The 288358-nt window shown below is 35.9% G+C and overlaps 4 protein-coding genes and 2 long non-coding RNA genes across 8 annotated transcripts; 3 read left to right on the forward strand and 3 right to left on the reverse strand.

Moving 5' to 3' along the window:
• Positions 1 to 104: 104 nt before the first annotated feature.
• LOC117222963 (uncharacterized) lies at positions 105 to 805 on the reverse strand. Its single transcript, XR_004490798.2, has 3 exons — positions 671 to 805; positions 516 to 605; positions 105 to 427 (listed from the first exon to the last, which is right to left on the reverse strand). It is a non-coding gene; the product is annotated as an uncharacterized LOC117222963 (long non-coding RNA).
• A 7734-nt stretch (positions 806 to 8539) lies between these two features.
• Positions 8540 to 28121, reverse strand: LOC117222945 (dynein axonemal intermediate chain 2-like). Its single transcript, XM_033475007.2, has 6 exons — positions 27949 to 28121; positions 25683 to 26111; positions 22866 to 23148; positions 19938 to 20225; positions 15205 to 15541; positions 8540 to 9141 (listed from the first exon to the last, which is right to left on the reverse strand). The coding sequence occupies exons 1-6, from the start codon at positions 28107 to 28109 to the stop codon at positions 8540 to 8542; spliced, it is 2100 nt and encodes a 699-aa protein (XP_033330898.2). The 5' UTR covers positions 28110 to 28121.
• Positions 28122 to 53211: 25090 nt separating this feature from the next.
• On the forward strand, positions 53212 to 59394 carry LOC117222961 (uncharacterized). Its single transcript, XM_033475027.2, has 2 exons — positions 53212 to 53608; positions 55420 to 59394. Exons 1-2 carry the CDS (start codon positions 53585 to 53587, stop codon positions 58234 to 58236), a joined length of 2841 nt encoding a protein of 946 aa, XP_033330918.2. The 5' UTR covers positions 53212 to 53584; the 3' UTR covers positions 58237 to 59394.
• A 2738-nt stretch (positions 59395 to 62132) lies between these two features.
• LOC117222962 (furin-like protease 1) lies at positions 62133 to 171746 on the forward strand. Of its 3 annotated transcripts, none has more exons than XM_076525651.1 (10): positions 62133 to 62367; positions 67512 to 67640; positions 75405 to 75570; positions 78835 to 79007; positions 101712 to 102129; positions 113059 to 113176; positions 115913 to 115994; positions 118696 to 118906; positions 140095 to 140379; positions 171544 to 171746. In XM_076525651.1, the coding sequence occupies exons 1-10, from the start codon at positions 62170 to 62172 to the stop codon at positions 171588 to 171590; spliced, it is 1827 nt and encodes a 608-aa protein (XP_076381766.1). In that variant the 5' UTR covers positions 62133 to 62169; the 3' UTR covers positions 171591 to 171746. The 3 variants fall into 3 exon arrangements, with proteins under 3 accessions (XP_076381766.1, XP_076381765.1, XP_033330921.2); XM_076525650.1 differs by lacking the exon at positions 171544 to 171746 and adding an exon at positions 168986 to 171336; XM_033475030.2 differs by lacking the exons at positions 140095 to 140379; positions 171544 to 171746 and adding an exon at positions 131500 to 134234.
• Positions 171747 to 245478: 73732 nt separating this feature from the next.
• LOC143260424 (uncharacterized) lies at positions 245479 to 246294 on the reverse strand. The gene has a single exon (XM_076525691.1). It carries the CDS (start codon positions 246292 to 246294, stop codon positions 245479 to 245481), a length of 816 nt encoding a protein of 271 aa, XP_076381806.1.
• Positions 246295 to 281323: 35029 nt separating this feature from the next.
• LOC117222950 (uncharacterized) lies at positions 281324 to 284162 on the forward strand. Its single transcript, XR_013034582.1, has 2 exons — positions 281324 to 281510; positions 282169 to 284162. It is a non-coding gene; the product is annotated as an uncharacterized LOC117222950 (long non-coding RNA).
• The last annotated feature ends 4196 nt before the right edge of the window (positions 284163 to 288358 follow it).

Raw genomic sequence — 288358 nt, forward strand, 5'->3', positions numbered from 1 at the left:
TATCTTGACCAATGATCACCTATTTCTCGATATATAATATATATGAATTTTATCATTCACGATGCATAATTTTAGTCACAAAAAAACGAGGTCTAATATCAAAGTATATTCAGAAAATGAGGTTTATTACAATCTAAAGCATTACAAAGTTTTTCCCCTACGTTATCAAAAGCTACAGTAAATCATTAAAACCTCGCGTTCAAATGTTACACATAATTAATATTAAATAGCATTAAATGAGTACATTTACGGTTAGATATTATAAAAAACGTGATCAATAGAGTTCAGAAGTAAAATCGATTCTGTATATAGTTGATTAAAGATGTTCTCGTATTAAGTGCTGTGCTGTATTGGGTATTAAGTGCTTCGATTCCCCTTGTTCTGGGAGCAATCTAGCTTAATAGGCACTTAGGTTATCGTCGAGAAGCTGCGAACAATGCATTCGGATTCCATTTATGTGCAAACGTTAATCGAACCATTTGCAATTGATTAATAAACGCTAAAGGCATGCGTACCTGTGTTGTTGTGTAAAATAGTCGTAAAAAGTGCTCGATTCTTTTGCATGTTTTGTCCAATTGACGTAGGCGACCAGCTGATGATCTTATCTGTAACAGTTATCAGATCGTTGGAAATATATTAGGTCATTTCATTATATTATTGCTGCACGTACCTTCCTTATCTCGTAACGCGCAGTCAGTGTCATGCTCTTCCACGTAGCAGTACCAAATTTATGAACAGGTGGAAAAATTCGCCAACTGCAAATCGTCTCCCAAAGCGAAGAATTCTTCTGTCTTTATAGCAAGCACGTGACCTGTAATGTTACGTGGAATCTTTAATTTTCAGACGATCGCATTGCATTCTCGACAAATTCTGAATGTCGAGGATTTCAAACGAAGTGACCCCAATGCCATTAACCTAATACTGCCAATTAATTTGAAACTTTACGAAGACAATAAAAATAAAATCGATGCTTATAAAATTCTAACCTTCAAATTTAAAGCAGCCGATCGCTTTCTTGAATAATCGAAACCCTTTTATAATTTTCTGGAGCCATGCAACTACAGCAGCCGCTTCCGAATCTAGAATGTTACACTACAGAATAATAATTTCAATTTCAATGCGATCTAATAATTTCTGACAAGATCGATGTTTCTGCTTAAAACCATTACCGCATGTTTCGGAATCGTGCATCAATAAGTCCGCGTCTTTGGAGTTCATCCGTGCAACGGTCTTCATGGGGAAAATTCGAAAAGTCGCGCTCTTCGTGCAGTAGGCTCGTTGTAACGTGGCAACGGAACTGCATCCCCGTGAACACAAGGAACGGCAAAAAGTTTCGTGACGGTCGTCACAAGTTCGTCATCCATCCAGTTAAATTCCAGTCGGATTATCTTCCATGTTTTCCGGCATAATGTCCGCACAAGTTGGCAAGAGCGACCGCTTAAACTCCGGCAATAAATGGAAAGCTGCGCGAGACCCGTCGAAGTCTTGAAGGACAAGCGGTAAACTTGGAACATTCGTAGTTCCTCTTCTCTCTCTCTTTCTCTCTCTCTCTCTCTCTCTTGCCACGCGCGTTTTCTTCTTTTGTCCAATAAATTCCTCGTCGACGCTCTCCCGGCGGCGCACACGAACCACCTGTTTTTAAGCAGAATTTCATGCTGTCTACGCGAGACCGGGATGACGAACGAATATCCGCGAGAACAACGCCGACAGCGCCGAACTTTTACGAAAAGTCGGCTAACAGCAACTGTTGTATTTGCATGGAGTGCAGCATGCACTTTTGTATAGAGCCGAGCGCGAAGATGATTAGCCGCCGGATAACGCGAGCCGCGGTCCGAATTATTTCACAAGAATTTTTCCAGGCTTTTACGTAACGTACGGTGTGTGAAACGACCTTGAAAATTTTTGAAGTGCTGCAGCCTTCCGTTTTTTAAAGGATAAATTGTTGAAATATTCAAAATGTAGCAAATAGGGCAGAGAAGCCTGTGCTCTGTTAGTGGATTTCAGAAATTTCGTAAATGAAAACAACTTTAGCAATTTAATTGATAGAATCTTGAAAACTTAAAAGTAACTTTCAATGTTTCTTTTATGGATATCAATTTTCTCACGAAACAAATATTAAATCTGTTAATATTAGGAGAAAGAAAAGATAAGTTTTGAACCCAGTTATTGTGTGCCTCTAGTCTACGAAGATCAGTTACTGTGTCTCCACCTCGTATAATATTTAATATGATTTAATAAATTTTATTTTCTGGAGAAAAAATATAATATTATAATTAGAAACGGGATTTATAATATATTGCAAATATACTCGAACTTCTACGAAGTAGTAGTAGTAAAGTAGGTTCCTCTGTAATTACTTTGGCGAAAAGAAACAGTACTTTCAAGTACACTCGAATTTTAATCAAATAGACTCGAAACTGTCATAAATATTATATTAGAAATTCTCTGATCTTCCTACTCACTCTTTTTGTTACTTTTAAAAGTAATTATGTGTAATTATATTGCAATGCATAATTAAATTCTATATGTATAGTCATCGCGCGACAAGAAAGCATTTCTGTGTTTGCGTTCCCCCTCTTACTAGCTGCCCCACTGCCGCAGCTATCGGTCGTTAGCGACTGCCGTCGATTTTCGCCACCGTTTTCGACCAATAGCGACCGATAGCAGCTATTAAGAGGGAGAATATGAACGCTGAAGCAATCCTTAAAAGCAGGAAATATTATTGATGAAAAAAGAAATAGGTTACAAGTCAAATATTGCAAATAAAATGTTATTTCTAAACAATTGTAAATTAGATGAATAAAATCCAATTATAAGCACTATATTGAACATATTAATTGAAACTGTTACATAATCTTGATTTTCAAGATTCGAGTACTACTTATGAAAGGTTCAAATCTCCATAACATCGAAGTACTTCTAAGCACCTCTTCGAAATCTGAAAATAGTAATTCCAGAGTTTGATATCTAAATATTTCTATAAAATGGATACATTTTAACTCCTTGTCAATTTCGCAAATTTAACGAAATCGGTTCAAAAAATGGCTAACTGGCACTTTTAATAAATTTGGTTACGTTATTCTGATGTAAAAGAAGTGGATTCTAGTAGTAAATGATTTTCTTTTATTTATAAAAGTGAAAAAATAATTTGTAAATACATACAATGCAATTCATACCATTTTTTAAAAAGCTGTATGTTTATATATACATATAAAGTCCGTGACTCTCGCAGGCTGGACTGGTAAGGGATTAAGTATAATCATTGAAATATTATTGCTTCTGAGAAGTATTCAAAACCTGTGCGATGAATCATAGTTATTTAAGTTAACTCGGTTTTGCAAGTACATATTGAACTTGATCCCATCTCTAATTATAATGTCATTCAAAAGTTCACATCATGGTCGACTGCTTTAATAAAATTTCATATTTATATTTCTCCTCTTTAAAAATGTGTGTTGTATAACTCCGTCCCCTGGTAAGTAGCGCAATAACTAAACAATAACAAAATAGGTTTAGTTACTGCACATTGCAAACAAGCTACTGAAATAGAAAACTAAAACTAAAAATTCAAATAAACAATCACTGTTTCCGTAATCTTAAAACGTTTCACTAACTGCAATTAACATTGTGATATCTTACCTAAAATAATTTATTTTACCAAATATGAATCTTCATTCGTTCAGCATTTTCTTAAGCATTTTCATAAATAGACTGCGGATTTGTATGCAAAATAAAAATTGTCTGCATCATTTGAAAGAAATAAAAACTATACTGCAAGTATACTCTTTTGTTCACTAATCATTTTAATAGATTAAAAGTAACAGATTGATACTTTTAAGTTCTTTTATACTTTCTATTGTTTTAAATTACAACTATTCAATGTCACCATAAATGCATAACATCCGCAGTCCGTTTATAAGTCTTACAGAAAATTTCGTAAATTCAGTATATAAAAATTGAATTGATTTTTCTGCTAATTTAAGAACTTCCGTCTTCTACGTGTCTAATTTTAACGAACAAATAATGAATTTAATTTAATTTAACTCCCTTGTTTACACTTAGCATGCATTTTTTTTATCAACGAAGGGTTTGTACGTATATAAAACTCGTGAAAAACAGACATTATCGGGAAAACCAAAGCTTTTAATTGTTTTATCCGAAGTATCACTCTCACGTACGGTGTTTACAAAAGCGTGAAAAACATTACGAGTAATAAAATGATATCAGGAGGTTGCGCAATATTTTGTGGAAACAGTGATAAGCATGAAAGCCTTCCCTTAATGATAAAGTTGAAAATAATATGAAGCACGAGATGAAACAAGGATCGTTGGACAGGAGATTTGGATTTAAACCGAGTAGTCACAAACAGGGCGTTACACAAGTGCTTTTTAATTCATCAGAATAGAATCGTACCATCGGAGAGAACATTTTTTTCTTGCTACAGGAAAATATTAAACCCGGCTCCAATACTGTTAAAAGTTTCGAGTCCTGTTGGTCGTTGTTCTGTACCAGCTTTTCTGTCATAACTTCGTGCAGTAAAATGTTGCAATACACATTCCATAGTTTTTAGTTTATTCATTCAGTTACATTGCTTTAAATTGCTGTCTGCCAACATAAATTTGAATAAGGTCCTAATAATTCATTTGCTAGTAGTTCACTAGATAATTAGAACGTGGATCTTTAAGCAAATTCTCATTTTCATTAATCATTTTCACAAGTATATAATTCATCTATTTATGACCGTCCTCAGTTGTATTTCTCAAATTTTCGAAACAAACTTTTCAAGATACAATTCCATTGTAACAGCAATTTATTTAATTTATTTACCGAAAATTGTATAATTACAATTATAAGAATATATTAAAATATACTTGGTCAAAATCACCCGGTAACCGCAATCCGATAGTTAAAGACCTATAGAAGGGAAAACTTTTTTACGTCATCTAGAAAGTTCTTCATGGTGAACATAAAATAATGGATACAAGTAATTCCCATCAACGTGCACATTTCTTGCATTTTCTTGCAAACTAGCTTGTATCATATTTAGACTGTGGATTTATATGAAAAATAAAAATATTTTATCTGAATTCTATCAAACAAAGGTTGCGTAATTTATTTTCCATTTTAATGATTTATATACGTTGAAAATAATATAAGTATAGTCTTCAAGCAACAAGAAGGCACCTTCGTGTTTATATTCTCTCTCTTACTAGTTGCCGCAGCTAGTAAGAGGAGGAATATTACACAAAGGTGCCTTCTTGTCGCGTGTGGACTATACTTTAGGACTATACTATACATTTTTTCTTTTAATGCGTCTTCTTTTTTATATTTTACTGACTCATTTTTACTATAAATGCATAAAATTCCGCAATCTAAACATAACTGCATACAGATACGCAATCTAAACATAAGTGCGTAAAGATTCGCAGTCTAATCATAACTGCGTAAAGATCCGAAGTCTAATTATCACGTTTCTAAACGAGCTCTGCTTTTCCCTATCATCGAGTAGCTACCATAAGAATTCAAAATTAACGAACAAAACGAAATGATAATACTTACTCTAATTTTTCACTGCATGGCAAATAATTAACAAAATAAGTTGCTTAAAAATATTTCAATAAAATTGTATTAAATATAATTAAAAGCAGAAACATGACACAGAGCGAGCCGCTCCAATCACCAATTTCTCGCACGAAGTTACGACAAATCAGCATTCTAATTAGCATAACAGCTGAAAAGATACATACCTTAACATCCCAGGATGTTAACCATGGCATCTTCACCCATGACATCGATGTCGCCCTGTTTTGTTTCTGATCCCTATTACTATTATCCCCGGGCTTTCGACGGTTCCGTATCACGAATGCGTAATATCGGCGAGCAAACTTTTCCTGCTCACGATAGGAAAGTCTTGAACGAGCTTCTCCGGTTTCTTCGGCTCGCGAAACTTTTCCACGAGATTGTTTGTCTTCCTTGCGATTCCTGGGCCTCCGCACGATATCTTGAATGCCTAAGGAAAGCTCTCCTTTGAAAAAAAACTGCGCTGAATCCCGGCTATCCTTGTCCCGCGGCGATACACAGTAGCTCGTTCAGATCAGAGTGTTCCGAGATCTTTCTGCAGGAATCGTCGAGACGAATATTCTACGTCTCTCAGCTCGATACAAGGGTAGTGGAGCCGGTTACTGCAGGATGATCGATTGCTATGCTTTTGGTTTGTTTTTGGGACATAATTATCTTTCTTATCGCGACGCGTACCTTGTCGCACCGTTTTGTCTCACTGTTTGGGTTTAAGCTACGATCGATTTAGACGTCGCCATTTTTGAGACTAGTTTTAGTGTGTCTTTGACAATTTTATTAGTTTATAACTCGGGTGGGGCCGAAGGGTATCGGCTGGCTTTCCTGGGAAAGTCGTGCCGCTCTCAATGGCACTTGGCGTGGCCTAAACCCACACAGGGCGCCAAGGGGGCTCCACTGTTTATTTCCCGTATTTCCATGGGATACAGCGAGTGTCATTGTGCGCGATGGCACCGTTCTTGGCATCAAACTGTCGGAGCCACCCCCCATAGTCTCTGCCCCGATAGGCTATCTCTAATTGGTGGAGCGGTTTCTTACCTCCACGTTTCTGCGGACCGACGAAGTCCGCATTAGAATCTCGTCTTCCGTCATTGGAATCTCATCGTTCGTTATTAGAATCTCGTCTTCCGTCATTAGAATCTCATCGTTCGTTGTTGGAGTCTTCTTTGTCGCAGTGTTTTTAAAATGTACGCATTTGTTTCAAACTACTGCTTCAATCATTCTTGGAACATTACGACACCTTCGTTGCACATTGGGTTCAACAGAAGACGTACATACATCAGTGAATATTACCCGTGGAAAACTGTGCGTACCCGTTACATTTATATCTATCAAATTAATTATATCGAATATTTGTATTCAGGAATAAACGAAATGAAAGAATAACAAAATTTAATATGTCTTACCCGATAAATATAATGTGCATTATATCGGAAAGGTAACCAGAGGCACAGCAATTGGTCACCCCGCAGTAACCGGCTCTACTAGACTATTTCCTGGTAAACAATTTGCTACCCTCCAGCTCCTTGACAACGTATTCCGACACACTCGAGCAGAATCGTCGTCTGCCTCCGAAGAGACACTTCGCTCAGTGAATGTCCCGTTCTCGCGTATTTTGGGGTCGCTGATGGACCGTCGGGTCCGTAGAACGCGATTCTTCCCGAAGATACTCCGAATTCTGCGAGTTCCACGGATAACTTTGCGAAAGTATTCCGAGACTCCGTCGAAATGCCGCGGACAAGAAAATAGAATGTCCGGTCGACGACGCGCTGGCTCCTCGACGATCATCCGATGATTTACGCTGATATTTTGGGCACTCGACTGGACCTGGTCGATGTCCAATTCCGCCATTTAGAGGGTAGATTAACTCCTCTTTAGGAATTGCTTGTCAAACTTCTTGATTTGTGGTTGCTCTTTTGTTTGTAGAATCGGTTGCTTCGAAAAACTGCGGATTATGCTTATTTTTGACGGAAGTTGGCGGATGACGTTTGAGACGAACAGAATAGACTGCGAATTTTGTGCATTTACGACAAATATGAATCGGTGCAATTTAAAGCAGCGGGCAGATTAAACGAATCCAAGAAGCCTTTCGGCTGGTTAAGATCGTTAAAGAAAGAAAAGAACTTGTGTCTGACATCTGTTTCTGGCATTTCATGCGAAGGATTTTTATTTTCCATTAAGATGCACGGTTTAATGATGCAGCGAATGTATGATATACAAATCGGTGAAGACATAAACGGAATTTAAGAATATTTTGCTCACGCATAGAAATCTGTATAGATCAAATTTGTAATATACAACTGCCTCAAATCTGTATAGAAACATCAAAATTTATATAAATGCCCAGATGAATTAAGATATAAATGAATATATCAAAATCTGTAGAAATAGATTAAATCAAAAAGATTGGAAATTAGAAATAGATTAGAAAAACCTGTATTAAATCTAAATAACTGCATTGAAGTCTGTATGAATGCGTCAAAATCTGCTATCACCGTTTAAATCTTTATAATCGATTTAAATCTCGATTTCAATTTTTATAGATTCATCGTAATTTATATAAATGCAACGAAAGTTATATTGATCGATTAAAATTATTTATGTATGAATATATTCAAATTTGTATAGATATATAAAAATTTATAATAATGCAACGAAATCTGTATTAATGCATACGATTCCAGGTAAATTTATATAAAATGCATGTAAACGTAAATAAATATAAAAAATACTTTAAAATCTAGAAATAAACACATCAGACGCCGTATAAATGCACCGAAATCTGCACAATTGCACAAGAATCCACAGTTTACTACCAATCTTACGATCCCACGACGCCCAAAAGTAGCTAAAGCAATCTTGCACACCTTACGAACGCAATCCAAGAATCCTCCTAGAATTTCCGTAACACAGTTTCTGCAGTAGTTCCAACCTAGACGCTCCAAGCTCGTTCACCTAATTAATCTCACGGCACGTCTTCCATTTTGGATGTTCTTCTCGCAGCGGATATCCTAGGGTAGGTTCCCTTGGAATGCCGCTTCGACTCGAACTCTTTCACCTTCATCTTCAGTTCCTGCCATCGTCGCTGCTTTTCTTGTTCGATCAGTTCTTCCTCATCCTCCACCGTGACTTTGGTCCTCCTTCTCTTGCCGGCGCCTCTTCGTAACATCGAAATAGTCCGAGACCTCGCCTCTGGATGGTCAGGCATCTTCTCCGCCAGCTGATCACTGGACTCTGGATCCATCGCACTGGCTGTGCTCATCAGCGATTTCAGACTGATGGTCCTCTTCACCGCGCGGAAGCTGAGCTTGCCGGCTAAGATCTCCTCTTGCCACCTACGGATAGCTGACTTCGCTAGTGCCAGCTCCTTTTTCAGGATGTTCGGAGGCAGGAGACGTTGCTTCAGGATCTTCCTTCTCATCTCTTGCGTAGGCTTCTCGAACTGGTCCGTGAAATCGGCCAGCGTTTGATAGCTTTTGCTCTGAATCACGAACGGTGTTAGCATCTTTGGAGGCTTCAGATCCTCCACTGATATTTTCTTCTTCGGCTTGAGGCGCTTTCGTTTCCCTGGAACGTGCAACAGTTTCATTTTAACGGGGTTCTCCGGCTTAGAATCTTCGAAAAATCGTTTTATTTTTATTTTACTTTCTTCAAGAATATTGCCACCGAAATATATGTGCAAAAACATACGATACGACATACTGCATAGGGCATAAAAACTGATCAAAACATGTTCCGATCCATGCAGATCTACAGAAGAAGAGAAAAATCAAGGTCTTTTTTAAAAAAGAAAAAAGTTCTCTATATGGTCCCAGGCTAATAGGTTAGCTATAAGTGTGATTTTGATCTAAATGATACAAGAAAACTTTAAACGCGTTTTTCTTGAAACTATGTTTTCTGAATTGACAGCCATGATTTTTCGAGATCTACTTAACCGATTTTGTTCATATTTAGCATGTATCTTCGATAATGTGCCGCTGTAGTCCGTACAACTAAAAGAAACAATAAAAATCGATATTTCAGCTTGAAAGTGTTGCCATTTCTTTAATTATGAAATTGTTTCTCTCCTTTTAGTATCTGCGATAGCCAAACACGGCCTGATTAAGAATCTTTCTCGTTTCTTTATTTAGTACAACTAGACCGGCCGGGATCGTGGCAACCACGAGGGCATTTTTTTTTATACGCGATTGCGTACGAGGATCTTGACTATTTCTCGTTGCAGAAATTTGTACATATTATTGACAGTGTAACAAATATACATATAAAATACCGACGCAGGAAGTTGCATAATTTCTTTATGCAAAAATTGTGAAAAAATACTGAAAAAATGCGTTTTACATAGAAGACTCGTTTGAGTGAAGATTCCTTGGAATATAGAATATCTTCGTTGCAATATATAATTTTAGTGCAATTTCCTTTTCTAAAGAACTGTTGTTATTGTATTTAATACATATCAACCCGTTTTTTGTTTCTTCTATTGGAATGAAAGGATTGCGAATTTGCGCTTTCGATCAAGTTTCAGTTGTTTAAATGTTTATGTATATTCTACCATATATTTTTCAACTAAAATATTAGTGGAAATTTTTCAAATATGAAAAAGTATATTTTTTACAAACCCCGCTGTATTTTTAACAAGTACTAACTACACTTAGGATAAAGCATACTAAAACAACCCATTAGTAGCTGCTCTAAAAAATTGATAAATTACTTTGTAACAACTGTAAGCTGAGCTCGCGGTTAAACATCTTCTTTTAGATTGTTCATCGTACAACTATATCAGACAAAAAAGAATGCTTGGGCAGCTATGAATACACAGCAAAAATAGAAATCACTGTATACATTACATCTGCATGTAACCCTACAGATTGTAAACCCACAAGTGGTTGTTAATTGCTATTAAGCACAAATGCCGCAATAAATAAATAAGTGAAAAGAAAAGTTTCTTCAATACAAATTTCAAAAGTCACCATATTTTTGGCTGTATTTTATGAAAATCTTTACAAGAACATATAATTGTCTTGCAAGTTCGTGAAATCATTTAACACACCCGCTGAGGTGTTGCATAATAGAAGAATTTAGCACAGTTTCATAAATATAAAACGAGAGAAGAGTGATTAAATTTGCAATCGATTCAACAAGGACTGGATAATTAATTTCCACACGAAACAGCAGCTGACACTGCTCCCGTTCGAACGATTCCGTCAAATTCAGGGTGTTAAAAATCGCGAAATTAGGTAGTCTGCTCCAGAATCTGTTGAACGATTTATAGCATTCGTTAATTTCGCAAGGAACCCATTCATCGGATTAATTAAGAGGTTTACTGTGGCGATGGCCCCCAACGAGGTCCCCGGCAGACGCGAAACAAAATATTCGTTGCACGCGATCTTTCTACGGCCCTGATACTAATGAATTCCGTTCTAATTTGTAATCGTGAAACTCACTCGACCGCTCTCGACTGTTCCTTACAATTCCCGGCTCCTTCCGATATCCCATTTACATAATCTCGAATTAATTCGCGGCGAAAAATAAAACGGCGAAAGAAGCAGAAGAAGAAGGGGGAAGAGGAGGACGGAGGAGAGGAGGAAGGGTAGGGACGCTAGGTTGCGGCTGAGATTTCACATTGCCGAAGAGAAACCGGGAAGAAAGAGTATCCGGGTGCTCAAACAATGTGACTTCGATCTCCGGATCCAGATTCACACCCGGTTCGCGTGATTAGAATGCAGAAATCGCTTTTGCCGCGTCTCCCATCGCCGATGTGGAAATGAATTCAACGCGTGCGGCTCGAACTTTGCCGCGGACCGGTCCAACTCTATAAATTATCCTGTTTCACCATTTTGTTCCACGTTTCGAATAACCATTACATCCCACCAGAACTCCGTGCCTATTTTCGCAGTGGCGTACCGCGTTCGATTCGCAGGTGGCAACTCAAATTCAAAGTGTAAGATCTAAAACGTTTTCTATCGCGAAATGTAGTTTGTAAATCTATCCGCGGTTTCTGCCTCTTATACTAATTTGTTGTTGCTGAAGCTTGAAGTTAATGGAAGAAATCAATGTGTTTTTTCAATCGTGCGCCATTGGAAGAATCGTATAAAATATTTATCAATACTAAAGAACCGTTTCATACCAAGAAGTATCTTCCTGATTTTTGTCTACAGTATCTCTAAAAACATTTACATTAAAATCAGTTTTATATATACAATAGGAAGTTCCTTATCAACTTTTTTTATTGCGATTTGTTGTCGCACAATTACTGAGCAACTCTTGCCTGAAGAACGTTCTGAATAAAGATCTTTTATTCACAGAAAATATGTCACCTTTTTTCCATTCTTCTATACGATTATCTCGATTTTTTCCGCATTAGAGACAAACTAACAAAAAAATTGTTGAAAGGAAAGTTACACGGTAATTATATATGACAACTAATTGCAATAATAAAATTGATATGAAACTTCTTATTTAATGAAAGAAGTAAGATTATTTAAACTTCTGTAGATCTTAGATTTCACTTATTTTAGGTTTGAAACGGCTCGATCAAAAATGAATTATTTTTGGAGTTATTAATTGTTCAAAAGTCGCCCATTTGATGGGAAATTGTCTGGTGCCTTGATATTTGGCAACCTTATTTTTTGCAAATACTTCTTTTCTTGGCAGTTAAACCCTCGAAACGCTAAACCTATTATACCGGTAGTTGTAGAGGCTCTTTCACAGAGTACGAATTGAATAAATTGCTTAGCTCAGACACATAATAAAAACAACGAAAAGTGTATATTAATTTAAAAGTGTAGAAAAAAGTAATATATCTCACAGTGCAAGAAAAATTATCATTCGTTTTGCAGTATTTTTATCGTACAAGAACAAATCAAACAAGATTTTTACACACTTTTGACATAACATACGTCATTTTTGTGTCAACAACAACGAAAATACGTATATATTTCATTGTATTCACCATCGCCAAAGGAATAAAATATCTCTCTGGAATAAAAGATGGAAAGACGTTTAAAAAATTTGTCATTTGAATAAATCGTGTACTCCGAAGCAAAATATTCCACGAGTTATATGAAAAAAGTATTTATTCGAAGCACATAACAAATGTGGAATATAAAATACGAGAACGTCAAATATTTTCCTCGAACACTGTACAACATTAAAAACATATCGAAATCGGACCTCCGGCCGATTTCCCATGCGAATAAAATTTAATTATCCTCATGAACGACTCCGATAAATCAGACCGAAGCGGAACTGCACCGCGATCGAAGTCAGCAATTCGAGAATGTTTTCGAAAGATTTTACCGTGTAATTGTTTTAACCGATCGATTCGATCATCGATCAGCGGCGACCGATTGATCGTCGATTCGGACGACCGGATATCGTTTTTAAGTGATTTTTCGGGTAACAAAAATCGTTCCGCGGCTATAGGGAAGCAATCGCCGGGACAGGGAACGATAAATTCGGCATTAAATTTCGGGGAACGCTGGCACAGATCCCGGGACGATCGATACGGGATAGAATAAAGGCCAAGGATCACGGTGCAAGGTTTGTAACCTACATTCGTATCCCGTCGTCTCCTCCAGCTTGGAACCACTTTTCGAAATTCCGCGGAAATTATTGAATAGCAAAGAAGCTATATGCGGACCTCGAGTGACACTTCAAGTGTTCCTGTTTTATTTCCGACTTTCCGCGAGTAGCTGCGCTTCGGAGAGACTTCACTTAAACTCGTGAGAACCACTCGCTTCTGTACGTCGTATCGAGTGCGCTTGATCCCATAATGACTTATTTGAACATTTTTATTCCCGCCCACATAATCCGTCTGTCGCGGCCGATTCGATCCTCGATAAATCTGCATCGATCACTTGAAAGAAACGCCAACAGTTTGTGCGATTCACGGACGTTTGTACACGATTGAAGTCGAGATACAAAATTCATTGACCCTTTCATAGTGGAATAAGATTATGAATTTCGACAAGAAAGGATATGTAATTTTTTTTCATCGTTTTAAACGATTCTGTCGGTGGTAAGAAGTACAAAAAAGAACTCTAAAAGAGTTTTACAAGTGTTAGGGAGAAAAAAATGAATGAATCTTGTAACACGGATTAAATAAACATATATGTACACCGTAGTCCAATCGATCTCGAGACTCAATCTCGGCTTTCTACGTTTGGTATTTGATTTGGTATCTCGTGATTCATTGCGAAAAATTTAACGCTAAATCAATCATGATTGAACAAGCGGTTTCTCATTTTGCAATTGTAAACATTATAAAGACAGTTTCATGGGAAATGATCGATTAAATATCACTATAGCATAATATCTATATAAATTCTATGTAGATATTCTATATTCTATCTATAACTATATAATATCAAAATAAATATCACTATAAATATCAGCTAATACGATAAAACTATACAAGATTTGAATAATTTGGATTTTTTCGTTTTTATGGAACAATGCGAGCCAATCAATTGTACCCCTCGATAGATTTAGCGTTAAGACGCTAAGATGCTTCTTGAAATGCACAAAATTTGTTACTGTGTCATCGTCATTTTTCGTTCATTTTTATATGTGTATAGTAAGCTGTTTAAATTTCCTGTAAACATTCGAATATTCGATGTCATTAATTAATTAATTATTAGTTCATAAAGTGTCTGAAACCTTCTGTTCACTTCTTGAAACATTATACATTTGATGAACTTTAAATATTTACTGTTCATCCATAATGTTTCCAAAATCTCTGATTCTATTTTCTCAAATTTTACGTTCTGTGTAATTTTAAATAATGAATTATTAGTCCACAAAATATCCAAAACCATCGCAAAATATTTTCCAAAATATTCTACATTTAGCATTTGTGTAGATTTTCGTGACTTTGCACAAGTCAGTTTATATTCTGTTTTCCAGGTATCATAGTAAGCTAGAGATTCGAAGCATCGAATAAGAACTAGTCCGTCAGCTTCTCACCAATAAATTCAGTAAGAAACTAAAGTAACTCAAATGAATATGCACCAGAGAAATCAAATCTCCCTAGATCCACCTTATTAAAAAAGTTTCTGCAAAAATGCATCCCCTTTAAATGCATCCCCAACCAGCTTCGCAGCGACCATCCATCAATGAAAAAATTCGTTCGCTAGTTAACAAAGAAACTTCAGTGATTTACAAAGCCCATCGGCCTCCGTAATCTGTCTTCTAATTTTTGGATTCGCTCGAAGTCCTTGTTTCCTTCTGCGAGAAATCTCGCGCGAGAACTCCTCGAGAAGAGAAGACTGCGACGCTTCCATTAAGAATTAGAGAACGACGGGGACCGGGTGGGAAATATAATTTCGAGGAATCGAGTTCTCGAAAAACCGATCGGTTCTGGTGAAAAGGTTGCCGCTCGAAGTGGCGCCATTCATCGACGATCGGACAAAATAAGTCGTCCGCTCGGAGAAGTTCCAGCTGCTTCCGATTCCCCGCGCGGAATAAAGATTTCGCGTCGGTGGGCGTCGCGGCTCGAAACGAAGAAGAGGTCGAAGGGAAAACGGCGGGAGGGGAGGGGGAGGAAGATGGCGGAAACAGGCACGAAAGGAAATTGCATTTCATCGAATAAAACGCGATTTTCCGCAAACTTTCGACCAGAAACAGTCTTACCCATTACGTCCTTGCAACAAATTTCCGGCTTGCAGACTTCCAGCGGGCAAGTCTTCAAGATCGAGTAACGCCTCGCTCCCTTGCCCCTATGCCCGGCCTTATCGTCGGCCATGATGGGCTCTATCAACAAGTCCGATTCGGCAACTGTCAAGCTGGTTTTCCTCGGTCGCCTCGGCATCTTTCTCATCCTGATGGACTTTTGGCTCCTGACTTTCGGCAGATCGTCCTCCTCCTCCTGCTCGGACGGATCTTCCGACTTCATCACCACTCGCATTTCCAGCAACGATTGAACCGCCGCCTTGTCCTCCGGATCGATGTCCACCATTTTCTCAATCTCCTGCTCGAAAAAGCGAAGTTTCAGCTGTCGAACGATCCTCGGTATATTCGAGCATCACCTGCGATTCGCAGGCTGCGAATCCTTTTGCCGCTTTGCAGAGGCTAGGATACGATGCAGCGGTGCACGGTTAAATTTACGTCGATCCGAGAGTCAGCATGTAAATATAAACGCCACGGGGCACTTTATAAGGTGTCTGTAGGTGACTCGCGCGAGCACTCGATACCAGAACACTGCCTTCTTACTATCGCTGTTTCTCCAATTAAAGATAAACAGTCAGTTTTTTAATACGCGTGTCTACAAATATTTACGGATAAATTATACAAGATTTAACTGTAAACATATCTGTAATCGATCGGTGTGGATGGATAGTTGAATTCGGCCATAGCCAAAGACTCGGGTCAGAGATTAGATCAAAGACGATGGTTCAAGCCTCGAAGAGACTTAAACGGACTAAGCAGGAAAACGAGGTGTTTTTGGGTTTTATAATTCTTCAAAACCAAAATCTAGAAACTGATTGGCTAGTGGTGCAGATAGCGGGAAATCTCGAGCAGGTAACCATAATGGTGAGAGTTGGCGGGCCTACCATAAATTAAAGTAGGCCGCCGATGAGGTATTCGGTGCCCTAGGGTAGTGGAGCCAATTAGCCGAAACAACTTAAGCAACTTTTTTAGTTGACAGTTCTTAAAAACATAAAGAAAGATTTTCAAAGTTTCTTTTATTGGTATTAATTTTTAAAATATTAAATCTTCTTTGAATATTAGGAGAACGAAGATAAAAGGTTCTGGAACTAGTTACTGTGTATCTATTATCTACAAAGATCAGTTACTGTGCTCCATTTCTGAATACTTTGCTTTAGTTACTGTGCTCACTCCATGAATACTGATCATCGATAAATGTGCACAATAAAAATGTAATACCTAATATACTTCAATAAATTTTATTTTCTATAAAAAAATGTAAAATTATAATAAGTCATTCAAAAGTTCACATTAGAGATCATTGCTGTAACATTTTTCCTCTTCCAAGATATGACAGAGATGATTTGAGATTTGAGGTTATGTAAGCCTATTGCGTCGTAAACGGCACAGTAACTAACATTTCGAGTGAAAAATAGGCTCAGTTGCTGTGCACAGTAAATAAACTACTGAAATTGAAAGTAAACACAAAAATTCAAATAAATAATTACTGTTTTGTTTTTCCACAACCTTAATACGTTTCACCAATACAATTATCATTTTGATATCTTACCTAGAACAATTTATTTTACTGAATATTGATCTTCATATGTTCAGTATTTTCCTAAGTTTCTTTATAAACATTACAGAAAATTTCGCGAATTCGGTATAAGAAAAGTGAAATAATATTTGTTCTCTTTTAAGAATTTCCGTCTTGCATGTGTTTAATTTTAACCAATAAATAATTAATTGAATTCGAATAAAGAAATTTAATCTGTCTTGCTCCATAAATCTAAAGTTAATTATTATATTATGGCTCCACCACCTTATTGTACAGAGGTCCAAAAGAAATTGTCAACCTAACGGACGGGACTTTTAATTAAGTGCATAACGTTCCTTGAAGGAATAGATGTATTGTCTCGCTAACAATACGCCAAAAGGGGTTCTTTAGTAAACAAGATATTTCCAGCTTGAAACGGAAACAAAGTCGTTTATAAGAATACCAGGGTATTTATTCATGACTATAAGGGGATACCGACACCAGCAAAAAGTAAATGTGCAATAAAGAAAATTTCATTTTTCGTAATTATTGTCTTATTTGTGCAAATGTAGCATCAATGGATGGCTGAGATTTGTCTGATTAAAATGAATCCATACAAGATGTAATACGAATGAATTTGAGCTATTTTCGGATTAATTAATAAGTATTCGATAATAATATGTTTGCGAATAAACATAGTCCGATGTAAACGTATATTGAACTCATTTTAAGCTATCCATCCGTGTTACAATTATAAAATTGTATTTCACGAGAGTGGGTCGTTCAAATTTTAACCATTCGATTGTCGTGTAAATATAATCGTTCAATTTTTCGTGTAAATTTAACCGTGCGCCATTGTATTTTTTCCCTTGAGAAAAATTTCAGAATTTCTTGCGAATAATGAACGAATCTATAAATTCGTCTTGCGTAAAACTTTCTTTAAATCGATTCTGCAAGACGGAACCGAAAGACGTTCGAATGATCTAGTCGAATCTGACGTCTAGTCGGTACTGACAATGATTATTCACGAAATATTTAAACGTGTCATAATTAGACTGTAAAGTGTATGCATTTATGGTAACAATGTGGTATAAAATATATAAATATATAAAAAATAAAAATATGGTAAGTGCAACACAAAACGGTGATGTCATCGGAAGAATTAAAAAATGTTGCTACATTATTTTTAACTTATTCAAACTTTTTCAAATCTTCTGATTTGTATGATTATTCGATATTTATTCGTTATTTATTCGATATTTATTCGATCTACATAGCCGTGCATTATAAAACTAATACAAACGAATTGCAAAAATCAACTCTCTGCCTTTGATATTATATGGTTTTATATGTATAATGGAAAAGACTGTTTTCGTTCGCTTTTGCTTCCTTTTGTCAAGTTTGCTGTCAAGCTTTTGTCAAGTCGAGTAATTAATTCAATTAATTTTTTATAACAATCATTAATTCAATTTTTATAGCAATCTAATATTTAAGTACTGATTCGTGAACAAAAAGTTTTCAGAGGAATATTTCATACAGAAGTAATCGTGTAAAATACATAATTAATCCTCGAATAGCTGACGTAAATGTTCGGCACTGCGAGGCGACACCGAGTCATTCTTGACCCGTAGTTGAATGTTTAGTATACTTGCTTTGCACCTATCTCTTTGGTACAAGATATGATCTAATGATCTTTATAACACAGGGAAAAGAGGAGTTTGTCACAACAATGTTCAATTTAATAAAGATATTTTCAAATTTCTAATCAACGGTGACCCGTAATTTTTACGTCAGTTCAACTTTTGGTATATTATAATAAAATAAATGTACAAACAGGGTGTTCAGTAACTGATGGTACAACCGGAAGAGAAAACATTCTACATGCAAGAATAAGTCACAAAAGACAATAAAATTTTTTCATTCAAGACTTTGTTTTCGAGAAAATTGAGTTTGCAGAAGCGTCAAGTTTACGTGGCGTGTAGTACGGCTAAAAGTAGAATTGGTGTGTCACGGCCAGACGTGTCAATTTATTCCTGTTCAATAGTACCATTTTTCAATCTAATTTTTCTCGAAAAAGGAGCCTTAAATGAAAAAATATTATTCTACATTTTTGTTTTCTATGTCTATGTAGAATCAGCTCCCAGCCCCCTCCTGGTTGTACCACCAGTTACTGACCACCCTGCAGGTGGTTATTATACATATTGATAGGTACAGTGACTTTTATTAATATTCGGCTACTTTTCAAAACGGAATACAGTAAATTCTCCCTAATTGACGCTCAGATTGTACGAAAAAAAATGGACAATTTCGGAAGAGGAGATGCGATTATTCGAGCCTTGTGGCCCGCGTTTATAACAGTTAATAATCGGAAATTATATAATAATCGTATCCCCTCTTTTCAAATTGTCCATTTTTGTGCACAATCTGAGCGCCAATTAAGAAGAATTTACTGTAACTGTTTTAAAACGGGACTACTTTGTTACAATTTTGCTATTACTTGCAATGACGAAACAAAAATATTTAACTCTCGTTTTTTAACTTTTTTATCCGTGGTTAGGACGAAAATTCAAAAAATGCCTTTCGTAAATCTCGGTAACTTATATGTGTGCTGAAAATGTCATCGAAATCTATCAGATCTCTGATAGTTATCGGTCGAATGTGTCAAAAATCGGGACAAAACTGCGATTATCGCGATCTTTAATTATTTACTGCACGTGCTAAGGTCGACCGATTTCGACGAAATTTTCAGCAAGCAAATATGTTGCCGAGTTCTACGAAATGCATGTTTTACATTTTCGTTATAGTCTCAGCTAAAAAAGTTTAAAAAAATGGAAGTTCTTTTCTTTTCTTTTATCATTCCAAACAACAGCAAAATTAAAAAAAGCATTCCACTAATTGTCTAGAAGACTAGTACCTTTGTCATTTGAGATTAAAAATTCAAGTCGTTTAGCCCAGTTTTGAAACAGTTATATTCTGTTCTGAAAGGCGTCCGAATAATAATAAGAATCACCGTATATCAGAAAAATCTTCCGAATGCAAAAGGTTCAAAATTGACGAGAGAGACTTTTTCATTCGTTGCCGCGTTTAAGAAGCTGAAAATACAATATCGTCCAGCTTCTATTTTATGGTACACTATAGATCGATTACAATAGACCAATATTGTGATTTTCGTGTAACCTACCGCTTCGACGATTTCAAAATAACGTTTTTGCGCCTCGATCAGATCGACATCGACCAGAGCGGATTCCTTCCTCTTCGACCTAACCCTCTTCAGTTTCTTGTCCTCCTTCGGTTTCTTCTTCGTATCCTCGATCTTCTTCTTTGCCTTCGGTTCCTCCTTCGCTTTGATCTTTGCTTTCGGCTTTCCCACATGTTCGACCGGCCCCTCGTCGATGGTACTACGATACAACCGTATTTCCCTCAGCCGGTTATCCAACACCCTCTCGAATCTGTTGGCCCCCTCCATGTACTAGGGAAGAACGTAAACGCGGTCTTGTACATTCCGAGAACTCACCGGGAATCGATTTCCCTGTAAATGCTCTGGATGCCTCGCTCTTTGAAGTCTCCCGATTAAATTTTTCGACGGTGAAACTAATCTCGCGATACCAGAGAGGCACCGCAAGGAGGCATTACCTTCTTGATACCGGTCGATCATTCAGTCGTTAAGACTGCCACTTGAAGACCGGGAAAATACAACCCCTAGCAAAAAGTTTCCGATCATATACGCTAATGTACAATTTGTAAACAATATTCGCATTTTGGAGTTATAAAATGCGTTTCTTATATGCAGATGAGACGATTGGGGAACGTAGATGGGATCTAAATAAAGTAAATGAATACATCATAACATAATCTTTCATTTATTATTAAAAAGAAACCGAAGAGAAAACAAAGTGTTACGTAGGATAAAAATTTTCTATCAATACAAATGTTGCAGAAAAGTTTCCGATCATTGAGTTATATTACCACGTGCTCGTATGACACTTTTAATGACTCGGGGCATTGACCTTGCTAAGTTTTCACAATACCTAGGCGAAATTTCTTTCCACGCCAATTTTATCGCATGTCGAAGTTCCTCCTTAGTTTTTGATTTTTTCTCGCGAATCAATTTTTTTAATTTTGCCTACATGTTCTCGATTGGGTTCAAATCGGGACTGTTCGCAGGCAACTTCAATATTTTAATATGATTTTGCTCTAAACAGATTTTTACTAATTTGCTGCGATGACAGCTAGCGTTGTCGTCTTGGAAAATGAAATCTGGAGAATCTCCGAACTACTCTTCTATGCTTGAAATTAAGAATTCGTTTAAAATATTAATATATGTTTCTGCGTTCACGTTCTGGTATACAATGCATAGTTTTCCTACTCCCATTTCTGTCATACAACTCCATACTATATAAGATTGCGGACATTTTTGTTTATAATTCATGCAATCTTCATTAAATTTTTCGCGAGATCTCCGCCAAACAAATTTTCTTTCGTCATCCCCTGTTTCAAGACAAACATGAGTCTCGACACTAAATATTACTTTGCATCAGTCCTCTACAGTCCAACTTGCGTGTTCCTCACACCACTTTAAGCCTTTTTTCTTGTGTTCCTTTGTGAGTAAAGGTTTTATTTTTGCCTTCCGAAATGAGAGAAACCCCTTTCATTTAATCGATTTCCGACAGTACGGTCACAGACGCTCGAAGACCACTGTTCACTTATTTGTTGTGATGTTGCTCGCCTCATATTTTTAACAATTGCACGCAATTTTTTATCGTCTTTTCTACTCACTGCACGAGACGACCACTTTTCTTACGGTCAGATACATTGCCTCTTTCATTATACTCCTTTTTTATATCACTTATCGTATTCTGACTATATCCTATAATTTCTACGACTTTTTTTTGACTATTACTTTGCTTGAGAAGTTCGATTACTCTTAACTTTAAATCGTTTGAATGTAACTTACACGATGCCCTATTGCACACGTCCGTCTTACTTATCCCCTAACTGAAATGATTTGTATTTCAGATGCCTCAGCGGTAAAAGCGTATGTTTACATTTTCATAGGCTCGAGTTGTGCTTACGCCTGTTTCGTCCACTTGAAACATTCATGGAGCTAGTTATAATATTTGAACGATGATCGGAAACTTTTTTTCGAACATTTATACTGGTCAGAAACTTTTTTCTTCATAACATTTTGCTTTCTCTGTGGTTTCTTTTTGATAACAAATGAAAAATTGCGGTATTATGTATTTATTTACTTCGTTTAGATCCTACCTACGTTTTCTATTCGTCTTACCTGCATAAAAGAACATTTTATAATTCTAAAATGCAATTCTTCGTAAATTTTATACAATCGTATATGATCGGAAATTTTTTGTCAGAGGTTGTAGTTATTCGAATTCAAACCAACCCAAACCCTAGTTGTGCTCAAAATAATTTATCGCAGTTATACCATACAATAATAAGTAATACCTTATAATGTTTTATTAATGTACTTTTATCATAATAAAATTATGTTAATCTTATAAAATTTTAGTGTTATTAAGATTACAACGTTATTTTCGCATCGATGTATGAAATATATGGATCCGTATTTCGTCGTTGAGATTAACTCGACAAATTGATCCGGGCATATATTTTGCAACACGGACAGTAAGTGTCGCACCTTTTGCAGTGTCGAGAGGCAGATAATGGGTCAACTTTTATTCCGAGGAATGCTTTTATACCACCGTATATAATTTGTATTGAGATATCATATTTTTAAGAAAATATGTTTACATAGATATGTTCACGTATTAATGCCCTGAATGAGATGGATAATGTACTTCCAATATTTGATAATTAGTTTAAAAAGCCTTCTATTTAACCTCTCGAAAATTTACATTGCAGATAGTACGATTTTATTGCAACATTTTCAATCTACTCAGATTTCCATAATACAAAAGGAAGAATAAGAACTTTTTTTTTGAAACAGAAATGAATTTTGAATCAATTGGTAAAAAATTTATCAGATGTTGATGACAAATGGTGTACAACTGTCTCAATTCGAATTTCTATTGTAACTATGTTTAGCAACATGATTTTTATAAAGAAATGTAAATTTGCAAAAAGTACTCACACTAAGTAAGTGACCTTTGTCTTCTCTGCTGAACGAGGTGAGACCTTCGAGACATTCCAATATGTAAACCGTGCCTTTCGAGCTGCCAACGGCAATCAATTCGCCCTCATCGTTAGGGCTGATCGCGGTCAAGCTATCGCTGCAGACGTGAATCGAAGCCAATGGGTTTTGCATACCCGTCAGAATATCGTACGCTTCCAGCAGGCCATCTTTATTCGTGGTGAAAAATATCGAACCCCTAGATCTGCTCCAACAGCCGCCAGTCAAGCTCACTTTCTGCTCGCTGCTCAAAATATTGTATCGATCACTCTCTTGTAACATATGCATTGTGAAAATAATTTTGATTTTATGCGGGAAGAATCGTTCAATCGTTTCTCATAATCCAGGAAAAACTTTTAACGCTTCGACTTCTAACAACCACAACAATTTTATAAAATTAAAGTTTCTTATTCAAGGATTATTCCATCTTTTCCCTCCATCTATGGAATTTTGTTCAAAGTGAAATATGATGTAGCTCGTACGATATTAGGGGGATTTGAGCCGTCATTTGGCTAGTTTCGAATAAAAAAAATATACAGGCGTCTGAAACTTATGATTTTTGCCCATTTTTACGAAAATGGGTGGTACTTAGGAATTTCTCTTTCGGAAACTATTGGTCGCATCGACATACACTTTTTTTCGTTGTCTTTGGAAGAATCCATCTTTCTAAATAAATTTCGATCACCTTGAAAAATTGTTTTGAAAACATCGTAAATTACAAACAAACCCTTATTTTGTAAATGCGAGTTCGAAGTCTCGTGTTTCTAAAAGATCTAAAAAAATACTATAGAAATTCTTGGATTTTTCTCTACAAAAATATGTGTTAATATGTGTTAAAAAGACAGTTCAGGTAAATGGACCGCGCGATCCGTTATGACGGTCGGCGAACCGAACCACTATCAACCTATAACGGAGTATAAAAACATAATTCATGAAGCTCACAATCACTATGATAGTATCATTTATATCGGCAGAAGCCAATGACACCTTTTTTAAAAATAATCCTGCAGGGATTACACGGGGGGCATACGGCTTTGCATGAGGAATCACCGGTACATGAATACTATGCCTGCTGTCCGCTAAAGCAAATCTAACTCATCACAATAACGATTTTGGAGTTGCTAACGGGGCGCATCGCCATATTCGACGCTTCACTGTGACTTTATATGTGACATATATTTTTGTAGAAAGAAGTCCAAGGAAAAAATACTATAGTATTTAAAGAAAATTTTTAAAAACACGTCCCCGAAGCTGTATTTTAAAAATAAGAATCTGTTTATAATTTTTGAAATCGTTAGAACAATTTTTTAATCAGATCGAAATTTATTTAAAAAGACGGATCCTTTCCGAGTATGTACAATGAAAAAAAGTGCATGTCGATACGACTAATAGTTTCCGAGATAAAAATTCCTAAGTATATCACCCATTTTCACAAAAATGGACAAAAATTGTTAATTTCAGAGGCCTGTATTTTTTAAACAAATTCGAAATTAGCAAGATGATGATCCCCTCTAATATCTCATGGATTACATCATATTTCAATTTGAACAAAATTCCATACATGGGAAGATAAAAGTGATCAATTTGGTGTGGAATGACTCTGAAGCAAATAAAAATTGAAAAGTTGTGTTCTATGACGTCAATTGCTTCGCCAAATATTTTTACGTTTTGCAGATCAAATTTGTGCGACATCATCGAAAATGAACTATGACATTTTCCAAGATCATTTTTACGGCAGCGAATTCTGATATACAGGATGTTCCATAATTACTTTATCAGCCGAAAATGGGAGATACCTGAGGTCATTTGCAGTAACTATTTCCTTAGCGAAAATGCAATCCGTGGCTTTGATTACGAGTTATTAACGAAAAACACTGGCCAATGGGGTGCAAGCACAGCTGGCGCAAGGAGGCTGAGCCAACGAGCGGTCGAAGCCCAATTCCGCTGATTGGCTCGGCCGCCTAGCACTAGGCGAGCTCGCCTCTCATTGGTCAGTGTTTTCCGTTAATAACTTTTAAACAAAGCCGCGGATTGCATTTTCACTAAAGAAAAAATTACTTGAAATGAGCTCAGGAATTACCCCTTTCCGGGTATTAACATAATTATGGAACACCCTGTATTTTAAACATCGTTCAAACTGTAAATGTCATATAAAAGCCAATAAGTTGAATAGCATTCGTATAAAATGTAATAAAAGTAGATCGAAGGAAATGTCTCATTTTAAGAGTTAAACTAGCTTCGAGCGCAAAGGGGTAAAATGAAAATATTTTTATCCAATTAACACTCAGCGAACTTTAGTTTCATTCTTATATCTCGTTATGCATATTTTTTGAATTTTATAAATAAATCTAGAAATTGTTAGACCAACTAAAATACTAATTCTTATATTAGTAATTCGATTGGGTTAAAAACAACATGAAACTGTGTCACATTTTATAAAATTATGTCGCATTGATCTCTTAGTATTCTTAAGCAAAATACTGCAGATCTTTATGCATTTACGATACGCGCTAAATATTCAAATAAAGCAGTGCATGTATATTGTTAAAAATATACGGAACAACTATCGTATTTGCAGTACAAACAATCGAAAGAAATTTTTCTGATTTTTATGAAATAATTCATGGAACTAGATTTTTGATCCAATTCGGAATAAACAATCTATATAAGACAGAAAATAAATGTACTCGGCGAAGTGCATAATTAGTTTGATACGTAAAATAGGTAGGTTCGAGGTGTGAAAAAAATATTAGTGAGAAGTCAATGAGAAAATGGTACCGGGTATTGAACAGGTAGCTTTCCCTCGTGTCCTCCGACCATATTTTAGCCGACCAATCGCCTATCGATAGGAAATTCTTCGGCACGAACGGATTTCTGTCTAAAGCGTGCACAGCCCCGGTATAGCATTCGAACTTCATCGTAAACTGTTCATCGGGTGAAATATTTTTCCTGTTGATGTTGAAGACGAGGCCGTTCACCAAACCGACTAAAAATTTATTGCTCATCGTATGCTCGTAGTGAAGCGCCGTGATGCCGACTGCCTTGAATCTGTTGGCTCGCCTTGGATTGTCCAAATCCATAACCATAACGCTGATGGGTGTATTCATGAACCTAATGTCCCACCACATGACTGTGCCGCCGGAGCAAGACGAGAAGAACTCGGTGTTGGCCTTGGAAGACGTCCATAGGCATTTTGTCGCTGGATTTCTTTGTATTAACAACAAAAGAATAGTTTTAAATTAAGGAGGAGATTATTATGCAAGAGAGAGACCTAGATGATGTCGAGCTGTGGAACCTTTTGCATAGTTATTTTGATACGATGCAGTATTGTAAACAAATTTTTGTTGCGCACCGAGTTTGATGGCGTTTTCTTTGAAGAGCGTCGATTGAAAAATGTTCTTTGTCTACAACTTTTAACTCTACTATATTCAGTTTACGTATAATAAATTTCTAAAAATTACTCTAAAATTTTCCAGAGAGGGATTCGAAGTTATAAGAAAACCTAAAAAGTTTCATAAAATATTACAAAAACAGCAGAGTAACGTTAAGCTGGTGCACGAGAAAATGACAGAATTGAAGTGTCATGATTGCAATAAGTAACTATTGAAATTATACAAATAAAATCGCGATAAACTTTACTAAAAAGCTTTCCTCTAATAAAATCATTTTGCTAGATTAATTTTTATTTCTATAACAAACGTATCATTTGCTACTTTACACTGCGCGGTGTAATATATGTAATAACAACGTTCCTATTGTGATAGATTGTTATTTTCACGCTTCGTGCGACGCGACATTATCTGCCGCTCGCCGCTGGTCAAACAAACGCATAAATTTCGTTTAATGAAGTCTGAAATTCAAACTCGTTACCCGATAAAATATGTGGTTCGGGCGAGGAATTTCGAATGCGCTGCACGGTGTTATAAAGTTTCTGCCGAGTTTGTCGTAGCCAGTATCAGTCGCATTGCTGCGAAGATAACAAGCACGAATTATGCCTGACCAGCGAAACCGTTGTGCCGCGATTTCATTTTCTCGAAACATTAACCGAAAACGGTCTTTCCGAAAGATTAAATATCTTCAACATCATTTTATTTGAAACCAACAACTCGGGTGGATATATTTTTATAAATACCTTTTTCAAATATGACTAGTCAATTTAATTTTCTATCCGAAACAAAAATTCTTGTCACTGTTTAATCGTAGAGTAGTCGTTGCTATTTTTTAAACCAGTGATACAATTTATGCGAGTGATACACCGATATATTTTAAACCAATGGTACTATTGTTTAATAAGCAAAGTGATCGTTACTAGTTTTTAAACTAGTGATACAGTATTTTATTAAATATATTCACAGGGTGTTCCACGTAACTGTTGCTGCGATTTTTCGAGAACTTCCGATAGTCCGAGAAAAAAATGTTCCGAACGAAAATTAAATAGTTTTTGGACAGCTGCAGATTGCAGTATTAGATTATACCAAAAAAACCAAAGCCACCTTCTTTTTCTTAAAAAATTGCATGGTATACGTTTCATTCTATACAGGTTTACAACTTGTTGTACCATGACCTTCGGATGATTTTGACGTCGCAAAAATGAATTCAATGAAGCAATATTTTCGTTGAAAATTGTTTTAGTTTACAGTACATCAAGATCATTTTTTTGAGTAAAACGTTCTTTCTTACATTTTTTATTTTGCAATCTGTGGCTGATCGAAAACTGATCAACTTTTGTTTGAAACATCTTTTTGTCAGACCGCGGAAGTGCTCGAAAAATTGTGGCGTCTACTTACTATTTTTTAAACTACACTGTTTAAAATAGTAACACGTTTTGTAAACCAGCTAAAAGCGATACAAGATTTTGAAGAAATTGATATAGTAATTTGCTCGCGATAAATTGGTAGCAATTTAAATATTGGCAGTCCAATAATTTAAGCGGAGGTCAAATGTGTCAGCGGTGAAAAAGACGTGATCAGAATACGTGACTTTTACATTCCCTGCGAAGCATCTATTCTGAAAAGGTAAGATTTATGTGAGTTGGAAAGGATACCTATGACTGTAGTAAATGTCCGACGTATGCATCGGTTTCCCGCCGATTCGGATGTCCCAGCAGCACACTTGTCCGGACATATGACCACTGATCAACATCGATATATCTCGGGGATTGAATTGAAGCGAGAGCATCGCCGAAGACGACTCCAATTCGATCATCGGTTTGTTAGCGTTACCTGCACCGGGGAGGGAAGTTGAAATTTTCAGGGAAACGTAACATATGATCTTCGATACTTCAATGTGTTCGCATTTTCGAAAGTAGCTATTAGACTGCAGATCTTTATCCATTTATGCAATATGAAGACTTCTAAAATGCAAGAAGCTGTATATATATTATCAAGGTCTAGTAGCATTTTTATGGATTCTTTGTGGAAGCATTTCTTTAATTCTGATTTTGGTAAAATAGTGTACATGAAAATAAGAATTAGCATAAAGATTCGCAGTCTAATAATAATACGCAAACGTAAACACAAGAACGAATTCATGCATCTGTATATAATAAATTCTTTCCAATTGTTGATTCAATTTGGAATTCTGATTGTCAGCAACTGTAAGGTCGAAGCACAAGGCTCCAATAATCGTAATTCCTCTTCCCGAATTGTCCATTTTTGTTTATAAACTGAGGGACAATTGGAGAGAATTTACTGTATTGTGTGCAAAACGAAACACAAGAAAGTATTTTACGTTATCAATATAACATTTTCAATTTATTTTTGGTATAACGAGTTTTCTCCCTTTCAACTCAATGTTTCTATCCTCAATATCCTATGAAAAATATTTTTAGGTAAATAATTTAAATATTTTAAATCTTTCTACGTAAATAATTTTATAAAAAATTATAATCTACATATATTACATTATTAAATTATAATTTAAACATATTGAATTATTAAATTATAATTAAAATGTATGAAATTATTAAATTATATAATTCGTATAAAGATCCACAGTCTTGTAATTATCTATCTTATCCTGAAGGAAGCCTATTTGATAAGGTTCATAATGACCTTTCTGCACCAAAGAGCAGCTTAAGAATTGTCCTTTGGATTGCAATCTTCAAAGAAATTATTATTATGCTGTTCAATATAACTCGATGATTAACGGAGAAAATCGCTGTCTTCGTTAAAAAATTCATCGAAAGCCCAAAAAATTAATTAAGGAACTACAATTAAATAGTTTTACTCCGGCAGATATTCTAACAAAAATCGCGCAAATGGAACAGTTTTGTTTAAAACAAGTCTGACTAACCGTTTCCAAGGTCGGTTCCGGTATGAAATTCTTGCGGAAGAATTTCCGCAAGTAATTCTAACCGCGGTCTAAATTATAATCGCGCCTTCTCGCTGCGTGTGGTACAATTTGTGTACCAATTTGTCCGATTCAAGGAATTATCGTCAGCGGCACGCGTAACTAACTAATGAATTTCGCGTGGAATTCCGCGGAGCGTGAAGATTTCGAAATTCGAGCCGGATAAAAAAAATCACGAATTCAATAGCACGCATTTGACCCGAATTTTTTTCGGTTAACCTGACACGCGTCCGCGGCATCGGATCGATTAACCGACAGCGCGAGCGGTGCCGAGCGGAATCAGTGCCGATGATTAACACCTCCTGTCTGATCGGAACACTTTTCGACAAATTGTAAATTTCAGTAATTAAAACGTCAACGGTGACACCATCAAGCCGAGCTTGGGCGATGGAGACGTTCGAACGAGTGACATTAATTTTTATATCGGTTTTCAAGTCGTCAATTGTTACGACACCTATATTTTCGACTTAAATTTTTCCGATTGTTACATTCTGTGACATCAATTTTTTGCCATTTCAATTTTTGCGTAACACCAGTTCCTTAACGTTGATGGACCAACGCAGCCGGGCCACTTCTCGCCACTTTTCCAGTCGATTTCTTTCAAAAAGCAAGATTATAAGACACGGAAAATTATTGGTTCGATATTGTAGTTATAAGAAAATACATCTTTTCTTTTCATTTTTAGTAAAATTTGATTTAAATTCTCTCCTTTTGCCCTACTTTGAAGGATTTCTATTTTCTCTTCTTCAGTTAAAGATTTTCCACGTGGCATACTTGTAGTTTTAATGTTTTTTACGAACGTTTACTATGTATTGATGTTTTGTAGTAACGGAACCACTGCAGCAGAGAATTTACAACACGAAACACACAAACGCATGTATAATCTTCACGCGACAAGAAGGCACCTTTGTGCCCCCTCCCCTTCTTACTAGCAGCCCCACTGCTGCAGTTAACGGCCAATAGCGACCGATAGTTGCGGCAGTGGGGCAGCATACGAGAAGGGGAATATATAAACACAAAAGTGCCTTTTTATCGCGTGAGGACTATAGATACAACGACTGTCTGTGGTTGATTGACATTAGTGTCTTATAATTTTGTCCTACCAGAAAATCAAAACATTACATTTCTTGGAAGTGCTTCGACGCTTTGTGTTCGTTTACACTATGGTAGAGTTCGAGAAATACTACTCTTCTATGCCTTCATCGTGCTTGCTATGCATATAAGCTTATACATGTTTTTAATGAATAAATCGAGTATCTTTTAACTTTGTCCACCAGTGTGTTTCTTCATCTTTAAGAATTTCCTATACCAGGAAGAAAAATGATATTTAATAGATGAATAGAATTTGAGAACTAAATTTAGAAAACGTAAATAACATCTATACTTCGTGAATTATGTTTGAAATCTTCATAACCAGTCTGACACGATATTGTAGGTCAAGGAGATAGTCGCTGTTTTGATAGTTCCAATTCTTATAATGCTATTGCGGAGGGAAATGTAATGGATTCTATTTAAAAACTAATTTTTTATCATTCTATTTCCAAGTAATTGCAGCATGACACTCGTCATTGTATGTGTACTTCTACTATAGCCAAGATTTGATTTAATTTAAATTTGGCTTCGAGATCCGCGTGATTCTATCTCAGAAGTGTATTTTATAAAATTCTGTGTTTATTGTAATTTTAATCCTTTGACTATGATTTCTTTCGCAGCTGCATTGATTAACACGTTTTTTATAATTTCTCTAAGGGAACGAGACAATTTTTGTTCCTCGTACGTTTTCATTCATTTCCGTTCCTAGACATTGATGATAATTTGATTTCGACAACAGCGAAAGGATCAAATTTTGTTTCGATTTAAAAGGTACGAATAACATTCATGTTTTGTAGATTATCTATATATAGTGTAATCTATAACACGAGTTTGACTCGTTGACATACAGCAAAGGGTTAATATATATAATTTCCCCTCATGAAAAGTCTATGAACCTTATGCGTTTCTAACAAGAAATGAACAGGGACAATTTCAAACAGTAGCAAAACTGAAATAATTGAAGGTTACAAATATACCATTTTCAATCAGGTAAACTTATTAACCCTCTAACCGCGGGCGAGTTAGAGGGTTAATTTTAATTACATAACATTTTAATTACATTAAAATGCATATTGAAAGAGAAACAACAAAAAAATATAAAAATATGTTTTAATTAAAAATTTGAAATTATTAAAATTTAATTTCTTTCGCTAAATTTTACAAAGCACATACTTAGAACGCGAATTCCACGTTGCCTGCGATTGGAGGTAAAAAAGAAGAAAACCCTAAGTGATTCCTGTGTTTCTGGCAACAGATATAGAAGCTGTTTATTTTGCATAAAAATTCGCGCTCTAAATACGATCTATCATGATCTGCTAGTCGATTTTCGTGGCTCGAAACGCTCAAAGCTGTTAACTCCGTAAGTGAACCGCGAAATTCAATATAACCTTGGCATTGAATAATTCGCTAAGTAACGTAGTTCTTTTTATTTCATGAAAAGCGAAGAAATGGGAAAAATCGAACGACGTTAAAGAAAATATTTGATTTGGACACGATGAAACATTTACTAAATGTTATCGAGCAACAAGCCCGCGTTACGCGTATCCGTGAGATTGTCACTTGAGGTGTTAAATGCGCGGTTCCCTCGATTAAAAGCTTATTTCTAACAATTCCGTAAGGAGACAGTCGAGTACCGATGTCCCACACATAGGAGCACGGATTCACGTCCGCTGGATAGTCTTCGAATTCCGTGAACGCGTACGCGGCGGCCAATCGATTCGAGCCGTCCGGTGACCACGAGAGGCTCCTGATTGGTCTCACGAAGTTCTGCGGGTCTTCATACGAGTTCCAAATCCTGTGTGTGGACAGAAAGAAACAGGCAGGAGAGAGCCGGATCCAATAAAAGCGAATCGAATATCCGAGATTCTTTGATGTGCTCAAGTGCTCGGAGCGCGGGTACTCGACACTCGCCGATATATGGTTTAGGGGAACCTTCTGCGAATCAAAATAAGATGAGCGTCGAGGGTGACGAAATTGCAGTTTCTGCCTTGGGTTCGAGCTGTGCAGAAATGACTGATCTGTTCTCAGCTTGATCTTTATGATCGAGAAGCGAATCGTTTCAGAATTTTCGGTAGTATTGAAGACGCAAGCTATGGCAAAGGCAAGCTTATATTGCTATGGATTTAAAACGGGTTTCATACTTTAGGAGATACGGTAAATTCTCTCTAAAAGTCCGTGTTTGAGGCTTGCTTACCTTGTCCCTGTGCTATTCCTACGCTTATATGCGTCAAGCGTGTGATGCGACACACGACGCGGCTCCTTTGACTAGAATTCCCGGAATGACAACTCATAATACAATAACATAACTTTTTAAATTTTAACATTACAAAATTGAAGTTTCTTTTAGCATGTTACTGATAGTTTCGTGATTAAAATGAGATCAAACATGATATAGTTTGAAAGTCGGTTTCGCATTGTCTGTTAGGCCTGCTACGTCATCAAAAGTGTAAGTACACACGATTAACAATGCGTCTATGGTCAACATTGTCTATATTTATAACAAAGCTTTAAAGTGAGACATCTCAAGAACAGAAGTTATTACGTTATGTGATATTACAAATTATATCCAGTTTTATCTACATCCGTTGTCTATCCTTGTGAGATAAAAAATTAATTGGTTTAAAACTTATGAGTTATGCACCGAATTCCTATATTCGCGATACACTGTTCAACCTCTGGTAGTTCGATTAGTCAGGTACCTTCGCCAAAATCAGTATTTATGTTCCGTGTTGGAATCGTAGAAATAAGCTATGCGAATTCCTTTTCTTTCCATGTTGAATGAAAATGATTTTCAATTACACGTATGTGACATATATTTTTCAAATTGTGCATGTAAGTTTGAATGTTAAAAGAAAATAGCTATTTCAATTGCAAACACCTATATAAAACTTATTAATATTAACGAAGTTTTATCAAGAACAAGCATACCTTCCAGAATAGAAAGCTTCTGCAAAAACGAGTCTACCTTAATAGGATTTGAGAGAGATTTTGTATTTTTTTAAAGAATTGACTGGCAGCTAGTTTTGACTTTTGTGGTCCATAGAATGTTACAAAAATTTTTAGAGTGTCAGTAATAATATTAATTATTTAATTAATTAATATTATTTATTTTAGTATTAATGAAGTTACAAAAAGATAAGCTTATCTTGCAGAGCAAGTTGCAGTAAAGTCGAACCTACATTAATCAAGATTTAAAACAGACTTTACCTTTTAAGAAATATTTTATTATTACTTAGTATTAATCCTTATACCTCATAGAATGTCCGTAATGAGCGAATTTAAACAAAGGTATTGACGAAATTATAGCAAAAACAGGCACACCTTCCAGGATAGAAAGATACACGAATACAGACGAGTCTACCTTATTCAGGATTTAAAATACACTTGTTTTACAAAGAAATCGTTCGTTACCTAATTTTAAACTTTATGGTCCACAAAATCTTCTTAGCAAGTGGTTTCCAAAAATGATTAGTATCAATGAAGTTGTAGAAAGAACAAGCTTTCCTTACAGAATAATATCAAGTTGCAGTAAAGAGAAACTCACATTGTTCAAGATTGAAAACAGACTTTATCTTTTCCGAAAAATTTGTAATCCCTATAATCCACAGAATATCTTTAGCAAATGGTTTATAAAAATTATTGTTGTTAACGAAATTATGACAGTTGCAAAGCGAAGAAAATCCAGCATAAAGTGTTATAACACAGTGAGTACAAGTTTCCAGAAACCTATTTTCAAAATCACTGGAAATACCGACGACACTCGAACCGTCTAATTTTGATTCGCAGATGGGTAATTTATATTAATAAATATGCATGGGCACCGTAACGTGGTCGACTGTAAAAATGAATGAGCGCGTACGTGGAGTGAAGTTCTACTAACGAAAAAGTGAAGGATGAGAAACGCACCTCATGTCGTACTGCTTTACGAGATGCGTCGGGATCATGTCGTCGAAAAAATTTTGGTGTATATTCACCGCGTTGTTCTGACACACGTGGTACTCCATCAACTACATATCACGTGAAGATATAGTGCGCGAAAATCTGTTGAAGTATTTATCGCGGGCGCTTTTATAGCATTTCACCTATTCATTGTGGCAGAAAAGCTCACCGGCATCAGGTTCCTCATACTAGCTGCATAAGATGGGTCCTTCTCCACTCGTCGAATAAACCTGTGCGTGGCTTCGCCGTCACTTGGATTGATCTCTTTTGGCCAGCCTCCTTCCAAGTGCAGGATTCCCATATCTTTCGAAACTTTTGTCTCTGTTTGCGCCTGAAAAAAAGAATGATCCAGTTGCAGTGATTGATGTTCTTGCCTTGATGGGGGAGACTCTTGCGAAGCGTTCCAACGAGAGGTGATATTTGGCAATTTTTTAATAACATAAGACCTTCATGAAATGTATCGCCATTTTGCACGTGTATTCTTTAACATTTCAACATACAAATTGTTTTTTCTTTTTGCTACATTTTATCGACTTTTAATGAAATAGTATATGTTATTCCTTATGGAGCTCCTCGTTGACTACGTGCAGTTTAGCATTCTTTTCCTTTGTTTAGGACGAAAAATCAAACGACATTTTCTTCGTAATAGTATTACGCGTCGTATTAATTAATATCCTTCAAAATAATAATTATTTGAACTATGTTTATTGCATAATTAAGTTAGAAATTTATGGCAAAAATCATTTCTTTCCCTTCAAAGCCACGTATCTCCGACAATTTTGCATTTTTTAAGGAGGAGTTTAGTTCACACACATATGACACGTGATACTACGAAGAAGTCGTTCGATTTTTCGTTCTAAATCAAAGGGAAAGAATGCTAGACTGCACGCCATGCTGTCGGCGGGAAGGTCCATAAGGTACAACGTTCACAACTGCTGCAGCTGGTACGAGGGGGAATGGTGCCTTCTTTCTGCGTGAGGACTCTACTATTTCATTAAAAATCGATAAAATATAACGAAAAAGAACAGTTTGCATTTTGAAATGTTAAAGAATGTATGTACCAAGTGGCGATAAATTTCATCAAGGTCTTATATTAAAAGAGAAATTGCCAAATATCACCTCTCGTTTGAACGCTTCACAGGACCCCCCCCCCCACCCTAGTAATTTTGGTGAACTGAAAATAATATATTTATATTTCTGAAAGTTTTAAAGTCTTACCTTTGTTCTGTTTTCTGGCATAATGAACTTTACGTTTGTTGAATAAGAGACATTAAATTCTTTTAGACTTTTATTTTGTTTATTTTTGATTAAAATATTTAATATGTCTTATTTGATAAATGTAAAGTTAACTAAGTTCGAAAACAAACCGAAGGCACGGCAATAATTGGTCACCCTACAAAAACTGGTTCCACTATTCAATTGTTTTAAATTTTATCTATCGAACTTTGTCGCGAGTGGATTGCATATCTTTAGGCAAAATAAATACTGTACGATTCAATTGCAAGAAGTACAGAACAAGTAAAAGTAGATTCTTTTTACTCGCGATTGTAATTACTCGGAAATAGTGTAACAATATTCTGAAATCCTTTTCGTGTCTTCACAATTTTGTATTTCATTTATTAATTTTTGTGATAAATACGTCAAATCTGCAGTCTAGTCATAAATGCAAATCCACAATCATTTAAAAAATATTAATTTTAAATGTTATTAAGAATATTATTAATTTTAAATATTATTAATAAATATAAGAATATAATTCATTTTAAATATTATTAAGAATATTATTAATATTATTATTAAGAATATAATTAATATTATTATTAAGAATATAATTAATATTATTATCAAGAATATATATTATTAATATTGTTATTAAGAATATTATTAATATTATTATAATTGTGAACTCATCGCGAAAATACTCGCTATACTATATAGAATATTATAGGGAGTATCTTTTCAATAAAAATAATTCTCCATACATAAATACAGTAAATAACGATGTATAAAATATCAAAACAACATATGATTGTGTAATAAAACACGACATGCAAATGTCGAGAACCTTACGTTCATGTATTATAGAAACCAGTTGCGTGCTATATGCAGCATTATTTGAATACCGACTCCGTAAAGAGTATTTTCCGTACAGAAAAGTAATAAATAAATAGATACAAATTTTGAACGAAAGATAAAGGTATGCAAACTTGGCAACTCTTAGGCTGCACTTACCAGAATCGCTACTGTATAACGTGCAGTATAATATAAAAACATTGCACTATAACTTCAAAGAGAGAGGTGGTTCTCATACATTCTAATGCTACAGTGGAGTCTCCGTTATTCAAACTAATCGAGGGAATGTAGACATTCGAATAATAGATCTAAAATTAAAACTATTGTACTAAATCTTTAGCGATTTCTACTGGAAATTGTACTGCATGCGCATCATCTCAAATTCCAGTATTAAATGTACTTTGTTGATAAATAATTCTGATATTCGAAGTTCAGATAATCGGGGCCCCAGTTTATTTCGTTTCGAAATTATTTGTTCACGCATATTTTCATAAGCTTTTCTCAATATTCATCTAAATGTTTACGAACATAACGAACGATATTTTCCATTCCTCCTTTACAGTAATCCTACCGCGTCAATCAAGATGACCGGCTTTACATTTTTCATGTAAACATTGTTGACGTTATAAGGATTATTTCATAGGAAACGATTGAATAAACTCAATTCGGACAAACACTCTAGAAAAAATGGCGCGAGGTCTTAATAAATTCAGTCGTGTCATTCTACTAAAGCAATACACGTCATCGTTTTTAGAGTTCGGTAGGTTTAGTGTTAATTCTTTCCCATGTTTGAATACGTTACAGTAATAACAATCGCATTAAACTGAATATTGAGATTTTTAATTCATTCATAGCAGACTGACTCGGGAATTTAATATTAACCAGATAATTTTCAATTCGTCTAATTGCTCGACACGGATCTGGACAAAGATGATACGTAAGATCGGCATTTCTGTGAACGTTTAAGGTTACGAAGGAATTTTAAAGTTATGAATCAGAAACTCACATCGTGGGTGGCGAATTGCGTGGATAATTGCATTTGTTGGTCGCATTGCTTGCGCTGAATATAATTCGCAGCGTGCTCGGGATTCGGCCAGATATTTTCGACGCCGAGAGGCGACAAAGTCTCGAAGATGCATTGCTTCCCGAACTTTTGCCTCGGCTTCAAGTACGTATATTTGAGCATCATCGTGGAGACCGGTTGCGCCATATTCACCCCCTGTTCCCCTACGTTTCAATCAGACTTTACATAATTCAAAAAGCTAAAAAATTCGTCGACCAAAAATAAAGTATCAAAAATTCCGCGCCTGGCACACGCCGAATATAAAACGCTTCGCTTCGTCGACTGTCTGAACCAAGCTGACCGGAATGATGGTTGTGTGAAACACAAGAAAGTTGACGCAAGGCGTGTTCACAATCGACGCGTGTTGGAAAGACGCCGCAATCAGTCGATCTTGGGAGAAAAAAACGGGTGAAAAATCGACAATTCTGTTGTATCCTGTTGTTCGCTAGTGCGAATTGCTCGCTAATAGAATTGATTAATCGGTTTCTAGATATGTAATCGTATTTATTTACATAAATTATATATTTATAATATTATATATTTATAAATTTATTACATAATTAATTAATAAAAGTAATACATTTATATTTACACATAATATTATATGTATATATACATAATTAATTAATAAAATTATTTACATAAATTCTGTGACATTTTTAGGCTAGTGGCAAAAATAATACAACTATATTTTTTTAGTAGACTTTTAGCCCATTAGAATGCTTTATTTAACAAACATATATGGTGTGTTCCTTTTATCCTGCACATTCAAATTTCGTTATTTTCGCTGATACGAGAAAATTTATCTGATTTGTATTAATTTGTTTGGTTCGAAGCTAGGAATATTATGATTTGTATGCTTTTTTCTCAATGTCATTTTTTCGGGTTTCGGAAGTCACCACAGCTTTTAATTCAACGACCTATGCCAGTATTACCTTGAGTAAAAAAATCACGCTGGTTTAAAGGCGACCGAAAGAATAAACAAATTTTGCTTTTCCATGAGTAATGACAGTTAATGAATAAAATTGATGCGATTGAAGATTATGGTACCTCGTGTAAACATGAACATTGCAAGTAAAATTATTGTAATCGAAAACTGAGAGGCGACGTTTAAATGAAGAACAATATCTCGATCACCAGTGTTCATCCAAATTCACTTTCAACCGACTACTTAAATTATTTAAATTAGTTATTCATGAAGATCATTTAATCATCATAGTGTCATAGGTCGTTGAATCCGTCCTCGTGCGCACTATGATGCTGCACCATAAAAAGTAGATGTTAATAGTAGTTCTGACCATCAGAACTCAGAAAAAATGATTTTGAGATAAAAATAACACGAATCTTAATACAGTAAATTCTCCCCAATTGACTCTCAGATTGTACAAAAAAATGAACAATTTGAGAAGAAAAGATACGATTATTCGACTGTATATACATACGATTATTGCGGCTCGTTTTTATAGTTAACGATTGTCAGCAATTATAAAAACAAGCCGCAAGGCTCGAATAATCGTATCTCCTCTTCCCAAATTGTCTATTTTTGTGTATAATTTGAGCGTTAATTAGGGAGAATTTATTGTATTCCTAGCATTGAACCTAACAAAGTTCCGACATATTTTTTCGTGTCCGCAAAAATAACGAATATATATGAATGTGCATGTTAAAAGATTATTCTCTTATAATTAGCCTATAGAAATAGATCGTTCTTCCTTCAATGATTTTAGTATATAAGTCGAAATTAATATATCGATATCCACGAATTCTCTTAATTGGAATATTGCTTTAAATTGTACTCGAGACATTTTTGTCTGAAATGCATATAATCCGCATGATAGTCTTCGTATGATAATTATTAACAATGTGATTTTACACAATAATACACAAGTACAATGATGATACTGAATCAAATTTTAACCATTTTTAGTGATGCTTTTGTGTAAAATAATTATGTACACAATTAATGTTCTTTGATACTGATACAAGTGTATCAGTATTTTTTAATAATGCTGTTGTAGAAGCGTTTTATAATTATGTTGAATAAGTATTATTTTCTCGCGTAAACACTTTTATGATCCGCTGGATGCACAATTGTTCTCAGAGGAGAATTTGTATCGTCTAAAGAAGAGTTACAGCAATTTCCATAAATATTGCATTTTCTTATCTTCTCAGCGAGGTCGTTAGGATACAACTCAGAAACATTCGAATGTTAAGCACATTAAAAACCGATTAAAGTTTGAAATTGAAACGAAGCCCTCCTTAAACAGGGAAATCGTCGCCCGCATGCATTAATCGGCCGGCCAGAATATTTACACCGTCGAAAGAAAGTAATGCAACACCGAGCAATTTAAACTTAAATTGAAATTACACGATCGATTGGATCTCGTTACATTTTTCTGCCTTCACTGGGTGAATCGCGATGTTAGTTTTCCATCAAAAACTACTTGTCAACTTCTAACGCAATCAGCCACCGCGGAACCGGATAGCGGGAACTAATTTTATTTAAATTTTATTATCTTACCATTACTGTACGCGATTTAACCAAAACTCTTGAAACTTTTCTCGTCTCGGCGTTAAACCCGTCTCCATATAGCTGTCACACAGAAATACTAAGCCACGAACTTACTATCATTCGAAATAATAAGGGGCGTGTGTGGGCCGGGGAGAGGGGTCAAATCCATACCTTTTTTTAGAAAGGGTGAGAAGAAAGAACAAAAAAGTTGAATAGGACAAATTTATAAATACCCGGGAAGGTCACAAATAAAAAGTATTAATTTACGTGCACCTTGCAACTGACTCAAAACCGTGTATATATATTATTCTTCTGCATATTTAGTTAGTAAGGGAATCATTTACAATCAAAATGATATCTTGTTATAAACTGTCGTTACGCATTGTTTAGAAGATAATCGGCATCTTAAATATTTAGGTAATAATTTGTATTATATCTTCGCAATTCATATTAAAGAGCTTAAGAAAGCGAATAAATAATGTTCAGATGCCGATTAGGATAGTGGAGCCGGTTACTGTGGGGTGACTAATTACTGTGCCTTCGGTATGTTTTCGGTCATAATTAATTTTAAATTTATCAAATAGGTTATATTCAATTTTTTACTTCCCACTTAAAGAAAATAAAAGAAAAAGAAAGTTTAATATGCTTAATCGACAAATATAAAGTTAATTATGTCCGAAAACAAACCAAAAGCACAACAACTGTATAAAGGCACATTACCCCACAGTAACCTGCTCCAGTACCCTATTAGTGATGTCTCTACTATTTAAGTTGCCGATTATTTTCTGAACGAAGCATAATAGTAGTTTTTAACAAGATATCATTCACATTGCAAATAACCTTTACTAACTAATTATGAACAAAAACTATATGCACCCATTTAAAAAAATTAAGTTGACCTACATAACTCGGAAAGATAAACCTTCTTTTTTGTATCTTAAATATCTTTTTGTATCTTATTTTTAAAAATGATTAAAGAAATTAAAGTTAAAAAAATTTGTTTTTAAAAAACGTTATGCAATATTCAGGTATGTTATAGTACACTGAAAAACACATAAATATGTTTTCGTTTTGGATCTTTTTTTTAGTTTTTTTATCGTCAAACTTAAAGACACCTACGACAATAAATGATTTCTTGCGAATTTTTCGCAAAAACGAAGTAGCTGAAATTAAACTTTTTTTACGTCGTGGATTCGACGAGTTCCCCCTTTGTATTTCTAAGGTTAACAGAGTTCAGAAATATTAGGGTGACTGGAATCAATGGTTTCTTGTCCGTTGAATTGCTTTGGTAAGGTTCGATGAGCATGGTAATAATGTTTACACTTAATTTGAATAGAATATAATTGTCTGTTTGCAATTAATAGACTGCAGATATTATGCATTTATGAGGAAAATGAATAAGCGAATCAGATAATTGTGAATGAGAATGAATTATGAATGTGTGTTACATTACTTGTAACTTATCAGAATTCTTTAACGAAAAAGCACGTTGTTACTTAATTTCTGATCCGCAGATATGGCTTGGCAAATTGTTAGCCTGCATGAAGATCCACGGTCTAGTAATTGCTGTATATAGTTTTAAGGGAACTAGTTATTCGAAGCAACTTGTTCAAAGAAATTGGACAAAAATAGTAGAAAACGTAAAGTAATTTTTTTCATGTCTTTGTGAAAAGGTATTGTAGTTAATAATTTAGAATTAGAATAGATATTGACGTCAGAGTTCCATTCGATAAAGAATAGCATTTTACACATTTATATAAAAAAAATTTTGTGTAAAAATATTCATTACTATGAGAGTTACAACGGACAAAATTCTGAAAAATGTGATATCGGCATCAACAAATTTAATAATTTACATTTTCCGTAATTACGCGAATATTTACTTAAAATTTTCTGCAAAATGTTCACGAGAACATAAACTTCCTAAGTGCTCAATTGTGACAAATCTATATATCGAAATCATGTTTCAATTTTACTAAATTCCAAATATAAAAAGTCGGCCAACTTATTCGTTTATTCAAGCACCCCGCCTCATTCGTAAAGAGAAATCCCATTTTCCAAAACGCAATCAATTAAAAATATTTATAAAAGAACAAAGATTGAGTCGTTAGGAAAGTTGTTTCGTTCTTTCACGAGAAGATGGAAGACGATTTTTTAATGTTCAGAGTAAAAAAATAAAGTTTCTCGATATTTTTTTGGTAGCTTTAACATCTTATGCTCGTAGATGTCTTCTTTTTTATTTGCAAAAAACTGAATAAAGTGCTCTTTTAATAGCCTTTTAACAGCCTGTGTAAATAAATAGTTCACTTGTATTAGGTAACAAATAATTTTATTCTGTTATAACTGCATTTTATAAAATTTAATTGTACGTGTGCCGTCAGGCCGCGTTACGTTGATTGAATGAGAGTTGTTGACGAAATGTTGCTCACTTAAATACCGTTTTGGAGCTCAATGATCTACCAATCGCAATGTCATCCTGAGTTCATGGAGTCGTGGTTCGTTTGTACGGGCGTGGGGGAGGGGGGGGGGGCAGTCTATCAGTCGCGGATGACTGTGTGCAGAACCGGGTAATATTTATAGAGAAAATATTTGAAATTCTATTTTAAATATCAGATTTTTCACAATTCAAATAAAATGGCACTTCAACTAGGACAGAAATTTTTAGTAGATAAAATATTTTATTTTGATAATCCGCAGCTGAAGCATGAAATAAATATTTCATTTTGATAATGTAAAACGTAAAATAAAATAGTTTATTTTAGTAATCTAAAGTTAAATCATGAAACTAAATATTTTATGTTAACAATCTAGAACATAAAATAGAATAGTTCTTATTTTAATGACATAAAACATACAAACGAATGAAATTTATTGTAACAAAGTGTATCTTTCATGTATGTTTATAATGCAGAGGAAAAGTATTTCGTTCGTTATAGATTATCAAAATAAATTTTGCGCTGCGATTTAGTAAGATAAAATTATTCTATTTGTTGATAAGAAATTAAATATAATAAAATATTCCCAACTATGCCACAAATATTTTCAATGTTTTTCAAATAAACTCCTATTTGAAATATTATCTTGAAAATTTGTTACACACAATGAACTTTCGAACAAATAAAATATTTTATTTTTAAAAATACATGCATGACCTAAAATAAAATATCTAAACAATAATAATATGCACTTCGAAAGATTCGTATTCAGGAACTGAACAGAAATTTTGTTGAAAGATGAAACAACTTTCCAAACGGCCCAATAATTATGACATCAAAAAGACCAGGTTGCAAAATATTTTCATCAATTTCAAGCAGCGTACAACATGTAATAATACAGAAAACAAACAAAGCTTGTTAATTATCCTCTGCCACAGCATAATTTCCTTACACGCGAATCTCATCAATAATCACTCTGACACAGTATACTACAAATTCGAAACTATAAGAAACTCTTTTTGAAACTGGCAGACCAGTCTACTCACTTAATAGCCATCGATTTTCTTCCGGACACCCCCTTGCGATCCTAAAACGCGGGACCATCTGTAAGTACGTCTCGATATTGGCTCTTTTAAAGCCACGAAGGATCCTCTCGGAGCTTTTACCCTCCTTTCGGGGGCATTACCGATTTCTTCGGTGGGTATAGAAGGAGAGGGGTGAGGCCGCTAATTTCTATAGCGCCGGCGACGATTCAATTCTCGCCCGCGATTCGCCAGGGATCCACTTTATGGAATTACCAACGGCATGTCGCAGCAGCACGGCCACCCCCCAGTCACGGTTACCATTATCCCTTCGTGACCTTCCACAATTTCCAGCACGGCCCCGTGAACGGTAATCTGAAATCCGCCAATCAATGCTTTCGCACGGAATCGTAAATCGCATAAGCCGCGCGAAGAGCCTCGGCTCTTCCCGGTAAATCATATTCGATGCACAGGCCCTCTCGACATCATGATCGATTGGTTCGTGAATATGGCAACGCATAAACCAGGAGCGGAACGGAGCCGAGCGGAGCCGAGTCGAGTCGAGCCGACCTCCGCTTGACAATGATCCGGCCTGGAATTTACCCGCGAACGTCACCCGCCGTTCATCCGAATTCGAGGAAATGTGGAACGCAGGGCTCTCGGATCCTAGAAACTTTTTAAGAGGTCACCGGGAAGCACCGGTCACGGATTTCACCGGCAAGTATTCGCCTAAACTTAGTTTGATCGCTTCAAGCTGGCCCGAGCATTTCCACCGAAAAGTTGATCATCAATTTTTACTTGAAAACTATTTTCCACGCGGAGCCTCCGATATGTCGGCACGTCGGCTATCGATAGCTGTTTTAACATTTATGACGCATAGCTGCGGAGTTTTTAATTTTGCTGGTGGTGGTAGTAGGATACAGTGGAGATGGTTAGTGTGGCGCGATCAATTGCGCTGTGCCTTTGGTTTCTTTTCGGGGCATATTTATATATTTATCGAACAAGACATATTACATTTTTAAATTCATAAATAAACAAAGTGTAATAATACAAGAAGTTAATATGTTTTCTTCGAAGATAAACGAAATAAGAGAATGCAAAAATGTAATACGTCTTATTCAAAACTAAACAAAATAAAAGAATAAAAGAAGTCTTGTTCAAAGACAAACAAAATCAAAATTTAATGTCTTATTCGATAAATAGGACTGTAATGAAACTTCCACTATAATAATCATCGACCAAAAAGTTACCCCTAGTAATATGATTTAACAATTTATTTTTGGTTTATTGTCTGAAGAAAATATTTTTGAGTAACTATCGTAACCAATGTAAGTACTTATTGTAGTCAAAATTATTGACTAAAAACAGGTATTGGTATAAGTAGTATAATAATCATGGTTTAATAAATTGCTAACAAATAATTTAGTTCCACGTGAAACAGTCATTCAAAATTATTGTTTAACTATATATATACGAATATATAATATATAATATAAAATATTTATATATATAATATATATAAATATTTTATATTATATATTATATATTCGTTATGACTAATATATATACTTAACTAAAAATTATATAATTAAGTATATATATTAGTTTTATAATTATTCACAGCACCGTAGATGAGCTCCTTTAGCTGAGACACCCTGTATATTTATTTATTTCAAAATAAATATAATTACAAAATATCATATTTATATATTTCTGTATTAGAAATAGAAAATCGAAATATACGAATATAGTTTTTTTTGTTTTTGTTTAAATATCAATAAAAATGTAAAAGTTACTTTGAGTCTACAATTATGCTCACCTCTGTATATTAAGAACTACGTATGTATTCGATGAATCGAGAAAGGTACAGTAATGTCGATGGTTCTTGCAATCACGGAAGTAGAACGAGGAAGCGACTAATCAGTGTCGGTGTACTGGGCCACAAATCGCATAAGCGAGAAAGCTGTTCGTAATCAATTAGCTCTAGCGAAATCAGCATCGATCGGTGTACGTGAAATACGCTTATCGGTGACGAATTCTGGAGCCAGACCGTTGAACAGAGATATCGCATCGCAATTAAGTATGGTCGAATATCGTGCACGATCCCCGAAACTTTAGTCTATTCATCCCTTTGACTTCTACCACCAATTTAGGGAAAGCTGTGGCAGTAAAGCGGCTTTTCCTAATCAAAAATAAATTATTCTGCAGAAAAATATTGAATAATCGAACTTGTAATTTTTCCGAAAGAAAATTACACGTGAACGCCGAATTTTTAGTCTTAAAGAGAATGGAGAAAATGAACAATGAAATAATTGACCATACTTTAGACTTGTTGAATTCACTTGGTAATTTTAAGTTCACTTGGTAAATAAATATTGTAATTAATAGATAGCAATTGTAGTCTTGGACGCAAGGAGGACCTGAATAACAAAAGTGAGTTTCAAGAAAAGTCTTTGAAATATTATGAAGATAAAAATCTCTTATACGTAATGAAGTTGTTTTAAAACTCTTTAGGATATTTATAACTTCAATTTTTCTCCTTTTCATTTTATTAGTATAACATGAATTACGTGATAAATGAATTTTATACGACAATTACTGATTACAATAACCTCAGGCCCTTCTTGCATAAAGTACAAAAAGGTGGTAAAAATGATATTTATTAACATTATTTTATATTGTTTATGATTTTTGTATAATATTTGGTAATATGTACGTATTTCCAAGTATCTCGTGACAAAGTTCTTGTATGTGCGCGATGTTTCCAAATGGAATTAAGTTGAACGAAGTCGCTGGTTGTTTTTATGTACACTTTAATAATATTACAGTACAGCTATGGTCTTAGCGATGCGTTATTTGCGTTCTATCTGCGTTCTTAGAGTTCTACGAGTTCTGGGAGTTCTAACAGTTCTGACTAACGTTCTAGGTGCCCTTCCGCTTGTCACCTCGGTTTTTTTTTTTGTTGATTGGTGGATGGTGGGTTTTGGTGGAGGAAATGAAGCGTTTTTGATTGGAGATGGGTGTGTCGGAAGGAACTTGAAATGAGGAGTGGGAAACTGTTCGAAAGTTCGGGTTATAATTTTTCCGTTTTGTGAAATATGGAATTTATGAGTCGTGTTGTCCGTTCGTCGGGTCGAAGGGTATTTTCGTTCGGATGCATTTTTTACTGTCGCAGGTATATTGCTTAATTGCTGAAGGGATGGCCAGGGACGTTCGACCTCCGGTGTTGCCGTCGCAACAGTTCTCTTCATACAGGATTTGTAGATCTCCGTTTCTCTGATTTTTAGCACAAATTTTCATTCACTATACACAAAATGATATCAGAAGATGCTTACTTGACCAAACAGATCCTCTGTTAACAAAGACTCCTGTTTGTCAAATGCAACGGTACGAAACATGACGATCAGCTTTATTCGGGAACGTGGTACGTCAATACTAAGTTTGCTGTAGTCTCGACAACGTTAGAGATATCGCAATAAAATTTACAGAATATATTTATAATGGAATGCAAAACCAATTTATACATTTTACGCAAGAAAGGCTTGAGTGCCCTCGGGTCGTTTTTGCTTCCGAGAGTTCAATCATGTTCAAACCAGAGTTCCATAGAATTTGATTTCTTGCATAAATAATTTCGTATGTTAACTTTTAATGTTTTTGATATTTGCGACGAAAATGAAGAGGAAACCGCTTTCTATCGGTAATGATTTTTGAAAATGGCTGCAAGTTCGGATTGCAATAAAAACTTCCAGTCCCTAAAGATCAGATATACTTCTCTTAAATTAATGAAGCTTCAAATGTATTTGATTTTTGAGAATATTGCAAGCTCGCGGTCTGAAGAACCTATAGTTGAATAAACTTTAACCCTTTGCACTCCGCTGTCCTCTATCGTGGGACATCGTAATTCTAGCATATCACTCGGATGTCCCCTCTCGTGGGACGTTAAAGTTTATTAGTGATTACGGAGAATTGAGTTATTTCAGCGCAACTTTTTGAGACATGCATATTTCCCTGAAGTTTTCTCTTGAAATGGCATAAGAAATCAAATCAGAATATAGTAAAATTACTAAGATATATACAAGAAATGTCAGCGAGTTTTGACGAGAACGCGAGAGGCGTGCTCACGACGGTCCGAGCACTTCAAGGACGCCACTTGAAAAGAGCGATAAAGCAAGTTTGTAGAAGAAAGATCGGTATACGAACATAGCACGCACTGTATAGTGAGATTTATAATCATAAAATCTGGAGGAAAAGATTTTCAAAGCTGAACTCAGTCTGGTTTGAAGCGTCGAGCGGTATAGATAGATCTAACGAATGAGAAAATCGGAAAAGTGATACTTCTCTTGGTAAATAAATTGTTTGGTAAAAGTTTTTTTGATAAATATCATCTTGTGAGTTAGTAATAACAATTAGAAATTTTCAACCTATATATTTATTCATATTTTTTATTAGAACAATGGCAAAACGTTCAAACACGAATGAGTCTCATGACACAAGTAGTAGTGAAGATGAGCTCCAGATAGACGTTTATACAGATATGTTAGAAAGACTAACTGTAGAAGGTTTTCTTCTACAGTTAGTCTATCGTTTTGATAGCAGTGATAGTGATATCGTCCAAGCAACAAGGCGACGAGAGAAAGAGTTCGCATAGATAGCGATTACAACAACAAAACAAAATTATAAAACAAACAATAACAAAATTATAAAAAATAAAATATTGATTTTTTTGCAAATTCCTCGATTTCAGCCAATTCATATAAGTCCAATATCATTATAATATGTTAGTTAGTTCCAAAACCATACTAAATAATACGAGGGTCTGTAAATGCCCGTTTCTGCCGAAAAGTGGCGCTGAGTAGCTGGTAGCCAACGTCCAGAATGGTTCGGGGTGCTAAGGGTTAATATCTATCGGTAATGAGAGTTGCAATATTTTTGCTACTTAAGAGCTCGTAGAAATTCTAAAATATTTGCAATCCAGCAATTATGACGTCCAGGTGCCCCAAGTTTTGCGGAACAGCCGATATCCCTCGCAGTACGTGGAGACCTCGACGTCATAAATCGCGCGCATCGATAGCGACACGTCGTCGATCATCGTGCCTCGCGATTCATATCTCCGGAAAACAGTTTGCAGCCTTCTCCACGCAAACGCAGGATGCGAAGTTTCAGACATCCTTTCGAAGTTTCGATTTAGTTTGGAGAGGGCGGCGGGTGCATCCTCATGCAGTTAATTGCAAATTCAGCAATCACCGTCCGTACATGACTTTACAGATCGCGTAAGCCAACACAAGACTGTCCCTAATGAATCGGTTTTGGTACGATGCCATCGACGTTGTAATCGATCAATGCGTCGCTACTCCAACCCGTGTCGAACTTATAATAAAGCAAATCAAAACGGAAGCCGGGGATCTTAATCGTCGTTCCTTCGTGCTTCCCTGCGGAATTTCCAATCGCTTGATCAGGCGCCAGGGAAATTGAATTTTTTTAATGGAAGAAATACACTGTTTCCTTTGCATCAGTAACGTATTAATCGACATAATATATTGTCAGCCTTCGCACAATATAAATCTTTTATTATAACTTTAGTGAGATCACGATAATATATATAATTAAGAGCAGAACACAAAATGAGATTTTTATGTGAAAAATATTTTATTCCACGTTGCGTGCAGAATGCAAAAGAAACACAATATATAATATTAAGTACAATATTTTAACTTACTTACTGGCAAGATTTCAACGATCGTGATATCATTATATAATTATATACTGTATATATTATATATAGATATTATTTTGATAGATACAATCTTTTTTTCGTGTAGTCACTTTTGTACTACGTTAGAACTGCTATGGCAGTGATACGCATTAAAATTTTGCCACGGAACTATTATCTAAAACTGTGAAATATGATATTATTTTCCAGTTAAAATCTGGCTTATCGACACGAAAATTTGCTAAATAGTTTACTGTTAACCAGGTAATAGTACATAAAATATAGAAATAATATTGCAATGATGTTTCCACATTTTTTGGAGGTCATCCAAAATTATTATCTTGCCAGGATAAGCGACGATTAATAAAGACAACATACTTCAGATGTTGCTATGATAGTATCAGTGGCTGCAAAACTGTTGAATAGTAATATTGGAAAGAAAATAAGCAAATAGACAGCTCGAGGAGTACTAAAAGAAGTTAACTTTGTATAATTAGAAACAAAAAATAAACCTACCTTTTCAAAGAAGAATATAAAAGCCTGTTTGAGTTTTGTAAGAAAATACAGTAGCGGACATATATTACATTTAAGACCACTTGAAAAACGGTGTAATTTTTTTTTAAACTGGACTAAATGACTTGAATTTTCTTTAGGTGATAGAGGGATCAGCCTACTAGACAATGACTCTAATACTTCTTTTTCAATTTTGCTATCACTTCGAATGAGAAAAAAAATTAACAAACTCATGTTTTTCAACTTTTTGTAAGAGATTAAAAAACGCAAAAATCGCAGGTTTGTTCCGAATTTTGACACTTTCAATCAATAAGTGTGAGAAATCTGCAGCTTTTAAAATCTTTTGACGCTTGTAACTTGATTTTGCATTAACCAATTTTGATAAAATTTTCAGCATGCATAGAACTTATCAAGTTCTACAAAATGTATTTTATAAATTTTCGTTACAGGCTCAGATAAAAAACATCGCAAAATTGAAAAAAAAGTATTAGTATTAGATGAGTGTAAAATTAATTATTATTAGTGTAAAATTATTTGTCACGTCATATAAAACAAATATTTAAATTTGGCGGTGGTTCAGTTATGATACATTTATATATACATATATTACGGCGTATGGTGTAGGTCCACTGTATCGAATTGAAAGTACAGTGTCTAATTACTAAATTTCTTTCTCTTAAGTCATTCCAGTTTCCTTTAACGATGATTTAGTGTTAACACGGCGAAATCGGTTCATTTATTCTGCAGAAATATCAATGAGAATGTCAGTGTAAACCAGACTTAAAACTGACAATTAAATCACCGTATAATTTTGGAGAATAATTCCACAATTATCTCACATAATTACCTCGAATAATTATGAAATAAGATAATATGTTATTACAAATAATGTTTCAAATAATGTCATTTCAAAAGTGACCACGGACATGGAAACAACTATGAAATAAGATAACATATTGCTTGAAATAACATTTCAAATAATGATATTTTAGAGGTGATCACAGGCATGGAAATAATTGTCAGATAAGATAACACGTTGTTCGAAATAATATTTCAAATGATGCTATTTCCAATGTGTCCAGGCCTGCTTGTAATGAATCCGATTTTCAATCGTTCGGCGATCGAGATCACATTGTTCGTCAATTTGCTCGGTTCCGGCTATAGTCGAACTAAGGAATTCATTGTATGATAAACCAGGATAAACATCAGGGATCTCGTTACGAGCAAAGATTCCAATTTATGCGAGAGCATCGTGTAAACGCCTCGCAATTACGGAGACCATTCGCTCGCGTCGTCGTCGCCGACTCGCAAAGCAGAATTTATCGGGGAATACCGCCGTGCCGCGAGAGAGAGAGAGAGAGAGAGAGAGAGAGAGAGAGAGAGAGGGAGAGAGTTCTGCAATCGTGTAAGCCGAACCGGTGATGAATCGGATCGATCAGTGTCTGCGTATGCCGGGACCACATATCGAAGACGACCTCGCCTCGCGGAACTAAAGCAATCTGGGATTCGATTCCGTAATGTCCTCTGACGCCGTAGGTATCACCGCTTTTTAACTGTTTGCAAATCAGCTGTTATACTATTACGGTCGAACATCGGAATTCGGTTCGCGAATGATCAGATTGTTTAATGATTTAACGGCGCGACAATACCGCGTGTCATAATTATAATATACAACAGGCTACAAAATTATTTGCTCACCTTTCAAAACGCAATAACTTTTTGAGAACTGAACTAAATGATTTGCATTTTTTTTTTAGATGACAGAGGGACGAGTCTATTAGACGATGGCTAAAAAGCTTTTTTTTTAATTTTACCATTACTTGGAATAAAAAAAATTAAAAACCCTCGCTTTTTAACTTTTTTATCTGAGCCTATAACGATAATTTAAAAAATGTCGTTTGCAGATCTCGGTAACTTATGTGCGCGCTGAAAATTTGATCGGAATCGGTTAAACCAGAGCCGAGATACAGGCGTTGAAGGATTTTAAAGTGCAGATTTCTAACAATTTTAGGTCAAAATCATAATAAAACTGCGATTTTTGCGATCTTTAATTTGTTGTAACTCGTAACAACGTGAACCGATTTCGATAAAATTTTCAACACGCATGTAAGTTACCGAGATCTACGAGAGGTATTTTTTAAATTTTCGTTATAGCAAGATTTAAAAGAAAAAGCATTTCAGTCATCATCTAATAGGCTAGTTCTTCTGTCATCTAAAAAAATGCAAATCATTTAGTTCATTTCATTTTATTTTGTATATTATGTATATATATTGTATTTATATTTATTTGTATTATTATGTGTTATTATATTATTTGTGTGTTATTATATATATATATATATATATATATATATATATATATATATATATATATATATATATATAATAATAATAATACAAATTATATACATAATAATAATACATAATAATACAAATAAATATAAATACAATATATATACATAATGTACAAAATAAAATGAAATGAACTAAATGATTTGCATTTTTTTAGATGACAGAAGGACTAATAAATTATCACAAAATCAAGGCTTGTTTGACTGTTTATTTTGTGATAATTTATTTTTTTCCACGTGACTCATTAAGTTCTATAGAAAATGCTTCTCGATGGAAACTAGCTTGAAAAATATGCAGAGGAAAAATTGATAAATAAAAAGTAATAAATGAATCTAAGCATACTCGGTTCTATTTTTGTCAAATAAATCTGCCGTTCGAACGTTAATTAATATTAAATAAGGTAATAGAGGAGGGCAAACAAGTGTTTTCATTTTTTGTATATAAAATTTTTTAGATATTATTCGTAGAATACTAACAATATTTTTCATTTTACTGTAGCATTAACAGTAAACGGCATAATGTTGCATCACATTACAGAATTTAATATGAACTATAGAACAGATTATTGAATTAATGCGATTGCACTCATTGTTAGTGAAATAAAATTATATTAGATTTTCGTTCTTTCGAAGTAGGAAAGAAGAAATGATTAGTGTCATATTTTAAAATAGACTTTTTATTAAATATTCTATTGAATGTCGTACGATCTGATTTTATATTACACGAAATAATTGATTTTATGTTAATAATATAATGACGTTCAGAAACACGGAAGAAGCATTTTGTCCTGTACATTCCAATTTTAAGCTGCGATTCGGATTTTCGGTATTATGGAAACTGAATTTCTACATAATATCTGATTACGACCAGATGTCGGATTTTGTATGTTTAGTAGAATTATTGACAATGAATTTCTGATAAAGCAGTATAATTATAGTAGAGTGTGCATGAACCTAATAACGAGAAAGCAGCAGCGGCATTAATTTTATTTCATCTTTCACGCATTGTATTAAAATATGTTACTCGACACCGTGGAAAAATTGCTTTACCAATTTCAATCTTTTACAATTATTCGAAGAAAATATAGATTATCAATTGCGCCAAACATTAAATCTGTGAATAATCCTGTTTCAAAATGAATACCAGCTGCAGAGAAAAATACACATATTGATTTATGTGTCAAATAGACATAATGAGAGAGAATGTGTACCAATATGCGACTAAAATCGTCGAATCGATTTCTCTTTAACTTTTTCAAATTAACGAATAACTTCACCCGATCACATTCACACTTCACCTAGGAAAATTAAAAATTCTAGTCACCTTTTGCTCAAATTCTTCCCACCTGAAAGCTAGTAATGCTGTAACAATCCATAATTTCACCGAATCACTCAACTTTGACACCGAATCTACACATCATTACGACAATTACCCGATACCCAAGTAGTCCGGCGAATTAACCTCTGAAGTAACGAACACGCCGCATTTTCTCCGCTCCGAGATTAATACACGTGCCGTGGAAACTGCGAGTGGAACTGAAAGCGGGGCGAATTGAAAGGGAAGAAGGAATGAACGAACGATCCTCGTTCTTGCGAGCATCGATGAATCGTCGCAGGAAATGTTAGCGCTTCTGCTGCGGAAGGTAAAGCTATCTTGTCGTATCGTGATCGAAACGCATGATCGACGTCCCGACTTATCGCGAGACTCCGGGGACCCTCGACGAAACATTGCAATTAAGCCGGCTCTGTTTGATAATAAATCGACAGCGGGAGGAAATCAAGCACGGGACTGTACATCTTTTTAACAAGGCACTTCAACCTTCGCGGAGAGACCTGATGCGTTGTTAATTACATACCAATTACCTGCTGCTGTTCACCATCATTCTTGCTCTTTAGTACTTCGTCCGACAAAAAAATCCTCTTAGACTCTCATCCTTATGTATTTATCAACTTTCTGCTTGCTTCGTTAGTAGTACAGAGTTTTTTTTTTAATAAAAATTCGAGCCTCGAGCGAATTTATAAAGTGAACTTTTTCTCTTGAACAACTTGCATAATTTATTCGGTGTTAACTGTCACTAATTTGGTATGTGAACTTTATACAGGGTGGTTCGTCAAAGTAAGATCACTTAAATATTTCCTTAAATTGCGGCGGTATAAAAAATATTTTCTGTGCTATTTAAATGGTTTGAGAAAATCATTATGTTGCAAAAATATGTTTTCCATAAGTCTATGGTCTTTTTTTGGTGCTTACAAGTTCACCTATGTTTTTTGTGCATAATTCTATAACAAAGAAAATACATTCGGACATGTACGATAACTTGATCTTCGATCCCAAATATGTCCGGTAAGTTCATAGGTAATTTGAAGGTCGACTCATTATGCATGCCTGAATGTATTTTAACGCCAGCCACATAATGCAATAATAAAGCATGCACTTCTATGCAAATCAACGTCGATGACCTCAAAAACTTCGAAAAAATAACCTTGAAAAAGAATTACTTCTTGCATCGTATCCGTCTATCGATACCAGTCAAATTCCGTATAAAATATTTTTTCTAACATCATTATTGGAGGGGATATAATTTCACGTTCCCTTTCAATTTTCGTACTCAAAGATCATTTCAAAGTCATGCGATTTACATATCAGGATGTATTTTTATATCAGCTACACGATGAAATCAAATAATTATAGAAAAACACCGGTAACCTTGTAAACTCTGAAAATAGTGATCTTGGAAAAAAATATTTTTGCGGTATAATAGTTTTTTCAAACCATTAAAACAGCATACAAAATATTTTGTATACCCCCGCAATTTGAGGAATTATTTAAGTGGTCTTATTTTGGCGGACCACCTTATATTACATGGTATATGTTACATTAATGATATTACTTTAATATTATCTAATACTGCAAATTTATTACTTTAATATTGTACGGGGTCAACAATACTTTTTATTAATATATCAAACATTTTTCGAACAATCTTTCCGCGAATTTTCAAAGTGGCATTTATTTAACCTCGATGTTTACTAAATTAACAACTAAATAATGCACAATTTCTTGATTTTTCAAACAGTTCAGCCAACAAACATCGAGTAAATATTAATTAGAGGCACACTCCAGGTTTAATAACAGCTTTGATTAATGAAGGAAAGATTGTCATTATCAGAAGAGAAGCTTCTAAGGATAAATAACTCCGGTAATGAGACTTTATGAAGCGTTTCGACGAAATTAATAATTCTTGAACCGTTGTCGCCTCGACGTTTTCTGAAAACATAGAAACTTGCGCAAGCATGCACGGTCTAATAACGAGTTCGTCGAGCCTGCCGACAGTTTAGCTCGAACACTCCACTAATTATTATTCGGCTTGACTCGCGCGAATTGCGTTTCAATTGCGTGTCACTCGAAAGACATTTACTTCACGCGTCAATAATACGAGTGTCTTCGCGACAGGTGCCCTCAAAAGCGAGTCTGACGCTGCTAAATGGCAACAAGCCGCGCCTGCAATTCAGGAAGAGTGCCTCGCAGAGGAATGTTCCAGCTCAGTTCCTGCAACGGAACTTCGATTTACAAGAGTCGAAGCTTCTGAGCCAGAAGCCTGGCAGGATACAGATACTAAGCGACTGTTTGGACCTCGTTTGCCTTAACACTCTAGCAAATAGATCGTCTAAACGGTTGTCAGAGTGCACCTTCGATCGAAACCTATCTGATTATCAGACATTTCCGCGTAGATATGACGCGACGTGTCGCGCTGAAGGGAAGCCTCCTTTGACATCGGAGGAAGCGAACTTCGCTGAAACAGAACATTCTCTGAAAGCTGATTGTTTGAAGTATTTTGGAGACGCAACAGCTGGAAATAAACAGGAATCGAAGATAAGCGAATATCCGAATTATTGGCAGGGTTTAGATGCTGATTATTTCCAGTCGATTCGAAACACGTCTCCTTTATGCCTGGGTAGTATAGTGAGGTACTATAGCAGGGACGTAGTATCTAGAAGATATGAGAATAAGTCGCTGGAGAGCGCGAAAAAACAGGAATGTCAACCTGAAGATTGTAGTAACAAAAAAGACTATTCACGAGGAGAAAAGTTGTCAGATTGTTACGAGAACGCGGAGTACAGTTCTCCACAACGTGAATGCGTACACCATGAATACAGCACAGCATCGGAGTCTTGGGACCAGCAGGGACAACGTCAACAATGCCAACGGCAGAAGGAACAACGACAATGCGAACAGCAGCGAGAACAACAGCCATGTCGACAGGAACATGACCAACAAGAATGTCAATGTCAGCACCAAATGAAAGATGAACGTCGTCAACAAGTGAAGTCGCAAGAACGTTTATCGTATCAACGCCAGCAGCAACAACAAAGACATCGACAGAGGGAACTGCTGCCACAACGAAGACAACAATATCAACAGCAACAACACCAACAGGAAGAACAACAATGCCAGCAACAACTGTACCAAGAGCAACAAGAACAGCAACCATGTCAACACCGACAACGACAGGAACAGCTGCACCAACAGCCGCAAAATACGCATCAGTGCCGACAGCAACAGCAACAACATCAACAGTGCTCGCAACAAGAACAAGTACAGTGCCCTTGTCATCAACAACAACAATGTCGACAGCAGCAAGAACAGCAATCATGTCAAGGACAATCACAGCAACAGCAGATAGATTACGAATATCGACCGCATCAAGAGGAAGAGCATGGTCTTCATCAACGTCAACCACAGAAAGAGCAACAGCAGTTACAATACCAATATCGACCATATCAAGAGCAACAGCAGGACCATCATCAATATCAACCACAGCAAGAACAAAAGCAGTGCTATTATCAACATCAATCACAGCAAGAGCAGTGCCAATATCAACATCAATCGCAGCAAGAGCAGTGCCATTATCAACATCAATCACAGCAAAAGGAACAGCAGTGCCATTATCAACATCAAGAGCAACAGCAGAAGCAGCAACAAACTTCTCATGAACAACAATGTCAAGGTCGTGGTCGAACAGATGGTCAATCATCCAGATATTCGCAACAACTAGACTACCAGCCTAAGATCGCAGTTTGCAACAATCCACCTTCATCTTCAGGCCAAGAAGGATACCATCAACCTACATACCCAACATGCAATGCTGCTCAAACATTCCCAGCGTCAACTTCGCAGTTACCATCGATTCAGCAACCAGCGTCAACATCGTGTAACCAACAGACTCAATCTTTCCGAGACAAAATAACTCGAATGTGCAGCTCCCGTTGTAAGGAACGGGATTGCAAACCTATCGATGGAGAAGCTTCTGCCACGATGAAAAGATTTTCTTCAATAAAGGAGGGACTCGTCTCTTGGATATGGAAGCGCAAATCGCCTGAAACTCACGAAAAGGACAGCGAAGTTCCAACATGTAGATGCGAACGGCCTTCGACGGAGCCAAACTGCGAAACATGCGATCGACTGCCTCCGAAGCCTAACCACTGGGCCCAGAAGAAACAACGTACTCGGGCTTTATCATGTGGCCCTGAAGTCTACATTCCCTACGAGAGCTCGATCAGACCACAATCGAAGCATCGATCGTCACAAAGGAAGGTCCACGTGGACGAGTTGATTCAAGATCCAATAGAGTATCAGCCCATGAAGAGCGCGTCGAATCGCCGAGGTTTCAACAAGGTCTGGCAGGAGTCGTGTACGTCAAACCCGCGTATCGTCCGCTTCGAAGACAAGAAGGACTACCAAACGGCACGGAAAACTAAAACCGGCGAAGAACTTAGGAGCGAGACAAGTTTCGCAACCCTCGGCAGCAGTTCTTGCTGGAAGCCAGCGGGCACGTTCAAGATCGGCGATGTCAGCAACGCCAGGCCCAACATGTCCACGTTGAAGTACCGGCTGACCAAGTGTCCCAAGGTGGAGCAGATGTGGCAGCAATGTAAATGCGAGCTGCCCAAGGTCTCTGTGAAACCTGTGGCCTTACCAAAACCGATTCCTGTCAGACGTCGCAAAGTACAACCTGTCCAAAGTACTGGCGAATGGAGGGAACAAAAGTACCCAGTCCGCTTGAAGATTTTCAAGTCGAAGAGCACCTTGGATCCCTGTTTGCCTACCATGATTGAAATCAGTAAGGATCGGAATAGCAGCTTAGAAATGCCGAAGGTTAAAGTGATGGACGGTGATTCAACTTGTACCTCAACGACGAAAAATGAACCGTCGTTGATGAGAGAATGCGGCGATTGCGGACGGAAATCGAAGAACGCGTGTCAGCCTTGATCCTAACGCTCCAGGAAGTGTAGAGTAATTTTTGTCATCTGTAATGTATTGTTGACACTGAAAAGTGTGGTGACGTACGTCAAATTGACTTCTAACAGTAGTGGCGATGTACATCAAATTGTTTCCGTTTCAATAATAGTGACTTCGAAAAAGTGGAGGTAGGTGACGTCATGCGCCGCGAGTCTTGTACACATATTGTACACATATTGCGTGTACATTATAATTCTGGACTATGAACGCGGAACGTCTGTGCGTCGCGTTCTTAATTCAAAATTATAATATACACGCCTTATGTGCGTCATTCCGCTGTACGCGATTCGTGACGCGTGACGTCACCTACTCCCACTTCTTCGAAGTGAGAACTGACTTATTCTGCTGCGAACGCTGAGCATGGCGTCTAATTGACTCTGCATAAGTAAACGTAAATGTTTTTACACGCAAAAATTTCACGTACGTCGCCACTATTGATATGGAGTCAATTTGACGTCAAGTCAGTAGTGATATTTAAACAATGGTCACCGCTTGAAATTTAATTTAGATAAAAAAATGGTCATCGTTTCAGCGAAGGTATACTTTCTGGAAATTTGAGTTTGTATATTTGTCGCGCACTTATATTTTGGGTTTCAAGAGAGGTTATTGCGTCTGACTATTACCCGCTGTTTTCACTTGCAACTAGGAATTATGCTGATCCTGGGTAGTCTGCGGCCATTAATTTCACTGTCTCTTAATTGTCAGGTGATGTCAAATTAGAAACAATGTTTTTATTGAATAAGAAAAGTGTGAGAACAGTGTATCATCTCAAATATTTGGAAACCATGCGATAAATTGTAAAATAACTGAATTGAAATCATTTATATTGGCGAATTTTTTAATTTTCTTCTTACAACATTTCTATATTTTGTTGCTGTTTCGATTATTTGATCATTAATGAATCACATGGAATTACATGAGACACATCGAAATTATTCATCTTGCGGAACGTACATTAAAATTATGGGTAAAACTCCGTTATTATTACCATATACTTCATTTTCCATTGAAATATTTCATTTTCTCATGGATAAATTATTGCACATTTTGATTTTGTTTCCGCATCGATGTAAAACATATCCATTTTTCATTCTGTATTACGAATAAACGGATTATTATATAGCTGAATCATTTGTCTCGAGATAAAGTAAGCAAACGTAACCGCGAACAATTCAAAAAGATTGTTTCATAAAAGATATTTCACAGAAACGACAAAGAAACCGTGCTCTTCCGATGCGCTCTGATTATTCCTTGGCTAATTGTATTTTTCTCTTTCCAACTGGCGTTGTAATTTAATTTCCCCGCTTCGTAATATTAAAATCAACCAGCAGATAGAACGAGCACCGCCGCCGACGCATTTTATTGTCCGCCGAGCCCCGTTTTTGCGGTGGTTCTGACGTAAACGCGGGTTATCTCTTCGACATCGTACTGCAAAACAATTCGTGCACGAAAACACGAGCGAATTCCTCGTCCACGATATCGTAACTCCGAGGAATTACCATCATTAATGTGAAATTATCATAAACGAACTGAGCACGAAAATATTGTAAACTTTGCGCGTGGCTGTAGTCTACCGTATACGAATTTCAAATTTCGTAAAATTGAATTCGTTAATTGAAAATTTTAACCGAGATTTATTTTAATCATCGAATATCGCGCACCAAAAATTCACGTTGCTCGCACGGTGTTCTTGTTAATTTTGTCCGCCGAATATTTCTTTTCGCTTTAGCTTCCATCCTACAGGTTGATGAAACTGTAAAATACGAAGTCTCACTCGCGGGACGAAAAAGTCCACGCGGAACTTGGAAAAAAATGCGCTGTAATTTGTCATAGGGAAAGGAACAGTAAGAAGCTTGCGCCTAACATCTGTTTCTAACTTCTCGCATTTATCATTGCTCTTCGGCGTATATTTTCACTTGCCTGTATCGCTATACCCAGGGTATAAAGTTCTGCATCAAATAATGTTGTTTTACGAGCCACGCACGACTTCGCTTCGATCCAGAAATGATGGATCCTCCGCCCCTAATGAAAAAGCTTGTAAACTACGCCTGTTTGTCAAAATACTCGCACTTCCAACAAAGTTCTACATTCGAACTTATTTTTTATTCGTTCAGAGACTAAAATGTTTGCGATGTAATGAACAAATATTGTTCAGTGATTTAAATTATTAGTCAGTAGTACAAAACAATAGCTGCATCAAGGAACAATTCATAATTGTTGTTAATGGATAATATTTGTATGCATATATTTTGCACATATATTTATATGCACGTTAGGCTGCAGATTTTAGGCATTCGTAACAAACATCAGAAGATAATGTGTTGTAATAGTGACGTTTTCATAATAACTATCCACTCAACTCTAATAACTTCGGGTTTGTATTAGGTCTACCGGAAAGTTCTGTCCGATAGTGTCACTTCAAGTTTCAATCCATATGCACATGTTGATTTGAGACATATATAACTATCTCTCTTTATCATTGCATTTACACACATGTACTCTCCTAAATAAACTGAAACAAAGATGTCTCATGTCATTATTAAGTGAGACGCGATCGTGAAAACATGGCTACCGATGATAATGCCAGACCACATGCTGCTTTGGCGACTCGTCAGAAAATCGCAGAGCTAGGCTGGGAAATTCTGTCACATCCACCATACTCCCCAGACCTAGCACCCTCCGATCATCACTTGTTTCTCTCTTTGCAAAACTTTTTACAGGAAAAAAAATTCAACACTGAAGCTGATGTCAACCAAGCACTAGTTGAGTTCTTCGCCTCTAAAAATAAATCATTTTTTAAAAATGGCATTTACAAGTTGCCATCACGCTGGCAAGAAGTCATAAGTAACGACGGAAAGCATATTCTACAATAAATATTATTAAATGTATGAAAATTGTGTTATATTTCAATTAAAAAACGGACAGAACTTTCCGTTAGACCTAATAACACAGGAACCAATCGGACAGCTATTATGGCTATGACAACTATTCTACATAAAATCGATCAGTTTGACCAGTCTACGTCCACGACAATTTTATCAAAATAAATGAGGACATGGCTTACAGAAAATTAAATCATTGGTTCGCTGAATTTGAACATAGTTATAAATTACCCACTTTTCGTCCTATCAACTAGTTCTTTCATACCAATATAGAAAGTCCAGCATATAATAGTAATTTTTCGCAAACCGAAAAATCAGTTTTACAACATCGAGATCTCTAAACAAATTCTGCCACATACAGTAAATTCTCCCAAATTGTTCCTCATCTTCTATACAAAAATAGACAATTTAAGAAGTTGAGGTACGATTATTCGAGCCTCGCGGCTCGTTTTTATAATTGCCGATTGTCAACAACTATAAGATCGAGGCACAAGGCTCCAATAACCGCATCACATTGTCCATGTTTGTTTACAAGCTGAGGAACAATTGAAGAGAATTTACTGTACCAACTCGGTTGTCCACGCGTTAGAAAACATAATTACAGTGGTATGCATAGAATCATGGAAGTGTTCGTATGATATTTTCCGGGACGCTTTAACGTCGCGGCAGCAGCTCAACGAAATTAGAAGACACGTGGCTTTGCACTCGGCTGCGGCCGCAAAACTGGGCGGAGTAAATCTTGGTAAATATTATTCCAACGGCTAGAAATACGGGCTCGGGGCGACTCGCGCATGAATTACACCGTGCTCGTGGGATGCTCGTCGCGTAAAGAGCGAATTATGTACCGGCGGAACGCAGCCAGTCGCAATTTGGTAACAATGGGGCTCATTAAAATTCATTTGTCTCCGGGGGAACGAAGTTAACCGGTGTCTGCGATCGCAAGACAAACGCGACTCCTATCGTCCTTGGTTCTATAATATATTTTTCCCTTTTGTTGCAGATCGTCGACGACTGGTACCACATGGTGCACGCGTCGGTGGTGAAGAGGTCTACGGAGCCACACCTGGGTGTACACGAAAGGCTGATACGAGACCGCAGGGTGCGCCGGGCCGAGCAACAGCGGGTCAAATCACGAACGAAACGAGATCTGATCAAACGCGGTCCGTCCAATCTCCACACGATTCTGAATGACGAGAGGTGGTCACAGATGTGGTACTTGGTTAGTTCATTTGAATATCAGTGATCTTTTGCTGGCGAGTTGATTAACGTGCTCTGAAGGTCGCAAGAATCGTTTTCAATCTGTACTATATTACCAATTTTAACGGAAAGTACTTAACCCTTTGCACTACGATCTCTTTTACAGCTAGGTCGATTAGTACTCCTTTGACCTCAGTAATTTTTGTTGAGGGGGTTATTTGAAATAAAAGGGTGTAGAATGAAACACACGTGAATAACTATATTTAAGAAAGAAGTGAAGGAAACACTGTGAAGAAGCGCACAGTATGAGAATACGGAAGAACCTGAGAGGCCTGGGCGACAACGCATGTTTTTATACCTGTGTACTCTCCTGAGGTATATGGAAACCCTGCACTTCAGGATGTGAAGGCTTTCCAAGACTCAAGAAATTACTTCTTGCTTCAACAATTTTCCTAGTGGAACGAGACAGTTCTTGTTTCTTGTATTCTTTATAACTTTTCTTTCTTATATTCTTTGCATGTTTACTTTCATGTTTAGAAATTGATAGCAGAAGAATCAAATTTTGTTCGAAACCAGAATTTTTGTGGGAACTCTTGATTTATGATCGCTTTTAGGGGATGTTCTTGTATAAAATGCATTTTTCTTTAACTTATTCTCCGATTTTTCATTTTCCATTTTTTTGCAAATGAACACGTTTCGCAGTCATATTTATTAGTTTTTTTCTAAATTCCTTTCTTCAACATAACCTACACATTTTTTGGGTTCAAAAAATTTAAAAATGGTTGCATTGACAACTTTGAAACACAGATGAATTTAAAAGAAATGGTCCCACGGTGGCCACGATTGCGCCTATTCTTAATTAGTATGGGTTGGACACGAACTACAGCAAAAACATAAGGTCGATAATTGAAATAATGGCGACATTTTGAAATTTGAAGGCAATTGGTTACGTAGATTTTGAGATATCGTTTCGGAAAAAAATATTTACGAGAAAAACACATTCAGAGTTTTCTATACCAATACTGATCATTAATGTTATGAACTTTGTATAACTTTCTTAATTTTCAGAATTCAGACATGAGCTTTTGTATCTATATTTTTGAACCTGCATATATTCTTCACGAAAACGTAAAAATGAAAAAATCGATTTTTTCAAAGATTCACACTAGAATACCCCCTTTACAGCTACGTTAATTAACACTTCTTCCTCCTTAATTCCTTGGTTGACAATTTCGTATTAAACTCGTTATGAAGATTGAAAACATAATCAACTAAATGTGAATGTTATTCATGTTTCTTTTAAATAGGAACACAATCCTATTCTTTTATTATCAATATTTAAACGTAAAAGCAAAGCTTAGGATACAATAAATATCAAATAATACACAACAAAAGTAGTGCAAAGGGTTAATAATTGGCATAATAGAACGAGATAATTTTTCTTTCATCTACGTCTTCATTTACCTTCATTCCTAGATTATGATAACAGAAAAATCAAATTTTGTTTCGATCGAGAACGAGTCTAGCATGCTGTTATAGTGCAAGAAGGTAACTTGATTTATTGCTAACATTAATAATGTCATAAGTTTATTTATATTATTCGTTGTATTAAATGTATGGTGCCCTCTTATTAAATGTGGTAAAAGTATTATCAAAGAAAAGCTCTAAATTATGGAAAATATAATGTTGTATAATTGAGCTGCAAATTTGATATATTTATGATTAAAAGTTAGTAAGTCTAATGCAAAAGAGCATAAACATTTAAACAATGTACAAATATTGTTGCATTACTGTCAACTTATTAAAATTACTAAAAGAAAAGTAAATGTAGTTTCTGCATACTGTACTTAATTAATACAATTGTCGTTTAGTCGTCTAGTTATAATATCAAAGAATGGTTTTATAATGGATTTTATAGACTGTTCCTAATGAAATGGAGTACACTTTTCGTAATTGCTAACATCTAAACTTGTTTTGGCAAGTTTTTAAACGACAATACTACCTCCACTGTAAAATTAGACTTTAATTATTCAAGTAGATATTTTTTTAAATAGATTCTAAATCATCGTTTAAAAATGAAACGCACAGAAAAGTTTAAATATAATTGGCAGTGTTACGGGTACGCACAGTTCCGCAGGTAATGTTCACGGATGTTACACTTTTTAATTAAGTTAGATGTGTCTATCACTTATACAATTACTTTACTCATTTATTGCATTTTGTTCATTGACAATTTCTGATTTGATTAATTTCGTACGGTATGTTTTCCAAATATGTGAAACGTACTACAATGGAACATACTAATAAAACGTGACATACGCATAGTTAGTCCAAAAAGTAATTAAAAAACGCGGTAGATATATCATCAACAAATTTATTTTTCTTTTATAAAATTAATGTTATTTTTATTGATAATGTAAAAGAAATATATATATATCTGTTACAGTTTAATACAATTAACTTTCAAATACATTGGAGAAATTATAACAATTTCCTATCGGTTTCTCAAATTTATTTAATTTTCTGTAGGTGTCCTAATAATTTTGGAGGGGAGTGGAGTGTATCTACGTCTCCTATTGAACCTAACTTAATACAAAAGTGTCAGAAATGATGAACAGAAATGATAAATGAACAGAAATTATTGCACCAATAATTTAAAATAAATAGGTATATTTTTCAGATTATGACAAGCAGAGTTCTATATTGATATTAAAATTTTTGACTATTTTCGAGATTCTTGGATTTGATACTTCTAACAGACGACGAGATTCTACGATGTAATGCTTGTAACAAACGATGAGATTCTACGATGTAATACTTGTAACGGATGGCGAGATTTTAATGCGAACTTTATCGGTCCGTTGAAATGTAAAGATGAAAAACCCCTTCACCAAAATTTACTAAATAATAGGGCACTGGACCCATTAATTTCTCAAAAAGACGCTAAAAAGACTCTCAAAAATGGCATCGTCTAAATCGACCGTAACCTAAAGACAAACAGTAAGACAACACGCTGCGACAAGATATGCGTCGCGACAGGCAGTGTTGTTATGTAAAATACAAATTCTTATTCACGACGGAGTAAAATATTTATGAAACAATTTTATGTGTATTCAGTAGATTGCGACCTCTGCAGAATTAAGGATTACGTTCTGATATTAAAAATAATTAGCCGATATCCGAATAGTTTTGTAAAGAATTCTGTCGAATATATCAATTCAAACTCTGTAGAATAATTGACGGGTATATCACGAAAACATAACATTTTCGTTAAAAAGAAAATATCGTTTCAATTCAAATTTATGTAGATTCACGGAATTGTATCTAACAAAATTGTTCTATTGTGTAAAGTAGAACAAGTACCATGAATATTGAATTGTTAAAGAATGCTAACAAATTTTCCTGTTTTATAACTTATGCAAACTTCAAACTATGCCATCTGGAATGTATTTGAAATTATTAATTAAAAATATGCGTATCGGTAGAACATACATCATTTTACTATATTTTATTTACTATAATTAAAAGTACAATATATAACAATAGTTTTCTCAATGCTATGTACTGTGAATGGGTGCCTCTTATATCACCTAAAATTGGTTTACATACCGAGAACACGCGTTCGACATCACACGATGTTGTAGGAGCATATTTATGCATGCACCCCTGACGTTTTGGTATCTCCTGTGGCTCTTGAACATATTCGCTTCTTTTAAAATGCTCTTAATTTTTTATGATATATCAAGAGTAATATTACGTTTTAATACAACCCGAAATTTATTCCTGACTTTTAAAAAAGGCGATATAAGTTTAATCTTTTTCATTATAAAAATATTTTAATAAAAATGTATTTCTGTCCCACCTTTTGTCGGCAATTGTTAGATATTTTCTCTAAATTTTTAATACCATCATTAACTAAGTCAACTGATTCTGGTAAAGATAGTCTTACTATTTTTTAATCTTAACTTAAGTAACTTTTAATAATCATTAAATTTTCTTGTAAGTATATATATTGCAACGCTTCTTCTGTCGGTTTAATTGACCACGCCTCATCTTTATTAAAATATTCAATAATTTATCTGATCTTTTCCACGTGCTCAAATAAAAAAGAGTTGTTAAAATTGATTCTAATGGTAATGGGATATTTCCTAATTTATTGTTATAAATTTCTACGTGTAACGCAGCTTTTAGAAATGCTTTCTTTACAGTTAATGTTAATTTCAACGATATCAACTAATGTAATTTAAACTGATTAAAATTTAAACCAATGTAAGTTGTTTAACTATTAAACTATTTATATATCAAATAATTGAAAATCAGTTCAAAACTGTAACTCATTACGATCTACGTTTCTGCAATAAGTATGCACGAAATATGCTATGAATATGTTCATAATATGCAAGAAATATGCCTATAACATGCAGGAAATATGCAACACGTATAGAATATGCATTAAATAAAAGATATATTTTTCGATTCCATTAATGACAAAACAAAGTTTTGTCCAGATCCCATTGCTTTATGCATTTTTCATTAATATACGAATTTGCATGAATATCCGCTTAGTTGCAACCGACTTTCATTCTCACAAGTAGAGCGACCCATTTTTTCCACAAAATTGAAGCAATATTCAATCAAATTTGGACTGAGTGCAGCACTAAAAATGTCAAATAAATTCAATACGCGTTTCTATTTAATAAACGTTTTAGGAAGAAAACCGTATGACCCACGGAAAATTGTTACATTTTTCCTCTCTGAAGTTTCAATACATAGAACAGATTGTCAGAGTACCATTTATTCTTTCGAAGTGTGAAATGGCATTTAACGCTATTTTTACCGATATTTTGTATTATACAATGCTCCGAATTAATTTTTATGACTGTAGCAAAAGTCAAGAGATAACAATGTAGAAAACAACCTTTAAAAAATAGTGTTAAATACAAATGATTAAACGGTGTTTTTTAACAACTTCGGTAGAAGTAGTGTTAAAATTCAATGCCAATTTTATTATACTAATCATTATACATATTCCACACTCCCCGTTTTCTTTTGTACGTAGAGGCGACTATATGAGCTAGCTGTTATGCTCGAGGTTTTCACTATTTGAACGATAAATATGCGAAACACAAACACATTATAAATGTAAATGTTGACGATTCGTTTCAGAATAGGGGGAACGGATTGGATATGAACGTGCAGGAAGCTTGGGCCGAAGGAATTACGGGGAATGGAATCGTGGTCACGATTCTTGACGATGGATTGGAAAAAGATCATCCGGATCTCTACAAAAATTACGTAAGTCTATACACCGTTCTATTAAACATTTGTGATCGCATCGCTGACATTTTAAATCTATGTACCTTCAGATACATTTTACAGAAAAGATGCTGAATTCAACTTAATCATTTCTAAATTTCTCAAACAAAACAATTATATTTTATAGTAGTATTAAGACGTTTGTATCAATTGCTTTTCGGTCTTTGGAAGGAGGTATAAATTTTTGTTTCTATACTTATCTTGAGCACACGTAATGTCTCTATTATGCCCGATGTTAGAAAAAAATGTGTTCGTGAAAAACTGCGGTTTCACGAGACGAATGTAAAGTTAAAATAATATTTCTTCAAAGTCATTTTAAGTCAAGTTTTCCAGATCGTTGTGAATTTTTTTTAATGGGATGATATATTTTCGTTAATGCAATATTGTAGTTCACACAAAGATAACAAATTCAACCACATATAATATCATGATTTTTAGATGATCTTGATCATTATAAGTCACGTTTAAAAAATTGACAATGATCGTACATATTATCGTATCTTTATATTCGGTCATATACTCATGCAATTTGACATCTACACATTGTTTCTAACATGACTGACTGAATTTATTGATTGAATTTCATGAATGAAACTCACGAATTGCAGCAGTCCCGATCATCAAGATTCAGACAATTATACACTGTTGCGCGATAACGCGCCAACTCACAAGTCACTTATTGTTCGTGAATTTTTGACCAGAAATCAAGTCTGTGTGCTCTATCATCCACCATATTTACCTGAATTGGTCCCGTGCGATTTCTCTTTATTTATAAATTTGAAATTGAAGTTAAAAGGATGCTTTTTCGAAGAGATTCCGGCAAACCAAACGTCTTCAACATGGGAGCTATTATATTAGGTCTACCGGAAAGTTCTGTCCGTTTTTGAATTGAAATATAACACAATTTTCATACATTAAATAATATTTATTATAAAATATACTTTCCATCGTTACTAATGACTTCTTGCCAGCGTGATGGCAACTTGTAAATGCCATTTAAAAAAAAATGATTTATTTTTAGAGGCGAAGAACTCAACTAGTGCTTGGTTGACATCAGCTTCAGTGTTGAATTTTTTTTCCTGTAAAAAGTTTTGCAAAGAGAGAAACAAGTGATGATCGGAGGGTGCTAGGTCTGGGGAGTATGGTGGATGCGACAGAATTTCCCAGCCTAGCTCTGCGATTTTCTGACGAGTCGCCAAAGCAGCATGTGGTCTGGCATTATCATCGGTAGCCATGTTTTCACGATCGCGTCTCACTTAATAATGACATGAGACATCTTTGTTTCAGTTTATTTAGGAGAGTACATGTGTGTAAATGCAATGATAAAGAGAGATAGTCATATATCTTTCCGGTAGACCTAATAGATGCAATATCACAAAATATGAGCTGGATTACGCACTTGAATCCCTTTTAAATTGCTATAATAAGTGTATTGAAAAAAAGAGGAGATTATTTTGAATAAAACATAATGAGATTTTGTGTTTTTTGTTTCTATCGTGTTTTACTCGTCTAGTCTAAAAAATTAATTGCCGCACTGCGTATTTTTCTCGTAGGTTTTCTGCTTTTTCCGCCTCCGACTAACACAAAACTTCCGCAGCGTATAGTAAAATACTCTTCGCTAAACCTCTAAAGAGATCGTCATTCTCCTTTCAAAATTATTCCTAAATCTTCTCTGACCTGTATCCCATGTTTGACCCAGCACCATTTTTGCCTATTCGCACGTTTCTCTTATGTGCCCATCCACCATTCTTCTCGAATAAATATCCTAGATATTTCAATTCTTTCACCTCTTCCAATATGTTGTTTCTCCACTTCCATTCCTCTTTTCTCTCCTTCCTTTCTCGAATACTAATATCTTTGACTTGTCTACACTCGGGATTATAACTCTTTCCTCTCCAAGTATCCTTCCAGCCCTTTTAACATTTCTCAATTATGTTTTACATTTAAAAATATATCAAAATTCATACCAAAAGTTTACAGTATTTCAAATAATATAACTAACACCGCTATTTTCCTGTAATTACTAAACTTTTCTTGCAATTGTTTCAGCAATTATCGGCTCAAATTCGTGCCATTTTATTTTACTTTTGGATTATTCAGTTACTTTAATTACTACAGGTGACTTTAATAATCTTTAAAAAATTACTGATTAACAATTGATGACTTAACATATTTTTCACGATATAAATAATTTTTCTGCGATAGCGATTTTATTCGTAAATCAACAAATTAACTCGTATAACATATAATCTAATGATTTCGTTTAATTCGTTTAATTAAATATATTCTAAAAAGAAAGAAAATTTCGATTGTTAATTATTTAATCTATTTTAATAATAATTTATTCGCTAACAGTATCAACAACTAACAACCAACCATGTTTTCTAGTCAATTATTACTGTCTCTTAAACGCAAGCTATTAATTTCTCGGTTTCTCTGTTTTTCTTGAAGAAAATAATTCCGTAAAATAATTGAAACGACGAAAAGAACAGTATACGTACGAAAGAAAAACAATACGAGACACACAATATTCGTGAAATTATCGTACAACATAACGAGAATATCGTTGCAAATACAATGCAAGCACGTAGCTCAGCGAATACAGGCAGGAAAATGGGATTTGAACGCGTCTAGATGAACGAATACGCCGTTACAAAGCAGGTTTACAGATCCATGATTTCGCGTAGCGCAAAGGATTAAATCGTAGGGGTTTGCGTCACGGTATCGAAGTTACTAGGGAATTCAGAGTCAGATAGCGAGTCGAGTGGCAGTCTTGAACCGCACCCGGAGCGTGTGTTTACTAGTGGATGGCCGGAGTTAATAAGGCAACCACAGAGAAATGTGCACAGAGCTCTACAGGGTGTTCCGGATTCCGTGGTATAACCGACGAGACCATTACAATGGACGAAACATTAATCGGTTAACCAGATATGTAAACTATTTTGTCATACCAGAACGACAATTCGGATGAGCTTTTTTTACGACATTTTTCGACATGGAAGTTTTCAAAAGTAATGCATGGAGCGTGTTATATATTAATCTATATATTTTCTAAATATGTCATAAAATATTTTGTCAAAATGAATAATCAACGAATGAAAAGTGATATTTTTTATTACTTTAAGCGTGATAATATAACTTCTCACTGCGATGAAAAAAGGCAACATTTTGAAACGAGTTCAACAAAAGTTAATTCCCCAGTTAACAGGTTAAATAATAAAGTTTACAACCTTTCTTTTCCAAAAATAATCCAGTTGAGAAATCGCATAAAGTGACTGTCTATGACCCACTATTTCCATTTGTTGCAAATGATAATGCTTTTCAGAAATATATTTGTAATTTTTTAGGGAAGCTTGACAATTTTCTAATTTACTTTGTAATTTCATTTCATTTTTAGTAACAATGTCGTATGTTCCTCTCTTGTTCCTCCGCAGCGACTTTTTTCATTGGAATGATTAAATTAATCAAATATGTAAACTCGTTGTTAATTTACATCTAAAGATTGCGTTCCTATGTTCGTTGGTTTAAAGTTACATCGATCATTTTGAACATATATGAAAATGAATTGTAGAAATGTAAGGAGGATATCGTATGGAAAATTTTGAATTATATTGTATGGGTGAACTTATGTCGAAGGATTAGCGTTATCGGCAGTCGTGTCATGGTTTTAGGAGCACCCTGTACAATACGGCAGTAGATATGGACGCCCATGATCAGATACGGGTTGCTGCCCCGATATTGATCTAAACGAGATACACACCGGCCGACTATACGCTCGGCTCTAATAGAAGGCACTAGTAGCAGATCGAAAATATTGCAATCGATAAACCAAGAAGCACTTATGAGTATCGGATCGAATATTTGTGTCTCTATCGGACCGCAAAGTTTAGAGCGAAGCAGTATGGACACAAATTTCTCGGACGGCTTCTGGAGATCAACTTCACTGGCTTCTCGTAGCAAATTGTGAAACTGACAGTTTTCACTTAGACGCTCATGAATTGCAGCAGTTTGATCCTCTAAAATCACAATCCTTTAATTATTATTAAACATTTTCATTGGAATTACGTGAATTACGTAATTGATACGTGAGGTCACATAAATAGTAATTTAATATTGTTAGTGATATAGTTGATACTTTTATGAAAAATAAATATTTTAACACTTCATTTGCGAGAATAATATTTATATAATAACTTATTTATAACCGGAAGCTTATTAATAGGCTTTTCGACGACTAAACTCTGATTAAGATAAACTCGGTAATTTTCTTCTAAATAAAAATCCCAAAATGACTCGTTACAATTTATTAATCTAAATAATTTCATGGATTACGGACGAGATTATTCTAGAGTTCGAACGATTGTCCAAGAAATTCTTAGCTGTTGTTCTTCGACTTTAAAAGAATTATTAGTAAACTGCCACGGGTAAATCAAAATTTAAATAAGGTCAAGATACCATAAAAATATACATAAAAGTTTCACTGTGTTATGTTTAATCCATTTGTCATAATCCAATCTATAGATTAATTGTGTCCTAACGTGTCTGACCATGCGCAAACCATTTCTACTTGCACGAGTAATATGTAAAAAGAAATTACTCATTTCCCATAAATTTAATCATCTCTTCGCTATAACATCGAATTATGTAATCTCAACAATCTTACTAACAATGCCATACGACCAACGATGTTTAGAAATATTTCAGTATAATTGAATCGCAATGGTCAGATATTAGATTAGTTTCAGATTGAAATATAAATTAACGGAAAGCTAAAAATGCTACTAAACGAACGACTAAAGTAAAATTAATTAGACTGTATTGGAATTTATTTTTTATCAAAATATCAAACGAAATATTCATTTCTAGACGTAATATACCCCTTCAAAGACCAGAGGAATTCCCGGTCTCTCATTTCGGCCAATAAAAGTTTCTCGTACGCATGAATTAATGGACGAACATTTCAACTACTCGTTTCAGCTGGGTCCCCACAGCCAATACAATTTTCTGTGCCATTCTAATATTAGAATCGTTTAAACGTTCCGGCACAATTTCGTAGCGACAAGTTTCGGAACCGTGACATCGGACCAGGAACTTTGAAACAATCTCTTATAAACCGCCCGAAGGAAAATGTAATTAAATCGAAATCAAGTCGGAAATCGATATTCGTCGTGAACTTTGTAAAATTGCAGTCGATTTGTATTCGCTAATTCCAAAACTAGTTCTCTCGGTATTAATTTGCTGACTTCTCCCATCGGGTTTCAATGAGACCTATCGCTAATAATACCGAAAACTCTATGTATATTATAACTTTTATACAAATCTTTACTTACTTACTCAGACGTACGCAAACTAAAAATTCGACGGTTTCTTAGTTGATCTATTTGGACAATAATTTATTTATTTGCTATGCCAACAACTAACCAATCACGATCTTCGAGAAATTAGTACTGTCCTTTTTTAAATGCAAACTGTCAATTCCTGGATTTATTATCACTTAATACAACTGATTTGATCTAATTATAATTACATTCGCTTCTTATTCTATTCTTATTAATTAATATAAAGTGTTTTGCTTTTGTAATGACTAAAAAGTTCAACTGTCCTATATTTATTTTACTTTCCCTTCGTCATAGACACTTGTTGCTATATCATTATGTAAAATAAAAATCATCTTAACAAGCTTTAACAAGTTGATAATAATGTAACAATTCTTGAATTCTTCTAATGTCATTACAGCTTTTATTTAAGATATTCATATTTGTCATAAGTGCATAAAATTTCTGGGTTTCTCTTTAAAAAAATAACACTACGGAATAAATAAAATGATAAGAGAAGTAATATTTCTACCATGCATACACAGTAAATTCTTTCTAATTGGCCCTCAGCCTGTACACAAAAATGAACAATTTGGAAAGAAACAAATTTTTCGTAATAAATGGTTTAGTACCGTTGTGTAGAAAATAACGAGCTGCATCGATTGGAGCAACAAAAAATTTGTGATTCCATTTAAAAAAATGAAATTGTCCTCCATATCTTCTTCACGTATTGACCTGAAGAAATCTTACTAACACCAAATTATGTACCCCCTGAAATCGTTTAACTTTTATTCGAAACATTTTTCAGTATCGACAACGGTTCGCGGGATATTTCACTGGATCGGCTATTTAAAAAAATGAAATTGTCCTTTTTATATCTTCTTTACGTATTGACCTGGAGAAATCTTACTAACATCAGATTATATACCCCCTGAAATCGTTTATCTTTTATTCGAAACATTTTTCAATATCGACAACGGTTCGCGTTATTTCACTGGATCGACTTAAATGGGTCACTTTGTATAGTTAAAAAATTATATATGTCTATATCTGTATACATACTATTAATAATAGGCTATATAAAATAAAGTTGTCACATTTATTTTTCGTTCACCTCATTATTCACCACGAGTGTAAATATTGTAACTTCACTATTTCGTTTCTGATAATTAATTAACGTTGTCACATCTTCTTCATCAAAGTCTATATAAAAAGTAGTCTAGAAGGAGTTCCTTAAAATGTATCTTGACCAATACTGATGAATAAAATGATCCTAAGCATACTCATAACAGTATAAGCATACGATTATTCACATTGTGAACACACATTTATGGAAAATTGATTCAATAAGTTTGTTTTCTTAGATATACATTATGATCCAAATTGCGAAACGTCTGAATTTGTCTTATTTTTATCAAGTAATAGGAACTAGTTGTTCTTGGTGCTCCGTGAACCTAGTGTTAATTAGATTTCTAGGGGAACATGAGGCATAAAGGAACACATCAGACGATTTGGAAGTAGACAAGTTCGATGAAGAATAAGACTAACTCATTTAGTGGGATCCTTCTATTAAATTAATGATATTACTTTATTGCTAAGTATTTTTGTCTCCACAAAAACGAATAAAATAATTTTCAATTTTCAGCACTGTCAATTTCACGATGACAGTGACTTTGATTAATATTCGATTAATATATATTATTATATATAAATTGTAATGTTTTTTAGAGATGATAGAGGAACCAGTCTACTAGATCATAACTGGAATGCTTTTTTCAATTCTTGCTATTACTTGGAATGACAAAAGAAAATAAAGAACTCTCATTTTTTAACTTTTTTATCTGAGCCTATAACGAAAATTTAAATATGCGTTTTGTAGATCTCGGTAACTTGTATTTAAGTTGAAAATTTCATCGAAATCGGTTGACCTTGGTATGGGTTATAAACAATTAACAATCGTGAGAATCGCAGTTTTGTCCCGATTTTTGACGCTTTCGATCAATAAGTGTGAGAAATCTGCAGTTTTTAAATTTTCTTAACGTTTGCAACTTGACTTTATGGTAACCGATTTTGATGAAATTTTTCAGTGTGCATATAATTTACTGAGATCTATAAAACACATTTTTTAAATTTTCATTCTAAGTTATAGCAATAGCATTCCAAGCAATAGCAATATTTAGAAAGAACATTCTAGTTGTGGTCTAATAAACTGGTCCATCTCTCATCTAAAAATAAATTCAAGTCGTTTAGTCCAGTTCTAAAAAAGTGATTACGTTTTAAAAGCTGTTCGAATATTAATCAGAGCCACTGTAGATCGAGACCGTTGAAAGCAAATAGCAGTCTAAATTGGTTCCATCCATTGATAATACTGCCTGAACGAAAACAACGCAGGACAATTCGTCAATCGGAAATGAAATTATCGTTCCAGGACCCGCAAGCCAGTTACGACGTGAACAATCACGACGAGGATCCTATGCCGAGATACGATCTTCTGGACAGTAATCGACACGGCACCAGATGCGCCGGTGAAGTGGCAGCCACTGCTAATAATTCCATCTGTGCAGTCGGCGTCGCCTTCGGAGCTGGCATCGGGGGTAAGTCCGCACAGAACGCCGTTTCAGACCCCGTACAGGTTAACAAAACTCGTAACGTGGGCAGTATAAAAAACTCTACGCCGCTGTAAAACCTTCATGCTTGAGCCACCTTTATAGGCTGAAGACTTCTTCATCGCGCAATGACGACCGAAATAAATTTACGCTTCGCGGCGCGCGCGAACCTGGCCCTCTCGAACATTTATTTTTATCAGAAAACGTCTGAAATGTGCACGAGGTTTATATTGTCATTTCGTTTGCTATCGCCTGTTTACTTCCTTTTCATTTTCTTCGCGATTCGATCTGTAATTTTATCATTTTACAGTTTGAACGTTAGTATAGATTCTAACATATTTTGGTTGGTGCAAATCTTTGTTACGGCAATTTTATTTGGTTTTTGTCGAAGTGTTTAGAACTGAAATATTGTAGATATTATTATATTATTCTACAATTTTTCTAGTATAATCAATAATAATCACACCGATGATGTTTATACAAATGCATGTCTTTTTTCGATAATAGATATACCAATGCTACATGTACAGTAATTGATGTAATCGTCAGGCGATTACAAATAAATATTTTTCATTTTGCATATTTCGCATGTTGCATATGTATTGCATATTTGTGCTTAAAAACATATGCAATATATTATTTGTCATGTACATGCATATATCATGCTCACCTGAATCATACATCTCGTTAAATTAATTTAGCCTATTAGTTAGCATCAGTATTATAACCGGATTACGTTGGTATTAATCGAAACATTGATTTGACAATTGGACAATAGGTGTAGCTATTAGTATTTCGAATTCGAATAGTTCAATTTGATTATTAAAGCGACACGTTAAATCTTTTTTTGTGCGAGTGCATTTCAATATTTCTAAAATGCCGAAAGTTCGGAACACCATCAAATTTAGGAAAAATGCTTGTAATATACCGTGATTATAGTAACTGTGAAACATTTCTTGATATTTGATATTAGATTTAATAAATAAATATAAATATAGCTATAAAATATCTATTTTTATATTAACATTTATACGTTCAATTATAGTTAACCCTTTGCACTCGAGTGGTGACTCTGAGGCACCACTAAAATTGTTAAATCACGTTCCAAGATAATTTTTATGTTAATAACGTTTAAATTAAAAAAATTGTTAAAAGTATAACTGTCATCACAAGCCATCGCAAGACCCAATTTCATATGCATAAAATGCACTTTGTTATATAAAATGGAAATACCATAAGCCAGAAAAATTATTTTAGATTTACAGTTGAAATGGCTTCGAGTGCAAGTAGTTAATAATGTGTAGTTCGAATGTTATACATTGTTTGGCTTCGTATTTTGCGTTTTCTTTATTTAAATAATGTTTTGTACAGGTGTGTTCGTACGATGTATTCGTACACAATTTGTAACACATAAAAATTTTCTTCTGAATAATTTAGACTATTCTTATATTTCAAGGAAAGATGCTTGAAAAGAAATTTACGACCACGGATTCCTGAACGATTTTGTTTCTAACATTATTTATCTTCCGTTGCACATTTTATTAGAATTGCTACAGTATCTAAAAAATTCTCTAGACGAAGAATGAATACCAAAATGCAAGTACATTTGAAAATTGATACGATTGTAAATTTAAATTGCTGTTAATGTGGATAAAATTGATCGAGTATTTGCAACTTTCTTGCACGTCGAATATTCCTACGATACTCCATCATTTCCAACAGTTGTTTAAACTTCGATTATACGCTCCTGCTAACGAAATAACGCCGTTAGCTAATGCGTTGAACGTATAATTTGCTACATACGGGAAAATCATCCGCATGTGCCGCAAATTTAACAACGTTTCCTAGCGCATTGTCACAGGAACCTAAATTGGAAGGTCGAAATTAGCCTCGATTCAGTAATTGCAAGCAAGTTCAAAACTGTAATCGACACAGTAACCAGTAGTGACCACTAGTTAGAAACCATATTTAGTGCACCCAGGACGCTGAAACTGGGAACATACCTGGTAACTATAACTTCGGAATTATTCGATTGCAGTTCCAGGCACAATAACAATCAATTATCTTGAAGAGTACTCTTAACATTTTTCAATTTAATGACGGTGATATTACCGATGCATGCACTCGAAGCTGAAGGGTCTACATAAATATTTCAATCAATCATATTATTGATATTATTATTATATTATATATATATCATATTATTATTATGATAATCAATGATATTATTCAGTGTATTATCATTGAACTGCGGATCTTTGGAAAAAATACATTTCCGTTGTCAATTGTATCAAACAGAAGTTTGAGAAAAATGTGAAATTTCCGTTCTAAATATTTTCTAAAATTTTACAAAAATAACTAAATTTGAAAAAATTTGTTATCTTTTTCGTTTCCCTTTTTATACCTTTTTAAATCGAATTCTTAGAAGGCATCTGCGTAACAAGTAGAACTAGTCCGCGATTTCATACCAAAAGATAGAAAACTCAACCGCTGCTAAAGGGTTAATGATATTAATACAGTGAAAAGTAGTGCTGCGGTATTTTTTAATGCGTCTTGTGTCTTTTGATAGGAGAATAAAAATTCTCATTTACTTGCATCGAAGTTGTAGTGTAGTGATTATTTAAATTGCACTCCAATTTTTACTATTTAGTACGCGGCTAATCTTTACGTGAATTTGTAGTTTCGTATTAAATTTCTTGATTCAATTGACTAAAAGATTTTTTGTAATGAAAATAAAAGTACATTATTAATGTTTCTTCATGTGCGTGTAGGTTAGAAATTTGCACATGCTATAAATGCATAAAGATTCTTTTCAATTTTGAAAAGAGATCAATTTTTGTGCAAGCATATTGGGTGTACCAAATTTAACTATTCGGATTCTATGTCTTTAAATCTTAACTATGTACGATTTTTGCGATTGTTAATTTAGCACTCAATGCATTGAACAGTTGTCATGTGACAGCTCATTTTTTATTATTTCTGTGAAATCAATTCAGACGTATACACACGAACAACTCTCATTATTCTGCTTTGAAACGGATACAATTAACTCTCGAATCATCAAATTATTCTGATAACTATAATTCAAGATATTCTTTAAGTGTTTATATCGAACCGAATATTGCCTTCTAGCAAAAGGGTTAACTTGGAAAGAGTCAAACACGGAAGTAGAAAAGTGAGTGTGTGGGGATGGATGTAAAACACATAAAAATGATATTTAATTAAATCTCTGTTGTTTTTTTCTGCCCTTAGGGGTCAGGATGTTAGACGGAGACGTGACAGACGCTGTTGAAGCCCGATCTCTGAGTTTAAATCCTCAGCACATCGACATTTACAGTGCCTCCTGGGGCCCGGACGATGATGGGAAAACAGTGGACGGCCCCGGTGAACTCGCCACCAGAGCTTTCATCGAAGGAATCACGAAGGTTCGTAAACAAATGTCTGCAAACACCTTTATTTTCCACGTTAGTTTAATTTACCATCCTCCGAAACCAATAATATCTCGCGAAACAACGCCATTTCTGTGTATAAACAATCGAAAGTTACCGGATGTAACAATAATTGTCCTAGATTTTCATTCTCCAACGAAACAATGTTTCTAAAATTGTGGCGCAATCAGACATTACACATTAAGGAATAAATCGAAATATAATAACGCAATGTTCGAATAACATATGTAATTTTTAATAATCGATACATCAAAATTGGACCAACGATGCGCCGTAACGACATTTGCAAGTAACAGCTTCGTACTTTTATTTCGATCGTAAAAGTATTATAGTTATCGGAGAAATCAGTTTATTTCCGAGTTTGCCTCATTTTTTCCGTGCTATTTATTTCAGAAATTCCCCACAGTGTTTGAACAAAAACGAAAACTTTATTTCTTACGAACATTATAAATTCTTTGATTTAGTTAAAAAAAAAGAACTTAACAATAATTAATCCCATTCTTTCCTTTCTTTATTCCTTTCCCTTTATGAAATATTTTTCATTTTTTGATAATCCTAATTTTAAAACATCTACAACTGCACAACATAATAATGCATATTTTCGATTTAATTCATGGTGTTGTGAATTTTGCACGGACTAATTAATTTGTCATTGATTTCGTTGACCGAGGACTGGGAAGTTTTAATGAGCATGTACTGTACGCGTATATTGAATAAACCCATTGTTCGAAAATTGTCCGCCGGGATATTCAGGATTTTTCTCAAACGGTTGAATTCCATCCTTTCAACCAGAAATTCTGAGATTTTCCTTCCTTTTTGGCGCGGCGGAACAATAACCTATTGTTGACACTGTTGGTACGCGCCTAATTAAAAGTCCCGTTCCGTGGATGCAGCTTCTGAGGAACCATTGCTGTCAAGCTTCCCGGCGATAAGAGTAATCTGCACACTTGAGTGCAATGATGCATCCCAGTTGCAGCCTACATTCCATTTACGATAGGCCTGATCGCGTCTTCTTCGATCACCTGTCACCGACACCTTAATTACCTGAGCGCTTCTTCTCTCTATTTCGATTAGGGTATCGGTTGAATCGACAGCTCGCAAAATCTTCTTCCTTTGTTCGTACTCTGTCGCTGTGATCCAGGGACTTTATGTCTCGCGGAATATAAAACTCGGGCGCAGTCGAGCAATTAAAGTTATAGCGCGCTCGTAAAAGTCTTTTGCACTGGTTTATTATTGTTATTAATTGGCGTAGAGCAGACCGTTAAATCCTCGAATGCGCCGTTCGTTCGTGTACGAATGTTTGATAATCCGAAATACGAATGTAACTGCGAAATTGAAAACGCTTTCTGCTCATAATCATTTCATTCGCGATATTGGCAATCCTGTCAACAAGTTGACCGTCGAATGCTGGCTCCAAAAACTATGACAAGATCAAAATGATTTCGTCACTTTCTTTTATTAAATAATGTTTCCCTTTCGAGGTACACAAGGAATACATTTATTACCATTCGAATGTGGATCTTTATGTGAAAAATAAAATATCTCTGCTTTAATTGCTAGATATTAGTGCTACATAGACATTTATTTTTATTTATAATAATTTCAAGGAATTCAAAATAATACAACGGAATTTTAAAATCCCTTAAATGATTTTATTGTTTTGCATTTGACTTTTAGACATTTTTGTCATAAATGCATAAAATCTAATTCTCACATATTACAATTGATAAAACTAAATGATCCAATTCTAACTACTTTCGTCAAATAAACTGAAAATATTATTTAATATGATCTTTTTTACCATTTGTTCATTTTGGACACGGCTACATGGCTACATGGCTTCTTTATGTCCAATTGAATATGTTGAATTTTCATTCCATTCTTTAATTATGAGTTCGGTGGAGTTCAGTGTTCGCTTTGATCGCATTTTGAAGAGTGACGCCTTACATTAATAGCAAAATAAAAATTGGCTTCTATCAGCTGCTGTTAGAGAACTCATCTAATAATAATGCCAAAATGGCACATGCCACGCGAAGCATACCGCGAAACCTATGGGTTACCGAGTTACGCGAAATGTTTTGAGTAGGTTGACTCACATCCAACCCGTTCATGTCGAGTGTGAGGAAAAGAACGATCAAGAAATCGAAACCATTTCTCAAAGAATCAATCGAACTACTGGTTTCGGAACAATGTTCGCAACATGTAAATGGAGAGGACGTTCAATTTAATTGAGTTGAATTGAAAACAGAAATTGTGTGTATTTTCAGAAAATTGATTTGTAAACAATAATAACAGTAGATTTTGTTTTCATTATTCTATCCTAACAAAAACCCACATATATGTACTAGTAATATGGTACTTCCGGAAAACGAGAGATTCCTAAGGTTATTTGAAGTAACTTTTTCCTCAGCGAAAATACAATCTGCGTCTTCGTTTACGAGTTATTAACGAAAAACAGTGACCAATAGGAGGCGAGTTTGTCTGGCGCGCAGCGGCCGAGCCAACGAGTGCACGGAGCTCGGTTTCGCTCATTGGCTCGGTCGCCTAGCGCCAAGCGAACTCGCCCCTCATTGGTCAGTGTTTTTCATGAATAATTCGTTAACGATGCCTCGGAGAACATTTTTGTAAAGGAAAAAGTTGCTTCGAATCACCTCAGGAACCCCTCATTTCTCGGAAATACCATAATTTTGGGACACCCTGTGTAATGAAAAAGTAAGGCTTAAATACATAATTTTTCTTATCATATATTTTTTCCGCTTTTTGCATGGAAACCGACCACTGTGCGTCGTAGACACTCATTATTAAACTGTCGTTACATTTTTGTATTAGACATATCCATATTTGTCATAAGTGCATCAAATTTCTTCGTTCCTCTTTAAGAAAATAACAATGCTGAAGAAATGAAATGATAAACGAAATAATATTTCTACCATGCATATAATAAGGCATGAATAATTTTAAACATCATTTGTACCCTCTTCATTTATTTGCAGGGAAATATAGAAACGTTTCAAAATCGAGAAGTTGGACTTTTGTATTATAATTATTGTATAGAACTAACTCAATTACCTTGCGGTTACAAAGAAATGAAAAGAAGGACCTATATATTCAAAAAATCCTGCATATATCATACTAACAACAGGCTATATAAAATAAAGTTATCACATTTATTTTTCGTACACCTTATTATTCAATATATTGAATAAATATTAATACATAATCTTCGCTTCTTGCCTCAGTTTCGCTTTACACTGTTCAGAAATTCAAACATAAGACAGATGCAAATGTCTTTCTTCTTTTAATAGTTTCAACAAGTTATTAATAATGTAAGAACATCCTTGGATTCTTCTAATGTCGTAAAATTTTTGTATTAAACATATTCGTATTTGTCATAAGTGCATAATATCCGCCGTTTCCTCTTGTCCATTGCACATTCTGCTGTGTTTATCAAAATTGAAGTTAGAAAGTTTGTTTTTCTCTTATTCTGTCTCGTATGTTTTCCTTCATTTTAATTGCGAATAGTAAACTGTTTGCGTCACGTTCGTAACTTTGAAAAGATTTCGAGTTTCTCTAACTATTCAAAACGTTTCCAATCTTTCACACAAAGGATTACTTATGTTCCGGTTGCACCGCATTTTCCGGAACACCCTGTGCAGCACACCGCTCGATATCATTGCGTTGCGTAATCCACCTCACGACTGGACAAATTTGTTCAGAATGACACTATCCCGCTGCACTTTTTCTTCAAATAAACACGCTTCAAAAGAATCCTTTGCTCCCGTAATTGCACGTTTCAGGTTTGAAACATACAACACACATCGCATGTTTCTAGAATTAATTACTTTCACAGGGTGAGTCATTTAGCTAAATCGTCTTAATTTTTCTTGCGAACTATATGTTGCATGAGAAATTGTTTGCAACGAATTAATTCTTTGCTACATTTATTTTTTTATCAAAATTTAAGGGACACCTTGAGTTTTTAACTGTAATGCTCAATATTTAATGATACCGCTCGAAAGTCAAGTGTTGAATAAAAAATAGAAAATTATTAAGATGCAAAGGTTCAGAAATTAATGTTTATCGAGATATTCTTTAGTCGATTTTTAAGACAAAAAATGTTCGAAATGTTCTCCATTATGATGCAAACATGTATGCGATAAGCATTGCGAGTGATACATGTGTGTTTCATATTTTGATATAAAAGAAAAATAGGAAACGATTAATTTTAGCCTCGTTTAGACTAAACAAATTTTGTCCGAAACATTTTTTAAGCAGCACGTTGTTTACAAGAAAAATTAAGGTGAAACTGTCAATAATTTTATGTCTTTGTACGTTACTTTTGGACTGCGGACCTTTATGAAAAATAAAAGTTGTTTGCATCAATTGCAAGAACTATAAACCAAATAGCAAATCCTATGTTCCTATAATGATTCTAATAAGCTGACACTAATAAATTGATACTTGAACTCTCCTAATCTGTTTGTTGCTTTGAAATACGCATAAAAGTCTAGTTACGATGTGCAACTCTTTCTTTAGAATAAACCAAAAGAACCATTTGTCCTAACAAAATCAATGCATTTTAAATTACAAGGGATCTCATTCAATGCTATAGATTTCAGTCATTGTTTTATTAGAATTATTTCTGCATAATGCCATTTCAAAGTACACGCGAATTCGCAAATACCAGATTCGAACAGAGTATCAGAGAAGAAGTAATGTATTTTTAGATTTTTTAAAAAAGAAACATTAAATGTATACATCTCGAGCTGTCAACTCTTGAATATGCTTTTCAAGTGCATAACGTGTATATTTGAGTAAAAATATCGACGGTAAAATTAAAACGAATTTATTGACGTCCTCGAAAAAAATGTTTCTCTATGGATAGCACGGTAGTCACTGCTGCTGCAGTTCCACGAAACCAAAAAACAATAAAGGATTCTTAATCTGCACGAGTGCAGGCGTCCTGTGAACTAGAATAGAATCAAAATACAAAAACGGGAACACACAAAATTTCGATCCTTGCGGAAAAAGAAGCTCGTTTTTCAATCTCGCCACGATCGGATTACTGGAAAACGAGTATTGAAACAAAAATATTTTACTTTGTGCAACGGATTGTTCAAATAAAACTATTTCGTTCCCTGAAATTTCGGTTTCTATCTGAAATACTGTTGCGCTTCAACTTTGTCTTTCACTGTTTATAAATTATATTGGTTCTATCACATACAATTACATATATATATATATATATATATATATATATATATATATATATATATATATATACATTTTCGAAAGTTCCTTTTTTCATATTTAATTAATAATGTGAAAGTAGATAAAAACTAACGGTTCTTTTAATCAATGGTTTTCTCTCACTAGAAGATTGATGTTCTATGCGCAAGTCTAACAAATTGATAAATCAAATTTTCGGTAAATGCGGTTCTTCAAGTTCGATATTTCGGAAAATCTATTTAGTCAGGTAAATGTTGCGTTTGACGGAGGCAGCTCGGATCGTTTCGCTCTTGAAATATGTTGCCAAGGTCGTCATTCTGAACAACTTTTCTTAATAAACGTTACCGTCGCTCGGCTTTTGTTTACAATATATTTGTAAAAAACTTTACTTAAACCTAGATTGCAAGTTCGTTTTTATAGTTGTCGCCAATCGGTAACTATAGAAACGAGCCGCAAGGCTCGAATAATCGTATCTCCCCTTCCCAAATTGTCCATTTTTATGTACAAGTTGAGCGTCAATTAGGGAGAATTTACATACTTCATTTTGGTGCAACGTAGAACGCAACTTTGGCCTATTTACCCGCTAATATTAATGTAATACGGAAAAAATCAATCAAAAATGCATTCCAGTTTTACAAATATCTTCAGATACATTAACAGATTAAGATAACAAATTATATTTGCATGTATCTTATACATGACTGTCCATCCCCATAAAGTAAATTCGGTCATACAAGTTGCAACAAAAAGAAAACACATACTATAAACAAATCATAAAAGCGTGTAAAATAGGGATAGAAAACGACATCGATTATAAAATAAATGATAATTTTTTAAATGTCAAACTTCTTGAAACGTATTGTTAAATACGTTATTAATAATAGAGGTATTTAAATTAATAATGAAAATTAAAAAGAAATGTATTTTTATAACTTTTAAAGATGATTTTATGAGGCGCATTCGAATGCTTATGTTGCGTGAAAATTCGATAGTCTTTATGTTTTTAATTATGTTGGCAACGTTTTATTTTAAATCGAAAGTGTTTTGACATTTATGTACTCTACTTTAACATAGTGTAAAAGATTTTTCCCCTCAATGTACATTTATTTATATGTATATATATAAATATATGACGTAAAAGTCAAAGTTACACTAGTGTTCGAATACTTTCGTGAGCGATTGGACACATAAAGCTATTTTTGCAATTATTAGGTCTACCGGAAAGTTCTGTTCGATAGTGTCACTTCAAGTTTCAATCCATATGCACATGTTGATTTGAGACATATATGACAATCTCTCTTTATCATTGCATTTACACACATGTACTCTCCTAAATAAACTGAAACAAAGATGCCTCATGTCATTATTAAGTGAAACGCGATCGTGGAAACATGGCTACCGATGATAATGCCAGACCACATGCTGCTTTGGCAACTCGTCAGAAAATCGCAGAGCTAGGCTGGGAAATTCTGTCACATCCACCATACTCCCCAGTCCTAGCACCCTCCGATTATCACTTGTTTTTCTCTTTGCAAAACTTTTTACAGGAAAAAAAATTCAAAACTGAAGCTGATGTCAACCAAGCACTAGTTGAGTTCTTCGCCTCTAAAAATAAATCATTTTTTAAAAATGGCATTTACGAGTTGCCATCACGCTGGCAAGAATTCATAAGTAACGATGGAAAGTATATTCTACAATAAATATTATTAAATGTATGAAAATTGTGTTATATTTCAATTCAAAAACGGCAGAACTTTCCGGTAGACCTAATATCTCTAAAACGAAGGGCGTGCAATGGTAACATATGTATATAGGAAGAAGTTGTTCAGAGTGATGATCTTGATAACAAATTTCAATATCACGGTCATCGGAACTGCTTTTCCTAAACGCAACGCTTACCCTTGATCCATCTATTTTAACATTATTTAAGAGTCCTTAAGAATCAGAGACTATCAGAGTCCTTAACAATCAAAGACCATCAAAGTCCTTTAAAATCAAAATAAAAGTCAGAAAGAATCTTCAAGTTGGATTGTTTGGTAAATTTCATACGCTATCCATCTATTCAACATTACCTAATTAATTTGAATGAATAATAACAATGATGACACGATTGAAACATCATTGAAGAACGTTGAAAGAACCTTGAGAAAGTACTTGAATACATTATAAGTTTTCGGTTTCTATTTCACAAAATAAATTATTTTGACTTTATGAAATTTTTGTAGTTGCTTTGACAATCTTCGTCAACGGGTAATCATAGACTAATCCACTCCATAAAATTCACGTTCTCATCTTTGGAACACCCACAACCTTCGCCCGGCTGATCGAAAACCGGGGAGATAAATCAATATGTATCCCGCGGTTCATCCGAGAAACAAAACTAGTCCCGACACAACTTTCTTATTCGATTCTGATTCCACCTTATCACTGGTATTCTCTCGCATCGTCGAAACGACGTTTTACCAAGCATTAAACCGGCTGCGCTCAATTGCCCGCGTGAGACAAAAAATTCGTTACGCCGTTTGTAGTCGCGCGGAATGTGAAAAAATAGGAGACGAAGACAGCCACGCCTGACCGTCGTGATAGAATCGTAGCAGAGCCGTTTCCCGGAATGAAATTTCCAGCAATGTATCACCTGAAAGCAGTCCGGGGCTCTTTTCAAGAACGATGCTGCGATCTCATTGTTATCCCGACGTGTATGCCTGCCGGAGAACCGATCCTCTTCGATTGGGTTTGTCAGACGAGACGGCCGCGGAGGCCTCTTTATCTTGGCTCTCAGACACTGAGAACGTCGGCCGACGTTCCGTCGACGTCGACGAAGGAAACCGATCGTCAGGCTGCAGATACGGGACCACCGCGAGTTAAATAGACAAGTCAGTTAATGAGAACGAAACGTGTCGAAACGCGACGCCTCGCGAGAACAATCACTTTCTTCCCCTTTTGTCTCGCACGCGACTGCGAATTCGGGTTATTGCGAATTCCGCAACGCGATCGTCGTGCTCCTTCGCAGAACTCTGCGGGATTTTCTTTTAAGGGGGTCTTCTAGTGTGAAATGCGTGTTTCTTTTTTCAACTCTGTTTCGGAATCTTTTGCAAAGAAATTATTATACCTTTTGCAGTCGAATTGACATCAAATTTGCAATTTTTTGAAAAAAAAGAGTTAGAATTAGTTGCACTACCGTACTCTCAAACAGAGTCGTTTTTAAAAAAAGCTCGTCTCACTGTGTCATGATTCCAGCCATCCTGCTTACTTAAAGCATAAAAACGTGAAAGATTCTTAATTAGTATAGTATAATATTAGGTACTGCATATTGGGTTGGCAGGAAAGTAATTTCGGTACTTCAATGTGATATAAAACTCAATTTTTCCCAATACAAAAAATGAACTTTAATCAGTCAAACATTTCCATTCTGTTCGATGATCTTTTGCCATCTTTCTGGTAACTTCATGATTCAGCGCTCATAAAACTTCTGGTCCTTATCAGTAAAAAACTCAATCAAGTGCGATTTGAGGCTATCGCTATTATATTGAAATTTTTACCATTTAAAAAGTTTTGTAATAATAATAATAATAATAATAATAACTGTTTCTAAATTAAACATCTATGCGAAAATATTTTTGAGACATAGTTTCGGTCACAATTAATATGTTGGCTCACTAAACCAACATGGGTTTACGGTTATGGACAAAGGTAAAGAAACAGCTCTTAAAAAGCAATAACTTTTTTAAAACTAGACGAAATGACATGAATTTTTTTAGATTATAGCAGGATTAATCTACAAAAGAAAATGAAGAACTCTCGTTTTGTAACTTTTTTATTTGAGCCTATAACGAAAGTTTAAAAGCTGCGTTTTGCTGATCTGAGTAACTTCTATGCATACTGAAAGTTTCATCGAAATCGCTTTAATATAATTGGCTTTAATATGATATGTTAACAATTAAATGTCATGGTTTATTACACTTTCGTCCAATAACAATAAAAAGTCTGCAGACTTCGTGAACCGATTTCGATAGTATTTTGAGTATCCATATATGTTACCGAGATCTACAAAACGCATTTTTAAATTTTCGTTATAGTCTTAGATAAAAAAAGGTATAATTGTAAATAATAGCAAAATTTTTAAAAAGTATTTTAGTTATTTTGTAGTAGACTAATCTTTCTATCATATAACAAAAAAATTAATGCGAATTAATGTAAAATACACTGAATTGCTTGAAATATTTTGCATTTTTATTCTCAAAGCGTGTATGTAGATTTTGCGATATCATAGCAAAAATCAAAAAATTATAAGTAAATATGGAAGTGGTTGTGGGACAATTTAAAAAGCTGAATAAGACCTGCAAGAGAGTTACCTTTATTTGCATAGAGGTGAACTTCATTTCCAAAAGAATTAATTGAGAGTTTAAAAAGGGGTGAATATGATTTACGAAAAGATTACGGAACGCTTTTCAGGGGACATACGATTATCGTCGATTTTGTTACAATTAAGAGTGCTTATTGTTTAATATTTATAGGTACTGTTCGACAAATTGATGTTGATTGATTGATAAAATATTTATTCAATATGAAGAAAAAGTAATACGAGTAAACTAGAAAAGTACAAGTACGAAGCTATTAGGAAATACAGTTTTCCTGCAATGTCCTTGTGTTTCATATTGAATGTCCAATTTTGGAACGGTATCTTCAAATGCCAATGCGGAACAATGTGTTCTTGCTTACAAGCACCCGTATCCGATTAAACGTTTTTCGTTGCATAACTCGCATAAGTGTTTATACGAGTAAATGTATAAAAAACAATATTCAAAAATATAGGTAGAATTTGTATTTCCACTTCCATATGCTCTGTCTATTCGTCATTGTATCGTTTGCGCTACTGTTTCAAGAAGAGGTTTCAATTAACTGGTATTCCGTAATAGGTGCTTTTACCTAATTAACCGAGAATTGGGCGCGAGTAGCGACTATCGCGAGAGTAGCGTGCGAGAATAAAAACGCGATTATCAGTTCGGTAGACTTCACGGTCGATATTTCTCGCATAATCTAGCATCATCGGTATAAAAAAGTGTTCCCGATTAGTTAATCACCGGGCTCCGTACGGGCCGAACAGTTCGGCTAATTGCTCGCGCGTTACTTTCCGCGAATGGCCCGCGGAGCTTCGGAAATTCTGCTTCGGCGAATTCTATTTTCCGGCGGCGGTGTTTTAACGAGTTCCCGCGGCGAAAGTACCCCCCGGCATTTGCATATGACTTACGGCTACCAGTTTCCGCGGGTAAGGTTAAAATGGTAATGCGTGCTGGTGCGGGGACAGTTCGTCTAAAAGCAGCCAATTAGGAACTTTCTGAGGACTGACCCCCGACCGACAGAGTCCGTTAAGCCGGATTCCCGGGAAGAACTTCCGCTCGGTTCTCGTCGGTCTAATCGAATTATGGTTGTCCCCGGCAACGACTATTTTCGCCCGAGGAAAAAGAATCGCCTCTCGATCACCGCGGGTAATTATCGGCCCCGCTAACGCTCGCTACGCCAATTACCAACGGTCGATCATGGTCTTTTACGCCCTCTTGTAGCCTTTACGACGCGCGACGCGACGGCACGCGGGATACCTTCTTCTGTTTGAAATTGCCAGTGCACTGGGAATTTTTGAATTCGCTCGCGAATTACGGATAATCTTACTATGAGAATGATCAAAGCACTGTCAAGCTTTTTATCCTCGAAGCAGATGGTAATTTAACCTTTGTTGTCAACCGAACATTCGTTCGCTGTAATTCCTTTAACGATTCCGTATTCTAAAACTGATGTAAACAACTTACCATCAAATACTTCGCAAGTTATAATAAGTATGTTACGCAGTACCTACAGAAATATTATTAATATTGTATGCAGGATGTCCTAAAATTATGGTACAAGTGGGAAATGAGGGATTCCTCAGATCATTTGAAGTAATATTTTCCTTAGCGCAAATGCAATCCGCTGTTTTGTTTACGAGTTATTAAGGGAAAACGGTGACCAATGAGAGGCGAGATCAGCTGGCGTGAGACGGCCAAGCCAATGAACGGAACTGGCCGCCTTGCGCCAGCCGAGCTGGCCTCTCATTGGTCAGTGATTTCCGTTAATAACTCGTAAACAAAGTCGCGGATTGCATTTTCGCCAAGGAAAAAGTTACTTCAAATGACCTCAGAAACCCCTCATTACCCGCTTGTGCAATAATTTTGGTACACTCTGTATAGATATGACTATCTAGATTAAAAAAATAGGTATAGTTTTAATCAAACCGAGAAATATACATAATAATTATGAATTGTTTTTCACAAACGTAAATTTCGGTGAAACCACAAAAGTGTTTGAACGCATAGAAATGTTTGAGAGAATCAATAACAACAAAGTTTTTCAGTCACGCGATGTGAAGAAACATTGTTGTTAATCTTCGTACGCGTGTCAGTTCGTAGTCTAGCATTTATATTATATAAGGTGTCTGAAATTCCTGCAGATGAGAGAGAATTAATTGTTAAGTGGCGTAAAAAGGGAATTACGTATGGTGAAATTAGTAAATTGTTAAATATAAATAGATCTACGATACATTATATCATTAAAAAATCAAAATCTGGAGGAACTGTGAAAAACAAGTACCGTTCAGGCCGCGTCCATGAAAATGATCAGAAATAGTAGTCAAGGTAACAGTAGTGAAGGAACAGTTCAAGAAGGATGTACATCCAAAATTATCCAGACGAATACTGTGAGGAAGTGACTATCATGCAGGAGATCCCAGAAAAAAGCCGTACGTTAGCGACATAAATTAAAAGAAGAGATTAAAATTCGCCATGGAATTTATTAGTAAGGATAATGAATTCTGGAGTAAAGTGAAATTATCCGACGAATTGAAATTCAACGTTTTTGGATCGGACGGGCGGAGTTTCGTTTGAAGGTAAAAGATCAAGAGATAAAAGATCGTACATTTCGAAATTACTCAAGGTAAATGTTCCAGTTATCGAACGATCAAGGAAAGAATTTTCTACACATTTATACGTGAATAGGTTCATCTGATCGGGAAGACAGTCTATTCTTCAAAATGCATGTCAAATGAAAGCTTTGTATGGGGTGAAACTCTTTAATTGCATAAAATTTGAGACCCTTTCGATGGCCCAGTGATTAGACACATTAGTCCTAGTAATTGAACATGGTACAGCACGCATTTGTTAATGAATTGTTTGATTGAACTAAGACGTAAAGTGAACAAATTAAACAGTGTAATGACAAAAAGTTTATAATCAAGCATACGATGAAAATATGAAATGAAAAGATATGATTTTCATCAAAAAGGAGAACAACATTGTACACAAGGTGTTCCAACTGAAACCAGCCACTTGATTATGTCTTTCAACTGTAATGTTACGAGATTATCTAAATGTTGTGAAAAAGATATTGGGAAATGGTATTTGCAAATTACGAATTACAAATTACGAATTTTCGAATTACGAATTATGAATTATGCATATTATATTTAGAAGAGTTAGCTCAGATAACGTTGACCTTGAAATATATCGTTATTCTGAACAACTTTTCCCTATACAAAATTGCCGTGGTTCGCTCATCGTTTCCGAGAAATCTATAGAAATAGTTGCAGAGTAGTTAATTTATTTTTTAGCATAAATGGACTATATATTTATTGAGTTAGACATAGTACATGTTTTTATTCTTTTATTTTGTTTATTTCAGAATTTTGTTTTTGCTTATTGGAAAATAAACGAAATGAAACGATAGAAGAATGTAATATGTCTTATTCGATAAATGTAAAGTTAATTATGCGTAAAAAGAAATCAGAGGCACAGCAATTGGTTACCCCACACAGCAACAGGCATGTTAACGGCAATATATCAAATGCAGGAGTTGTATAGAATGCTTGGCGTTCTTAGGCAAAGTATGAAATATTCGAGAATTATTTTAATATTAGGCTATCTGGGTTAGATTCGTAGGGGCGAGGAAGCTGCTGAGGAGGAGAATGGTAGGGGCGGAGCAGATGTAAAAGCGGAAAAGTTGGGTTGGGGAACTGTTTGGTCGGAAAAGTACCGAATGGACCCACGAGGAAAAAGGTCTGGGTCAAAATACAAAAAAACTTTCGATTTAGTCTAAAACATAATTTAAAAAAATATAAAAAAAACGTCGAATTTTCACGCCACAAGTATTCGAGCACTTTATAAAATTAAGTTTAAAGATTATAGAAATAAATCTTTTTTAAATGTTGCGTACTAGTTTTACACTTCTGTTTCAAGAAGTTTGGCGCTTTAAAAATTAGTACTTATGATCGATGTCGTTTTATATCCCTATATCCCATACTATCCCATACTATTTGATTATATTGGGTTGGCAACTAAGTAATTGCCGATTTGTTCAATGAAATAAAAAATTTTTTTTACTTGGAATGAAGTTTAATCTGTAATGTACTTTCCATTTTGTTCGATGACCTTTTGCCATCTCTCTGACAACTTGAAAATTCCACGAAGAAAGTCTGATTCTTTTCGGCCAAAAACTGAGTTAAGTGAGATTTTACAGCGTCATCATCATTAAAAGTTTTACCACGAAGGGAGTTGTCCAGGGATCGAAATAAGTGGTAATCCGATGGCGCGAGATCAGGGCTATATGGTGGGTGTAACATCAATTCCCAATCAATATCCATCAATTTTTGCCGAGTGGACAAAGACGTGCGCGGCCTAGCATTGTCCTGCTGGAAAATGACACCTTTACGATTGACCAATTCTGGTCGCTTTTCCTTGACCGCTGCATTCAATTTGTCCAGTTGCTAACATTCACGGATAATAAAAAATAACATAACAATAATAATAATAACAATTTTATAATATAACATTTACGGATATCATAAAAATGGGAGTGAGAGACATCTGAATGTAACTGAAATCGGCAATTACTTAGTTGCCAACCCAATAGTATGTATTTTTGTTGTTGCAACTAGAATCCACTTTATGGGTATAGACAATCATGTGTACAACACGTGTAAACATAATTTGTTATCTTCATTTGTTAATGCATCTGAAAAAATTGTAAAATTGGAATGCAGTTTTGGCCCATTTACCGCTAATATTGACGTGACGTGGGGAAAATCAAGCGAAGATGCATTCCAATTTTACAAATTTATTCATAAGGCATTAACAAATTAAGATAACAAATTATATTTATATGTGTTTTATACTATTGGGAAACTAAAAGAAGAAACTTTACCCACTAGCTAAAAGACGCAAGGGGCAAAGGAAATCAGCCGGTTGCTACGCCAAACTAAACAACGCGAGGGGCAAGGGGAAGCGATCGTCCGCTTCACCTAATCACGTCTTCTGTCTATCGCGTAACTTAGCCAATAATGACTCAGAATCTGAAAAGTGGGAGGGTACAGACGGAACGACCGGCTGATTCCTCTTGCCCCTTGCGTCGTTTAGCTTGTCGGTAGAGTTCCTCCTTTTAGTTTTCCAATAGTACATGACTGTCCATCCCGATAAAGTGGATTCGGTCATACAAGTTGCAACAAAAAAAATACATACTGTAAACAAATCATAAAATCGTGCAAAATAGAGATATGAAACGGCATTGACCATAAATAAACAATAATTTTTAAAATGTCAAACTTCTTGAAACATATTGTTAAACAATAGAGGTATTTAAATGAATAATAAAAATTTTTTAAAATTTATTTTTTTAACTTTTCAACTTAATTTTATAAATTTTCAAAAACATGACCGAGGGTCAAATTTGCAAAACGACAATGTTTTTATTTTTTGTATGTTGTAAAAATATTGGTGATTATTCACACTAAAGGCGTCCTCACCAATTTCGATGACTTTAAGCTATATTGTCAAAGTCAACATTCTGAACAAATTGTTTTTATGTATACATATTATCGTCGCTCGGCTTTAGTTTCCGAGATTTGCATACATATTTGAAATGAAATTGCGGCACATATTTACTTATAGGGGTCACCTTTCAGTTCAAAAAATACATCGATTCAGGTTTGGTTTCGGTTTAGGAACGTGTGAGGACCGAGAGGACCGGCCGTGAAGCCGGCACGACCATACGTGCAAAAAAACTATGCCGAATGCGGAACATTGCAAACGTAGTCTAGCTGGCCCTCTCCGCCTCCACACGTTATTAAATCCAAACTAATCACAGCAATAACTTTTTTCGAAATTTTGTATACGATACAATACAATACAATAAATACAATACAATACAAATACAATACGATACAATACAATAAAATCCTGCTGTACTTGTAGAGTATCTCTTGATTCTATTGACACGTATTGGATTAATCCTATTAAAAGTATATTTGGAACTATTTTTTTGAAATATTTTGAAAATATATTCTAAACTTCGAAACAAGTTTCTTCTGGTTTTTCTATTCAACAGTATTTGTACAGTACACAAAAGTATTATAATAAAAAATCTTTCTTGAACTGGTACAAGAAATTGGAAAAATGCGATTATTTGGTATAATTTTATAGTTTAGAGGTTAATTTTTTAAAAGATTGGAAATATTTATTTGAAAATTTTGTTTGAAGCCTTGTTCAAAGTTAGTTAGTTTTGCGCTCTTGTTACAATGTTACAACGAAGTTCAAAAAGAATTCTATTTTCAAACGGATTAACTGATTCAAATTGTATTTTTGTTTATCATAATTGCATGATCTGAAAATATACAAATAACTGAATATGCATGAAATGTACTTATTTTTACGTTTTTCATATAATACGACGACAGAGTTGTTAGGTAACACTTGGGGAAGCGAACATATAAAAAAGTGCCAAGTTGATGTTGAAAGATGTAAGTGCGAACGCCGAAGACTATCAACGTGCAATGTATGCACTTGTGATTATCAACGGAGCAACGACAGTATTAGGAAACAATATAAGTACCATTATTAAAATATAAAAATTATAAGTTAACAGAAACAACGACAATAACCTCTTGACGCTATGCGCGGTTCCGGTCATTGATCCGTTTTAAATAATTATTTTCATCGATGAACGTTGGAGGACGTGATGTTTGTATGATTATACAGATAACAGTACGTAGAAATAATTCCACTTGGAAAGAAAGCGCGATCAGATGAGTCTCAAAAGATATAAATTGTTAATTATATAACACGCTAATAATTCTCCTTAGTCAATTGAATATTAATGTTCAAATAAATCATAAGCAATATTTCTTATAGACAACAACATTTTTAAATACGAGAAATTTACTATTGATAGAATAAAAATTTACAAATATCATTTATTATTCACATGTTTTATCACATTTCCGTCATTTCCGGTGCTTCGATAAAAAAATATTTGGAACAAAAATTAATTAGTACTCAGTCTTCTATAAACATCAACGTAGAAAATCAAAAAAATTTTTGTTTAAATAAACAATTAATGTCATCTAGATTTTTTAATCATTACTGCAGTTAAAAAGAAAGCTTTTTAGCCATCGTCTAGTAGACTAGTCCCTCTATCACCTAAAAAAAAATCATATCATTTAGTTCAGTTTTGAAAATGTTATTGCATTTTAAAAGGTGTACGAACTCTTTTGTGGACCATTGTATATAAAACTGTCTTTACACCTTAAAACATTGCTAAAGTCGTCGTGAACAGCTAATTCATCAACCACTGTGCGATGTCCCCGTTCAGTGACATTACTCCGCGGGAGCGTACTGCCGTAACGAAAGGGTTAAACAATGAATTTCTGCTCAAAGAAGTGGAACACGTTCTGAAAAACTGCAAAAGGTCGGCCCCCTGGCCCAGATGAAATTCCATATCTGTTATTATTTAACCTTGTACTTACTTAAGTAATATAATAGTATTTGGAACTATGAAACGTTTCCCGAGAAATCTAGCAAAGTCCCAAAACTAAAAAAAAGGCTCTACTATACTGGCAATTTACCCGTCAGGTATCGATATTTCCTTAAAAGTATCAGTCAGATATCGATTCTGTTTGATACCTACGTCTTTGATGCAATTCGGTATTGGATCGAAATTTGTCAACTGGTATCGATAGGTATCGATGTGGTATCAGTCTCAACACTAGGCATGTCCAGTTACTAATAGATTTATCTTATTCATTTGATCGTCGATGCGACGTTCAAGGGAACACGCCAAACTTAGTTGATCGATAAACAGGTGTGACTAAAAACCTTTTTCATACGTTTTGGAGTGTACCTATACATTTCAAGAAAGTTTATTTATAAATTCATATAGAACTTAGGAGTGTAGCTATGTATTTCGAGAAGTTTATTCCACTATTATTAATAGTTGCCTGGAAAGATATTTATAAGGATTACTTACTTATAAGTAATGTGTCATTTTTAGATCTATTCTGGGATTTTTTTAAAAGAGACCTGAAATAATGTTTTTACTTAAATATCAAATAATAATCAATTATCATTTAAATTACAATATGTTACGAGTACTTTTTTCAATACTATCAAGTGTTGGTTAATGATGTTTATCGGTTACAGTCAATTTATAGGCTAAGAACGAATGCTCAACATTGCAAGACATCGCATATTTGAATTTACTCAAATACCATGCTGTAATTATTTTAAGTTCTTTAACAATTTGTTCTCGCAAAATTTCACTAATTTTGAATATTGTTTCGAAACCTGGATTTTTTGTTATCTCTGTGTTCCATTTTGTTATAATTTTTTCTCCGCAAATTTCAGGAATTCCCTTAAAATTGCGATATATATTCAGTACTGGTTTCATCGATTCAGTTAAAGGCAGTCGAATAGTCTTTAATTCTTTTGTATCATCCGGGAAAGTTTGAACGTGGGTTTTGATAAATATTAAATTCTGAATTAACGATTCAGCTTGATGACCATCTTGTACTTTTTTAATTGCCAAAGCATCGTTTGCATTGAAAGATTCAACTACATTTTTAATATCTTTTAAATTCGTAGTATAAAATATTGCTGCCTGAATCAACCTCGTTAAGATTGGCTTAGATTGTCTAAAATTCTTCGATAGCATTCGACTTGAAGTAATGCTTTTACAAATATTTTTTAAATAGAAAATGCTAAATCATTTACAAGAAAATATTGACGCACATCTTCTGCAACCGTATGTAAGCCACGAATCACACGCGTTAGATGCACCGTACTTCGATAAAACAGCTTTAAATGTTTTCTAGCTTTTATCGTATGCGCAGTCGCATCTGTAGTCAACAATTAGATAATGCTCAAAATCCCATAAGTGTGAATCTTATGTAAAGAAATGCAATAAACGTACGACATGTGCAGTACGTTTTAACGTGTGTATTTATAAAAGATATGCAAAACATGTGCAATATGCAAAATATGTAAAATTAAAGAAATATTTGTGGGATCACATGGTCACGAAACTGTTTTGAATTGATATTTTGCATTCATAATTACTATTGTGTGGAGTATACAATGTATTTTCTTCACGCTAACATTTCTTTAAAAGAATTATAGTTGTAAATTTTAGTTTGCGCAAGTGTGTCAGGCACCAAAAACTTGTAGCTCAACGAATAATTTGCTTGATTAACAGTGTACTCTGTCGCAATATTAAAACCTATAAAAGTCTCCTCGAACGAATTCACCTGAATTAAATAGCCTACTCGATTCGTTGATTTCTATTTACCGTGTTGAAAGTTTTGATGCCACGGCGACGTTCCATCTGATAATTTTCTGCACTCGTAATTTTCTTCTAACTTTGCAAGACAAACGACTGCACTGCTTGGCAGCTCAATTTTATTAAGTAAACAGCAATAAATTTTATCTGCAGCGAATGCAAACTCCGTGGAAAAACATTCGAGGAACTTATATGGCAACTTTAGTTTCGCTCGGTGAAATTTCTTCTGGCCTCTCTCATCACTTCATTCTGATAAATTAAATATATTCACTAAATATTTAGTTTGTACACTGCGCCTGGGCAGGGGCTGGAAAGATTCCAGCGGAGTTGGTTCGCTGGGAGAAACTTTTTCTGTGACTCGTAATACAGTATCTTGTTATCTTAAAATATTTGCGCGAATACTAAAAAGTAATGTGATGTAAAAATTAAGGAATAAAAATGCTAATACAAGTATGTAAACATGTGTGGTAACTATACCTCGAATGTTTATGCAAATGCATAACATTAATTTCGAACATTATCTAGTTGTTGACTACAGATGCGACTGCGCATATGATAAAAGCTAGAAAACATTTAAAGGTGTTTTATCGAAGTACGGTGCATCTAACGCGTGTGATTCGTGGCTTGCATACGGTTGCAGAAGATGTGCGTCAATATTTTCTTGTAAATGATTTAGCATTTTCTATTTAAAAAATATTTGTAAAAGCATTACTTCAAGTCGAATGCTATCGAAGAATTTTAGACAATCTAAGCCAATCTTAACGAGGTTGATTCAGGCAGCAATATTTTATACGACGAATTTAAAAGATATTAAAAATGTAGTTGAATCTTTCAATGCAAACGATACTTTGGCAATTAAAAAAGTACAAGATGGTCATCAAGCTGAATCGTTAATTCAGAATTTAATATTTATCAAAACCCACGTTCAAACTTTCCCGGATGATACAAAAGAATTAAAGACTATTCGACTGCCTTTAACTGAATCGATGAAACCAGTACTGAATATATATCGCAATTTTAAGGGCATTCCTGAAATTTGCGGAGAAAAAATTATAACAAAATGGAACACAGAGATAACAAAAAATCCAGGTTTCGAAACAATATTCAAAATTAGTGAAATTTTGCGAGAACAAATTGTTAAAGAACTTAAAATAATTACAGCATGGTATTTGAGTAAATTCAAATATGCCGCGATGTCTTGCAATGTTGAGCATTCGTTCTTAGCCTATAAATTGACTGTAACCGATGAACATCATTAACCAACACTTGATAGTATTGAAAAAAGTACTCGTAACATATTGTAATTTAAATAATAATTGATTATTATTTGATATTTAAAGTAAAAAAATTATTTTGTCATGTTTCGAGTATATTTTGCATATTCTCGTATACATATTGACATATTATTGATATATACTTATCATATGCCATTTACATATTTTTATATATTTTATTGATATAAACTGCCGTATAGTCTAGTGATAATATTGATAGTTGAATTATAAAAATTGTACAAATGTCACGCTAGACATGAGGAACATCAATGTTTATTCTGTAAGCATGTATGATAATAATGATAGTGGAATAACGAATAATATTCATAAACGAAGTTTGCAGACACCACTACGTGTCCACCAACACTCACATACTGATAATTTTTGGCCACAATGTGGCAAAAATATCTTTAAATTCACTTTTTCGGGAATTATTATATTATTATATTATTATATTATTACATTATAATATTATTTGCTGGTGTCGAATTGTGCATAGATCTTTTGACGCCTATGTAATAAATAGAAGCGTGGAGAATTAATTTGATTGTTTTAGGAATACTGAACTTTGAAACTATTCGAAAAGAAATGTGTGGTGAATAAGTTCGGATAATTAGTTGCGCGATAGAAGGTTTGTATGAAAAATTGTCGGGCAATTGTTTTGTTGGACCGGGTAACAATACTGCTGGCGACTATTCTCGTCAAGAAGCATGAATTCATCTATTCGGTATAATTACTGTTATTTCTGTATTTAAAGCACTACTCCCAGAAACAACGTTAATCGTTAAATATTCATAAAGTGACTTTCTGCTTGCGGTAGTCCGTCGAGCACCCCGTATATGCTAAACAGTTTAATATTTCCAGAGAATACTTCAGCGAAATCGTTGCGGCGTAGCCGTGTATATTGAATTTCGAACTTACTCTACTTGGAAAAACGCAGGGAGTTTAATAAACTACGGTCTTATCACTCCTCTTGCCTTGTTATTAAATGAATCGCACCCGAGCTCGAGTGGCTCGAAAATATTAAAAGAATTTGCATACTCGTTATACCTTTTCTCAAATGGCCAAGGAAAATGTCAATATTCCATAATTTAGTAAACACCATTCGAACTTATTATATTCTTTAAACCTCGGACCTTTTTCTCAAAAATATAACTGAGTATGCTAAAGATTATTTATAATTTTATGTATAAATTTTTTGAAAGGTATTTTTTGAGGTACCCCTTTTAGTTACCCCACTGATTATCAACAATTATAAAAACGGAAATTACTGTATATCGTAAACACTTGCGACAGTTGACACTGTTGACTAACAATTGTTAATTACATACAAGGTTCAGCAAAACTACATATACACATTAGGCGTTCTGATTAAAACTTTTCGCAATGACTACTATGTTCTCAACTTTTAATTTGTTTCAAATGAACGTAATTATTTGTTGTTAGATGAGTTTCATTGTTTAACAACGGAACCTACCGTGTTTCAAACGTTTAGACAACGAATGTCAGAATCTAGTCCAGGACACATTAAATGAAATTTTCAACCTGCATATATATATATATATATATAAGTTACCGGGGTCTACAAAATGCATTTTTTAAATTTTCGTTATAAGCTCAGATAAAAAAGTTGAAGAAACATCAATTTTTAATTCTCTTATCATGCCAACAAATTGCAATTTTTGGAAATAATTTTTTAGTCATGTTCCTCTAAAATCCCAAAACAATTTAAATCGCTTGGCCCAATTTTAAAAAAGTTATTCCGTTTTGAATGTGTGCGATTTTTATCCACTGTAGATCATAATGAATTGTTTTTGTTCTAAGTTTAAATTTCGATTGTGATGCATTAATCTGATTATCTTCAATTTATTATTGACTAGCAAGAAGTTATTCTTTCTCTCTAAAGTCACATTTTCAAAGCCTGATTTATGAAGGCGGAGATCAAACACAATCGTTTAAGTTCATACGTTGCTCGAAAAAGATATTAAACGTTTGCTTAACGCAGTTAAGCAATTCTATTTCGTTAAAATTGATTAAGTAGTAGTTGTCGCAAATATCAACCATTAAATTTTCTCAATAAATAGATCTTCATTTTTTAAATCATACTGTATTTCTTATCTTTTTTTAGAAGAACCTCTTCTTTGCGGCAAATATTTCTGCGCTTCTAAATTACTGCGGATTTTATTCACTCATAGCAAAAATGCATAGGTGAAACACAAATCTGTGGAGACGTTAAAACAATTTACGAATATTCCTACACAACATTCATCTAATTAGAATGATTAAAAGGAATAGTCAATTCTTTTTACAACTTCTTAAGATTTTCTTAAGAATTGCATAAAGATCGGCGTTCTGCTGAGGAAATTCACAAAATCCGTATACCCTCCTCACACTCCCTAAAATTCTAATCGCAAGGAGAAGCTACCTAAATGCTATAATAATTCCATATCCCAAGATCCCTCACAGTTAATCCAGCAAATCGAATTCCCAATGATCGAAGGATCTCGCCGGCCATTCGATTCATCGAGATGCTTCCTTTGATCATCAGGGTCGGAACAGCAAGGGATCGATCTTCGTTTGGGCGTCGGGGAACGGCGGCAAGGACCACGACAACTGCAACTGCGACGGCTACACAAACAGCATCTGGACCTTGTCTATCAGCAGCGCGACGGAGAACGGACAGGTGCCTTGGTACAGCGAGGCCTGCTCCTCGACCCTGGCCACTACCTACAGTTCAGGTTCAGCGGGGGAGAAACAAGTGGTGACCACCGACTTGCATAACCATTGCACCAGCAGTCACACCGGGACATCGGCATCGGCGCCTTTGGCAGCCGGTATCTGCGCCCTTGCCCTCGAGGCCAACAAAGAGCTCACTTGGAGGGACATGCAGCATATTGTCGTCAGGACCGCGAAACCTGCGAACCTGACAGCTCCGGACTGGGTCACGAACGGTGTTGGCAGAAACGGTGAGGACACTGTCATTTTATCGCCTATCTCATATTCTGTCTTTTCTGCTGACTTTTCCTGCGAATTTCTTTTGGCAGTGTAACCAGTTAGCTGCTTCGACGAATGGGGTACTGCGAGGTGACTAATTATTTTGCCTTGTTTTGTGTTCCGGCATCATTAACTTTATATTTATCGAATCGGACACGTTAAATTGTTTTATTCAAAATTGAACAAGATAAAAGAATAAGAAACTTTAATGTCCGAAAATAAAACAAAGGCACAGCAATTGGTCACAAACTGTTAACACAAACTGTTGCTATTTCTTCATGACAAGTCTACTCGTCAAAAACAGCTAACTGATTAAGAAGTAAATATAATGAGGAGTAAAAGTGAACACACATACGATATTTTAACAAAAATAAATTTTTATTCAATATTCGCCTGTAAAATACAAAAAAGAAAACGGAATATATATTATTAAGTACAATGTTTTAGCTGTTCAAACAAATTTTAACGACTGTGATATCATTATTTTGATAAATATAAATTTTTTTCGTGTAGTCGATTTTGCACCATTAAGCATTTTCAAATTAACATTTCAGTTTTTCGTAGATTTAATACTCCGTGCAATAAGCCTTTGATCTTGATTGTACCCTGAATATGTTTACTGTAATTGAGTAATTCAGTACCATTGTTCCTGCACTCTCTCTTACAAATCATTTATTTTCGTTGGCGGAGCATTATATTCGTGTGCTACATTTTCGGTAGGATTTAAGTCTGGGCTTTGAGCAAGCCACGCTGTCGTTTGAAATGGTTGATCATCGAGCCAATTTTTGACATTTTTCGCAGGATGCCCGACATTACATTCTGGTACTGGCATATCGTCAGCTGTATCTAGTAGATTCTTCCCAAAAATGTTCTTATAAATGTACTGGTTCACCGTAATTTCAATTCGATACAATGGATCTACGCCATATGTCGTAATATAACCCTGTATCATAATTGAACTACCGTCAAATTTAACCATTCGCTTTATATGACGTGCAAAAAGTGGTTCACTTTCCCTTTTCCAGCACCAGAAACGTCCATCCAACAAAATTCAAATAATTTCACACTCATCTCAAAAGATTACATTCTTCCATTGTTCACTAGTCCAGCTTATGTATTTCTTACAAAGTTCAAACGGGTTTTTATGTTCTTTTTTGACAGGGCAGATTTACTTTTTCTTTCTAATCGTACAAAATTTTGCAGCGATTGATACTGTTACAGCAACGTCTAAAGTATGTTCTTTGTTAATCGTCGCTTATCCTGGCAAGATAATAATTTTGGACGGTCTCCAAATGATATAGCAACATCATTGCAATATCGTTTCCGTATTTTATGCACTAGTGCCTGGTTAACAGTAAACATTTTAGCAACTTTTCGTGTCGATAAGCCAGATTTTAACTGGAAAATAATATTATCTTTCACAGTTTTAGATAATGGTTTCATGGCAGAATGTTAATGCGTATCACTGCAATTACAGTTTTGGCGCGGTGCAAAACCGATTGCGCGAAAAAATGATTGTATGTATGAAAATAATAATGATATCATGATCGTTGAAATCTTGCCAGTAAATGAAAACATTATATATTTTGTTTCTTTTGTATTCTGCACGCAACATGGAATAAAATATTATTTATGTAAAAATCTTGTATGTGTGTTCAGTTTTGCTCTGTACAGTAGCTCACGAAAGTATTCGAAGACCTTTTAAAAAGTAATAACTTCTTTAAAACTGAACTAAGTCGACTCACTTTGTTTTCTAGACGATAGTGGGACTAATTGTACTGTATATGCTTGATTTACTTCATATTTTGTTTAAAGAAAACACATTTCTGAAATGTATAATTTAATAAAGATTGTCAAAATATACAATATTTTAGACAATAACTGTTATAATAATTAATATTAATAATAGACAATAACTGTAATGCTTTTTCTTAATTTTGCTCTTATTTGAAATGCAAAAAAAGTAAGAAAACTCTCGTTTTTTAACTTTTTCATCTGAGCCTGTAACAAAAATTTAAAACATGCCTTTCGTATATCTTGGTTCATATTGTTATGAGTTACGAATAATTTAAGATCGCTAAAATCGCAATTTTATCCCGATTTTTGACACTTTTGACCAGAAGCTATAAGATATCTGCAGTTTTTTTAAATCTTTCAACACCTGTAGCTTGATTCTATTTCGATAAAATTTTCAACATGCACATGAATTACTGAGATCTTGGAAAGGAAGTTTCGAAATGTTTGTTATAAGCTCAGATAAAAAAGCTAAAGAACGAGATATTTTTACTTTTTCTTGTCATTCCAAGTAAGAGCAAAATTAAGAAAATGCATTTCTGTTATTGTCTCGTGGATTAGTCTCTCTATCATAAAAAAAAATTCAAGTCATTTAGTACAGTTTGATAAAAGTTATTGCGTTTTAAAAGGTGTTCGAATACTTTCGTGAGCTACTGTATGTAAGGTGATTCATGCAATTCTAACAAACTATACCTTTGTTTCGGTTCGAGTTTGGAAAAATATTGCAGGAGAAAGATGAATGGTTTTGAAGGGGTCATAAGGTGAAGTAAGTAGCTTTCCCGTAGGTGAATGTGCAGAAGCCCTGTAAAAATCATTTTAGTTTCTTTTTATGGATATTTACTCTTTTTTCACATATATCGAATCGTTTCTTTATTCTGCGTTTAAAGTTAATACGCATTAACATTACCGTTAATGTGCAATAACCGAGGAACAGCTTATTTCGGTAATGAAAACGATTAAAAAGTGTTGTGTGTAATGTTTGGAATGTGATTTTTCTAAAAATATTTTAAATTATTCATGTTTAGATAAAGAAAGGTTTCGATATATATGAAAAAATGTAACTGTCCATTTATAAAAACGCCGCGATATTTATGTGACCTTTACAGGCCCTACGGGAAAACTATTTACTTCACCTTATTACCCGTATAAGACCATTAATTTTTCTCTTTTAATATTTTTTCCTAACTCGAACTAAAACAAAGATATAGCTTGTTACAGTTGCGCGAATCACCTTGTATATTTTGACAATCTTGTGATTAAATTATACACTTCAGAAAAGTGTTTTCTTTAAACAAAATATGAAGTAAATCAAGCATATACAGTACAATTACAGTAACTTTTTCAAAGAGAGTACGATAGTTAACTGATTGATGGATCGAATGCTACGTGAGATATAGTCATTGTCAAATAATCTAGATTTCAAGCCGAAACAGTGGGGGTAGCCAACGTGACGTAGCATACAGTGGTCGATTTTCTTAAGAAATGGGACTAAAATTAAGAACAAATTGTATTGCAAGTGGAAAACTGTTATGCAGTTTGACTTATTACTATCTAATACGTATCAGACTGGCCAAGAAGTATGTGCGGTTTTTGGACGGAAGGAATAAAAGACGTACATTCTGAAGAACCGTTCGAACTTTTTGGCCAATCTAATATGTTTGGTAGGTTTAAACGTTTATTTTTGCTAGTAACAGAAAAAATTAAAATAATACAAAATTACTTAAATTTTGATGATCATGTTTCGCTTCTGTCAAAATGTACATGGTCCTAATTATTTAAAAACTGGAAGCGTGGTTTCAAAGTATTACAATAATAGATGAATTATTTAGATAACAGATGAAATTCGTGGTACAGCCTACAGTTTGATTATTGGTACGTAACTTTTTTCGAATCTATTAAGATGAATTCGTTTTTGTGGTACACAATATTTTACTTATTACTGCAAGCGCAAAATCTAAAAATCTGCAAGTTCTTGCGAGTTTCTTGCCATTACTTGACAGAAATGGTACATGCATTCACGAAGATAAATAAGATGTTTTATTTTGTTATCTGTCAGTAAAACAAGTTTTCAAGTCATAATGATTTTCATCCCATTTTTAAAAGGAATCGGCTACTGCGCGGCGAAAATCTAGCTCAGAGTTCGGAATTAACCAGCATGCAATATGAAGATCGCGAAGGCTACGCCTTCTGAATCCCGTCACGCGTCTCGCACCCCGATAATCGCCTAAGTGCTACACGCACGCATATACAGGGTGTTCAAAAATTATTGTGTTTCCGAGAACTGAGGGGTTCATGAGATTATTTCAAATAACTTTTTCCTTAGTGAAAATGCGATCCGCGGCTTAGTTTACAAATTATTAACGAAAAACAGTGACCAATGAGAGGCGGGATCAGCTGTCGCGTGGCGGCCGAGCCAATGAGTGGAACTGGGCTCTGTTCATTGGCTGCATTCATTGGCTCGGCCGCCTCGCGTTAGCCGAGCTCGCTTCTCATCGGTCAGTGTTTTTCGTTAATAACTCGTTAACGATGTCTCAGAGAACATTTTTGTAAAGGAGAAAGTTACTTCAAATGATCTCACAGTCTTGTTCGAACCGTCGTAGAGACCAGAAGTGTTTCCCTCGGCTGAGTGCATACCTTCTTCCTTTTTTATTTTTTTTTTTTCTTATTCTCAATGTGTCCGAACATACCGAGTCCCAACAGCCAGTAAGTTAGTGTGAGTGCGTGCAAACCCAATCCGTGAGGTAGGCCAGTTGAGTGTTTACCAGCCGAACTTGCATCTGGCAACAATGTTTCCTACGGGAAACGGCCCTGGAGTCATAAACCTTCTGCAGCAACCTACCACGTGCAACACATCGTCGCCATTCGTTGTCGCCGAACGCGCAAATCCCCCAATACTACTACCAACAACTCCCAAAAACTACAAACAATAATTATTTATCCCCCACACAAAATCCCAAGGGGCCGCTTCAGCCACAAAACATACATTGCCCACAAGAGCAATTTCTTCAACACATGCAGACTTTCCAAGAAGAACACACTACAAACATTCTGCAACAACAGCCTACGAACAATTCTGGTACAACAGATATACTCTCATTAAGCGACAATGAGGAAATGGCAGTCAATACGGGAGATAGTAATACCTGGCAAGTAGTGAAATCAGCGAAAAGGAAAAGAACGCAAGCCGACACAATACGTGAGGCTCAAAACATAAAAATCAACAATAGATTTGACCCGCTAACACAAATAGAGAATAAAGAACCAAATACAAGCCCAAATCAAACAATAATCCCAAAACCTCCTCCCATATACATATATGGGGTAGTCAATTTTGAACAAATGATTGCCAGTCTATGCGAAGCAGTGGAGAAAGAGAAATTCCTCACCAAAAGCCTAGCAAATAATAACATCAAAATCAACTGCGTTGATGCTGACACATACAGAAATCTAGTTAAGTACTTGAAAGAAAAGCAAATAGTTTTCCATACTTACCAACTAAAAAACGAAAGATCATAGAGAATTGTGATCAAATATCTTCACCACTCCATGAAAACAAGCGATATCGCGGAGAAGCTTTTAACCTTGGGTCATAAAGTTAGAAACATCATTAACGCTAGACACAGGCAAACAAAAGAACCTTTAAACCTATTCTTTGTCGATCTGGATCCCGCCAGCAACAACCTAGAGGTATTTAAAATACAGAAGCTACAAAACTGCATTATTGCCATAGAACCACCTATAAAAGCAAAAAACATAGTTCAATGCACCCGATGCCAAATGTACGGTCATACAAAAACATACTGCAATAGGCCTTTCACTTGTGTCAAATGTGGAGGATCCCACACTTCCGCAGCCTGCAAAAAAAGCACTAATACGCCTGCACTTTGTGCTCTGTGTGGAGGCCCCCATCCGGCCAACTACAAAGGTTGCGAACATTATCATCGACTCTACAAAATCAACCGAAACAATCACAGCAACAACACATACAGCAACACTATGACACAACCTAATCCTACGGCAAACCCTACCCCTACCCCTCAAGAGACGCCAAAAAGACATCATGGTCAAAAACACAGCTACGCAGACATAACAAGGGGCCCCAACCATTCCTCCACTAACACTCAAACACCCATACACCACAAGAGCGAAGAGAACCTCAGCAACACCCTAAACAAGTTCCTGGAGGACTTCAAAGCAATGTTCTCTCAACTAATCCAACAAAACAGCATGGTTCTAAACATGCTTACAATACTTATGGGCAAACTCAATGGCTAATTTTCTTCGTATCGGACTCTGGAACGCAAACGGCTTAGCCCAACATAAAGAAGAACTAAAAATTTTTCTCAGCTCAAATCTAATAGACATTTTATTAATCAGCGAAACACATTTTACCGATAAAACATTCTTTAAAATACCCCACTTCAGTACTTATCATTCCAATCACCCAGACAATACAGCCCATGCTGGATCAGCTATCTTAATCAAGAACTCAATCGACCATTTTCAGCTATCAAACTACTCCAAAGACCACCTTCAAGCTACTAACATAACGGTAGTAACCAAACGAGGCAATATAACTGTGTCAGCTGTTTACTGTCCACCAAAGCACAATCTAAAAAAAGAAGACTTCAGGAAATTCTTCGATACCCTTGGCTCCAGATTCATAGCGGGCGGAAACTTTAACAGCAAGAATACCCTTTGGGGCTCTCGACTATCCACTACCAAAGGAAAAGAACTAGCCAAGCTAATACAGGACAATAACTATTCCTTCCTCTCTACTGGATCCCCAACATACTGGCCAACAGACCCCATGAAGACTCCTGACCTACTCGATTTCTTTATCACCAATGGTATTGCCCAACACTACATGGACATAGAAGCTAGCAACGAATTGTCTTCTGACCATTCTCCTGTAATAGCAACACTAAGCTCAGCAATAATTAAAAAGAAAACTATCCATAAACTATACAACCACAAAACCGACTGGGACACATTTAGGAACTTCATCGCCTCAAACATCAACCTGAAGATAAGGCTAAAGAACCCAGATGATCTTGAAGAAGCGACTAGTGGGTTCATCGCCTTGATTCATCAAGCAGCAAAAATCGCCACCCCGCAGATTGATCAGATAAATGCTCCCCAATTCATTCCACTAGAAATAAAGAAACTAATAGTCGCCAAAAGAAGAGCCAAGGCGAAATGGCAGAGATACCGCTATCCTTCCCACAAAACAACCTACAACCAGCTCACCAACAAACTTAAAAACAAACTGAAAGAATTACGCGACAGCTCGTTTCAGAACTATATTCTTAACCTCAACCGACGCGATAATTCAATATGGCGCGCAGTCAAAACAGCATTAAAACCGGTCCAATCTAATCCTCCTATCCGCAAACAATCAACTCCCCCTGGCCCGTGGGCTAAGAGCAGTAAAGAAAAGGCGATCCTCTTCGCAGAACATCTCAAGGCAGTATTCACACCCAACAATTCTGACCCTGATCAAGACGTCGAAGACTACTTGGCTACCGAATCTACGAATTCTGCGTCACATGAAATCATTGAGCTCACATTTCCCAATGAAATCAGAAGTGAAATACAAAAACTACACAACAAGAAATCACCTGGCTCGGATCGTATTACATCTAAAATTCTCAAAGAACTACCAAAGAAAAGCATAGTAATGCTAACGTACATCTTTAATGCAGTCATCAGACTAAACTATTGGCCCAAACCACTTAAAACAGCTGAAATTATTTTATTCTTAAAGTCAGGAAAAGATCCCAAAGACGTCACCTCCTGTTCCGTCACGTAGGACCCCCGCAGACCTCTCTCGTGAAGGGTTTATGGCACGGACCAGCGTGGGTCATCTGAGGAGACGGAGACCTTTTTTGGCAGCTGCCGAACATCCGGGCAGTGTCTCCGTCTTTTCTAATGATCGCGACGTGTCGTAAATCCAAAAGGCCCGAAAAAACCTCCCGCAATAACACTTGAGATTTTTGAACGCGTCTTGGGAAAGTTAGTCCCAACCGTCGCGGGGATGACGTCTCAAGGCCCGGAGGACCTCCCCAACCACGCAATTACGTGTCGCACCCCTCTTCAAGACAAGGCCCGTGCAGGACGGTACGAGAGGGTGGTGACAAAACGTTCGGAGGACGCTGATTGGGAAATCGTAATTTTCGAGAAAAACCAATCAGCGCATCCAGGCATGGAGGTGGAGGTTCCTTCAAGAATCTCAAGTGGGGAAAAGGGTATAAAAAACGCGAGCAGTCGAGGAAAGTAGTAATTCAATCCGAGTAGTGGTTCAATTCAATCCGAGTAGTGGTTCAAGAGTGGTTCGGTAGTTTTCAAGCAATATTATTATACATTCTCGATACGGAGTCTCACCCGTGCGTCGAACAGTCTCAATCGTTCGGAGACTCACTCGTCGCAACCGGAGACTCATTCGACTCGGGAATTCAATCGCTCATTCATTCAAAATCGGTCAATCGGACCGATAACCATTACAAAACCGACGCGTCTTCAGACAAGTGAAGCCCGGGCCTTACAACCCCGGTAGGGTTGACGTTCGATCCCCGCGCGTCAAAAAGGCGTCGTAAAACCACGGCGCTACACCTCCTACAGACCAATAAGCCTGCTACCAGTCATTTCTAAAGTACTGGAGAGACTTATACTACACAGAATATCACGCAACCTAAATACCATCCCTGACCATCAATTCGGTTTTCGCCATCACCATTCCACGGTACAACAATGCCACAGAATTGTACATACAATAAACAAAACTCTTGAAGAAAAAAAGTATTGCACCGCAGTTTTCCTGGATGTCAAGCAAGCATTCGATAAGGTTTGGCACGCTGGGCTACTGTACAAAATTAAGTCCCTTCTTCCTACATTTTACCACCTACTTACTTCATACCTCCAAGACCGTGAATTCAATACAAAAGTGGACGGTGAAAAATCGGATACTTATACAATAAGTGCTGGAGTACCGCAAGGCAGTGTTTTGGGCCCTCTATTGTACCTAATCTACACATCTGATCTACCAACAACCGCCAATACCTCGTTAGGAACGTTCGCAGATGACACTGCGATATTTGCCAGCCATGAAGATCCCGTCATCGCATCGGCCTATCTACAAAATCATCTAAACATTATACAAGACTGGACCTCCAAATGGAAAATTAAAATCAATGAAGCCAAATCCAGTCGTATAACCTTCACTCTCAAAAAGGGTCTTTGCCCCCCCATATTATTCAACAAAATTCCTATTCCCGAAGCTACAACGGTGCGATACTTGGGCCTTCATCTAGACAACAAATTAACCTGGAAAAAGCACATTACAAATATAAGAAAACAAGTAAACCTCAAACTCAAAAACATGCACTGGCTTCTTGGATACAAATCAAAACTTTCACTAGAAAACAAAATTTTACTCTACAAAGCTATTATCATACCGATATGGACCTACGGACTAGAACTCTGGGGAAGTGCCAGCAAAACCAACATAGCCATCATCCAAAGAACACAATCCAAGGCACTTCGCACAATTATTAACGCCCCTTGGTACGTTAGCAATGAAACAATTCATAATGATCTCGGTATTCCCTTCGTCATTGACACCATCCATGAAAGAAGTAGGAAGCACTTCACTAAATTAAGCGAACACACAAATCCACTAATTATGCCACTCATACAACAACAATACAGCAGAAGACTAAAAAGAAGATGGCCAATCGACCTTAAATGAGGGTCAGGAGGACTTTTCATTGGGAAAGCCCTCATCATGCTATTAACGGACTACACACCAAGTCCCCAGCGATCACATCGGCCCATAGAATTTGTATTCTGATTGCTGATTTCTAATAAAAAAAAAAAAAAATGATCTCAGGGACCTCAAATTTCCCGAAAATACCATAATTTTGGGACACCGTGCTCCCCGCCGAAAAAGGCGACCAAGGGGAGCGAGACGCGCGACGGGAGTCAGGAGGCGTAGCCCCTGCGATGGTTAATTCCCAGCCCTGAATCTAGCTTATTTTTCTGGTTTCTATTGATATAGTTTAACGCTGAGTCGGCCGAAATGACTCGTTTTACAATTTTTGTTTTATCGTTTTAGAAATTATAAAGACTCTATCGTAGAATTTGGTCGAATCAATTCTTTAAACGAAGCATACATTATAATAGAAGTAGCGAGAGGTTTAAATGAATACAGTTTTCTCGTCTTTATAAATGAACACTCGTTAATCACTTTTGGGGCTTGGTAGAATTAGTGTTAAATTAGACGGTGCGTTGCTAAAAGAGGTGACTTGAATTTACGGAAAGTCGCCAAGTATGAAATATCATTTTGTTTTTTCTATGCCCATTTCTTTACAAATTCATCATTCTCACGATTGACTCTTTTACAAATAAATTTTCAACACGATAAACGGTTATCAGTATCCAAGTAACTTTAAAAGAAGGTTTGAGTGCGCCAGATACGAAATTAGTATCCAAACAAGGAGATCAAATTGTTCTTGCAAATGGGCATTTTTGTATAAAATAGTGTGTAGGTAAAATGGTTGAAAAATTAGCAATTTGGTAGAAATTGTAAATAAACTATGTTAAACAGATTTAAACATCTACTTACATGTATAGAGTACACATAGAGTATTAATCTCTTAACTGTGTTTCAATTTAATAAACGAAACATACTTGTAGAACACACGTTATCGTTTCAACATAATTAAAAAGGTACATTCTGCTGTAACAAGGTAGCCATTCTCGAATTGTTCGCCGTTATCTACCTTGCACCATGTCTTTCTATTTGTAACTGGAAAAGAGATTGTGTATCATGTCCCAATTCCGACAATCTGCCACTACATTTGTATTTGCAGTCTTTTAATTACACTCAACAGATTTGCCCCAGTATCCCTCCCTTTAATTACGCTAAGGATTACTCGTATTCTTCTCCTTATTTCCAACCATTATTTCTTTACTCTTTTCTTTCTCTTTGGTTCGTTTCCTCTGTTTTCACGGTTCTCTCAGCTTTTATCATCTAAAATCTCCCCATTTTGTTTCTACAGTACAACGAACGTTTTTTGTTATTTTGGAATGTTTTCTACTGTCCATAGTGAGCCATAGTTTCGGTTATGGGTTGATGGACGCCGCAGCCATGGTGCGTTTAGCGAGAAGATGGCGGACCGTGCCGGAACAACATAAATGCGAAGTCTCGGCGCCTCATATGGGCAGGTAAATAAATTGTAAATTCTATCGAATTAAACAACTACATTTATTTTATTGTAGTTCACACATTCTATTTGATAATTGGCTATTATATTCGAGATATTCTAGAAAATATTTTTAAGATTGTAATAAGTACATTTCTTAAATTTATTACTAGGCTTGTGGTATATCCGAGCTCTGTGCCAAGTCAATAATTTTAATCGTTATTTATATGATTGAATATATCTTTGAATGCACGTTTGATATTGGTAAAAAACTGGATTTATCAAAATCTCAGTAATACAGAAGATAAATAAACATAAGAGTAAATCGACTGTTTTAAACTTGATAATATATTTGATGGATCATGTATAACAAACAAAATGAATAAATGTGTGTTGACATGTGTCGAAGGCCTCGGTTTTCGATCGGCGAGTCTCCTAAACCTGAATTGACATTCGATACAATAGGCCGCGATACAAGTTCGAATAAATCGCTACATACAGAGCACACGAAATCTATTCCATTACACTGTCCGACAAAAACAATCTTTTTTCTGATTTCCTACAGCCACTATGAAATTCTTGTAGAGCTTCACTCCCCGAACAAGAATCCGAAAACCGAATTGTTCCATCACCCTCGGTTTTCGAAAAAAAACGAGCTTTTGTAAAAACCCAGAATTTTCGACAAAAATGAGGTATTGCATAAAAAATAAAATCGTTGAAAAATTCCAATCAGTCTTAAAAGATAGAGGAGAGTTTTTCGAATGTAGCGGCATACAATTTATTAATTGTTTTTAGTCCTAAATAACTATAAATTAACGTCCAGCACGAAAACTCGACCAGGATCGGATTCTGTAAACATTTCTGAAGAAGAAACGGCCCGACAGAAGTGTCGGAACGATTTACATTTCGAGCAGGCCGAGAAAATATTCGTCGGCAACGTGTGCACGACGTTTTGCCGCCATGTGCTCCGCTGCTCGCTTCTCTCGACTCGGCAGGGCCGAGCTATGCGTAATCAACACCGATGGAGGAATCAAATGGATATCCAAATATCCAATAATATTTGCATATTTTATTATTAGTTTCATACCTCTATTGTTTATATATATAAATAATTATATAATATATAATATATAATATATAATTTATATAATATTATATAATAAAATTATAAATATAATAATTATATATAATAATATTTATATATTATTATATATAATAATTATATATAATATGTTCCAGGAAGTTTCACATTTTAAAAATTATTATGTATTTATGATCGATATCGTTTTATATCTGTATTTTACACGATTTTATGATCAAAAATTCTGGATTTTTACAAAAGCTCGTTTTTTTCGAAAACTCGTTCGAAGAGTGAAGCTCTACAAGAATTTCATAGCGGTTATAGGAAACAAAAAATCGTGTCGAACAGCGTTATCTATCCTACCTGTCTCTGCTGATTATAACCAACAATATTAACACGTTGTTGACCGAAATTTTTATACTGGAACTACCTCATGTTACCGGCTATTATTTCATAACTGAATGTGGAGGTAAAACAATCTAATTAAACATCAATAAATTTAATTCGTGCAAACACAAATTAATTCGTGATCGATCAATAACGTTTGGGCATAAAAACACGAGTAAACTCGTGACCGGTCAACAACATCTGAGTATGAAAACACGAGTTAACTCGTGACCGGTCAACAATGTGTTAAAATGTTAGGACTATATACTACAGATAAAAAAAATTTCCCTCGAAAAAGAAAATGTGGATGGCAAAACGGGTCGCCAAAAATGCTGTGCTCAGATCACTAAATTCGAAATCGAATCATAGTAAAACATATTTTGAAGAAGCCAATCTTTTCCCCTTCTTCTGCAGTAATTAACCCTACAGTAACTAGCCAATAATTAGCTATGCGATAACCGCGTCATTTTGTCCCAGTGCGAAAACCTAATAGATCTGCGAGAAGTATTTCATAAACTACGTATTGAAAAATTGATGAATAAAATTCAAAATGGTCGTAAACATTATCGCTTCTATAGTTACGAGTTCATTTATATAACTTTTTTATGACCAGCTTATTGGAACCAAATTTATCGACTTTGTTTATTTTTAGTTATTAATATTTTTTTACTTATTAATATTTTCATATTACTTATTACATTCTTTGACATAACAAGCTTAAAAATATTTTATTATACTGCAGTTTACGTACATAGTAAACGTGCGTATTTTTTTTATCGAACTCCATTACTGTAAGCTTTTATGAACACCATAGAAGAGTTAATGACCCGCTCTGCCAGTGAAGAAATGAATCTATTAACCCTTTGCACTCGGGTGGCGATCCTGAGGCGAGGCTAGAAATTGCTACACTATTTCCAAAAGAATTTTCACATTATTAAATTTGTCTGTATTCGATAAATGGTCAAATAATAGAAGTTTTCTATAAGCGCACACGTTCAATTTCGTATGTATGAAACAAAAACAATCATATTAAATGGAAATACTGTAAGTTGAAACAAATCTCTTCATTTTTGGAGTTGAAGTAATCTCGAGTGGCAAGGGTTAATTGATATCCGCGGTGCACAGAAGACCCGCGAAAGACAGTGCCAGGTGACAGAGCGAGGAACACCCGAATCGCTTAGCTTACAGTACACGATATATCAGAATTAACGGATTGAGCGATGAAAAATTCATTCGAGACATCCAGCGTTCCAGTTTCATGACTGACTTGAATTTCGTGTTCTATCACAGGCCAATACCACCAAAGAGCCAGTTAGTTCTGGAATTGAACGTCAAGGAGTGTAGCGGTGTTAATTTTCTCGAGCACGTGCAGGTAAGTACCGTGTCACTCGGGTAAGCTACAGGTTAATGGTTTTCCTGAAAGGTTACAATCACGCGCACGCGAAAAATTACCATATGTAACCGCGTTTTTCTTCTGCAATTATTACCTCAATTATTGGGTTGGCAACTAAGTAATTGCCGATTTCAGTTATAGATGTCTTCCACTCCCATTTCTATGATATCCGTAAATGTTATATTATAAAATTATTATTATTATTATGTTATTTTTTATTATCCGTGAATGTTAGCAATTGGACAAATTGAATGCAGCGGTCAAGGAAAAGCGGCCAGAATTGGTCAATCGTAAAGGTGTCATTTTCCACCAAGACAATGCTAGGCCGCACACGTCTTTGTCCACTCGGCAAAAATTGATGGATATTGGTTGGGAATTGATGTTACACCCACCATATAGCCCTGATCTCGCGCCATCGGATTACCACTTATTTCGATCCCTGGACAACTCCATCCGTGGTAAAACTTTTAATGACGATGACGCTGTAAAATCTCACTTAACTCAGATTTTGGCCGAAAAGGATCGGACTTTCTACGAGCGTGTAATTTTCAAGTTGTCAGATAGATGGCAAAAGGTCATCGACAAACTGGAAAATACATTACAGATTAAACTTCATTCCAAGTAAAAAAAAATGTTTTATTTCATTGAATAAATCGGCAATTACTTAGTTGTCAACCCAATAAAATAAAATTTCCCTGTCTCTCAAGAATTTAGAAATATATTATAAATCGCAAATTAAAACTTTTCTGTTAGCAATGTTTATATAGCGCAACAGAAGTAGATTGTAATGTCAGTTTCGCTTTTTACACACTTATTTTTAAAATTTGCAGTCTTTTTGCAATAACTACGGCAACAATCTTCGATTAAAACTGCGAAGTGTCTTCTATTTCCTATCGTTGCAGCGATTTACTGTTCGAAGAATCGTGAGATTTTAGAGATTTCGAAGGCTTCGCGTAGTTAATGTTATTTTGTCCGCGTCGGGAGAACGATATTTGCAGAACACAGAACTGATTACTAAAAGTGTAATTATATTTTTTGTCGCGCGGATCCGAAGAGAACGGCAGGCTTAATGTCGAAACTTTTCATTTCGTCAAAGTGGTACGCGGTAGTGGAACAGGTTTCCAGCAGAATATAGTTTCTCGCTTGTAATGAATACACAAAGGGATCTGCAAAATGCTCTGAAATAATTGTTACAGAATCGCGAACTTCAAAGTTCTCTGCCATGGAAGTCGTCGCATTCTAAAATCCGAGGAAAGCGTTCACTTTTTCCTGCGCAGCACTGGCGTATTACCGCGGCCGAAAGAATTATTTTACAACTTTTTCAAACAGTCTCGTTCACGCGCGAATTTTCATTCTTTTCTGTGAAAAAAAAACATTCCTGCGCCTAGATTTTTGAAGTTCCTTTTGCACGATTTTGCTAGAATACGCGTTTTCAGAGGACATAACGTTGCGGACGAAATGATCACGTGTCTGCGTTGCCATAACGCGTAGTCGGAGCACATTTTATACTTCTAGCTCTTAAAAAAGATTCTTAATGTGTGGAGACATAGTAATTACTGTTTTAACCCTCACCATTCCACGTGCCAATTTGATATAGTTTTCGAAGAAAACTATACTGAAGTTTTCGAAGAAAACACGTATACTGAAGAAATAATCGAAAATAATTTTATTAGTACCGATGAACACAAAAAATTTGTCTCGTCTCGTCTTAGGTTTTCATTCTTCAAGAAGGAATTTACGAAATTAATTACTTAATGTTCCATCTTATTTTTACCATCGCTTCAATTTGATATGAAAGGACAGATTATGAGGTAGAAACGAGGGACGGGCGAGGGTTAATTATTTTTCATCATGTAAATTTCAACTAGATTTTCTTCGTTCAATATGGATATTGATTTCTTTTAATGTATTTTATGTTAAAAGATTCTATTTTTTTTAATATTTTCGTGGCTGATGTCCCGAGTGCGTAACTCTTTAGCCAGCGTTTATCGACCTGTGTCACGCGAACGTAATTTTACTGTTCACGACTGTTAACTAGGCAGTGTACCCTATCTATTTATAGCAGCTTCGATTTTGTACGATTCGACAGAGAAAATTGTTAAAAAGATATTCAATAAAATTCAAAAATAATACTAAAAAACAACAATAAAATTCAATAAAACATTATTTTGAACAAAAATTGTTTTGAACAATACGTCATTTTACGTCAGTCTTGAATCATTAAATTAATCTCTTTAAAAACTCCTAAAAAGGCTGTAGTCATTTCGATTAATTATAAAAAGTTTATTATGCTCTAAATAGTACACATATTTTATGCTGCTTCAGAAATTATAGACACTTCGTTCTGTTTTATACATTGTAGACATTTTATTCTGCTTTAAAGATTCTAGACATTTTATTCTGCTTTAAAGTTTGTAGTCTCTTTGTTCTGCTTTAAACATTGTAGACGCTTTATTCGGTTTAAAAAATTATCGACATTTTATTCCGCTTGAAAAATTATAGACACTTTATTCTGCTTTAAATATCGCAGACATTTTCGGCAGATTGTGGCTTTTAAGGGAAGCCTTCGTTGAGCGATAAATTAGCTAATAAAGCGTAGGATCGTTAACGGGTGGTGAAGATAGTGCGCAGGAAACTGTGTGAAATCTCCGGGCGACCTAATATTATTTCTGTGTGGCAGGCGAAGGTATCTCTGATGGCTACCAGAAGAGGGGATCTCCAGATACAGCTAACGTCTCCACAAGGGACGAAGAGCACCCTGCTCGCGAAAAGGCCACACGACATCTCGAAAGCCGGTTTCAATCAATGGCCATTTATGTCGGTTCACACTTGGGGTGAGAGGCCGCACGGCACGTGGAAACTTGAAATCCACAATGAGGGTCGATATCAAGGTGAGCCCATTGTATGGATCTTATTGTTCTTTTCTTTCTTCCTGTACAATGTTTCCAGACTAGTAATAAGACTTTCTTCCCAGCGCTTCGAGGAAAAAGCACAAAAGTCTTTCGATCGGAAAGAATACTTGTTCTGGTTACACATAGTATAATTATGACTGGTCAACAAATAGCATGCTAATTTTCCATTTTCTTCACGCTGCCGTTTCTATAGACAAAGTGATTAACATGAATTGATTACTTCATGTAATTTTACGATTACGTGATTGACAACAAGTGATATCTATATGAAAAAGTTAACAAATATTATTAACTGTGCAAGAATTTTTATACCATGTTATTATATCATAATTTTATACCTATACGATCTAATTAGTAATTGCCGCGCGAGTCTTCTAATTTTATTAGAATATTTATTCTAATAAAATATCGGACCACATCTGAATCGTTATAATATATTAAAATTTGCTTAAATTACTGCATCTCATTTTTCCAATAATCAATAACCGTTATTAATGTAAGAAACCACCAATATGAGTCGATAACCAAATATCCACCTCTAATTAGCGTATAAAATTCTTATTGTAAAATCTACCTGTACCTCGAGTATTTTCGCATTATTTTACATTGAAAACATATTACTAGACTGCGGATCATTATGTGAAATAAAAACTTGATGCATCGTTTGGCGATGAATAGGAATAATTCCTGTTGTGAATAATTTTAATGAGTTATAAATCAAATCAAATCATTGAATTCTTCTAATAGTGTCACTGTATCGCTTTTCATCAACTCATTTGTCTTATAAGTGCATAAAATTCGCAATCTGAACATTATTAAAAAATCTCTGGTGTTGACATAGAAATCACATAATTATAGCAAGATAATTAAGATACGGCATTAAGAGGAATTCGATTCGGCAGAAAATCGAACGAAACATTTCGTTTGAAGGATGTGGGGTCATGGTTGTGACTCCATCCGCGCGGTGACGTACGACATCCACGGGAGTAGTACTATTATTTTCTGGACCATAGTCCTAGATCCGAGGATAAGCTATATCAGCTGTGGACACATGGTATATGGTCCACCTGCTGGTCATAATGTATTCGGGTCTAAAGACCATGACCCACATGTGGGTCATACCAGTTTCGGTTCCGTAAGCTATGGCCCATTGCAGATAATAGTGTCTCTAGCGTCGAGACCATGACCCACATACGAGTCACAGCTGTATTAATTCACTTTAGTCAGACTTCTCCAGTCAAGAGTGACTCGATCAAACATTTAACGCTTCTCGAGACTGAAGTTCGAATGCCAAATTGTATTAGGTTGCTGAGAAATACGTGATGGAATTCAAGACTATTATTACTATTATCTTCATTCTTTATTAACGAACTTTATAAGTTCTTTTATAGTACAGGTTTAATATACATTCGTTGATATAAAATTTGCGGCGTTATTCATATTGGATATACTCGATATGAAAGAATTAATTATTAGCACAAAGAGTGCAGAGATACGTAAAGTTCTAAGAGATGGCACAGAAATATCAAAGATCTATATGGTCGCCTAGTTTGTTCGTGGTTCTAGCCATTCTGGTTATACAATTTTAATGTACTAATAAAGCCCTGCTTCTATCAGTAGGAAAGTGTTCGATGTTACACAGTGACATAGATGGTACTCTCAGTTTAAAAAGTTCTCTAATACGGCCGAACAATCAACAGAGATGCTAAATATTGCTACATTAGATATCACTATGGGTATCCTATAATGAAATTATACTCGTACAGTATTAAAGATTAGTATTTTATTAAAATTTTTTGCAAGAATTTTTGTTCGTTTGATCTTTCGATAAACAATGAAACATTTAACTCTTCGCGAGGCTAAAGTTCGATGCCAAAATGTGTTAAGTTCCTAGAAAATATGTAGTTACATACACGATGCTGAATTTTGCTGTATTGTTATCATTGTGGTTGTCCCATGATAAAATTATACTCGTACAGCGTTAAAAATTGGCGATTTGTAAATCTTATCATAATATTTTTTGTTTACAGAAAGATAATTGTGATTGCTTCCGATGATTTTATTGATATCAGATCGAGTTAATTAACATAATTGTACAGGGACCCCGTGTAATTATAACATGTCAAACGAGAACGCTGATCTACCACGTATTTCCCATGGATGTAACATATGAAATATTCACATAATTATGCGATACTCCCGAGGGGTGTAGTAAATCCCAGCAAATCTAACTTAATTAAATTTGCGTAAATTTAATTACATTTTAACAAATTGATTCGGGTTCAATTAAATTTCGTTTCCTGCGTTTCACAATTGGTCACTTGTGGCTAAATTACATATCAAAAATGTCCCAACGAAGTTTCATTTTGCAAACGTGGTCCACTGAATGCAAATTAATAGAAATGGTACGAAATGATACCATATCATATATACTAATAATTATACCGATACGTGTATCGTCATGAAGATGAGTCAGCACGACAGTAGCATTGCCATAAATGCCTCGAAAATTCTTTCAACAGACAAAATAAATGTTTTCACTAATCTTGAATTTTATAAAATAATCGATGCAGGATTATTATTAATAATAAAACGTTTTTAAATATTTTCTTTAAAATGCCAAACAAACAGATTCGTTTCTTGTTAATAACTTATCTATATTGTATAAAATATTCTTCAATCTGAAACATAAGTGTAATTACTTTTGCACCAACCTAGCAGAATTAGAATTATTGCTAAACTGTTAATTCATCTCTTATTGCTACAGTTAACCTGTTGCACTCGAAACCATTCCATTTTAAATTTTGTGTATTATTTTAACATATTTTTTATAATACACATCATACAAAAATTGTTAGAGCACTTAGACCACAATATTCGGTATAATCAAGAATATTTGCAACACATTCAGCGTAGTCTACAAAATTTGGAACACAGTAGATGGGATCAGTAATTTGTTAAGACCGCACGGTCCGGGCACAGTAACTAACGCATAAACTTCTTTTCTATTTCGATTAATATCTCAAATTTATTTAAATAGTTCTATTTGAAATAAATGTTGGCTTGAAAAAATCTTATGTACAATGAAAATTCTGAGAAAAATATAAAAGTCGCCAAAGAAACTACTTTGTATAAAGAAATTATAGCCGAGTTGGAGTATTAAGCCAAATTTTAGGTTATTGTGGAGTCAGTTATTTTACAATAAACTAAGAATTGACACTTTGGATACCGTCCACACATAGATCGGACGTTTAGGAAACACAATTGACCACTCCCGAACCGCCCATTGTCATACTGAAGCGTCGAGGCAACTAGTACGAAACCCTTGCAAGTTGATTAAAACCAGGGATCATAACCGCCACCTGACCCTAACCATAACCCGGTTAACCAAGGCAGGTTACAGTAACCCACAGTAACCCGCGAGAGAACGGCTCCCAAGTCGTCCAGAGAGCGGGTTAACCCGTTAAAAGCGGTTAACGTAACCCAATTCGTAACCCGGTTACTACAGAAAGGTTATAAGAGCCGCTTATTAGATAGGTGAATATAATAGTATGTAACCGGGTTCTGCTCTGTGTAACTCGTAAGAGCGGCTGTTGGTAATTCGATCAATCAGTTCTTGAAATCTGTTGCAGTTATGGAATAAAACTGCGAAAAGTATTGCTGAATCTACTAATCTCTTTACCTTGATTAGATAAATGTTGTCATCGAATTGTGTTGCAATATTCTACAATTGTGTCGTTCATCGGCGTGCAGTAATGTGTTATATTCTAGATTGCAATTGTTTTAGAGGAAACTTTTCTTTTGTTTTGTTACTGTCGGCAGTCTTGTCTTGTTCAGTTGCGGAAGAAGTGCGCTTTATGTTCTTCGGTAGTTTGATTGTGTTAGCAGTTGATACTTTCAATAATTTCATTTTACATATCCTTTATAATATATAATATATTGTATAATATATAATTTTTTATAATAATACAATATATGTAAAATGGAACATCTTGTTCGTCAGTACTTTTCATTTAATGTGAATGAAAACAAATCAACATCTCTTGTCAGTGGATGTAAAATAAGACCAACAGAGTTATTTTTAGTTTTTAAATTTCAAGTTATCATTTTATCAAATCGACGTGTGTTATTGAAAAGTAACACGTTTCAGTTTTCTTACAAAGACTAGCTCATCAGATTTTATGCACAAGAAAAGTAGTACATTTCAATTTTTCTATGAAATAGTAGCATTTATTTTATATGTAGCGACGAAGACTAACATATTGTGCTTTTCGCTGCGAAAACTAGTACATTTTAATACTTTGTCGGGTAGACTAGCACGGATCATTTTTATCCGCGAAAAATAACACGTTTCGCTCCCTGCTGCGAAAAATAGCATGTTTTATTCTCTGCCGCAAAGAATGTCACATGAAATAAATTAATAAAATAGGTTTCTTAACGTTATACTATCGTAAACATCACACAATAAACTCTTTGAACTAAAATATTTTTTTTTAAAGTGGATGGATTTATAAACAGATATAAACAAATTTTCTAATGAATAATATTCTAATAAAATTCAATATATTCTCTTGGAATGCATTGACACGCCATAAGATCGGGTTAACCGGGTTAACCGAACTTCTACGCATTGGTTAATCCGGTTACGCGGGTTACTCTACGAAACTGGGAGCAGAATCAGGTTCGAGTTATGGTTAGGATGCCTGATTGAAACACATTTATGTGTATGGGTTTCGTCTAGTGTAATAACATTGCATTGGTTTGCTTCGCCATTAAATGAACTTTACGTCAATTCAAATATCATGTGTAGTCTCCCAATTAAGAAACAGGTAACAGCATACTAAGATGAAGGATAGTCTAAATTTCCCTTACATATGTCTTTAGTACCACCCGCCCCCGGCAATAAGCGAAACACGGGAACTGTCTTTATTGTAGTCAGTGGCTACTCGGGGTCTTAGGTTATGTTAGTCTTAGATCTAAGGAGTGTTACGTTAGAGCAGTATACATTTCCTCAGCTAGAGCTGTATGGATCCATTTGTCAGTCTTAGTTACTTTTAAATACTTTTGGCAAGAACAGCGATAGATCCGCTTTGTTAGCTACTAGGTTTAATTTACTAGGACGGTCTAGATCTTGTTTGGCAGCCGTTACCATCAAATATTTTAGAACGGTATCTCTTGGTGTCTCCTAACGGAATCTCCTGTAGATTTCTATTATTAGTGATAAATATACGAGGGTTATGTCACTTAAGTGATGGCCAAGTATCTCTGTTATTTTTGGAGGTGTTGAAAAACTTTATTAACAAAAGTTTTTCAGTTGAGAGAGATATATAATATGAACGTAATAATAAGATCATCTTCACTTTTTTAATTATAATCATATTTTTATAAACATTACTTGGTGCAGCTTAACATTTTCTACAAGAAAAGGTATTAATTTATATATGTCGAAAATTGATTAGATTAGCAGATATTCAATGTTACTTTTCGATGAAAGTACATTTACGAATCGTGAAAACCTTAATGTACATAATATGCACTTTTTGGCACAGAAAAATCCACAGAATTAAAGTTAAAATATCTGCTAATCTAATCAATTTTCGACATATATATATATTAATACCTTTTCTTGTAGAAAATGTTAAGCTACGTCAAGTAATATTTATAAAAATATATGATTATAATTAAAAAAGTGAAAATAACCTTGAAATTCTCCAGCTGCGAAAAGATTATTACGTTCATATTATACATCTATCTGAATTGAAAAACTCTTGTTGATAAAGATTTTTTATATCTCCAAAAATATAACATAGATACTTAGGTGGCCTCATTTAGCTGAGACACCCAGTATAGTTTGTTCTTACAATCTTGGTCATTTTGTTCCACCTGAATGGGAGGTGATCGTTCCAGTGCCTTGTTATTAGTCGGTATTTCACATGCAAAAATACATTCAAAGCACTATTGAATATTTAATTAACCAATAACCTAAACATCAACACTCCGAACCATAAGAATGTCTACTCTGCAGTTTCATTGATTTTCACCCTTGTTCTCCAAGCCAATGTTTGTCATTCTGAAATTCCCATGCGTCATTTTAAGACAAATTAGATGGCGACTGGATAATTGGAATTTAACCTGCGCTAGCTTTCCGCCAGCATTCCGCCAGGCGATATAAATATTGGAAATTAATGGAGGATAAACAGGGAAACTTCTGCCGTGTGCAGCTCAAACAGGGTACTAAAGTTGCACTTGGGAAGCTGTTACCGAACTCCTCGACCGATTCAGTGGTTGAGACCTACGATTCTTGCATATGAGGAAGTTGGCGAGAGTCGGCTCAGATGATTCCCTTGCCTCGGCTTGTAGTACCTTCGCTCGAGGCGAGGCAGCTTTCGCTCACCGGTAGAAGCAAATGACCTTTCGCAAGTATTAAGAGAACTTCAGGCGGCTGCTACACCGCCATTAAACCTAATGGCTGCGTAAACTTCATTACGTAAAATTTGTCCCTAAATGGGGCGCGCGGGCTTCATGTATATCCGTGCATAGTAAATCCCCGTGAGCGGACTTTTGTGCGTCAGATGTATTCAAGGCGCAGGTGTTTCCACGACATCTTCGATCGTCACGAAGACACCGCGGTTTAACAAGATGGCTGTTGTAAAATGGCGACTGCCGGGGGACTCGAGTCCACCATTTGTCAGGCTAATGCTAATTTCCAGTTTCGACAACCAGTAGCAGATTCCCGTTGAATACGATTTCAAGCAGCGTTCTTTTTTCTTTCGGCTTTTGAGGAGTTTTGATGTGGAAGAAGTGGAATCCTTTATTTTGAGAATTTTTGCTGCTGTAAAAGTTAGACGAATCATTTTTACCTACATAGAAAGATTCTGTAGATTTTTCTGAATACAATAATTTATATTTTACTAGCAATATGAACGCTGATATATGTTTAAGATTTTAAGTGTCACGCCAGTTATACATAACACAGCTTTAAAATTCTATAACGATCAAAAGACAGTTGCACATACTCAGGATACAAAATTATTGCTTAATTTTAGTTCATAATAAGTAAAATTAGATAGTTGGGAGATTTTATTATAAAAACGTTTAAAGCACTTTTGCCTTTAGTTGTAATTTAAGGTGTTATTATACATACATACCGTGTTACATCACAAAATTATAATATCGTTCACCGTTTAAAAACGTAATTTCTTGTTGAAGTTTTAAAGTATCGTCTTTCAAAGAATATGAAAATGTTCTCAGTCAATTAATTTAAGGTATGGATACCTTATTTAAAAATTATTCAACAACAGGGTCAGGATAAATAGAGGTCAACATTTTTATTATTACTTAGATAACTTCTGTGATTGATGACTGATGCGGTTCATCCTCTTGTTTCAAGAATGTTAATTCCTAGCTAACATTTTTTTTGCAGAGGCTGAAAAATTATGCAACTAAGAAATACTAGTTTCATTTCAATACTGCAATTAGACTGACGAGTGCACACTGATTTAGTTTTTTTACAATCGAGTGTAATTTCTTATGAATAAAAGCTGTAAATGTTTTCTTCTAAAATGATTCAGTAAATTAAAGTTAAAAGAAGGTTGTATTAAGTTCCATTAAATTTTACGATTACGGAATCCAGAATTTTATCCATATACGGTGACGAGCATATAAATAGGGAAACTTGTGTGTGTGATGAACGGTATAACTTTTTTAAAACTAGGCCTGAATTCGAATCTCCACTTGAACTTTTTTAGATGTTAGAGTTATTTGGAATGACAAAAAAAAAATGTAAACGAAAATTTAAAAAATGCATTTTGTAGAGCTCGCTAATTTATATGCATACTAAAATTCGCAAAATACTGCGATTTTCGTGATCTTTAATTGTTCAAAACTTCTGTCAAAGATCAACCGATTTCGATGAAATTTTCATATAAGTTACCGAGACCTAAAGAATGCATTTTTTAAATTTTCATTATCGGCTCATGATAAAAAAGTTGAAAGACATGAGTTTCTTAATCTTTTTGTCATTCCAAGTAATATCAAAATTATAGTCATTGTCTATTAGACTGGGCCTTTTATCATCTGAAAAAATTCAAGTTTTGAAAATATTATACCTCTATTTATATGTTCACCACAGTATATAACTTTTACATACATATCATTGAAAAAAGAAATAAAATAATTTATATTGCTTTAAAATCAGTGTTCAACCATGTTGGAAGAATTGTAAAATTTAGCTATTGCATGTGGCGATTTATAATGAAAAGCTAAAAATAGTCAAATTTGGCATCCGATACCCACGACGCACAGCGTCCATACAAACAGCGGAAAGAAACATATAACCACTAAAATTATATATTTAAGCCTTACTTTTTCATTTTATATTAGTAGTACATGTATTTGGGTTTTTGTTGAGTTAGAATAATGAAAACAAAGTACTTGAATTGTTTATATACAAATTTTTTAAAAATACAATACATTATAGAGATATTTTTTAAACTGTCTTTTTTTCACTTTTTCTATAAAAACCGACCACTGTGCAACGTCTCTAACATGTTGCTATAATCCAAGAGATTAAATACTATTTTTTAACCCTAATTTTTTTTTCTACATAACATTTTACATGGAATCGCCACAAACGGAACAAAACTTCGACATCAATCTCACCATGTGCTGAAACTTCAAGTTGTACCTATATTTACCTAGTTCCACAAAACAACCCTTGAACCCCTCACAAAAAATCCCTATCGCATTCTGAAAATCAATCACCCAATGTCATTTCCAAAATTGTCTAAATAACCCATCAATGTCACACTGCTGCTCATTTTTCCCGAAGCCCTGTCAAATCCCTCGAAAATTCCCGTAGCCCTGTGGATCTGGCATTTAGGGCCACCACCATAGATTCCGGGCGGCCCTCGGTCCGGTAACGACCATCTGGTATCTTATCGTCTCATCTTCGAGAACATGAAGGGAATTCTCGTAAACCGTGCACGTGGTACCGCGTAAGCCGCTGCATCGGCTCCCAAGGGTATAATTCCATATTCGAGGCGTGTTCCCCTCGCGATGGCATCCAGCAGCGACGCGTCCTCGTCCCGCGAACCGCAGCGGCAGAGGTCGGTTGACCTTGTGCAGGGTGAAACTGTTGGAACCACTTCAAGCCGGAGAGCCCGTTAAAGCCGATAGACGCATAAAGTTCGTGGCTAACGGGGTAGCTTGTAATCTCTGGTGTGCTCGCTGCAAGGCGGGCCTCCATTGTCTCTCGCCTAATGCCGGCGAGTACATTCCAAGTGTACAAGCGTTTAAAGCATCCCCGTCTGTTTGCTTTGATTCCGCGGACATGCCGCTTGTCCGGCGGCTTCATTATCACTGGACCATGGCACAATATTGTGCCACTCTTCAATCTCACCGAGCAGCGCGCGGAAATAATCGCGCGGATGATTGTCCGGGCATCAATTCCCATCGGCGAGCCCCAGGCCGGTTCGGCTCGAGCGCCGCTGTTTTCGACATCGATGGCCTTCCACTGCCTCTTCTTCGTCTAATGGACTGCAGAGCCATGATAGGTGCAAATTGGCAAATTATGGAAAACGTTTGGCTCACTGTTCCGCAAGATTCTTGCTGGAGAGTCCGTTTGAAATGATTCTGCCATAGTTCGTGCTTAAGTAGCTGTATCTGGATCGTCCTGGAAATTATGCGAATCTTGTTTCGTGTTTCTGGAATACTCATTTCGGGGATATGTATGTATAAACTAACGCTTCGATCGTCACGACAATAATCTCGAAAATTCCACAAAATTAAAGCATTCCATTTAATCAAATTAAAATTGAAAAGTTAAGTTGTATAACACCAACGACTTTCTCGAAACATTATGAAACAGTTAATGATTAGCGTAATAATTAAGTTTCAAATTTGTGCAGATAATTCTGGAGCCCATATATGGGTGACGTGACAGTTAAAGTGTTAAGGAGACGACATGCAATGCTAGTTTGGTTGATCATTGAGCATGGTGTAAGAAGGAGAGGTGAACTGACTGCAGATACTGTGACAATTTATTGCAAAGTGAAAATTTACTTGGATGAGTTCCTGCGAAAGGTGCTAGTGAAACTCACCAATACATTGCTTTGTTACATTATATTTTTATAAGTGTACTACTGGTACGTTAGTGTTACTGCAGTGGAGATCGCACACAGACACGCACGCACGCACAATAGAAATTCTCATCGATAGTACGAAAGTTTCACTGGAGCACCTAGCGGACTACATTAGAAACTTTTAAGATCACAGGAGTAGAGACGAAGTCGGTTCATTTCTCCTTCTTACACCGCGGTATACACTCCCGCCCAATGACTTTTCATCATCTATCATAAAAATTCTATAAAATCCAAAGTTTTGTAACTCGCGTTCAAAATATCGTACAGAGATCTACACGTCATTTTCAAGGTTTCTTGACCATCTTTCGAGTGAGTTTTATTACGATACCGGTTAATTATTTCCTCTATAATTTAATCGAAGCTGAAGCGACAACAAAAATTCACCTTTAACAGATCCTTCTCAATCCCGCTCCATTTACCGAAAAATTTTTTTTGATAAATCTTACAATATCAATTGAAAGGTACTTTCAAGACCTTTATTTTAACCACTGGATTGTAGTTCTACGATCTATTTTAACAAAGTTATGGCGATTTTAGTGGGAAATTTCACTTTTCACGAAAACAGTCATAGCTTGAAGACTTTGACTGATAGAGAAAAATTTTATATAAAAAAAAGTTACATTTTGCTTGTATAATGCACACCTTCAATACCAGATGAGTTATTTATAAAAAAAATTTGTTAATTTTTCATTTAAGGATTTCATAATTCCTTGCGTTTCGAGGACTTGCGTTTTATAGGACACTAAATACAAAACTCATGTTCACGAGCCTCCGAGAAAATCTTTTGATAAACTAGAAAAAGGAACCTCATTAAATACTTAATATTCAATATAATAATAATAATATATTATATATAATATGTGTAATGTAATATTATAATATGTAATATATAAAATATAACTATAATAATATATAATATAATAGTAAATATATAATAATAATATATTTAGTGTATATAATATTTCACTCATCCGATGACAAGATAGTTCTCGAAACGCAAAGAATTATGAAATCCTTACTTGAAAAAATTACCAAAATTTTTTTTCAAATAATTCGTCTCGTATTATACAAGCAAAAGGTAACTTTTTTTTTTATATGAAATTTTTCTCTATCAGTCAAAGTCTTCAAGCTATGACTGCTTTCATGAAAAGTGACATTCCGGTGGTTAAAATGATGGTCTTCAAAGCACCTTTCGAATGATATTATAAGATTTATTGAAACAAAAATTTTCGGAAGATGGAGCGGGATTGAGAAGGATCTGTTAAAAGTGAATTTTTGTTGTCGCTTCAGCTTCGATTAAATTATAAAGGAAATAATTAATAGGTATCGTAATAAAACTCACTCGAAAGATGGTCAAGAAACCTTGAAAATGACGTGCTGTAAATCTCTGTACGATATTTTGAACGCGAGTTACAAAACTATGAATTTTATAGAATTTTCATGATAAGTGGGCAAAAGTCATTGGGCGGGAATGTAAGGTAAGCAGAATTATTAGTTTTACACTAGAGAATCTCCATGTACAACACAATTTATCGTAAAAGTCATGAAAGATTTCATTTAGCAATGTATCTAGGGATATAAATAGGAAAAGTTACTTTTGGATACAGTATTAAATGAATTCTTATCTCACTAAATTAAATCTTTCATGACTTTTACGATAAAATGTGTTACACGTGGACCGTCTTTGATCGTGTAATTTACATATTATACGTGATTCAATAATAACTCGGATATCACAAGTTCGGATTATTGAAGCTCTACTGTAGTCAGCAGGGTATAAGTGAAAGTATATAAAACGCTAATATTTGCGATGATGTTCTTGTATTTCATTTTGTAAAAATACAATTTAAAATCATTAAATATTTCATTCAGTACCGTATCTACGGAATAGTTACATTTAGATACGGTACTAAATGAACTCTCATGTTCTCATAATTTGTTCTGATTAGGGAAGAGTTTACTTTTAGATATGATACTAAGTGAAATCTTCATTGATTTTTACAATAAATTACACGCTAATCATGTTAGATCGCGAAATTTACACATCAATTGTCATTAAATCATAACTCAGATATCACAGGTTCGGAAAACGGGCGTTCAACTGTATTACAGGGGATGAGAAAATATGTAGAGAACTAATAGTTGCGACGATGTTTTTGTGCTTAATTTTCTAAACTCAGGACCTTGGCGTTGCTTGTGGAACGATCCAGTCTGACCTTATCCTGAACCAGTAGACAGCGGATCTTTCTGCAGAATACAAAATAATATCACTTACTCATGTTCGTTACGAATGCATAAAATCCGCAGTCTACTGGTAACTTAGTTCTAGAGACGAAAATACAAGCGAATCATGCGATCATTATCGAGCACTATACAACTAACAATTCTCTCTTTCCTGCTGCGTATCGATCGGGACGATCGATGGATCAGGCCGCGCGACCCTCCACGAGTGGGCGATCATCTTCTACGGAACGTCAACGCTACCCGATCGGACAGAATACGCTTTATACAGCCCGGCCAGCATGAATATTCCCAGAAGACCGTTCGTGAAGCCCCGGGAGACAGTGTTCTCGAAGTCACAGAACTCACTGACAGGCTCGAAGAGCAAGCAGGCTCAGCACAAGTCGGAGAAGTCCGGTAACCTGAGTCCGCCTTACGTGGTAAACGCGCAAACGCAGACCCAGAGGAAGAGCAAGGCCCGAGGACAGCATAAGAACGGTAAATCGGCGAACAGGCCGACGCCCAAGCCGACGGTTCAGACTCTGAGAGGACTGACGGCGGCCAGGGGGCCTAACATCGCTGGAGAGGTTCGCCTGATCACGTCGAGACCTCGAGGAAGGAGCACGCCGAGTCCGATCACCAGCACGGTCACCCAGACCAGGCCTACCATCACCGTCCCGACCACCAGGATCACCAGCAGACAAAGAATCGTCGACATAGTGACCGCCTCGTCTCTTCAGAGGGGCTTAATCCTCCTGGAACCGCCTGCGAAGCCCATGATCGAGAACGTGCCAGAGATCTTCCAACAATACCCGAAGATCCAAAAGCTCTACCCAATCTACCCTGTCTATCCCGGTGTCCGGGGAACTGGACAGCACGCGACCAGGGCCAAGGGGCTCGATCTGCTGCAGGACGAACAGATGTTCGATTCGAAGAACCTCGACAAGGGTACTCGAACACTGACGTTTCTCGTTAGCCTGAATTTATGATCCCTCGACGGGAAATCCGTGGATGTTGCTTTGCGCGCGCAGTTGCTGATCTCACGAGTCAGGGTTGGGCAAAAACTTAGATCTTTTTCGACTGATCTTCTTTTGATCGATCGAGGTTCATCCACGACAATGTTAACACTTCGACTGCCACGCGTACAACGTCACAGAATTTCATAAAATTGTATTATTTCATTTAATCTCTTGCATTACGATTTTCTTGTACGGCTGCGTTGACTAGCACTTCTTTTGGTTAAATAATATCTCTGTATAAAATGTTTATCGTGAGTCTGACTCGTTGTTAAATTAAAATTGAAAAGTAAAGTTGTGGGACATCAATTACTTTGTCAACATTCTTATTTGCGGATCGCAATGAATTTACGAGGATATAATAGATTAATTAAAATAATAATCCCATGTAAATAATCCCATTATTTACATATTGATGACGCGGCAATCAGAGTGTTAATCGATTAATGTCCAACTCTGAGAGACTCAACGTTTCTCTGCGAATCTCGTTACAGAGGGTTCTAGTATGGTCAGTAAATTATATCGCATACTTGCGACAAAGTGACATAACTTGGAGATAAATGTTTCTCAAAAGATGTGAATTATTTTGGACCGTAATCAGGTATTACTTTGTTGTGACCCATGTACAAGTCAGAAATAGTTGCATAACTAGTTTATTAATTTTTGCTGTAAAATGTTTTTATATACCGTCTAAGAATGCAGTCTTTCTATCGCCTCAAAAAAATTCAAATCGTTTGGTCCAATTTAAAAATATTTATTCCGTTCTAAAAAGTGTTCGCATGTATTTGTCAAGGACTGCATTCGATACCGAGAGAAGACAGATATCAAACGTTTCACAGTTTCTGAAGTAAAAGGTGGACTTTCAGTCATTTCTAAGGTAGCAAATTGATAAATTTCACTAGTCTCTAAAGTAGCAAATTAATAAATTTCATTAGTTTCTAATGTAACAAATGTAAAAACTTCAGTAATTTCTCAAGTAGTAATGGATCGATACAGTTAATGAAGAAGAAGAAGAAGAATGCTCGTAAACGCCAGGCCGCAATTCACAATAAAATGCATTTATAGAATGCAGCCCTATGTCGCGCACGAAACGGGAAAAGCGGCATGGTCATTATTATCCAAATTATGAAGACAAATGAATAAGACTGTCATAATTTGTCAAGAGCTGTATCTGGAACATCCTCGAAATTCACGATTCCGGAATCGTTTGTCGACTGTCGAGTATGTCACTTTCGTCGCAAGCGCGACACCAGCAATTTGTTATTTCCGAGTTTGCATTTCTAAAGCACAAACATAGTAGCTAATGCCCTTGCACACATTCACGGATACGCCCCACGTGAGATTTACCGCCACGTCTTGCAACAGTAGTGAAATTTATGCACCCTTCTGTAATATTACAAAATTAAGCGATCTTGTTTGTAGAACTTGGTTCGCGGTGTTTCATTTTATTCCGTTTGCTGTGTAGCAACTGCACTTCGACCGTTTTTATTTCGCAAACAGAAGTTAGTTGATTTTGCTTGTGACCTTATGGATCCTGTAAAAAATCATTTCAGTACATTTGATTGTTGTTTGTTGAACAATTTTATCACGATGTACTGTTATTGTGTATTTTATACGGCAGTGTCACTATTACGTAGTCTCTTCTGTCTCACTTTGTAGATAGTGTTTAAAATACATCGATTGCTATGGTTCTAGAAGTTCTTCGAAATTGGAATTTCGAAGCATAACTCACCTCGATAACATAATTTTCTCCTCTGTAAGAAATAAAGTCGTAAATCAAATTTTTTGAATTCAGGAAAGTAAAATTTGCCTTTATTGAGAATTTTCCTACATTTAAAATTTTATTTTGGCGATGTCAAAATGGATAAATTGCTTTTTTGTTAACAGATTGTCGTTTATTCGTCAAAATGAATAAAAATTCTATATTGAGCCTTGCTTCTTTAATTACTACAGTAAACAATGAACACTCTTTATGGTCTATCAATTTTTATGAATCTTTCTTTATCTCTGTCTTATATCATACTAAACAAATTAATTTCAATTAAAAAATACTGATAGAATGAAAAAATGATTTGATATTTCAATAATTCGTGGAACCATCAGCGTTTTTTGAAGGACAGATTACGAAACAGCTTGCGCAGTTTAAGAAAAGCTAGTATTCTCCTGTTGTTGCTTAATCTTTTTCTCAATGTTCCGCGAAGAAAATAGCGGAACTCACATCTGCATGCCATCTCGCACACGGAACCCGGTAATTATGACGCAGCGAACTTTTTCTCGCGTAATGATTGGAGCGCGGCTTCGTAAAAACTCCTACGTTCATAATAAGAAAACTTGTTAAGGTAGGTGTATGCAGGCTGTGCCATTTAATCAAAACTTTGAATGACTTCGGCACAGGTAATGCTTGTCTTCCAGAATCGCTTGTGTGCATGGGAATGTGTGTTCAGTAGAGACTCGTCTTAAGCCGTAGATTGCTATTTGAATCGCAGGTTATTTAGACTGTTCGAGTGCATCCAGGCATTCACTGGCACAGTCAAATACAAAGCTCCCTTCATTTTTTTCACGGTTCAATCTTACTTTACGCGCCCACTTGTTTCAGTAGCTCCTCGCGATTTCGTTCGCACCTGTGCTCGTCGCAGCTACTTTATCCTTAATGACTCGCGAGAAGAAATAAGGAAACTCCACGTTTATTATGACACATTTATTATGCAGTCTGAATAGTCGGTAACCTAAAACGGTATTTCGAATCGTATTTGAATCCGTTATTGTAACATACGAAAATTAATCGACCAAGAAATTAACTCTTTACAGACAAAGATTTTTTGAAACATTCTGAATATTTTTCTAAAAAAATCAAAATCGCATATCAAATATGTAAATACAGTCTAAATAGAAAAATCAGAATTAAATGATATTAACGAGACAATTAAATTGCTTTTAAGTTATACATTAAGGGTTAAATCTTTGTGGTGTATGTGGATCTGGATCATGTACTAATTTAATTCTTAAACTTGCCAGCAAACGATTTGATTGTTTTAAAACATTATGAACGGATTATTTCTGATAATTTTATGAAAACAGTTTTAAGAAGTCGCTCCAGTTACAATAAAGTCTTCCTAATTGACTCTCAGTTTATATACAAAAATAGACAATCTGAGCGTCAAGTAGGGAGAATTTACTGTATTTTGACATGTCCTGAACTTTCATTTCATGTTACTTATCATGAAGTATTCTTTCACTATCTTCCCTGTAATGGGCATGTCCAATCACACATGCCCATTCAGATTAAACATAAATTTACATTTTCATTAATATCGAGCTTTGTATTAATAATTAGATTATCGATAAAACTTATTAATGTTTTTCAAACGTTTCCTTTTACGGGAAAACGAAAGTTGGATTGTAACGAAAGTATGCTTTTAATAATTCTGTTAACATCTGCTTGCTTCTCAAGCATACAATTAATTTCTATTTTACATTTTCACATCAAGTAGGATATTCATTAATTCGTTAAAAAATATAAAACTGAGTTATATGTATGCCTATTAACCGGTACATGAAAATGCTCAATGTTCCAACCTCTGGGTCCTTATCTGTGAAATCGCTATTTTCCTCTCATTTAAGACAATGTTCTCAAATTTATGAGTGAAAAATCCATAACGTTATGTATTCATTACATTTCATATAGTTATTCATTAAATTGGAAATTTTGTTAAATTTTGTAAAAACATAACTTCAGTTTCTTCATGGAAGCTTTCGCGTAATTTTACAGAAAATGCCAAAAATGTTCTGTATTAAACAGTTAATTCTTAATTATATTAAAATTCTTAATTCTATTGGTATTTCATTATTAATTATACAATTAATTCTTAATAATATTTTGCATTTATTTGGACTTGTGGTTTTGTCCGTGTTCCGAGATTCCTCTCTATGGTTCTGATTCTTGAGGGAACAAACGGATAAATTTCTAGATATCGTGGATATCGTTAACTTTTTGTCACGGGGTAAGGAACGCACGAGCTGTCCATTAATTGAATTTGCCGCAAGCTGTACTCCATGCAGCTGCACGGGGTTTTGTTTTTCGCGTAGCGAAGCTGAAATAAACTAGTTTGTCCGCGGTTACTCGGCCATGGAAATGAGGGTAAAGCGTTTAATGTGATTTCCGGTCTTGGATCATAAATGAACTGGGAAGTCCACTTATTGCTAGTTAGAAACTAACGGTATTGGTGGCACACGGTGTGTAACATTATGTGGTCATCGAGAATACCTGCGCAGAACAGTTCCCTTTACACCAAATTGCAATCGATACCAGCCGATTAGAAACGTTGAATCATAAATGCTTCACCTGAAACTCTTCGCCGAAATGTAAGCAATGCGTGCACGGTAAATTATTCGGAAATACGTGACACGTTAATTAATAACTACGAATAGATTAATAACTAATACAGTAAATACAGTAAATACAGATAGTATATTTTATTTACTCTCTGACATTTTGAAAATATTCCTACTGGTTTAAATACTACCAATTCATTTAAATTATAAATACATAACATTTGGAGACGATTAATAACTTTCTCTGGTGCAATACAAATTTCAATTATGCACCAAGAAAATATTCTTGGCTAATAATTTATATTTTTATATTTTTATTAAGCTCGTCGAGAAGTATACCACCAAGTACACGAAAATATATGAAGAAGATATTAATACAAGAAATAATTAGTTTTCGTCTTTGAATGTCGCAAAATATAGAAAACGACAGATTTTTCAGAAATGATTTTGTCAAAATTTCTGTATCTCACCTTCATAGTTCCAAGTGACAAAAAGCGTCCGAATCTTACATAACGCAATTCAAATACACATGAATTCTAATAATTTCATCATCGCGTCTCCGATTGAAACTTTCTCGAGAGCACGTTTATTTGCTTCGTCGCGAAAATTCGTGTTATCTTCGAGTTTCGAAGTCAGTGAATTCTTGAGGTGAGTCAACAGCTTGGTTCTCGGGGACTTGCTGTTTGCAAAAAAGTTATCAAGGCGCTTACGGAAGTGGTAATCAGCTGGGAAGAGGTTTATGAATAAGTAGGACGAAAACGGAGTTCCGCGGCTTCGTTTGCACAGCTTTCGGATCGTTATTTCTTGAAAGCTCGTGGGAAACGACGAAAAAAGATATTTTATCACGAATGGGATCAATCGTGCGTGGCAACGTGGTCGTTGACGATTCCACGGACGAGACTGTTATTTAGCATAGTACTTGTCGATTGCGGTCGGAGCACTCAATTTGGTCTTATTAGAAGCTCTCCTTTCCGACGGAGGAGGGAAACATTCGGTTCCGGGAATTCAATCTAGCATGATTTCCGAAGGAGAATACAAGCGACCTGACCGAACGGAAACATCGAATCCGAGAGCTCTATCGCATCGGAGATTAAATTTTGATCGGCTCTCCTGCTCCAGGCGTTTTTATAGCGAGCTGTTTGCAGGACGTCATCCGTACGTAATTGCCCGAACACACCGAGAAAGAAAGCTACAAGTTGGTGTGTAATTTCCACGTGAATTATTGAGTTCCTTTTTATTTGCAGTTATACTATCTCCTAATATTATCTAATATTACCTGAGTTGTCTAGATTCTATACGTTTATATTGTTTTGTATATAGAAAGTTCCGAGCGATTTATTCAGTTATTAGTAGCAAATTGCATATATTTGATTTTTAGGATGATAATAAAATGTACTTATAATTGATAGCAAGCTTCCCGCTTTTCTTCCTTTTTATGAAATTATGAATGTATATTTTAGCATGTTGCATAAGAAAGATAAGCTGAGTTGACACTCGAAAGTTCATACATTTTTTTATGGACTACCTGTGATGTTATTTATTTGAGCGAATGCGTGTACATAATTTGATGTTTGTGGATTAATCAATATTTCTAGCGCATCCTTTACGAGTGACGTGTCACAACGTCGGTAGGAGCAAACATAACCATTTTTCTTCCACTCGGTTTTAGCATGATTACACATGTATTACATTCTTATTATTTTTAAGCTTACTCTTTAGATTGAAATATACATATATTGTTCAAGGACTCTCGGTGGAAACAATTTTATGTTTTAAAAAGTGTTCGTTAATTCGAAACTTTTTGAAAGATAAGTTTCTTTTATTTTCAATATATCAGTGTTATAATTATTTTGAATGTAATGTTATTTTGTAGAAAAACGAATCGAGGATAGGATCGAGATGTATGAAACAATAAGAATAATTTAGACGTTAAAAAATATTATCAAGCTTGCGCATTTCAAGGCAATTGAAAAACATCATTGTTCACAGAGTTTTCAATATTGAATATTAAAAATTTTCGTTATTGATTGTAATTCAATTTGAATCATTGATTATTGCAGCATAACTAGTTCTCCAGAAGACCCAGTCTCATTAACAAATATCAATGTAACAATTATTGGAACATTGTACAAAAGTTCAGGTTATTTTTTTTAGATAAATTATATTTTCGAAGCCTGTTCTTATAACGAGAAATAAAAATGCAACATATTCACAGCCAATAACATAAATCGACGTCCTTTCACGAGGTAATTTAAATCTCATTTTCAATCGTTTTAAACTTCACACTTATGTCAAAGCGATATTTCTATTTTACCGAATCAAAAATATTTCTGACCTCAACAAGTGTTGCATAGGAACCGTTTTATAAAATAGTAAAATATTTCAAAACAAATTTCGTGGGGACTGTCGACGAACTTCAGACTCCCGCAAAACTCGGTTTCATGGAACGAAAAAATTGGTATTCGTCAAAGCATTCACAGAAAAATCGTTTTATAAAAAAAAAATAGGATTTTCAAAACAATTTGATAAATGAAATCGACCAACTTCAAACTCTCTACAAAAAATGACACACATTTTTAAAGATCCGCAAAAATCACTGCCTGAAAACGTGCTCATACTGAGACCACTTTATGAAGTCATGTAGTATTTTAGAACAAAGATGACAAGCCATATCTACTAGAACTAGGTTTTATCAAAACAGAAGGTTAAGATCTGTAGAAATGGTCATATAAAAATCGTTTTAAAAAATAGCGAAACATTTAAAGATAAATTTGATAATCGATATAGAGGGTGTCCCAAAAATGTCTTGCAATCTGGATCTTTTTCATTAGCGAAAATTCAATTCGCGGCTTTGTTTATGAGTTATTAATGAAAAATAGAGGCGAGATCAGCTGGTGCGAGACGGCCGAGCCAATGAGCGGAGCTGGGTTTGGTCTGGCCGCCTTGCGCCAGCCAAGCTCGCCTCTATGTTTCGTTAATAACTCGTAAACAAAGCTGCGGATCGAATGTTCGCTAATGAAAAAGTTACTCCAAATGACCTTACGAACTCCCCATTTCCGGATTGCAAGATATTTTTGAAAGACCCTGTAGATGATCTGTAGACATTCTAAAAAAATAACGTCCACGTTTATAGAAGCGTAAAAATCACTGGCTGTGAATGTATGTGAAACAAATTTTGCAATCATAGTCGACCAACTTCAGACTTTGTCACAAAAATATCACCACTTTTAAAGAATCAAAAACGCCACCCAGTGCTAAAGCTCGCAAAGCAAAACCATCAAAAAGTCAATAATTGTCCTCAACCAATTATGAATCGTTTTTACGCTTGTTTTTGGCTGCAAAAGCCTGCACTAAGCGTACACCTAAAAAAAAAAAAAAACGAAAAAACATCTCAGTCCTACCTCAGATTCCCCTCCCAGCCAAGCACCGTGACTAACAGAATCTGCGACTGTTGCAGACAACCTCGACCAATTCAAGCTAGTGTTCTACGGAACGGAAACGTCGCTAGAGTTGGACGACGAGCTGGACAGGGACAAGCCGGTACCATCGGTGAACCGAGTGGAGGAGATCCCGGACAATTCGGCGATCGGCGCGAGGCACAACGCGGTGGATACCGAGGGCGATCCATGGATGGACAGCCAGCAGGTGGAGCGCGTGTCGCATCCTGAGGTACAAAGACCAACGACGGAGAACCAGACAAGCGGCTGCAGTTCGGTGGACCCTGGAAATGGCAGGTGCCTAGGTGGGTGCCTCATTCTACTCCTTCTAGCCTACTTGACCTGTGAGACCAGCTGGGGGAGCCTGGTGTCCAGCTGGCGGGAGCCGACGAGTGTCCATAGCCGTGGGGACCTCGTCGAGGTCTCCCCGGGTCCAGGCTGGACGTCGTTGAGCGAAAGAAGCTCGACCAAGGTGTCCGATACGAGCTCGGCGCTCGACAGGTCGTCGGGTGCTCCCCGGTGCTCATGATGACATCCCTGGACGATCGATACCTTGGTCTCTCGGAGCACGGTCTAGCCGTGCTCGTCGAGAGATACCTCCCATGCCAGGTGTCGACGCGTTCGTTCAAACTTTGTGTGTTGTGATCCCCCAAGAAGCGAAGCGAAGCGAGCCGCCTTCTCATCGACGTATTTCCTCGATTATCGCTGGAGAACGGACTCCGAGGATGTGCCGAGCATCGAGCTTAAGACAGACACGAAATGACGAAAACCAAACGGGAAATTGTCCTACGGGCTGATCTGAGATAGATAGATAGAGAGAGAGAGAGAGAGAGAGAGAGAGAGAGAGAGAGAAAGAGAGAGAGAGAGAGAGAGAGAGAGAGAAAGTACTTTCCATCGGAAAGGCCCGATCACTAACTTGTGTTGCTCTCTAGGGTTAGGATTTAGTTCAATTAAGTGTACCTCGTCTACGACGGACCTCTGTGACTGGTACGAGTGTAGGAAAGAGATGTCTGAACGAATGTGCGCTGAGAATGTGACGGCAACCTCCGCGACGAGACGGATCGGTCGACCCGGAGCCAGCAATCCCCAACAGCGTCGATCCCTGAACGTTTATGATCCTATTCTTTTGAATATGTAGCCGTCTTCTCGGCCCTTGGCGCCGATGAATTATTCAGCCTCGATGTATATCCGGTGTGTGTCTTGGAAGCAATACCGTTCGACCGCGCCATTATTCCGGCGAGTCGCTATCTTCGGCAACTGCTCAATCTCGATTGCTACTCCAGCCGGGTCCATGAAAGTTAGAACAAGGCTGCTCGAAATCGTTGATTCTATCTCGCTTAGACTGATACTATCTAGGTTCGCCGTGACGAGGATCGCTGCTCCCGTTGATCGATCCACGTACACCGTTTCGCACAGTTCAGGAACATCTCGCGACGCTTTTCTACGAGACTCGACGGTACCACCCCCGCGATACTGCCAGTACGAGGACTTCACTCATCGGTGGATCGCCCGCGATCCCAGACGAAAAACTGCCTCGCGTTACTTTAGTATTACTGTCGTCGGCAACATCAGGAACCGCTTCGAAGACTCGCTATGCAATCGCTAACTCGCTCGTTCAATCTCGCCAGGTCTACGATTGTCAGGACAACGATCACGAGGGCGGTGATAATGCTACTTGAATGCCAGTTCCATGGATTACGCGGGGATCGATCAAGTTGCCGTCGTTACCATCGAATCTAGAAACGAATACGGCGTTCCGTGATTGTTTGACAAACATCGGTTCCTCGTTGAACAGCGTGGTTTTATTACGTCCAATTGCTAGGGAAATTGGACGTGAGACTTTTTCGGGAAATCGACTGGCGAAACTAGCGCAAGAGATCGTCGACGTTTCGATTATTTCCGCTATTTCTGATCGTTTCTCGATGAAAATGTGCTCTTCGGTGATCCCGTATGGGCGAGGATAGTTTTAGAGAAAACGATGATCGTGGTTGCAACGATATGACTCGATAGCATCGTTTAAAACGAGTCCAAGAAGCTAAAAATTGATTCCCGATTTTAAAGATCCACGCTAAAAATGTGTCAGTTTGCAGGAGATAGCTTCACGAAGAACGTCGCAATCAAGTTGGTCGCTAAGATTTGATAAAATTGTTGAATATATATTCAATGTATGATCGTATCGACATTAACGTGCTCAAATTATTCACAGAAATAATGGCATTCTATTAAACTCCTATTTCTTACAATTGATGTAAACAATGTTTCTGTCGCGCATCAAAACTCTTTCGCTAAATGAATGTTGATAAAGACATATTGACGAAGACATTCTCAAGGAAGACGTGGAAAATGAGGGGCCAACATAGCAACAAAGCTTTTCACTGAAAACTATGTTTCACTGTTTTCGTATTGGTGAATATATAGCTCCCAAAGAACATGAGAAACGAGTGGCTAGAGTCATGGAGAATAAGACATTTTACTGTGTCTGTATCGAGGAAAACATTTTCATAGAGAACGCCAAAATTTAATAGCTAGGGTCAATCATCATCCACTGAGAATCTGTTTATTTCTTGCATACTGAAAATGACCTAAGAAAATCGTGGATGTGGTTAGTGTACTCTAAAAAACTGAACTGGATTTCAAAATTATGAAAGAAATAGTGAAGAAAATGTTAAAATTCTCGACGAAAATCAAAGAAGTTGTTCAAGAATCTGAAAGAAACTTCGAGATATTCATGGTAAGAACAATAATCACGCAATGACGGAACGCAGTAAAGTTAGGCTATACAGTAGTGCACGGTTAAATTTACATCGAGCCAACATATAAATTCTGACGTAGGGAACTATAAGCAGATAGAAGTTCGGCATTTAATGGGACACTGGGACTGGAAACTAAACGTGCAATAAACGAAACTTCAATAACTATTGTCCTACTATTGTCCTATCAATGGTCATTTGAGATTCTTCTGATTAAAGTCAGTCCAGATGCAATATGAATCAAATTAATTTAAGCTATTCAATTAATTTAAGCTATAATTAACATAATGGATACCGCATTGGTCACATATGGCTGACACAAATTTTTGATTAGGTTTTAAAATCCACTTTTATCGTGACATATTCGAACAAACTAAATTTCACTAGGATGTTTAGAATGCAATAGAGTTAAAATTCCATCTACGATGGTAAATTTGAACTCTCCACTTTGATTAAATAAATTACTTAAATCTCATAGAAATTTTTGGAGTTCATTCTCTCTCTCTCTGTTAACGTATTCTCTCTGTTAGTATCTCGAAACGGAGTGTTTGGACTCATTTTAATTAAAAGAATCTCAGCTATCAGTTGGTGGTACAATGATAAAACTCAGACAAAAATGACTGAAAATAAAATTTTCTTTCTTCCATCTTTACTTTGTCCAATTTTCTTCTTTTCGCTGCTGTCATTTTCTAGTCTTGCCTACCGACATAACGTCTCGCCGAGTTCGAGACACTGTTCTGGGAAAACATGAGCCTGATACGCGTAAATTTAACCGTACGGATGTCGTGTAAATTTAACCGTGCATTACTGTACACAGGAAAGCAACAGCCATACTGTATCAGGCTGGCGAGTAGTTTCGCAGGCGCGACCGGATAAAGCGGAATAATATTTTAATATGTCATCCAGAGCGGAGAATTTGTCCGCGTCCAAACTTCGGTAGTTATTCTCAGCGTATTGATTGATGAAACGAGCCAACGCATCCCTCGAGTCCCTCTCATCCGTCTCTTTCATCCCCGACCCATTCTGCCTCTTGCCTGCCTCCCCTTTCCGCATCGTTCCTCCTCTCTCTCTCTCTCTCTCTCTCTCTCTCTCTCTCTCTCTCTCTCTCTCTTCTCGCGGTCTTTTCACTTTTATCCGCCGGTTCTTCTTTCCTTTATGCGCCCCATTCCCTCTGTCTCTTCGCTTCCGCGCTCTTTCTGCCAAACTTTCGCCGGCCGCAATTTTACTTTGCCCGCAGGGCCGACGTCAGCCGGGCTATCAGCGCCGCCGATAGAAGAAGGCAGTCACGGTCGGCTGACGCAAACAGAGCCACGAGCAGGACGCATCGGCAACGATGTTGGCCTTCATCGCCGTGACTACCGCATTACTTAAATAGAAAATTAATTAGTGTGATCTGTTCTTCGGAGTAGACGTTTGACGAGGGAGCGTACTGAACGTTTCAACTGGAGAGCGGATCTTTTATCTTCGATAATTACAACGAACATGAGCCAAATAGAAATTTCTTCTTTTTCTTAATAATTTCAGCGACTTGAAAATAGTACATTCTTCAAATAATTGTTTTAAATTTCACCTACCCATTTTTGTCATAAGTGCATACTATTCGCAGTCTAGTTATAACGACAAAGTAAATTCTGGATTCGTCTGTAATTTTTGTTCGCTGATTTCATAAATTTCTAAATGAACTAAAATATTAGGGTTAGATGAAATTTTGGGAGGCAGTTGTTCTTTGACAAATGACACGTTCCAATTGTGGGCAAGTTTATAATAAACAGATATAAATATTTAGAAATGTGGATCACTGATTAAATGGAAAATTTAACAAGGACTTTTTACTGCATATCTTAAAGAAATTAAATTATCTAGAATTGATCTGCGCAGCAAATAGAATTTCCTATTAAAAGTTTAAATAGTATTTATTTGAATAATGACCAATACAAGAATATATATCGTATATTTTCTTGAGAACTAACACATCTTATGATTTATTTGTGATGTAAATTCAGTATGCTCTCTTACAAAATACATACGCTTATAGTAAAAGCAATAGCTGTCCGTTCCTACTACCACGTCGCATGTCTGAAGTAATGGGAGTGGGGAGGTCAGATACTATAAACGTGAACATATTTCAAACGTTTTCATTCGCAGAACAGACTATAATAGAACGCATATAATAAGGCATTTAAGTGTCTCGAGATATTTGGATATTTTCAACCGTGTTTTAAAATACGCGTGATCAGCTTTGGCGATATAAGAAGACAAATCTGAAGTAAATCTGCAGTTTGGTGACTTTGCCCTAAACGCGTTTATTTTTCTTCGGTTTTTTAAGCCGCTTTATTTTGTCATTAAAAATAAGTACAATTCCGGGGGGACTTTCCAATTTTTGTTGAAAAAATGTGAAATTCACAAATCCTTCGTAAATCGGCTTCACCGATCTCGATTATGTTTTAATACGTCATAAAGGGCGCTATTCTTAACAACTTTTTCCTTTGTAAAGCAATGTGACTCCGATTTAGTTACCGAGATATTTACGAAAAACTGTTGCTACTACTGAGTGAACTTGTTGAGAAAATACTTCTTGTCAACATTAGAAAACTTAGGTTACAAGTACACATTATTCTGAGACACGCTGTCACTGAACGGTAATTAAAATATACAGGGTATCAAAGGAAAGTATAGTTGAAGTTGATTGGAATTAGCGTTGGGGGTGGGGGGAGGCAGAAGCGACACACTCCAACCAAATACAAATCGATGAATTCACAGATTTTCGACAAGTTCATCAAACAATATATTATTTACGAAATATACCAAGCCCTATGTTTTCTATGGAGAAGGTACCTTTTTCATTGATTCACCCGTTATATGTATTGCTCCCCGGCGTCGCGACGTGTCGTATGGCAAATAAACAAGTGATGGTCATATGCTGACACACACACGTGCAATTACAGACGTGTAGGTATATGCAGGATTCGTTGTAGCAGTAGCAACAGTTTATCGTAAACATCTGAAAAACTAAAACCGAGATGCAATTGTTTCTCAGATGAAAGTTGTTCAAAATCCCAACCTCTGTAACGTTCTTTAAAGTTACCGGGTTCGAACCACGCGTTCTGCAGTTTTTGTTTTAAAATTATATGTTCATTGTCAAAAAACTGATAAAAGCACCATGTTTTTAGAAACTCCCCCGATTTATATATATTTTTGAAATAAACACATTTAGGGCAAAGTCACTAAACCGTAGATTTACCAAAGATAACAATCTAATTCGCCGTAGACCATTATCAAAATGAGCGAACCTAATTCTCCATCCTAATGCAGACAGTTATTTGGACGACATATCGGCAAGATGAGTGCAATATTCAGTTTCTAATCAACGAGGTAGAAAAAGATTGTGAATTTTATTTGCAGCAATTGCAAACGACACTCGCTTCATTTATGACATCGAAACGTTTTTATCAATTAATGGACGGGAATTGATATCAGAGCCGACGACGTGTGCGTATAATAAAGATATAAAGTGGAGTTTACTGGTGTGTGAAGAACAGTTCGATAACAGGGGAATTACGATGCAAAGAATCAAATGGAACACGAACAAAATGTGAGGCACCTATTCATTGATTAACTATCGGACGGCGAGCGAAAATTATGAAATTAAACTATCTTTGGATGGAAGTTGTCGCGTGAACGCCCACATGGTTCCGTTAATTGGTAATGTACCGCCTACATTGTTGTCGGCAACGGGTCGTAAAACATAAAAAGAGAATGGGACAAAAAACGAAAATACCGCGTGCACGGGTATTACACGTACGGTGATTCTTTTTTTCCGATCAGAATAAAGATAAACAAAAATGATCGGGCGCCGTTGACAAGTGATAAATAAAAATCCGTGAAATATCGATATCGGATAAATAACCGTAAAAATAAAGAGGAGTCGCGTGCGCGCAAGGACACTTTTTATGCGCCGCGATATAAATAATTTTACGTACGACATAAAAACCAAAAAAATTCTGCACCGCATGATCTAGTAGCACGGTGACCGCCAAAACTCATAAATCCCGGTTATTACGCTGTTGCCTATAAAATGTCAACTTCTTTTTACAGCCGGTCTTCGAATACATTTTTCTATACATACGTGTACTTATGCCGATGGCACTTGTTTCATTCGTTTACGATTTTCCTGTTAATTATAGTAGTCATTACGCTCGGTTTAACTTTCGGTGAAGTTTCAAAATTCCATAGTCAGAGTATTAAAAAATATACAGCAATGTAAGAATAATAAGATACGAGACCTTATTGTATGATATTGATAGTTATTCGTTTAAAAATTCGTGTTACCTTTCCATTCATTTAATTAAATAACTACCACTGCGCTACGTTTTAAAAGAAAATATGTATCTTTCTTTGATACGAAGTAAAACTCTTAACATCGAAAGCATTTTAGATCCAAATTAATTGGCTGCAGCAGCAGTTAACGAGACTTCCTATTTGCCGAGCAAAGCGACTGTCGGGCTGCTACGTCTAAAAAAAAAAAAATATAAAACGCCTCGTTTACAAAACCGATTTTTAAAATAAAATGCTGGTATCAAAGATATCTGTGTCTTGTTTAGCAAAAACTTAACGAGACTCTCTAGTTAACGTAAAACTCACCAATCTGCAACGTTTCGAAGAAAAATATGAACAGATTCTGATCAGAATGAAATGCAACTGTGAATTTGATGAAGTCTCCCTAAAAAGAATAACTATCGCTGTAACAGGTTTCAGCGAGAATTTGACAAGCATTTACACAAAAATACGAACTACACAAAAATCCGAGAATCTATTCAAAATAAAATTTTAATATGAAAGAAATTCAGAAATCCAGTCCACACACACACACACACACACATTGGTTCAGGCTGTAATTGACGAGACCCGTTGAATAAGCAGAATGATCACTGTGCTACCACGCCTGGAAGAGAAAATAAAATGAAATAAAATGGAGAAATAATAAGAAATGAAATGTTAACACTTTGCTGCCGGAACTCTTACTCGTTTCTTTAAAAATCGGCAACTAATAATTGAACTTAGGATAGAAACTTAATTTCTAATTCAACACGTAATAGCGAATTGTGCGATCTGGCAACATTCTTCAAGATTATCGCGCAAAAGAAAATTGTCGAGCTTCTTCTATACATATACAACACAGTTATTCTTTTGCTAAACTCCCTCTGAGCCAACAAGTTATCTTGAATCGCACAATTTGTCAACATTCTTCAAGCTTATCATTCGAAAGAAAATGGTCAAGCATTTCCTACATTCAACTCGGTCATCAAAAAGCCGGGGGTCCCGGTAGCCGAAGTGTTAACACGAAAAATCGTTAAGAAACCAGTGAATCGGCGCAACGAGCATTTACCAGTACCCTCCGCCAAGCAAAGTAGCTACCTTCGGAAGAAAAACATTAGCCTTGAAGCAAGCCTGAATCGACAAGGAGGCGCAATGATAGAGACAGCGAGGGGCTAAAGGGTCCTTAGAATTTAAATGGCGGAGCGGGCAGGAGCCCTGTATAAAAGGCACGAAATATTTGGATAGGCGACCGTCAAAGGAGTCGAGTAACCCAATTCATTCACAAGGAGCATCGTTTATGTTCCTCGAACTGACCGGCTTTATCTCGGCCACCACCAAGTTACCACGAGGCAACGACAGACATCCTCTCTTGCCCAAGTGGCCTCTGGACCGGACCAATGGAAGAGCCCGTTCAACCCGATCGGCTCCTACACGGCAACCGGCTGTCTTCAAGCTCTATCAATTTGCCTAGAGCCTTTGCCATCCGCAAAGCGCATAAGCATATTTAACCTTTCGCGCTTAACTGATTTTTTCACAGCTAAGGTCTTTCAGTCAGTCTGTATGAAACAGAAGTCGAATAGCAACTTCTTTCTTTAACGATTTTAATAAAATAATAATTATAAATCGACATTCCTAAATTCTTTTTCACTCTAGTAATTGAACTCTTTGCACTGGAATGTCCTTTCTCAGGGGATGTAATAAATTAGCTGATAATTACTACATTTTCAAAATTAACAATTTTTGCTTCGTAAAGTCTATGTCGGCACAGTCTTTTATCAAGTTTTATTTAACAGGCTAAATCCCGAATATCAATCCCAAAAATTCTCACAATCTTTCAATTCTCACAAAGTCAGTTAATTAATGAAACCGAAATTAGAAAATTGTCCATAGAAATTATATTCGTTCGACTGTTTTGCGTTTTAAAAATCTTAATAACGTTCAGTTTGTTCAGTATATTACAATTAAAATTAATTTTACAATTTCGCTAAAAATTAGTGCCGCATGTGACCGACGTAACCCTGAACGTGTTAATAATCGTGTACAGTACGGTGAACTTCGTCACGATGCCAAACATTCGATGTAACGAGATACTTTTCGCGCGTCTTACTGAGTTCATTACTTATTTATGTTCTATTACCTCATTTAATAACAAAAGAATCGAATTTTGTTCCGATTTAGAAACGAATCTGGCTCGTGACGATTTCGTATATGATTTATTAAATATGAGTGTTATTCATTTTTTACCATTCAGAATCTCCGATTTCGAGACACGATTTAACTGAAATTTTATTTAATTGATAGCAATTTCAAGTGATGAAAGTCGAAAGATAATTGAATTTTTCTGTTATCAAAATCTAGGAATGAAAGTAAAAGAAGAGATAAAAGGAATAGATCAGGGAAATTATTAAAGACGAAGAAATGCTAATTAACGTAGCTGACAAAGAAATCGTAGCACAAGAGGTGAAATAGATTGTTTTTATAGGACCTTTAATTTGATTACCTATGATTCTCAATCTTTATCTTCACGTTTGTCATGGAAATCTACGCTATTTCGAATTTTGATCCGTTAGCATAATTATATAAATATTTAGTCTTATTCTTATGTATTTATCTTCACTGTGTGCTAGTTACAATTTATTTTCACGTTGAAACGCAGTATATATTTCAATTTAATGATGTTTGTAGTAAAAAATTATGTTAAGATTAGCGGAGATTATGTTGTGTTTAGAAAATTAAAGTTGTCAAAACTGATTCTGTCCGAAATAGAATATGTGACAACTGTTTCTGTCCGAAACAATTTATTAATAATTCATAACAATATCTTATAGTTGTTTCTGTTCGAAATAATTGAAAAAGGAAATTTGATAGAGCTGTGGAGGACTGTTCGGCCCGAGAAAACTATTTTTTTACCGCAAAACGATGCTCGAATGCGGAAGAATTGAATGAGCATGGTAAAGGATAAACGGAAATGCGAGGAGATAATCAATTAACGAAATAACGAACGCAGCAAATGGCACGTCCGACAATTGATTTTAATATTTCGAGGTGAAAAAGGACGCAACATGCGACCTGTAAGAACAACGCTTTTTAACGGCCGCTCGCGAGCGACTGCAGCAAAATAGAGAACCAGGCCAGCCGGTTATTAATTGATATCATTGGCTGCCGACCACAAAGAACAATCGATTGGAGAACGCTAATGACATCTGTCCTTGAAGAGGATCGAACAGCGGCAAAGTTTAATTGCCCTTGCTTTGATTAAGATCCGAATCGTCGCGTGGGGCACGATAATTGATTTGCGTTGATGCTTCGGTGTTTTAATTAATCAAATTCAACCGTGTAAATCAACCGATATTCCATTCGCGAGATCGATAGGAGGATCGAGATATGTGTCGGAATCATGAACGAGGATCGGTGGAGGAACCGTAGTCATTTAGAAAATCAGTGGTCTTCCTTGTCAGCTACGGAAATCGATCCGATTTCCGCGGTTTACGTTGAAACGCACGGATCGCGTGACACCGGACTATACTTGTTACGTTTTATCGTTGTCTGTGATCAACAAGCACGCTTACGAGTCTCCGATATCCTACTTCCTGCGAAACCACGCTTTGCCCTCTCGCGCCTGCTCCCATATATCTTAATTTCTCCATCGGCGATCTTTGGAGCGAGTGTCGTCGATGCAGCGTTTCATACAAGCAATAATGCCAGTGCAATAACGAGTTGTCCTCAAGGCAATGACGACACTGTTCCAAACCACTAGCTCGCGGATTTGTTCATCCATGTTCCAAACGAACTAATTAGAAACAGACAAGTCGTTCCGACGTCTACGATTTCAATTAATTCCCGTTGCCGTCTTCGCCGTGTTTTAAATCGACGCTGAAGTTTAATCGAACTTTTAATTGCGTTAGAGACAAAAATTATGTTGCGAGAAAGTAAATGGTAGTTTTTCTTTTCGCTCGTATATACTATTTTCTTAGTTGTATTTAATTGATCGAGGATTATTTATTTCTGACGTAACTACGAAACTTTGAAGACATTTGGGATTTTTGGATATTACCAAATTCATCAAATTACTAGAGATTCGCGTTTCTATTTGATATTTTCCTCTCATTATTTAGTTGACTTACTGTATCGCATAAAGGTACACAGTGCGTTAATTGCTAGACTGGATTTTGCGTCTAAACCAAGCTTTACAAACCGTATAAAGGATTTAAGAATATCAATACGATATTTTCGACTTACTAAAATTATTAAAGAAGGAAACAGTACCTGAACCTCGATTATCCGAACCTCTGGTGTCAACGTTCTACAGCAATAAATACATTTCAGACGTAAACAATTCGATCAAGGACAATCCATATGTAACATAATTTATTGCAATAAAGATTTAGTTTAGCACTATTCGCCTCTTGAATAGTTCGAATAAACAAGGTTCTATTGTACTTGATTTCTGTTTTTCACAATCAAAGCAGACAATTTTTATCTCACAGAATAATCCGCAGTCTGTTAATTACAATTAAGATTATAGAAGAACCTTTGTCAACAGAAAACTTAACGAGCTTTAAAAATGAGTAACGTGTGTTGTTTTATAACGGTGAAAAGACCTCTTTATTCTATTTAAATAATGAATAGACAGAGGATCTTTTTATGCAAAATAAAAGTTGTCCACCTTGATTGCAATGAACACAGAAGTCGAATAGAAATGTATTCGCTTTGATAATGAATTCAGTAAATTGAAAATAACATAACAATATCTTAAAATTCTTCAACTATATTTCAGCTATTCATTTTTCTTATAAGTGCGTAAAAACTGCTGCCTAATAATTAACATTAGTAATCTTATAAAGACCTTGTACTTAGTCCTGTCACCATTTTTATTGTACTAATCTACAGTTTTTTTGTAAATAATTTGTAAGAAATTTAATCAATCACTTTCTATGAAAGAATCTATATAATTTCAGCAACTTTAAAATCGATTATTTTCACTGTGTGGTGTATTTAGTGTGATCACGATGTCTGTACGACGATGAACAAATCGACGAGCCCTATCTCGGCATACTATCTCTGTCAACAAATGCTTCCTCGAAGATTTTCCCATGGAGAAACGATCGCCCTTTCCTCCGTTTCCAGAACACAGGCTGCGCCGTGGATCAGCCAATGTGATTTTTTCCTGTAGCCAATAATCCGTTCCGGAAGACGAGCCGCGACTGTTATCGTTGGCTCGTCGACTATTTGTTGCCCGCGTTTGTTATTCTATCGCAGAACGTCATATCATTTTAACCGGAGGCTGCGCAATAAGATCGGCCAATGATGGGCGACGAGCACGGCTGGGAACAACGCGTTATCGTCGTTCCAGCGCAACGCGGCCCATTCACCGCGGCTCGATCGGCTATGTTATCAAGCACATATCATTTTCAACGTGCGGATGCTTCTACATTAAATTCAAGCGTTGCTTTCCATCGTTTCGATTCGTGCCGTCCGGTCGGCTAACGAGACCGCTTGCTACCGACGTCATTCCAACCCACCCCGTTTCACAGCCCGACGTTTCAACCATCGTGCATCGTTTGGGCTGGTTTTCTGCGAAAAGTACACCTCTGCGTTTTTCATCGATATTTCGGTGCAAACAATTTTAAGCCAACTTCGTCCGTTGCATTTCGATATTCTGGCGTTCGTGTTGCAGAATCCTTTATTCCTTAATCGGAGATGCTGATTCTCTTTTGTCGTTACCGGCTGAAATTTTGTAACGGTATTCGGTATGATAAGTTGATCTCAGGAATATTTGATTTAAATTTTTGAAAAAAACAGAAAACATTATTTTGTGTTTCTATGATTGTTCGATGGTTACAGCAAATGCGCATTAAAATGTACGTATGATAAAATGAATGGTAAAATGAATGTATGAAGAATGATTAATAAAAGCACGTTTTAGTTACTCGAGAGATCGGAAGGCGATAAATAAATTAGACTTTGTCTTCATTCGGGAATCTACAGAGTACCATAATCTGTTTTGTTTGCAAACATGGTACCAAAAAGTTATGTTAAACGTAGAATCTGAAGTTTGTCCAGTCGTTAAAGACCGATATTGAGAGGACATAAAAGCAACACTTTGAATTCCGAAAAGAGTAGAAATTCTTGTCAACATATTTCGTGCACTTGTATATTTTATTCCCAAAGGAGAAAATTAGAGAAAACGCAGAACCATGTGCTCGAAATAATGAGAAGCTATTGAACAGTGAAATATTGTTGTTGTATAAAAATCACTTGACATTCGAAGCACGTAGTATCTACTATTACAAAACTAGAAGGTATTCAGCCAATTTTCCGAATCACCGGCGCAGATATCAATGCAACAGCCTGAACCGTGCACAAAGGTGAAACCGAGAATCACACCGTTACGTTATATCCTCGGAAACCGTGTTGGCAAAGTCCTTCTCCATAGCAGGGAATACGTGAATCGCTATCGCAACGACATAAAGTTGAATGAAATGTAGAAATCGGCACGATAATTTTTCAAGTGATACGTTACAGTTTGAGAACGGAACAGCGTGATCGTTACCTCGATAGTGGATCGATGTTAACGATGGAAATACGCTGTACTATAATTAATTATTGTTATTCTATCTCTAGTTTCCAGTTGCTATATGTTCGTAGTTAGACAATTTTTAGTGAACCGCGGATGCTTCGGTGCGCGACGTGAACCGTGGAAACGTACTTACGAGAAATTGATTAACGATTACCTGATTACCATACGCACAAACAGTTCCTTGGAATTCACGCTGCGCCCTGGATTCCATACGTTCGCGATACTCGCACAGCATTCGTTTACGAGGGGGTTCGTGCACGAGTTAATCAGAGTGGGCGAACACCCTTCTCCGTGTACAAGGTGTCCCGAAAGTGTCGTCGCTGAAGCAATTTCTCTCTCTCTGTAACAAATAGTGTCGCGTCTGAAATTCTAAGAATTATGTTTACCTGGGATTAGAAGTCACGGATAATATTTTCATTAGATTGCTGACCTAAAGCGGCACAAAATTGAATAGTGCATTAGAAATCTTCGATGTGCACCGATAAAATCGTTCAGAAATGCTGAACTAATTTGTACAACTCAATGAATCAGGTTACTATCGCGAAGTTACGTTTTTTAGTTTTATCGGAGATACCGTTTCGTTGTTAAACTGAATACTGTTACGCTTTTTGCGTTCATCGGGAGATATTGCTTTTCATTGGACCACTTCGGATGCCGTATATTTAATAGTTAGCGCTTCGCAAGCAGTTGTTACGTTCGTTATAGCTTTGACTCGCGAGCGAATAGACACGACTTAGAAACAGGTGATCTAATCGAGTACTATCGTCTACCTTGCGCGTTGATTTCGATTACTAGAATACAGAGCCGCTTATTGTACATTTAGCTTTTAATTTATCGATCGTTTTAGATTTCCGAATTTAGACTTCGGAGAGCCATACGCGATGTGCATAAGAGCGTGGACTTTGGTGTCAACGTGTCTACTGTGACAAATGCTAGTTTTCGCTCGACTGATTTCGTTTCGTCGGTTTCTTATACAGAATACTATGGAAATACAGCGAAATACAGAGCGAAATGAATCGTGATCGATGAATGTCAAGAGAAGAATATCTTTTATCGATCGTTTAGTCAATCTTCGCGACTGTCACTTAAGATAGGAGAAACAGATTATTCGAATGTACGAAACGCCAGTAATTCTTAATTAAAATATCTTCTTAACGACAGCCGTTCGATGAGCGAAGAGAAAAATGACAAATGCTTCTTGATTCTCGATAATTATGCAGTTTCAGAGTTGGCTGGTTGAAAATTTAGGGATACACGAGAGTCAAAATCGTTTGACAATATCCGAATTCAGGAATGCGTTGTTCTTTAGCATTTTTGAGAAAGCAGGCCATTTTTGACGCTTTATTAGTGTCGATCGACGCGATACGGCTAATGGAGTTTCACTTTGTAAATAACAGTAATTTTCTAATTAGTACGCAGTTTTAGAGAACACTAACTTAATGGTCAGCTAGAAGATTGATACATAAATTTTTATGCGGAAACTATTTTTGCAGTAACGAAATTTAGGAGATAATTGTTGTAATGACACAGGATAATGTTACTACTATATTCAGACCGTTAAAATCGAATTACAATCATTGTAGCATTAATCCTTTGACTACGAAAGGCGTATACATACGCGCTGGAAAGTTTACCAATGCGTGCGATAAGCGCAAATATACGTCCTCTAGATTTTGTGAACTGCAACACCTTCGTTGTTGCATCAACTTATGATTGCGCTCAATATTGTGTTTATTCATTATCAATCTTGAATTTCTTTCTGTACGATGTCGCAGCGACTGAACTGTGCATTTCGCTTCGTTTGTATTTATGGTTCAATCCGAGAGTACGTCGCAGTCAAAGGGTTAAAGAATTTACGAAACAATTGAATTAATTGCACTTTCTTAAATATCTTGTTTCGCTTCCAATTGAATATTTTTGTACGTCGCGCGTGACTTGGAAGTTTGTGCATTTGTGTCGATAGAAATCGTCAAGCAGCAATGATAATTAGAAAAATTATTGTCATACACGATTTAAGAAGGAAAAACGTTCCATTCGACACTTCCAGTGACACACTTTTATGCACCTGCGTATGCGTTCACACCTAACTTTCTATAATCCCCTAGCAATTGTTAATTTCGTCTCTGTTCAGCCGAACGAATATTCATATTTTTCCTCTGTGACATTCGTTCAGTTTCTTTTCGCCAAGAAAAATGTTATAGTAACTCTTCAACCCTCCAACTGACTGTCAAAAAAGATATTTGGTCGCATTCGTCTCAGATCGGAATTTCAATTGATCGATACTTATGCACTGTGGACGTTTATGCATTTACAATATAATCGAGGTTTTTAACATCAATAAAATGCAAAGTTTGATACGATCTCTCTAGTACCGTTTACTTTTAATTTATTAAAACTTAGGTACATAAAGTGAAAACTTGTTCACGAAAATGAGAGTTTGCATAAACATCCACAGTCTGCGCACGCAATATCATTGCGTTGTCGACAGGAGTCAAAGGTGACCCAATCGATTCGAGGGTCAAGCCAAAAGCTCCGAAAAGAAGGAGGTTAAACCTTCGCGAATGAATGTATAATAACTGTACATACACGTGGGAAGCACGAAGAACGTTCGTCGCTTCGAAACTGCCAGAACCGAGAAGGAATGTACCGGCGAATCCTGGAAAGACCGTAGTCAAGTGCGTCGAAAGTGATAACGAAGCCGTTCGTCGGACGACAATTCAGGCCCCGAGAAACAGTTCATCTCGTTGTATGTTCGAAGCAGCACCCCGAAAAAGCTTCCAAAGGCTCGTTTAAATTTCTAGTTTCAAGAGCGTGCCGAAGGAGCCGTGCTCGGCATTAAAACCGAGCCTTCCGCCCGGTCTTGAACATATTTTTGCGCGTGAAAGCGTTGCTCTAAGACGAGGAAATTCTCCTCGCGACGCCAATAGAGTCACGGCTGAAGAAATCAGAGATAAATTCCAAACGCGTCTCGAATCGTCACCGATCCAGAGCGAAACGAGACAGAAAGTGAAACAAATACGAAAGTAACACATTTATTCACGCGCACTGTGCACAGGTGACAGCTTGGCGGATGGGCGGGGCTAGAGCAAGCCCTTCCCCACTTTCGGCGACTCGATTCACACGTGATGCCGCTGTACCGTGCGATCCAATTTGTAGAGACGATCGTTTCGGCGGACAATACAGATTTCTGTGAAGAGGGGGGGGGGAATTACTGGAGTTTTGACGGCGGTGGGGCTAGGGGAGGGGACAATGGGAAAAGCGCACCGCCCAGCCAACTTGTCAATTCTGCACAGGAAGTGCTCACACCGATCATACGTGTATATTGGATTCTAACGATAAGAGTCAATTATTCTAATCAGCGCTGAGGGGTGTCGGTAGTCCAGTAAGTGGGGAACGAACGGTGTAAACGTGGATAAATACTACGTAGAACAAGATTTTGGATGTGTTACAATTCGTTCAGGTGTGAGATATCTTCCAAGATGTACAATACGTCGGACGACGCGGCTGGACAGTCGGAATTTTGCATCGGAGCGCGCGTATCTTACTTAGAAATTTAAAAAAACGTAAAAATAAGTGGTTACTTTTCAAATATTTTCTATTGTGTGGAGTGCAAATTTTAACTGTCTTATCTTTTAGGTTAGATTCTTAGGGACTTGCTATAAATGTTTACAAACAGTGGTTCGTTTTTCCACTATTACATCACCATAGTTCCCTTAGAAATTTAGATTTATAATTTTTCTTCATTCTATTTTAAGTGTAATGTTTAAAGAAATTATTTTATAAATTTCCTACTCGATACAGAACAATAATTCTCAATGCAAGACAGCATCGAAACAATTTTGACTATGAAAAATTAAATTCCCGTACTTAACGGCTTTAAAACAGAATGAAATGAAGTCGGTGTTAATAACCATCGCGCGAAGTGAATTATACTTGTCGAACGCGTGGAAATGTAACAACGGACTAGTATCGTGATTCGGTACTCAATAACTTGATAGGATCGATATTTGACGTTTAAATTACGATAGGATTCCATTCGGATGAAATCTCTGTCGTCGTAGATGATACAGATGTTTAATGGCAGATAATGCTACTAAATCATTCCGCGTGATTGTTCATATGCCAGCGCGCAATTATGTTTCATAGATTATAAAGGATGGGAATGCGCTCACGCAAAAGGCATTAATCTCGATTCTGCGAATGTAGTGCCATATTAATAAAATTGAAGGTCTCGCCTCGTCTTTGCATTTGGCAGACTCCGTGGAAAATTCATTTGCTCTTCATACGTTAGTGTTGATTAGATTCTGTCGTAAATAGCATCGTTTGACATTGAACAGCACAAATTGTATCGACTGTTGCTAAAATATTTGATCGTGTTCTCTTTTTGAAACATCAAATTTTTCGAAGTGGCTTTAATCTGTTCGAAGTTATAGTCATTTCTTATGGAATAATTTAGATCTTTTTTTACACGATGCGTCACTAAAAAATATATATCGCGAAACTTTTGTTTTATTTTACTGATCAGAAAAACATTGATAAATGAAGGAACATTGGTATAATTGGAACTGGGAACAGAAAACATTTGAAAGATACTTCGAAACGGATCTACAATTGCAATCAAACTTCAAAAACCACGGTAGAAACTGATCGATACCGCACGAATCAGAAAAGTGTACATCGATTCTGAGTTTCGACGGTGTCCAGCGGCGGAGCGGTCCACCATATTGTTAATGTATCTATTGTAAATGTTTGTATGTAATGTAAAATGTATCTTTGCTTGGAAAGGCGACATATCCTAAGTTATAGAGTTCTGAGAGACGAAAGAGAGAGAGAGAGAGAGAGAGAGAGAGAAAGATAAAAAAAAGAAGAAAAGAGGAGAGAGCTGCGGGGTGCGACTAGCCCGACGTGTTCACGCCTTAACACCATTTTCTTCTTCCTCGCGTCTCGTTTTTCTCTGTTGTGAACGGGTTCCGTCGCGAGAGAAAAAGAGAAGGAGAGAAAGAGAGGTAAAAGCAGAAGGCACCTCCATACGAGACTCCTTCCTGCAATTAGGAGAGATCGGCGTCGCAGCGACGAGGAGGAAGAAAACTACCGAGGGTAAGGTGTCAGGGCATACCACGTACGTTTATGTACACATATACAGAACGATATTGTATAAGTAATTGCAACTACTATGAACCATTATATGCGACATTGAAATTTGTATATCATGGATGAATTAAAAGGGGAAAAATATCCTGAACAAGAAAAGCCAGCCGGGCATACGTTATTGATCACGACGACACGCGTGCTCGTTCAGGAACTAATCGAATCATCGCCCGGTCAGATTACTCGGACCTTTACACGTACACATGCACACACGTGTAATACGTACAGACATAAACTCGCACAGATACGCTAAACGCTGGTTTCTATTTCGTACGGGGGAGACAGGTACGTGCCACTAAAGCATGCCTACGTCGAATTTCACGTAGATATGGCAAATGCCGAGCCCGTTCGGTTGCATGTTTAGCGGATTCATGTGGTTTTGGAATCGTGCCGTATTTGTCGCATGACTGATCGCTCAATCTAGAACATGGATGGCAGCCTACCTGGTCGACGAGCAAGTTTTTACGGATTTGTCGGTTGCTCGTGCCTGGTCCATCTAGGACGCTTGGCTTCGAGCACTTTTATGCTCGTACGAATTATGGTTTTTGTTGGTTGCTGGGAAAGACGAATTTTCCTGGTATATTTGTTAACGAGTTTCGCGCAGCGAGCATTCTAAACTAGCTTCTGTAGAGAAACTTTCGAAATGGATTCTTTAAAAATATTGGTTTTCATGGGTTAGTACTTATTTGTAATCGAGAAAGAAATTTTAGTGATTAGGTTCGACGTGTTTGGTTTGTCGCTTTTTCACCGGGAACGTCGAAGTCCGCAGTTTAACCTTTAGTTCAGATGCTGGTCCGACTAACTAAATTGTTAATCTTTGTTTTAACACATTATGAAGTAAGATTGGATTAAGACTGATTTAATTTGATCAGAGTACCTGCTAGTAATTTGTATGCGAGTTCTCGTGTAGCTGTTTTATTTTATTGTTCTATCGGTGTATGATTTTTTTATTTTCTACTAGGTATATACGTTTCGTGAATTTTTATCTTATTGAAAATTCTTTTCAAAATTACGATACAATTTTCTGTTTTAATCAAAATTTTGTACACCTATTAGAGAAAGCTAAACTATACCATCTTGCAGTTGTAGAAAATAAAATTGGTTTCCTTTGGTCAAAAATTTGTTTTCGTGAAAATCAAAAATTGTTTTCTCAAAAAGCATTAATTAAGTATGCTTATCTTCGAATTTAATTAGTGCATGAGGGTATTGTTATTATTTATAATAAATCTACCGATGAATTGTCAATTATTATATTGTGTCAGTCTACAGTTTGAAAGAATGAGATGATACTGGCAGTAGAAACAGCTGGCAATGGTCAGACACAATGGTGCAGAAGTATCCAAGCGCTTAAATTTGTGCTGATCATTATATCTTACAACTTTAGTTTCGTTTATCATATTTACATGCACTAGTAGTTTAATAAAATGAATAATTTTGAATAAGGATATATATTGATAAAGTTGGTGCAAAATTAAGTAAAAAATATTTGAAACATCTCATTATCCATTTCATTTTTCCCTTCGTTGAAATATATTTATAATATTTATTGTTGCACGTTTATTAGATATTTCTTCTAGCATTAGAGGCTTTTATCTATTTTTATTTACATCATCTAATAATGATAGAAGTATTTTTATATAATTTGCTATTTAGCTTACTCTTTAACAACATACAATTCACTTAGTCAAGAAACAGTCAGAATATTTAGATGACACTGGATAAACAATTTATTTAAATTGAAAAAAAAACAATTTATTAAACTAAAAGTGTTCAGACATCCAGGAACAATAGTAAAATTAAATTGCAAAATTTTAAAAAAAATGCATCGTCCCACATTCCGGCTTGCAGTGGACAATCGAACAACAATTGCTCGATTTTTAACTAATTCTTTGGTAATATGATCAGTCGATAAATAAACAATATAAATGTAAACATTAATTCGTAGAAAATTAGCTCGGTCAATATATATTGTTTGTTCAATATATATTTGTCATTTAACGAGTATTTAAAACTGCTTATTATACTTTAAATATGGAGAATTTAAGCATCAGCATGTATGCGCCTTTGTTTAATGGTAACTATATAGGGTGTTCATTTTCTCTTGAGCACACGTAATATCTCTGTTATGACTGATATTAAAAACAAATGTATGAGTGAAGAATTGCACGATATCATGGAACGAATATAAAAGTATGACATTTCTTTTCAAGGTCATTTCAAGTCGAGTTTTCGAGGTCATTCTCGATTTTTTAAATGTGTTTCATAGCATTCAAGATTATCTAAAATTCATGATATTATATCTGGATGAATTCGTTTTTCTGTAAGCTATAGTATTGCATTAAAGAAAATACAATATTGCAAAGCGCCCGACTTAAAATGGCCTTGAAAAATAATGTCCTACATTTATATTCGTCCCATTAAATCGGGTCTCAGAATTAATAACACGCAACATAAGGATCGCGAATTATAATTCCTAACCCTATATTAAATCGTACAATATTTTACCTACATACTTTTTTAACATCAGGCACAACAGAGATATCACGTATGCTTAAGACGAACTGAACACTGTGTATATTAAACGATTTCAAGGAAGGCCAGTAATCATTTTTCTGAAACCGAATAGTGTATAGTCTTTACAGAAAAAGGAGAACATTCAATTCAATCATGAATTTGTAATGATTTGTAAATTAACATATGCGAATCTGAGAATACCGAAACAGAAAATACTGGATCAAAAGACATTAACTTTTAAGAATTCGTAAAATTTTAATTACCAATTTTATATTCCGCAAATGCATAACGACATTGTACATTCATGAGATAAGTTCGAAATTTGTTGACAATTCTGTGATTCGGTCGCGCTGTGTATCCGTGCGACAAAAATTCGAATTTGTTTCTCTTCATTTGTTTTATTGGACCGGGTCGCGTCGTCTGCAACTGTGAACAATATTTTCTGCTGGAACTGTTACATCTTTTCGCGAAGTCGCTACGTTATTCATGACTGCATCGTCCGGCGATGCATAATTTTCCGGTAAGGTTCGAAGTGTATACCGTTAAGAAGTCGGATAGCGGGATAAATGCTAATGGCGGGATTTGGAAAGATTTGAAAACAAGGGGCTGGGGGGACGCGACGCGGAGTTACACCGTTAGAAGTTAACATAGGAATAGATTTTAATTTAACTTTCCCGTATACGGAAAGTTTTCTGCTTGCGTCTCATGAATAATTCAGCGAATTTTCACGTGAACTCTGAGAAAGGCCCCATAACACCTGTATTTGAATAATGAAAATACTTAACAGTTTGCATAGTTGGACAGCATCGGCTAATAGCTCTATCTCGTGAAATCCTGCGCGCTGGTGTCCGTTTCCGAATTTTAATCGTTGCCGGATAAAACGATCTGTGGTGAGACTGTTCGTTTCCTTCGAGCAATTAACCTACAGGAATAGTTTCAAGCGATTTTTCTGACTATAATTCTTTACCTTTGGCTTGCAATGCATTGACCTTTTAAGAATGTTTGTCACTCGCCTCGGAATTGTGCATGTCCTTTTTATGGGATTGCGATGCTTCAAAATGAATGCGTTATTTACTGTACTCTTTGCTTGTGGTTTTGCACGCATCGTGGACGCAAAATTCTATAAATTATTCTGTTCATCCCTGTCCAATTGTTAGAAATAATAGACGCGTTTAAACATAGTAGCACTGAAAGGTGGTTCTAAAACGATCGCCCCGTTGCAGCTGGTTTCCAATTGGTCCAAAATCATTTCTCTATGAAATATGTACTGCAATGTTTTATATCAAATTTGATATCAAAGTCATATTCTAGTTTTCAATAATATCTTTGATGCAACAGGTTCTTGGAAATGAGTATATCTCGAAATGTATTTTCTATTTTCTATTTTTTTGTTTAGTAACTTAAACATTTTCATCAACTCTCATAAGAGAAACATTCAAGTTCATGTGAAAGTATGTCTCAATAATATTGTAACAATAAAAGAAGTATGAGAGAGAGATTACTAATTTCATTTTGAATTGCAAAGCAGCTGCCTTGGGCCCAAAAGTTTTAGAGCACCCTATTTGCACATAGATTAGAAGTTTTGTCACACGTGTTTGTAAGTAACTAACTAATTGAGTGAAGAAAAATGTGATTAACAGTAGCTTAGAGGTGTACTGTTTATGTTAACGGTTTGTACAATAACAAAGTTATAAATAATTATAATCTAACATTGTTAGATTAACTTCACTGCTAAATCACGTATCAATTGTGTGTAGCAATATATCATAATCGTTCATTTTATATTGTCGTTCAAAAATTCGAAATCGAAATCTCGTTTCGAATACCTAACACTTCTTTATCAAATTTTTTTAACAGTGTTTCAACGGCTATAATTTGTACTCTCCCATAATTTACATCCACGTACCTTCGATTTGACGTCTTTTTACGATTATTTTCCTATTCCCTTAAACTAAATTTCTCGAAGAACATCCATTTTGTCGAAATCATCATTCTCGGTCCTAGAAACGTTTGATCTGTGCCGTAGATTAAGAAATTGTTCACCCGTCATGTTTGTACTGGTCCCTGTGTAAATAATTTGATTGTTACATGCTACCATAGTCGCGAATGTAGAAGGTAGGTGTAAACAAAATTCCATTATAGAAATATGAATCAAAATCGTGTACGATGACTCACAAATTTCCATAGAATTACAATCTTATTTTGAAATTTCATACTATTCCTGATTCGCTGTCATCGGAACGCTTTAAAAAAAATAGAAACGCCAATATGGAAACGCTGCAGAAAAAGTAACAAGAGTTTCTTCTCGTAACAGTGAGAAAACTTTTTCTCTCAAATAGCAAGAAAATTTAACTCTGTGAAACGAACTTTTCAATTATTCCAGTAAAGATAAGGGTTGTTAAACGACCAGCATCCCATACAAATGAAGTGATGCGTTTGACAATAACAATGTAAACAGCATCCGACCATTCGAACCATTTCAAAGATTTTCATCCGCCCAGCTTAAAAGTCAGCCGTTTAAACAATGCGCTAGACGCAAAATCCTTAGCAATGCCAGAGCTTGTCAAAAGTTCAGACTCCTTTCACCTGTGACAGTAAATACGAAGCAGCCTCGATTACCACGAAAGATCCATTTTTACAATCAACGGGAATTCCTGCAGCGCTTAGGGTGAAAAGTACACATGCTGTTTCGCAGGTGCTCGACCCAAATTCGCGAACGAAAGATCGGCAACGCGGTAAATTCATTCCCATCGACTCTTTACGCGGCATTATTCGCTGTTGATCCACACTTTCCACTCGAAGCGTGTCGGGTGGATCCCGTTCAACCGAATCTGCGAGTCACTGAACAGCCGAGGGTTTATTCGACTGTTTGCCGGGATGCTTAATAAAATCGATAAAACCGACGGGGAACACAGAGGCCATCGACGGAAGAGTCCCTCTGTCACGTGCGCAAAAATAAGTCGAAACCAAAACAAAATGGAAAAGGGGGAATAATAAAACAAAGAAATCCACAGCAATTTCCGACGCGACAAATCGAGTTTCCTCTGTGAAAGAGAGACCGGCTGCGGAGGGAGAATAAAAAAAGAGAACGAAAGTGAAAACAAAAGAAAGATCATCGGGCGCCGTTTATCCAGAAGATCAAAATTGAATTGCCCGCGGCGCGGCGGCGGGGACGCTTGGCGAGAAAGAAAGAAAGAAAGAAAGAAAGAAAGATTACTCGGTGCATCTGGAGTGTCACGTGTCGCTTCATCCCTCTACTCCATAGCAGGTTCTGAAAACGTGTTTAGGTACTTGGGCCTCTTCGTGGGCGAGTTGCGGTGCGGATTTTCTCAGACCAGTCAACCACCACCATCACCAATCTACCATCACCAACCACATCCACATCCACAACCACACACGTACAACCAATCAATAAAACAATCAAAGACCTTTCCCTGATCGCTTCACCAGCACGGTGAGTCTTACTTCTCTATCGTTCTGTAATGCTCCTACGTTCTCTATCCTCTCGCTGAACGTTGCTTTCGGGTCGAGCTGTTTGAATCGTAGTCGGCAGTATGCTATAAACACTAACTTTTAGTAGAGAGTGTAGCGTCGATATTTATTTCTAACTTGTCTTTTTACAGTGTCGAACGCTTTCGGCTTGTTTTGGGATGGGAGGAAGCGAGTACTTTGTCTGCGTGAAATAGAAATAGCAGATTATGGTCGTATTACGTTTGACGGCATCGATGTGAGATGAATATTTGAAATCAATTCTTCTGAAACGGAAAGTATTATATGATTGAAAATATTTGATAACGTCTTGCAGTCTTTTATTTGTGTATATTTTATTTGTAAGGTTTATGTTCTGTATCGTAAAGATCGCTTGAAATAGTTATATAGCCAGTATCGGTATTTTATCTATTGAGAATTATTCATGTCATAAAACTGATTTCGAAATCAATGTTTCTTGTCGAAGAGAGAAACTCTATTTAAAAATGTAAATTAAATGAACTCTGTAAATCAGTAAAGTATAATTATGCAGCAATTGACAAACGGATATTCATCATCACAGAAAATTCTTTTTGGCCATGTAAAAGTATTTGATTCTTCGGAGTATCGATTGTTAAGTGTACATAATGCCTGCTTGGATTCAGATTACTCCGGCTTAATATGTATTCTCTACGCTTAACCAGTTGCTATATTATCGTTAACATTATCGCTTATTTGTTGCTGTAAGCTTCGATACTTGCTTCATGTATTACGCTTGATTAACAGCATACATGTCATACGAAGTTGTTAATTGTTTTAATCGAAGCACGCTGTTTGCAGATCTAAAATCTATCTCTATCAAACAGAGAATTCCTTTCGAAGTATGTCTGGATAGAACATGTATGTGTAAAATAAATTGACTGCATCTGAATGTTAGCAAATACTACTAATTCAAATCATTTGTGTATGTATTTTAAATGAATCTCGAAAATACTTTGAGTGATTTTTATTTGAATAATTATTAAACGCCGCTTGTTCAGCAAATTCGTACGCCCGGATAATTAATTCGAATATTTGCCGATATATAAGCACGTAAATTTTCATTTCTCAACACGCATTCAGTTCCATCAAGCATCATAATGAATCTACGTACAGGGTGTGTACAAATTATATGTCACGACCACCGTAGCGTGATTCTACAGCTCTGGGTCGGTGTAGATTTGTTAAAAGAATGAACCACAAAATTGTCAGAGGGTCAAATTTTTGTATTGCAACGTATAGTACTCATCGAAAGGAACAAACATCTGAGAAGAAAAAGTCCCAAATCAATCCTTTACATAAGAAACGATATTAAAAAAGATATAAAAATTATATGTCACGATCGTCACACCCAAAAATCGTGGTACTACCGGCCAGTTAGTGATTTTATATGCAAAAGTAAGTCGAAAACAGAGTAACATTTTTCTCATTTAAGACTTTGTTTTCAAGAAAACTGAGTTTGTAGATGCGTCAAGTTCGCGTGGCTTCTAGTGTCATAAGAAGTAGAATTGGTATAGGTGAGGGCGACGCATGTGCAGAGTCTCGCACAGCGGCGTGGGACGTCTACCGAGAGAAAATGTGTAATTCTGAACTACGATGACTACGCGACGCAGAGCATCTGTTTGATCGTAGTTCAGAATTACAATGTTTACGCCCCACGCCACTGTGCAGGACTCCCTACGCATGCGTCGCCTTGCGTAGTTGTTTTTCCTGACTACACTTGTCACGACCACTACACTCATAAATTGTGGTACAACTGACTGGTTAGTGATTTTACGTGCAAAAATAAGTGTGAGAAAAGGAAAAATATTTTTTTATTCGTGGCTTTACATTTTCAATGTAAATTAGGTTGAAATAATAATACTATAAACCAGGAATCAAGTAGCGTAGTCACTTTTAATATTGTTTCTTATGTAAAGGGTTGACTTGACACCAATAGCTTCTTCAAGGCTTTTGTTCCTTTTAACGAGTACTATACGTTGCAATAAAAATATTTGACCTTCTGACCTTGATTTTCAAGGTCAAGATCATATTTTTAGCAGATCTCTACCGATCCATAGGTGTATAATCACGCTATGGTTGTCGCGGCATATCATTTTTATACATCCTGTAAAATCCAGCATGCTCAGTAGTCGCAGTCGTTGTGTCATAGTGGTTGTAAATAGTAGCCAGCAAGGTTGACCCTACATAGTTGGTTCTTGCTCGCTTAATATTTTCTGTGTTTTTTTTTTTATAAAATAACGCAAAGTGAAGTCTCTATGTTTACTTCCAAAGAAGCGACCGATGTGTATTAGGGCTGGGCGAATCAAAACTCGAGACACTCTCCCGATTGTCCATCGGCCTATCACAAGAAATAATTGAATCAGTGCAATTCACCAAGGCCTAATTCCCGCGAACATATTTTTATTTATATTTATTTATTCTTAAGTTCTATGTGTTGTTTACGCGTATATGTAAATTAGTTTTAAGCAGTATTTATCTTGTAACACATTACTATGTTTTTTTATGTATGCTACGTTTAAAATCCATTGTTTTCAAGACAACACACATACACACAAAACAACACGAAGAAACAAACATGCAAATTATACTGCGCATATTTATGCAAATCTTTGTTTGTCGAAGAATTTTTACAAAAACGAAATCGAAATTGCAGAAAAATTTTGTTCAACAATTTATCAAGCAAAAGATGTGCAACAAGTGCAAAAAATCAGCAGTCTAAACAATTTAGTATGGATGACATTGTTTTTCAAATTTGCTACGGGCGTTAAACCCACTTAAGAAATTGATTTTAACAATTTATTGAAAAATGCATTTGCCAGTCGATTGGACCGTATTTCATTGTCTTTTCCGCGCTGAAGTGTGTCGAAAATGCATAAAATCAACGGTCTAAATAATTTAATATTTTACAAGTCTCCGTTGGTGTTTGATTCAAACTGAAACAATGCTGGAAATTGTAGTTGCAAGTAATTACTCGTTCCCGTCTTCTATGGCCATTAATTCGAACCGTAATTCGGGATCCTCGATTGTTCCGTGTTCAGCATAGGTTTACCATCATTTGCATTAACTGCATAAAGGTGATCTAAACATACCTCGTGTTTGAGGAGCGTTCCAAACTTGATCTCGACACGGATATTGCTTGAATATCCAGCTTGCTGTATCATGGGACAATCTGCAAACTTTGCGCGCCATTCGAGAAACGTGTAATTATTGAATACTTACGTGGAACGACACAATTTCACAGATTTTGCTAATCACTGCTACGACAGCTGCTCGTGTGCAGCGTGATAAATTTCTCTTACGCTTACTGTGTCGACAAATTCGAGGCACACAGATCTACACAACAGTCTAATTGAGTTCGCATTTAGAGAAGTGGGCACTAGAAAATGTTTCTGATTTGTTTAAATCGTTAGAAAATCATTCTGATTTGTTGAAATTATTAGAAAATAACTAGTAAGGAATATACTAATTAACGAAGTAATAAAGCTATTATTCCCGTATAATGGCTTCTCGTTTTTCGTAACGATGCGTAATTAATTGTGTAAAAGTTTTCATAATGAAGATTTAATTTAACGATACGTGAGAGAATCGGTTTGAAAAATTGTACACTGAATGCAAGTGTACGTTCCACGGTACATCGATGCATTATTATGTATTCGTGAGTTCCTAGAGTTTTATTAAACAGTGAATGTGTTCCACCTTACATAACATAAAGCAGGACGAACAAGTCTATATAAAATACTGATGATTAAAAATCTACAGCAATATTTCTCATATTGTCGTCACATAATACAGAAATCAGTATATGTGAATATTTCGATCAGAAACATTTTTCTATATACCCACATCAGTAGCACAGTTTCGAAGCAGAACACAAAAGGAAATAAATTCTTAAGAAAAACTTAAAATCGAGCAAGGAAACGCAATGAAATCCGTCCAAGGAGACTAGTTCTGCCGATGTCATCCAACCAAGACACACACGAGTCAGAAGACACACGATCCCCACAACAGCACACACAAACAGCGACACACGCCAGAAAAGCCTGCCGAGGTGTCGCAATCGGAGGACCATCAAAAATATATATAATTTTTCAGAGTGTAACCGGTTATGGTACCTGCGCGACGGCCATTGTTTGAGCAAGTGTCCGGCCAAGACCTACGGTGTCCAGGACGAGACAAGATCAACCTGTGCACCTTGTCACTACAGCTGTCTGACCTGTTCAGGACCGTCGGACACCGAGTGCACCGATTGCTATGCGGACTCCGAGCTGTTGAACTTCCCGGACTCCCAATGCGTCCTGAAGGACCTGGCCTGGACGATGCAGTCGACCATCTGGTTCTACAGGATGTCGATCCTCTTCGCCATCAACCTGGCAGTGCTCTTGATCGTGCCGCCGGTCTACATAGCCGCGAACTGGTACTTCCGTAAGAGGAACAACTCGCAGATCTACGGTTACAGCAAGATCTCCAGCTCCAGCAACGGGGACGCTAACAAGGACACCGACAAACTCCAAGAGAACGCCGGCTTCTCCGACAGCGAGTAAAAGAAACGGACTCGGAAGCGGTTGATGCGGGCTCCACGACCTAGGAGGAAGCCCTTTTTTGCCGGAGCTTCGGGACGAGGAACGAATGAAGGATTTAAAGGGTCTAAATTATTTGGAGGAGCTGCTGGGATTCCGGATCTTCTGGGACGACGTTCGGTTCGAGTCGAAGATAAAAGTGGAGCGACGAATCAGCTTGTGTAAACGGTTTGGAAACTTTGATGGTAGAAGATCTCATTGGATTTTATCAAGGATTTAAGCAGGGACACACTCTCTCTCTCTCTCTCTCTCTCTGTTTGAAGGAGTAAGAGCCGGGATTCCAGTTTATTCATTCGGTTTGACGTGTTTGACGTAGTTTGAACACTCGGTTATCCGTATAGAGAGTTTTGATATGGTGATCCCTTAGGGTGAAGATAGTTTGTAGAACTAAAAAGTAATATTGAAGAATGAGAGCAAGGTTACCAACTGGTTTGGCGTGGTTTGAAGACTAGTGAAGAATCAAGAACATGTGATTCATCTTACGTGGCTCAAAACATGGATTTAACATTTAGACACCAGTGAAGGATAGATTAGATGCTTGGTTTAAATGGATTCGAAGATTCGATTACTAGCGAATAATGGAAGTAACGTTGCATAATTGTATTTTTTACGTGGACTAAACATTAGTTCAAGATTTAGTATAGAATAAATACAAGATTAAGCGCTTGGTTTGGCGAGATTTAAAAGAGTTCGAAGACTCATTTGCTAGCGCTCAATGGAAGCAAAATATAGAATTGATATTGTTTGAGAACTCGGACGCTACCGAAGAATAAATTTCAAATGGTTTAACGTAATTGGATGATTTAAATACCAAAAAGAATCCATTTGCACACGATCTTCAAGTAACCAAGGAATTGAAAATTCTAAGTTTTTTTATACGTTTCGAAAAATTGCAGTTTTGAGTGAGTTTTTTATTTTAGTTTAAGAATCGAAACTAATTTATGTCAACGTAATGTGGTTTGAAGAGTGCCAGTGAAGTACACCATCAGAAACGCGCGCCAGAATTATTAGTGATGTTCCGAAATAATGACAAACAACGGTTGAATCGATTCCACGGTCTAGCAAATACATTCCAAACGCGATCGTAAATTAGGTTAGTCGTAGCCCGGTGAATATTACAAGTGCATAGAGAACAGTGTGAATCACTGGGGCGAAACGTGAGGATTCAGAGTGTCGTGTCTCGCCAAGATGAATTTCGAGGTCGTCGACGTGGAATTCAATGAGAAACTGATTCCACGTTCTTCTTGTCTCTCAGCCGGTTATTTAGCCAAATTTTTGTATCGCTTTCAGTAAAATTAAGATTAATCAACTTGAGCCTTTGCGAATTTATCATGTATTGTTAAAGTTTTAATTTATGATTAACCGAATTATAACAGAATCAGGGACGTTTGTGGCGCGTTCCACTGCGACCCGTTGCAATACGCTTACTGTGCCTTCGCTATCGACTGCGTAACAAATAGTTAGTATCCGAACGATGGAAAAATTACAATAACACTTCCCTTGCCGATAATCAAAAGTAGATTAATTCTAATCACCGTAACCGATCGTAAACGTTTCCGATCCGAGTTCCTAGTTGTGTTAAACACATTTGTAATTTATACGCCTACGAAATAAGTGTGTTATACTATTTATGCGAAGTAGTACTTTAATGTGTGAATAACGATAATAAGGTGTAGCAACATTCCAGACAGCCAAAGACGTTTAAAGTTACGAAACTGTAGATACATGTAATTAGAACCATCCCGACGACAAATTGTCTCCGTCGAATTTAAGTTTGGTTCTTCTTCTCAGAGTGAAAAACTGTCTACGAATTGTATGTTTGTTAATTGCCAAGTATTAATAAAGTCACAGCTTCAAAAAACTCAATATTGTTGAAATGTTTTGTCATTGTCAAATAATTTGAAAGTGTTCACAGGGAAATGAAATGATTTCTGCTTTCAGTTTATTTAATTTAATTTTATAATTCAACATTCTTTTTACAATGATTCCAGCTATTAATTATAATTAATTTACGAATTTCCCAGTAAAAACGCGAGTTTCACTTTGTATTATCAAGTTAATTTTACTTTACAGCTCGAGAACCTATTACGGGCCGCACCAATACACGTCCAGATGCGTGACCGACTAGAAAACTACAGATACACGACGGTATAATACAAAATTAAATGTTACAACTAACACAACACAGTTTCACAATTTTGATGTTTGTTTCTCAATTTGTTCGAATGTTCTATTTTATCTATGATTAAATAAATATACTATTGCATATAAAAAAATTATTTTACGTCCAACTAACCGATACATTTGCATTTTGAAAACAACGATTTTCATGTAATATCATTTATAAATCTTAAAAGTTAAATTTTGTTAAATCACATTCAACATTCTATTATTTGTGATCATGTTTATCGTATTTACTTATATTTTACTCACACTCACACTCATACACATATTCAAAATCGTCGTGTTACCAAATGAAAAATAATTTCTACTTTATTTTCGGTAATAATTTAAAAAAAATGTTTTGTTTAATTAATGGAAGAAACGTAAATTTTATATTTAGTCCAACATGCTCCAGCATTTTCGCTAAATGAATTCAAAGGATGATGACTGACGTTCGAAAAGCTGCTTCGTCTATATTTGCAGCGTTCTGGCCGAATTGTCAATAACGAATGACATTCGCAGGAAATGCGACATTATCTCATCCGCACGTTACAATGGAACGGCAGACGTATAAGCACCAATACGGTTAAATTAATTGGCGATAATTAACAAACTGTTGCGAACTGGCTTCTCAGTTTGACCAAGCTCCTGTCTGTGTATCGAAAATCGCATTATTAGGAATGCCGCAGCATACACATTCAGCGATTTGTCAAATTGAAAAAATTCCCGAGTAATCGTATGCATCGGTAGAAACAATGTCAATGATTCATTTTTCCACTACAGCCTATTTAATAGAACAACGTCCTGTGCGAGATCAAATACGAGGATAAATTAATCAGGTAAGGTTGTGTCATAAAATTATACTATTGTTACAACATACTATCTAATAACAAAAAGGCATTTAGTAACAAAATGATTTTTATAGTTTTTTAAAATATAAATCATTAGAAGAAAACAAAGTAGCTTTTTGGATTGCTTTCTGAGAGCGTAACAACTTTTAATTTTTCGACATAGAATAAATTGAAAAGAACGGTAAAAAAATTAACAAGTATGCGGTTGAAACGTTTACACTCATTCGAATAGTTTATATAATTATAAACCTAGAACTAAGCTATTAATAATATTTTTTATTTGTCAACTTTCTATTTTTGCGTTTTATCTTGCTATTTGTACAAAAAGTAATTCATCTACAACAAAGAAATTAATAAATAAATAACAAATCGGAAACGTAGATAATGAAAATAAAGAAAGTGGATATGAATGTGTACTTTTGTTAAATACACTAGCAAGAATTTGTGATTTACTATGTATACGAAGCAAGTCTGATAATGCATTGACTTATTCTACTACCCTGCTGCACTGACCGACTATATTTTGGACTCTTTCACTTCTGCTAACGAATTAAATAATCGTTTCTATACGTGTAATATTTACAACAATTTCTTTTATCAGCTAAGTTGTTATACGATCATTCAGCCATTAGGACGTATAATTTTTTTACTGAAAATAACTAACAATATTCAAGGTACAGTGTAACTTCTAAAGCGGTCACTTTCACAGACTTTTGCAGAGGTAAATTTTCTTATCGTTGCTTTAGTGACATAACAACATATATGCATGTAAGAAATAAACAGATTTAATGAACTACCACGCATAATTTTAGATTTAAGTTTCAATTCGAACATTAAAATTTTCCTCTGAACAAAAATTCAAAAGTGTCGTTTCCTAGAAAAAGAGAGTTCTACATTTAGGATAAACTATTCTACTTTACATTGTTCCGAATTTGTTGCGGTCAGAATATATCTCATTGTATTACGATATTAACGCTAACTGTATCGGGCGGTAAAGTCTATTCTGTCTCATAAAAATTCCAATATCGAAATCATTCAGATTTTCTCTAATTTTTATATTAATACGTCTTTGGATGAAGAAATTTATTTAATGGTTTCCGATGGATTTGTCTTTTAATTTCAGTTCGTAAAATAAGAATTGTCGGATTGGTCATTTAACAGGTGATGGTACAGCTAGCGTTGAAATTCCTGTTTCATTTGACACTAAACCTACCAGAGCGGTCAAATGACTGCTTTTTTAATCTTTAAGCAAAATTTAAAAATTTAATGTTTTCGCTTTTCCTCAACTCTTACACCACTTTTACTATAATATAGAGGGTATCCCGCATTTTTCCATGCATACTTTGGGAGTGTGTTTTACATATAAAAAATAAGGCTAATGAAATGTTACATAACAAAAAGTCCATAAATGCTTCGTTAAGAATTTGTGAGAAAAATACAAAATATAATTTATATGTATGTACTGTATATTTAGTTGTCCATTTTAAAATGACACCCGTTTTTGTTGACACAGTTTTGATATCGGCGAGTTATAGCATTTATTGATGATTTCAGTTGCTTGTGATTTTGTCGAATCACTTCACAGGCGATGTTGATTGTTGTAATTAATTCGTCTCTTGTACGTTAGCGTTATATCTTTCACATTTCTTATTGTAGGAGCCGAATGTTGACAACTAAAGCATCCGCGAACACATTACGATTTCGGATCGATTTCCGAAATCATAATACCGATCGGTGCATGCGGATTCCCGTGCGTTAACTTCATGCAGCATGCGTGACGCTGCTAGGACGATCAGCGGGCGTTACGCGCTAGCGAAACGAAACGACCGAATTCGAACGAAGGTTTGTAACGGTTGACCAGCTCATAGGACACGACACAGAAACGCGACGAACATTGATACGCAGAACACTATACAGGGTGTCCCAAAAATGTCTCGCAATCCGGAAATGGCGGGTTCCTCGGATCATTTGAAGCAGTTTCTTCCTTTATAAAAATTTTCTCCGAGGCACCGTTAACGAGTTATTAACGAAAAACAGTGACGCCTCACGCCAGCTGAGCTCGTTTTTCATTGGTCACTGTTTTTCGTTAATAACTCGTTAATGGTGCCTCGGAGAAAATTTTTGTAAAGGAAAAAGTTGCTTCAAATGACCTGAGGAATCCGCCACTTTCGGATTGCGAGACATTTTTGGGACACCCTGTATACTCGATCACTATTCACGATACGGATAACGATACGGAATTATAACGAATATGGCTTACTTATTATTGTATCTTTCTTTACTGTCTCTTTATATTGTATTTTGTGTGCGTTACTGTTTAGCGGTAAAGAATACATCATTTTTGTCATAATTTCTCAACAAAGCATTTACGGACGTTTTGTTACCTAACATTTTAGTCTTATTTTCCTTTCAGAACTCATTCCCGAAGTGTCTACGCAAAAATACGAGACAATCCTGTATAGCTAGATAACACTGTCCGACACAATTTTTGGGTTCCTAAAGTCACTATGAAATTCTTGTAGAGCTTCACTCCCTGAACAAGAATCCGAAGACCGAATTGCTCCATCACCCTCAGTTTTTTAAATAAACGAACTTTTGTAAAAACACAAAATTTTCGACAAAAATTAGGTATTGCATGAAAAGTACAAACGTTAAAAAGTACTAATTGGTGTTAAAAGATAGAGGAGAGTTTCTCGAATATAGTGGCATGCAATTTATTAATTGTTTTTCGTCCTAAATAGCAATAAATTGATGTCAAAGTTTAAAAAAGTGTCGACGTGAGCAGTTTCTGCGCAATATTTTTGTATTTTTACGAAAAGTTTTTTGTTCAGCACGAAAACTCTACCCAGGATCGGATTCTGTAGACATTTCTGAAGAAGAAACGGCCCGGTAAAAGTGTCGGAACGATATACATTTCGATTAGACCGAGAAAATGTTCGATGGCAACACGTACACGACGTTTCGCCGCCATGAGCTTCGCTGCTCGCTTCTCTCTGTCCGACAGGGCCGAAGCGTAATCAACACCGATGGAGGGATCCAATGGGGCACCCACTTTTCGTAAATAATATTTGAATTTTTTTTAGTACTTTAATGTTCCGTTTTTTTTTTACATATTTCTGTGGATAATAATCACCAAACTGTGATATATTTCACAAAAAAAATCACACCAGATTATTTGGAGTTGGTAACGAAGGTATTCTAACACTAGTATAATTTTGACTTTTACGCCTTATAATTAAATAAATATTTAAATATATATTTAACGATATGTCTCAAGAAGTTTAACATTTTGAAAATGATTATTTATTCATGATCGTATTATCGTTAGAATTTAAATGATAACTGTATACATGATATACTTGTAATTCGAACAAATTCAGAATAAAATGAATATTTTTTGTTCATTATTTTTCTTTTATTATTTTTCCATTTTTAATATATGATTCACAGTTTGGTGATTATTATCCATAAAAATATGTAAAAGAAGACAGCACATTGAAGTAATAAAAAAAATGGCACGCCCCACACGCTGAGTGGGTGCCCCATTGGATCCCTCCGTCGGTGTTGATTACCCATAGCTTCGGCCCTGTCGGACAGAGAGAAGCGAGCAGCGAAGCACATGGCGGCAAAACATCGTGTATATGTTGCCGACGAACATTTTCTCGACCTACTCAAAATATTTTTTTACCTACTGTACATCGTTCTAACACTTCTATCGGGTCGTTTCTTCTTCAGAAATGTCTACAGAATCCGATCCTGGGTAGAGTTTTCGTACTCAACAAAGAACTTTTCGTAAAAATACAAAAATATTGTGGAGAAACTGCGCACGTCGACACTTTTTTAAACTTTGACATCAATTTATTGCTATTTAGGACCAAAAACAAGTAATAAATTGCATGCCACTACATTCGGGAAACTCTCCCCTATCTTTTAACAACGATTAGAACTTTCTAACGTTTTTACTTGTCATGCAATACCTCATTTTTGTTGAAAATTTTGGGTTTTTACAAAAGTTCGTTTATTTAGAAAACTGAGGGTGATGGAGCAATTCAGTTTTCGGATTCTTGTTCAGGGAGTGAAGCTCTACAAGAATTTCATAGTGGCTATAGGAACCCAGAAAAAAAATTTCATTTTGTCGGACAGTGTAATTTTTCTATATACACTCCCCTCCAAAAGTATTAGAACACCCACAGAGAATTAAATAAATTTGAGAAACCGATAGGAAATTGTTACTATTTCTTCAATTTATTTAAGAATTACATATATATTTATATATTTTCCACATTATAATAAAAATAAAGGCAACCTTATAAGAGAAAATTAAATTTTCTTTTCGTCGATATATCTCCGCCGCAATTGTTAATTATTTCTTGAACTAATTTCGGCATCCGTTTAATTAGTTTGTCTACTATCTCTGGTGTAGCATGTTCCACATATTTCGAAAACATCGTACGAAATGAACTCGCGCGGCTTACGTTACTACTGAACAAAACTAAACTAAACTTCTACTGAACAAGGCTAAACTAATTACATAAGTAACAAACATTTCTAACTTAATGTGTACTTCCGACAATACGATGTCATAAAACTTAATACTAAACATGAAACATTAGCTAAACTGAATCAAAAATTACAATTTATACTAAATCAGCAGATATTTAATACCTTTGAAAAGGGGAGTATACATATACCTCCCTCCTTCTTTCGTTTTCTCTCTTTTTTTTTTGATAATCTTGTGTCTTTTACCGTTATCTACCGTGAACGATATTTCAACAACTGGAAAAATCTATCTATTCGAACAGTATCTGCACTGAGAGAAATCACAAACTTATTATTACTGTTAGTTTTTCCAGGGAAAATTTCATCCGACTGTGTTTTTTTAGAACAAGCCACGTGCTTATACAGGGTGTTCCACAATTATTTTAACAGCCGAAAATGAGGGGTAGCTGAGGTCATTTCAAGTAACTTTTTCCTTTGCGAAAATGCAATCTGCGGCTTTGTTTACGAGTTATTAACGAAAAATACTGGCCAATGAGAGGTGATGGTGCGAGGGAGAGAGTCCGCGAGAGTTTTTTTTTTAAATTACTTATTATTTCGGGTCCAAAAATTTAGTAAATATTCTTCAGACGTTCTAAAGTAAAGGTGAACAGCGTTTTTCTTAAAAATATCACTGTTACGTAGTAAAAAAAATCCGGAAAGTTCTCGCTTCGTGATTTGTTCAATACTTCGAACGCGGCTCGAGACCGTCCCGATCATCTGTCAAAGCCTCGTGCTGCGTTAATAACTCGTAAACAAAGCCGCAGATTGCATTTTCGCAAAGGAAAAAGTTACTTCAAATAACCTCAGCTACCCCCCATTTTCGGCTGTTAAAATAATTGTGGAACACCCTGTATACTATTTGTTCCATATTTGCGACGCGATAGTTCGATTTCAAATAATAATATTGATTTTGAATATTCTGATTGTAAAACTTCCAGTTACAAGTAAAATGAGAGTAAATAGAATACCATCGAATATCGATGTTCACAGGAATAAGAAACAAAAAGTATGAAGGGAACATCAACAGAATCCACTAAAATTTCTGGGAAATGAAAGACATGTGAAATTGGATATTGCAAAAAGAATAAAGGCACAAAGACAACTTTCTACAAAGTAAAAAATGCGATCTATAATAAACATTCTGATTCGAATAACACTATCTAAATTACTGTATACGAGAGAATGTATATGTACATGTCTAAAATGCAAAGTAAATTTTTTCTAATTACTGCAAACAAGTTATTTTGTGTTTTATTGTCCATCATAAATTGAGCCGTTTATTTTGAAAGTGGCATAAGTCACTTTACCGTAATGAAAAGTGGCGATTTTGTAATGTTTATACGAAATTATTTATACTGACAAAAATATCATCAGTATCCTGAAATAACAAATACAAGTAAATCTTCTCGAAAGTTAGCATCCATATTTTTAAACGTGTTGAAACGCAAACCCTTAAATATATCGACTTAAAAACAAAGTGACTTATGCCACTTTCAAAATAAACGGCTCAATTGTCTATTACCTATAATCAACTGGAAAAGAATATAACGATTATTTTAAAAGTACTCATTCGATCGCATTCGATACAAATACAAAGTGTCGGTAGGTTTAGTATTAATCCCATTCAACATCAAAACTCGCTTCCTTTATCCACTTTCCAATAAATTCCTCTTGTTGTCACTGAATCTTGGAAGAAGCAAATCTGCCGGAAACATTCGCAACCAACTTATCACCGATGCCATGATAGTTCCACAGCGTGCAGCACCAGCGCAGTCGAATGCAGTACGATTAACCCGTTAATTACAAATTGCAGCAGCAAAGCGTCAACGGTTTCCGTCGGACAATGGGAAAACTGGCTCGAAACGCTTCGAATCCGTGTATAGGTTCAATCCGACTACTAATCTCGAAGGGAATTAAAGTCGTTTTCAGCATGCTTAGCGACGGTTACCCCCGACAAACATTCCAGCGGACTCATTACGGTCGCGTTCCTCCTAAATACCCTCGCAATGCAACCCCGTTCTATTTTCATTTTCAATTATCCCTCGGACGATTTACGATGCTCGGCGGAAGGACGCGCGCAACGATGGCTCGCAAAAGAAAGAAAACTGCGAGCCCGTAGCTACCTTGCTCTCACGTAGTTCCCTTTCTTGTCGGCGAGGCTTTAAGGGCTATTGTCGCAGGTTATATTTACGACTCTTCACGCAACTTCCTGCGAATTAACTGCACGAGAATGATTTCTAGCGCAGTTTTCTCTGGGTCAAATGCATCTATTCTAACCATTAAATGAAAAGAAGCAAAGCTTATTGTATTTCCTTCATTTTTATCCACAGAAATGTCAAGTCCAGAATATGTTTTTAATTTCGAGAACTATCGGGAGAGACTCATGCGAAGCGTTCACACCTGAGCTAATATTTGGCAATTTTTTTATAACGTAATACCTTGATGAAATTTATCGTCACTTGGCACATAAATTCTTTAACATTTCGTGATACAAACTGTTTTTTTTCCGTTACATTTGATCAACGATTAATGAAATAGTACGTGTTATTTCTTATGGACCACCCCGTCGACGGCGTGCAATCTAGCAATTTTTTCCTTTGATTTAGGAAAAGATTTTCGTAGATTAGGTTAATCATATTACTGCATTTTTTAAATTTCCAAAGAATCTCATTCCAAATTAAATATGCATTTATGATTACCTTTTGACACAACAGTAACAGTATATAACACAACAGTAACTACATTAATCATTAACATGAAATATGAGAACTGCACTAATAATTAATATATAATATAACAGTACGTATACTAACATGTTTACAGTAATATTCAGCTACAAAAACCATTTAACCCTGTGGAGTCGGACCTATTTTTCATTAATTTGCGTTATATCTGAAGTCAAGTTTTACGTACATGTAGATGCTAATAACAAGAAATGTTGATTTTATTAGTGTAGGTTATCCCTTTTAGACGCTAAGCGTGGTATGCATTCTAAGACTGGTATATTCGTGTATTGTGGAAAAACGGGATTCATTTCTCCCAACAGGAGGAACTATTACGAAATACATAGGTGGGACACATATATCCCGATAAGCCTCAAAGGGTTAAAATATACCAACGTTCACGCTTCACAATTAAATACAGATAAACTGTTACACGATCGCGGTCTCGCAACATATAAATTTTCTAATAACTATATCCAACTTTGAACTCAAATGACACCCCCCCCCCCCCCCCGAACTTATTCTTTCAATATCATTATTCTACAGGAGTGTATAATCAGGTAATCGTGACGGACAATCATGAATTATTGAATTTTCATATTTCGAGTTTCTGGCAGGTTTACGGGGTCCCGACCCCACTGGGCGTCGTATAAACTAACATCCTTCACAATAATAATTATTTAAACTATGTTTATTGCAAAATTACGTTAGAAATTTATGGCAAAAATCATTCCTTTGTGTTCAAAGCCGCGTATCTCTGACAAAGTGTCGTTTGATTTTTTCATAGGTCATTAGCAACGTATTGTAAATTTAATGATTATATTAAGTATGAAAATAGTGCCCAAGAAGTACAAAAGCTGCAGGAGATATCCATAAGAAGGAACTAGAGGGCACAGAAGTATGGACAGACAAAGAATTACGAGGCACGGAAATACGGGGCACGGAATCATGCGCAGAGCTCCTGGAACGGCACAGAATTATGGAGAGAAACACCTTTTTTAATTTCATTAAAACCATTATTAAATTACTAATTTTTATTGTTGAAAAAAAAGGAAATTTTAGCCTCGAACAAAAATTAATCTATAGTTTACTTAGTACTAAGATACTAAGATATCGGTTTACATTTTCGTCGGTTCCGTCAGCGGGCAACGACGGTGATGTAAACTGTATATAATAGATACCGCGATACATCATCACCGGTACGATTAAATACACATCGTGCCCTGACTGTTTGGGGATCCCAGCGTCACGTATACAATGTGAAACGCGACAAATAAACGTCTCTGATTGGTGGATAAGACGAACCCAAGAAGGGTATAAAAGAAGCGTTTTTTCTTACCGGACTCTCAGTAGAGTTTGGTCGCTCGATCGTTTCCGCCCATATACCTTCTCTCAATAAAGGAATAAAATAAAGTCTTTTTAAGAAAAGAATTAGAATCATATTCATTTTCATTCCATAATCCCAACATTTATCATGCAAAAGAATACGTTTAGAATCAAGAAATGTCAGAAAAATAGAAATATATTTTAAGTGCACTGAATGAACATTATGCTATTAAATGACAGTTTCAGCAAAATAAAAATTGGCTTAAAGGCACGGAAATTGAGACATGTACCAGAGTAGACATTCTAACTGGCTTTTAAAAAACTCTGGTTTATCTGAAATGTCAGCATAAACATTTAACCCTTTGCGGACGAGAGGCGACTCTCGGTCGCCACGGTGTTTCGCGCGGCAGGACGAATGGCGAGTGAGAGGCGACAGTCGGTGTTTATGTTACATTTTATTATCTCTAACATTATTCAACGTACTGTTTTATGAGAAAGTCCCTGAAGTGGTCTGGAAATTTGTTTAATCAATTCGGAGAAACGAATTCAGAGAAACGAACAGCCAGTTACACATTTGAACTTTCGTAAAATTTTGATCAACAAATTGCGAGGAGATTTTCGTCAACCACGAGATAGATCTTCAAGTTCGATGGCCAACTCTGACGAAATTCGTCTAAACGGAAATGTAATTGTTACTGGCACAAAGAAAGATTCGTAAAGGTGTGAATATAGATAAACTAACGAAATATAACGTTTTGTAAGATAATTTATTGTAAGATCACTTTATTGTACCATATAAGACAATCGACATATTTGCAAAAATCACCTCGTCGTGCTACCTGACCCTGCCGAAAAAGTTGTCGTCCGCTAAGGGTTAAGAAGCTCCCAGCACTGTCTAAATTTAGGTTTCGCGCCTATCGCGCAATCCACTCAGATTCCAAAGTGTTTAAACTAGTAACGACGAGGCACAGTTACTCGGCTGCTTGATACAGGAGATTTGAGCCTACGCTAATCGCCTAAACGAAACAGGTCTCCTTAGTCGTCGGCACATGGGACTCGACGAGTCGCGTTTGTACGAGTCATTATGAAAATATGCTGGACTCCTTCGGACGTTTAATCATCGGCGATCAACGCGCAATTACGGGCTGCGCGTGCCGCGACCGATTTTCGGGTGCAGCGACACGGTTAATGTGATTAAATTTGAACTAGCGGGCGAACGAAGTGGAACCAGGACATGTGTACGAAAATAAAATGGATCGCGACCCTCGCTGGAACCTAATTGGAAAGTAAAATAACAGACGGTCCCGTGGCCCAGTTCCTCGGCCGCCCTCAGAGAATAATCTCGTTACCGTCATCGCTTCGAAATAAGCTACAAGAATGATTTCAAAGGAAGACACTATATACGAACGTGTTCACTACTCAGCGATGATATACCTCCTACCGTCGGAATTTGGTTTCATGCCAAACGTCCATGTACTCGGAGACGACTCTGAGTATTTACTCTCTTCTTATTTCATGTCGAGATTCGGATCGGGAGCGTGGGGGAACTGGGGGGAGAAAGAGGGTTGCGGGCGGACCACGGTCAAAGGGAAAACGCAGGGAGAGAGACAAGGAAGGAACAAGGGCTGCGAAACTTCCCTGGATTGCCGAGGCTTTTTAAACCTACCGAGACAAAGCGATCGTTTGTTTCGCCAGCAACTTTCTTCGACGCGCGAGAATTCACGGGCCGAGAAATGTCTGCGCACCTGAAAATTTATACACAGAGTAGGACAAATGTACGTACTACTGCGGTATTGTATTTCAATGAGATTAACACTAGAGCCACCAAGGTGGGTCAAAATGACTTGTTTGGCATTTCTTATAATCCTTACTTATTTTCAGTGCATTTTGTTTTCCAAAATTTTGTATATCTTTTTCTAAAATATGCAAATAATTAATTTTGTAAAACAGTTTTCTTGTGTTTTTTTTGTCATTTTAATATAAAATTGTATGCAGTACACCTCTATGTATTGGGTTATCCGAAAAGTTCATGCTGATTTTGAAGGAAAATTGAAGCGCAAGAGATTTAAATTTTAGTATACATTTATTATATTATGGGTGTTCCACAATTATTTTAACAGCCGAAAATGAGGGGTAGCTGAGGTCATTTGAAGTAACTTTTTCCTTTGCAAAAATGCAATCTGCGGCTTTGTTTACGAGTTATTAACGGAAAACACTGGCCAATGAGAGGTGACGGTGCGAGAGAGAGAGAGAGAGAGAGAGAGAGAGAGAGAGAGAGAGAGTCCACGAGAGAGTCCGCAGCACGAGGCTTTGACAGATGGTCGGGACAGACTCGAGCCGCGTTCGAAGTATTGAACAAATCACGAAGCGAAAACTTTCCGGATTTTTTTTTACTACGTAACAGTAATATTTTTAAGAAAAACGCTGTTCACCTTTATTTTAGAACGTCTGAAGAATATTTACTAATTTTTCGGACCCGAAATAATAAGTAATTTAACCGTGACGGCCGTTTTAATTTTCTAGTGTGCATGACACCTCGTGTGTAATATGTGAAATTTGTAAGCAAGGTGTACAGTGAAGATTAACGAAGTACGTAAATGATATTTTAATTTAAATAATTCCGTGTCCGAACACAGTTCGACGAATGATTCGCAAAGCTAATTTAATAAATAATAATCGTGTTAAAGGACGTAAGGGATATATTTGTTAGAGAAATATGAAGAATATTATCAATAAGAACACTGTGTGCAGGAGGATAGTGCATTGACCTCGTACAATGTATGATGAACTGCACAGCTGATCTGTATCCGACGGCGACGAACAGAAGGATATCTCCGGGCAGGCAATTTCAACGTTTACTTTCACTGCATTATCAGTAAACACTGATCACTTATCAATAATATTTATGGACCAACTTTCCTGGGTTAATATGTATGGCCCTGAAAAGAGCCGATTGTTTTATGCGACGCGTTCGAAGTTCATATCGTTAAGAACACATACCACGCTGACAAGATGAACTGCGGAAGACTAGCACGATGGCTGACAATGTTCGCGTTCGATGGAAAACAGTTGAAATTCGCTCGTAGGAGAACGAAACACAGTCGGCCATCGTGCCAGTCTTCTGCAGTTCATCTCGACAACGCGGTACATACGTGTCGTTAACAGTGAGAACTTCGAACGCGTCGCATAAAACAATCGGCTCTTTTCAGGGCCATACATATTAACCCAGGAAAGTTGGTCCATAAATATTATTGATAAGTGATCAGTGTTTAGTGATAATGCAGTGAAAGTAAACGTTGAAATTGCCTGCCTGGAGATATCCTTCTGTTCGTCGCCGTCGGATACAGATCAGCTGTGCAGTTCATCATACATTGTACGAGGTCAATGCACTATCCTCCTGCACATATTTCCGTGCATGAAGTGGATTTTACAACTAAATGGGTGAGTTTCTTGTTGATAATATTCTTCATATTTCTCTAACAAACATATCCCTTACATCCTTTAACACGATTATTATTTATTAAATTAGCTTTGCGAATCATTCGTTGAACTATGTTCGGGCACGGAATTATTTAAATAAAATACCATTAACGTAAAATATCATTTACGTACTTTGTTAATCTTCACTGTACACCTTGCTTACAAATTTCACATATTACACACGAGGTGTCACGCACACTAGAAAATTAAAACGGCCGTCACGGTTAAATTACTTATTATTTCGGATCCGAAAAATTAGTAAATATTCTTCAAACGTTCTAAAGTAAAGGTGAACAACGTTTTTCTTAAAAATATCACTGTTACGTAGTAAAAAAAAAATCCGGAAAGTTCTCGCTTCGTGATTTGTTCAATACTTCGAACGCGGCTCGAGTCCGTCCCGACCATCTGTCAAAGCCTCGTGCTGCGGGCTCTCGAACTTCGCGCCGTCACCTCTCATTGGTCAGTGTTTTTCGTTAATAACTCGTAAACAAAGCCGCAGACTGCATTTTCGCAAAGGAAAAAGTTACTTCAAATGACCTCAGCTACCCCTCATTTTCGGCTGTTAAAGTAATTGTGGAACACCCTACATGTATATGTAGGTTTCATTCTTTTCTACAACCTTTTTCCATCTTTCAAGCAACTTGAAAATTTCTTCCTGTCAGAATCTCTCAGATTTCTCAGAGAAAAACTTTTCTACGTGATTTTTTATCTTGATCAAAGAGTTGAAACTTTTTACCATTAAGGGAATTTTGTAACGATCGAAATAGGTGTAAATCAGAGGGCGCAAGGTCTGGTGAATATGATGGATGGGATAGAACATCTCAAACGAGCTCCAACAACTTTTGTCGAGTTATCAAAGATGCCTGAAAGTACCTTCTTTCACGATATGTATGCATGTCGTTTGATTTCAATCGTTCTGATATATTCAGACCTGTCCTTACACCACCTATCAAAAATCGGCACGAACTTTCCGAACAATATATCGAGATGAGTTATTTTGACCTCCACGGAATGTAGGTAAACTTGTGATTTTAGAAGTTTTTCATATTATTTTTGTATAGTTCAAATACATATTTAGAAAACTAAGTATATTTTAATATATTTATATTGTACAAAATTACCATAAGAGACGTGTTATATTTGCTCAATTATTTAATTCTTCTTTTACTTCATTTTGTTACGTGCTGTTTCGCATGTTTATAAAAACATGGGGTCCTGGATTTTTCTCTAAAACAGTGACCAGAAATAAATGTTCCGAAATTCTTCGGCTAATTCGTTTTGATAAGAAAAATTGAAGAAGTCAACGATTGCAAACAGATAAATTTGCATTAGTTTCCGAAGTGTGGAATAATTTCATTAAAAATGAATAAGTGAGGAAAAGCTTTTTCATTATTTAAATACTAATTTTGTTACAATAATCAAATAATTAAGACCTCATTAAAACGAAGAATGAGCTACATTCCTGCAGTACAGATGTCTCGAGTACTGTGATTTGAATTGCAACTTAACGTTTTAGGTTAGATAATTTAGGTACATAGATAACTCGTTTTTATAATTGTTGACAATTGGAAACTATAAAAATGAGCCGCGAGGCTCGAACAATCGTACCTGCTCTTCCAAAATTGTCCATTTTTCTTTACAAGCTGAAGGAAAATTGGAAAGAATTTACTGCATACATAACAGAGGCGTGCAGGTACCCGAAATTACGAGTCGGGTTCGGGTTCTGGTCAAGAACTTTTATAAAAAGCTATGTTCCTTCGTTCGTTTTTCACCTTTGAAATGCTTCAAAAATATGTAGTAAAAAGGAAATTTCAACATTCTAAGAATTACTACAATTATATGTTTAGACTTTTATGTGGTAGGTGCCGCATGGATTCTGTTCATCGCATACAACATTAAACGCGTTTTCCTTGAAACATCATTTTTCGAACTGGTAGGATAAATATCTCGAAAACTAATTTATCGACGTAAGTTAATTTTTTTATTAAAGAATTTTCCGCAAGCAGTGTATCTTTAACATCCCAAGTTTTTTCAAATGTGATCATTTGTAAGAAACGCGGAATTGTCACCAAATTATATGAAAAGGATGTTTTTGCTTTTATAGATCCACGGCCTCGGATATACTACTGTGATCAAAAAGTAAGGTGAATTTGTTTATAAAATGTAAATTCTTTATTTATTCTTCCAAATCAATTTCATCCCCTTCAAAGTAATCCCCGTCCGATAAAACGCACTGTTTCCGACGCTTTTTCCAGTCCTCGAAACAGTCGGAATAGTCTTTTTCCGGTATAGCCTTCAAGACCTTCTTCGATTCGGTTTTTATCTCCTCAATCGTGTCAAAACGGCGTCCCCGCATTGGCTTTTTGAGTTTGCTGAATAACCAGAAGTCGCACGGAGCCAAATCAGACGAATACGGTGGTTGCGGAACGATATGAGTCGAGTTTTTGGCAAAAAAGTCGCGAAGAACCAATGCAGTATGACATGGCACCAATCGAGACTTGACGCGTTTGAGACACAAAACATCCTTCAAAATGGTTTGGACTGAGCCAAATGATATTTCAACACTATCAGCGAGGTCTCTCATTGTCAGTCGACGATTTTCAAGCACCAAATCTTCGATTTTTTTGGACGTGGCCCTCGTCGGTAGACGTTGATGGTCGTCGAGAGCGCAGTTCGTCTTCAACGCGTTCTCGGCCCGCTTTGAACTTGTTGTACCACTTATAAACGTTTTTTTGTGCCATAGTTTGACCACCAAAGGCCTTCCGTAACATTTTCAACGTGTCCGCACAAGAATATTCGTTCCGCAAACAAAATTTGATGCAAGTTCTTTGCTCAACAAAACCCATTGTAAAAATCGAAAAATTCACTTTTGGTCGTTTACTAAAACACGTGTAACTCGGAGATAATTAAACCTTTTAACAAACAGACGCTTGGCAATTGTTATAGACAGTCCTACCAACCTAGGAAAAAAACAATTGCCTGCCTTCCTAATGTCCGGGAGTTTTAAATGACAATTTCACCTTACTTTTTGATCACAGTAGTATCATGCAGTTTTTAAATATATGTCATATTTTTGGTTCGGATTTACAGATGAGAAGCTAAAGAGAATTTTTCGCCAAACCCTATAGAATGAGGCCCGATTATTCTTAATAGAATAATATGAATTTTTGGTATTCGTCAGGAACAAAAACTGTATGCTCCAATGTACTTATATTTCTTGAGATTTCCATTATGCCGCGTCTAATCGAAGGAAGAGAATCTTCCGTGTTTTTGTGAAGAAGACAACAGAGAATGAGAAGCACCCGCCAATTCGGCATTAATCATTGATAAACTTTCTCAAACGTCGATGCTCGTAATAAATGTGCGCCGTTTATCTTTCTCGCTTCCTTTTTTACCATCAACTCGATAAAACTTATCATTCGCCATTAACTGCATCGTATCGTACCATTCGTGAAAACACCGCCAGGGATGGACTCGGATAAGCGGGAATTATGCGGACCTACGAGAACAGTGGATAAAATAACCCGGAAAATTGCATTAGTGACACAGTAATCGCTAAGAAAAATATTAATTTTATCAAAAATACGTCAGTATATATATTTTCTATTTTCTTAAACATCTAACTGACAGCACTGACAACTGAAAAGATAATTTTTGATATCACTAATGAAATCACATCCCCTTTTTAATATCCAATTTGAAGCCTTCATTTATATTCAACGCCGTTATAAACAAAAATTAATTCATCAATGAAAAACGAAGACTTATATACAAGTAATTTTTAATTATTTTTGCATAATCGTTAACGTGTAACATAAATTCTTTCGTTTGGATTTTCTTGCTCAAAGTAACAGTTTCATGTATATACAATAAAATTTCTCCAATTATCCCTCGGCTTATAAACAGAAATGGACTATTTGGGAAGGGAAGATACAATTATTCGAGCCTCGCAACTGATTTTTATAACTGTTGACAATCGGCAACTATGAAAACTATCTGCGAAACACGAAAAATCGTATCTCCTCTTCCCAAATTGTCCATTATTGCAACAAGAATGATCTTTGTTGTAAGAGAAGGGATTCTCACTCTTTCGAAGCAGTCAACCAACTCTGCAAATTCTTGTTACATCATCGTTACACTAACGTCGCCCGATATCCAAATTATACTGATAAGCACTAATAACATCGACCCATATACGTAACAATATTGTAATTATTGAATAAGAATATAATAAGAAATATATAGAATAGAATAGAAAATAATATATTTGCAGCTCTACGGTTGTTGATAACAGAATAGTATGCTACAATGAAATAAATTCTGAGTATCGATGATGTATAGATTGCACTACCATTAGGTAAATTTCTGCAGTAGTTAAAGCTTGGAATCCGTTCCCTCTGGAATGTTATTGTTTATCCCACTATTGTAACATGCAGGGTCTGAAGTAGCTTCAACGGAAGGATTAAAAGGATCAGCTTGCCCCCTCATAAATTCACCATACCAGTTACTTTATGCTGATACTAATTTAAATTTCAGAGATTTGTACCTGCCGCCATACATAACTTTTGCATACGTACACGTAAGCCGAAAATTTAGTTTCTAAATAAACAATTCCCAAATGGCTGTTAAAACTTTCTGTTTCCTGGATTTTACCTACGGTGCCTAAACATTTTTAACGAGAATCATTTTATCATGCTTACCTTGATTACTCCTGCAGGATTAATCCTGCATTATCTGAATCAAAAACATACACATTATTTATATTGTAGGATCTTCGAGGAAAAAATACTTCTAGCGAAATAGGAAGTGTTTAAAATAACATTGCAGGGTTACAGAATATTTTCCAACTTGAATAGTTTAAAGAACAAACTAATTAATATTTTAATCGAACAATGAGTGGATATGAACACAGCTCAGCTATGAAAGTATGAAAATAAAAGAAAATGTATCTTCTGACACATTTCTTTTCCCAAAATTAATGAAACCATCAAAAGAGAATGATGGCCCAGCATTAAATATCACAAGCACTGTCAATAAGCAGATAGATGAAATCAATCTATGAGGGTTTATCACGCCCCACACGAGTTAATCGATCACCGGATATCGTCGCGTCTAAGACAGGCCCTGCCAGGTAGCTTACTCATGAATCCTCCGCCAGGCTGAAGATGAAACGATGCTTTCCTTCCCTTCACCATCTTTCCGCTACCTTCATACTTTCACTTAAGCCGCCATAAAAGCACGAAGAAAGGCTATAAATGTGCCTTTTACCCGAATAGGTTACTATACCTATCAGCCATTCGTCTGGGACTTCTAGTTTAGCATCCTACAGTAACAGCGTAATTTCAAAGGATTTCAAACCACTGAATACTCTATTAGCACACATAAAAATCCTTCCACGGTCTTCGCGTCCAAACGACCCTCTACTTCCCACTGCCGACGGTCCCCAGGATCTACTAACTGAGTTGTGCAAAGGTCCCAGTTTTAGCACACCCAATTTCTGTTTCTTTATTAATCGAATATAATTCAATTACAATCTATGCTGATTTTTACAATCAAGACGCTTATACAGTGGCAATCGTACAGGATGTCCGAAAAGTCACTCGCAATCGGGAAATGAGGGGCTCCTGAGGTCATTTGAAGCAACTTTTTCCTTAGCGCAAATACACTGACCAATGAGTGACGAGCTCAGCAAGGCAGCCGAACTAACGAGCGGACGATGTCCAGTTCCGCTCATTGACTCGTCCACCTCGTGCTGGCTGATCTCGCTTCTCATTAGTGATTGTTTTTCGATAATAACTTGTAAACAAAGCCGCGGATTGCATTTTCGCTGAGAAAAAAGTTACTTCTAATAACCCTAGGAACTCATCAATACCCGATCGCGAGTGACTTTTGGGACACCCTGTATACTTAAGAACACTTAAGAAATGGTATAACTTTTTTTAAACTGGACTAAATGACTTGAATTTTGTTAGATGGTAGAAGGATTAGCCTACTAGTCAATTACTATAATACTATTTTAAAACCTGCTCATGACAATACTTCGTACAATAAAATTTATTGTATAGTTGGAAATAATAAATATAAAAAAGAATAACTGCTATCGATTCTCCTAAGAAGTCCTCCTCCATTCCTCTAATCCCTAAAAGGTGTTTCGTAACTGTTTGGTCGAAGAAATCCCAGCTCGCAGCAGTTCGTCGACAGTAAACTGCAGCACGAAGACCGCAACAGCAACCAGAATCGGTTTCACGGCTCTTGCAGCAGGATGCAGTAGAACTTGGAAGGTAGCTAACTCGAAAAGACCGCAACGCCCGATTCTTCGGACCGCTGCGAACACGAGACACCAGGGGAACAAAGTAGCGTCGCGGAAGTTGTCCAGAGACCGAGGCTTGACTATCATCGACTCCGTAGTCTGCTGCTGATAACGGACGTGGAAGAAGGACAGACAGGCGGTAATAGAACAATGGGAGTCGTAAGCGTGTAGAACGGGCCATTCGGGTATTTGCATTTGAGGTATGCGTTGTCGCGCGCTGAATGCAGCCAAATAACTGCACATTTATGCGACCGGCAATAGTATAGAACCTCCCCCCTCTCGCTCTCATTCTCTCTCTCTCTCTCTCTCTCTCTCTCTCTCTTTCATCTCTGCCGGTTCTCCCATTCGGACAACGTTACAACGGAAATGGAAACGAAGTTACTCGTTCGCCGAGTTCGCTGAAACGGCCTCGCGAATCCGCGAAACTGCGGAGCAGATCCTTGCCCGACGAAACGATAATTTAGTGGATCGAACGTTTGCACGAGATCCTCGTTCCCTGTGGGTCTGCCGTTCCTGCGCGGCCATGAATTATGCACGGTCTCCTCGAACTAATAATTGCTTCGTACTCCTGGCCGCTCGTGGAGGAATTAATGTTGCATCGCGTCAAGGCTCGCTTAAGCTGTCTGGAAATTCCAGAGATCAGAGAATGGTGATGGGAATATTTTACTTTACCCGACCAGCCCCTGTTGCGGCGACTCGAGCCAACTGCTTGGCAAACTGTCGAAATTTGATTTCGTGTAATGGGGATTACAACGTAATCGTGTAATGGGAACAAAAATCGGGGGAGAAGGGCTTGCGGGACTCGGAAGACGGATACTGGATGCTTTGGTAATCGATGAAATGCTTCAGATTCAGTCGAGGATTTGTTATTTATAGGTTTGGGAGCATTTGTATGCATCATTTTACGATGCTAAGAAATGTGTATAATAGCAAAGTTTACGATAAAATAACCTCGATTCCGATGTTAGTCGAATTTAATCCAATATTTAATCGATTAATTGAGAATGAAGTGCTCAACGCTCAGACGGCGGTCATCTAGATTCCGACAATTAATTTAAATTTCTATTTGTTCCATAGAAATAAAAACTAATGTATTTAGAGGAAATGGCTTAACATATCCGCTTTGTCGCAAATATCGTAGATGTTAACCTAAAGCGGTTAGTTTGGTAAGCAGAAATTGATATAAAGCATTCAGCATCACACTTTATAGGATTTGGAGAATAACTATTTATTTATCAGTAACAATCAGAAAACACAAAATATTAGATGAATACATATATCGTAGAATATATTTTTCGCGATATTCATTTATAAGTGTCGTATAATTTGAAACATTTATCCAAACGTAAACATGGTTTCTCTGAATGTGTTCTACAGGATATTCAAATATGATATGTCACGACCACCATAGCGTGATTCTACACCCCTGGATCAGTGAAGATCTGCTGGACCGCAAAATTGTCCTTGACTTTAAAAATGGTCAAAAACCTAAATTTTTTCTCTTATCGCAATGTATTTATTTATTATCTCCACATTCCTTACAAATCATCAAGTTTGGAGAAACTTGAGATATTAAAGGTTCACTGGCTACGGAAGAGTATATTCTTTAATTAGAAAAAAGTTCACTTGAATTAATGAATTAGCATTCGCGTTGTTTATTCTATCGGTACGAAGAATGATGTTTCGAGAAAAACGTGTTTAAAGTTTTACGCGATGAAAAAAGAATCCATGCGGCACTTGCCATTTAAAGGCCTATAACTTTGGTAATTTTTAGAATTTTGAAAATTCTTTTCAACTACATATTCTTGAAGCATCTTATAAAGTGAAAGACTGAGAAAAATCGATTTTTTTAAAAGTTCTAGGCCGAAAACTTCTCTTAAAAAAGGTGTTGAAAAGAAATTACAAATAAAATTATCGATCTAAACCAGAGAATCATCGTCGACCGTTCGAGTGTCAAAGTAAAGAACGTTTCAAAACCGCTGTAGTAAACTTTCGTTAGACTAACACCTAAAACTTAAAAAAATTTCATCCATTTAGTGTAACAAAAAATAAGTAGATATTCAAGTGCTGGATAATGACTGAAAGTGCATTTAGAATTGTTATATTTTGGTACACTTGAAGGTAAAATGCTCACAAAGATAAGTGCATTTAGGATTTTTATATTCTGATACGCTTGAAGGTAAAACGTTCATAAAAATAAAGTGTGGTGCTCATTAAATTTCAGTCTGCAATAACGACCCACTAATAATAATCCGGCAGTTTGTCTTGAGAATAAAGATCGCGATAACGTTTGATGTATATTGGAGCTTAGGGGACCCTGATGTAATCTTAATCTAGTTCTAACCTGAACTCGAGGTAAGTCAGACGAGTCAAACCTATTCTGAATTGAATCTACCCAAGCTTAGCCTTGATGTCCCTCAAACCTGATGTGAATACTAATACGGTCTAATTAGCGCCGAAGCTAACATACCAAGCCTAAAGTTGAATTATTCTAATTGTGCTGGATATTAGAACTTTTAATAGTACTACAGATATTAAAACTTTTTTAATAGTACTACATTTAATCTGGTTCAAAATAGCTTAACCCTTCTCTCTCTAATCGACAGTGAAATATCCTACCGATCGCGAAGCTCCTGTTCTTGGAGTAACAAGGGTTAAGTATTTGATCAAAGTTCCAGATCCTCCCCATATCCTCCCCATATATAAATCGTCATCTTCTTCAATCTTGGAGAAGAAATAGCACAAGGCGGAGCTAAGTTACATATAAGTTAAAAATACTTTTTCCAAGTAAGCATTAAGAGTTGTGTGAGCTGCTCTACAGGGTGTTTCCGAAATCGCAGCAAACAAAAATAGAGTGATCTTAAAAGCAATATAAAATTAGCATAACACTTTATTCCTCCTACTTCGTTTTTCTGTAATATATGTATAATCTGTTTTTTATGACCTTTCTCTCTGTTTCTATGGTCTTCTACCATATTATTGAACTTCCCTTCTCTTTTTCTTTTCCCTTGCGTAACAATAATTCAAATAAATAATTCAAACATAATTTACATTATGTTATCTTAGCCGGAACAATTTATTTTACTGAATATTGATGATTTTCATTCGTTCAACATTTTCTTAAGCTTTTTTTATAAGCTTTACAGAAAAATACGCCAATTCAGTATCAAAAAATTCAAACAATTTTTATAGTATTTTAAGAACTTCCGTCTTTCACATATTCAATTTTGACAAATAAATGATTAATTGAGTTCAAATATAAAAATTTAATATATCTTATTCGATAAACATATAGTTAATTGTGCTTGAAAATGAATTAAAGCCTACCTCTTCTATCCAACCCCTCTTTCTATTTCGATGCATTCTCTTATAAAATATGTTCTAAAGTCTCGAAGTTTTCTCTACATAGGTCGCAATTTCTTCTTTCTTCATTCTCTCAGCACTTATTCCATTTTTCGAAATTTTAAAATCGCTCTTGTTATTTCTGACTCCCTCTTTTCCGTTCATACCTCAACTACTCTCATAAACCTAAAATTCTAATATGTTTGCACTTAGAGTTAGAGTTAGGTGGACTGTGCCACCTTCCCGTGTTGTTTCTGCAGCTGCACTTCTCCATTTTTTTCAAGTCAGTTTTGTACTCATGTCCAACCTTCTGTCTCTCAATTTCCGTATTTCTTCTTTTCAGTTAATTCAACATAAACATTTTTATTTTCTATTTCTTACTCAATTACAGGTTTTTGCGTAAATTGTCATTAGCATAGTTTATCGCATAAGAAGATTTCTCCTGATGATTTCTTTACATTTAAAAATGTTGTAGTTGCATAAATGCATAAGTGAATCAACTCTAATTAATCAACTCTAATTAAACAAATTTCATAATCAACTCTAATTAAACAAATTTCTGAAAACGACTACCCTAAAGACATCAATAAGTATCAATATTAAATATTAATTAGTATTAAATAGTAATTAGTATTTATATCAATATTAAATATTAATATTAAGAAGTATCAGTATTTAATTGGCAGTAATCTCAACAATACAAGATTAGCCAAAATCGCAGCCGTGCAAGTCAGGAATTTTTTGTAGCAGTTTCTTCGGAAAAAAAGAGAGGTAAAAGAAAATTATATTCACATAATCCCATTTCGTACGATTAAGGGTTGCTTAATTTACATGCATGGATTTGAAGACGACGGAGAATAATCAATACAACGTGTGTACGTATGTTTGCGCATTATATTATATTACATTACATTATTATTATATTATATTATATTGTGTATTATTATAATATTATAATTATATTATATTATATTATTATTATATTATATTATATTCCTGTGCCGAGCTGCTTTTACTTCGCTCTTCACTCTGGTCATTTATAACATTTTGTCTGAAAATTCATATATAATATGTAATTATTAAAATTATCGTATATGTAACATGAAACAATGAAACGAACTTATTATGCCCTATTATTTTAGTGGAAATTAATTCATCAGTCCTATACTTGTTATAGAATATCTTTTTAGCGCATTAAATAAATATGTAAGCGTGTATCACTGGTGGAACACGTGGCGTGGATCGCGTCAAACATTATTTATGAAACTAATTTGCCCATAAATGTGCATGAAACGCAAACATGGCGTGATAAAATCTTATCAGTAGAGCAATGATCCTGAAATGTATTGTCGAAACACATCATTCAATAATTCAAGCATAATCTTTTGGGAACACATTTCCAAAGTGTACTCGATGAAAATAGAAGGAAGAGATGAATTTCCCGGTCCCTCTATATAAGAATGGCCCCTCCAATTTGGTAACACTATAATATTCTCGTTCCATTGCTGCCTGTCGGTTTCGTCGGGGAGCACCTTGTGCATTTTCGACGCGAGCACGCGTGACGAATCATCTCGGCTCGAGTGCGGCACGCTTTCAGAAACACCCTGTATACACACGTGTGCAAGGGGACGGGTGTTTTTCCATCGGTCCCCCCATTTTTCCCGGGGCTTCGCTTCGATATTCCCCGAATAGCAGAGGGTGAAAACTGGCGGCAAGGCTAGGGCGGAGTTGTGCGACTGATGGTAACGCTGTTATTCAATAAGACGCGGAGAACGTTGGTATATCTTCTGCGAGACGGTTCCCGCGGGACTCGTATCGTTTCATCTCGGTCCCCTCGGGTTCCCCGGCTACGTGGCATTGTGACCCTGGAACATAGTTTGCGAATTTCTCGCCGAGATATCCCAACTTGTCGAATATATGCGAGTGATCCGCGCGACTCCGGAAGGGCCGGGAGTTGCATGCGCATCTGGCCGAGCTGAGACACGCGTAGCCGACGGTAAACCGAGTAATCCTGAACGAGCACCATGCTCCGCAAACATTTCACCTTTTCCCGGGACGTCATTGCGCCAATAACATCGGACCGGAAAGCCTTTCGAGAACACGGGCGAAATAACAGAACGCCGACACCTGATGCGATAGCCGCGAAATAACTACAGCTGGCAACGTAACAATGATCGCCTCGGTCCGAATCAAATATTTGAGCTGCTCTCGGGGGAAATGCGAATCGGCCTATCCGATACAGTTATTACTGGACAGCGCTCTTGGCTTAGAGAAAATACAGTAGATTCGTGTTTATCGTGAGTTCTTAGACGACGATGACATCAAAGATGCTGCGTCTATTGTTTTCACACATCAGTTACTTGGATTTAAGGATTAAATCTGCTTCACTTGTTTTTTTTTATCGTTATCGACTTTCGAATTAATTGTGGAATTTTCTGGTAAAAGTTCAAAAAAAGAGGAAATGCTACGAATCAGCTTGTCAACACATCATCTCCATACATGTTACCCCACTTTTTTCTTACTTCAACTTTTTGATTCTCCATATTTGTCACCTCGAAAAAAAGAAGACAGTTACATCGAATCAAACAAAACTTTTAACAAATAAATCTAGAAGTCTCAGCTGTCAAAATATGTATATAATGATAATACGGTTTAGAATGAAGTTGGCCGGTAAAAGATAGAACGAATGCCTCTCTTGATGAAAAAACGAAATTATCTTCCAAACAATACAATAATTCTGAAAAGGAAAACGGAAAGTATTTATTGTATGTTTACATTCGTTTAAATGCTTAAATATTGATTACACAGAAGTAGAATTTTATTCCCACTTATAACATTAGGAATAACAGCTTCGGTATCTCAGATTCTAAGAATCTATAAATTCATGGAAAAAGGTTCAGAAAGGAACATTATAGCACAGTTTTGTGATAATTTAGGGACAGAAAAGTTTGTTAGAAATCATTGAAATTAAGTTTTAAATATGGTCGGAAACTATTGAATGATCGCGAGAGGAATTGGTGAACAAAGGGACCGCGATGGAACCCCGCGGACCCTGAAACCCGAACAATCGTGATCTCATGAAAAATTCGAACCGCCTCCAAGCCGGTTGAATAGCAATCTAATGAATACATAGTTCCGCCGTTAATAAGGTCTCTCTATGAAGCAATATTCACCCATCCTCATTATCTTCCCTTGAAGGCAGCCCCAACGGCGTCTCCGGAACGGACGCTACCAGGAACGTCGGATTGCCGACGGCTAGAATCCGATGCCGACGTTTCCCAAGAAATACGAATGCAGCCTTAGGTGAGCTTACAATGAATAGAGAGGGGAGTCTGGAGCAAAGTAAGCTCGAAAAAAGCTTCTTTCGAACTAACCGAGCGCATCTAAATAAGTAAGAGATTCCACACTCGAACCGACGACGCGGCACCTGCGTACCAATGGCGTCTGACACGCAGACGGCCCACCTTAGGGCTACCGAAATAAAGAGGCTGGACCTTGATCTGTGATGCAACACGAATGAACGTATTAGCATTCACCTGACCTAAGTTCTCGCGTTTCTCCAACTGCAGTCTCTTTCACTCGAGACATTTTCCTACTTTGGCGAGTCGAGAATGTCGACATTCCGGTGCTTTTCCATGAACTTTATCGTCTCAAAGTAATTATTGTAAGACTTCCAGCTACGCATAGGTAGGAATGTAGAACCTGCAATTTTGTACGTGTTCTCGATGGAACAATATCATTTCAACGAGAACAATATACCGAGAATCAATTGACCTAATTATTTGTAAGGAAGATACATATTTTCTGGTTGTGATTTTAAAAATTCAAGTTATATCACACGAAACAGTATCGATTAGTCGTGACGAGAAAAGATTTTGTTCGAAGCTCCACCATTTTGTCATTCTTCAACGATTTCGTTTTAATGTAATTTGCACGGTAGCCGATTGAAATAAAATAATTGTTTCTACTAAAAAACTTTCCTGTTTCTGTAAACATTAAATGCAAAAATAATGCTGAATAACATGCTTCTTGAAAAGTATCGATAATTTTGTCGAACATAAAAAATAGTTTGACGCGAACGAACTTTATTTTTCTATCGAATTTTGTGTTTCTTTTGTGTTCAGGGAAAAATGAAAAATGTAGCCTATTCGTGCAATAATATTGACGGAACATCGATGAAAATCGTCGTTTTATTATTCTATGAATAATTGTCGAAATTGTAAATAATTGCTGTTTTCAATAAATATGCAAATTGCGTAAAAAAAAGAGGAGCATAACGTTTTAATGAATATGTATGTCGACCGCGAACACCACGTGAAAACTCGTAACTAACTTCTATCCTATGTTCGCAATGCGAATCAGCGGAGATAATAAATTTTTACACCGGCTTCCGCAACGAAACCCAGTCGCGACGCGACAACGTAACTCTGGAAATGAGTGGAATTAGGACGACTGACTAATGATTGACTGCTTTTCAATTATTGGAATAACGATTTGTACATTTTATGGATGGTGAATAAGTGACAGTGACAACGCAGTTATCGCATTTAATGATTAAATTTCGTACGTCGATGTTTCGTTGTGGAGAAAATAATTGTGTTGCGCTCTCCAAAGATGAAAATGAGCATACTCCAATTCTCGTTTAAACAAAATATTAATCAATTTAGCGGTGGAATTGATTGAAACGAGTGAAACGAATTAATATCCGACCACGAAGCAATTCACAGAATTATCTTTTGTAATTATAATTAGTATTCGACTATACGTTAATTGGTCTTATAAAAATGCGATCAAATCTAAAATGGAAATGCTATGCGAACAATTAAATATCTGTACAAAGGATACAAACATTAGTTTATATTATTTTTTACAAATATTTACTTTATGTTAACTTGAATCTAGCAATGACTGCAATTTGCACATTCAAATGCAAAGTTAACGTAAAATAAATATTTATATGAAATAACATAAAATAACGATTTTATGAAATTATTTATATTCTTCATGCAGATGTTTTATGTAAATTTTATTGATAGTTCCAGCTTTGTATAATTCATAGTTCGCTGTCGTCGGTAACTACAATAGAATGCGTTTGCCAGATCGTGAACGGAAGATAGGATCGACAAGATTCCCGTCCATAATTTATCGGGATCCGAAGTCATTACAAACTTGTCGCATGAATATTGTAATCCCATATGTCTCGCATACTGTCACGGGACTAATTCGATCGTAAAATAATAATTTTGTCTCGTTTCATAGCTTGCTGAAACATTAATGCAGCCCGGAGACCTTGGAAAGCTCGAAACGATGTTCGATCGATTGCTTCATCCAATAAAGGGACTTCTTCTGGCTTTGCATGATGTAGAAAGTAGAAGCGCAGGCTGAGCAACTGAGCATTCTGTACAATTAAAGTTATATATACTTATTTATTAAGTATTTTTATCGAGCCATTTCAATAGTATTGTTTAGGAAGACGTTTTGTGCATCCAAAATTATTCTCGTTTGATAACTACTATCGCTGCGTTATTAAATTTTACCGTATCAAGACAGTGAGATGGATCAAGATTTATGAATGTGATTTATTTAAAAAGAAGAACTACAATTCTGTTTAATTTAGGCATCCTTTGATTTCATTGTAACTTTTTAAAGTAATTGAAGTCAGGATAATGTCATAAGATACAGTAATTAAGTTATTACTTATGTATTATATCTAAAAAGTGTATAATTAGTTATAAAAGCTAAAACAATGTATGGGATGTTTAACAAAGTTCTTCTTTCTTATGGAAATATGTATTATATTAAATTCAAATGTAGATGTCAACAACTTGCTTTATAAGATTCGCAACTAGACTTTGAATTTGAGGGTCTTTATAAAACAATGAAAAGATTAAAGGAAACTGAAAATGTTCATCTATTAATTTCAACTTATTAAAATTAATTTTAAAAAAAGGAACATTGCACTCGGCTTCTACGTTATGCAATTGACGCAGACGGTTTTTATTTCATAATTAAATTATACTTTAATTTAACAGTAACCAGATCGTAAACTGTGTATTACGACTAGCGGTAATTAAATTATAAACAATATTTTTTCCACTTAAAATAATTAAGGTTGATCGCATAAACTTAGTGCGTCAATGCAAAAGCTTATTATTCACTCGTGAAGGAAAGCTTCGGTACGTTTCTGAAGAAAACAACAACTCCAATCGTAATATCAGCAACTTGCTTTCCTCTTCGAAATTTATGAGCATAACAGAAAGTGATTAATGGTTCCTAACAGTAGCTACAATACATTAGTAACGGAAACCTGAATTAGCATCCGACAATGATCGATTCGTCGTACTTTATGGCGAAGAACGAGACTGGTTTTCATCAAAATTCTGTTAGTCTACTTCGTCCACACGTTCGAAAAATTACGCTGGCAGAACCCATTTGCTAATTTTCTCTCTCGTTAACCAATTACGCGCCCGGTTAAAAATATATATTTTTTAGCGGCGATTAGTCACTGTCAAACCCACAGTGATTCAAAGGGTGGAAAGCTAATAATCATCGGAGCGGCGATAAGGCGCGAAACGAAAAATTTCGCTCAATGTCGCTTCGCCGGGAAATTTCCATAAATTATTCGAAAGTTTATAGGTGAGTGGATACGCAACTGTGGCCACCGAGTAATTTCAGTAATAGCACTGCAGTCTGATGAACAGCGGCCCCGAAACAAAAAATTGAACTTCCAGGCTGCGAGCCAACAGCTCCTGTCCGATAAGGTTTCCCTCACGAAGAAGGCCTTCTCCTTTCCGCCGCGCTTCTACAATTCGCTGGGAAATTTCCTTCGCAAGTTCCAGACGATGCTTTCACCTTTCGTCTCCAAATATTACTTCCTCTTCACCTGAACTTATCGCACAATATGAGAATTCCCTCTGCGGATTCGACACTTTACACGATCTTCACGCCTTTCGCTCGGAAACAATGGTGCTCCAGCAAGCAAAGTCAAGTCGAGGTATATGGTTATTTATTCTAGCCGAACGTTGTACTCCAGTTTTGATAGTTATTGAGTTGTCCGGAAAGTTCGTGCCGATTTTTCAGGAAAATTCAGAGGCAACATTTTTATATCGATATACACTCGAAGCCCGTCACTTTTACGTTATCGGTACTGTGAACGCTCGCCACTTTTACAAGAATTGTATACGCTCATCTTGAAATGTGATTGGTTCCTTAAAAATCGGTTCTATTCCATTGTAAATAAACACCACGTGTTTCACGCGTATAGGTCATTTTATTTGTCATACTTATCGTATTACTGGTCGTCAGTTAAAAAGAAGTGCAGGTTAGGAAGTCGTCCTTTCGTAAATCAGCCGGACGGAATTTCGCGAAAGTCACGAGCATAGAAAAGTGATTGACGCATAGATATGGGCTCCGAGTAGTATATTAATTTAGTTACGTATCCACATTTTGTTCTGCAACCATTCTCCTCTTTCGCACAACTTAGGGAAACACTTTTCAAGGTGGTTTTTTATGTCGTCTAAAGAGTTATAATTCTAAGTCGCTGAAGGAATTTTGCAAAGACCTGAATAAGTGGCAACTCCGAAGCTGTAATGTCTGACTAATGTAGAGGATGGGGTAAGACGTCTACTCAAAATTTAAAGAATTTTCATCGGGTAGTCAACGAGACACGAGGCCTGATAGTGTCGTAATGAAACACTATACTGGTCCGATTCGCCAGTATTGGATGTTTTTCATGAATCACTTCATCCTTTCAGTTCATCCAGTTTTGAGCAGTATTTGTTTTACGCTTGCAAGTATATATATATATTTATTTGGGAGTGTCTGCAGCTCTTTTAGACTTATTATAAACATAAGTATGTACTAGTTATAACAATATATCGGATCATAATGACGCGAATAGTACGTTAGTACTAACTGTAAATGATTTTTAAAAAGTTTGAATTTGAAAAGGCTTTACTTGTAAAGTAATCATTAAGTGATACAAAACAAAGTAATAAAACGACAGAGTTCTGAAGAAATGAAATTTCTTTCGGGTCAGATAGACCCGAATAGAACAGCAATATTAAATTCATCTAATGTCTTCATTTGTCTGCATTTCGATTACCCATTTTTGTCACGAACGTATAAAATCCGCGACCTTATAATCACATCGCGGTGCTCCCGACATATAATTTCGTGACACCTTGTACAATGCTTCACGGCCGAATTAAATCCTGTATGCGAGGGAAGTTAATGGGGTTCGAAGAGCCGCGTCGCGCGCGGATGAAAGCAATAAAGTAGCGGACATCGAGATTAGACATGAATAAGAAGTTCCGAGGCAAGACGATGCTGCACGACGGAGAGAAGTTTCCCCCGCGACTTTATCTGCGAAGTAATTGCTTAAATTCAAACCGCGTTTTCACAGCACAGCACAGCACACGCCGGGTTTTATAACGCGAAGCTGGTGATTGTCTGCCGCCGCGTCGCCGCGCCACGCCGCGCCGCTTTCAGCTTCCACTTGCTCAGGCGTTCGAGCCCCGCGAAAGAATACGGTCACGGCCCGCACTTCAGAATGTAAAGTGACGCGCGCGCGTACATACATATATAATCGATGAGTATCTCCGGGATATGCTCGTGGTTTTCGAGGTCAATTACAAGTCGTTCCTTAAGTTCCCTGCCACCGATACCATCTACCCGCTCATTTGCATGTTGGCCCCTTATTATCATATTTGATATCGCGTTCGCCATGCCGCTGCCGTCACGCCGACGCTGCTCGGTCTTCCGTCACCTTTGATTCCGCTTTACGTTGCTCTTTGTTGGATCAGTGTTACCCTACTTGTTACACTGTAAATCGATTAAACCTCAGCAGCCCGCGAAACTCTCTGCTTCACTTTTTCTCTTCGTCAACTATAGTTCCGGGAAGTTTGTTGGCTCGTGGATTCCTTCTCAGGATTCTTTCTTCTTTGAATGATCTGTGGCTCTATCATAGGGCTTTCTTAATCTTACAGCGGTGACGTACGTCAAGTTGACGGTAGTGATGTACATCCCCCTCCAAAAGTATTACGACACCTGCTGATTTAGTATAAATTGTAATTTCTCATTCAGTTTAGGTAATATCTTATGTTTCGTGTTAAGTTCTACGGCATCGTATCTTCGAATCTCTTGATGTCGTACACACTTAATTAGAACTGTATGTCACTTATACAATTAGTTTACCCATTTATTGCATTTTGTTGAGCGAAAACGTATGCCGAGTTCATTTCGTAATGATATGTTTTCGAAATATGTGAACCATACTATACGTGCATTCAAGCAAATAGAATCGGGTATCGAAAAATTTATCCAAAATGTATGTATCCAAAATAATGTATGCAAAAGTTTTTCAATTCAGAGAAATGTATAATATGAACGTAATAATTTTCTCGCAGCTGTAAATTTTTCGGAGATTTTTATGAGATTTCGCTTGTAAAATTGAATCCAATGATACCGAATTTTGGGTGCGGACGGCTTATAGTTATTGAGGTATTTAATGTCAAAGTTATTAATTTCGCTACAAGTAATGGCGAAATAGTGAAGCGGGAACTTTAGGACAGAGCTGGGTAACATTTATAGAGAAAGTATTTGAAATACAATTTTATATAATAGATTCTTCACAATTCAAATAAAACAGTACTTCAAGAAGGTCATAAAATTTCAGTAGATAAAATATTTTATTTTTATAATCCGCAGCTAAAGCATGAAATAAATATTTTATTTTCATAATCCGCAGCTAAAGCATGAAATAAATATTTTATTTTTATAATCCGCAGCTGAAGCATGAAATAAATATTTTATTTTGATGATCCGCAGATGAAGCATGAAATAAATATTTTATTTTGATACCGTAAAACATAAAATAAAATACTTCACATATAGTTCTTAACCTGTAAATAAATTGTGAAAATGATTAACGTAACCTGAAACGAGATAACATAAGAAATCATGTTTGCAAATGAAATTTATTGTATTTTCCAATGAAGCTATTCGCATGTAACGAAATGTATTTTTTATGTACGTTTATAATTCAGAGGAAAAAGTATTTCGTTCGTACTAGATTGACAAAATAAGTCTTGCACTATGATGTAATAACACAAAATTATTTTATTTGCTTACATGCATTTACCAATTGCCATTAAAAATATTAAGATTGATTCTTCTCCCTAATTCCACCGCTTATGAGCACTTTTGTGACAACCCCGTCTTTCCATCGTGTTACACGGTGTCGAGGCATAAAATCCAGCTTAACTTTCTCACTTTGTTACTATCAACGTTAACAGTAAATATTAGGTCTACCGGAAAGTTCTGTCCGTTTGAGAAATGAAAGGAAATAATAGATTTTTCATAAATTTAGTAATATTTATTGTACAATATAATTTCTGTCGTTACTTATGACCTCTTGCCAGCGTGATGGCAATTTGTGAGCAACATTTTTCAAAAATATATGTCTCAAATAAATATGTGCATATCAATTGAAATTTGCAATGACATTATCAGACAGAACACTTTCCGGTAGACTTAATATTTCAAAAAGCATAAGCCGTCTGCACTCGAATCCGAGTATGTAGTATTAGATTCAGTTTTATATGCTCTACCACTACCGAAATCTCATCATTCTTGTCAAAATCGTTATTGGTGTGAAGTTAGTTTGACGTCAATTTATCATTATTGATAGGCAGTCTACACTCTGCTACAAAATGATAGGGCACCTCCCGATTTTTCGAGTTTTCCAAAATCTGTGCTGTATTTAAGTAGTTTTGTATACAGTTACTCATAAAATTGAGCGTATACCTCTTAAAACACAATAACATTTTTAAAACTGATCTAAATAACTTGAATTTTTTTTTAGATGATAGAGGCTCTAGTTTATACTAGACGATGACTGAAATGCTTTTTCTTAATTTTGCTATTATTTGGGATTGCAAAAAGATAAAAACTCTCGTTTTTTAACTTAACGTTTTTTAAACTCATTTTTTAACTTTTTTGTCTGAGCTTATAACAAAAATTTAAAAATACCTCTCATAGATCTCGGGATGATGAAAATTTGATTGAAATCAAACGAAACATTTAAAAAATTGCAAACTTTTTACAGTTTTTGGTCAAAATCGTGAATAAAACTACAATTTTTTCCATCTTTAATTTGTTGTAATTCGTAACAATGTCATCCGATTTCGATAAAATGTTCAGTATGCATGTAAGTTACCGAGATCTAAGGAAGACTCTGTTAAATTTTCGGTATAGGCTCAGAAAAAGAAGTTAAGAAACGAGAGATTTTTATTTTTATCATTTCAAGTAATACCAAATTTTAAAAAGACATTTTCGTCATTGTCTAGTATATTAGACCTGCTATCATGTTGAAAGATTGAAGTAAATAAAACTGGTCCAGTTTTAAAAAAGTTATTGCGTTTTAAAAGGTGTACGCTCAATTTTGTAACTGTACATTTCAAGATCAATACTCTACTGATAAGGTTTTATTACGCCACGCTTCTGTTTCATACATATGTTACATAGTTAGATATACATCTATATATAGTTAGACATCATTGGTTGCATTGTATTTTCTTCAATATTTGAGTCGAGCCTCCTGCACTCAGAGGCCCCATGCTTTTCTTGTTCACATATACTCATTTTGCAGTGTGATAAGTTACACTGCATGTGCGTAGTAGGTTCAACAGGTGCGGTGTAATCCCGTGTATTTCAACTTCGTTCGCCTGTAGCTCGATATAACAATGCACTGAATACACTGTATCAATTCACTGAGACTCGCGAACGTAGATACTTCCACGTCCGTCCGATACGACGGTTCGGAAACGACTCATCAGTTAATATTTTTTCTTATGCACGAATATAATATTTTTCCTTTTTTCTCATTACGAAGTATTATAACGTTTAATTGAGTTTTCATTTATTGAATTCAATCAGATATTTCTTCAAGAATGTTAACATATAGCATCAGATAGTCTTTTCTTATTATAGTAATTGAACAAGTTAAATGGTTATTGTTGTTGCCAAGGTTATGAATGGGACCCAGAGAATATCATATATCAGTAGTAAATGGATAAATAACACATGTGCGACATAAATGCGGTGGTCTAAACTTCTTTTGCTTATTATATCATCAATTTTTAAGATATTTTTATACAGAAATTTTTGTTCTTTTTTTCAGTTTTTTTTTTTTGAAAAAATTGTTCTCAACAAAGAAATAGTACTTATAAAAAGACAAATTTCCATTGGGTCGATTTTTGCCGCTTGACCTTGACTGCACGGCTCTGCCCACCACATGAGCCGATCCTTTGTAAAATCCGCGTTCCCACTGCATCAGCACAATCCAATAGGGAGGGAGAGTTGGCAAAAACAAACAAGTGTGAAGTATATCGTATCTCTTTAGTGTCATTTGAGAAGGGCACAGTTCCACTTGAAAAGCCAAACGCTATGCCAATTCGTTTTCCATCCGATGTCGGTAAAATATCAAAGGAAATCGTGCCAAATGGAGCCAAGTCATTGACACGAGGAACAGTTCAGATCCTAAAGTAGAATTTGGGGCTAAAAGATGCCCTAAAATTCTTTCCAAAAATACTGCTAACTCATATAATGATGTATCAATTGATGAAAAGAATATAGTTTTATACAACAAAAGTTTAGATAATCTTAAATTTTTTTATGAAGTTAAAATTTTCTTCTCAAGTTTTTGTAGCAATTTGTTGTCATACGAAGAATGAGTAACTTTTATTTGAACAATATTTTTGTCAGTTTGTTGCTTATGCTTAGGAAATTCAGAATAATCATACGGAAGATTGGAAAAAATTAATTACTTCTCTTTAAACTAAAGTTAAAAAAATAAAATATTTATTCCAGAAATTACTCATTAATTATATGTCAATAAATTACAGTAAGTAGGGACGTATCAATCAAGCTATCCCGGCCGCCCGATATTTTGTTACAGTCTGTTTTACCGATGTGAGTGTTAGGCCATTATTATAACGACTGAACTTCTAGAAAAGTTATCTTTATAGAAAATAAATTGCTCATCGATACGCCCTTGACGATCACCAATTTGTATAAAAATAAAACAAAATTCATATTGCCTTTTGGTTCTATCGAATATATTAAACTTGTATTTAAAAACCCTTTACTGATTTATTTAAGAAAACCGTGGAAACATAAAAAAACGCCTTGAAGAAATATTTCAAGTATCTTAAAGATGTCTGGAAACAGACGTCTTTAAGATGGCTCGAAACAGACGTCTTTAAGATGGCTCGAAACAGACGTCTTTAAGACGTTATGTTTCAGACGTTAAAAGGTCGTCCAGTTTGGTACGTATCTAAGACATCTAAAGACGTCCCGAATTGGACGTTCTTTTATCGTCTGGAATTAGAACGTCTTAAATACATCCATTTTCGGACGTGCGGCGTTCAGACTTAAAACGGACATAAAATGGACGTTTTTAAGACGTCCGGTGCTTATTGGGATTATTTAAACTTCTTTTTTAAAAATAGAATCGTGGGAAAGAACTAGAAAAATTGTACAAAATAACATCAGGAGTGATTAATTTTAGCTCAAATTTCACTGTAGAACCGAACACTGTCTATCTTCATGATAATATTGGTTAATATTTTCAATTTGAACAAATTCGAGCAAATAAAGCCGTTTGTAAAGTAATGTTTAAAGTGTCCAGAAGCAAAACTGATGTACCGTCTTGATCAAAGTGTCCATCTGTACGAGTATAGTTGTTAGATATGCATAGATATCCAATAGCTCGAATGAAGACTACCGACATTTGACTTTTCGTTCTGTTCAGCATCGACTCGAGCCAAAACCCAAGCCCAATTGGCAAAAGCCAAGTCAGTGGAAATGAGTTTTAAAATCAATGCAAAGTCATTTGTTTCCTGAATCAACAGAAGGATGTGTTTGAAATGTAAAGATTGTGCTTATGTGTACCAATGACGACGACAATGTCAAAGACGTGGCTTATGTGCATGACATGTGGAAATAGTAGTCCAAACCCTTTTTGTGTTTATCTGGGAAAAGTAATTTTGCTGCGCTTGGGTTATGTTAATGTTCATAACACGTTGTTGTTGAAAAATGTGAGTTGACGTCTTTTTAATAATCGGTAACTATAAAAGGGAGCCGCGGGGCTCGAATAATTGCATCTCCTTTTCCTAATTTGCCCATTTTTTTTTTCGTTTCCAAGCTGAAGGACAACGTGAGAGAAATTACTGTAGTAAGTATCAAATCAAATATAACAGGATACAACGATGAATAAATTATTTCATTTAAATGTACGATTGTTATTTTGACGTTACCATAATTAGGAAAATGCAAAGAATTAAAACATAAAATAACAAATGGAACATAATTTGCTAATCTGTAGAATAAAATGGGAATAATTGAGGCATCACCTTAAGATCTCTTATAAAATCGTTTCTAAAAGATACAAGACATTAACTAAAATACATACATTAACTAAAATAAAACTTCAAAATCCTTAGTTTTTGAACGCTGTTGCTAATGCATTCACATATTTCACACGATACCATTCGTAAGTGCGTTATTCCGCCGAAATGTTTACGGCGTGAACATTGATAATGCCATCGGCATACTATTCTAAGGTAATGTTTTCGTAAGAGCAACATCATGCTACCTCTACCCCCGAATGCGCTGGCTCGCGCGCTTCCACCAGAAAATATTTTTATAGCCTTGCTGATACATCCGGGTACATGTACTATCGATCACATCACGCGGCTTGAATAATACATACTTTAACCTTCTTACGCTACATTTGCAATATTCAATGACCGTGTCGTTGCAAAGCTCGCCGACGGCGATCGCGTGCTCAAGTGTGAGACACATTCTATTAAGTTGTTGCGCCAACGCGCCTAGTTTTACTTGTCACGCCGATCTTCCGTCATTCCGAGAATACCGGAAATTCCGATATTCAGTTTACTAGCGGAAGATTAAACAATGAACGCCATGCTTGCACAGGCTCGCCCGGTGCGGTGTAAGACGATCATCTAAATATCTTTTGTCTTCGACAACGGGGGCTTGCTGATGTTTGTGCACTCGCGGATGTAACATAAAACAATAAACTTTATTTTATAGTATTATCTTCTTACTGTTTTTAATATTTCACTAAAAAATTATTTGCGGAGAAAATTCATTTCTATTCGATTGTTCAATAAGTCATTGCGCTTTTTCCCAAAGATGGGAATACAGAAAAACGCAATATCTTATTGACCAATCTAATATTTAATGTCAGCCTTTGAAAATAAAATGTAACTCTTAATACTCGAATGGCCGATCCTTTAGACAAAAATATAACTGGGTATACATTGAATCATTTATGATTTTGTGTAAAAGATCCATCCTTCGAGGGTCCAGAGTTGCATTATTTTTTCAAATGTTTACATGAAATAGGATGTGACGGCTAGCTGCGGTGTTCGCCAACAGATATATACCTTCCCTGTGTAACGTATGGAGAACTTCCCAACGTATTTTTCTTAGTCCATCCTGGGAGCGTACTCTGGCTGGTTCCGGCCGGCAGATTTGCTCTGCATATTGTGAATCATGTACTTTCGCAAGGGTACGATGACGAATTTTCTGAGATCAGGGCACATATGGACATTCCCACTACCGTCAAATCAGTTACTAACGAAGGAACGCTAGCGAGATTGAGTCTGATTCTCTGTCGAGCATTTCAACAAAGTACGTACATATCGTTACAAGGTTATAAGCACCCGCCGACTCAGTGCGACAAACTGAGAACGCGATTTAGAATCTGCGTTACATTTGCACACATAAAATTGTATTAGACTGAAAGCTTGATTTGATTTTACCAGTCTATCAAGTTGTCAAATTCAATTATTATATTACCTGATTCGCGCGCGAAGCAGTACAGTAAATTCTCCTTAATTGACGCTCAGCTTGGAAATAAAAATGGACAATTTGAAAAGAGGAAATACGATTATTTGAGCCTTCCGGCTCATTTATATAGTTACCGATTTTCTACAACTATAAAAACGAGCCACATGGCTGGAATAATTGTATCTCCTCTTCTTAAATTGTCCAGTTTTTTGTATAAGCTGAGTGTGTCAATTAGGAAGAATTTACTGTAGTTGGTACAACCCACAGAGATACATCTTTACCGCTCGAGGTGTATCTTCACTTCTTTGTAAAAGTTACGAGGCACCCAAACTCTAATTTCTATCAACCTACCTCCTCCTAATGGCAATCCGATGATGAAAGAAGCATCGGCTGGCCCACGCAATTCTAATTATTACTAAAAACACCTAAATCGCACCCAATCTCCGGCCACGCAAAGCTACCTGGCCCATGGCTCGTAACACCTGCAACAACCTGATCCGTCACCGATTTGTATATACAGGGTGTCCTAAAATTATCATATTTCCGGCAAACGGTGGGTTCTTGAGATCATTTGAAGTAACTTTATCCTCAGCAAAAATGCAATCCGCGGCTTTGTTTACGAGTTATTAAAGAAAAACAGTGACCAATGAGAGACAAGATCAGCTGGCGCGAGGCGGCCGAGCCAATGAACGGAACTGGGCTTCGTCCGCTTGTTGTTTCGGACGCTTAGCGCCAGCCGAGCTCGTCTCTTATTGGCCAGTGTTTTTCTTTAATAACGCGTAAACAAAGCCGCGAATTGCATTTTCGCTGAGAAAAAAGTTATTTCAAATGACCTCATTTCCCGGAAGTACCATAATTTTAGGACACCATGTATATTGTTCATTCCTTAGGTCTTAGACCATACATAGGGTGTCCGTCTGTAAATGTCAAAGGAAATATCTCGCAAAGGCTTAAAGTTATAAAAAAGTTCAATAAAAGAAAAATTTACACGAGGACAGCTATGAGGTGCACGTAAATTATTTTTTTATTCGTGATCTTCCCGAGTTATAAAGGTCAACTTTGTCTTTTTAGATGGATACATATAATATTTTTTGCATACTTACCTAGTATGGGTCATATGCAGTCAAAATGATATTGTGTGAAAAACTGCTTTTATGTATTGTTTAGAAAATAATGGACATTTTAAATAGTAGAGTAGTTTATTTTTCATACTACAACCTGAGAGAAAGACAAAACTGAACAGGAGCAGAACGTCGAAATACAGTAATGTCTCCCTCATTCGCACTCAAAAATGGACAATTTAGGAAGAGAAGATACGATTAATCGAGCCTTGTATATCGTTTTTATATATTGTTGACAAGCGGTAACTATAAAAACGAGCCGGAAGGCTCGAATAATCGTATCTCCTCTTCTCAAATTATCTATTTTTATGCGCAATCTGAGCGCGAATTAGGGGATAATTATTGTACACTTCCGTATGCTTGCAAACGAAGTAAAGTAAATTCTCCCTAATTGACGCTCAGCTTGGAAAAATGGACAATTAGGGAAGAGGAAAATGCGACTATTCGAGCCTTGCAGCTCGTTTTTGCTCGTTCTCTTCCCAAATTGTCCAATCTTGTTTCCAAGCTGAACGTCAATTAGGGAGAATTTACTGTATGTAGAATATGAATTACTGTGCGATATCTATCAGACAGTCGGCGACAATAATAGCAGCAGTAACAATGTATAATAACGCTGTTTACAATTATCGAAAAATGCGATATTCTCGAGATATAGTATTTAATGTCGGAAATCTTGTCTCATTAGATTTCCACCAATGTAAAATTTTAATTTAGCGTGATAATACATGCCTTCCGAAAAATAAGTTTGTATTTCCCGATTTTTGCGAGTTTCAAAATTGCACGTCTCAATTTCCGGGTTGCCCAGTGTCTTATTAAAACAATTTGATAATCGTGACTTTCTTCCATTTGATCAGTAACACAATCAAGATTTCGAATTGTATTTTTAAATTAAAAATACTGCATTCGGTCGCAGTCGAACCATTCCGCGTAGGGATGCCAGTTTTGAACAGGTATTGCATATACACGATTATTGCGATTTAATTGAATTCCAGTGGAAAGTTACTTTCTCGAACGAGATTCTAATTTACTAGTAATACACTAAATTCTCTCCAATCATCCCTCAGCTTGTAAACAAAACTCGATAATTTGGGAAGAGGAGATACGATTATTCGAGCCTCGCGACTCATTTTTATAGTCGTCGATTGTCAAAAACTATGAAAACAAGTTGCGAGGCTCGAATAAATGTATCTGCTCTTCCCAAATTGTCCATTTTCGTTTACAAGCTGAGGAACAATCGGAGATAATTTACTGTATTAGTAATTGTAGAGTAAATATTATTTCATTGGAGTTCCTGAAGACTCTTGTGATCCTTTATTAATCCGTTTCAATCGATAAAAATAAAATGAACAATTCTGTGCGTACACATTCCTTGGAGATCCAAGTAGTATGGCATAGATCAAATATGGAAAAATTGGTTAGATCAAATATTCAAATATTCAAAAATGGAATATGTGCGATTCAAGATAGTTTCGATTGCAAAGAAATTACGTAATTTCACTGCCGCAATCACATATACACAAGTTAAAAGTACGCCATTGTCAGTCGCCATTGCTATGAAATATCATTCGCTGTGCAGTTGCTCGCACCCTCCGATTAACACTTGGGTACCCGAAAGGATTCGAGCGACAAACATAGAACCTCGGTTCTCTAAAAATTCTAACTAAAAAGAGGAAATAGATCCTTCTATATTTGAGAAAGCACTTTACTAGTTTGGAATTATTTTCTTTCAATAAAGACGACAGCGGTCGAAAAGATTAATCTCAATAAAAGAATATTTCATTACATTTAATAATAATTTAATAACAAGCAAAATATTATATTTTGAACTTTAATAAAATATTATTTACCTGCAGCTAAACGTCTTTTTGTACATGATCACTAATGCAATTAGGTGGAGTCTTGTAAAAGTCGCGTCTTGTAAAAGATTAATCACCAATAGCTTCGAAATCCAAATATCGAAACTTGAAACTATCTCTCTCTCGTAGGAAAATGTAAAAAGATCCTACCTAACTAGGAAACAGATTACTGTTCAAAGAATTGCCGGACAATCCCATCGTCACTGTACTTGTGAACATTGTCAACAATCTCTACGTAAATATGTAAATAAAAAAAATTAATAATTTGGATGTTCATTCACTATTTGATGGGGGGGGGGGGGATAAGGACACTCCATTAGAGACCTGAAATTAAAAGATCACAGAAATATTACACATTAAAACAGGTTAATACACGGATGTATTAACTACACGTGTCCATTTGTATATGCAATATCTGTTTAAAACTGACATTCCTACGCGGAACAGTTCGGCTCCGACCGAATGAGGGAGCGTACGTACAGTGTGCATCGGTGCACGGTGCAGGCATCAACGGTTGTAGCTGAACTGTTTCCAGTAAGGGTCGAGACACACTTACGTGCCAGGCAGGACCAATGACCTTGGGACTGAAGCATCTTATAAGAGGAGGTCTCCCATTTCATGAGATTTGATACAGTGATAGAGCTTATAAAGCTGAATCCAATGGTACCCGCTTTTGAAGACAGGCAGCCTATAGTTTTTGAGATAATTAATGTTAAAGATGCTAATAAAAGGTCAGAAAGACGCATTCGATTATGTAGCGAGGCATCGCGCGGGAGGAAGTGTATACCAAATCTCATCAAATAGTGAGTGTCAACCTTGAGGACTTTCCCTTGTTAGACCGAGATTCGGCGTTCGCCTTTGTATTTTTCCGAACGTAGAAAAGAACAACAAATGAAGAGTAGATAATAACGCAATGTGTATCTCTCTTTTATTTTTATTTTTTCTTAATGGGACTTTTGCTAATGAAATTGTGATATTATATTTTTATAAAAAATATAAATATGTATATATATATATATATATACTTTTGATATTAATATTTACTTAAATATTTTAGGAAACCAGTGAAACATCATCCTAGACGAAATTTTAATTTTTGTAGTTTATACTATCTCCGTATCAAAACAATTGTCTGATTTATAAATTTGCAACAAAATAGCATGCACCGTTTAATTATATAAAATAAAAGTTAAATAAATACTTATTATACACGTATAGCTGTATCATACTTATTAAATTTGCGTACACCTTGAAATTAATGATAGAGCAAGTGTAAAACGTTATTCTTTAAAATGGGGCAATCATTTCGATACAAATAATTTATGCAAATAGGACAATCATTTCGATACGGAGGGAGTAATAAACAATTAATATTGATCAAAAATGTGTTAATACTACGAATTTAGACTATCTAGTAGAATGTAACAATAAAACCGTGTGTTTGCAGAGAAATTCGTTTCGTAAATTCGTTCGCTAATAAAATTATTGAAAGTAACAAACTAGTACACACAAGAGTGTGATTATTATACAAATTACATGAGTTTTTCTTTTTTTCTTTTGACATTTAAAGTAATAGCGAAATTAAAAAGAAAGCATTATAGTTACTGTCTAGTAAACCAGTCGCAGTATTAATTAAAAAAAATTCTGGTCGTTTAGTCCAAGTTTTAAAAAAGATACTGTCCACTCAATTTTGTCCAGGACTGTATGCTCAATACTCGGTGTTGCTGTTGCAATACGCATCATATTCTGACCCAACTACCTGCACGCCAAAGGGATATGGATGGCCGCTGCTATTATTTTTCCATTTTACTCTTTGTGTAAATAAATCTTACATTAAAATTTATATTTTATTGTACCATTTAAAATGTACTCCCAGACAAAATGATAGCACACTTGAAAGATAAAGGTATATCATTCATATAAGACAACTATATGTTTCATAGAACAAAATTAAATGTACTTTATATCACAATATACATATATACTAAACTATACTTTTATAACAATGTGTACAACATCCTTTGTTTTCTACGACTTTCAGCATCCTTTTAGGTAAAGAATGACATAATTCTTTAATATTTGTTTCAGCTAAATTTTCCCATTCAGTTGTACTGCATGTTTTTAATTCATTTATATTTGAAAATTGTCGGCCTTGAGTATACACTGCTCGTGAGAGCATCGCCCAACAATTCTCGATGATATTAAGGTCGGGTGAGCACGCCGGCCATTGAAGAGTGAAAATATTCTCCTTTAAAAAATATTCTTTAATGATTTTGGGAGTATGTACTGCAGCATTATCTTGTTAGAATATGTATGGTGTAACAGCAATGCATTCTGCATATGTATAAATTTTGTTTTTTATTACTTCAAGATAACAGACGCTGTTCATTGTGCCCTGAACAAACCTAATTTCTAGTTTTCCCTTATAACCGATACCAGCCCAGACCATTATTCCACCTCCATGCATTTAGCGTCGAATTTTTGTTAGTGGTTGTTTACAGATATCGCGATAATAATGTGTATACCCGTCTGGACCATCAAGGTTGAATTTCTTCTCATCCGTAAAGATTACTCGTCTCCAAGTCTTTTTCCAAAGTACATGTTCCTTTGCAAATACCAAACGTGTCTCTTTATGTCTTACAGTTAATGCTGGTTTTTTCATTATTCTACTTCGGTTTATAATGTTGCTAGTCTGGAGTACACGACGAACATTCTGTATATTTGTTTCCACTCCAGGTTTCTTAGCGATCTCCCTCGCAGTAGCACAAGAATTAGAAGTAGCACGAATTATTGCTCGTGTATCGCGTTCAGATAATACTGCTGGTCTTCCTGTACTTTTCTTCTTTCCGTATGCACTTGTATCTATGAGCAAATTATATAAATCTTTTCTACCGCGACTAACTGTTTTTGTAATGTGAGTAATAGACAGCTTTTGTATCCTCAGAGCTAAAGTTGTGCTAATTTCGTTTCAATTAAGCCGTTTGCCACGACTCTTTATGAGAATAGTTCATAAAACATGAACACTGAAGAAAATGTAAATATTGGGTTGGCAACTAAGTAATTGCCGATTTGTTCAATGAAATAAAAAATTTTTTTTTACTTGGAATGAAGTTTAATCTGTAATGTATTTTCCATTTTGTTCGATGACCTTTTGCCACCTCTCTGACAACTTGAAAATTCCACGCTCGTAGAAAGTCTGATCCTTTTCGGCCAAAAACTGAGTTAAGTGAGATTTTACAGCGTCATCATCATTAAAAGTTTTACCACGAAGGGAGTTGCCAGGGATCGAAATAAGTGGTAATCCGATGGCGCGAGATCAGGGCTATATGGTGGTTGTAACATCAATTCCCAACCAATATCCATCAATTTTTGCCGAGTGGACAAAGACGTGTGCGGCCTAGCATTGTCCTGGTAGAAAATGACACCTTTACGATTGACCAATTCTGGCCGCTTTTCCTTGACCGCTGCATTCAATTTGTCCAGTTGCTAACATTCACGGATAATGAAAAATAACATAATAATAATAATAATAATAATTTTATAATATAACATTTACGGATATCATAAAAATGGGAGTGAGAGACATCTATAACTGAAATCGGCAATTACTTAGTTGCCAACCCAATATATACTGTTCTAGTATGCTAATATTTTGTCTGCGTCGGATTCTATGTTTCTCTTCCAGCTAAAAGAATCTATTGAAGTAAGGTCAGTCTATGTTATGTTTACATATCCGTAGAAGGTACGTTATACATATGATTCAGAGTTTCCACGCTATCATAATCCTAACACGAGAAATTAAAGATAGCACGATTGTGCTATCATCATTTTGTCTGGGAGTGTATACCATAAAGTAATAAATAATATCAATAATCTTATATTCCACATACATGCTCTGGATTGTGTTAGCTGTCGACAACGCTAGAACAAAAGATTGCGCACTCTGTCCACATCGGACCAGTTCCGTAGTTCCGTCTCGCTTCGTTTCTGTACAGTGTAACTCACGGGCGAACGGGACCGGGATTGCCTGCCAGTGTGAACACATTTGGAAAGAGTCGCACGTAGTGTGAACACTCTAATGTAAATAAAATGACAGAATGTTTCGCCCTTGGTCGGCCTTGGAGCACGAACCGAGCCTGGCAAATCCATACAAATTTCGTCTAGGATAACGTCTATTCCTAAAATATTTAAGTTAATATTAATATAAAAAGTATACATATTTATATTTTTCATAAAAATCAATATAATCTTAAAAAAATTATATCGTGTTTGATCTCATTTTAACCAGAAGAAGCTCACAATTTCATTCGCAAAGGTCCCATTAAGAAAAAACAAAAAAGTTACACATTACGTTATTGTCTATTCTTCATTTGCTGTCCCTTTCTACGTTCGGAAAAGTACAAAGGCGAACACGGCCTCGACGGGAAATAGTTGGGTTGACGGAGAAGTGTAGTTCTGAGCTACATATGACTGTCACCAGACCTTCTACATTGAGTTCATTCCTAACCTCCGTACTAAACTAAGAAAAGAATGGCATTCTACTTATTCAGAATGTTTAAAAGAATTATTTATAACATGCTGAAATGGTTAACTGGTGATATTAAACAAATAGTATTTGCGACAAGATATTAAGATGAAATTTTGTATAACATATATATATATATATAAAATAAAATGTATACAATAAAAATGTATATGTATATGTATTATACATATAAAATGTATAAAAAATAACTGTGACAGCTTTTAATTTAAAATGTATTGTACCAATAAACGTTATTCTTAGAAAAAATATTATTTGTGTATTTTCAATCTGTAAGAAATAGCGAATCGTTATGCACAATAAGTGACATGATACCAGGATCATATACACAGCAAAACATAGAGATGGTATTGTACCCGAATATTAATGAGAGTGACTTTATTATTTACGTGTGCGACTCGTTTAGGTAGAGTCATAAATAACTTGCGTTTTTTATCAAACATTTATTTTGTTTTTTTTTCTTTTCTTTTTCTTTTTGCTTTTTTATTTAACTTATTTTGAACCCTCATCTATTTAATAAAAGCAAAATCTCTTTTGTCCCGGTGACTCATAGTAAGTAAACACGAAAGTACTCGAACACTAGCATAACTTCAACTTCTACGCAATATATTTAAATAAATGTATATTGAAGAGAAAAAATCCTTTAGGATATATTGAAGTAGAATAAATAGATGTCGAAATACAAAAAACTTTCGATTTAGTATAAAACGTTACCTACATAATTAAAAAAGTATAAAGAAACGTCGAAATTTCAAGTCATATGAGTATACAAACGTCTTATAAAATTAAATTGGAGAGTTATAAAAACAAATTTTTTAAAAATTGTTATTACTAGTTTTATACCTCTACTATTTAACGATACGTTTCAAGAAGTTTGACATTTAAAAAATTATTATTTATTTATAATCGATGTTGTTTTATATCACTATTTTATACAATTATATGATTTGTTTACAGTATATAATTTTTTTGTTGCAACTTTTATGATCGAATGTATTAGTTGTGTATAAGACACGTGTAAATATAATTTGTTATCTTAGCACCTGAAGAAATTTGTAAAATTAGGATGCATTTTTGGCCTATTTATCCACTAATATTGATGTAATATAGGAAAAATGAATCAAACCTGCATTCCAATGTTACAAATTTTTCTAGATGCATTTACAAATTAAGATAACAAACTATATTTACACGTATCTTATACATGACTGTCCATCCCCATAAAGTGAATACAGATATACATGAGCCGTTTATTTTGAAAGTGGCATAAGTAACTTTGTTTTTAAGTCGATATATTTAAGGGTTTGCGTTTCAACACGTTTAAAAATATGGATGCTAACTTTCGAGAAGATTTACTTGTATTTGTTATCTCAGGATACTGATATTTTTCTCAGTATAAATAATTTCGTATAAACATTAAAAAATCACTACTTTTCATTACGGTAAAGTGACTTAAGCCACTTTCAAAATAAATAGTTTAGAAAAATGACTGACATATATTAATTTTGTCCGACGTATTTTACTGAAGTGATATTCTGAAAGGATAGTGATTTACTAAAACTGTTGAACAAATTACATATATAATAATAATTTATACCACGAACATATTTAATATAAAGGTTTGATTTAAGTATCTTTTATTTTAATACTTATAAAATACAAAAATAATTAGTACATTTTGAAACATAAGTGTAAGTAATTTATATGAAAATACATCAGTTCAATTTAATTTTCGTCATCGATAGGAGTGATTAAGTCCTCGGAAATCGTGTTTTGTTTCAAATTTTTTAAATAACTGTGGTATATTGGTGGTGTATAATTAAGCAAGTCCATCATGTCTTTGTATTTTGCTGAAGAAACTGGACGAGATCCAGCGTATAACATAATATAATATATAATATATAATATATAATATATAATATATAATATATAATATATAATATATAATATATAATATATAATATATAATATATAATATATAATATATAATATATAATATATAATATATAATATATAATATATAATATATATGACATAACCTTGATATAACCTTACAAAACTGCACTATTCTTTCGCACTTATAAAAATAAGTCCAGTGATCACAACTTTTTTAAAAACACTGAAAATAATTCAAAACAATACTTCACACACACTTATCACACGTTTCTATTTCTTTTACACTAAGCCCCGCAATTAATTTCCTGAGTACAAAATAAACATGTTTGTTATACCGTTAATTAGCAAAACTTCTCTCGAACAAATCTCAATAGTTCTCAACTTATTGATTGCAAATTTTTAAAAAATGAGAAGATACCGTTCAATTGTAATTAGTGTTACCATTAACTCGATTTTTTTGAAAAAGTGATTTATGCAACTTTCAAAATAAACGGCTCACATATAAAACGACAGCGATCATAAATAAATAATAATTTTTGAACTATCAAACTTCTTGAAACGTATTGTTAAACAATAGAGTTATAAAACTAGTAATACAAATATTTAAGAAATTTATTTATATAATTTTTCCATTTCATTTACTTGATCTTAACGTATCCTTTGACTCCAAACATGAAAACAAAATATGAAATTATTGTCTGTCGGTATCTCAAGATATAAAAAGAAAGCACTTTTATGAAAATCAACGTGGAAAACTATGAAAACTCCGGAAAAGGTGACCTTTGAATCGTATGACCTTGGATCGCATTACCAGATTACCAATGATCCCTAAGATGGGATGCAGGGTCTCGGCGAGAAATAATATGTATCAATGATTATTATATATAACTGAAAATATCAAAAAGTGTACGTTAACCCTAGAGACCTCTCCTTGTAAACCTTGGACTCTAAGGTCCCACCGATATCATAGCGTCTAAGGCTGGGTCCGGTAGATAGCCTTACTGATGAATCCCCTAACGGGACCAGGACGAAGCACTTCTTTTTTTTCCTCCACTCTTTCACCATTTACAATACTTCCAAAAGAATATGCTTAGAATCATTTATAATTTTATTTATGAATTTTGACCAGCATACTTTTTAATATACATTTTTTAGATACGTTAGTTTTTCTATAAACCTTAACGAAACATATCAAATTTTAAATTAATTGTCAGAAACTGGTTAGTCGAATGACAATAATCATACCAATTAATTTAGTTAGAAGAGCGGTATCACATTTATTGTAAATAAAATTTTAAAATAAGCAGATCTGAGAATACCTTGACATAACCTCGAGGAAAAAAGACTGCGGCCAGCATACTGGTATACATTAGTATAAATACATATGTAGAAATTTGTTCAATATTTAAACAATATTGAATCTGTAGAAACTAGGAAAGGACTGAGCGTGATGAAGACAGAGAATATCGCGTACCGTATCTACAACTAAGATTATAACTACTCGCTTAACTCTACGACTCGTAACGCTCCTCACTCGACGACTCTCGAACACACTCTGCCTGCCTTTTTCTCAAAACGTGGCGATCGCATCAAGTCTTAGAACTACGGTCTTAAGCCTAACACTCCTCCTGGTCCTAAACATACCTAATAAATTACGATACTACACACATATATATATATAATGAAATGTATATAGTAATGCTAGAATAAAAACGATGACTTAACTTTTTTATCTTTAATTTTTTGCCACATTTCGAAGGCAATTCGGAGGTCACATGCCACGATTCGACAGTTATGTACTTAGTACCTACCATGTACCTGGTAACTCCGCGATTTTTTCTTATCTGACTCATACCCAAACGGACCATTTTGTGTTGTCTTCCGTGAATTCGCGTCACATGCTACATCACACACTTGACCGACTTCATTAAACCTTAGCATCAAGGTAGCAATGAATTACATAGGCGTAGTGGGACTAGCACAGCGAAATTCACAGCACCCTGAAATTTGACATTTCCGGGAGAAATTATTGCACTTGTTTTACTGAACATACTCAATTAGTTTGATCATAGTGTTCATTACTTAGAACTCGATTAGGTTTTCAAACTATTGAATATACATTCAGTTTTTATGAATGAAATGGGATGTTTTAAACTTTCTACTTTTATCACGAACGCAAGAAAATGTTTATAGGAACTAAACTCATACAGTTCCATAAAAAGAAGTGTGATGTAATAACATTTTTTGGTGATTTTGCAGAAAATGGTACAGGACAATCGAGCTAAGTGCGAGCAGTAAAATTTTATACGCAGATACTTCTAAATGGTTCCTGCGGCAACTTCTAATTTATTCATGGAAATAGTGGACGACTTAGATTTAAGGCGATGGTAGCTTTCGAGAGCCGCAAGTTTCAATGGTGTAACTATTTGTTATTCTATCGTACATGTGTACTGTCCAGCACTACTGAAGTGGGCTATCCAAGGACATCCTGAGGCAACGCAAACAACTCGTCAGGTACACCGACAACATTAACAAGAGCACCGAAAAGTAACAAGAAAGAGATACAGAGTTTCTTGAATAGTGATACATAATAAATCCATAGTTTGTGTGTGTGTGCGTGCGAGCATGCGTACGTGTGTGTGCGCGCGCGCGCGTGTGGGTGAGGGGGGGGGGCTAGAATAATTGTATTCAAATTGCTGTTTACAGTTATGATAAAACTGCACGGATCTTTATGCAAAATAGAAATTGTCTGAATCAATTCTAAGAAACAAAATTAAAGTTATAATGTACTTCTTGTGAATGGATCACTGTACAATAAAGAATTTATTTATTACACATAAAATAATTTCTCAATGTTCTTTCGGTTCTCTCTCAACACTCACTACTCTCGCAGTTCTGATCGTTCTCTCTTCATCCTTAGTGCTCTCACTCCTTTTCTTTACTCCCTCCCATTCATACCACACTCGTTCTTCATTCTGATCGACATCCATACAAATCACACCAAATTCTCTAGCATACCACAATATTTACATTCACATACTCTCACGCTATCATACATCCTGATTATCAAACTCATTCGCACGTTACTCATAATGTTTTACACTTATTCACACTCTGTGGTTTTTGGAAAACCAACTCCACACTCCTTTCATTGATGGCTTTGATAAAAGAAGAATGTAAGAATATTTTGAAATTCCTTCAATGTCATCACTTAGTCACCAGCGTTTCACTTAGTAACTTTTATTATCATTGAGAAATATAACAGTTTTTTGGTAACCTAAAACCTTGTTGAAAACGATGTTTAGATTTAAGACAAAATGTGTTCGGGGCTCACTGGCCTTTTTTGTTTTATCGATCGATATGTGTTCGATCGAGTGGATGAGGATACACTCTTCATCTAGCTCGTGTCGTGATTAGTCGCCTAACTGGAATACGACCCGGTTTTTTTACTTTTACGTCCTTTTACGTTTCTGTCGTATACATTGTATGAATCCTATCACATGCCAATTATCCATTCTTAATAACCTCACAATTACAAATGCGTAAAATCTGTCCCGTTATATTGAAATATATATATATATATATATATATATATATATATATATATATATATATATATATATATAATAGTTAAAGAGACAACAAACAATTGTAAGAGAGAGTATCATTGCTCGATTACGGTTTGAAAGCGAAACTTCAGGTCACTGTTAATTTGAAACGAAATGGTAGCTTCTCCTCCGTTTCTGACAGAATTCCGCAGCTAAACAAGCATAATGTAACATTAAATGCAATTAGTTCTGTTTGTTTATACCCGTAACACAAATGTAAATCCAATTAATAGTTTTGTATTCGGTACTATTACCAGAAATCTAATTACACCCGTTATCGATAATGCGATTGTTAATTAATCCTTGATATGCGTACAATTGCAGCGTTCATAAACATATTATGAATTGATACATTCGAATCGATCCAAAGTACACGTTGCCAATGCGTGTCTAAAATCTATTTTCGATCCTCCTAATTGCTCAATTATCAAAAGTGAACAAAAGTATACTTATACATACAAAGGAAGGTTTTTCGTGGAGTGTAATAATGAAGATTTTAATTGATCAGTTAGCTATTTTTGACGAGTGTATTCATTATGAACAAATGACAATACAGTATCTTTACCTGGAAATGCCAAATCTCGGTATGCTGGGCATTGTACGTGTGCTATTACTACGGCCCTGTGATTTATTGCTACCTCCATGCTAAGGTTCAACGGAGTCGATCGAGCGTGTGATGCGGCACGCGACGTAGCTTCTTTGACTCGAATTCCCGGAAGACAACTCATAATACAATGACATAATTTTTTTAAATTTTCGCATTTTAAAACTGATTTTTTTAAACACATTGCTGATAGTTTTTTCTTATTAAAATGAAACCAAACATGATACATTTTGGATAAATATTTCTGATTAAAATAAAATCAAACATAATATAATTTCTATTATATTTATTTACTTAATACTTAATATGTAATTCATCTGATTTTATTATCGCTAATTATATAAGTGAAATACATTGTTATACATATTAATGATAATTGTACATTAAAATGCAACATTGTCTAGTACCGTGGCTAAAGGTGATGGTTTTCCTCTATTTCCTAATAACTGCCGGTAATTACGAGATCAACAAGAAATGTAATTATCTGTGAAATTCCATCTGTACACACATAACGAATTGATACGTATATACCACGATTTGAAAGTCGTTAGTCGTAAACAGGAACTTGCTGTAACAAGAACGAGAAATATAAATCAGTCAGGCATATATCAATACTGAGGGTCTTCTTATTAAGACGAGATTGTAATAAATTCCAACAATAACAAATAATGTAAACAAATTTAATTTGTAAATAATTCATATTCAAATTAACTGCAAATTTTTACCATTGTACGTACTTAATTTAATGCCTGCACGAGGTATTTTATGTAAGGTGGTGCAGGTGCAGTTTGAAGTATTATTCCCTTGATGAGAACACGTAATTCGTTGTTCACAATTTCGTTACCGTCAAAAATCATTTCTTGCGGTTCTTTTTGCAGTTCTTCTTGAATTTCTTCCGTTTCTTCGTTTACGTTCCTTCTTTCTTCCTCCTTTCAATCTAATAAAATTTTTGTAACATTTGCCGGGGTGCATTGTTCTCCTGTGATAGCACTTATCATGTCTGGCTAATCAGGTTCCAGATCTGTTGTGTTTGACTGAGTGGAAGGACTAGCACAATTGATAAGTTTATTCCATGCATTTTTAATATTACTTTCCGTAATTTCCAACTAGGAATTCGATAAAATATGCATGCTGTTTTTCAATATGTAATTGGTATAAAATTCATCGGACAAGAGTGACGAGTGACGCACAGAAAAACGAGACTTCGGTTCCAGCCGTTGTCCTTCGTCGCCACATGTGCCATCTAGCCAGTTTCGAGGACCTCATATGTGAACTGTGTCGTTCCTCCTTGACGTTCGACTATCCTTACTCTAAGACCTCTTAAAATTTCAAGGTTGATGGATAAAGTACAGTAAACAGTTCCATCACACTCTTCGTCAAACGCGTAGGCTGATTCCACTGAATCTCCGTTGAATCATGTCATGGAATTATAGTCGAATCGCGTCGCATGTTCCTTCGGAATTATCGTCGAATCGAGGCCCCAATAGCATAACTCCACTGATATTTTCTTTTGAACGACATACATACATACTTTAATATTATATTAATATTTAATATTAAATATTTAATATTAAATAAGTTACTCGCTACATATAATGAATGAATATGGTGTAAAACATGTCGTGTTTGGTCTCATTTTAATTGGAAGAATCTGACCAATATATAGTTGTAAGGCATTCCGTAGGTAAAGTATTTCAGTAATTAAATATTGTTATAATTTTGATAGAGCCGTGTCGTTTATTTTACACATCGCCTACCGATACGAACCCCGGTATTACAAAGGATAGGAGCGATATCTGCGTGGACGTGGAATCTTCGAAGACTTTGGCAACGTTGCAAACTTCCTTCAAGTCAACCGTCAGTAACCTTGAATGCTGCTACGATTTTGGGTAGACCCTTCAGAAGTACCAAGTTTTTGACACGTCACGGTTTTTGAAAAGGACGAAAATGGAAAGTTGAACATCGCCAAATGCGAAATTTGCCCTAATCTCAAAAATTCTCTCGTGTCATAAACCCTGTCAACGAAGACTCCCGTGCGACGGAACACAATATGACCTTCTTATTTTTCAATGAAAAAAGAAGACAACAGAAAAATTAATTGTTACTGTATATGTTAAGGTGTTATGTTATGTTATGTTTGTTAAGGTGAAAGAGTTAAATAACTCACACTGTATATATTTGTCGACGACTTATGTCTCACAAGGGGAAGTCCCCAGGTTGACACTCACTTTTTGATGAGGTTTGTTACAATGATAGAGCTCGTAAAGTTGAATCCAATGGTACAGACGGCTTATAGTTTTTAAGATAATTAATGCTAAAATTATTAATAAAAGGTCAGAAAATCATATTGGATTACATAGCGAGGCACCCTCTCTCCCCACTTCCTACCACGTGATACCTCGTTGTGTGATCCAGTGTGTCTTTCAGGCCTTCTATCAGCAACTTTAACATCATTTCCTCAAAAATCATTGGGTTCACCTTTATAAGCTCTATCACTGTACCAAATCTCATCAAAAAATGAGCGTCAACCTGGGGACCTCCCCTCCTAGACATATACATATACAGTGTGAGTCATTTAACTCTTTCACCTAAACAAAAATGCATATACAGCAACAATTAATTTTTCTGTTGTCTTCTTTTTTCATTGGAAAATAAGGAAGTCATCTTGTGTTCTGTCGCACGGAAGTCTTCGTTGACAGGGTTTATAATACGAGAGAATTTTTGAAAAAATTTTTGAAATTTCGCATTTCGCATTTCGATGTTCAACTTTCTATTTTCATTCTAAAAGTGAGTGTCAACCCTGGGGACCTCCCGTTGTCCGTATCCATTTCTTTCTGAGATTACATTTTATTCAATTCAACGAAGGTCTGCAGGAGATAGAATGCCTTTTGCCACACGCATAAATTAGTTTGATAAGTGTGACACATATTGACGCCAAACGCCATCTTCGTACCAAGAGAATACATCAAGCGAGATAAAGAGAAAAAGTGATTTCTCTCGTGCTCTTACGTCCCTTTTGTCTGCGGATATCCTGCATTGAGAAGCGAACCGCCCCTTTAGAATCGCATTATGATTTACTACAAGGAATGCTTGCGGCCGATAGAAACCAACCCCTCGTTCTATTAATGCCCCCTTCATCGGCTTGGCAAGACAGTAAACGCGGTCGGTGTGTCTGGGTTAAAAGAAAAGGCCTTTTATAGCGCCTCTCGTGGATACCACTTAGACATCTTACATTCAAGGAAAACTGATAACTTTTGTGGCGACGTGTGCACAAAGACGGAAGAACAACGGTAAAGTAACCGTGTCACATTAGACACCCGAGAAAACAGACCGGGAAAAATATGTTGGCGTCGTGAAAGTTTTCACATTTGATCATTAGAGTTCAAAAAATCAATGAAAGTTCATTCAATGGTCTCATAATTAATCTGCGATATAAAGGAATCTGTGAGCATCTGATATTTGAAATATTATAAATTTCAGATGAGTTTAAGAACACATTTATATACCTTCTTGGCTTGTTAAAATTTCTTGTATGTATTTGCTTCTGAAAATTTTAATTATAAGTAAAGACACAACATTTATCTAAAATTAGAGACTGAAGGATTAAACAAATTTTAAAATATAGTTATGGATTTAATTCTTCCAATTGCTTCAGGAATTTTTTTTTTTTTAATAAAGATACAATATTTATTTAAAATTTGAGACTACAAGATTAAACAGAATTTTAAGAACGTATGTGGTTTTGTCCGTAGTAGTTGCTTTAGAAAATATTGATTTTAAGTAAAGATCCAATATTTATTCAAAATTATAGACTGTAAGATGAAATGAAAATTTTTAGATATATATGTTGTTTTGTTTCTTGCAATTGCTTCAAAAAATTTCGATTCTAAATAGAAATCTAAAAATTTACCGAAAATTAAAGGCTTCATCATTCAAGGAATTGTAAGAAGGTTGATATTTTTCATTTTCCATTCTTTTCAAACGTTGATTATACTACTGTGGCATAGTAATGAATATATTAATTCGTTGTTATCGCTATCAAGAGGAATAAATCTTAGCTAGAAGACGTTAGTCTAGTCAGTGTTTACCTCAGCGAAAAACACGTACAGGTGTTATACCAGGACGGTATTAACACGTAAAATATCTCAAAATATATGATAAATATTAATACCCGGTTCAGAGATATACAAAAAAAAAATGTAATATGACATTTGGAACACATTCATCCATCATGTTTAGGTAAATATAAAATAATATTTGTATAATCTTTATAAGAAAGAAAATAACTTTTCGGTACCCGAAAGTTAAGTTTCTTTGCAGCTTTAAAATTGTGATATAACTGCATTTTTAGCAAATATATTTTTTCTTCCTTTTTGTTTTAGATCTCTAATTTCATATATCTTAAAGAAATACTGGCAGTTACTTTGTATTAATAAGCATGTCAAAGTCGGAGGGGATTGTAACGTTAAACGCAATCTACACAAGATCGTGATATCTCTTTGATATTCATTTCTCTTCGAACGCTTAATTGTCGATCGATGACCAGTTGACCCATGAATTATAACATGTCGTGACGTGTGAACAGTTTGTAATAAGTAGACCCTTACGTGATAATTGCAGTTTTAGAGATTTTTACGTCTCATTTTTTTATCTTTTAATTTAAATAAGTATCCATATTTACTAAGATAACTAATCAATTTACAATTACTATAATTTGATAGAGGCAGCTTTGCGTGTCCAGAAGTTGGATACGATTTTGGAATTTTGATAAGGGAATTCCGTGGACTTTTGTCGAAGCTTCTTTCATCAACGTGTAACGTACGAAAAATTCTCCGATGTGTTTTTTTACTTCTTCCTGAAGGCATACGCCAGGCTGGCGCCAGCCGGCCGGATTTGCTTTGTATATATCGCGAATCAAGTACTTTGGAAGGGGTACGACAACGAACCTTCTGGAATCAGAGCACATATGGACACCTCCACTACCGTTTTTTCAAGGAAAATTTGGGTATATAAAAGGCCCAAACGTGACCAAAAAGCGGGCTAGTTTTAAATCAACTACCGACGAAGAAACATTAGCGAGATTGAGTCTAACTCTTTTTCGAGCATTTCAATCAAGTACGTATATCGTTGCAAGGTTACAAGCCCCCGCCGATTCAGTGTGACAAACTAGGAGCGCGATCTAGAATCCGCGATACAACGCATATACACAATATAATTGTATTAGACCAAAAAGCTTGTAATATACTACCTTTTACCAGTTTATCTTGGTTGTAAAATTCAATTATTCCATTGAAACAGTAGTTAGCACAAACCCACAAAGATACATTTTTACCGCTCGAGGTGTATCTTTATTCCTTTCCTTTTTCTTCAAAAAGTTACGAGGCAACCAAACTCTAAATTTCTACCTAACCTACCTAGTGACGCTACGGCTAGTTCACACCACTCGTACCCTTATAGTGGCGCTCTGGTGATGAAATAAGTATCGGTTAGTTCACGCAAAACCTATCCTATATAGTGGCGTCTCGATGATGAGATAGACATTAGCTAGTCCATGCAATTCCTTTACCAAACTCCAAAATTGCAAGCAGCTTCCAGCCACGCAAAACTAACTGGCCCTCGGCTCGTAAAAAAACGGGTCGCTACTAGGTTTGAAGAATATTTCGTGGACTAACCGATACTTCTTTCATCACCGGGTCGCCACTAGGTTTAGAAGGAAATTGCGTGGACTTGCCGAAGCTTTTTCTATCAACGGGTCGCCACTAAGTTTAAAAAATATTTCGTGGATTAGCCGATGTTTCTTTTATCACCGGGTCGCCACTAGGTTCAGAAGGAAATTGCGTGGACTTGCCTAAGCTTCTTTTATCAACGGGTTGCCACTAAGTTTAAAAGATATTTCGTGGATTAGCCGATGTTTCTTTCATCACCGGGTCGCCACTAAGAGGTAGTTTGGTAGAAATTGGAGTTTGGGGTCTCGTAATTTTTACAAAGAATTTTTACGAAGATACACCTCGAGCGGTAAAAGTATATCTTTGTACCAACTACTATTTTGAATCAGGAAATGGAATAATTGAATTTCACAACTTGATAGACTGGTAAAAGACAATATATTACAAACTTCCAGTCTAATACAATCGTATGTGTATGTGAGTATCGCGGATTCTAGCTCGCGGTCCCAGTTTGTCGCACTGGGTAGGTGGGGGCTTATAAACCATGTAATTATGTACGCACTCGGTTGAAATGCTTGAAAGAGAATCAGGCTCAATCTCACTAGCGTTCTTTCGTCAGTAGCTGACTTGAAACTAAGCCCGCTTTTTGGTCGCGTTTGGGCCCTTTATATACCCAAAATTTCTTTGAAAAAGTGTAGTGGGAGTGTCCAGATGTTCCGCAAGGTTCGTCGTCGTACCATTTTGAAGGTACTTGACTCACGATATAGCAAACCCCGGCCGGTTGGCGCCAGTCTCGTGTACGCCTTCAGGAAAGAGTAAGAAAAAAGACATCGGAAAATTCTTCGTACGTTGCATACGAAAATTAGAAAAACCAATAAAGGAAACATGAATGTAAAAGCATACCAAGATGCCTAAGAATCTTATAGCACAAGCAAAAATGAAAAATGGATCCAATGTTGTGGCCGTAATGACTGGACTCATGAAGAATGCCTTGATCAAAATGATTTACAGCAAGAAACAAAAACCTTTTAAAAAACGGTATAATTCCTTTAAAACTGGTCTAAATGACTTGAACTTTTTTACAATGATTAAAATACTATTTTTTAAATATTGCTATTACTTGGAAAAAAGATGTAAAAAGAAAACTGTAGATTTTTATCTTTTTATATGAGTCTATAATGAAAATTTTTAAAATACGTTTCGTAAATCTCGGTAACTAATATACACGCTGAAAATTTCATTGAAATCGGATGACACATAGTCAAGCTACAAGCACTGAACGTGTAAAAATTATCTGATTTTGGTTGAAATTCGTAAAAAACTGCTATTTTTGCTGCTTATAACATCAACCGATTTCAATGAAATTTTCAGCATGTATATGTACAAATTACTGAGAAGTACGAAATGCAATTTTCTAAATTGTCATTACTGGCTCATATGATAAAGTGAAAAAGCGAGAGCTTTTTACATTTTTTTATTCCAAGTAATAGCAAAATTAAAAAAGGAAATAGAGTTTTAGTCATCATAAAGTGAACTAGTTCCTGTAACATTTACAAAAGAATTGAAGCATTTAGACGAGTTCTAAAACAGTTATACGGTTTTAAAAGGTGCGTGAACATTTTTGCTCCTTACTGTATATATTCGCCATAATTGCTAATGTTTCAAAATAGGAAAAGGATTTCGTTTCGTAGATTTTATTTTTCACTTTTTTTTTACGTATTTTACTTTGTTTCGTTTCTGCACGATTACAATGCAGTTCATTAAATATGTTGATTTACCAATGGTAACATAACTAGTGTCCCTATGCTCTGTTACAACCGACCCGGGATCGGAGCGGTTGTAACATTTTACCCGTTTATAATATTTCATTAATACATCGAACATTCCTTGATGTATAACAAAACTACTCTTATTGAATAATACGAGATAAGTAAGTATCTCAGGTTCGTACTATAATTATCGTTGTAAATACAATAGTTTATGTGTAGTCGTGTTCTAAAGTCAAAAAATCACAACCGTTTCTGGTCTTCCCTACATATACAAGTTATTTGGATATTGGGCAGAAAAATGGGGTGGTAACTGACCGAAATGGTAGACACGTTTGTCAATTGTCAGACGACTGCAGTGTTCGCAGTCGATAGAGTAATGTCTGTGAGTTCCGGGTAAGAGTTCCGATCATTCATCCGGAATATCTCGTCTTCTTGCATCACCGCCTTGAACCAACCGAGCATTTGAATAATGTTTATACGACGCTGATTGCTCGTAGAGATATTCACGGATTGTCCAACTTTTTGATTCATTACACGATGAAACTTTCGAATTTAAACGCACTGCACATGTCCCCAATTCTGTGATTCCAAGCTACAGTACATTTGTAAAAGTAATGATTCAAAAATACTTATCGGCATGAATATTGATGCATTGAAAGAAGATCCTATGTAATGTTGTCCTCAATCTTTATTACTATTTTCTTCAATTACTAGTATTATTTGGTCTTGATTAAACATTTCTGACAATATTCATGCTGGTTGTGGTATTTGAGATATACATATACATGGCATGAGAAAGGTAATATATTGTTACGGCGACTTGCCTAAATCAAGTCGCTGTAATGTGAAACTGCCCTGTTGTGAACAACTCCTTAAAGAATAATAGACAATAGGGGTTGCCACGGAGGTGTGTTATCAACGGACAATCGAAGAGTCGAGATCGGACAGTCGAACGATCAACATCCTACTTCTGAAAGATCTGAATTGTTATTATATCGAATTGTGTTATAGTTAATATTCTTTATTGTAAATAAAATGCCGCGACGCGAGAGAAATGGTGTAATTCGCAACAATATTATTGCTGCTACATGTGAACTACATCCAATGGTAGTACGGTTGCTATTCGCACATTTGCACATTCGCAGCAATACCGTTTAATAGCAGAATATCCCACCGTATTAGATGCATAGTCGAGACATAACATTTATAAGCTCTACTATTAATATGGCGGGATCGTACTTCAAATTTAATTATGATATTGCTCTCTTTCACAAATAACTGATATTAATATTACCATCTCCGCCTATTAGTTTAGCTAAATACGAAAAAAACTGAAACAATTGGTAAGAACCAAAACTCAATAATTTGTGAAGAAGATAATCGCTGGAATTGTATTTTTCCTCTGTTCGCATCTTAAAGACGTCCTGCATGTCCTATTAACAGTCTACAAACGGCCTAGAAACGTTCTGTATTACAAATCAAGACGTCTTACGGACGTCTTTAAGACATCTAAACGACGTGATATTTTCAAGACGTCCATAAGACGTCTAATTACATGAAGGTGCGGGTTTTAAGAAATCAACTATTAATAAATTAGCGACAATATACATGTATGAGTGATAAAAACAAAAAAACTTCATTAACATAACAAATTGGTTAGTTGTAATATGTGCGCTTTTTCTAACACAGAACGGCCAATTCCTGACATTTGTTTTATCCGTTCTCAGCCATGGATCCTCGCTCTGATTCCAAATTCTAAGTAACCAAATCCCAAAACTAATCCATATCTAAATTGTCTAAACGCGTCAAGATTCATGGTCCATAATCTCACTTCTGAAATTTATAGGAGAAAATGATGGGAGGGGGAATTGACCCGTTCGGGATAGATCGGGACCAGGATTTGAACCTGCGATATCTTCGGCTTGCCGGGCGACAGCTGTAACCAATTGAGCTATCCCGGCCGTCCGACGACACATTCTCACATAGTCTGTTTTACCGATGCGGGTGACAGGCTCACACCGTAGCCACTCAAAGGTACAGGGCACGTGGCCCTACCATAAAGTATATGGCTCGCTAACGCCCAAACAGTTCCGATCTCGATGATCGGCACTTTAGCGATACTTTTCTCGACGGCCATTATTATAGCGGGTGAATTTCTGGTAAAGCTATCTTTATAGAAATTAAATTGCTGATCGATGTGCTCTTGACGATCACCAATTTGTATAAAAAGGGTAGAAACAAAATTCACATTGTCATTTTTATCTTCTGGTTCCATTGTCTATATTAAAGTTGTATTTAAAAACACTTAATTGATCTATTTAAAAAACCATGTAAGCATAAAAAACGCCTTGATGAAATATTTCAAGCGTCTTAAAAACGTCTAGAAACAAACGTCTTAAAGACGCGCGGCTCAAAACAGCATAACTTAAATCTCCATCGTTCTAACGTCTAAAACAAGTTGTCTGAGAAGCGTCCATTTTAGGTCGTACGACATAATCGTACTTATAATCTTCAAGTGAAACTTTTTAGCAGTGAAGAAGATCAGTGGGGATGTAATACATATGACTTACTATTGGTGGATGCCATATTCTTTTTCCCTAATTGATTGGTTCTGTAAATCTGTGGTGAGCCACCGCTGCACTACCCCTCCAAAGCTGGTAAGATTATTAACCTGTTAAGTGTCCGATGAAACAATATTTAAAATAAGAAATTAAAATATTTTCAAAGTTTGTTAACTTCGGATCTTGATAACTTCGGAAAGAAAGGGTTGACGAAAAATTGAGTACAATCATCTTTAAGCTCTTCATAAACCACGATATTTTAGCTCAAAAAATTTCCGGAAATTTGTTGATCAAATATGTTATCAACCCTTTTTTCCAAAGTTTTCGAGGTTTTCCATAGGTAAACCTACAGTGTTTTTTTTACATTTTGGGAAAACTATATGTTACGATGCTTGCCGAATTTGACTCAGCATCCCCTAAGCGGTGGGTATAAAAAAAATTTAGTTAACCTATAAAACACTGAAAGTGACCTTGACAACTCCACGAAAAGAAAGTTAACAAAACTTTGGTACAATCATCTTAATGCTTTCCTTAAACCATGTTATTTTAGCTCAAAAAGTTTTCAATCGAATCACTAGTAACAGAATAAATTAAGCTGATCACATTACGTGGTCCACCCTGTATAATAAATCGATATTTTCAAATATTCTTGAAAAATGCTAAACTTAGAATTAAATCAATCTTGAAATACTATCCTACTCTTGTATAAGAATATCTTAATTTCAAATTCTAATACCTTTAGATTAAAATATACCGATGTATACATATATCTCTATACTTACCTCACTAACAAAGAGCTCCTTTGCACAAGGGGTGTCTGGGTAATTATTACAGTCATAAACGGCAGGATCGGTTTTCGACCGCTCGCTAATACGTATTCTCGAATACACAATTAAATAAGTGACCCTTTGATCTTTCGACTTTATGATACGGTTCTTTTTTCTGAAGTGAAAACGAGTACTATTTGAAGTTCTACCTACCATTATGAGTACGTGCCCTATGAGTCAATATAGACTGCACAATGATCGGTCTGCTAAAGAAACTGACAATAGCTCGATCCTAAAAAGAAACCTAGCATGAACAGAGGTTTACTATGCACTAATTACTGGGTTAGAATGTATCGAACCGGCTTTGCTGAATGGAACTAATTAACGCATACGGCGAAACAAACGACATCTTCGAAATTATTATTTTGTATGTATAATTATGTTAAAATATTGAAAAAGTATTCCTACAAAAGTTAGCATACGCGAAGAACTGCTCTTGCCACTCAGCCAATGCACCGACGACCTTAGCATTATCGTCAGTATTTTCGTATATATCGAAAACGCAATTTTCTACTCTTCAGACTACATATATTGTTTACGTTCGTAAAATGTTTAACATCACATGATATCTTATCGGAATGAAAAGTAAAAAGAATACTTTCATAACAAGTTCGTTTTTTCTGACGAAAACAAATTTTTTTAATCTGACGCACCAAATTCAGCAATCTGATAATATTCTCAGATCACTATTTTGATAACATGTTGTCTCTAAGAAAAATTTGGCTAGGGTCCTAGAATTACTTTTATAAGAAATCTGCATTTCTTCAGACTAAAATTGTTTATTTAATTTTTACAACTAGGATTATCAACTTGAAGATCTAATAAAATTTTCAAAAATGCACACTATCATCCGTGACATGTCAGGTTTTTGTTAACATTTTTGTATACATTGAAATAGGAAAAATCGATCGAAAACTGTTAAACCGAATATATACCTCATAACTACGATCTGAGCCACAATAGAGCGGGTTACAAATAAAACCGAAGCGGTTCATTTTTATGCTCTATCAAATGACATATATCAATCTTTTAAATCGACTGAAGAGCACTTTTGACCCTCTTTTAATCGACTTTACTGTAACCTTTGGCATAACTACCTTTCAGCGAAACTTCAGAATGTGAAGTACTAGAATGATCCACGTCTCATCAACTTCTACACACTTAAAAGATTTTTATGGCAAATCAACTCTACTATTCTGTGCCATATAGTGTGGCGTATTTTAGTTTCCAATCAGATTTCGTAGAGTTTTGACTTCTTTAAATCCTCCAAAATTTCACTAACTCGCATTAAATGAGCGAGTTAACGTTAAATATTTCGTAAAAAATGGGATCAGATGCTGGAACTCCGAAAGTTTTCGCAGCATAGTGAAATTGATGGAACTCGAAATATTTGAACATATTGTTAGAATGTATAGCTACGACGAGAACGATACACTATTGCGTGGAATAGACTTTATCAACGTATAAAAGTGAGCTGAGGATGACAACTGTTGCAATGGTCAGGCTCTTTGTATCGAGCATCTATTTGACAACCTGGTAGCCTATGTTCACGTTGGTATCTATGGAATTTCGAGTGAATAGGAATCTCTATCACCAAAGTAACATTACAGAACTTCCTCAAAACGGAATATCCATTTTTATTTTTAAGGTAGTAATGTGAATGTTTATGCAAATTCTTGTGAGAAAATTTTAAGATAGAAATGTTGAGAGTTGGGTGGAAAAAGATAAAGAGAGAGAGAGACAGAGAGTGATGTAGAGGGGAAGAAGTGGGAGAGAGAGTGAGGGAGAGGGGAGAAAGTGAGAGAGAGTAAGAGAGAGTGAGAGTGATAAAGGGTAGGAAAGCGAGAGAGAGAGAGAGAGAGAGAGAGAGAGAGAGAGAGAGAGACAGAGTGTGAGGGAGAGAGTGCGTGTGTGAGCATTCTAGTAGAGTAGAGTGCATTCTATTCAGTACACAGAATGTTCGCGCTCTAACACTAATCAGCGCTTTTCGTGCAAATAGTAAACATTAGACAAAAATGAAAGAGGAAAAAGTTATACTGTTATGTTTAAGCAATGTAATGCTGTGTTTTTCCTGCATTATTTTTTTAGAAATAAAGGTGACCTACAATTTTGTAAATGAAATGTGCTAGGCACTTTTTTATATAGTGACCTTCAAGATTTGAGAAGGTCAAATAGAAGCATTCATGTAGAAAGAATCATATTGAGCATTTACTATAGCCTCGAGACTTGAGTGCATATTCAATATGATTTCTTTGAATGCTAGCATTTGAAGGTCATTAAGTCGTATATGAATAAATTCGCTTTGGCATATGATATACAAAAATATATAGCATTCCATTTACAAAATTGTAGGTTGCCTTCCTTTCTTAAAAAGTAATGGAGGAAAAACACAGCATTATATTGCTTGCACAGAACAGAATAACATTTACCTCTATCATTAATAAAATAATGGAGATAAAAAAAATTACAGATAGCATCACATTTTGTTAGACCGATGTATGTTCGTTCCTCGTTGTTTGTATAGCGTTTGTGTCTTGGGTTATCGTGCTTGCAATGCTTTATATGAGTCAATTTCTTCAAGTATAGTTTTGTGTGTGTGTGTTTAAAGTACAGCTCACATTTATTTCTGTCACATTTAGCTTGTAAAAAACAGAATAACTTTTTACTGTTTCAATGCCTTCTCATTGAATCAATGATTACTATTTGCACCATGTCCAGCTCAGTAACTCTAACGAAGTTCTTACTCCTACTGGGTTGGCAGGAAAGTAATTTCGGTATTTTGAAATAAAACTCAATTTTTTCTGGAATGAATCAATCAAATATTTTCCATTCTATTCGATGATCTTTTGCCATCTTTCTGGTAATTTCATGATTCCGTGCTCATAAAACTTCTGGTCCTTATCAGCAAAAAAACTCAATCAAGTGCGATTTGAGGCTATCGTTATTATATTGAAATTTTCATCATTTAAAAAGTTTTGTAAATTTCGAAATAAATGATAATCTGATGGTGCAAGATCGGGGCTATATGAAGGATGCGACATCACTTCTCAGCCAAGCTCCAATAATTTTGTACATGTTGCTGAAGATGTGTAAGGCCTCGCATCGTCGTGACAATGCAAACATAACGCTATATATTGGTGCAAACCGAAATTACTTACTTGCCAAACAAATATGTATTATCCGCATATTTAACTTTTGATCAATTTTGATAACTGAGGATTAACTGCGTTATGCATTTTTGTAACAATACACACGTTTTGCTACATTTTAGTAATTCGTATGTACATAAAGATTAGATATACAAGGTGTTCGCGTTAAATTTGAGCAGTATTTTTCTCGCAAACGGTAAGTACAGTTACTCACAACACCTTTTACACCTTTACACCTTGTACACCTTTTAAAACGCGATAACTTTTTAAAACTGGACTAGGACTTGAATTTTTTTAGATGGTAGAGGGACTAGTCTGCTAGACGGTGACTAAAATGTCCTTTTTTAATGTTGCTATTGCTTGGGATGATGACAAAAATAAAGAAACTCTCGTTTTTCAACTTTTTTATCTGTGCCTATAACGGAAATTTGAAAAATGCCTCTTGTAAGTCTCGGTAACTTATATAACTTAAATTTTATCATTCAATTAAAAAAATTGAAGGTCACCTTCTTTTCTCAAAAAATATTGCACATATGCAAAATCGGTATCATTCATCTTATTGTACATAAAAAGTATTAAACTTTTCGCTCTTTCGTCTTTTCATATACTTAGTTAAAGTTAACGCGAATGCTCTGCATACACTTATTCATATATTGCTATACATTCCAATCAAAGATTAAACGTAAAAGACGTTATACAACACATAATCGCTTACGGTAATGCCTAGTATGCCCAAAAATCGTTTTTCAAGATTGTCTCTCGTCTACAAAAACCATCCTATGGAAATCTGAAGAAATTCATTTCGTTGGTTGAAGAGTTCTTCGTCGTTAAAATTTCAGAAAATCGATTTCCATCCTCATACATATTCCCTAACGTTTTATAGATCAACGGCAGCCTGGAATACCTAAAGATCAGCAGTTCAGTAACGGTGCTCAATAAAAAGAAACCATCGAATTCCCATGTGACCGTTAATTGTGCATCAAACGAGTGTAACCTCAGTCCGGAGCTCTGAGTAAGCATGAAATCGACGCGGCAATCTCTGGGATCCACAAATAAACCGTCGACGATTTGTCTGTCATTCGTGCAGTTTTACATCGGGGAAGATCACGCTATCGTGTAATCGTATCGTCCTGAGAAGTGTTTATATCGTAGTTGCATTATACGATCGATCAAATGTGACCCGGACTATCTTGCAATCGCATCGCGAAAAGGATCGCTATCTCCTCTTTCGCTGACATCTCCGTTTCTATATCATGGCGCACAATTGGTGACACACCTATACCGAATACGATTTTCTACGTAAAAAAGAACCGGATGCTTTCCATTTCTGTGTTACGAGGTGTGAACTATATAGCATTCGTACGTCACCGAGGATTGCGTTTTTAGGACTTTCGTTTGTTGTGAACTTACTAAATGTCCCGTTGACCACTGAAGTACAGCAGTGGACAAAAGTTTTCAGATGAAAAGGAAGAAAGAACAAAATTGATAAAACACATTGTGGTTACAAATCTTCTCAAAAAAGACATCTCACGCATCGTATAAAACTGGGCTTTTTCAAATATTCCAACTACCTTCAAAATAAAACCAGAAATAAACAAACATAAATAAATATTTATATAATATTTATATTGTATAATCATACAATATTTTGTATGATTCCATAATAAAAGAGATTGCAACAAGTTGCAGAATATACAGGGTGTCCCAGGTTTTAATGTTCAAACATTACACTGTCCGACAAAATCAAACTTTTTTTCTGGGTTCCTATAGCCACTATGAAATTCTTATAGAGCTTCACTCCCTCAACAAGAATCCGAAAATCGAATTGCTCCATCACCCTCAGTTTTTTAAATAAACGAACTTTTGTAAAAACCCAAAATTTTCGACAACAATGAGGTATTGCATGAAAAGTACAAACGTTAGAAAGTTCTAATTGATGTTAAAAGATAGGGGAGAGTTTCCCGAATATAGTGGCATGCAATTTATTAATTGTTTTTGGTCCTAAATAGCAATAAATTGATGTCAAAGTTTAAAAAAGTGTAGACGTGTGCAGTTTCTCCGCAATATTTTTATATTTTTACGAAAAGTTCTTTGTTCGGCACGAAAACTCTACCTAGGATCGGATTCTGTAGACATTTCTGAAGAAGAAACGGCCCGATAGAAGTGTCAGAACGATGTACATTTTGAGTAGGTCGAGAAAATGTTCGTCGGCAACATGTACACGACGTTTTGCCGCCATGTGCTTCGCTGCTCGCTTCTCTCTGTCCGACAGGGCCGAAGCTACGAAGCTATTTGACACGAAGTGTCAAATATTGGGACGAAACTGCGATTTTTGCGATCTTTAATTGTTTAGAGCTCAAACAAAGGTCAACCGATTCCAGTGAAATTTTTAACATGCATATAATTTACTGTGATCTACAAAACACATGTTTTAAATTTTCGTTATAGACTCAGATAAAGGAGTTAAAAAACGAGAGTTTTTTCATTTCTTTTTGACATTCTAAGCAATAGCAAAATTTGAAAAGAGCAATTCAAGAATGGTCTAATAGACTGGTCGCTCTATCATCTAAAAACAATTCAAGTCGTTTAGTCCAGCTCTAAAAAAGTTATTGCGTTTGGAAAAGTGTCCGAATATTAACGGGAGTTACTACACGTATCATTAAATACTATATTTTTCTAAAAAAAGAAACTTTCCGAATGCGTCTAAACGAAATTCTAGAAATCACGTTTTATCTAGAAATTATGTAACCACGTAACTAGAAATTACTTGTGACCAATGAATTCAGAAGAATATAGTAACATCAGTGAATCTAAGGAATGTATCAGACGTAATTGACACGATTTACTAAAAAAAAAACGAATAAAAAATTGGTATGAAATGCTACCGAAAACAATTACTAAAGATAATACAAGTTAAAGGATGTATAACAAAATATTAATTTGATACTTTACATTGCGTTGTTTCAAAATAAGTAATAATTCTTATTTATAGTCTTATACTTTTTTCGTAGCAATGTCGCTTCAATTTTACTTTTCTAGTACAATGTCTAATGTATAAACAAAAGTGTACAAAATAAATATTTCGTACTCTTAAACGTTTATATCGTATACGTCTTATCCTTTGATCCAGCAGAAAACACTGTTATTAGTTAGTTCTTTTAGTTAGCTTTTTTCACCGTTTTTTGAGTCGGTGCCGTATAGTAGGAATGATGTTTTTGCACCTGAGTCTATCAGTATCGTTCTAGGTAGTAAAGCGGACTCCACCCTTTATAGTAGACAGCACGACCATGTCATCTCTCGTTGATGTTTCTCGAAGATGGCTACGAGGGCGCCGTTCTTTGCCACGATTTCATAGCTGCGCCTCGGCCAGGACTGCGCGCGTTTCCGGCTTCTTTTATCGGTGACTCTAACCGTGCATCCTCTCGTTTCCGGTTGGTCGTAGATCAACCCCTGAGCTCCAGTGCCAGCTACGCTGCCACGTCCCCCGAGTCGCGTCGCGTCATTCCGATTTCTAACTCGCTTCGAGACTGGCAGTTTCAACTCACCGGTAGTCGTTGCGATTTTTCCGCGTTCAACAACGCTGTTTTCTGCAGTTTTTAATTGGGGCCACCTATCCGGCGAATGAACACCTGAGCTGCGTGTTTGTTGAAATGATCATTCACAAATCATTATTTAATTCCCTAATAACTTCATTGAATAAATTGTTCTAGAATAAATGCTTACCAGAAGACAGCCTTGCTTTCCCCACTCCGTAGCCAGATCCTTTAGGAAAACTATCTTTGTTCTTCAAGATAGAGGTACGACGATGACATTTTAAACGTATATCAACGAATACGCCCCATTAGATAATTTCACAACTTTGAGTTGCCAGACATCATCTGAAGTTTGTCCGTCGACAGTGTTTGTTTCATTGTTCTCGTTGTACTTGGGAAGGATCCGCCTTTCTAAATAAATTTTGATTTGTTTAAAAAATTGTTTTTACAACGTTGAAAATTATAAACAAATTTTTATTTTTAAAAGAGGTGTAACGCGATGTGTTCGGGGTACAACGGAAGGACACAGAGTGAAATTGCACTAGATTTTATTCGGAGATGTATATAAAATGACGCGCGGTGCTGATGGATACTAGATGGAGCGCGGCGGAATAGTTAAACGTGTAGAGGCTCGGCGTAATGCTTAGACGGGAAGAAGTTCAGTTTCTTGTCGCTGTTATTTATATTATGTCCCCCAAAAAAGCCACGCCTTTTTGGGAGACTCGCTGTCTTCTTTTCCCCCGCTTAGTTTGGCGGGGGAGGCAGCCATCGTCGTACCCTCGCTGTAGGGGCGCGCTGGCCGTTCGGCCGGGTAGCGGTACGCGGTCGGCGACTTTCTCCGCGACTAGGCCTGCAGTGCATGTGGCAGTGATAAAAAACAAAGAGACAAAAGAATTTCCGGGTCTTGCAAACGTCAAGGACGTTTTCTCTCAGTCGAACCCTTGACATCTGCAAGCGGACAGTTTTATGGTTATTACGGTCGCCGACCGTGTGCCGCTACATCACCCCCTTGCCAGTGTAAACGCTATATTATGACTATATAAAAAAAGAATACAAATTTTGTGTCCGCTCGCGGGGTTCCTTATTATATTGTGTACAGTGGGTTTTTCGTCTTATATGATAAAGTATATACATGTGATATCTTTAATTTAACGCGCGATGTATCGGTCTGTAAATTTAACTGTGCGGCCGGATCGTGTAGTAATCGGTGCTGAACTGTTTTTTAAGATGCTATGCGGCGCGTTAGCAATTTCGCGGTGGCTTGCTTCTTTGCTTTTCATTCTATTGTCGTGCTCATCGCTTACTATATGCGCCGGTTTTAAGCGATCTATTGAGACTGTTTTCTCCTGACTGCCTACTCGTATGGTAAAATTTTTATCTCCGCGTTTCAAAACTTTGTACGGTCCGTCGTATGGAGATTGCAATGGTAATTTTACTGCATCGTGTCGGAGGAAGACGTACTCGGTTGTGCCTAGATCTTTGTGGACGAATATACTTTTGTGACCGTGGTTTGTTGCTGGACGCGGTTTTAATTTTTGAATTTTGTGTCGTAATTGGTTTACGAATTCTGAGATGTCGGTCTCTGGGTTTGACGTGAAAAATTCTCCTGGAAGTCGGAGGTTGCTGCCGTAGACCATCTCTGCTGGGGTTGTTTGTATGTCTTCCTTCACTGCGGTCCTTATCCCTAATAATATAAGGGGTAAGGCTTCTGTCCAGTCGTCGGTATCGTAGCACCTTATGGCGGCTTTTAATTGCCGGCGGAGTCTTTCGACCATGCCGTTAGCTGCTGGGTTGTACGCCGTCGTTCTGATGTGCTTGGCACCGGTCCTTCGAGTTAACTCTTTGAAGAGCTGGGACTCGAATTGTCTGCCTTGGTCAGTGGTGATTTTTGCGGGTATCCCAAAACGCGCTATCCATCCGGTTACCAAGGTTCTCGCTACTGTCTCTGCGGTGATGTCTTCCATTGGGATCGCCTCTGGCCAACGGGTGAAGCGATCGACGCAGGTAAGACAGTAGCGAAATCCTTGTGAAATCGGTAGTGGCCCTACTATATCGATATGGACATGTTCGAATCTGGAGTTCGGTGGTTCGAACTTGCCTGTTGGTGATATTGTATGGCGCGTGATTTTGTTTCGTTGGCATTGGGTGCACTCTTTGGTCCATTGGGTGCAGTCTCTGTTCATTGCTGGCCACACGAAACGGTCCGCGATTAGTTTTTTTGATGGTCTTGTTCCGGGGTGTGATAGACCGTGCAAAGTTTTGAAAATTTGTCGGCGATAATTTTTGGGCACGTATGGTCGGACGGTAGGTGTGGCGATGTCGCAATATACCTCTACATCTCCTCCGGTAGCCGTTGGAAAGCGTAGTTTTTTTTAAATTAAGCGCCGTCTCAGCCAGTAAGAGACGTTGGAGCTCTTCATCTGACTCTTGAGCTTCGGCTATTTGTCTAATGTCTACGCATGCTGGTCTGTGCAATTCCTCTACCCGGGATAGAGCGTCCGCGACTATATTGTCTGTCCCGCTGGTGTGTCGTATGTCCGTCGTAAATTGTCCTATGAAATCTAGGTGCCTGAATTGTCTAGGTGTACATTGCTCTGGCCGCTGTTTAAAAGCGTAAACCAGAGGTTTGTGGTCTGTGAATACTATAATTGCCTGTCCTTCGATTTGGTAACGGAATCGTCGCACGGCGGTGTACATTGCTAACAGTTCTCTGTCGTACGCGCTGTATTTTCGTTGTGCCGAGGAGAGGGTTTTGGTGTAAAATGCTATAGGCTGCCAGGTGTTGCTGACCCGTTGTTGTAAAACCGCACCCATTGCGTAGTCGGATGCATCTACACTAAGTGACAACTGCGCGCCAGGTACTGGATGCGCCAAGAGGGTAGCTTGCGCTAGTGCCTCCTTTACCTGTGCAAAGGCAATATCGGCGTCTTGTGTCCAGTTTACCTGCGGGTTTCCACGTGTAGGTGCACCTTTCAACAGGTCGGTCAACGGGGCTTGCAATCTTGCTGCACCTTGAATGAATCGGCGGTAGAAGTTGACCATTCCTAAGAATCGTCTCAACTCGCGTACGTTTGTGGGTTTGGGGAAACTACGGATTGCCTCTACTTTGTCTGGGTTCGGTGTCGTCCCTTTGCAATTTACCGTGTATCCCAAAAAATCTATCGTATCTTTGCCGAATGTGCATTTAGCCGGATTAATTACAACTCCGTATACTTGTAGGCGTGTAAAAATTTGTTTAATATGATCTAAGTGTTCGGTTTCGTCCCTGGATGCTATTAATATGTCGTCTAGGTATGCATAGCAGAAATCTAAATCGCGTAAAACTTCGTTGATAAATCTCTGAAATGTCTGGGCAGAGTTCCGTAGTCCGAACGGCATCCTAACGTATTCAAAAAGACCGAATGGAGTTGTAATTGCAGTTTTCTCTATGTCTGCGGGTTCAATTGGAATTTGGTGGTATGCTTTAACCAGGTCTAATTTTGAAAAAATTGTTTTTCCGTGCAAAGCTTGGGAAAAATCTTCGATATGAGGCAACGGGTAACGGTCCGGGATTGTGCGCGTATTTAGTGCGCGATAGTCGCCGCAGGGTCGCCATCCATTGTCCTTTTTCTGGACTAAGTGAAGGGGTGAGGCCCATGGACTTTTGGATGGCCGAATCACTCCTTCTGATAAAAGGTGTTGGAATTCCTGTCTGGCGCTTTTTAACCTATCGGGAGCGAGTCTCCTCGGTTTCGCGAAAATCGGTGGTCCGTCCGTAGTCTGTATGTGGTGTGTAATGCTATGTTTTGCTGTTTTATTTGTCTGTGGTGGGCGAGTTATTTCCATGAAGGCGGTTAGGAGTTTGATGTAGGGTGAATCGCCGACAACCGTTTTAATTGATTCTATATCGGCGGTCCCTAATGTTCCGCGTGCTGTAACGTTTGTATTATTGTCTATGAGTCGCTTATTCTTAATATCTACAAGCAAGCCGAAGTTCTTTAAGAAGTCAGCACCGATTATGGGTTTCGAGATGTCCGCGATTACGAATTTCCATGTTAGGACGCGACGCAACCCGAAGTTTAGGTGCAGGACGATGTCACCATACGTCGAGATGGTTGACTCGTTTGCTGCGTACAGGGTGTAATTACTTTTCGTCGGTCGTCCTTTTATTAGGGATCGCGGGTATACACAAATATCGGCGCCGGTATCGATGAGGTACTGTACCTTCGTGTCCTTATCCATCATGAAGAGGCGGCTTGTTTTGGGATCGGCGCTCCTCGCCTCGTCTAGGGCCGATCGGTCTCGTTTCTCTGCTGGCTGACGTGTGTGCAGGGTGTTGTGCATCGTGTGGCGCGGTCTCCGAATTTTCGGTGATACCAGCAGATGCCTGGCTGGGATGGGCTTCGCGTTCTGCTCCGTCTTCGCCATCCATTTCGTGCTGGTCTGCGGTCCCGGCTTCGTCGGCTTTCCGTGGCATCGGCGGTGCGTTTCGTCAGCTCTGCTACTTGTTGCGTTAGGCGGGTCATTTGCTCGCGTAGGATGTCGAATTTGGTATCGGATGATGCCACAGCCGAGCATTGTCCCGACGGGTTGAGCTCTTTTACTTTATCTGCCAGTTCCGCCATCTTGTCCAGCGGCGAGTCCATTTGCGTTGCGAGAATGGGACGCATCGATGCTGGCAGTCTATTTAAAAATAGCGTCCGCAGGAACTTATCAGTCACGGTACTGCCGGCCAAATTCCTGATGTGACGTAGGAATTGGGATGGTGTCCGGTCTCCGATCTCTTCTCGCTCTACGAGTTGGTGGATCCTCTGCTCCTCTGATGTCGACAGCCGCCGAATTAGCTCGTCTTTTATTTTCTTGTATTTGTCGGTTTCCGGAGGGTTTCCTATTATGTCTTGCACCTCCTCCATGCATCTGTAGTCCAGATTCGACGTGATATAATAGAATTTGGTCGTGTCGGCTGTTATGCCGTTTAAGGCGAATTGTCCTTCAACTTGGGCGAACCACAACGTCGGGTTGTTGTGCCAAAAGGGCGGTATACGTATACCCACTTTGTTGATTTCGGGGGTTCCCGTCACGTTGTCGTTGTTTCCAAACATGGTTTTTTTGGAGTTTCGTTAACTTAGAACGGATGATTCACTGTCCCTGACTTGTCCCTCGTTGCGATCACGTCGGGGTCACCAATTGTAACGCGATGTGTTCGGGGTACAACGGAAGGACACAGAGTGAAATTGCACTAGATTTTATTCGGAGATGTATATAAAATGACGCGCGGTGCTGATGGATACTAGATGGAGCGCGGCGGAATAGTTAAACGTGTAGAGGCTCGGCGTAATGCTTAGACGGGAAGAAGTTCAGTTTCTTGTCGCTGTTATTTATATTATGTCCCCCAAAAAAGCCACGCCTTTTTGGGAGACTCGCTGTCTTCTTTTCCCCCGCTTAGTTTGGCGGGGGAGGCAGCCATCGTCGTACCCTCGCTGTAGGGGCGCGCTGGCCGTTCGGCCGGGTAGCGGTACGCGGTCGGCGACTTTCTCCGCGACTAGGCCTGCAGTGCATGTGGCAGTGATAAAAAACAAAGAGACAAAAGAATTTCCGGGTCTTGCAAACGTCAAGGACGTTTTCTCTCAGTCGAACCCTTGACATCTGCAAGCGGACAGTTTTATGGTTATTACGGTCGCCGACCGTGTGCCGCTACAGAGGATTCGAGGTCGTATTTTTAATAACTTGAGAGAAATACTATCGTATTTCTTGGACTTTTCTCTACAAAAATATGTTTCGTAGGATGGTACATCGCCTATGTAAAGCGCCGAAGGTAGTGGTTGCGTCCTGTCGCAAGCAACCCTAGATCGGGGGGGGGGGGGGGGATAAGAAAGATGACAACGATGGGATTAGTTTAAATAATAGAATGATCCAGTCAAACTGTGAGAGCTTAATCCAGTGGTCGAAAGAACGAAAAAATGCTATATGAAATTTACGAATTAACGTTTGTTACAAAGATATAAACAAAAATACATATTTTATTATTTTACTTAGTTTAAATATATCAGCCGCTGCTTTTCTTTGCACGAGTTCCTTTCATAATTGGTAGTGAGTGTTGATAAATATAAATTTATCCAATATCGTTGTAACAACACAAACCATACAATAAACAATCTAGCTCTGATCCAGTCGATTAATTGTTGCGCGGTAACATTTAGATTTTCGAAATGCGGAATGCGCTAAGATTCACTTTGTATACGGTTTGTGCAATGGAAATGCACGAATTTGCATAATTAAGACATGGATTTTGCAAAGAAAAGGAATGACTGAGATACTGAAACTCACAAGGAAAGGTCCCTAGGGTTGACGGTTACTCTCTTTATATAGTAAAGTGATAGAGCTTGTAAAGATACCCGGTTTTAGGGGCAAATGGCTTATAGAGACGGTTTTTGAGATAATTAATGTTAAAGTTGCTAATAAAAGGCTAGAAAGTCGCACTGGATTACGCAGTGAGGCACAGCGCGACAAGAAGTGGGGGTTCTCCCCTCTCCCTACTTAATCGAATTTAAAATCCAGATTTCGAAGCAAAATGAACGATTGTGGTTATTTCAGGTCGCGATCAGGTAGTCCGCTTTATCGCGACGCGCGGTGCCTCGCTGCATTTTTGAAATAACCACAATTTCGTTCACTTTGTTCGGAAATCTGGATTTTAAATTCGATTAAGTAGAATGGAATTGAATACAGGATTTGTTTTTAAGGGAAAGAGAAAGAGAAAGAGAGAGAGAGAGAGAGAGAGAGAGTGAGAGAGAGAGAGAGAGAGAGAGTGAGAGAGTGAGAGTGAGAGAGTGAGTGGGAGTGAGAGTGAGTGACAGAGAGTGAGAGAGAGAGAGAGAGAGCATGCGTTTTAGTAGATAAAATTTTAACCCCTTGTTAAATCACTTCCTCCACGACTTCTTCGTTCTTAATAATTTCCGTAACGGAACGAGACAATTAGAAGAAATTCGTACGGTTAAAATCACGCAAGAAGGTTCCAAATCTTTTCAAGGAGTAATTTCATCCCTTGAAAACCGAATTAGGACAACATTTACAATCAGTAGTTGCAAAATATACAGTAAGCTTTATCTTACTTACTCTACTTCACTTATTTTCCCAATTAGTCCAAATTGAAATAGGAATGAATGTAGATTGAGGCCGCTTTACGGACGATCTATACTACTAAACGGTTTTTTTTAAATAAAGCTGGTAAAAGCTGTGCAGACCCGCGGATTACGATGAACAGCACGCGACTGTGTGCGAAACTGCGAGCAAATCTGAAGCAGTACGACATAGATGGCATAAGCGAGTGGAGTTCACTGTCTTCCGTTAATAGCCAGTTGCCAAAGAGGTTTTCTGTACTTCAAAAGTCAGCTAGTGGAAGCACACGAAACGTGGAAATGTACATGGGCTCCAACGTCACCGAGCACCTTTGTACTGCTCGTTTCGTAGTAAGCTACCTGAACGCAGCTTGCGTACCTACGAAGAAAAACTCTTCCTGGCATTGGATGGAAATAATGTCCTACTGGGATGACGAGAATTCAACGAAATAATAATTAAGCTCGCTATTCTGCAAATGCTTCAATCATTCGGATATATCTTCGACAACTGACAGAAATTTAGCGAAAAATTCCCGATTTTTTTTCTTTTACAATTTACTGAAATTATAGAGATATTTCTTTGGGGACATTTTGATAGATTTTTTTTAATAAGGAATATGTTATAATTAGACTGCATCTTTATGTAAAATATTTTCTGCATAACGTTCAATAATAGCAACAATACAACGTAATAATTTATCTGATCCGGATAGAATTCAAAGTTCATATCTATGCATTTCCAATCGACGATGTAAAGACACTATTGATATAAAAATATCTTCTAAAACAAACGCTTTCTAGTTTTCATTATATTTTGATGTTCATGGCACGTTATGGCTAAACAGCGGTGCTTTATGCGCGATTTCTGTGGAGATTTTAAAATCGCAGTAAAACATATAAACGAACAAGGTTCAATGCATTTTTATTTTCTCGATACGTCACCGATAAGTCACCCTACAGTTGACGAAGGAAACTTTCCCCTAATTCAAATTTTTATGAAATGACGTATAAAAATGAGAATTTGCATAATGATGTACAAAGTTTGAGTAAATACAAGCTTCCTGTTATTATGAAATGCGACATTAGTCGCATTTAGGACTCCGTAACTCTAAGGTTAATCATTTATATAAGGTTAATCATTTATATATCATCAATAATATATCGTCGAAAATCGTTTCCATTTTCAAATGATAAGAATTCAATTATAATGAATTAAAGAGATTACCAGAAAGAAATACACTGCATCTTCAAATATGATTATGAGAACCACATCCGTGAGAAACATGTGTGAAACGATATTTATTCTTTTCCACAGGGATTTACGATTTCCTCAACAATTTTTTGTGTCCTAAATTTATTAGATTTTTCTTTCTCGGTCAATTTTATTTTATATCTTTGACAAGGGATGTGAAGTGAGTGACACACGTCAGTTTTTCTACATTTTTAGTGAGATATAAAGCTTGACAAAAAATGTCGACGCATATCTTTTTTATCTGCAATCGTTCACTTTGAAAGGAGACTCTTAAAATATCAAATATCTCAAAAAGGTATTAATCGCGGAGAAAAATTTAGAATCTACAAACTGTGTGTATTAAAATATTTATGTATTTGTCATAGGTCGACTGGTTTAGCGTTATTAATCACAATATTGTATGGAAACTAAAGAAGCTTGACGACATATGAAAATACATTACAAAATGGCCGTACGAAATTCAATGCAATTTTTTGTTACTGAAGAAAATGCACATCGAAGCTAGCCTTTGCTACATTTAAATTTAAGCATAAATAGGCAAACTTTCCTCAGGATTTTTTTCGGAAATATTCCAAAATACTATATCATCAAATTGTAATAATATATATTTTTTGGGAACTTTTATAGTACACGTGAAAGCACTTCGAAATTGACATAACTACACAAATAGAAATACAATTATTGCCGTAATAGATACATATTGACATAAATAAAATACAACTTCCAGGGACATTACGAGATTGATGATAACTATGGTACTTTTGAGACTGCAAAATATATGTAAAATATATACGAACTGTATGCACACTATGCACTCTATGCACACTATATGCAAAGACCTATGCAAAATATATACAAAGTAATGAAACCAATTGTATAATGTATATATATTTTCATCTATTGTTTGCTGTAATTTGAATTACAACGTAACTATGATTTTGTCCATATTGTACGCAATAAGGTGATGCCTTTTCTTGCTGATTAATTTGTATTCTGAAAATATCCTTTCAACATCATAGGATGTAATCAGTGCATATATAGGGTGTCTCTTTTATCCTGTACATTCAAATACCTTCGTTAACCTTGTTTATATGAAAAAATGTATCGTAATAAATTTGTTTGGTTGAAAGGTAGGAATATTATAATTGATGGGTTTTTCCTTCAAAGTCATATTTTCCGAATTTTGAAGGTCATCGTCATTTCTTGCGTATTATCACTTATTGTTTACGACACAGCATTATAGTACATATCAAGACGAATTTAATGACCTACGACACTATGACCTTTAAGTGACCCTGAGTACAAAAATGCAGTACATTTGGTTTCTCGCATTGTTTCTCGAACTGGGCATCCAATCTACCATACCCGAAAATATGAAGGAAAGAATTGCACATGCTTGCAATATCGTTCTTGCAGCTATGATTGATCTTGCAAGCGAAACTTTTATATCGCGTGTCCAAAAATGTCTCGAAGTCAGTGGACAATATTTTGAACATTTACTGTATAATAAATAAATTTATTATTTATAGAAAACAAACATTTTGCAATTTTCTTGCATTGTTTTTAATTGGCGCGATTATTTCAGTTAAGATTATTTAAAGGTCATAGTGTCGTAGGTCATTAAATTCATCTTGATATGCACTACAATGCTGTATCATAAACAATACGTGTTAATAAGCAAAAAGTAACAATGACCTTCAAAACTCGAAAAAAATAACCTTGAAAGAAAAACCTATCAATCATAATATTTCTACCTTTGGACCAAATAAACCTGTTGCAAGACATTTTTTTATATAAACAAAATTAACGACGATATTTGAATGTGCAGGATAAAATAAACACCCTATTTATATTTTATCAGATATCTTGCATCAATTTGGTCTGGTATTTCAGTAATAGATACATATACAGTTTTGTTAAGTTCTCGGAAACGATCAAATCTTGGATCTTATTTTAAGATTTTCTTGCATTTATTTAGTATTATTTTTCCAAAAGCACCAGATACCTGTTCTAGCTCTTCTGTAATATTAGTTTCTAATTTTACCGATTCGTAAAATATGGGTCCTTAATTTCTAATTTAGCTATATAGTAACTGACGATCTCCAGAAATTATTTGGAATATAATTAAAATCATCAAATAATAAATAATGTTTCATTTTCCATCACTTCTTGGTTTAATTCATAGCTTCATTTTTTTTTAATTTTCTTCACTTTTCGCTGACCTATGGAAGTCTGAAAAATAAGGCGAGATTACTCGTTAACTATTAGATTTAAAACTAACAAAGATCAATACTTCTTTACTCAGAATCCGATATTCTTCCAAATTTTGACATAAAAAATATAGTATCCCATTTGTAAAAAGAAAGTTGACCTTCAAATCTCTGAAATGCTTCCTTCTATAAAAAAAAATAAATACACTACATAGTGTACTCTTTTAAGTCACGCAACTTTTGCATACAAAATTTCTTTGTCCAACGCATATTTTGGAAGTCGCAGGAGATACAGATGTTGTGTGGATTATCATGTGTATGTAAAATTCAATGCAAAATATGTCGAAAATTTGTCGAAAAAAATGTCGAAAGAAGACTATTCGTACGTTCTCAGACCTTTTCCAATCTCCTCTTCGTGACCCTTAACCATCCGACGAGTCATATGCGAGAACAAAGGGTCTTTTATTAAGGAAAACAGTCGCCCTTTTTTGAATCACTGTGACTAGTTATACAACAATTCCGGAAGAGTAGATATCTGGACCACGTACGTATATCTCTTCTGCCATATTTGGACTATTTGATTTTGCAAGTACAGTAAATTTCTCCTAATTGACGCTCAGATTGTACACAAAATGGACAATTTGAGAAGAGGAGATACGATTATTCGAGTTTAGCGGTTCGTTTTTATAACTGTTGACAATCGGTAACTACAAAAACGAGCCAAATTGTCCATTTTTGTGCACAATCTGAGCGTCAGTTAGGGAGAATTTACTATATAAAAGATTCACGATTTCATTCCGTGTCAAGCAGAGATTGAGGGTACAGAGAAGAGAATCGGTTTCGTATTGTAGAAATAGCTGTCTGATAGTGGCCCTAGTACGACTCGAGCCTCAAGACTCTACAGCACATCTAGGAAAGACGCGGGGAAGGGTAAGGAGCCTAGCGGGTCTCGCATATATGTACATGCATACGAGACTACAGCGCAACTGTAGAGAGTTTTACTCTCAGATGAACAACCGTCCTAATTCTCGCGCGATCCTGTAGAAGCCTCAGTACAAAAGATGACGATCCGCGATAAAATCCATGCGAAGACAAGCGTGATCAAGCAACAAGTTCTCCTCGTATCGATATAACGGGATGACAAGTAGGAAGCAGCCGAAGTCGAACGAATTCCCATTAGTTCTGTTTTCAAGTGGACACTTTGCAACGGAATCACAGCTCCCCAGAGCATGAAGTGCGACGCGTTGATGCGTTAATGAAGTTGTTACTTCTGCCTCGTGTAACTAGTTTACCCTGCATTGTGATTCCGCTGACACAGCCAATTATCGAGCGTCGCAATTATACCGAATCGATAATTTCAGCCGACCACGGCTCACTGGCATGTCCCGGTACGCAAAGTTCCGAGCATCCGACCAGAAACTTTCCGACAGTCTCGGAACTCAAGTTGACCTCTCACTTGCTAACAGTCACGTCGCGTCGTGTCGCCGCGAACTTTCGGCTCCCCGGTCTAATTAAACCAGATTGATTGAAAGCCAAGCGCTGACTGCATCTTTCGCCGTGCAATCACGTCTTCCGATACATCCAACTCGATTACGTTTTAAACGCGCGTTTCATTTGTAAAACGGCAGCGATACCAAACTGCCGGAGATCCTAAGTACTGCGGAGTAATTAAATGATGACACTGTCACACGGCAATTATGCGATCTCATCACTGCTTGTGATGTTTCATTGATTTCGACAGTATGTAGCACGAGATCCTCTGAGGAATTCAATTTCGAAGGCAAATATTCGAATTTATGGAATTTTTTCTGATTCAGTTAGAATAAACATTAGAATGGTTTTTATGTGCATTTATTGGTTACATTGTGATTGTTTAAGTGTGTATAAATAATGTTTACTTGGACCTTTTTGTGGTGAATATTACGTTTTTGGAGGAGGTAGATCGGATAACCTTGACTTTGAAACACGTTGTCTAGATCATCATTCTGAACAACTCTTCCCTAGTTTTGATCGCAACTATAGCATCATGAATATAATAATATGCCATTTAAAAATGAAACATCGATTTTTAATATTATATAATGTTGAAATCTCAACATATCCTTGAGGACAATCTGTGCTCACCTTAGTACATACTTTGAATCACAGCAGTGTTTTCCTTCAATATTTTCCACAATCATAAAAAATAAAGCTGAACTATTCAAAGTTTAGTCTAAAATGGTCGATAAAATATAATAGATTTATATTTTGAAGGTGCATTGAAGAGCACATCCCTCAGGATTCCAATTTGGCACATTCATTTAAACCATGAAGTTATAAGTAAAGTGTAAACGGTCCAATTAAAGTGGAGAACAAAAATCTGCGAGAATTATGAAAGGATCACTGGAACTGGTATTTTCCAAGTTCGTCTAAAATCTGCAAAGCGATCTATTAGAACATTACCGAACGAAAAATTGGGAAATTCCAAGAGACCGGAATTTGTGGACAAGTTGAATCGGGCGCACGAAATTGGACGTTTGGTGCAAATATTGGGCAGACCAGAAAGCTTTGTGATACGAGAGAATTCAAAATGACCAATGAAATTAATCTCGTCCTCTTTGGCTCTTCAGCAGGCGTGGAACGGCAGCCAAATTCTAGCCTCTTCTATGAACACGTGCGCACATTCGTTCATTCAGAACAAAAGAGTTTTAAAGCATATCATTGAAAGAACGCTACTTTCGGAAGCACTATGAATTTTTTCGTATTATCATTCCCAGCATCGAGTTGCCAGGATGCCTATTATAATGATATAATTCGTCAACGATCATAACTTTCGATCTATTATTTTCATTCTAAACTAGTTTATTTGTTTTTACAATATTTTGTGTAGGTTTCGGCATTCACCACAGCATTTTACTTAGATCGCTTAAAAACTTAATTGAAAATGGTTGAAATGACGTTTTTATAATTTACTGAATCGATTCAGGAAAGTTATTGTATCATTCAGTAATCATTCCATTCAGTCATTCAGTCAACATTCCAGCCAGTAATTCTATTACTGGCTATAAGAGTACATTCACTGGTGTTCTATATTATCCAAGGTAATATTTCATTCTATCGATTCCATCGACCAATATTCATATTTATTATTAGATTGTGGATTCGTAGAAAATCATACGGTACATATCAGAAAATGTTTCGTCTCATAAAAGTATTTAGGGATGATTTGGGAAAAAGGATTCGGTGGGTATACAAAAATAAATGAACCTTTTTATGTACACAAAAAAATGAAATTACTAGTACTTAGTTTATAAAATACCTTACAGCTAAAATTGTACATTTAAGGAAATTGTTAGTAAGTTATATAATAAGTTGCTTACATTAAATCTTAATATTTTATTGGATTCCCTGGATTACGTTTTAAGTTCCCTTCAGGCAACCTAGTTTCTATCGATTTCACCAATTTTTCAGTAAAATTGGGTTTAGTTTTATCACATTCCTCTGTCAGTGCACTTTTCAAATCATTTTTATTTTTAATGGTATGTTTCCGAATTCCAATTTTTGTTTCGTGCCAGATCTGTGGCATTCAAATTAGGCGATTGCGGAGATGTATTAATTACTTTAGGACAATTATAATGTAACCACATCCTGGATGCACGCGACGTGCAGTTAAGATCGTTGTCGCTATAAAATTGAAATCGGTCTAAAATTCCTAATCTTTTTAGTACTGCTCTTTAAATACTTTTTGAAAATATATTTACATTATCATCTTTATTCATATTGCCTTCGATAAATTTTAAACTACGCACTTCAGCAGTGTAGACCAACTCAAGACCATCGCTGATTGACCCCCATGCTTCATGATACAGTTTAAATTTTTTATTTTGAACTCTTCATTAAGTCGCACCACACAGTAATTTTACCATTCGAAAGAAAAACACTGAATATAATATAATACAGACTATAATACCGGTATCGTTACAATACCGCCCAATAAGCACTGGACGTCTTAAAGAGGTATATTTTACGTTCATTTTAAGACTGAACGTCGTATGTCTTAAAATGGGAAGCCTCAATTTAAGGCCTAAATTTTGTTTCGAGCCGTCTTTAAAACACTTGAAATATTTCTTCAAGACGTTTTTTATACTTTCATGGCTTTTTAAATAAATCATTTAAGTGCTTTTAAATACAACTTTAATATGGATGATAGAACCAGAAAATAAAAATGACAATGTGAATTTTGTTTCTACGCTTTTTATACAAATTGGTGATCGTCAAGAGCACACCGATCAGCAATTTATTTTCTATAAAGATAACTGTTCCAGAAATTCACCAGTTATAATAGTTACCGCCGGGAAAAGTGTCGCTAAAGTGCCGATCATCGAAGTCGGTACTGTTCGGGCGTGTAGCAGGCCATATACTTTATGGTAGGGTCACATGCCCTGGACCTTTGAGTGGCTATAGTGTGAGTCTGTCACCCGCATCCGTAAAACAGACTATGAGAGAATGTGTCGTCGATTGGCCGGGATAGCTCAATTGGTTAAAGCAGTCGCCCGGTAAGCCGAAGATAGCAGGTTGGAGAAATCCCCTGGTCTCGATCAATCCGATCGGTCGATTTTGTGTCCCATCGTTTTCTTCTATTTTAGAAGTGGATGGGATTTTTGATCCATATGTCCTGTGATGTGTTTAGACAATTTAGAATTTCAGATTTGATTAGTTGGGATTTGAATTTTAGAATTTCAACTAATCGATTTGTTTTGTTAATCAAGTTTTTTGTTTTTAGTACTCATACATGTATACTACTACTAATTTATTAATAGTTGACTCCTTAAAACCCGTTACTTCATGTAATTAGATGTTGTTTAGACGTCTAAAGGACGTCTTATATGTATGAGTTGTAGTCGTTGATATCACGAGGGATGCTCCAAATATGAGAATTTTTGTAAATTATGTGGGAAGCTGAAGAAAAAATAACATAATAATTGCTTTCTTTGTTTATAACACTTTTTGTCATTTTTATTTTTCGAGTTCGCTTTCATTCATAGTAAATGGACCTTCTAATTCGGTGATGCGGGTGAAATCGTTCATTTTACAGTATTTTTGTTTTTTGCTTGAGAATGGAAGTATACATTTTAATTTTGACGGAAAATATTGCTTATATATATATATATATATATATATATATATATATATATATATATATATATATATATATATATATATGTTAAATTAGACGTTGCTGTATGTTGAGGTGCGTCGTGTAAACACCTGATATCGTTATTCCGCGATATTAACTATCTATCGGGTTGTAAGGCCGACTACGCTGCGCGACGGAATAGGACGATATCGTTGTCCGTTTACTTAAAAATGAACAACTGTTTTACTTAATAGTTCGTGAAATGAGACGTAGACTGGAGTGACGAGCGATGTTGAACGATATGAACGAGGTTACGCAGGAGTGAAAAAAGACTGTGTGTGGTGGTCAAGAGTTCTCGTTTTTATATGTTTCTCGCCGAGAGAAAACTTGAAGATCATTGGTTGATCGCGAGGTGGAAAGGGACCTTAGGAGTCCCGGTCGTACCCAGTGTCAGGTAGTAAGAAATCCCGGAAAAGGCGACCGAAGGGATGCGTGCTGGCGACCCTGTCATAAATTAAGGAAATGTTGCCGATGAAGTGTGCGTTATTCGAAATTGCAGAAATTACTCTATTGCCGGAAAGGAGACGGGTCGAAGGAATTGGAAATTTAAAAACTGCAGGCGAAGGCTCCACGAAATTGGAGGCCCAACGAACGTGACTTTTGTCAACTGCACGTTGAAGGACCGTCGATTTGCCACGCTGCACCGAAGGTTCCCGGTAAACAAACTGTTTTTTAGGGATTGAAGAAAGGTAGTCCGTCCAGGAGAAAGTCGGGCGGACACGGCTGGAAAATTCCGTTGCAAGACGGAACACTGTAATTTGGTTAATACAATACATTTCTGAAAAACCACGGCAATACGATTCTTTTTTCAAAAAGTGGTCGGACTCTCCCTGACTTACTCTATATCAGTAGACTTTTAGTAGACGATTATTCCATTGTTATTTAGATATTGAAATGGAAGATTAAAGTACAAATAAAGATATATATATTAAATATTCAGTGGAATGAAAGATGAGTTAAGTGATAAAGAATCTTTATTATGTGCTATATGTTCTCGATGTACGCTTACAGACTGAGAGCGAGAGACGGGCCAAGTATCATTTGTTTTAGACAAAACGCGCGAGCAACGGTCACCGCTTCTCCTACCATAATCTTTACAATGGTAATAATCAATAGATTGCGACGTTGCTATACATTGGATTCTTAACAATATATTTTTCTTGTTAAGAAATAGTTTTAAAGATATGGATAATTATTTGTTCCTGTTAGAAAAAATAAGCGAACAAATTGATCTTTCTGAGGAAAATTCAAAAACACTGAAGATTCACACGATTTTCCAGACATATCCAATGGTGCGACGAAAAAATGTTTCGTACAAAAAGTAATCAGAACTGAGTTTTTTACAAATTCCAATATAAAAATTTTAAAAACAATTCTTTTTTTATAAAAAATTAAAGTTACCTTGATTATTTATTCACCAATTCTTTTATTCAATAATGTTATAGCTGACACTAAGACGTGTTCAACAACCTATATAATATGGTCTTTATGTCTCGATTTATGTCACTATGCATTTCGGGAATTTTCGTCCAAATAGTCGCTGGCTGTACACTCGGCTGATCTATACATCTCCGTGGTTTCGCAATTGGTTGTATGTTTTCCGACTCGTGCCGGTTCGGGATCACGAGATCCAATATACGGATAACGCGACTGTAAAAGTAGATTTTGGTTTCTGTCACGAATTCCAAAGTCTAAGCAAACGTCCTATAGTAACGAGTAACCTATGTAATCGGCTTCAAGTTCATGGTTTAGAGGCGGCCTCTTCACCAAGTAAATCGGGACAGTGGTATCCATCCTCCAACTTAGAAACTTACCATTCCGAACTTCTACGATGCACGGAATCATCCGAAATTCACTGTATCCCCGATAACAACGGCACGTGACCGGATCGTTTGTGAATTCTTGAATTTATGAAGTACTGAATTTCATAGTGCTACTGTTAGCATTTTGATGAGGTCTATCAGGATGCAGATATATCAGGTGCTATTTTAAAGCCTGTAACTCAATCCTTGAGTTCTAATATTCATTCTATAATTTATACATCTAATTTTAATTTAATTTATTATTCCTGATAGCGACATTTGAGAAAAGTTTATTGACTTAATATTTTTAATAAATTAAACTTCTATTTCTTATCGTCTTGGTTTGTGAATTTTATAATTATTAGTTATTACGAAATTTTTTAGTATCACTTATTGCACAAACCTTAACAAATTATGTAAACTTGGATTAGTATTTTTTGCTTAGACACCATACTTTCGGCCGGCACTAAAAATGGTTAATATATAAAATAAATTGTAATAGATAAGTCAATTGTAAGTATTAAATAGATTTGTATATTCCTATTACACTAATAGTTGGGACGAAAGGAAGGAGTTGCTTTAGGTGCCGAAGAAAATCAAGTTTGACATGCTTCTTACTTTCGAAACTTAATGTACCTTTCAGTTATGAAGAAAAGACATAAAATAAAAAGAAATGTCGTGCCTTGACGTCAATAATATTTCTTCGCGAGGTAAAAATTTTCTGGAACGATTAATCTGATTTCCTGACGGAGTGAACAAAATTGTAAAATCGTCCGAAAATTGACAAGGTATATAACATGTATCCTAATGGAGTAGAATTTTCTACGAAGTTCAGTAACTTTATAAGGAGTGAATGAATTTAATTACGCGGAAGACCATTTTCTGCAATTATCCGTTGCTTTACCGAATACTCTAGTCTTCGGAGGGGAATAATCGATATTCGTGTGTAAATGACGAACTTTTAGGTTTTACGGCTGATTAATTACTCCGATTGATTATTATTCCTCGTATAAATCAGGGAAAGTCGAATCTGTGAAATACACATCTAATAAAATTATCAGTCGGAGTTATTTGAATCTGCTGCCTCGAAAAGTTGTTTAAGATCATAAAATGATTCTCCTGATTATATGTATACCTTCTTTCCTATATTGATCAGTGTAATATCACATGCTTGTATTATTTGTTTATTAATTATATAAATCAATTTTTAATTACAATTATAAGAACAATGAGTATGAGATACGAATGATAATGAGACATGAATAATAATGAGATCATGTGTATTCTTATGACTTCAGTAAAATAATTCTGTATATTGGATTTATATATATGGATTATTTTTATATTTATATATATATATAAATTTCGATCTAACGCGTCTGATCGGAAAATTATTGAAAGGGGTTGTATAATTTTCCGATCAGACGCGTTAGATCGAAATTTACAAACTTTCTTTTCCGATCATGGCTCAAGTATATTTATCGTTGTTCCGTCATTGTAACTTTCTTTCGTTTATCGTTATCACCGTTATTTCGTTATCGTTATATCGTTGTTTTGTTAATCCAATGTTATTATTGCAGATATATGTTTATATTATTTGTTAATATTACGCGTTCTGTTGGGCAGACATTATTCAACCTCGCGTCTTTATACATACCTACAAAATATTCAAAAGTTAAGTCTTTGGTGTAGGCATTGAAATTGCAGTTTCTATCGATTTGCTTTTCACAAAATATTATTCGGCAACGAACTCAAAATGCCGACCGCGCGTAGAGGATCGTGGTAAACCCTCCACGACCATTTACCGGGATAATTGCTTTCGTTGGCATATTCGCAGTCAACTGACCGCTTACGAGGAAGAAATTTAACTTTCAATGGCTCGGTGACAAAATCGACAAGGGATGATGGTTCCCTACTCGGGTCCTCGTAATTAGGGGTATACGGTATGTTGGTCGTCAAGTTGTCCGACGCCATCCGCACGCTCATGTGTCTACGCTTCGGTACATAAGGACTGCCCTCTACGCACATGTGTGACCATAAACATGCATCAAAGCACATGCACATGTGCACGTTCTAGGCATTAAATATTTCCGTTCGCTTATATGGAAATCTGATTAACTTAATCGCAAAGAAACGAAACAATTCATGCTAAATGAGCTTTTATAGTTTAAATATTGTTATTTGACAATTAATTAAAATTTTTACATGTTTTATTAAGGTCTATACGAGAATTAGTATATGGTATATGGTATATGGTATATGGCTATAGTATATGGTTACTTAATTTTTCAGTATCTATCTTTCGTCTTCTTTTGTTTGTTTTTTTATAATTTTGTGTGCTCTACCGTTATCTACCGTGAGCGGTCTTTCGACCGCTGGAGAAATCTATGAACTTTTACAACGATATCTAGACTGAAATCATGAACTTATTATTGTTAATTTTTGCAAGGTAAATGTCATCCAATTGTCTCTTAGGCACAAGCCACATGCTTATGCACAGTTTGTTTCATATATGCGACGCGAAAAGTTCAATTTGAAATCATGTGACGCGGCAGCGTCTCGCGATAAATAGGGTAGATGTCTCAGTTTCCGTGTCTGCCCCAATTTTCGTGCCCTCGAATTGAAAACATATAGAAAAAGAGAAATGTTACATATAAATTGATGATCTATTTGTTTGTATCATGTTACATTTTGCATATATTAAAATGTAATAAACATTTTTCAATTGATGCTACAGCAGTTCTGAGAAACTTAAGTAGTATGACTCGTTAAACATCGTAAGAAATGCTTGCTGATGGTTTTCATATAAATTCATTATTAATATGAATTACATCATACAAAACACATTTGTCGTAAGAGGGTTTCATTTAGTACTAACAATGATTAAAAAAAACACTAAACATGCACATTTTAATATTTTTAATATAAATCCGGAAATGAGGTCAGATTTTAGAACATGTCCTCTTGTATTAGACCGCGTGATCGAACCTAACTCCATATACGCACGGAAATATGGAAATGTACGAAAACACCTTTTTCTATTTCATTAAAAACATTACTAAATTACTAATTTTTATCATGCAAAAAAATATGTTCAAAATCAAAAATATCTGAAACATCGAAATATATTTTTAATGCATTAAATGAAAATTCTAGTATCATAATGAAAGTTTCCGCAAAGCAAAAATTGGAGTAAAGGGGCTTCTCTTAGTCGAGTGGCAGGCGACGCTAGCCAGCATATATCCTTTCGTTGAACAGAACGGCCAAAAATTTGAATAGCGATTACTTCTTTTAAACCACATGGTACATATTCAGTTTTAACGATTGCCCAATTGTTAAGTGTCACCGTGCGTATAGAAAAAATCTCCGCGTGCAAGTATAAAATTTATCATTTTCAGCTCTCGATACTGCATACACTGTACACTTTTGTGACTCATATTTTTGTCGGTAGGTGGCTTCGATACTTTAGTCTGACTTTCATATTTTCGCCGCTAGGTAACTTGAGCTACGTAACGTAACTGTCCAAATACGATAAATTTTAAACGAAAACATTAAAAAATATAATAAATGCTAATACAATGTAGATTGAGGAATTTTATAACAACATACCGTAACACGGGGGAAGTTGTTACAGAATATGTTGTTACACACTGTGGACCCCGAGTGTCATTAGTGTATTCATTCAAATTGTTTAAAAATCCTTTTAAGTGCTATGTAGACCGTTTCTCACTTTATAAAACTGTTCCTACTTCTAACTACTCTGTGTTAAATTATTATGGAGACATGGCAACAACTTTCATCAAGATACAAGAAAAGGTTGAAAAACATTATAAAAGTTAATATGTAGATTGGCGAATCTTGTAACAACGTGCCTTAAGGGAAAGCGGCCAAGCAAAAAGCAACTGTACCAGTAATTTTTCGGATAAAATTTTGAAAATATGCATTTTTAGAGCATTTTGTACACTTATTCGAATTGTGAGAAAATTTTGTCAACCAACTTTTTTATTAATAAAATATTTTTTTATGACAAAATTCAGATCGTAAAAACCGTATCCAATTCTCTTCAATATCGTGTATACTGACGATGGGAAAAATTTCTGCTTGAAAACTTTATTACTGTTAGAGTTGTATGAATTTCAGTGATATTTATTGGCACTACGGCTATCTATGTACCTATCAGAATTGGGTAAATTTTTATTCGGATGACAGATAAGGGATAAAAATTTTATTCGATACTATCGAATAAATATCCAATTGAATAAAAATTTATTTAAATAACAATTTGTTCGAATTAATTCTTTCTAGTCGAATATTTTATTCGAATAACGATTATTCAATGATCGTCATAAATTAGACGCATAATTCTTTATTCGAATAGAGGTTGTACAATTATTCGAATAATAATGCGAATAATGTTGACTGTTTTTGTTTTGACGTAATTTTATAACAATACATTTATTCGAATACATTCAGGATAAGTTCAATTTCAAGTATTTGTGGAATTATAAAATTGCCGATACCTTTCCCTGCACCTGTAGAAAGATTAGCATATGCATGATGCATGATGCATAACTTAGTTATGCATCAATAATCAGTCTACCTGAAAGTAATAAACTTCCCGATGCAACGTTTGAACAAAATTTACGATTAAAAATGTTGTAAACGTAACAATTAATACCTTCTTTTTACAAAAATAGCATAACAGTTAACATCGAAAGCAGCATCTGACGAGCATTATTTTTTATATGCTAGAATGGCGTTTCGGCCCACTGTCAGAAGTGCCAAAGACGCTTATACAGGGTGTTTCCGGCTTAAATCGCCAAAGTTTATATGTGAATTTAGGACGGTAAAACAAACAAATTTCTCCTGTATAAGTATGCTCGTAAATGCTTTCTTCAAGGAATATTTACTACTATAGTTGTAGGACTTACTAACGTATGCCGTCGAAATAATTCAGGTTTATCACGTAAATTACAAAAGAAGATTGTTGTATTTATTGTAAAAGTAATTATAAAAATAATTGTAATTATTACATATGTTATAGATAAACATTACATCTATGAATAACAGAAGAAGTGGTCGACTGATACTGTACATCAGAGCTATTCAACATGCCTCGCGGTGGGCAAGGGTAAAGCCTCGAGCTAAGGGCAAAGCTACGGGGCAAAGCTACGGGGCAAAGCTACGGGCAAGCGTCTTAGCGGAGCAGGGACGTGAGAAAAGAAAGACAGAAGTCTTTACGCTTTCATCCTATCCTTCTTCTCTCACTCGCATGCATTGCCGTTGTAAGCCGATCGTCCCATGTTTATTATATTTCACTCAATCTCGATGTTATCTACAGTCGAGTCGATGTTATCTACAGTGCTCCGTTTGTACAGTGTTTCACAATCAGCTACAGTAAATTCTCTCAAGTTCTCCCTCAGTTTGCAGACAAAAGTGGACAATTCGGGAAGAGGAGATACGATTATTCGAGGCTTGCGGCTCGTTTTTATAGTTGTTGACAATCGGCAACTTTCCTCTTCGTTTTTGAGCCTAATTAACTCCATATTTACCGATAAAGACATATATTTTTGTATTCAAAAATAAATATTATAAATGAATAAAAAAATTATATTTATCGAATAAGACATTAAATTTTGTTGTTAGAGAAGGTACAAAATTTAATATGTTTTATTCGATAAATATAATGTTTTAGAAAGAAAGGATGATCGATCTTTGATAGTTTTACGATAGAGTTTTGCGATGTACATGGCCTGAGGGATGAATGAATAGGAATAAACAAATCTGGCAACAGACAACGATTTGAGACCGCGTTGGGTCTTCTGGTTATCGGGCTTCTCAGGTCGTCAAACGGCCTGATGACATCTCGACACTCACACCAGAATCATCCTTGGGCAAGGATCGTCCTCGTTATAATTCTCTTTCTTTGATTTCTAACAAGTTAATTACGTCCAAAAGCAAACCAAAGATACAGCAATTGGTCGCTCCACAGTAATCGGTTCCACTACTGTAAGACAAAATAAAAAGACGCTTAGAATGACTCGATATAAAACGAAAGTCTCGCTCCGCCGACGATGTTCGTCAGTTGACGAAGTAGGCTGGTATGTTTCGCTCGTCTCGGAAAAGTCCCTTTCTTTGACGGGGATCTGAAGTGTCCGAGATAATTTACGACGGTAGCGGCACCGCGCTATCGGGGCCGGTCGGAGGTAATGTCAGCTCTACTCAGCGTTTGGGGAGTATTTATATATTTTCTGACCCTACCCTATATTTAAAAATGAAACAGATCGAGACTCGTGCGAGGGCCAGACATCAATTAGATTAATTTATAGATTGCGCGAGCGTTAAAGGAAGTTCAAAGTCGAACGGCCGGATGCTTGGGGCCTAAAGTAACTCTAGGAGAAACGGAAAATATTTACACCATATGGATTTTCGTATTTGCGATGATCCTTTATGTGCGGGCAAATTAAATAATTTTTCTTATTTAGAAATCCAGGAGAAAACGGCGAACGGTGAAGTAGTGCCTACCTGGCGGCGCGGCGGTGAAGTGAGTCGCTGAGTTAAGAGGAGGGGGTCGGTTGGTCGCCGCTTCTAATGAACTCTCGAGGACCAACTTGACTGCATTTATACATGTAGGAACATGAAGGTGCACGAGTTCGTGCGTGCATACGGTTTTGCGTACTAGCGTGTGCGAACCGCGGCACAGGTAAACCGTGTCACGTATACACGTGGACCTGCATGTAGGATTGAGTCGCACGAAATTTCGCGGCGCTACTTTATGAATAGTCATACTCCGGGATTTTGATATACGCGGAAAGGCGGTCCCTTGCCGCGTTCGTTAGACGGCAAGTCGGTCGTGTCACCAAACAGAAAGTTGCTTGTGGATTTTGATTATGTCACATCGCGAAATTATCAATTTTTACCGTTTTTGGTAGCACCGAAGACGATTTCAGTACATAGGGAAATTTGTCAAATTGTAAGATCAGGTTTTAAATTTTAAATTAAAAATTTTTAATCTTGAATTTCAATTCCAAATTGAAAATTTACAATTTCCGACACCAATTTTCAATTAAGAATGTTGGATTAAAATTTCAAATTGTAAACTTAAAATTTTGAATTTAAAATGGAGAAGTCTGCATTAAAAACATTAAATTTAATATATAAAGCTTTAGATTGATCAGCTAACAACTCGCGTTCATCTGTCTCATATGCATTTCATTTAAAAATCCGATTTAAAAATATTAATTTGACTTCTATAGAAACATTGTTTGTACCATCTAACGTCTCCCTCTATACCCAACAACTGTTATGAGAACATGTTTTTGATAACTTTAATCCCTCACGAAATATTCCACCGAGTCTAGTTAAACGGATCACCCTGTAAATCGTCACAGAAAATTACACGTACAACACCTAGTGATCGAAAATATTACTAATTAGCTTTGTCTAGTGACCGTTCGCACTAACTGATGATCAACTCTGTCAAGGCCAAATTGAGAGCTCCACCTTTAAGTAGCCGATCGTTTTTTACGAAACCGATCACGACCGGGTCACCAGTTTTAGGATGACGCGTGGTGAGTTATGTAGCATAATTTATTCTGTCCAACAAAAATAAACGTAACAACTAACAATCAACAACGATAATATGAACGGACAAACAACGGAAATAACGAAAACGTAATGCAGGCCAACTCGAATAACAGTTCGTAAAGACAAGATGACGTTTCAGTACGATGTGCCTAAGTCTATGCTAAAACACTTTCTGGTGTTTCATATTTTCGACAGTGGCGAGTCGTTCGCATCCTGAACAGAAGACGCGCGAACTCAGGGTCGTCGCTGGTGTCGTCCCTAGGATTCGCAATAATTCAAAGAAGACCCTGGTTTCACTCACGTTCTAAGCTTCAGAAGACATCTTAAATATTCTAGAGTCATTTACAATAATTCATTGCATCGTCTATTTACATTAAACAAAGATTAACAGCTAAAAGACAATGTAATTACCAACTGAAAATAAACTAACCAAAAACACCCCATAAACGCAAATATTTTGGAAACTTTATATATATCCAAACTTAATAACGACTACCTCTAAAAGGCTGTCTCAGACAACCAGTATCGCTCGATCCAGTGTGATTTTAGTGCTTTTTGTGGTGGCGGGGATAACGAAGTGCTATTATTAGCAGCTCCTCCACGACGAGCATTCAAATCGCTCGGGACCAAGCAACACTGGAGACAGCTGATACCTTAACTGAAAACGAATTCAATAATATAAAACAGGCCCTTCCCTCATCCAGTACATCTGTTAGAAACAGTCGAACAAGCTCTAACAAAAGAAATAATAAAATATCTAAATGTAACTAATCAACAAGCAGAGCAATAGAAAATATTGAAAAATCCGAACAACAATTATATACTAAATTATGACGAATGCATAAGTTTGCTTGAAAATACATTAGAAGCAAAAAGCCCAGAGGCAATAGTTAATTATTACACTACCAATATAGTTGCACCAATATAGTTTACACTATCAATATGGTTGAATCCATATATCCTGAAAACTTTAAAGAGAACTATAGAGAACTTTAAACTTAACTTAACTTTAAAGAGAACGAAGAGAACTATATACAAATCTTTAAAATAAAGTATAAGAAATAGATTACACCGTCTCGACAAAAAAATATATAAAAGCCTATACACACATCGACACGATTGGCTAACTGAATTAGACAGCGACAGTAACTAATACCAACACTGCATTGAAATAAACATAAACCTATAATACAATGCCTATTAAAATAATTCAATGGAATGTAAACAATTTCTATGAACGTTTCTATCGACGCTAATTCCAAACTGAAAGCAATGATAACCAAAATCTATACCCCAACTTCACTACACACATATGCAACATTTATCTACCATACAGCCACTAATGTACTGAAAGCGAATTCTCTGATTTGATTTCAAAGATCCACAAACCATTTAGCATAATAGGAGATTTCTCCTGGTGGCCGGCCAGGCAAGGGGGAGCCGCGGTTGTGTTCTTCAAGAGTTCCCGTGGCTCCCCCGTAATCCGCCAGCGTCAGGTACAGCGTCCCTAGGTCGCCGTGGGGGTTTTAGCGGGTCAAAAATCCCGCACTACCCCCGCTCCGCTCCCCCGGGCGGGGCGGGGGTGTCTGGTCAGCAGATTTCCCCCACGTAAAAAAAAAAAAAAAAAAAAAAATAGTAGGAGATTTCAGTAGTCATAACACACTATGGGGTAACACCGCGGACTCAAGAGGAAGTATTATTGAACAAATAATGAATAATCACAATTTAATTCTATTAAACGATGGAAGCCTTACACATTTTTTCGAAGTTAATGGCATTTTCAGTATTATCGATCTATCTTTTTGAGCCGCAAATGCAACACACCATATTGACTGGGATGTAGACGATAAATTGATAAACAAATCATGAAACATGATAACGACCACTTAAGAATTAAAAAATTAAAATTTAACCTCAACTTTATCCGAGATGTTGCTGAATCAACGAGCCTCGAGACAAACCCTAAAACAAAAAGACATCACATACGAGTACCGTGGTGGAACAGTGATTGCGAAAAAACAATTATAGCAACTAAGTAGGTCTTCAACAAGTAGAACACACACACACACACACACACACGCACGCACGCACGCACGCACACACCTTAAAAGATCTAATCATCTTTAAAACGTGCAGAGCTCTTTTCAGACGCAGTATAAAAAACAGTAGATGACAAGTAAAAACAAAACAGTAGAAGATCAAGGGTAAAATTAAAAAATCAGCTATTACTAAATTAGCGATAGTATATATGTATGAGTAATTAAAACAAAAAAATTTTATTAACAAAACAAAATGGTTAGTTGTAATATGTGCGCGTCTTTTCTAACAAAGCTTGGCGGCCATTTCTGACACTTATCGCTGATCCCGAATTCTAAATTACCAAATTTCAACTAACCTAATCTCTATTGTCTAAACGCATCAGGATAATAAATGATGTGAGAATGGACCGATTGAATAGATCGGGACTGGGATGTGAACCTGCACAATCTTCGGCTTGGCGGGTGACATTTTTAACCAGTTGAGATATCCAGTACCGATCTCGATGATTGACACGTTAACGACACTTCTCCCTGCGGCCACTATTATAACGGGTGAATTTCTAGAAAAGTTATCTTTATAGAAAATAAATGTTTGATCGGTGTGCTCTTGATGACTACCAATTTGTATGAAAAGCATAGAAACAAGATTCACATTCTATCTTCTGGTTCCATTGTCCATATTAAAGTTGTAGTTAAAAGCACTTGACTGATTTATTTAAACAATTATAAAAACATAAAAAACGCCTTGAAGAAATATTTCCAGTGTTTTAAAGATGTTCATAAACAGGCTTCTTAAAGACGGCTCGAAACAGACGGCTCAAAGACGGCTCAAAAAAGATGTCAATTTTAGGTAGTAGGATATTTAGACCTAAAATGGACGTAAAATGGACGTCTTTAAGACATATAATACAGTGCTTATTGGGAAGATGAGTATTAGAACACAACAATATAATTTTCAAGATATGTAGTGAATTTAGAAAATTCTACTCCACCCTAGATCAGACCTAAAATGGACGTAAAATGGACGTCTTTGAGACATACAGTGCTTATTGGGAAGATGGGTATTAGAACACAACAATATAATTTTCAAGATATGTAGTGAATTTAGAAAATTCTACTCGACCCTAGATCCATTGCTCAATCTAGGAACGAACATCTTGGAAGCCTTTCAGAATATACAATATACCATAGCCACATATACGGATTAAAACGCTATACTATCCGTTAAGAATAAAATTAAAACAGACAACATTGAATTAGGACACAGCAGAATCTAATCGCAATTCTCTACGCGAAGACAGTCATCCTAGCATGGATTCCTGCACATGTAGGCACTCCTCGAAACGAAGAAGCGGACAGAGCAGCGGAGGAAGCGGCTACGATACCGATATTTGAGGCTCTCAAAATCCCTCTTTCGATGTTGAGAAACTATACAAAGAATCCCTACAGCAACACTGGGAAGAAAAATGGAAGAAGTCGCCAACCGCACACGCACTGGAAATCTCTAAATATATTTTCAACAAAACGTTATATATACATAAGCCACTCGAAAAGAAGGCAACAAGTAATACTGAACAGAATGAAAATAGGATACCCTAAATTAACGCACTCATATATAATCTCGAAATCTGATCCTCCAATATGCGACAATTGCAATACTGAAATCACAATTAAACATTTCCCTGTAGACTGTCCCAAATATGTACACAGAATTTCTCATTAAAGCTAAAATTACACCAACTCTCCGTAGTAACTTCAGAAGTGACGAGCAAAATTTCAAAATTCTTTTACTCCTAGAACAATCTCAGTTAAACAAAAAAATCTAACATAGTTATCTCTAATGGATCATCGTTAATAACCAAAGCAGTTGATGCGTCGTTAAACACATATGCAAAATATAAAATTGAAGGTTGTAAATTCAATACTTCCTATAATTTTAAAATAGCTGACTACGAAGTTTCGAGTTTAATCTAAATAATTTTGAAAATCAGTTGTAAATACAATGGGCCACACAAGTGTTCGCTCACCTTTTAAAACGCAATAACTTTTTGAGAACTGAACTAAATGACTTGCATTTTTTTTAGATGACAGAGGGACTAGTGTATTAGACAACGGCTAAAAAGCTTTTTTTTAATTTTGCCATTACTTGGAATGACAAGAAAAAATTACAAACCCTCGTTTTTTAACTTTTTTATCTGAGCCTGTAACAATAATTTGAAAAATGCATTTTGCAGATCTCAGTAACTTATATGCGCGCTGAAAATTTGATCGAAATCGGTTAAACCAGATTCATCGTCTAATAAACCAGCCCTCTGTCATCTAAAGAAAATGCAAGTCATTTAGTTCAGTTCTCAAAAAGTTATCGCGTTTTAAAAGATGAGCGAATACTCGTGTGGCCCACTGTAGGTACTATCAGCAATGTACAAGGTTATTGAACCACTTAATTAAATTCGTTTTGTTCAATTGAGTTTTGACTCGAAATCATCTCACAATCAGACACAGTAACGAGATTAAATACTCGTTCAGTGGCTACTTCATACTTGATGTAATAATATGACGATAGAAGCTGATTCTAAATATACATTTTTCAAAGCTCAGGGGAAAAATATTGTAGAGTTACGTATGAATATTGCATTGGAAGATTAAGTGACTGAAAAGTTTCTGTTGGTGGATTTAAAACATTGGAAAGTTAAGTTTAAATATTTGACAAACAGCTAGAAGACTTTTTGTGAGAAACAACGTTTCCTTGGATTAATTTTCACGGGCCGATGTTAAGAAGTTCTTTTTTTTGCCTTCTAGAGCTGAAATATTAATAAACTTCGACATAATTCCTATTTCATTACAGTGTACACATTTTACATCATTATAAATGCATTTCTGCTAATAATCTCTATTTATCCGAAATTTTTTCGAAATTATTTTTTATATAAAAAAAGTGAAATTACTTTAGAAAATTGAGAAACCCAAGAGGAATAGATGATCCTGGAAATACGTGTGCGTATCACGAAGTATTTCGATATTAAATAAAAGCAAGATGCCGTGCTGATTTTTACGAGCGAGCATGCTGAAATTAATGAACTTTTTTTATTGACACGGTAAAAACTGTGACAGAGGACAATAATAATAAAAACGTTATGAACAGCAGTTCGTAGTCTGAGAGTCTCGAAACCTGGAGCTTATACAGGAAAATACAGTAATATTATAACCTGTATTTTGCATCGTCTCGTGAAAAAATAAAGCAGTTAAAGTGTTTTATTAAATTACTTTCATTAGAGTTCATGAAGATAAATGTTCATAATAATTAAGAATTATTGATCTAAAGTGGCAGGATTTACTTTGACAGTCATAATGAACATATTGAAATTGTGTACAAAATGATTATTCAAAGCATAAAATCATAAAAAATCATCACTGTTTATAAATCCGATTAAAGCCTGAATGAACGCCCTTATTATTAGCAGTTACATCATCTGTGAAACGTTAGGACCATACAGGAAATAGCACACGCCGCCATTATTCAAGTTGAACCATGTACCCTTTTGACGTACATTGTTACTGGGAAGGTCATGTACCTCGTTATCGGCAAAGATAATTATCTCTGTTTCATCAGACACAACCGGATACTTACTCAATTCACTGGTCCATCATATTCATCTAATTAAGGCTAACCATCATCGTTGCTCTTTGATTTATCTCATTGCCACGCGTAACTTGCTAATTATAACATTGAAAAATGGAGAAGATATTTCTCGATAAATGAACGTTTAATAATAGCAGTAATGCAATGTAATAATCTGTTTGAACGAGACAAAATTTACTGTCCGTTTTAATGCATTTCCTATCGATGATGTAAATATACATTATTGATAATAAAATATCTTTTTGTACAATCACTTTCTAATTCTTGTAAAAATGATCTTGGTGTAAGAAATTCTAACGCTTTTTACTGCACTGTAATGTTCGCAGGCGAGATGATAATATTATTTTTGTTAAATACAATATTAAATTATGGCTATACTACGGATTTTTATTCATGGTCTTTGTGGAGATTTTTAAATTACAATGAAAGAGAAAAATGAACAAGGTTCAATGTATTTTTGTTTCCTTTTTACAAGAAACCTTTTAGTTGACGAAGGAAACCTGACTCTATTTCTAATTTTTATAAAATGGCGTATGAATCTTTTCGTTGCATATTGTTTCAAAGATTACGTATTTGTGAAGAGGGAGTTTTGTTTTGTAGCGGCACACGGTCGGCGACCGTAATAACCATAAAACTGCCCGATTGCAGATGTCAAGGGTTCGACGGAGAGAAAACGTCTTTGACGTTTGCAAGAACCGGAAATTCCTTTGTCTCTTTATTTTTTATCACTGCCAGATGTACTGCATGCCTGGTCGCGGAGAAAGTCGCCGGCCGCGTACCGCTACCTGGCCGAACGGCCAGCGCGCCCCTACAGCGAGGGTTCAACGATGGCTGTCTACCCCGCCAAACTAAACGGGGGTAAAAGAAGTCAGTACTTCTTAGTTTTTCTCTTCCATCGTCTCGCTGTCCCGAATCGCGACTCTTACCATCGGCTCGTCACACTCTGCGCCTACGGTAATAAAATCCACGTTCACACCACAACGCTGCACAACTATTTACTGAACCTCAGCATCAATCAAGCACGCACCCACAGTTTACAGCAAATTGGTGTAAAGGTTTCTCTGAATAAAATATTTTTTTGTATTATTTTCAAGATTACTTTTTTTGTCATATTTGAAATTAAAAATAACGAAATATATATATAATTAGATATTTGTAATTATTATTATTCAATTAATAGCATTGAAAATATTAATTTGTAGTGAATTATTTCAAATAGTTTTTCCCATTTTCATTACAAATAAAATCTTCCCTAGTCTGATCGTGACGTTTTCAAATTATTTATTTAATTATTAATTTTTTAATTATTTTTTAATTATTAATTTATTTAATTATTAATTAATTAACACTTATCGTGTTCAGTCGACTCGATAATTATTGCTGATCTCTTATTATCTGAATTATTGTCGAACGTAACTCCAATTATGTGATCTAGGTATTACGAACGTAAAATCGAACGTAAATCTAAAAATTAGATTGCGGAATTCATGCATCTATGAAACAAATGAGTAGTTCAAATACAAACTAATAAAGACATATGAACAATTTGACAGTATTATTGTATTACTATCAACTCATTAAAATGATTAAGGAAAGAAAGAAACGTACATGCGGTTCTTGCATCTTACAACTACTCAAGATAATTTTTATTTTGCATAAAAATCTACAGTCTATTCACAGGCTATACAAGCTGTCTGTCCATAAATGTCCAAGCAAACATTTTGTAAATGGTTGAAGCTACAAATTTTATATAATATTTAACAGGAAAATGTACATGGTTTCAAATTAGCTACAAAGTGTACGTAAACTATTCTTTTTATATATGACCATTCTGAATTATGAATGTTAACTTAGTTGTTTTAAGTGAATACATATAATTTTTTTGCATATTTAGTTAGCAGTAGTTATTTAGAATCAAAATAATATCTTGCGAAAAAGTGTTATTAAGCATCGTTTGGAGAATAATCGGCATCTTAAAAATATTTGTATTGTACCTTTGCTATCTATGTGTAAGAGCTTCAGAAAGTAAACAAACAATGTTCTCTAATACTAATTTTTTTTTTTTTTAAGTGATGATTCTATTATTTAAGAGATTAATTAAGTATTTGGTTAAATCTATTTATCTCTGCCAAGTTCATATAAATGGAGTTGTACTATATTGATCTAATTATAGAATAATTAGAGTCCGTCGTAGTAAATTCTTTCACAGAAACGCGGCTCGCCAGGTCGTATAAATGGAATGTTGATTTACTCGCAGTACGGCGTTTTGAGCTCGTCGAAGTTCTAATGAAGGAAACCTAAATATGTTTATGCCCTTGACTAGTTTCACGCGAGTTTAATTTAGTTGCGAATGGTCCGTAATCAAGCTTAACACCTTTACAGGATTCCGCGATAATAAATAATTTTCTATGAACGGTTCGATCGATAAATTGGTATCATAGAATTATGATTTGTTTATGGTACCATTTACGAACGAAACGCGGTACGCGAAACGAGCCTTTGGTAACCAATCCCACTCTTCCCTATCCCCATGCTCGGAAGTTTATTATAATTATGTCACGGAGTTCGAAAGTCCTGTTCGCCGTGTGTGTATAGATCTGAGCTTTTGGGTCCATTAAAGGGCACCGTGGGAGCTGAGTGCGTGAGTGTGTCGCGTTTCAGTTGCGTATTGTCCTAGAAACTTTTTCCATTAATATCGCCCGAGCCCCTATATTGTACTCCCCGCCAATAAGTCGACTCCCGCACACGAATTTAGGGGATGTCCGGACAACAAATGGGGGAAGGGTTCAAAGGCAAGCACAATTGATCTTTGTGAGTGCACCACATGATTGCATGACTCCATGTTGCGGACCATTGTAAGAGTTCCAATAACAATGAATTATTACGGTAATTCGAGTACGCGCCACCAGCATTACGATACTGTGACTGCTTTCATGCAAAAATTCCGTCGCAAAAACACCGGCGACGTTCGACAATGCTCTTTGACAATCCATTCAACAACGGCCTTGTTTGCAGCCTACGCGCTGCACAGTTCGACGCAATTTTCTTTCGCCGAGCTATGAAATAGTCAACTGTACGCTTCTCACGGTCTCTTTTTATATCGTCGGGGTGATGTTTGTCCTGCATTTCCATTTTACACACTCACTCGTTAACGAAACAAGCATTGCAAATCTTTGCGTATATTTGTTGCATAAATAAGCGTAGAATAATAAATAATTTTTTAAAAATTGTTAAATAATTGTTTGCTAAAACGAATTAATTCTAGAACCCTGATTATTATTGCATCTCTTCGTTTCCGGCATAGTTTTGGAATATTATCTGTATGGAATGAAATTGGAACATTTTGATGTCTTTTTGTTTTATTTTTATGAACAACGTTTTACCAGGAACAATCTAACACAAACTGAAGAGCAGTAATGCAAAACAATAATGTAAACATAATCTAATGTTTGATTTATTTTAGTGATACACTTATTTATTACTACTGTATTTTACGTTCATACATTATGTAGAGCAAAATAAACATTGTTTCTTTCATAAGATTTATAATGGTTCACGATAAAAATCATAGTTTTCATTAAGAAACAAGAATAACATACTTAACTCGTCGTACTATAAACAGTATAAATTAAGCTGCATTCTACTTTAATAAATTTGAGCAAAATAAACGTTGTTTCTTCGAGAAATGCCGGAATCCATCGTAAAGATGATGAAAATTGTTCGCGCAGCGTTTGTACAAGACGAGTATAATCTTCGCCGCAGTTGAGATAGCTAGCTAAAAAAACAAATTCTGAGGATATCACCAGTTGGAATGCAATCTCGAGCTGATAGAAGTGGCTAAACTAGAATCAGTATTCGGAGTTATCTGCGGTGAAACAACGATATTCTACAGAAGTGGTGGATGCAACTCTTGTTTACTCTTGCAGATTACCGTTCGTTAGCCCGGGTTGTTCTCGGTAGTGTAACCGTGGTGTTACCTCGCGATCTCAATTAATTTCACCGTGGTAGAAATGTCGTTAATGTAAACGGAACGTATCCGTGACGCGCAGTCAAATATTCCTACCTAATGCCGAAGACTGTTGGCAGGAGTTGCGTGCGACGTTTAGACACAGTGGCTTATGCTGCACCATAAATGGTAATGGGAGCACGCGGTGTGCTGGTTGAGAGGAAGGAACTGGATATATATAACATCAAAACAGGCTACACAGTCGCTGTGTAACCAACTTAGTCCATTATTGGACGTACAGTGATCAATTTCACTGATTGTTAGCCAGGATACGGCTCGCGAACCTGAGCTAACATCAGATCCGGTTGGCATTGTAAATTCCACCGTATTTGATTTTATTCGGAATTGGTTGTGTACTGAAAAGGCACTTTATTGTTTTTAACATTGTAATATAATATATATATCATTCTTTTTTCTGCTTAACCCTTAGTTAGTGTAATGATTGTCATAAAAACATAACTGATACATTTATGACTGATGAATATATTGAGTTGGCAACTAAGTCCTCGCCGCTTTTCTAAATTTTAACATTCCGCATGTTATTGAATGTTTAAATGCTTTAAATCATTCGAAAGAGAAAGTTTTGTTCTACCGAAATCTATGTTTTGTTTTTCTGTTCGAATTAATTTATATTAATTTTTAGATCATTAAAATGGAATGTCAAGTTGAGAAAAATGAGCATTTTCGACACCTCCTTCTTTTTGCTTTTAATCAAGGTTCTAAGGCCGTGAAAGTTGCTCGCGACATTTGTGCTGTGTATGGAGAAGGTGCCACAGCTCGTGATTGGTATGCCAAGTTCAAAAATGAAAATTTTGACCTCAAAATCGCACCTCGTTCTGGCCGTCTAGTTGAGTTCGATAAAGAGCGATTAAGCCAACTTTTGCACGAAAATTCGCATCAAACGACAAGGGAACTGATAGAGAAAATGGAATGCTCCCACGCACCATAGAGAAGCACCTTCACTCAATGAGAAAGGTTCAGAAGTGTGGCGCATGGGTTCTGCATGCTTCAAGTGACAACAACAAAAATCAAAGTCGAAACCTGATGATTTCTACCAACCAGGTATTGAAAATCTTGCTGAACGTTGAAAAAACGTTGTATACAACAAGGGAGAATACATTATTGATTAATTAGTTGTTAATTTTGATTGAAAACTAAACTTTTAAAAAATTGATTAAAACAAAATAATTGGTTAAAAGCAAAAACAAGATGTCGAAAATGCTCATTTTTCTCAACTTGACATCCCATTTTAATGATCTGAAAATTAACATGAATTAACTCGAACAAAAAAACAAAACATAGATTCCGGTAGAACAAAACATCCTCCTTAGAATGATTTAAAAATGTGGAATGTTAAAAATTAAAAAAATTTTAAAAACCATAAAGAATTGAAGTTATACTACGAAAAGAAATGTAAATACAATGTTAGGGTCAATGTTATGTATTCAAAAAGAATAATCGAAGATTGATAGTATAGAATTTTGTTCTTTTAAGTCTAAACAAAAATTTACGGTGTGCAAAGAATTTTAAAAAGGATATTTGAAAAAAAACTTAGAATTTTCTAACTTTCAATGACTCAAATTAAAGTTGGAAGATTGTACTTTAGGATAGGCTGATTAAGGTTCGCAGAAAAATTCGAAATCACTTAGAAATGTGGAAATTTGTTTATCCTTAAAGGTTCAAATTGACACTGGAAGATTATACTTTATAATAGATTCATTTAAGTTCGCAGAAAAGTTCAAAATCACTTAAATAGATCGAAAAACCCTAGTGAATGGATCGGAGAAAAAGTGTTCGTGAAAGTAATAAATGTTGAAAATTAATTTTTTCAGAAATGGAACCTCAAATATACGTGTCAGTGATGGTAAAAAAATGATCATCGAATCGCCATTTTAAACTAAACTATAACATTGGCGGACCTAGACAAACATTCAGTCATCGGAACAGAATTGCAACAGTACAAAGTCGTGAATAAAACGCAGAAATAGTGTATGGTCCTGTCACCAGGATGAAAGGGATGAATGAAACAAGGGGGAAGTACAGAATGGTGTCCATGTCGATAATTAATTCCATGTCGCTGGCATATGGTGCTCACGGGGATGCTACTTCGAATTACCATACCTAAGCTATATTGTTCACAGCGGCGGATGGTTGCAAGCTGTCGCAAACAGACAACGTGTTTAATCGACTAAGTCAATTCTCACTAAACAATGATTAAAATTGAAACTGGACACTTAGCTTTAGTGCCCGCGATCTCGTGAGGGATTATGGTGCTCGTGAATCGATTATCGTCACGATTGACTTCGAACCTGGATGTTCCTTCCTCGTCGTACACAATTTTTTGGAGCTTCTATGAATATTGTGTAAGCATCACATAAATTTTAATTATTAATAATAAACGTTAACGCACTGCGACAGAGAAATTTAATCATTGCAAGACTCATGAAGGCAATAGAAAATATTAAAATTAATTCAGATTGTTTAATTATGGAATATATGTATATATTGTGGGTTCAAAAATTAGTGCATTAGGATTCCACAAATTCTTTAACAAATTGTTTTTGAAATTAATGAATATCTTCTTAAGATAATCTTTGCGAACGTAATCGCTCATAAGCACACAATCATTTATTGTATATGCGAATTTGATGTACAGTAGGTGAAATACAAAACAATGAGAACATCAGGAGAATTTAATGCTGCTATATTATTTTCAACTTATCTAAATTATTAAAACACGAAGTAAATTTATAATTGACTTTTGTGTCTTTTAATTGAAACAGGCAAATTACATTTTGTAAATCAATAATATAATAACGACTTTTAAATGTGTATCTTCATCTTAAGTACATACGAAAAACTGTATTCAGGATATTGATCAGTAGACTGTATATATTATGTATTTATAGGAAAAATGAGTAGATAATTGCAAAACATTGTTGTTTGAAAAATGAGCGCATTAAGATTTCACGAATTGTGTAAGAAATAGTGTCTAAAATAATGAATATCTTTATAATGTTTCAATAATCTTAATCTGCAGGTAGTTTTGATTCAACAGTAATGAAAACTCAATTTTTTACTTCGAGACGCGTAATTTAATTCACACTGCCGACTGCTGAAGTATCAATTTCTGCATCGTGTTCCAAATATCAACATCGATTAACACAACACGTGATGAAATCAGTCTCGAACGAGCAGTCAGTATTTATTTTTTCGACAACTCCGCTCGAATGCGAAAAACTGTTGTTTATTAAAATGAAAGTTCGTGCGGAAAGCGATTTCGACTGGGCGAGCGAATCAGTAAAGGCACTTTTTTCGGCCTTCAATTTCGTCAATTGAAATTCCGGAGTCGCGTTTAATTATTGAGCGTTCCGGAGTTGATTTGCAATCCGTCGCCGAGAAAAAAAGTTCGTCATGTATTTGCTTGGAGACGTAATTAAAATCGATGTTTCCCGATAAAATTTCCCATGCAACAGTGCGAGATAACAACGAGTTATTTCGCTTGTCGTTCCGCTCAATATACGATATGAATAATTACCGAGTGCTGAAAAATTTCATGTGCGTTAAATATTCAATCAGGACTGATGAAAATTAAATGAGACGTACGTTTATGCATGCGCCACGATAGTAAAAACCTGCTGCATAATTTATCGGGCTTGTTCAATTAATTGGAAAGCGATATTAAATATTATTATATTCGTTCCGCGCAAAAACGATATGAATAATAATAATATTTATTTGATCAACGGATGCAAGTTCCTGTGTTATAAGTAGTAAATTGTAAGAAGTAAAGAAATGAACGGCAAAAAAATTCTAGTATGTGACAATACTCTGGTTGGAAATTAAGAGAAGTTGATTGAGGCAGCTATGGTAACCATAAAGTGTGCAGTGTGTTTCAGGGAGAAAGAGAAAATATCCTCTAATAATACGCATGGGGGCATAGAAAGAGAGCTCATCGAGATTAATAGGGCAAGAAATGTTGTGGTTAATTAGTTAATAAATAAAAACTGGGTCTGTCATGGATCGGCGGGAATTAAATCTATCGAGCACAAAGCATAGCAGGAAAGGGTCATAGTTATGACAAAATATGGACATAAGACATGAAGTGCGATAGGGATTGTATCATGGACACTTTCTAGTAAAGCTATTTGGCGCTCTTGGCGAGGCGCCTAGGTCAGAAAGTAACTTTAAAGTGTGAAAAATGAAGCCAAATGTTTTAAAAATAGACCAAACAATATGTTGTAGGTGGTAGTGAAAGGATAAGATACTAGAAAAATAGATGCCAAGGTCACGAATGTTTTTGAACAATAGTGTATAATATGTCACTTGGATAAATTGTAGCTCAATTTATTAAGAGTGCGCTAAGTGGAGAGACTACCAAGATTAAGTTGCAAAAGTGTGACATCGACAGCATTCTGCATAGATCGGCATACGTTAAGGTCATTAGTGTATAATAAAAATTTAGAATAGGCAAATAAAACGACGGATATGTTATTTATGATTAGTGCATCTAAGAGCGGACCAAGATGAGAGTCTTGGGATACTCCAAATAATACCGTAATCTCCCTAGATAGGCTGTTGTGAAATTTGACAATTTGAGTTCGGTCTATTAAGTATGAGGGGATCCAGAACAGGAAGCTTTATGCTAAGAGCATAAAGATTGACTAGGAGGATGGAATGAATGGCAGTGTCAAAAGTCTTGCGAAAGTCAATGTACACAGAGTCAATTTGAAGACCAATATGGTAGAAGTTTGGTTAATGTTGATCGATCGGATACAAAACTATGTTGTTCTTTCAGGGTCAAATTTTTGCATAGAAAAGTCGGTTTCTTGATAATTATGCTCTCAAATATTTTCAGTATTATATTCTGGAGGCAGATTGGTCGATATGAGGTGGCAAGTGTATTATCCCCCCCTTTAAAGATGGGAGGAACAGTACAAGTTTTCCATAAAGAGGGAAAGGAATCAGCGATAAGAGACTTGTTGAAAAGAATAAAAAGTATTCGTAACATGAAGAAAATACATGATTTAAAAAAAAGTGGAGGGTTCCATCAATGCCGAGCACTTTGCTAGTGTATAACTGTTTGATTTGAGAAGAAATGTCACTAATCGTAATTTCTATGTTGTTAGGTCGATAGTGTTATTAAAGTGAAGGAGAGAGGTATGTCTCTGAAAAGTTTGGTCGTTGAAAGGACATATTATTGTTAAACGATATATGGGATTGATACGACTAGTCTTTTGGAAGCTTCGTAAAACTTTCAGTTCTGAGAGCAAGTTCAGATCTGGACCGGTAGTTCCACGAGGTGGTTCTGCATTGAGCTCTAAGGTATGAGAAGACTGTGCAATTGGAGTAGAAAAATATAATCTTGAAACGACGATAAGCGATCTTCTTTTGTTTAGTGCGTAAAGTTAACTTACGAGATAACCAAATAAGGTAAGTTGACGTAGAGAAGGCGCGTAGGGATGCAAAGCGGCCAGTGGATGATGTTTAGGTGAGAATAGAATACTGTAACAGCATCGTTAATATTTAACACGTTGACTGCCGCGTCACCCGTGTTCGGGTGACAGCAAAAGTTCTCATCAGGCCACGTCACCCGTAATTCGGGTGACGCTGATTTGATTACTTACAAAGGATTTCCGAAAATATTTCGACAAATATTCTACAGGAGGTAATGAAACTATTGAATTCTTATAAAAATGGTTTATTAAAAAAATTATTCGCAGTGTATAACATTAAAACATTCTCTGCAAAGTTAAGGTTGATCAGAACAGCTTGGACAAAAAGTTGTTTGTTTTTTCAGATATGCTCGTGCCTGTGATCGGTCCATTTCGTATCTTTTATTTGAACTGTAGCTTCCTCAGTATCATCAACATTTCTTTCTTCTTCCATGACCAATTCTCGTAAAATCTCGTCAATAGTATCTTCATAACATTCATTATCACTAAGATTTTAAGTTATACCATTCAGTACTCGGCAAAGATTCCAACTGTTCATGCAGGAACAGAAACAGATATGAATTAACAGCGCACGCTTCCTATAGCGGCACGGGTGGCCTGTAGGAGATTTTGTTGTAAATACGCATGGCAGTCAACGTGTTAAAGGGGACAGTAAGGAGTCCCAGTATATGGAAGCGAGGTATTCGTTTATAGAAATAGAATCAGCTGTTGAGAAATTACAGTAATGGATTGAATTTCGAGGAGAGAAGAGGGGTTTAGGAAAAGGAAGGTGAAAGACAAGGAAGAATAATATGGACGTTCTGGAAGAACAGAATCTAAGAAAGCAGTAGTACAAAAGCTGTGATGGAAAGAGAAGACGAGATTAAGAATATTGTTGTAACCATTCACTATATTGTTGAGTTGTTTTAAATTGTAAAAATGGGCACAATCGCGAATAATGCTGGAGGGTGAAGGAGTCAAAAGAGAGGTGTGGCAGTCAGTAATAGAGGAAAGCTAGGCATCTAGAGGAAGGTTATATGAATGTGAAAAGTTAGAAATATAGTAATCACCTGCTATAATGAAATCAGCGCAGGGAAAATAGTTGAAGAGATTTTTGACAGAGTGGCAGTGGTGCTGGTTATGAGTGTGCGAGGATTGTGGGAAATGTAAACAGAGCCTGTCCTTGAGCCAAGCCGTAATGTTACAAAAAGTTGTTCAGTTGGATCAGATGTGAATCCAATTTGACATAAAAAGCATCATCTACCGCAGCGAAATATATTGTAGGATGACAAACCGAGTTCTGTTCTGGAAATACTAGCATGCAGCCAGTAAAGATAATTATATCGTAGGAATGGGGAAGACTAGAGGAAAGAGATAGCACGGCACTTAGTTTCTTAGTTGGAAAGAAGACGATACTGTGACAATTTTTGGAACTCCATGAACGTATCGAGTTGTTTTATTTGTGAAACTAGAGTGATGTAAAGCCTTTAGTTCTGCACGTAGCTTCGTGTCAAGTCCTGATAAAGTTTTGGATGGCCCTTTGTAACGATTCTTCTGGCGTAGAGACGATGTACTATGTAGTCCACGATCAATAAACTACCCATGGGCCCAGGGATGCCCTTTTCTTCCGACACGCTTAGGATAAGGTTTGATATCACAAGTTGTACAAACCAGTGTAGATGCTACAGGTGCTCTACAGCCTTTGAAAATCAATGCAGAAAACGATTTCGACGTAGTTGAAACCGTTCAGTTCGAGTGCAATCGAACTAGTTGACACGACGTTGAATATGACGAATTTGAGACGATCAAAGTAATTGGAAATTGTCATTTCGTTTTGCGTGCATTGAAATAATTTTTTGATTTGCAATACTAATGTTGAAGCCTTACTATGTTACCAACTCGAAACATTAAACGTTCACGCGAAGAATAGCGGGATAAATTACAGTATTTTGTTGGAAAATGCATTATGCAAACGCATCCACAAGGCATTATGCAAATGGCTAACGAGTTTGCTTTGTACAGTCAACAGCAATAATTAATCAGCGCTCGATCAATACCATAACATCATTCTTATTTTACACCGGCGATTAATTCGAATCGGTAATGTAACCATTTTGCAGCACGTAATTGCAACATTTCCGTGGCGAATATGTCCGAAGTTTAATTAAAATTTAAACTTCTCCGGCCCAAAGACGAGCAAATTGAATGCGAAACGGTATGTGATTTCCAATTCACACCGTAACGAATCTTCGGCAGTAGTTGTGGACAAAAGCGTGGTACCCGTAGCCGCAAACGCGGCATAAATATCTGTAAATTACCAGCTATTAATAATTACCTAGCTGCTAAAAAGCTGGTAATTTATAATATTGTTGACATTTAGGCTCAATATTTAATCAACCTCGATATAACCAATTAAACTTCGATTCTTTTTCAATCAAACAATTGTTTTCTTGTAGAAATAGTTTTGCAGAGATATCGAAATGCGAAAATGTCCAACTGTATTATCAAAATTATGTTAATGCTTCGGTAGAAAAAGAAAACGATTTTTCAATATTTACCTTTTAGGAATAGCTGAATTTTACGTGTTAGTCTGTACGTCAGAGTTTGTTACACGGAACTATGTGACATTGGCGTATCAAAAATACTGTTATAAAACGTTGCGAGGAAAAAAAATTGTGAAGCAAGACAAATAAAGAAGATTATTTAAACGTGATGCTAAATTCTTCTTAAACCGCATACATTTTAACGCAAGACACTGACGATGTTTCACGGGGCGCAGTCTGCTACTGAGTGAATCTGTCTTTTCGACTCCGCATTTACATTGGTAAAATTCCTAACGAAAATGCGAATTATATCCCTGCGCTGCGGTCATTGGCCTGGGATCAGCTGTACATTGTACGGGGTCAGTGCACCGACATTATGACCCACAATTTCGAACAGCAAACGCATCCTCAACTAAATGGGTGAGTTTACTGTTAATGATATTCTTTACAATTCTTAAACAAACATATCCTGCATGTTTTTTAACGCGATTATTTATTATTAAATTAGCTTTACGAGTCGACACGTGAGATGTCATGCGCTTAAGAAAATTAACGGCTGTCACGGTTAAACTACTTATTATTTCGGGTCCGAAAAAATTAGTATATATTTTTCAGACATTCTGAAGTAAGGATGAACAGCGTTTTTCTTAAAATTATCACTGTCAAGATGTTAAAAGACTCTTGAACAGAAAATATTTATTATATTTTGTTTCAGCATACTACAATAATAAAATCTACATAGTCTATCGAATAAAGTGGATCGGCAATGGCATTGACAGTGTAGAATTAATAATAACTGTATAGAAGTAGGCATAAATTATTGCAGCAAATTACGTTAAGAATTCTTGCAAAAAATATAACTCATAAACAGTGCCCAAATAGCATTTAGACTTATAATCAAATATCACGCACTACTAAAATCTTTCTCATTTCAAAAAGCACGCACTAGCATTTTTCTAATAGAAAATTAATGCACCTGTCGAGATTATTAAAATTATTTGAAAGGAAACGCGGTAGTTACCGTAACGCTGCAATTCGCATCCAATTGTCTCCTAGACAGCGCCATGATCTTGGGACGGGAATTTCGGCAGATTGCAAGTGTATGGTAGAGTGGAACGAACAAAGATGCATGCGCAACATTCCCACAGAATGGAAGGAAAACGTAAGGGAAAATGGAAATAGAGAAAAGCGAAGTGATAGAATGCGGAGGTGAGTCGGACACGTCTAAAGATAAAAGAAACCCGACGAGGGATCCACTCTGTTGGAATCTGAGTCGGCGAGATTGGATGGAGTGCATATTAACCTCCCAGTAGACCTGTGATGAGATCAGATAGTTTCAACTTATTTATTTGCTCTTTGGAGACAAGAGGCAAAGGGAGAATGTGAGTTAAAAGAACTATCGGAACAGTGGCAGAATGAATTCGCGTGCGCAGCTAAAACGTTTCAGCGAGCAAATTTCGAATTAGAACATTCTTCAGAAATAAAGTATTTATATTTATTACGGCTTCCCTTGAACCTTATTTCCTATGCTCATTGAGTATGCTCATTGAGTATGAGGAAAATGGCTATATGAAATAATAAACTGTGAAGACACACAGAAAAATTTCAGAATATTGTCGCAGTCTCTTCAATTTATTAGGATTATTCAAAGAAAAAATCTATTTTTATTCAATTTCTCTATTTTGTAGATGCGACCAGACAAATTTTTATTCTAAACAAAGCTTCGCAGTCTAGTAACGATTTATTTTGTGAGATTATTCGAATATAAGAGAATGTGATATGAGATAGAAAGACGTTACCATTCTTTTCATACAGTGATTACTGTGAGCTAGGATAACTGTATCAATTACTGTGCCCATTAAAGTGACGCATAACATCCGAATTTCTTCAATTCTTAAAACATTCAAATTATAAGCTTCATGTCTTTCATATAAGTACGATTTTTTGCATAATTGGAATATATAAAAAACACAAAATATTTAACAAAATATATAGAACAGTTAATTATTTTGTGTTAGTTACGGAGCCTTTGCTATGAGAAAAAAATTTATCTAAGAAGTCGATTACGTTATTGTTTTTCTGTAATTTAGACGAATTTTATAGATTTAATAGTTCATGTCTTTGTTTTGGAAAGCACCATTTTTGTATTTTTTTCATCTTTATCTACAACGTGTTTCTTAAATTTTTTTGTAAGTCTTAAGAAGTTGAAGTTTTGATTCGGTTATGAAAATTACATTTCAAATTCTATTGAAAACATTCAATATCTTTAATTTAATAATACTGTTTTTAAATGTAAGTAAAATTATTGTGAGTACACAGTAACTAGGGAAGGGCATAGTAATTGACACACTTACACTATCATGTTCCAATCAGAGTTATGTATTATTCGAATTGTTGCGATTCATCTAAAATAATTATCTGAATGAATTCTTTTTAGTTGAATATTTTATCGAATTCATTATTTGTTATAAATTATTCTACCTATTTAATCGAATATATTTCTTCATTCCAATAGTTCTTTATTCGAACAATACTGCGAATAATTGTTGGCAGTTTTTGTTTTGTATTTATATATATATATATATACGAATACGTTCAGGATCAGTTCAATTTTTATTACTTGCGACGTATGCGACGTATGACGCGCAGCATACGAGCGTCCTCCACTACGGCGGCGGTGGCAAATTATCACCGATCAGCCGCGATCCCGCGAGTATAAGTATGATGAGCTCGCGACGATGCTCGAGTAGATTTCGCAGGATTGTTACCGGCCTGTGAGAAGCTCCCCACACCTGCTACCCAAAGGCACTGATGCTACCGTTCACATCCTAGGGTTACCATCGAATTTCCGGCAGGAACTTAACATCCCTGTTTACCGGGCAAGGTATCAGGATGAGGGTACAGTGCCCTACTGTTCTATATATTGCCCTACTGGTCCGTCCAGCAAACCCGAGCGAGTCACAGCGTAAGGGCGAGCACGAGCAAGTACGAGCAAGCGAACAGCGGCTTCGCCGGGAATCGAATTCCGAGGAGCTTGTCGAGAGATACCTTGATCGTGCACCAGAGAAGGTTCTTTGTTTCCTGAGCGCATCCACTGAGGCCATCAATGCACCGAGGGCTCGCGAAGCCTAGCGATGGAACCATTACAGGAGTCTGGGAAAGGGACATCCGCAACTATTGAAAAAGAAAGACCAGAGTCTAAGAGGACGCATCATCTGACCGAGTGTCAGAGGTGCGTCGATAAGTGTAAGTTACGTACATTTTGCGTCACTGACTTTCGTTGGTCTCCTTTCCGATTATAAAGCATGTCCAATTTTAATGTATAAATGAAAATAACTCGTTAATTGCACACAGCATAAAAAAATGTTACCCACAGAATTAAATGGTTTTGAGGGGGAAATGAGATGACATAATTCATTTTTCTGTAAGTGGACGCGAACAGGGCAACTTTGTTTTTTCAAACAAAAAGAAAACGAAAAATTCATGTAATGTTGAATAGGCTGATTGATTCGGTCCATCGTTTCGAACGAAACAATATTAGATCTCACATGTCAAAAAATGATTAGTTTACAAGATATTTAAGTACCAATATTGCAAGGTCGTATACAAAATTATTCGCCGAAGGCGAGGGTGGTCGACGCTATCACGTAGATTTAGCTTTTCACCTGGAGAGGCAGATAATTTGTTTAATTTACATAGTTTATGTGTATTAAATAATAAAGTTATTTTGTTATTTTTATAAATCGTGTCGCTTTCTTTCCTGCATGTTCCATCGCGGAGGAACAAACACGTGGAGTCTTTGCGACCGGGTTTACGACACGGACGTGACCATAGTTAGGCTGCAGTCAAGGACACTTTCACAACCATTTGGCGGCCAGATTGTCCGGATGCCATCCGGACATAGCACAAATCACAAGGCAGACGTTTTTTCTTTCCTTTTACTCATCGTAAATAAGCCGTTTCCTTGACTGCCATAAGGTCTCATAAACCCGGAATTTCCGAAGGGTCAGCCGACGTCGAGCGCGCGACGGGGCCCGCCACCTGAGTTGACCTGACGGAATCTCCAGGGGATGAACCAGGGTCGCAGAGATTCCACGACCCAGCGACTAGCATTCCTACCCCCTCCAGGACAAGTTCCGACGAGGAACCACCCATAAATAGCCGAGCAAACCCGAAAAACGGTCTATTGCTATTTTACCGGTACACGCGAGCAGTCATCCCGCGAGCAATCATTCTCAAGTCACAAGCCCTCAGTCTTCAAACCACGCAACAGTACGCGCAACTACTATTCGAACATTGAATCCGATAGCCCAAAATTAATTTGGCGGGCAATCAATCGGCGACTTAGGAACATACGCGTC

This window comes from Megalopta genalis, chromosome 12, assembly GCF_051020955.1.
Source record: "Megalopta genalis isolate 19385.01 chromosome 12, iyMegGena1_principal, whole genome shotgun sequence".
Taxonomy (NCBI): Eukaryota; Metazoa; Arthropoda; class Insecta; order Hymenoptera; family Halictidae; genus Megalopta; species Megalopta genalis.

Coding starts and splice junctions, on each gene's coding strand:
- LOC117222962 (XM_033475030.2), top strand. CDS start 62,170: ATGGTGCACGCGTCGGTGGTGAAGAGGTCTACGGAGCCACACCTGGGT. Junction 62,368..67,511: donor GGTCACAGATGTGGTACTTG/GTTAGTTCATTT, acceptor GATTCGTTTCAG/AATAGGGGGAACGGATTGGA. Junction 115,995..118,695: donor ATTTTCTCGAGCACGTGCAG/GTAAGTACCGTG, acceptor TCTGTGTGGCAG/GCGAAGGTATCTCTGATGGC.
- LOC143260424 (XM_076525691.1), bottom strand. CDS start 246,294: ATGTTTGGAAACAACGACAACGTGACGGGAACCCCCGAAATCAACAAA.
- LOC117222961 (XM_033475027.2), top strand. CDS start 53,585: ATGTTAGCGCTTCTGCTGCGGAAG. Junction 53,609..55,419: donor TAGCGCTTCTGCTGCGGAAG/GTAAAGCTATCT, acceptor TCTTCGCGACAG/GTGCCCTCAAAAGCGAGTCT.
- LOC117222945 (XM_033475007.2), bottom strand. CDS start 28,109: ATGATCGAATTGGAGTCGTCTTCGGCGATGCTCTCGCTTCAATTCAAT. Junction 20,226..22,865: donor ACAAAGGTCACTTACTTAGT/GTGAGTACTTTT, acceptor GTTCTTCCCTAG/TACATGGAGGGGGCCAACAG. Junction 15,542..19,937: donor ATTTTGAAATCGTCGAAGCG/GTAGGTTACACG, acceptor TTTTTCGAGCAG/GAGATTGAGAAAATGGTGGA.